This window comes from Haemaphysalis longicornis, unplaced genomic scaffold (genome assembly GCF_048455015.1).
Source record: "Haemaphysalis longicornis isolate Haplotype H1 unplaced genomic scaffold, Haemaphysalis longicornis Haplotype H1 scaffold_6, whole genome shotgun sequence".
NCBI classification, from domain to species: domain Eukaryota; kingdom Metazoa; phylum Arthropoda; class Arachnida; order Ixodida; family Ixodidae; genus Haemaphysalis; species Haemaphysalis longicornis.
Window position 1 is genome coordinate 9,272,531 of NW_027526407.1, and position 257,112 is coordinate 9,529,642.

The 257,112-nt window shown below is 45.4% G+C and overlaps 2 protein-coding genes and 1 long non-coding RNA gene across 3 annotated transcripts; all 3 read left to right on the top strand.

Annotated features, from left to right (window-relative positions):
• Window positions 1–12,017: 12,017 nt before the first annotated feature.
• On the top strand, window positions 12,018–86,514 carry LOC144142224 (myogenic-determination protein-like). The gene is made up of 5 exons (XM_077673582.1): window positions 12,018–12,160; window positions 19,897–20,205; window positions 29,264–29,392; window positions 39,684–39,762; window positions 85,793–86,514. Exons 1-5 carry the CDS (start codon window positions 12,098–12,100, stop codon window positions 85,885–85,887), a joined length of 675 nt encoding a protein of 224 aa, XP_077529708.1. The 5' UTR covers window positions 12,018–12,097; the 3' UTR covers window positions 85,888–86,514.
• Window positions 86,515–100,034: 13,520 nt separating this feature from the next.
• LOC144141792 (uncharacterized) lies at window positions 100,035–187,627 on the top strand. Its single transcript, XM_077673285.1, has 6 exons — window positions 100,035–100,081; window positions 108,362–108,440; window positions 169,018–169,157; window positions 169,230–169,294; window positions 179,262–179,342; window positions 187,404–187,627. Exons 1-6 carry the CDS (start codon window positions 100,035–100,037, stop codon window positions 187,550–187,552), a joined length of 561 nt encoding a protein of 186 aa, XP_077529411.1. The 3' UTR covers window positions 187,553–187,627.
• A 10,704-nt stretch (window positions 187,628–198,331) lies between these two features.
• On the top strand, window positions 198,332–237,880 carry LOC144141381 (uncharacterized). The gene is made up of 6 exons (XR_013316567.1): window positions 198,332–198,577; window positions 206,686–206,825; window positions 206,889–206,977; window positions 230,102–230,143; window positions 236,507–236,617; window positions 237,715–237,880. It is a non-coding gene; the product is annotated as an uncharacterized LOC144141381 (long non-coding RNA).
• Window positions 237,881–257,112: the final 19,232 nt, after the last annotated feature.

A 257,112-nucleotide genomic window follows, 5' to 3' on the forward strand; every position in this document is an offset into this window, starting at 1 on the left:
TTAACCCAACTCTCCTCCCCTCTTTTCTTAATAAACGTTTGCAACAACAACATCCGCAATGACTCAATAAAAAGCGGGGATTTAACACAACTTATCATAAAAGCCCATGCATTAGCGATCCTGAATGTAATATCATTCAAGCCACAAAATATTTGGTGCTGTTTTCCTCCATGACCGAAGCCAGCGTGGTTCCTCTATAGTCTCTCATTATTAAGGCCTTGACAAGGGCGTTTGTTTACGTGGTGAAAGCCACGCTTCGCTACACGTAAGCCTGGCTCCGTATTTATAGTTATCTCTTACTTTTGCGCCGTATATAGATCACTCTCTATTTCCAACACGGAACCATGGCCCCTACACAGCTTCATTGTTTAAGCAGCTGCTTTGTGTCTCGCTTGAGCACAACACAAACGGGGCCTTTTAAATATTACTATATTATAAAGGCATTAAATTTTGATAGAATTACCTATAAAAATCGTAGATCTAGGGTACAAATTTGCATTTTTATTTATTTTTTGTCTATCTATCTATCTATCTATCTATCTATCTATCTATCTATCTATCTATCTATCTATCTATCTATCTATCTATCTATCTATCTATCTATCTATCTATCTATCTATCTATCTATCTATCTATCTATCTATTTATTTTTTATTTATTTATTTATTTATTTATTTATTTATTTAAATGATTCTTTCAAATAAACACCAGTTCAATCAACATTGTAAAATAAGCTGAAAATATGGTGGTGTTTTGAGTCAAGCTAAAAGCCAAAAATTCTTGCCAGGTCACCCACATAAGTGGTAGAGTTGGCAACAAAACGTGCACAGCAGTGAAGGGCGTTTGTAATCAAGGGAGGATAATTCGCAGGAAAAAAACATTTTTCTTATTGTACAAGAAAGAACTGCGTGATCCTGGCCTGGGTCGTGTTTGCATCTCATCATAGGACGGGGCTTTCGAGCTGCTCAATGCATCGCCTCAATCGCAGGTCGCCACCGCTACTTTTTACCTTCTTGAGAAGCAGCTGCAGCACATGTCTCTTGATTCTGTCGTTGTAGGCGCTTGACGATGTTCCTCATTTTCTGAAGGATCAGCTGCGTCGTCCACAACTATCCCATCTATGTAGGCGCCGAACAGCATTTTAGTAACGGGGACATCGGCCTCGTAGAGCCCGTAGTCCGTGTCAATTCGCCGTGCACGACCGCCTTCGCCCGTAAAGGTAGCTAAGTTGTTAAACAGAAACCTTACGAGTTGCCTCTAGGAGTCTTTGTCTTGTGTTATATCTGTCAACATTTTTATCTATGCGTGGTTCCGGAAAAAATGTTTCTAGGTAAACGGGGATAAATGCATAGCGCAAATGGGAGGTAAATGTACGGCGAGAAAAACTTTCAACTTAACGAATATTTCGAGATATCCGAGTTTCAGTTAAGGAGAGATTATTGTATTTATTTATTTATGCACACTCTAGCCCGTAATAATGATATTGCCAGTGGTGGCCAGGGGCCAATGGAAGAAGACGCAAGCGGTGACATGTTGCGATGTAAAGTACGTGAGCGATAAACTGTACAATGAATAAAACCTAAACTCATGGTGGGCAAGGGACAGAAGACAGAAATTACGACAAAATAAAAAACGAGAAATAACTGCCAAAGCCAACATATGGCTAAGAAGGATTCAATAAAGGGCAGAGAAGGTATTTGACCCGATAAATTATTCCAACGTTAAACCATACGCGAGAAAGATGCTGAGATTTAACGTGTTGGTGCTGGCGTAGAAAGCACTGAAATGAACAGAATAGGACTGAAAGCAAAAAACGTTTTTTGGAGGCTTGATGTGTATTAGCTGCATGCTTTGCGCCCTTCTTTCAGCAACGGCGTTATAGCAACTTTTCTCTATTTTTCCGCATAACTTGTTTGCTCGGCGCAACAAATCAGCTAATAAATAATGCTGTCTATGGTGATCTAAGATGCAGTCGCATCGATTTGGCTCCGAGCTCCAAAAACAACCATATCGAAATGAACAATTTTCTACCTAGAAGAATAAACCTAGTGATTCATCAACTTCGCACGTTTTGCTAACTGAGGATAGAGAGCGTACGGTTGAATACACAAACTTTTCCACCATTCTTCAATTATGAAATAACGACACCAGCCTTTTTGAGCACACAAACTTTATAAAAAGTTTATATATCTACGAATAACGCGCGGGTATACGGGGCCTTGAAACAGCGCGCGTAAGGTAGCTCTCTACGGTACGAAAGTATCTGCAGACTACTTGTATTCATTTATTTTGAGAATACCTATCAAAGACGAAGTAACACGTCTGCTACAATCAGGCTCAGAAATTGACGAAACAATCCGCTGGACAAAATATCGAAGCAAAAAGAACACTTGGTTTGTACTTTTCGATTGAACATCCTCGCCGCAAAATTCGCTGAAATAAACTTCCGAACTCTCAAGCGTTTTTTTAGCAAAAAACCTAGACCTGTCAGTTTTCCTCCTTCATCGTAGCATCTACCTTTCTGTTGAACCCACAAACTCCAAACGCTCGACAATCGAGGACAGCAGTCAGGTCGCAACTGGTCCGTGACACTCTACGATATTATCGTTTTCCCTCATCGCTGCTGTTTTTATTCATGTATTAGTAAGAAATGAGAAGTGAGAAATGCACTGCGGAAGCCGCGTGGATATGGTGAGGCCCATTGTCATGGTAAACCTGCCGGTAAACGCAGTGCGGGCGAGGGTAGAGTACTGTGGACAGAATAGTTAATGTAGTATGGCTGCCGTAGCGAGAGCCATCACATGCTGGTGAGGGAGTGCAGCTCGCAAACCGAAGCACACAACACACAATCCGCATATGGCATGAAGCATCGGTGATGCCCACAGCGCGTAACCGAGAAGCGCAAATCAACTTCCTTGCTCTGCTAATCTACAGGTAGAACTCATAAAACGTTTCACGACCATTATTGCAATGAAGACACTGAGTGAAGCGACCTATCTAATATTTTACTCGGTATCTGTAAGCCCACTCATGTAACTAATACATGTTCTAACTTCATAGCAACTCCAAAAAACACTTTCGCGGACTCGCGGCATTTTAGAGGCTAAAAAAATATTTTCCAAGGGGAACCAATGAACTTAAATCGCGTGTATGTATTCCGGCTTCCTTTATCGAGACTATACTTCAAATGACAAGAAAACCCATACTCTCTAACGAAAACGCGTCCTGTAGAGGTGTGCGTGTCAAAAAACTCCTGCTCTCCCCAGGCTAAGATTTAGAAGGAGCGGGCCCGCACGCCGCGTTTGAGCCCCGCAGAGGCGGCCGCAACACGTAGCCCAGCCCATGGGCCGTCCGGCGACGAAAAACACGCCCACCCACTCCGGCGAAACTTTCCTTGGGACAGTCCCGCTTCGGAGTCGCACCAGATCGGGAGGGCGGCGGGTTGTGTCATCTACGCTGTGCAAGAAGCGGGGCTACTGCGCTCGCTGTAATGGTAAGCCGACTGCCATGCGTTTTCTATCCTTCTTCGTCTTCTACGGACGTAGTGACGTGAAGAAAATTTTTAATAACCATAGGAACGCAGAGGTATTGCCATCTTCAGTATACTCACATGTATTTGCCCCAGTTAACCCTCAGCGCTGTACTGATGCAAACTGCAATTGGTTTACATATAGTAGGAAAGGACAGGTTTAAACAACGGCTTTCGTGCCACCAGTGATTTCATACACAATTCACGGAAGGAGAATGCTCAGATACTTTTCTGCGGTAGATTTTTCCATCTTTTTGAATGTGTGGCAAGATGGCGTACGAAAATTTGTTAAATCTAACCATATTGATCTAGAAACACTGAGAACTAAAAATTCAAAACAAGCGATGTTTACATAGTAGTAGTTACAGTTGCTCTCGTTATAGCGTAGTATATTTTATCACAAAAAACCGGAGCAGGAATATTTAATATAATTTTGGAGTAGTATGGTACGTGAAGTAGTAAATACGAGCATCTTGTGAGAAAAGCTATACGCCTCGAGCTTCGCGATCGCTGCGCCGCCTCCCGCCGCTTCTTCACGGCGCTTACGGGATGTCCGCTGCGCAGGTAATAGCGGCTCATGCAGTGTTTCGGGTCTCTTTCGCTTCTTTTTGGCTTCAGCGCCCTCAACATTTGGTTACGGTGATGTCTGTAAGCAAATACTACGTTTAGGGCACTTCAAAAACAGCTGCGTCCTGATTAGAGAACTCGAACGCCAAAAAGAGCTAAACGGACACGCGGTACTGCGCCCTTCTGCGCCGCTCTTACGGGCGTCAGCGACGGCAGCGGCATATCCCTACTGTCACCTAAGAATACGTCAGGCGCAAGTGAATTCTATTGACGCCTCGTTTATACATAATACTGGCACAATGAGAGGTTGGTTTCGTTTTGCCGCGAGGACAACGAGTTCGGCCTTGTTATGAATGTACACGTCGGAGAAAAATATCATTCGGGGAATTGATTACCTCACACCTGACAATAACTTGTGCCTTTTATAGAAATAGAGACCACGCGAACATGTTAATTATATTCCAAGTCTGTGGGTCGGTAAATATGTGCCCACTCCCGCCTGATAGCATGGACCAAGGAGAGTAATGAAACCATGGGAAAATAAATGGTCTGCCAAGTACGGAAGCAATGTAATAGCTCGTGTGAGAATGGAAAAAAAAACCAGTGCAGTTTCGGAAATCCCAGAGACGTTCGTCTTACAGCAAGGTTGAACTCACTAGACCAAAGAGATGCGAAATGCACTGATATTTTCCAAGGCAGGGACGAGGAAGAGGAAGCCGCATAACTATCGTTGTGTACAAATGCGGAGCGAAATCAAGCAATGACTGTTTTAGTAATCACACACAGGCTGCGCGTTCACCTTTATTTTGTTTTTCGAGTTTGATAGCTGGTCCCTCGGAGGACACATTTTTTTGAAGCATACAGTAAGGAAGCATGCAGTTCACAAGCGATAAAAGCTGTCGTTGGAAGAGTGTGGTATCTGATAAGGCTGTCTGATTTCACTTTTGTGCTAAATTCTGCAGGCTCCCTGTGTCATATGATGATGTTTCGAAGAAGCGTTTAGTCACGGCCGCGGATATAAGCGGAGGATATATGCAGCCGATTACTGTTTGAGGAATCTCAAACTCACCTCGCCACAAGACTACCCAGCCGTAAATCCTTTGGGCTGACTCCCGCATATAATTTTGCATTATCCATCGTACTTATTGCGTAGAATGTCCATGAAAGTTATGCCACATTGGCTTCTTCAGGGTAGTGATCAATATCCGAGATTGGAAGCGTAACTGACGGGCTGTCAGTAATGAGTGCTCCGCTAGATTATGAAAGCACACGAAACTGATTTACATCGCAGTGTATAGCTGTAGTATGCATGAGCATCTGAACGAACGCTGCTTAGGGGGGTACCGTTAGTAAATTTCAGAGCCGAGGATTTCCAATCATCTCTATGCATATATGCCGGTTTCGTGACGCCGGCTTGTGACACACACCTGGCGCTTATGCGAACCGAATGTACCACATTAAGATCGCGTCAGAAACATTTACACTCTCGTAAATACACCACAGTTGCGAACAGAATGACTGCTCCACATAAATATGCATTTCCAACGCATACAAACGGATAATATCAGTCGCGAACGTGTCGCAAAACCAACGGCGACCGCAGTGAGCGAGCCGACGACTCCCGCGACTGCTTTCGAAACGGGCCGCTAGGGGGATTTCAGCGGCGCCCCTACAGGCCGCGCTCCAGGCGTATAAAAGCAAAGGTCGTGTACAAAGCCAAAACATCAGCACGTGTCTGGCATTTTTATTTACTTTATTTTCACGCTGTTGTAAATAAACTTAGCTTTGTTAACAGCGAGGCACGCTTTAACTCCATCCTCCTCTTTGAGTACAAGATAAACCTCCAATACCGTACAAGCGCATCGATAAGAAGACAAAAGAGAAGAGCAAAGAATATGAAACCCCTCACTTGGGACAAAAAAATTAGCTCATGCTCCTGCTTTAAAACATGCAACAAACATAAAATAACATCTCTGTTAAAAATTGTGTTCCGAAAACAAGTTGAAATCAAATGAAAGTGCATTTCATGTGTGGCTTGTTCTTAAAAGAGGGCCCAAAACTCCTGAACCCTTTTTGTGGGCCATGGGTATTTATTACTGCAAGTTATTCCTTACAGTTTATGGTGGATTGTAAATTTTATAATCGACCCCTACCAACCATATTACCTCTTATAAAATAAAAGACAGAACATCTCCCGGTTTTGCCCACACGTATGTGTTTGTTCGTATAGTAACGAAACATTGTTGTTGTTGTAATATGTATTTATTAATCCTATATACACTCCGTGCCTTGACCTTTGTCATCACCGGAGGGGGAGATGGGGGAAGGGAGTTGGAGGAAGGGGGGGGGGGGGTGAGTGTCCCGACTAAATGTGGTCCTGTACGGCGGCTTCTCGAACATATACGAGAAGAGAGTCGAGGACCATCTTCCTGTGTTCTGTAGACCCTTCGGGATCGGTCCACTCCCGCAGCGTTTGTGCCCTGACTTGAGGAGGAATGAGCGCATGTGCGCGGTTTCTTATGAGTTTGAGAAAGCACCTAATTCAGTCTTCATTGTGAACCTCCCTGTGTTTTCAAGATTATCTATTTTAGGTCACCCTAGCTCAAACTTTTCCGCGTTTGTTTCCAACTGGAAGGTCTTCTTACTAGAGGTTTCAGCATATTTCAAGAAGCTTCAAAAGAATGTGCTTGTTTATTGTCAAGACTTCGCCTATTTGCGCACCCTTATTTATCCAGTCTATTACCACTGTTCTATACTGGTGCTTCTCGTCGCTGTGAGTTCAAAATGATGCCACGTGACAACGCATAGAATGGATGTCAGGAGGTGTTTTTACACAAGAGACGCTCCAGTAAATGGTGTAACCGCAGTGTGATGGCGCGTAGCCTATCAAGCCGATGCTCCGACTTCGTTTGGTTTTATCGGTAAGCCATCAGCTTTTTTAACGGCAGCACATACCCAGTTAGGAAGAAATCGGAAGTCGCTGGATATGCGGCTATGCTTAGCGTCATAAACCTTTGTAGCAAGCTTCCCAGGGTATCTCAAATATCCCTGAGCGCAGAAGCATCGTCCCGGTTTCTGTTATAGGAGACAAGCAGCAGCAAGTGGATCCCTTGTGGGGTATGGTTTGGGGTGGCTCACGCGGACGAGCTAAGGGGTTAAGTGAATTGACTATGTTGGAGGCGCCAGAGGCACAATTTCGTAGGTTACGGGAGGGACGCAACGCACGAAGCGTTAAGGGCCAGCGAATGCGGACATGAGCTTCTCAGACATTGTAATGCGGTGAAAAGGGGTTCACATAAGAACCAAGTAGCCCGGAGCAAAGTTTGCAAGCCAGTGGGGCTCGTCGTATTGAGACTTCTGGGATCCTTGTGATGCCAAGAGCCATGCACGGGCAACCTGGAGAGCGAGGTCAGGGTGGTCGGCTCAGTCAAATCAGGCAGTGCGGTTTGAAACTCTAAGGTAGCATCACGACCAAAAATAACCAAGAATTTAGAATCTCAAGCAGTGTCGTGCGAGTATATATTGTAGGCAATAAATATGATACTGTAATGTTTCAATCCCAATGGTTTTGGAGGCGCCCCTTGCAAGCATGTCAGTGATGTTCTTTTTGAGCCGCTCAGTAAGTCCATTTGTTTGAGGAGAGTATACGGTCGTCAGTTTCTGCTTCGTTTCACCAGAGCAAAAATGTCGCCCACTACCTGTGACAAAAAGTACACGCCGCGGTGCGTGAGCAACTAGCGAGGAGCACCATGTATTAATTGATTCGCTGGGAGGTCTAATGCGTTGACGCTACACAGGCGATGAATCACGCTCAAGGGGAGGGCTCCGGAGTAATTTTGAACACCGGGTATCTTTACGATGCACCTAAACCTTAAACACACGAGCGTTTCACATTTCGTCTCCTTCAGTAAAGGGGCCTACGAGGCCGGGAATGAAACCCAACTGACTCTGTGAAGCAGTATAACATTGTAAAGAACTCGGCGACATCTGTAGCACAGTTCGTGGGGAACCCGTGTGTTGGTGGAGGTAGCCTGTGGATACCGCGATCCAACGACTTGGGGATAAGGGCGGGGGCCTTAGGATGGAGTTCGGTGAAGCATAGTTTGTGGCTATCGCAATCCAACTACTTCCGTATCAGGACAACGTAAACGGACCTGATATTCAATACAATTGGATTAAATGGTTCGTTGAGTATGTCTAAAAGATGCAGTTGGCTGACAAGAAGCAAGGGGGGCGTTTTTCAACCTTGGCAACGATAACGTGCGGCCGCGTAGAGACGAACAGTCAGGTATGTCGCTGGTCAGTAATATCGCCGCCGGATGCTGTCGTCCGTGCGCGCGGTGCCAAGATGGCGAGCTAATGTGGTGAAGCTGGAAAAGAACATGCAATCCAAGAACCTCTGCTGATAGAAGTATCTAGCAGCAGTTGATGTCCAACAAACCGGAAGTACCGTGATCGACACCCCACACCTTCATCCAAGATGGTTCGCGACAACGCTAAGATAGGATGTCAAAAGATGTATTTACAAAACAAACACAAGCGGCGCAATGGCAGGTTGATGGCGTGCAGCCTGTCAAGATGAAACTTGGAGGTCTTCTCCCTTCGCTTATCGTCCGTGCAGTGATGATTAAGTGTCGATGCTGTTAAAGGACGCTTATCAGCGTCCTTTACAGCAGCACATATTCACATAGGGAGATATTGGGTGTAGCTGGGTATGCTGCTATGCTTAGCTTCATCAACCGTTCTAGCTGTCAAAGGTCACTGACAATATTGTTCAAAGGTGAGAATGCTTCAGCGCTGAGAACACTTTTGCTTCTCACGTAGACACATTAGCGGGTTTTAGCTGGCCGTTTTTCACGGTCCGCTCCAATCAGATAACAAGCGGAAGCGACATTGCGCAATGCGTGGCGCGCATGGCCGCGAAAGGCATTGCCTCCGGTTGCGATGAGCGGGCCACCGATGCCGGACCGGACCGTCGAAAACGGTCCGCTAACACTCCCTATCCCTTTATTAAACAACGGGAACGTACACGCTGCAAATTTCGTAATTTGTTTCACCACTAAACAAAGCGATCAAATCGAGCTGATTAGGCTCCTGTAAAGAAAGTTGGTACTAGGATGTGCCGCGAGCCAAGAAGCCCAGCCTAAGAGCAGATAAGCGTCTGAGTATTGCTTCGTATCCGTCTAGTTGGTGCAACATCTCTCGAAGGGAAGTTGCGCTGGGTATTGGTCACAGATGCGGCCACAGAAAAAACCCACACCTTCACGTCAAGATGGCGCATTGATTTATTCTAAGAGGCTAAGTCACCAATAGTAGAGACAGAAAGGAATAACAAATTCATTCAGGATGGACGGGAAAGCGCAGTTACAATGGCGAATTGAGTAGGGTATGAACACCCAAGCTGGTCCACGTGCTCTAGTTGAGAGATGTTTCTAAAAACTGAATCTCATGCTGGGTTTGCGTGTAGTACGAGGTGCTTAAAAACTCTCCCTCACACCATGATTATTTTTTTTCCTGTGTCTATCTTTGCCATATACCAAGCGCAACTTCCCTTCAAAACGTTTAAACTGTCGTATTTTTTCTCAAAAAACAGATATTGGCATCTTATTGTACTCTTAAAGCTGCTTTAATCTACAAGCCTAATATTATATTGCTCTCTACACTTTAAATACAAACAAGAGAATTTTGAAGCCCATAATCAAACCTACTAAAAATACGCGCGCCCAGACTCTGCCAAAACTTGCAGCAATGATACTGTCTTGAACCGCCGAAAACTATTTTGTTCGATGCACCTCCTATGCCGTAGGGTGCATACATTCACAACCTCAAAAAACGCGGGTTGATAGACTATCCGTAGAACGAACAACCCCGTCTTTGCCGAAAACATTCCAAAGATCAGTGAGTACAAATAATTTCCCAAATGTTTGCGTAATGCCGGATAGACGATACAGAAGGAACCTTTGCAGACTACAGTAAAAGCAATGGTTATATTAATCACTGATGAATGTTCCGGTTGCTGCACGCAGTAGAAAAAGATCGGTGCACCTTGTACTAGTGGTGTAAGGCTGCATACACAACACAGCTGGGACCCGGGACCCGGTTGTTGCACCACACATTTCTTTCCTAATTTGCCGCTGAAAGTGCTCTATGCCTGGCAGGCCTGGATCCTTTCTACAACAGGCTTACACCTCTCCCCAAACTGGACTGTGTTATCACGCGCTAGAACCGGCGGCCAAGTCCAAGGCCAACGTCCGCGCTACGAACATAAAGGACATTCTCTTCGCCCGGAATACGATGATAGCCCAATCGGGTAGACGCCGGCTCCAGAACACGATGGGCCCACGTTGGATTCCCACCACGGGACACCTTTTTTTCTTTCCAGTTTTCAGCACATGTTATTATTCTCCGCCGCAGCTAACCGCGTATCCCTCGGGCCTTTGGGGTGGCCCTATGATTAGGTTGCCCGTTTTATGACGTAATGTTGGCGGGTTTGATTCCCGCGGACTCTCCAACCACATTTTTTTATTTGGCTTAGAGGTTTTTTAGGGCAACAGACGGACAAACTGCATTTTACTAGCGAAAAATAGACGCGGACGAAGAAGAAGTACACAGGACACTCGCTAGTGTCCTGTGTACTTCTTCTTCGTCCGCGTCTATTTTTCGCTAGTAAAATGCAGTCAGATAACCAACTAGCCCAACTTTATGCCTTAACTGAGACGGACAAAGATTGGCCTAAAAAGCTCTTGTTAAAAAATAATTGTTTTCAAGAAAAGTGGCGATACTCTACTAAATAACGTGTTCGAACACTTTACATGGCACAATGGTTAGTGCAATGGGCCTATAATTATGTGGGTCGCTAGTGTTTTCAGACTTGTGAAGCGGAACTACCTTCCCCAGTTTCCAGTCGATGGGTAGAACACAGGATTCTCAAGAATGGGAGAATATTCTAAACAGTAGAACGGATTTGAAAATTTCAGTGTTCTTTTAAAAGTGCTTGGAACAGCAGTGAGTTGTGCTCCCGAGTCGACCTTGAACTCGAGCGTGACGCCGTTCACTTGAATACGAACAAACTCGGCTTTCGCCTTGCGGCTGGTGTTCACGGCATCCACCTTGATAGCGTGCGACTGCCTGCTTTGTGAACGTTTTTTAGCGAAGCAAACAGCTTCAAAATGTCCTTTCGTTTGCAAAACTTGCACACGGCTTTTTTGGCAGGGCAAAATTCCCGTGGATGCGCATCTCGTCCGCAAAAATGACACGATCGGTGAGCGGCGTGGGGGGCGTTTCCCTTGATCGTTGCCCTTTATAACGTGACTGCCTTGGCGCTGGCCTGTGTTTTGCGGCATCAACAGAGATTGCTGCCGATAAATGGGTTTTGCGTTCCTGTTTTTTTTTTTTTTTTGTTCGGGATCTTCGGGCGGTCGCGCATGCAGGAGCGCTATGTCAAGCGGTAAGTCCGGAGTGTGGCATAGCTGTTCCGATAACCTGGTGTGCATCCAACAAACAAACGATAAATCGATCTCGAAAGAGCCTGTCCTCGACGGACGCTGAGACCTAGTTACAATTCTTTACCATGTTTCGCAAAGCGGAATAAAAAGCATCCGCGATTTCTTCTGCTTGCTGCGTCCGCTTGTGAAAACGATAACTTTCATGAACTTTATTGACAGGGTGCACAAAATGCGAAGTTAACTTGCTTTTCATGACGCTGTATGCCTGAACTTCTGCGGCAGATAAGTTCAAAGATGCTAGAGCGCGTCGAGCCTGAGTACCCAAGCAGTTAAAAAGACATCCCCCTCGCGAGGGGCACGATCAAATGCACAGCATTTCCGAGGGGGTGCGCCGGCAAGTCGTATCTCTCGATCGCGGGACCCGTGTCGCCATCTTTTGGCGTCATGGGTTCGAAACCGGGCGCCGGAAACTGTTATTTCTTCCTGGCTGCGGACTACGACAAGGCGCGCCTGCGGACTACGACAGGGCGCGCCTGCGGACTACGACAAGACGCGCATGCGGACTACGACAAGGCGCGCATGCGGACTACGACAAGGCACGCCAACGCCGCGTGACATTGTGAGTTACTAAAATGCTATGCATTTAAAAAGGACAGTGTGTCTAGTAGTTGGAAAAACGCTGGAGTGCGGTTTCCTTGCTGCAAGCTGCAATTACTTCCCCCCTGGATTTACCACGCCTAATTAGTGCGGAAGAAACTGATCTACAGTTAAATCTTTTGCAAACACCCCGGTTTCGACAGAAGTTTTAAAGACGAGGAGTACGCTCACTTACTCACTGGCATTAATCGAACGTGCAATGAAGCCGTCTCTTTTGAAGAGGGTCAGGTGGTTTAGAGGGAAAATCTTGTTCAGTTTCTTTTCTTGTTATTAAATTGGGAATAATAGATTGGATGCATAGTGCAGGCACAGACATTTCTTAACGAGAAGAAATGGGTACATAAAAAGGCAATATCTTCGACGAAACTCCAGTAACGCAGTAGCTGCTGGGCAATGATTCGAAACTTAAAATGTAACCTCACGCCCTTGTTCCACAATACAAGAAACCAAAAAACAAATAGCAAAATTTTGCACATCTTGTTAAATTTCACTCTTCCGTGCTTGCATAATCTGCACCGGCGTATTCCGGAACGGCATAGGCATAAAAAAATTGCAGCATCTCTACTCTGTGGATAATGGTGAGGCTACGGAGTACGGGGACTCAAAATGGTATCCAAGTTGCGCCCCGAGTGACATCCCATTTGCGCCCCAACTGTCATTCTATTTGAGTCGTGAGTTGCACCTTGATTATTCCCTAAATGAGACTGCAACTCGCGGCTCAAATGGAATTTTGCTTGATTTTCGCTTGATGGTGGTGTGCGCGTGGATGGACGTGGACGGACATTAGGAGGTCCTAAGGTGCTCCGCGCCGTTACAGGCGAGGCAGTAAGCAGTTTGACTCTTGGGCACTGACTCACTGTCGTAGCCCACACGACTGTCACTCTGTCTGGTATACCAGACACAAGCTCGAATCCTGCCGGTGCCTGTGGGATTTTTTCGATTGTAAATTCTATGCGCACGGACGCGGGCGGACGTTATGTTGTCCTAAGGTACTGTGCATCTAAAATGTTTTATCTATAGGAGCTGTGAATTAGTCCTGGAATGGGCTTCCTTTAACGCAAGGTTTTTTATTGTGACGTAAAAACCACGCAAGATGCTAATACCCCAGCAAGAATTTATTCCGTAACATTTGAATTATGCCGCATTTGCTTATCTTTTAGGCAGTTAGTTACTCGCACAGACAATTAATTACTTGATCTGTTGATTGGACGGTCACCAAGTCACTGAGTCACTCCGTTGATCGGTCGGTCACGCAGTCACTTCCTGTTATTCTTATAGCTTTCATTTTTCCGCGCGTGTTCATAAAAAAGTATACTTTTAGTACATGACCAATTCCAACTTGACTCACCCGAATAATGCTTTTGGTTTAAACTAACGCCACAGATGTTCTGTATACAAACAGAAATTATTGGCGACAAAAGTACGCCTCGTCGTTGTATTGAAACACCGTAAATTTGCCGGTAAAGTCTACCGTAAGCTTCGTTAGCCCAACAGTATACATTGTACACTGTTACATACACTGTTTTTCTTGTGTGAAGTGATCAGTGGCCATGGCGGCGCAATACAACGAGCTCCGTTTACTACTGAGGGTACCAGCTACCGTGTGCTTGGTAATTACTTGTTAATTATTCCAGTTAGACGTGTGATTGTAAAGTTGAAATTGTAGGGGATCCTCAGTCGACCCGATATCCAGCGTTAGATTTGCGGAAATGGAATTTCCCGAACTTTTATGGGCTCAGTACATGAGTCCATGCGCGCGCATCTGAAGCTCGGGGGCCGAAAAGCGCCTTGAGGCCATGACCACCGTCGTTATGTCACTGAGAGATGTACTACTCGCAACTAGAGCGGAGGCTAGAGACAAGATAATGCCGCCGCCGGGCTTTCTCGGAGCAGTGGCTTTATCTAGTCACGAAAGAAAAGTATCGCGACGTACGTGTGCCGTGTACAGCTCTTTACTACCAACAGCACCACGCAGCCTCAGCTTTTCACGGCCTGTTCTGAGCTACACAAGCGTAGTCTTGCTGCTTATTCTCATCTTCAAATCTTGACGACTATCAATGGTAAAGGCAGCAACGCCGCTTCAGAACTCTGTTTCGGAAACTCCAACAGTTTAGGACACGAACATATTGCTTCATGTAAGACTCCTCGAATAAAAATGTTCGCACGTTACTCAGAATGCCTAAATTTGCTTTCCTGGCGGCTTTGATTGGTTACTCGAGTTTGTTGGTGAGAAGTTGAAGCACCGTATTCCCCTAAAGAGTACCATTCCCGCAACGCGTCTAATAGGGTATTGGGCAACAAAGATCATACATTGTAGATTGCAAACTTTGGGAAATACACTTAGACGCTGAATAATACCCCGCAGGTGGTTAACGTGGATGTGACAAACTCGGCAAAAGTTCACAATTTTTCGTTACATACAAGTTTTGGTTAAATGCAGGCTGCGAGTTAAGGCTTGTGAGAATTAAGCAGGAACAAAGCGAAAGTGTTGGAAATAGGTGAAGGTGAGCTCAGACTTCAAGAAGTTATTTCCCTGTGAAAAACTGTGTGAATGGCACCTGCTGCTTTTGTACAAGCTTATGTATTTCCTGGCGCTGCAAAGAATCCAGGTTATTTACTCCCGCATTCAGAAAAAGGCAGCTCAAGAATTACTTTTGCCTTTTGACACTTCGCGGTGCCTTAACGCATTGAAGAACCAAATGTGTGCTCAAAGGGTGCCTTTTCGCGAACTTGATGCTTTTTTCCTTAACCAAAATTGTTGAAAGGGTGCTAGCTGGGATTCTTTAACAGATGAGAAAATTTGTGTCTCGCCAGCGGAGATACCCTTTAAAAGAGTGAGCTTGTCTTGGGAGGGCAAAACTTGCCGTTTCGTATGAGGAGAACTCATCACCGACGAACCGATAACAAAGATTGCAGTGGAGACCTGCGACAGCATGCTGACACGTCACCCTAGCACATCAAAACTTATGTCTCGAACCGAGACCGCACTCACACGTTAAACCCCATGATATTTTGCGGTGCGGGCAAACAAAAGTTCTAGGAAAGGGACCGTGGAATTGTTTATGCTGCTGTGACTCTCCTACATTTATTCCGGTGCGGAACGCAGGGCCGGAACTTAGAGAGCAGCGTAGACATTCGACCGCCCCTGGAGCGCAGCCCTGTTCGATCTGTCTACATGCTCCGTCTACATGCTCCGGCTGTCTACATGCTCCGGCATGTAGACAGCTTTGTCGTTGCGCGGAGCTCGACCACGTGCGTGGCGTTAGTGGCGCAGTGTTCGCCTAAGTATGGGCGACTAATAGCCCATTGACAGTCGTGGTGGCATGAAGGGACGCTGCTTATATTGGGTAAAGGTAGGCGAGTCACGTAGAATAGTGGTGACTGCCCTCCAATCTCGAACGAATCGTTGTCCATGGGGTCGGACGAAATGTCGCCGCCACAGAGCTTGTGACATCCACACTGTCATGGAAGCATTGGGTTGATGTGGATCGACGAGTTGGGCGCAAGGAGCAAGGCGTTTGTGCGTTGGCGTGTAGCTGCCCTGACTCGGGCCAGAACACACGGCGTCGTTTGGCGAAGGATCAGATTCAAGTGCATCAAGTGGATAAGGAGGAGCTCAGGAGTGCGAATGCCACCTTCCAGGTTCTTACTCACTGGTGCCGCCAGAGCTTCATCCGTCGCAATTTTTGAGGCGTCTTACCGTCAATCGCTCAGGGTTAGCTAGCCCACATGGTTCTTGGTTGTCGGGCAGGTCGCGCGTAGGAACGGTAACTGTGGCCACAATGTTGCGGCGGCTCAGGGGGTCGTGCCTGAAAGAGTCACAATGTTGCTGTTGCTTCACCAGAACGGGAGACGCGTCGTCATAACGGCAGATGGTGGGTGTGTTCATGTGTATTTCATTCGTGGTTAACGGCACCGGCAGTGTATTCTGGCACTGAGGGAGCAGCGTTGCGGTGGAGAGGTCATGGGCTTGTGCCACCTCGATATTGCGTAGCTCACCGCTACCTTCACGTGGAGTGACAAAAGGGAGTGAGGTGGGCGGTGTTAAATGGACGTCCACGGTGTCGTCGGCTGCCAGTCCCGTCGGTGTAGGTATCGCTCCAGCACTTGCTGTGGAGTCTACGATAGCGACACTCGTGGAAGAAAACGACTCCGATGGTGCATAAGGTTCGATGTGCGGCAGCGAAGCCTGCGCGGGCAGCGCGGGTACCTTATCTGCTACAGGCCGAAACCAGTCATTTCCGAATCCGTAGTGAGGGAGCACGGCAGTGCGAAGGTCATCGTAGGGGGTTTCGCTGGGCCGTGGGATGGCGAGGACGCAGCGGAGCTCTAGCGGGAGCGTCTCCCAGAGGATCGAGTGCTTGAGTGGCTAGATGGTGACGTAATTCCGGGAAAAGGAGGCCTCAAGCTAGAAAAACCAATCTCTGAGGTGGCGTGTGTCGAACACCGGTATCGGATGGTCCCCCCACTTCGACATGTCGGTGTGCCGCTGGCCGGGTATCAGGTGCAGAACCTCCGGGTCACTACTTGTAGGAAACGGAGCCGTGGACTCGGTTATGCGCTGTGGCTCTCCTACATTTTAGTATGCGTTAGGCCCTGCTGGAACTTGGAGAGTGGCAATGGCATACGACCGCCCATGGAGAGCAGTCATATTCGAACTCGGTGTCGCTTGGAACTGTTGACGCTTGCCAGGCACCGCTGATGATGATTCTGGTGCTCATCATGACGATGGCGATGGTGTCGCTGCAAAGTCTAGTGTAGTTACTTTGCTACCTAGTGTTGTGTCGCGCTACACAAGCAAAACCACAATGGCAGATGCATTAGCACGCGGTGGCGCCAGCCGCTCAAATTTCCTCATCATTATGACGAGTTTCGTTCTTAGACGATTCTAGATGTTTTCGTGCCTTTTAGCTCCTTACACTAGTTCTAGTGTACGCTAAATCAATAAATTGGTTTGGTCGATTTTTCAATAAAAAGGCAAAAAACAATGACTGATCAGGTTGTTGACTTGTTTATATCAGCGTTGAAACCCGAACGGCTTCGTCGCATAGAGGTAGGACACAGATTGGCTTCAATGATGGTATCATTGAAAATTTGAACAACTTTGTTAAATCCAGGAATTAATAACCTAGCGGTTTCCTGCATTCTGGTTTAATCGTAATTCTATGTAACCTGCCCAGTGAAACACCGAAAGTCAACCCTGCCTAACTACTTTTTTATTTTAATACTTAAACCAAACACAGTCGAACACGAATATATCGAACTCGAAGGGGATTGCGAATTAGTTCGATATATGAAAAATTTGATATAAAAAATAAAGGCCCTGAGACCTTACCTGTGGCAGACGATCACCTACAATCGGCGCATTCAAGAATGACAACTAATTCCGCACACACGATGCAACGGAATGTTTTATTTCCGTGAAAAAAATCGCTCATCTTGGCCTGCTTCCTCGTCTTCGAAATGAAGGTGAAGACGCTGCCCTCGATCTTATCGAGGCTGTCCAGGTGCGACAGCCCGGTTCCCTCCACGTCGCCACAACAGCGGCGACTCAAGCCGAACGCTGCCGCCAGTTCGGCGGCGGAGTACGCGAGTGTAGCCGCCGCCTCGTTCGGACGATCTTCGTCGCCACTTGGGCTATCGGCCTGGGCATCCTGGGTCCCTGCGACCGCAGCTACAATGTCCTCGTCAGCGAGGCTCGCAACAGCCTGAACATTGCAGTCCACTTCCACGAAATCGTCCGCCGACACTTCGGGTGGAACGGCAGCCGGGAAGAGTGTCGACAACTCACGAAACGCGTCGTCTATGCGCTCTTCGTCGCCGTCTTCACCGGTTTCCGCAAGTTCCGCTGTCACGAAGCCTGCCTTCCGGAAGCAGTTGGCCACTGTGTTCGTCTTCACGTCTCGCCAGGCGCCCGTCAGCATTTGAATGGCACCAAGGAGGTCAACCTTCAGCTCGGTGCCCATGCGGAGGTTGACCAGCAGCCTATCAAGGAGTCGCCTCCTGTAGCCCACCTTGAAAGACTTGATGGTGCCCTGGTTGAGCGGTTGCAGTTTCGCTGTCGTGTTGGCCGGCAGAAACTTCAGCTCGATGTTTTTGAGCTCGCAAGTGGTGTGGTGGGCCGAGCAGTTGTCCACAAGAAGGCAAGCGCGACGCCCCGACTTACCCAGCTCGACGTCACACGCTTGCAGCCATTCTGTGAACAGCTGACGCGTCATCCACGCCTTCTTGTTCGAGACGTAGCGAACGGGGAGCTGCTTACAGTTCTTGAAACAGCGCGGTGCCCTTGCTTTCCCGATCACAAAGGGCTGGAGCTTCCGAGACCCATCCATATTGGCTGCCAGCAGAACGCTCACGCGGACTTTACTCATTTTGCCGCCGTGACACGTGCTGTCCCGGACGTCGAGAGTCTTGCTCGGAATGCATTTGCCAAAATAAACTGGTCTCGACGGCGTTGAAAATTTCAGCGGGGGAAAACTTCGCCGAGATTTCCGGCCACTCCTTCGTCAACTACTGCTGGATGTCCTGGCTGCGTACGGCTTCGCTTTCGCTAGAAATGTTTTTGCCGACGATGTTGTAGCGTTGCTTAAATAGGTGAAGCCTCCCAGTGTTGTCGCCGAAATTGTCCTCACCCAGTGCAGCGGCAAACCATTTGGCCTTAGCCATCAGCATTGGGCCATCCACAGGAATGTTCTTCGCGCGCACTTCAAAAACCAGGCATAGAGTGCCTTTTCAACTTTCCCGTGGGAAGTAGCACGCACACGACAGGCTCCCGACGTTCGCTGCTCCGCCGCCTTTGCCTTGATATCCGCCTTGTTCTTCAACAAAGTGCTCAGAGTGCTGCGTGGTATCCCGATGTCGTCCGCCACCGTCGAACTTTTTTCGCCAGCCTCAACACGCTGTATGGCTTTTAACTTCGTCGCAAAGTCAAGGTTCCTCCGCTTCTTGACGCTGGCCATTGCTACACGAGAAGTCGAAAATTCAAGCAGTCCGCAGCGCCTTTGCACAGCACGCACGCAAAAAAAAGAACGCGGTGGTACGCGACAACTAAGGGAAGTGAACTCCGCCAACAAAGCGCACGCGCACAATCGCGATGGCGGTGATGGCTACCCGGGCTTCCTGCTAGGGCAGCAGCGATGAACGAAAGGCGCGAGCTCTGGTTGGCTGATCAAAACTCACAAAACATCAACAACAAAAAAGGAAGAAAAGGCGAAAGGAGGAGGCCGCCGGCGCCCAACAGCATAGTCCGAGCCCCCGAGCCCTCACGTTTTTCAAGCGTTTCGGGTGTCGGCGGAGGCGCTGTGCCGCGAAGGTGGCGAAGGTCGCGGGGCGCAGCGAGTGCCGAAGCGCACCTTCCAGCTCGCGTGGCGTTCGATATATCCGATGACGGTATAAATACCGTTCGATATAAACGTGCGAATTTCTATACTTTTACACAGGATTTTCAAAAGGATAATTTACGAGTTCGATATAGCCAAAAATTCAATATATCCGTGTTCGATATATCCGTGTTCGACTGTAACAAAAAGCTTCGAATATTTTTACAGAACGAACCATTGAAAGTTGTGGGGGTCGGCTACGAGTAAAGATACCTCGAGTGATAGTCTTCCTGTAACTCTCCCAATGGCCTTTCTTCCCAATGAGAGCCGCTATGTGTGCCGTTCACAACTCCCACTTGGCGGCTTCATTGCCTCGCAGGTGAGCGACGGCCGCAGCCCAGAGCCGAGACAACCGAGCTCCGCAGATGGCGAGGGCTCCCAGCCAGGGTCCGAGCACCATGTTTTGGCACCATGCAGTGCAGTGGGAAGCGGAGTGACGGCGGGCGGCGGCCAAGGGCCACGAAGGTGCCTGGCGTGGGCATGTCGCGCGTGCAAGCGACGGACGCAGGCCGTCGATCGGAGGCGAGCTGCCACTCTGCGCGAACGACGAAGACTGCGACGCGTGAACGAAGCTTTCGAAGCACTGAAACGACGCACTTCTTCCAACCCAAACCAGAGGTTGCCAAAGGTAAGGTAGACTCTTTAATTCGCGTGGTTTAGCTTGCGCGAAGTATTTAAAGATGTTTTTTTTTCTTGTGACAAGAAATCTGGAAGTACCAGCGCCACTGCGGCAGCAATACTGTACATTAAAAGAGACTGCGTTACTACATAGCTGACAGCAGGTACGCAGCGTTTTCTAGTTGTCGCCCCATAGCAGCTCTCCTTTTTGTAGTTGCCGCTTTATTGCAGTCCTTATTTGACTCGTACTTTTTCATACCAAGCATTCAGCTGCAAATGTAATACGTGCGTCCTGCGGGTGTTGGAACATTTTCTATACTCTTCAAGTACTTACAACTTTGGGAGAGGCCTTCGTCCTGGAGTGAACAGAACCAGCCTGATGATGATGATAGTGATTATTACTACTTTAACTGCTAATATAAAAAGGCTAATTAGGCATTCCCTGCAAACAATATGTTTATTTGAAAAGTGAGCAGCAAAAATGGTTACAAGCAAATCCATAAATAAACCAAGGTAGTTACTGAGAAATATTGATTTTTCGACTAACACGTGTCCGATTTTATTCTTTAGGACACATTGGCTCTCATAAAACAAATAAAGCAGTGTTTTAAAGGGGCAAAAAAAGTCCTGTTGTACTAGGCACTCCAGCTTTGCCGACGTTATTGAAGTGAATGAAGTTACGCTTAAGTTTCTATGTACTTGGTGCAATACATTGTTCCACAGAAGGCTACGCGCCAAATCAGAAGTAATAATCAGATTCACAGTATTGACTCCGAATGAAAGAAAAGCACACTTCTAAGTTTTCTATCCAACTGCTTTTTCAGAAAATGCGCAAAAAATTGCTGTATTTCAGTTTGCACTTATGCATCCCGTCCTCGCTGTCGAACATCCAGAAAGACCGGTAAAATGAAGACTGCCGAAGTGTTCATAAAATTTATCTTCTCTCCTCACCGTTGCCGCTTCACTCCCCGCGGTGGCTCAGTGGTTAAGGCGTTGCGCTGCTGAGCACTGGGTGACGGATTCGATTTCCGGCCGCAGCGGCCGCTTTGCTGATGAAGGCGAAAAGCAAGAACGACCATGTGCACCAGATTTCGGCGCACATTAAAGATCTCCGTGTAGTCGAAATTAATCCGGAGCCCTCCGCTATACCGCGCATCATCGCCTGCGTTGCGTCGGTGCGTTAACCCTACAATCAATCAAATCAACCATTGGGGATTTATTTAGAAATATTCGAAGATATGCAAGGGTGGGCATAATTTTTGCCGCGCAATAAAAGAAAACGCAGCATATAGTTGTTTTTTCGCAATAATACAGCACCCAAAAAAAGTGTGGCTAATGTGCGACCAGCCAACGCCGCCTGTATAAACATTGCCTAACGTGTCGCCGGCTTTTCAATGGGAGCGATAGGGAATAGCCTCCTATATAGCAGGAGGCTGTGGGTAGAGACGCTTAGTTCAGGCACTTATCCGCTATGTAGCGCGCGCCGGCGGACGTCAAGCTTTACTTCACTGCTCGTGAGTTGTGAACGCTTGCACCCACGTCTACTTCTACTGCGTGTGTCTGTCAGCTTCCCCGTAGGGTATCAAAAGCCGTTTCACATACATCTTAGCCGCCACGGGGTGCTAGTTCGGGAGCCCACTGGGGCTCTTGTTCAACGTGTCGCTCCCTTCATACTTGCTGCATTTTCCGAAAGATGACTGATGGAGGCGGAAATGAAATATTGTAAGAACATAATTATTGCCTTTCAGACAAACAGCACACAAAAAAACTAAATTTTCGCATGGTACAGGCTTCATTTTACTGATATATTTTCTCTCGGGAGGACTTCGTGAAGAAAAAATTGCGTGCACAAGTTTTGTTCTAGCGCTCACTTCTGGCATTACTTTCCAAAAAATGTCACTTGCTTGTAAATTTTTGGAGAATATAGAAAACAAAAGGATGGCCATCCAAGGTTCCAGCTACGCTGTCCTGTCCATTTTACAGTACAGTGCTCAATTCTAAAACTGCGTACCGGGGCGTAGTGCGAACACCGCGGACCAAATAAGGCCGAAATGTAGAGGGAGTACGGGGAATGCCCCACTAAGAAAATTTCGCGGCACGTGATCCAAGTAGTTAAGCGCGCAAAGTCGGCATCAGCTTGCGGCAGCACAAGTGGTTTTGCGACCGCCGTGGCAAAGGCGGTTTTATCAGCGACAGACCAAGACAGACAGTCATGTTGGAAACAAGGCGTAGGAACGCCGCCTGGAGAATGCTAGACAAACTGTCAACTATCTTGCATTGTTTCCGAGAAGCGGCGCTGTCTTGCGGACATGAAAGCGCGTAGGAAGGCTACGGAGCGGGGAAGGGTAAGAGAGAGAAGCAGGAGAGTGGCCGTTTGGCCGTTTTCGCTCACGCGTTAGGCAATGTTAATACAGGCGGAGTTGGACCTGCATACGCGCGTGAAAATTTTTATTAAACTACCTGAGCACTGTGGCAAAATGTTCATAAAATCCCACGCATGCGTAGGAGATTTCCTGCTCAATCCAGCCAGATTTGGCTAGGACGAAGACGAATTTCTCGAAATTCGAGAAACAAAATTGCTGCAGCTAGCATTACTGGTGCAAGGCTGAAGAGACACCAGAGCTGCCGACCCCTCTGTCTTCTTCGGAGACCTGGCTGCTCCAGCTGACATTTATTTTCTGACTTGCCGCTAAAACTTGTCCATGACTGGCAGCCCCGCATCAGGCTTTCCCATTTCTCCCAAAGTGTACCGTGTTCGCACGCGCTACCACCCGCGGTGAAGTCCAAAGCCAACGTCCGCGCTACGAATACAATGCCAATGCTGTACGCACAGTATGCGACGATAGGTCAATCGGATAGACGCTTCTTTCATGAGGCGAGGTTTCCAAGTTGGATTCCAACCATTTGAAGCGTTCTTTTTGCTTTCCAATCTGCGGCACGTGTTGTTCCCCGCCGTTGCCTAATTGGTACCCTCGGGCCTTTGGGTTTTCCAGTTATTAGGTTGTGGGTTTCCCAGTGTAAAGGTCCGGGGTTCGATTCTAGGGACTTTCCTAACTATCTTTTTTTCTTTGGAGTCCCCAATTAGGCGAATGTGGGGCTCCTGCCCCGCATAGGAAGGACCCGACACTATTTCGGCGGAGTCGCCATCGTTATCTTGACGAAGTTGCTTTGTTCATTCATTCTTGATGTGCGAACCCCAAACACCTTCTTGTAGGCTCCTTGCCTCCTCGACACTTTTCGTTACACGTCGGTGTTTTCTGGTGCGACGGACAGACATTGCTCGTCGTAAAGAGCTCCGCGGTTAAAAAGCTACATTTGTAGTCTAAAATGACGTCCTATGTAGCGACAGGTGAGAGGGTAGTCACCCCGTTTAACTCGCCGCAGCAGCGTAAGCAACAACCCATCAACCACTTTGATGCGCTGACTCAACGATCTCACCAAAGAGCTGGAGCGTTTGGCGGCGACCGCCAGATCTGCCGCTAGTACACGCGTTTGTGCAGCGGTATTGTTTGTCTTTCCTGGAGATCGCATAACGGTGCTGTGGCCGGGAGCACGTTGATTATTGTTTGAACCTCAAATTGTGGGTGTTTCGCCCAAAGAAAGAATCCTTGGGCTATGAGCCACGCCGCAGTGTCGGTGGCACAGATAGGTTTTGTTTGCATAACCATTATTCAATATGAAAAATATCTCGACGAGCTGGCGTTTTCGTTTTTTACGTTCTTCACCAAAACCGCTGCGTCACCTTGGACGAAAACCGCTATTTTGCTCAGTAGCAGAACGCCTCATGCCATAGGATGCAGTGGTCCGTGATTATTTTGTTGTTGATACATCTTTTTTGTCATCCTTGGTGACGTTGGGCTGAGCGGAACCGGAAAGTTCGCTGTATTTATTGGTTACTTTTTTTGTGGTCACACCTTCTTGCAGCACAATATGATTAGGCGTGTTATAAGGGCCTTAGATCTAGGTAATGTGTTCTTTGATAGTTTTCCCCAAGCAGTCAATACATATTGTAGTTGGCTGGCTACTGACAGTTCCCCGGAAAACAAGTACCGAATTCAAGTATCAGTCTGCTGTTAAGTTTTTCTTTAAAAGACTTAAAGCCGGCGTCAATATTATTCACCATCCTATGACAAAGGCCCCCGTCATTCATTTCATAAACCCACAAGTCTTTGGCTGTGTTACAGCGTTTTACTCTCAAAGCGTTATATATTTTGTCAAGATTGCTCACAATATGGGTTTCGGAAGGAATTGAATACCCGAACCGAAAAACAAAAAAATGATATTTTTGGCCGGAAGGAAACCGAAAACGTAACGTTGTTTTTTATTGCGCTTTGAAGCGAAACAGAATAAATTAGTTTCAGGTTTTGGTTTGTGTGAAAATTTTGGTATTTCAGGATTCATTTCAACTTCCTTTGCAAGGAGGTGGGATATTGCCATCGATGCGCTGTCATAAATTTATTGTCGTGTAGTCGGCGCCCTTTGTCTTTCAGCAGGCTTGTTACTTGCTTCCGTACTCTTTACTTCTGCTTTGATACGCGCAATGGTGAACTCATCGAGTGATCGCCGCTCGCAACTGAGTGCGATTCAGAAGTCAGGACCTTATTTATTTATTTATTTATTCATTTATGTAATAATTATTTAATTAATTATTAACCAATTAATTTATTAATTAATTTACACTTCTTGATTAACTGACCTATTTGTATTTATGTTTCTACATTCTGTCATTTAAATACCCATATTAGCCGTACGGAATGCTTGTAGTGAGCGTGTTATACGAGAATAAACCCGGAAATTCTGAAGCGTGGCTCAAGACTGCCGAATAAAAATGCAATGTTTGGCAATACAATCAAACCGGTGTGCCAGGTTGTGGACTGCCGGCATGTAGTTTCTGTGAAGCAGTGTGGACCCTAGAGCGTCATTCGCAACTGCGCCAATAAAAGTTGTACAACAGGGAGAGATAAAGGGCCCTCGGATATTTTGTGGGCATTCCATCTATTTAACCAACATTTTTTCAGAAAAATATATGCCTCCCTTAATCCTTCTAACATAATTTCATAATTCTGAAGCTTTGTCAACATAAGTTCACACGTTCAATTTTTCAATTTTCACATTTCACAATTTTCAATTTTAAGTTCACACGTTCAAGTTCAATTTTTCTGGCGTGCAAATACGAACCGGCTTGAACCGTTAAAAACCATTAATTTTTTCCGGAGCTGATGCGGAACAGGACTTTCATTTACGGAACGAAATATAACTCGGAACAAAATACATTTTGTTCCGACACCCGTCCCCGAGAAAATTCACTGCACGCGTCAAAAATGCCGAATTAGTAATGGCTGCTTAACGGCGCACTCAAAGCATACAATAAACTAGCCAAATACACGCACCAAATTTGCAATATAACCTTCACACGCAATCACACATGCAGCAATATACTATGTGATAGGTTTCGTCCGTGGCCTGGTTCAGTGTGTTTCCTCTCTCGGCTCCTGGCTGAAGGCCTTTTATGCGCGACTAATCACAGAGTCAGAAGTGCCGTCCGCATCGTGTCAAGTCATCCGGCTCCATAAACACAATGATTATTAACACGTGCTGTGTATTCAGGGACCACCTATCTACTTTTAGCATCTGTATCATGTATCTGTGTCACGTGTGCACCGGAGCTTATTCTTATTTTTGCGCTTGCTGTTTCTGTCAAGTGCGCGGCGCATATTCGTCGCATGTTCACAGCCCCGTTATAAAATGTATAACAGGGAATAAAGCATCCATTCGAATTGTTTATTCCGTAAGCATTGTATGGTGACATTGTACAGAATTTCCTGCTTGTTTGTCTCACTGTCCGAACGTAGCGCATCACACGACTCGCTTAATATGTAGCCAACAGGCCTTCGTGGTATATTTCAAAATCCACATCCTCCAAAACTATTTTATATTTATATTGCAAAGCGCATGCCAGGCAAGACAGAAATGGCACAGAACGTCTTGGCCCAGTGGAACCCTTATTTATTCTCTGCGCGTGCATAGCCTTTTTTTGGTATTCACAGGGTAGGTGATGATGATGGTGGCGTGCAGTGGCGATTAATATGTCCAAAACTTGCTCTCTCCGAGAGCGGAGCGCGTTCGAGCAATAAGAGAGAAAACGCAGCCGAATCATTACGTACAGGTTGCACCCCACGTGCGACGCCGGAGAGTGTCCAATACAGTCAGTAATGAGAGAACGATCTTTCGCACAGCACTCGCGAATGAACGTGCGAAGCAATAGAGCGCGCATCCGAGATTTTTGGCGCGCTTAGAGCCTCTGTTACTTGAGGAGCGTCGAGAGCCCTATTTGTCGTTTAAGCAGGCTGGAGCATCTCAAAAGCGATCGTGTCACGGTAGCCGCTGATGTGCCCGCGGTAGGCCGATGAGTGACGCTACCGTACAGGGAATGGGCCTTCGAAGCGAAGTTGGAGATGCGTGCTTACAGTGTCACTGAGAAGCGAAACGTGGCTCGCATTGGAAAAGTCCTACGTGAGGTAAACGTCACCTGAATGCGTATTGTTAGGCTGCAGCTGCCGGCTGGGCACGCGTAATGTCTACACATAATCACTTGCAGGTAATGACTGCCCTGGTATATCGAAGAAAAAACTAATGAGCCGCAGAATCAAACAGTAATCCAACTCGACAGACAAGAACAATGCCGGTTTTTAGGCCGCACAGAATAGCTACAAGAGTCACTGGAAGGCGCTGCAGCCGATTTCTGGGCGATGAAGTGCAATGGCAATCGCGCCATGCACGCGGGTCACCAGCAGTTAGACGGCACCAATTAGACGGCACCAGACATCTTTTTGCAACGGAAGCCACATTTATTTCGTCCGCGTCGCTAGGCCTCTTTCCAGGCGACGGCAGAAGGTAATAATCATGGTGGAGTACCGTGATGATGAATATGAATAATTTTGCAAATACAGGATTTCCTGCTTAGTCTGCAACCAGTCCTTAATGCAAAAATCATTTTTCTGTAGTACGCATCATTGTAGAATAGAACATAATGTTAGAAACATTTGAGAGTTTTTTTTTGACTCCGTAAAACGTAATTTCATATTCCTTCTGTACCATGCGTATGCACGAAGTATGAGGAAACATATGGAGCATGACTTCGCGTTTATTGGGTGCAGGAGAAGAGGAACAATTGTTTAATTTGAGCAAGACTAAATTTGGTGAACTGCTTCACTGGGCACAGAACATACTCGGCCCGTGCAGCCAGCTGCGCCCGTAAAAACAGCTGAAGCTGCTCCTCCAGGTGGAGGCCCGCCACGCGATCATGAAACGCGAAAACGGTGACAACCTTTGATTTTGCGAGAAATTGTTTGATTCGTTGTTTTTGCAAAAAAAGGTCTGCTTTTGTAATGCTTCGGAGTATCATACTCTGCATAAATTACGTACTTCTACAACTGAACATATACGGAACGTTTCACAAAGGGAAAACTTCACCTTTCTGTCATTTAAATACAAATGAAAGCGGGTAAGATGCTTATGAAAAGAGCAATTGAGCAAACTGATGTGCGTTTTGCCCTAGCCTCTCCAAGGCTAACACGTTAAGAGTTTCGGGTGAGGATTCAGGCTCCTGAAAAGAATGTTGATGCACACATTTTTAGTCGTTAATTTTAGCCATCTTGTCATTCACTAGCAACACGAAGGTGGGTAAATGTTAAAACTAAAGTTGGGCTTGTTAGCATAAATACGCAGTGAATGCGGCATCTCAATACAAAGTCAAAGCCGATTTACTCAAGGTCGACGGCAATTAGGAGATCGGCGAAAGATTTGTCCCCAGACGTCAACGACGAAGTGAACGGAAGAAGTGAACGAAATGAAAAAGAGATTTCATTGAAATGATGAAACAATAATTTCATCTGACTCTCCGGTCCCTAGGAGTAGCTTTGGTTATATTTTACTGCTATATTTATAGTTTTAGTACATAACTATATAGCTTCCCCTTACAAGGCCTGAAAAATCACCCCCTCCCACCCCACACACTCCACTGTGAGTACGAACCACTTTATTAAGGCGAAAAAGATACGAACAGCCTTCTTGTGAAACGCTTTAGGAGTTCATGGCAAGGCAATTAAAAGTCTGCGCACTTCGTACGTGAGTTCAGGCGTGTCCAAGAACATTATTCTAGGCAAGAATTCAAAAAGAGTATCTAATGGTGCAAAGATGACTCACCTGCCCTCCATATACAGTTCTACTGTTCTTGGAGCCATTCTGCATAAGTTTATGCCTTTTCCGCTAAAACCTTATTGCACAATCCTCGAAAGTCGACTTCAACAAAGATTTTATAGGAATTCCGCATCAACTTCAGAGTTTCAAGTCAATATGAGCAAATACAAGCTTATCACTCCAATGTTGCTCAAATTGACAGCATAAATTTTTGTTACTTATGACGATTAACGTCTCCTAGCTGACATGAAATATATCATATATCAGCTTTGACAACGTTACATTTTTGTGCTGTAACAAACTTCCGCATGTTCTTGACATAACAGTAAGGTGGACCCGCTTTATTTAGAAAAAAACGCCTTCCATGGTGGTGGTGAAGGAGCGGAGCGGGAGTGGTGTACTAGGCGCTGGTTAAGTCGTGAGTGGCGCGGCTGCAACGTTCGACAGAAAGCTCAGCACTGATAAAAAATTCATTTAGGCTTTCGCGTTCGCGTAAAACGAAGTTCTCAGCATTAGCGCTATTTTAATTTTGTTCAATAAAGAGGCTCAATAAATCTTCAAAAATCGTTCGGATAATTTTGATGTTCCGTATGAAGATATTAATATTCGCAAAATATTACGTTGTTGCAAAGAGACGGATTTTGTTTCAGCTTTGCGCATGTTCTGCTGTGCAGTGAAGCCGGTTTCCCAAAGTGTGACAACTCTTGATGACCGCCAGAAAAATCTTTCTGATATATGGAAAATTTGTATGAATAATATATATTCTATTACTGAAGTTTATTCACAGTGTAAACAAAAAAATACCTTTGAGCAAGGAAGAAATGGAGCCCTCGGTATCAATATATTTTATATTTACTCCTTTTGCGCAGGTTGAAATTCTGCGGAATGCCATCGAGTATATCGAAGGACTGGAAGACTTATTGGAAGCAGCTGATGGAGAGCGAAGCAAGAGTAGGCTTTTCGAGACATCTAAGCCTAACACCGAGATCACACCTCAGGTAACTCATTCTTCCGGTGCGCAAAGTCGTGCATTGCACGCTTCCCTTTCTTTAATTCAATCGTGTCGATATGTTCGACGCAATTTTTAACGAATATTTTAAACCCCCGGAATCACAAAAAAGGCGGTGTCGTGGGAAGCATTGACGATTTAGAAACAAATAAGCGGGAGCGAACATTGCCGTAGCAATTCCGTTCGCTGCCGAGAGAAGCACCCGGAATTGTAATTCGTTCGTTCCTCCATAAGCTCAAGCAATACTGTAATGTAGGCAACAGTGAAAAAAGCTTTTTATGGGATGCGAGGGAATCTTGACAGGCTATTGCGCTCCACCCCTGAATGTTAAAGTGAAGCGTTCTGGATTTTTTTCTAAATACCTGTAATCTCTGAAGCCCTTATTGCTTCCGGAGGGCGCTGTATCAATTTAATGTTTTTTGGTGGCCTACTCATGAAATAATCAAATTTGATGTTCACTATTCTAACGGTCTGAAAGGGATATAAACAAATTTTGTGAATGCAAATAAAAAAGTTGAACGACGTGATTGCATTACGGCTATAAAAACTGCAAAGCATCGTCAATACCTCAGAGGCAAACTTTTAGCCGTGGCCATTCACAAGAATTTTTTTTCAAATTTACTTAGAAGGGCAAATAAAGAGTAGAAAACATGTGAAACACATTGGGAGGACCAATCTTAAGCGTTCATTTGCCCAATGAACAGCGACACTAAGCCGTGCATGGTGAAGCAGTTGTAATATCGAGAGCGCGCGTTCCCAACCCTTTTGGCGTTTCAACGTGGAACTTCGTCGCCGGTTCCCGTGGCGTCACCATTAGGTTGGCGGTAAATTGTACATCAGACAACATGCACGATTTTCGATTACTGGCTTTTGCGAAGTGTGGTACCAGCCCTTTCTAAGCTTTGGAACTACTAATACCGTGAAATATTATTACGGAACATGGCCGGCAATACGCAATGGGGTCGTGGCACATAATCGACAATGACGACAGGGATGACGATGACGAAGGAGTGGCTGGCGTGGAGTCGGCGCGTGCTGTGAGATGGCCGCTGTGTACAGGTGCAATGAAGCGTAATTGAAACACGGTCTTGTAAATTTGCAAGAATTTCTTCTTTGGGAAGCTGCCTGGTTGCACTGGCGTGCGTTTAAAGGAGTATTTCCTTATAGAGAAAGCTTCCTGTAAAGTGGTAATGACCCTCATAAAGCTAGTAAGACAAATACTTGTGGATATTCACTAATTCTTGGTCCAATTACTAAGGACGCATCTGTACTTACTGTAAACGCGTCGATCGCATTACTTTGAAAATAGCCCATTTCACCATGAACCGTAGATCGCCTCATCACTTATGCCGCTACGTAACAATTTATTCTGCTGAAGTTTTGAACATTCCCAAAGCGATGTTTGTTGCTTTGTAAAAGTCAACCTCCCCTTATATTTGGTGCAAGTAATTCTGCTACTGGGACGCGCAGAAATTGCAGGGTTTTTGTCTCCGTGGGGGTCGGATTCTCTTGGCTTTCATCTCGTGGCGCGTGACACGAACGTTCACCCTTTGAAAGTATTTTGGCCAGCTGCCGTGAAATGACTACTAGCTTAGCCGTAATTGCCCTCTTTAAGCAACCTACAAATAACATCTGGCAGATGTTGTAAGAAGCGAAATAAGAGTGAGCATTTTTGCACTTACAGATAGAGCCTATTTGCTTCCACCAAATTCTTAGTCTGCTACCTACCTAATATATTTCCGGGCTGAGGTGTCGCCTTTTTCTACAAAGTAACGTGCAGTTGCCTTGTTGAACGTTTACCTATTGTCTTGTTAATAAGCTACTGGATGAACACAGATTGTACCGACTTATGCCCGAATGTGGTTGCGGATTTTGCGCTTGTTTGGGAGAGTTCAAATTTACATTTTACGGTGTTCACACCAAAGAAACCTTTAGGCTATGAGAGCTGCGGTAATAGAAGAGCGCTGAATAATTTCTACATTCCAGTTTGGTTATCAAACAATAATTTCGACACTTGCGCTCTTTTGCTGTTCGGTTCTTCCAGGATCACAAGTATAACTGCCGCTGCCAGGACTGGTTACTGCTGCCTGGTACTTACTAGCGCTACTGCATCGGTTATTGCTTGCCACCACAATACCTGAGTTAAATCTGCTTTGTTAACTAACAATAAAGAAAAAAGGCTACCTGGAATAGTAAATCTGCATTTATCTTTGCATACCGAGTCTTATATTGGAGTCATCTGCCAATTAGAATATTTATTGATCTGTAGGTGTTTCGGGAAGGAATGTTACTTGAATTATTTCCTTAGAATTGAATCCCTCTCCGAGCGGTGGGAAACAACCTACTGGTATGACCAGCTAAAACGAAGTTGCATTGTATGGTTGATTGATAATTTTTGTACCCATCACCAATATACTTGCTGCAATGCAACAGTGGACGGGATGTAAAAAAAAGGTAACTAGAAACCTGCGGCTTTAAAATATATTCCATATGATATTAGGCATACATTTTGATCCTATATATAAGGATAATAAATATACATGTACTACCTCAATGGGATGAAAAAGATTGCGGAATTGGTATTTAACGTTGCAGCTACAAAAGCTACATCTTGGACTAGTTGCAGCGGTAATGAGTGAGATTCCCTCGGAGTATCAGTGGGTAAATATCACCGGCTCTATCACATGCCTAAGTAAAGAACACTGCAATTTGCCCCAAAAATGCATTTCCAGAGTTTACAAATTATAGTTAGTGAATTTGGCATGTCGTGCAAAATTACTGGTTTTTGTGCTCTCTTTTGGAGAAAGAATTTTTCATCAGGTATATGTATTTTAATTTACGCTATTAGCTGCAATACCGTAAATTCGAGGAGCGTGTCAGATCCAAAATTGAAAGAAGGTCCTGACAAATTTTGCTTACTTAATCCTTATTCGACTGCACCTTAGTGCCACAGTGGTAAATGATAATTTTTCGCACGGCCTATAGTCACTGCTTAAACGTCACATAAATTGCCACAATTTTGAGAAGTAAAATATGCCCTAAGTACATATCTTGAGAAAAATACACACTCTACATATTTAGGGAACTGATAATTAAGAGATACATAATATCGAACGAAACAGTCACTCTTGGTCGCATCACTTGCTCCAGTATAATATCTCAGGTGGCGTGAAAATATAAATTAGTTCAAAAATATTCACATCGCAAATAGCGGGAAAATGAGAGGACCAAATCCGATAAAAATTTCAGACAAAATCCACCTCCATTCTCATCCGTAATGTCGGCCTAAACGCCAAATGCTTGTTTGTGTTATTGAGCTCAAAAGCCAGCCAGAACAGTACCCGCCATCACACCTTGTATATCACTCAAAAAATTATATGTTACACAAAAAAGACAGCCTCACCATCTGTTCTGCCTGTCTACTTTTTTAAGAATCGTAGAAATCTGTTTCACCATAAATAATGCATCCAAGCTAACCTTCTTCTAGTGATCATCATCTACATCGGGCAATGATTACAAAACTTCTTCATATGCATTCGGAAGTGCAGCTAAATATAACTGGTGATCTCGCACCGCTTAAAAAATGGTCGGTGCTTGGTGACATGTTATCGTTGTTAATGGCACTCCTGGGAGTCGTCCTGGAAGACGCTGCTTCTAGGCGTTGCTTTCTTCTCCTCGACGAGCACAGCGCCGGTGTTGTCATCACCGCCTGCGCGACCGGCTTCTAGAAATAGCAGCATCTCTGGGATGATGGAGAGTAGTTCCACTTCTCCCGAGCCTGTCTGTGGCTTCTCTTGTATTATGTTGAACAGCGGCAGTTTAGTCACAACGCCAACTCTTGTTCCCACCTCCAAGAGAACAGTCCGTACGCTCATGTAAATAACTCGGGCTGCCCTTGGATGATGACCTTTTTTCTTCCCACTTACGCCTACTACCTACTAGCTGCGGATCTTAGCCTCACAAGTTGGAGGACGTTCTTGTATCCTTAAAGGAAAACGCAACGTCTGTGGTTTCTTCCACCGGTATAGAGGAAAAGGTTTAGCTCTAATATTAGGACAATGTTTCTTTTGATAGCTGGCGTAATCAGTGGTTGATAAAGTCGGCAATATTTGCAGTGTCTTCTTGCCGCATGTGAGAGAATAGTTTTGTTGCGTTTTCGTGTGTTTATGAAGCTATGGTTAAACTGAAGCAAGGCTGAAGCAATGCGGAAGCAAGGATACCGTTCCTTGGAAGTATAGGTTCAGCATGATCGGTAACTGTCAGTTGTCCATGCTCTTTACAACAAATTGCCGTTAGAATTTTAACAAGCAGAGTTAAATGGTGTGTTTGTCTTGCATAACACTGCCTTGGCGATGCGGCTGGGGAGTAACATTTTTCTAGTGCTTCGTTTAAATTTTTTGGCGGTCACGCAGCCATGCGGAAGTATCGTGTGTTTTAGTTAGGGGTGCCCGTTTACCCCCAGTGCAGTGTACGTCGCGAAGAAATTTTCTGCATTTAGTTTCTCTAGTTACCTTGGTTTTTTTCGGTGTAAGTATTTTTTTTGTCTGATGGCAGTTCGCTTCATAACGCACTGAGCACTAATATCAAGAACAAGATATCAAAATGTCCTTCCGGTTGATGCACCGATACTGAAGTAAAAATGCTTTAGCAGATGTATTGTATCTTGTCTTCAGTGTATTGGCTTAGATCAGACCTAGGGTTCCTTCTCGAATACTTAAGTATTTCACGACTAAAACGTAACATTTACCTCTTCGCGACTAATGCACACTTTAACCTCTGAGGTACTCAGTTTCCGAATTTCGTAAAAAGCACGTAATTGAATTTTACCTTCACAGCCTGTGTTGGGTTCTTGTGCTGGTTTGGAAAACTCATCTATTCTGCTAAAACAATATTGCTACGCCAATCTATCAAAACTGTATGTCCTTACCTGTCTCAATATTTTGCTGTGGGCAACATAGGCGATGTTGACCTAATGAAATAAACTCCGCAGTGAAATTTTTGTTGCTTTTTTCTTTGTCTTACACATGCGCCCTCCAGCGTAGTTACCCCAACGGTTATAGTATTTTGGCATTCCTTGTTAGACGGAAGACATGTACGATGTATAACAGCTGCTTCCTGGTCGCTAACACACGCACAGAATTTATTCTACTCCAGAAATTAGTACTCGGTATTCTAACTAGATCTGTGTATCATGCAGTTTTTACGTTTTCCTAGTTTTGTGGTAGTGTTTCTGCGTATAGAACAATACAGCCGGTACGCTTGCCTACATTGTGATCACAGGCAATTATATACAAAACAAATAAACGAATAGAACCTGGAAACCATACAAAGTTTCTTAAACCAAAATGGCACCGAACCGAAAACAGGTAGGGAAAAGATATTTTTGCTCAAAGTGATCCCAAGCCCGTAGAGGTTTTTTTTACCAAGCTGAGCCCCAACGGGTTGTCAACGGGAAAAATAAATAATTTTTACCAGTATATGACGAAACAATTCCGCCATTTGCTGTTTCTGAAGCGGGGTGAAAGTTTTTGGCGGATTTTTTTATCGTTATGTACCGTCAGCTTCGCGACCGTCTATGGACTTTTACCCTTACATCAACCGCAACACAACCAACGTCCTGTCTATAGTGGTCGCAACTTGACGAAATAAATGCGTACGAATATTGAAATACTATGTTGCTCCTAGTCACCCGAAGATAATCGCATTCTCAGCTACGTGCAGGCGATATGAAACATAGCATTTACGCTTACATGAACAGGTCTAGCCGTTCAGCATCTACCCAAAATGAACAAGAAAATTTAAAACAATAGATTTTTGATAAATATGTTGCTTAATATTTTACTTTTAAACACACAACAAAAAACGTAAATTTTGAGGCACCATTTTTCTTATCCCTTTATACTTGGTCGATCGACTATATTGGCCCGCTTATGAATGGATGAATATTTATTCGCGTCATAAAATAAGGATGAAATAGTGCGTCACTGATTTCTGGTTGTGATGACGAAACCGCACTTGCCAAAAGCATCACGTTCGATACAACTTCTCACTGTCAAAACTTCCATCGACGGGTCGGTGCTCATGATTGCACCCTCCCCTTGCTCTATATTAGGTATTGGCAGACAGCAACAAAGAAGGTTCTCGGGCCAACGATAGAATAGTAGCCAAATAGGCTCTTTTGACTTGATATGATGAGCCTTAGGGTAGGTAACTTTCTGGATAAATCAATGGTAATCTACGGAAGGAGATCGTCTTTGTTTAAAGGGGATTGCTGAATATCGTTGAGGAATTGCTCAGGTGGTGGACATCTATGCCTCTCTACGCGGTGGTGAATACTATCTCACTTGACCTGTTTCTGCCTTTTCTTGTCGTTCTGAGCAGAAGCACCCACTGCCTCGTAGAAGAATAAGCCCGTGTAATGTAATAACGAAAATATTGAGGGAGAGGCACCCGATGACGTCACCGTGCAACAGCAACCGTCGCTCTAAAAGTACCTACTTTTGGCATTTCGTAGTTTCATCGAATACAGGGGAATATAGGCTGCTTTAACACTGCGATATTAAACCTCCGATCATGCCTGGTAAATTATAGTCCAGTAGAGTGTGTAAAACACCCCCCCCCCCCAAATTTACGGCTGTGTAGAGGTGATGCTGACTCTGAGAGGCTCGTAACATAGGAGTACTGCTGCAAGAATGTTTACCCATTGTAGCCAACTTTCCTAATTTCGTGAATGTTTTTGTATATTGTCAGTGGTACATCAATTCAGGGAGAACCCTGTTTTTCGGCCGTGAAATGCAGTTCTGTACCAAAATCGCTTAAGATCGTGGTTGGCGCTTTTCGACAAACTGTGTCTACTTACACGCTCTGTATTGGACGCTAAAGCAACCGTTAAAGCAAAATAAACCGTATTATACGAATTCTTGAAACAACAGCCTGTGGTAACTCGCTGTAAGCTATTTTGGATCCGGTAGGATGTTATTTTCACCAAAAGTCATACTACGTATTTAAAGCCCTGAAGTTTAAATCTACCCGACCTCAGTGCTGATGTAGTGTGGAGAGCAAATATCAGCTCGTTAAGTGCATGTTAAAAATCAAAACGTACGGTAAACCAAGCCTGGAGGCACCACTACATCTTACACTTAATTTCAGCGGAGATTCTCGTCTCTGGCTGCGAATTTATTAATATGTCCATGTGACGTAATAAGGGCTGGGAAAAAGCTGCCTAGTGAAAGGCAACAATTTAATTCATTTTCGAAATTATCTAGCCTAATTACTATAGATTAAGATTGACATCATGGATATTGGGACAATGCCGTCTTAGAATTAACCTAATGTGTTTCTCGGGAACGGATGAAGTAAACTGTTCTCACACTTGTGTTATAAATAATTTTTGTGGACCGATTCGCGAACCCGTGCAGGCTTGCGAACTGGTTTGCGAACCGATTCGATGTGGGATGTGATCTTAACAGTGAAAAAATTATTCCCCCCAAACCCGAACTGCAACCGAATAGATATTTTTTTGGTGTGACACAGCAATTTTTACGACTAAAATTAATTTACCTAATAATAAAAACATTGCCGTTAAACCCTTCGACCGCATGACACGCGGAATTTTAAACGGTTTTTAATGTAACTTTTAGATTCCCATGGAAACAAAAAGAGGGAAAAACAGCGAACATGATTGTTTGTAGCATCACAAATTTTTTTTACAAATTTACCTTGTACACGACTGCAACTGGGTTTTCTATAATCAACAAACCAGGTCGTAGCGACCACAATTTTCGGAACGCTGTGTTTATGACTTTACACTTTTTTCCAGCGTTTACGCCTTGCAACTTTCAGTCCTCCGGATATGAACAATACCTGTAAAGCGGAAGACGTAAAATATAACTTGCCCGTGGGTATTTTAGGTGGTAGCACTTTAGGTTCAACTGCATAGCGTGTCATTTCACTCATTTATCTTTGTTTAAAAATTGCCCCCTTTGTTTTAAGCGTACTGTTGTTAACAAAGCAGTGTACCTAAAAAAATTGTTTTTCACGTTGAACGTTATGTCTCGAGGAGGAAAGTATTGTCAGAGAAGCAGTGCCTCTTTCGTAATTCTGTTTTAAAATATTTGAACTCATTGCCTAGTCCCTTGTTCTTTGTAGTCGGTCATCTTGTTACCTATACCAGGCGAAAAGCAAAAACGCCCGTGTGTTCGACATTTCGGCGCACAATAAAGATCCCCAGGTGGTCAAAATTAATCCGGAGCCCTCCACTGCGGCGCGCCTCATCGCCTGCGTTGCGTCGGCGCGTTAAACCCCACAATCAATCAATCAATCAATCAATCAATCAATCAATCAATCAATCAATCAATCAATCAATCAATTGTTACCTATACCAGAGCACACACACACAAAACAGAGCACGCTAAATTGTTTCTCAAGCAATTGATAAAAGGTTACAAAGAACTGTTACCATAGGAAGTTTTAAGCGCAATTATGCTTCTTTTAATTACCGGTTTTTAGGGTTGCATTAAACGGGACATCATATTAACCGACACAAGAAATCTTGAACAGCCGTTCCAGCAATCACACCTGAACGTCCCTCAAGAAGATTTTGTGCCCCTTCCGTTTCCCGCCCAGAACCAGAAAACATAACCTTTGATAAAGAAACAAGCCAACAATTTATGTACCTAGAATGTGGTAAGCGTATCCTTGAAGGAGATTACGCAATATTTTCTAGTAGGCTCTCCAAGATAAAAACAAAGTTCACTTTATTTATTTTGTGACATCAAAAATTGCAAAGGGCAGTGAAGTTAGCTTAAAACTTTGTTTTATTTGCAACAGCGATCTTTTCATAATTCAATGTAACTAAGTCGCTCCATAAGGATGGTCTTTTAATTGTAAACCGTAATACTTTTCGCAAACGCAAGGTTATGCCATCCGTATCATCAGCACACGTCTTTGTTGAGGTTGCTATAAACTCAATGCAAGCATAGAAGCGATACGGCAGAACATAAATGGTTATCCAATACATCTGAAAAACAATGGTTAATGGTGGTAGCTTTTGTGGGAAGCCGCCAATCACCAATAATAGTCTTCTAATGGCATAGGGGCACCGCAGGAAAGGGCACCGTGGGTCCTCACGTTTTTCTTATATTCTTTTTTTGTTTGACCCTATTCTTAGCGTTCTAGAAGTAAAGCATCCTTTGTTCACTGAATTGACATGCGACTTCGCGGATGATTGATGCTGGCATTATTTCCTTATGTATTATTTCTTTATTCACCACTGAGAAAACTACGGCTAAGCCGTTTTTGTTGCAATGATATCAGATACCCAAATGCCTTCTGGACAGAATAAAATGGATGATTGAAGCTTGTATTTTCTCCTCATACTACTTTTAAACTATGGTATCCAATTTCTGTTTGCCCGTTTCTTAAAGAAACAATTGTAGTTGCCAAATCATTGTGACATTGTAAGTACTGCCGAAACTACTGCTTAAGTTGCAATGAAAAATCTCATCGGATGTTCTACTTGAACCTAAGTTGAATCATGCTGGATTTGACTTAATGCACCGGGCGCGTGTGGTAGATTACAAGAGCTATTTTGTGCTTGAGGAATATCTCATAAAAATTGGCAAAGACTGAACTAAATCTCGCAGGGCTTGAACCACAGCGAAGCTTAAGGACTTCTTTCTATGTAATTACTGGAGGAAACAGCAGAGCGCATTCAATAATGCGTGAAATTGCTTATTTCCATAGTCAGTCGTAGCTTTTCACTGTGGTAGTTGTAGTCGTCATAATATACATCTACATCGTCGCCGTCCTCTTGAACGACTGCCAGGCCCGGAACATTTTGTGCGCAGGCTTTCACATTTCTCCCAAAGTTAAACGCGTGAGCACGCGCTACAACCAGCGGCAACCGGCTTGGCGAAATAAGCACAAGTAGTGCGTGCGGTCTAATGCTCTCCCCTTGAGTCCGGAACGCACCTAAACTGCTTTCTTGGTATTTCTTGCGAGCACCAAGCGCAAGCCTGCACGATGCCGAGCACTCTTCGAGGCGCGTTCTCACGTGTTCAATTACCGGCGGAGTAACTATGACCCACCTTTCTTATAACGCCGCACATCGATTACATTACAACCAGCAACAAAAACGTGCTCTGCGCAAGTACCTGGCCTTTTTCGTAGAGTTTGCTTATCACCGCGTCACTCCTCACGCCTCATTATTATATCCGTCAAAAACGTTTCATAAAAGCACGCATTCCCACCTTTTAATTTTGTTTTTTTGTTCTTTACAGAGGATAGAAAATGACACAAGACGCAACTGGAGCCCCCTGTCAGACTGCATTCACCAGAACACATTCAGCGCCATTGATAGTGAGTAAAATATTTGGTATCATTGCTAATTCATGATTTCGGATAGGCGAAATCCGGCTGATGTTACATTCACCTGAAGGGTTGCATGCCTGATGAAATGAAGTCCTCTTCCTGAAACGTCACTAAACTTTTATTTCTTAATGCTTTTTCTCGAGTGCCTCTTTCTCACTTACCTTATGTGTATATATATATATATATATATATATATATATATATATATATATATATATATATATATATATATATATATATATATATATATATATATATATATATATATATATATATATATATATAGATATATATATATATATAGATATGTTTCAGTCGGTCGACAAACAAGATGGGGTAGTTACCAGTAAACGCAATGATTGCCCAGTACCCAGACTTGTATTTGTGCATTACTCAAAGGAATATTCACAGCTGAGCAAACTCTTGCGGATAGTGACGCAGTGAGGGCGTTTCTGCAGCAGTGATATGGGACACCCACAAGCTTTCTGGACACATCAAAACGTAAGCTCGCGTCTACAGTTGTTGTCCGAAAACAAAAAGTCTTGTGCTCCTTCTTGTGGACCTTTTCAGGACAAGAAAACAATTCTGGTACACACAAAACTGCGACAGAACTTACAATGAATATTGACTACAATGTGTGAAGCAGCATCTTTGAGACTCACAAACCATTTTTGTTTAGTTTAGTAAAGTTTATTCGAACTCCCTATCTTGTTTCGAGCCTTCGTGAACTTGTCAATATCACTGCTCTTTGACCTATAATGTGCTACTGCGCTTGAATTAGAGAGGAGATGCGTTCTCGTCTTCAGAATTTATTGAACCCATCTAGACATTATAAAAATATATATACACTGTAGTCATTGCAGCCATTGTGGCTGTTGCGCCGCATCAAACGTGTTCAGTGTGTACGCTCCGTAGCCTACGTGTGAATGCGAAGCAGCACAACCTGAAACTACAAGGGAGCGTGGCAGGTTTAGCTTCCTCGCCACATTTTATTGAGTGGTCTCGTTTTGTTGCGGCAAAATTCACAACATGTCACATCGCTATGAAGGTGGGTAGGAAATGCGCGGAGAAACGCGGAATTTTCTGTATGACACCTTCATCCTTCATTTACCAGTTCGCCTTTAGAGATCCTTTATTACCCGCCAACAACGTACCTCAAAAATTTCGTTAAATGGCTGCATGTCACACCGGGTGACACAGGCGATATTCTTACGTTTGAGTGGATGACAACCGACCCGTTACATTGTACTGAGTGGAGAGTGAGGTCATGTCCACATCCTAAGGAAAAGTAACATAATGAATACGCCTACTTGTTGAGGTTCAGTAATGTGTACAACAGTTTATAATCAAGGCTCAATGCGTTTAAGAAAAATGGCGTCACAATTACAAACCGTCTTGAAGATCTTGTCTGAAAAATGTACATTCGAAGTAATGTTTTATGCCAACGCAAATTTACGGCATTGTGTGCTCATTGCAGTATGTCTTCATGATGTTGAACTCAAATGTAATACATTTAAATATTCTTACATCTGAAAAAAAACAGCTTGTGTGTGCGACACCTGCTGTTCTACACGCTGGAAAATCCTTTTGGTTCCTCTATACTCGCGTATTCTGCTGATCGAAACAATTAAGGAACTTCAATTATAGAAAAACTATAATCTAACGAGATTCTACCTTTTTCATGGCACCGAGCCAGAGTAGGAGCAATTTTCAAAGGGGCAAATAACACGTTTCAGTCAGCGCGCGTTCACTAAACAAGCACTTGGCTGCTGAACCCAACCACGAGCATTGGCGATTACGATGGCATAATTGCGCCAAATTGGTTCAGTTTAAAATCCCCAATATAAACGAGCCCTGAAGGGCTTGCCCGTTTTTTAGTATCCGCGGAGGCATCTGGTGAACGACTCGAAAACTAATTTTTGAAGGCAGATGGCAGGCTTCACCCACCTGAAGAATTTATTGGGATTTATTGGTGGTCGGCCACGCAGAACTTCCGGTTCTGAAGAGTACAAATTTGGTTATATATATATATATATATATATATATATATATATATAGAAATAAGGGTTGGCAGTCGAGAAAACCTCGGAAAGCAAAGGGGAGGATGTGGTAGATCATTGAAACAGATTAAGAATTTGGAAAGAAAGAAAGAAAGTGAAGAAAAAATGCCCGCCAGGTGGGATCCGAACCCACGACCCACGATATATATCAGTGTGTCGAACCGAAAAAAATACGGGTTCGGTTACGGTTCGGGTTCAGGTAAATTTATTTTGTTCCGGTTCAGTTCCGGTTCGACTAATTCTATCCACGAACCGGTTCGCGAACCGGTTCGGAGTGTTGAACCGGTTCGTGAACCGGTTCAGAACTGAATTATTAGCAAGGCGTGAAAAATCAGTTTTGTATACTTCAAATTCATCAAAACTGAAGTACTTTTTTTCTTCACTCGAACTAGTGGTTTTTTTGAAAATGAGCTGCAATACTACTGTCAAATTTGAAAATATTGGCCAGGTGTAACAGAAAATGTACCAGCCTCTTTTTCACCACCCCTACTGTCATCCTAGAGACTACACAAAGCCGCCGCCAAGAGACATGAGTGTTATTTATTGGTGCCCCTTTCTTCGTTTTATTGTACTGCTTAGATGCTAATAATGACTTAAGACATTGCCCATTTTGCTTGAATTACTTCCTTGTTACGTAACTGCTGATGCTGGGTGGCAGAAAATTTGAAAGTTTTTTCGGTGTTTCTCACCCACTTCTTGTAAAAACAACTTCCTTAACGAGTCACCAAAGGCAGATCTTTCAAACAAGGCAAGGTAGGGCTTTGTTTTCATGGTCCATTTAGGATCCTTGGCCAAGCATGTAAGATGACGCGGCGGAAAAATATCGCCGACCAGGGGCTGCGGCCCCTTCGTTATCGGGCTTACTGCGACAATCAAGAGCGAATGCTGCCTGCAAAACAATCAACAAAGAAAACTTCCACGTAAAGCGCGCACACAACATGGCGTTTTATTCGCCTGTGAAGAGCAGCTTTACCTGTACAAGAGACTACCAAAGACGCTAGTGGAAATCAGCGAAACCAAACGTACAGTGCTCAACGCTGGGCACACCTGTCAATTCGAAAGAACACAGTCTCTAGAATTTCGAATAGACACGTATCTTCGCTTACCTCACCCGCCGCGGTGGCTCAGTGGCTAAGACGTCGTGCTGCTAAGCCTCAAAAACGCGGTTTCCATTCCCGGCCGTGGCGGCCGCTTTTCTGATGGAGGCGAAAAGCGAAAACGCCCGTGTGTTCGAGGTTTCGGCGCTCGCTAAAGATCCCCAGGTGTTCAAAATTCATCCGGAGCCTTCCACTGGGCCGCGCCTCATCACCTGTGTAGCGTCGGCGCGTTAAACCTCATAATGAATCAATGTTCTCTTTCCCCGTGCAGTACGTTTAAGAATCTTATTTCTCCGGCCCCTTCGCCCTATTTTCCCCTCTTCCTCGTTTCGTGAGGTTCGCCTCGCTTGTATAAGGCCGATGTCTCGAACCAATAACAAACATATGTGCGTCCCTTTCTTCGTGCGTCCCGTTAGTGGCGCTGTTTTAATTCTTGTGATTATGCATGTACCTAAAAGCCAAAATTTCAACACTCTTTAGCTGCTGTAAATAGGCATAGGCAAATGTAGGGCTTGAACCTTGGCTGGTACACATTGCAACAATCTCGTGGACTGATTGCACTTGCACTGTCCCAATGAGGGAGAAAGAGAGAGCGACAAACGTTTTATTGAGACTTTTAAGGCCCCTTGTGGGGGCGTGGTGACAGGCGCACCGGCGACCACGGGAAGGGTGAATTCGGTGCTTCAAACATAGTGCAGGCTGCCAAGAGTTTGACATTTCTTCTTCCCAGCCTTGCACCCTGCTTGCTCGACCATCAGCAATATACCATTGCAATTAGGAGCCTTAATTGCTATACTGGTGTGCAGTCGTTTCACAATGTTGTGGCTATGGCGTTGTGCTGCTGAGCCGAAAGACACGGGTTTGATTTCCGGCCGCGGCGGCAGCTTTTCTGATGGAGGCGAAAAGCGAAAACGCCCGTGTGTACGAGATTTCAGCGCGCATTAAAGATCCCCAGGTGGTCAAAATTAATCCTGAGCCGTCCACTGCGGTGCGCCTCATCGCCTGCCTTGCGTCGGCGCATTAACAAACCTCACAATCAATCAAGTAATCAAATTGTCACCATGTTGTGACCGTGATGAGCGTGTTCGGAGCGTTTTGATTCATTGAACGGGTAACAGTGAGCGAGAGATTGCGAAGTTGATGGCGCGTGAAAGAAAGAAGCCCCTAATGACACTTACCACCCGTTATCAATAACGGGATGGTCGAACCGTTTTGTCGAGAACCGGAAACCGTTATTTCTTTTTTCGGTTCAGTTCCGGTTCGGGTTCAGCCGGCTCAAAAAATAATGGTTCGGGTTCGGGTTCAGTTCCGGCAAAAATACCGGTTCGGTTCCGGTTCGACACCCTGATATATATATATATATATATATATATATATATATATATATATATATATATATATATATATATATATATATATATATATATATATCTATATATATATATATAGATAGATAGATAGATATAGATATATACGAATCAGAATGGGAAATGAGGGCCTCGTTGAAATAATACAGAAATAAGGATTGGCCGCCTAGAATGCCAATTAAAGCAAAGGGGACGATGCAGTAGGTCAATGAAACAGATAAAATTTTTTGGAAGAAAGAAAGAAAGTGGGAAAAAAAGGACCGCCGGGTGGGATCCGAACCCACGACCTCCAGAATACATGCATAGCATGCAGAGGCCGTCGCTACATGCATAGCGAGGGTTAATGTTCTGGCAGTCTTGGTGCCATAGGAAGCTTAAAAGAGTTTCACGCTGGTCGACCACTGTTGACATGTCGTAGACGCTCGAGTCATGGGCCGGGGATATTCATAAAGCCCCCGGCCGCGGCGGCCGCTTTTCTGATGGAGGCGAAAAGCAAAAACGCCCGTGTGTACGAGATTTCGGCGTACGATAAAGATCCCCAGGTGGTCAAAATTAATCCGGAGCCCTCCACTACGGCGCGCCTCATCGCCTGCGTTGCGTCGGCGCGTTAAACCCCACAATCAATCAATTCATAAAGCCACCGCCAAGAGATGTGATGGTGGTATGTATTTTCTGCCCTTTCCTTCTTTGTTGAAATCGCTATCATCGCTACGGAATCGCCAAGCACGCTAACTTTGAAGCCTTAAATTTAGGCCTGCGTACTGGCGCGTTCAAACACCAGCGCTTAACACCAATGGCGCACAATTTTTGTAGTTGTATCTAAACAGAAAAAATCCTACAACAGGCACATAAATACTACCAATGAATTAGAATATTTGGTAAACTTGAATAATTTTAGCTGTCACCTTATCGAATGTGTAAGCCACACTGTTGTTAGAAGTAAGCTTCAGTTAACGCTCAGTCACTGCATTATTGCTCTGAGCACTGTAATTCTTTCGGCGATAACTATACCGGATATGTGCATTACAATCAGTATCTCATCAAACCGCCTGACCCCCGGCCATCGTTCCATGTTCTACATTGCGGAATATTATTACAGATTTTGCTGTTACAAAATGAAAGGGAAATTTGACGCGCGGAGCATGAGATGCAACAATTTTGGGGTTTTACGCTCGGTTCGATATATATATATATATATATATATATATATATATATATATATATATATATATATATATATATATATATATATAAGAGAGAGAGAGATAGTGAGGGCAAGAAAGAACGCGAGCCAGATGTATAGTGGTCGTTACTTGTATATATCTGCCTAACCAGTAGATCGTGAAAGCGTACAGTCAAACCATTTTAACGCATTCCCTTTATTGGAAGTGCCACGCTATTCAGGTTTTTACTGTTACTACTCCCCTGCATGGACAAGAGAAATCATCCCCTTATTTTAAGAGTTACCACTTATAACAAAGCCAGACATTGTCATAACGAGAGAAACCGTTAGGCTGTTATTTTTCCTTTGTACTCCAGCAACTCTTCCGTCTTCACGTTCGGCAAACATTATATGTAGGAGCATCCGTCGGTTTCTGCCTGCATTTTTGTATCTCGTCTAGTAACACAATGTATTCTTGATTTCGTCACACAGCTTCTTGCCTAGGAATCCGTGGTTGGCCTCTGCAGCTCCTTTCTTTTGGCATTTGCTTGAGTAAAAGAAGACGGCCACGTGGCTTGATTCAAAGCTCCCCCTTTGTCGCGCGGCGGCTGCAGTGAAAGGTGCTATCCTGACGCTACACGCTGGCGCGTCGGCGGTGAGCAACCCCCTATGGCCGACACTCGTCTCCCAGCGCCGTGATTAGCCGTGACGGAGAGGAAGCTCCTCTCACACATCCGCCCGCGGCGGGGAGTTTGAGCGGGCCACCTCTCTCAACGATACTGTCGTAGTAGGTGCATGCTCTGTTTTCGGCACGGAGCGTGCTGCGTGCATTGGGGTCTCGGGGCTCGCGAAGCAAGGAACCGTGATTCTGTTGTCTCTGAGTCAAGGGTGCTTTTATTAGTCGCGTATATAATTACTCCAGCGAACAGGTACGGTGCTCGCGTTTTTAAAAATTTGCTGTAAATAAGGTAATCACGTTTATATTCGCGCTGCATTAAAATATGCTTTGTTCTGTGCGAAGCTTTGTGAAACAGGAGTAATGTGTGTTATTTTTATTGTTTTGCTGTGCCGCCAGACATAGTTTTGGAAAAGGCATTCCTGATAAAAAAGCTATAAATGTGGGTTCTCCAACTTTTATAGCAAAAGTTGAAATCCATTTAAAAAGTCGTCAACAACATACATTTTCCAAGAACATACATTTTCCTTTACCTATTTTCGCCTACTTTACCAATATTTCGAGAACGAAATTTTGATTTATTTAGCAAGCTTCGCTTCCCTGTATTTGAGACGCCTTTGAACATGTATTTTTGATCTTGCAACAGAAGCGACCCTTTGACACCGTTCGCCCGCACTACAACTAACCTAATATTGACAAGAACATTCAAATGTTTAACGTAGTTCACGTATCTTACATAGTAACCCCTTGAAGTGCATACCTTAAGGGCAATGCATCCTTTATTAGTGAGGTTTAGCATAGCGGCTAGCGGGCGCTAGCGCTACAGCGGCGGGTGCCGGGACCCCACTGGGCCGGCGCGCATTCGTTCTACGGGGACAGTCGCCCATGCCTCGCGAAGCCGGCGTATTTGTTACTCGGAGGGCTGACCTCCTCGCACTCCCTGCGCACGCATGCGCTCTCGAGTCCCGGTAATCCGCCGCCGTACCGTTAGTGTACGCTAGCCGCTATGCTAAACCTCTCTGTTTCCCCAAAGATGTTTCTATGTACATCACTTAAGGTGCATCCATTTCAACACATGGGAACAATGGTACCGGCACGTACGTCTGCAGGTGGCGGCTATAGTTTTTGCGTAGACGTTTTTATTCTTTTTGCAAATATTATCCAGGTAACCCATTTTATTCTTTCGTTGTCATACCAGACAATAGGAGAAAGCAGCTCAGCGAAAAGAAAATTTACACCATCTTCCCACGAGGGGAACCATTGGGTAGATGCGACGCATCGTGGGTTGCCATTGCGTTTCCGTTATGTTAGCGATGTCAGCGTGTGGATTGCTGTTGTTGTGTATCCTATTTACGCCGCATGTTCACCCCCGAAGCGTCGCATCTACTCCATGGTTCCCCTCGCGGGAAGGTGGTGTAAATGTTTAACCGAGCGCAAGCTGCGCGCGAACGCACAGCTGGCACGGCGACGGGAGCAAGCGCAGCGGAGCGCAAGCTGCGCGCTGACCGCGCTGACGCACAGATGGCGCTGCGGTGAGAGCGGCGGAGCGCACAGCTGCCGCGGCGAGGAGAATGGCGGAGGGATGCGGACTATGCAGCGACAACGATGGGGGACAAGGCGAGTTAAAGAGATGCATTGCATCTACAAAAAATGACGCAAATTTCACTAGTGGTGAAAGGCTGGAGAAACCGTAGAGCTGGTGGGCCGTTTATTTTCGTCGGAGACTCGGCTGTTACACCGCACATTTATTTCCGAACTTGCCGCTGAAAGTTCTCAACTGACTGGCAGGCCCGGACCGTTAAGTACACACGCTTTCCCATTTCACTTAAAGGTAACCGCCTTATAACAAGCTTGAACCAACCAGCCAAATCCAAAGACAACACCCGCGCTACGAAGCCACAGGTACTGCTGTGCGCCCGGAATCCGATGACACTGCAGTCGGATAAATGCCGGTTTTAAAACCCACTCCGGATTTGATTTCCCGGACCTCCCTAACGACATTTTTTAAAGCAAAGCTTTCTACCTCTACGAGCCAACGATTCTTTCGCGGCGTGCGGGACAAGAAACTCCGAACGCGGATGGGGAGTAGGAGAGCGGTTTTCACTCCTGGAGCACAGTGTAGATGGCGTGGTGATAGGGCGCTGTTACCCAACGTTCCCCGCGCGCAGCTGCCTGCTCGCACCACCGGGCGCGTTGGAGGGACGGCTTTCTCATTTGCTTTAGCGACGGTTGTTTTTGGCTTGTTCTGGTGTGCTTCGCGTCTATTCCTCACTCCCTTCGCATGCCTTGATTAACTTGCTGGACAGCACCTCCTAGGTAGCCCGGACCTGACGTAATTCAGAGGTCGTACGGCACAGATGCGTTAAGCATTGGTTTGCAGGGAGGGAAGACAAAATGTAGATACCACATACAGACATCTGCCGCTAGAGAAATGCTACCTTTTGCGGACTGGTGGCAACGAATGCGACTCCGTTTTCTAGATTGGTGAATACCAATTCGGTTCTATTTTAAGAATTACTGCAAAAGGGGGAAAAAGCAACTGGTTCTGTAACATAGCGAATATAATAGTTCCCTCAGCTGTTTCACAATTCCAAACTTACTGAACCGACTAGTTTAAATACGCATAATTCGGAATCATTAACCTTAAATGCCGAGTTGTTTCGGTAACTGCGATTGTGTGGCGTAGTGGTGTAGCTATGAGCTTGCACATCAGGATGGCTAGGTTCCGCTGCCTCATCCTTGGAAAGGCGCTCTTTCTGTTTTCTTTCTACCGACGCACGGCCGGGCTACGGCCACCGCTCTAGTCCGGCCGTGGCCGACGCAGCTGCGTTCGGGACGCCGTCCACGCGAATTCCAAGTAACGGCTGGCAGAATCTCTGATTTCACTCTTTCTATAGACACGTGTGAGAATTCAAGTGACCTCGCGTGGGCCATTGTTGTGGGTGTCGTTTAAAGCTTTGCTTTCCAACCACCTTCACATCGTGGATTGGAGCCACTTTTTTCTTCAGTTTTTCAAGTTTTTTGGTGCGAAAGGCACATAAGGCTAGGTGCAAACAGCTCTGCTGTTAAAAAAACTGCTTTAGGTGAAATTTAAGCTTTTAAGTAGCCTCAAGGAAGGTGCTGAACTTCGCCATTGAAACCAAATGAAGAACAGCGTTGGCTCCTTCTCTTTCAAAAAACAGTGTTAGAAACTTGCTTGTAGTCTTGTTTTTGACGAGATCCCATACGGTCAGGTAAAAGCATGCTTGCACCAATAAAACACCGGTCATTGATGAAGTCAAAAAAGCATTTTGACGTTTTGGTACCCCCCCCCCCCTCCGGGTACTTTGTTCTCAATGATCATGTTCCGATCGCTGCTCGCTTTCCTCACTATTCACTCAACGCTCGACATTAACAGCAGAACGGACGGCAATCTGCACCATATCTATGGGAACTCATTGCGCCGCGTAATTTCCGATTAAAAGCATTGTTTTCCACGGCACATGATCATTATGAACAAGGTTGCCGACAGGTACCGAAGTGTCAAACTGTTTTTCACTCGCCCAGTGACCTGTGTTTTTGGTGCAAAACAAAGCTAGTCTGTATTTTCCCTTCAGCTCTTCATTCTAGTTTTGTTTATTTTATTAGGCTCACCTATTTATCTAGCTACGAAGACTCATAACACTTCTGAAGTAAACCGTAGGCGACCGCATTCATCCGACGACGTAGCGTAATTGAATCGTTTGTGGCAACAATGCTTTGTAACTCTCTGGATGCACGAACAAACTTAGCTCGCCGAATCACAGCTTCTCTGCGGGTATTTCCATTGTTTAAAAAGAATTGCAAGGTTCATTTTAAGTTCCTATGAAAGACTTAACGTTCTGGCAGCCGATTGAAATCAATGGGCCAATAATTTCTACAGCTCATGAAGTTCAGTGTCTAATATTTTGAACATCATGTGCATATAGGCGTCCGCAATATTGAGCAATTGCTAATATTTGTGGCTACCAGAAACACAGTTTAGAAATCGGCAAACCAACGCAAATGTGTTACAATATTTCTATTTACCTTAACCTCGGGCTCACTGCGAGTGTGGAATCGCCCTTGTATGAAACGGCTGTAGACTGCGACTTGCGCCACGCTAATTGGCGTGCGTTTATGTTTGTGTTGATGTTTATGCATTAAAGGAAATAGTTAACCTATTTAATCGTGGGCGAGACATACCGTAGCACCGGTGCTGCTGCTGCTACATCCGTCATCCTTTGGCAGCATGGGGTTCACACTCGCCTCTTTTTTGACGTATTTCGTAATTTAGAGAGGAAGGCTTTAAAAAGCGGTAACATTACTTTTTACTCCTTTTACTCCTTTTCAGGTCTTGCCGGCAACTACGGAAAACAGAATTAGCGGTACTCTTTCTATGAGGCTTTCAACTTAGCAAAATAATCAGACCCCTTCACAACCTTATGCCGGTTTTTATAGCCGGAACCATGCTAAAAGAGTGCTTGCAATTATATAGCTTTACTACTATCTCTAATGAATTTATGGTCTACTACTATATTTTATAAATTGAAAAAGGTACGGTATCTAAACTACGCCTCTCAAGAATAATCAAGATGACTCCGGCGCTGGCTGACGCCATGCATCAAAGTTATGTCAGTCGGTTAGTGGGAACAGCTTGTCTGTTTTTATGCGGCGTTATTCAGATGGATTATTCGGACAACTGCTTCCACTATGACGTAATATTTTTCTCGTGATGCTTCGTCTGTTTATTCCGGAATTAGCTCATTGGCGTTGGTGGCAGATGGAGAGTCAATTTTGTCCTGTTTTTTTTTTTGTGATAGAACTCCCAGGGCTCCCTATAAATGTGGGTTTCTTGTAATCAGGAGATAGTTTTGGAACTACATTTACAATTAGAGGCAACACGTGGCCTCAGGAATGGGTTTAAGGTGACCAATTCACAACCAATCTAGAATAACTGTGTGAGTAGTGTAGTGGTGCTAGCGTTGGGCAAACAAATATCTAACGCTGACTGCGCAAATGAATTCAATGTTTTGATCAAGCCATCTATACCCTGAATAAATCATCATCCGTACCCAGCGGTTTAAACGGTTGGGTTTGTCACCTTTACTTTGCACGCATGGCACCAGCAATGAGCGTAGGAGAATTTATTTTATTATCATCTGGCAGTTTAAGCGTGTAAACAATTCCCAAAAATAAGGGCGTGTGTTCGAGGTAAAATACTTCGGTTTATCAAAATTACCGTCATTATAAAAATTATCAAAACGATTACCAACCTTTTTTTAGTAAAATTTCTACTGTCTTTTAAAGCACAGCGGAAAACTATTTCAGACATATATCTGAACGTCGGGGCTGATTGGGGAACTATTTGTGAAATACTTACATGCTCTTTCTGACTTCCTCGTGAGTGGTGAATATTTATTATGGATTGATGCGAGAAGGGGTGGTTTATAAACATGGCCACCCAAAAGATTCCATAGATGATCCTGTTTGCCATGCTATACCCAATTATATTATCCCTTGAGTTGCCAGTTGTGGTGTGACTTTCAATTAGAGTCTAGTCGATCTCTAATGTGCATGTAAGTTTCACCGCATTCAAGGATAACGCAGAAATTTCAGGTTTACAAAAATAAAATACTAGCAATTTGTTCACCTGATAATCCTACTCCTTTCTCAGCTAAATACGTTGTAAAAGGGCAAGTGTAGTAAAGACACTTTTTATACTGAGTTATTATCGGCAATGTCTTGATTACTGCGAAAGCCTGAAGTTGTGCAACTTCAGGCTTCGTGAAACTTCTTGAAACTTTCACGTGCGCAACGTCTCACTCTACGCAAATCCCCCCGTGGCCTCACATGACATGACCGGGAACGTTGCAGCGCCGTGAAGAAGCCAATTTTCTTTTTCTTTTTTTTTTCTGTCTCGCCTCAAAGACGCCTTCCTCGGGGCTTTTAACAACGCCGCCGGGGCCCCTTTCTTCGCAGTCGGGCACGTGTGTGGTATCTCCCTCAGGTTTCCACGGGCGTTACGCCGGCTACCGGATGACGCTTTCACCGCTCCCCCACGCCGCGGTGGAGAGAATAACGAGAGCGGCGTCATGCCACTCGTCAGAGCTGTCAGACGACGGCTCTTTGGCGGATCCGGACGGTATCTCAAACTGTATTTTGCTTTATTTGGTACTCCTACGTAGGTTTTTCCTTCCGAAGTTTTAAATACCTAATGCGCCCCTTTTGGGCCTTCCGGCATGTGTTATCGTCCTTGTAAAGCGCGGATGTTGAAGCGACACTAACTCAAAGAACAAGCGTCATTATTCATGTCCGTAGCCCTATAGCGAAACCCTTATTTAGAAACCAGACCAAGAGAAACTCATTCTTGTGGAGCTTAGTGTGGAAGTAGTTAGTTTTATACATACGAATGCTTCTCCCTTGACTTGCTTGTCAGATTCACAGTGCCTTCCTGCAGGTGTAAGCTCGACAAAAAAATTCTTATAGCAATTTTTTTCTGCTCATGAATTCACAGGGAGACTTTTTAAGGTAAGCGTTCTGTGCGCGTATTTCACGTCAACAGTGCTCTATAAAGACGCCTTGTGGCAAAACCAACTTTATCGCGAATTCTCTCGAGAAAACGGCCGTAACTTGCGCTTTGTCAAACTTTCATAAAAACAGCTATATAACAATTGACCGCTATCAAGTCTCCACCGTTGATTTCCTTGTTCTTTAATAGTAATTATTTCACAGTGCAGCTGAAAACGTTTCTGAATTCCCGTCTGCTGTCAATGCACGTGCATCAACGCATCGATCATGGCAACAAAAGACTGCTCCAACTCCAGTTTGATGAAATTTTCTTGTCTGGGAATAATACTAGACACCTGGCTTCTAGAACGACCGTACAATTACGCCGTTTTATGTACGTTCCACACGAAAACGTTAAAGAAAAACCATCTGCTGACAGAGGCTGCTATGAGGAGCTTCTAGGAAAAGGAAACGGTCACGCCGTCTTTGTCTGCAAGGCTAAGATGCTTGAAGTAATCACAAAGCAGTCGTCAGCTTGAGTGCCAAATGATGACAAAAAATAAATAGCTGCATGATCTTCTACCACGTGTGTATTATGTAGTTAATGCAGCTGATCTGTTGATCCGCCTACACACGATGAAATGTCTCCGAATGTTTCTTCGTGGTGTTAGGCACATTTGTAGCCGTCAATGCAAACAACCCACGGAATTTGAATAAAATGCTACCTCAATCCGGAATCAACCAAGGCTAATCCTGCGTCACGACGGTGGGAGGCTGTTAGAAAGCACCCCGTAGGTATCACTAAAGGCCGGCATTGCGCTGCAGTCTTTTAACCGTGAAATCGAGTACAATGCTTGATGCTGCGATGGTAGCCTCTCGGCTTGTCGCCCGCCAGTTATAGTTTCTAACAGTAAAGTCGACGGCATGCGCGTCTCATCAAAGTATCCCCGTGATGACGACTCCAAGAGGATGCCGAAAGCTTGGGTGAACACAATTAAGGTGTTCGCACTAGAACTCAACCAAAATAGGTGTTCTAAAAATGGGTCGAGGGATTCTCCCGCTTGTGTAGTGCTGTGCGCCTCCCGATTGTCGAGGGTAAAAACGCCCCTCATTCATTGCGCAAGTCATATTTTTTTTTGTTTCTGTACTTCAGGCATGACCGCAGAACATGAACGCTTTGTACCTTGCACGTCTGAGCGCCACTTTGTCTCAGTTCTCTGGAGCGGTGGAGCGGGGCACAAAGGGAAGGCTGCGATAAGCTGCAGATTTTTTACACTGACAATGAATACAAGGAGGGTAGATTGTGCGTAATATTTGAGCAGCGATTTCTTGATTATGAAAAGCGTTCTTGTTGCCGCGCTTTCGTTTTTGGAGTTTGGTGCCCAACGTTCATTGACTCGGAGCAGTTTGTTTTTTGCGTAACACGGCTCCAGTGAAGGCTGCAGGGGTGTCCTAAGGGCGTATTTTGGAATCAGCCGAGCTTGTGAAAGCCGTGAGGTAAGACTGAAAAAAGGACTTGTTTTTTTTGCAGAAAAAGCTGCCTGGAGAATGAAATGATACCAAGTAACCTTAAACAGCATGAAAAAGTGGAATCTGTACTTCAAAAAGTAGAAACAAAACATCACTGGGAAGTGCGTAAAGAAACCTGGGCTCATGCATTGTGGTGATTGCATTTTTAAACAAAGTAAGTGAACCATAGCGGCTCGTCTGCGAAGGATTAACAATTTTGAAGCTCCATGAAGCGAACTGTAACTTCAGTGACGGTATGAGTATGTACCGGCGTCCCTGTTATTTGTACCCGTTTTTGTGATATTGTGCATTTTAGATCAGTATTTAATTCTTTTTACGCATTACAGCGTTTTTCAAATCAAGCGTTTTCTTAACCTAATGAGGCATGTGGGCCTGCTCTCTACGGCATGACATGGAACTAGGCACACTGCGGTTGCGTGAAAGAACTCTTTACTTACACCCTCGTCCGGGCATACACACGCACACACCACCAAAACTCTCGGCGTCCCGAGTCCCAGTCCCCGCGCGCGGTTCTGTTTCACCACCGCCCCCTCCTTCACCCCGCTAGCGCCATCCCTCGGGCGTCGGCGTCTCCAAGTCTTGCGGCCCGGTAGCCGCACGGCAGGCGAGAAGGGCAAGGGAAGGGAGCTCGCGGCGAGGGGCTCCGGGCCAAGGAGGTGTCGTGCGAAGGCACTCCCCACAGACATTGCAAACATAAAACAGATAATTTGACTTAAATTTTGTATTCTCGCTTACCTCTCGCCAAAATTTATGGCTTCAGCGTTGGACCTACCATAAGAAAGGCGGTTTTTTTTTAGAAATTCTCTGTATTATTTTTATTGTAAAACTCACCATCAGAACTACAAAAAATGAAGAATATTTCTTGTCGGTCATTGCTTGCGGACCATCCGGGAGACTATTTCGTAATCACGCCTTGTTGATCTGGCAAGTTGGATGTCTTGTGCCCTATAAATTTCTTAATACTAGTGAGTGAAAACGACTGCTTCCAATAATTTCTGCTGCCATTGCTGCCATTAAAAGTAGGTATGTAAACCTTCTTTATGGAGACATAATATATCCTCTGTAATCTAGCGATATTGTCTTTCAATCGACCTTGAACACCGAGGAGAATAAAACAGGCAATTTTCCCGAACTGATATTGGTGTAAATGGATCAATATATGTATATTTTATGGCTAGCTTCAGTAAAACGTAAATGACGATGCCCCATAACAGTACAAAATGTCTAACAAACCAGTGGAGTCGGCAACTTTCAAAGTCAATACCCTATATCAAGATAACACTTTAGAGCGCGAAATACTAGGCAGGTGACATACAGAAGTGAGCCCATGTCTCTTTCCTTTCCTTCCTCTTTCTGCATATTTGGCGTGTTTAATTGTTATGAATTACCGACTACGTAGAACAAACACTTTGTTATCCTACATCACTTTCAACTCATGTTAAATTCCTTTCTCCGCTGCCCCTCCTAATCGGAGACTGGCTTACTCCGCGAGAGAAGCTGACCGGGAGGCCTATCGAGCTTTGGTGGCTTACATTCTTCAGTCCCTCTTATGGGGATATACAAATTCTCTGTCTTGTTTTCCTCCCAGAACACCGGGCTGCGGAATTTTTATTGGTAAAGTTTATCGGCAACAACATAACTATTTAAACAGGCAAGCAGAGATTTTGAAATAACGCGGAATTAGAAAGGACGCCAAGAAGCCGCGTGTGGGCACCGAACGCACGGCGTCTGTCGTGGCTTTCATGTAAGTGTTGTACGTATGTGGGTATGTAAGTATTGTAAGTATTGTAAATATTTAGGTATGTATGCAAGTATTAAGAAAGCCGTATAGCTTTCCTATGTAGCTGTACGTCGGCATTCAGGTGGATGTCCAACATTACTTCGCGTAAGTATTGTAAATTGATTGCTCCAATTTATAGCATTGTTCACCTCCTGTTTGCCTTGCCACCACATGACAATTCTGTGTAGAAACGGAATGCTCAACAACCTTATAGTGCAACTAAGGTTATACAAACAAAACTGAGATAACGCATAACTTGTATGCAGTTGTTACAAAAGGCACCAAAGGCACAAAACACCTGCACAAAATGGAGGAGCATTTTTGCTGCGTTGTGTTCAGGGCAAAAGAGCTTGAAGCACCTGTTTTCCAAGTGGCCGGTCACGGCGGACTTCTAGGTGGTGAACTTGAGCTTTTCGGCAAAAAGCAAGTGTCGATTCTAATCAAATCCAGATTGTTGACTAAATGAAGCACTTGCGCATCCATTTAAACTCGCTCTTCGGTGAACTTCCTCAAGGAAACACGTTAAAATTAAAGTCATGGATAAGCACATATAAATATGCGTATATGAGGCTGAAAATTGGGCTTCCATGCCCTGCAACAAAGAAGGTTGACACCAAAGCCATCTCTATCAAAACATGCAAAGAAAAACTTATTCTGTTGCCTGTGCAACTACTGCGCACGCATACAATCTGTATGAGTTTGTTCAGTGCCTTCCGTAATGTTGGTAACACGACATCAATTATAATACCGAAGAAGTCACAATCAGTGAACAATGTCGCCATTACTCGCGAGTATATTGAAACAGAATAATTTTCGTCCTAAACTTACAGGGCTGGCTTCATGAATCTGAGTGCGTAGAGGTCCACGCCAAAGTAAACGGAGCACGGGAGCGGGGACCAAATTGCATCGCGGCGCCGTTTGGAAACGCCGACCGGAAGCTACGAGCGAGGTTCTGATGAAGCGGGCTCATTCATTTCCGCCGCCATATCTGACTTATTTAATCGGATCTCTGCTGTCGTGTCTGACTATAGGACTGACATATTTAGAAAGGCAACGCTTAGCTGAACGATGGCGCTGTTTACATGAAACCTTACAAAAAAGCGCGAAAAACGTGGACAGAGAGAGGGCAGACACGAGCGCTATTTTTACGAGTAACTGGAGCAATTTTATTTGAGTTGGCAATAAATAGAAGAGGAAAACAACGTAATCTTAAGCCAGTGCAAGAAAGAAAAGCGAGATGAACAAAGCCTAAAAAGCGGCATTGGGTATAAAGGGCGGCAAAAAACACAAACATTATTTTCATCCGGCCAGATACGCAATCTCCCACTCAAAGAGTGCAACGGAAAGCTAACTCACGCATCCCTCCTCCCTTAAAGCTTATAACTGAAGCCTCAAAAATTTTGAGGGATCGGGCATTACGGTACCGTTTTAAGACGCGGGTTTCGTTGAGCTAGGGGTTGCAATCTTCGCAATTCTTGCAGTGTAATGCAAGATTGCTCCTTGTTCTTCTGCGCATAATATACGCGTGCTCACGAAGACGGTCGTTAAGGCACCTGTCACTCAGGCCAACATAGCCCCGCCCAAACGAAAGTGGGATCTTGTAAAGTATACAGTCCATGCATTTAACATACTTTTTTTCATGCTTCTTCGCACACTTAGCCCTGGGGTCCTTTCCACCATTGACCATGGCGCACAAGGTGGCTAGTTTTTTGGGCGCTGTTTGCCCTATCTCTGTCCATGTTTTTCGCGCGGTTTCCCAAGGTGTCACGTGTGCCCAACTAGCCCAAAGTCAAGCTTTAGCTGTTTACATATCCGCTCGCCGGTGTCCCCATCGACAGTGTCTGCCGGGTACTTTAGAGCGAAAGCTTCCTTAGTGCTACCGATGGCATCCTGTAAAAACTTTTTGTATTGCTCTATAGATGTGTTGGTCGGCCAAATATGTCTCTTAAGGTCTCTGGACATACAACGCGTCCAAGAAACGGGGCTTGCACTGTGTCAAACTGTTTCTTGAAAGTTGCCAAAAAGAAATGGTTTTGGGATAAGACAATACAGGCATGGATCATAAAGAATGGTTAAAATGGTGTATCCTTATTTCGTAAACCACGTAGCGGTATACACAAAGATCGTTCGTAGATACATTTACTTGGTGCGCAAGAATTCGTCTTATGTATTCCTTCTTCGTTTGCGAGTTGGGTATTTGAAGGTTTGAGGATTGGTCGGACGATTTTTGGCGAATGGTTTGACGGACGTTTGACGTAGTTTTGGTGTCAAAAAGCAATCGGGCTTCTCAATTTTTTGAGGAAGATTTGAATAAATTTTTCTTACTTCGAGTAAGTTGCATGCTTGAAAATGTCCCATGTTGCGCCCTCTAAATACAACTACCGATGTCCGTGCTCGCCGGCCGCCTAGTAATCTCAGCCTGAAATGCAAAAATTTGCCGGGCAGGCGCATTCGACACCGAACCTTTCTCTGCCTCCCTGATGTCTGCATTTGTCGCGCAAACGCCCTCCATGAAAGCGAGCATTTCACAAAGGGTTTCGCAAAATGACGACGATTATCATCGCGATAGGTTTCCACTTGGAAAAAGAAATCGCCTCAAATAAAAGAAATGCTTCCCGGCGTCGGAATCGGATCTGTGACCCTCGTGTTATGAAGCCGACGCCTATCCGATGGCGCCATTTTGACACAATCGAAGCAGTTTCGAATATGGACTTTGACTTTGGCTCAGGTCGCAATGAAGGAACGTTCGCGTGCTAATGAGCTTTGTCTTAAGGAAAGAAATTTATTTTATTTTCTAGCTTTTGTAGGAACACCGCTGTGCTAGTTGGTTACAACCATTAGTTAAGCACAGGCACAGCAACCCTAAACAAAAGAGCAATGTCGGAACTTGTGTTTTTGTTTGAAGTGATAAACTTTCTACATATACTGTTAGGTACAGTCAGCATATAATGTGTTAGGTACAGTCAGAAGCAACATTTTGTTGTCGCTTTATTTGTATGATATCACAGCGGCATGCACCGGGAAACCTAGTAGGCCGGCAGTATTATGCCGTCCGCGAGCAGCATATTGATTTATGCACTAAAGTGCTTGCAACAAAGCTGATTGCCTGGTGCACAGCTTTATGAAACTCCAAAGCGGCGGATATACGGTCGTACCAGACGGCTGCGAGTGGCAGTGTACCCAAGGCCATTGTGCAGGCAAGCGGTGCCTTTGAAATGTGTCACGCCCGCAGTCGGGTATACATGAAGAGCGGCTATTAGGATATTAAATAATGTGGTGGGTTCAGTGCTCACGCATCCCGGGAACGCCACTGTTGCATCCCCTGAACACCGACGTTGCTTATCGTCAGCGTTCGTCGGCGACGCCCCGATGCAATCGAACACCGTTCCTAGGCTCCGTTTACGCACGAGCGGTCCTGTACCTAAAAGAGCCATTACTACCCGGACGCGAAAGGCCGCACACTTATACCCTGTTTTTTTTCTATCTTTGGGAGCATAGAATAAGCAGGAAGTGAGTCACAAGAAAGGATTGAGATGGCGTAATGTGCAAGGCAAGAATACCAGCAAAAAAATTGCACGGAGCAAAATCAGCACTCCCCGCCCCCACCCAAATATCGTCCAGATGGTGGAGTTTGTTGTTTATTTTCTTGGGACAACGAAGATTTATCGTGAAGTTGCACCGATCAGAAAACAGTTTTCTTCGTGTGTATCGCTTGCAAGGAAAAGTTTAAATAGGGCGTTAAACATATGTTTACGCCATCTCAGCACCAAAATTAAGTGCTGTAATTTTGTTTTTCCTGCGCAGCCTAACAACAAACCAGGGAAAACGTTTCCCCGCATTTATATACGCCTCATACAAGCGAAAAGCCGAGAACACCCATGCTTTCGTTGTAAGATGTGAATGCGGGAAAAGTAGGGCCTATTTTATTCTACTGAGTGCTGCTTTGTGTTTTGCGTTTGGTGACGTCCTTGCGTGGGGGAATGCGGCATAGCGTTTACTGTTGGAATATACAATTGTGCAGGTACGTGCTTCGCTGAGTCAGCACTAGAATGTTTCGGGGTCGTTTCAGTGCTACATAAAATATATACACCCTCCCTCTTCCTATCAGTCGCTGCTCTGTGCGCATGGCGCCTCCGCTGCGAAATTCCCTTTGCAGACAGGTGCAAATAGGGCACTTCTACTGTGGTACAGTAGGGTGATTAAAGGGATTCGCATAACGCGCAAAAGCCAAAACCCCGAACGGAAGCAGAATATACTAAATTATCTATATCTACTAAGGAGTACGTGAATTGACCTATAGTTTGCTAGAAAGCTCCGAGACTTAAAAACAACTAGCAATGTCGGTACCTCGAACCTAGGCCGTTCGCACTAAAACGTGAAATTCCTCGCCACAGCTACTGACGCCGAACAACGACGTTCTTTTAGTAGTTGCTGTAAACAACAAAAATAGTTTAAAGTTAACTAGTAGGTGGCTCTATACGTGCGTAAATGACGTGCCGGGTGTTGTTGCTGGTCTGAGAACAGAATTTTGCGTCACAGGTCCTGCCACTGTTTGAACATGCAAACTTTTTTCCTCGCCTCTTGCTACAAACAACATCGACCCTTTCTATCTAGAGTAACAATGTCACATACTTTTCCCAAATGTAAAAAGCAGTCACTCAGATGCCAGACGGCTGCTTGTTTGAGCAATTGGACATGCATTGCTTTGGTCATTTTTCTCCACTTCTCATTCCTTTCCCCATCGTGACCAGTGGTCATCCTTTTCTATTAAAGGTTGTCTCTCTCTCTCTCTCTCTCTCTCTACTGGAAGCCAGAGCACAAGCAGAGAAATATGTTTGCGAGGGCGTGGCGGAAACGTCCGCTGTACTCTCTGGAGGCACCGCCGCTGCTGTCGAGACCAATGTGGCATGCATGCGCATCCTTGTTTACTCGAATGAACGCAAGTTTTCTCGCTATCCGCAGCCGCGCTCTGATTGTCAATACGGCGCCGCCGGGGGACGTCTGTGTGCCATAATTTTAAGTACAAATGCATTACTGCGGCATCGCTTAGGTGCGGATTGCGCCCACTTTTGGGCATTTGTTCTCCGCGTGTTGATATACCGTTACCCGGAATGCCCTTTTTGATGTTTGCGGTTTTACTGCAAAGCTGTATACCTCTACCTCCAACGGTTTTATCGCAAAGCCAAAAATCATCTCCGTGGGCAAAAACGCCAAGGTGCAGCCCAAAGACGCCGAGCGCATGCGTCAGTCTAGTCAGGCATACAGCACAGACCACAAAATTAGTTTAAATAAACCACGACAGAAGCATCAAAACCGTATTATGCATAATAATTAAGGTGTCTGTGAAAAATGGGAACCTGTCTCTCCCCCCCCTCCTGTGTTCGTGTTAAACGGTATATTTGCAAAACATTTTAAAAAAACTAGGCAGGACTGGTGTCTCCAAATAGAGAAGTTCTTGCCGAAGACGCCGAGCGCATGGGTCTGGCAAAGAAGGACCCAACAGTTTGTGCGTCTGTGGACACATTTCAGCTGTTGAAATGCGGTCACACGCGTTATCTTTGATTCGCATTCAGAACGATGTCAGTCGCACGATATAGCAGAGCAGGTAGAACAAGCCAAACATACCATAGTTAACCGACTAAAAGGCATAAACAACGAAATGGCGTGGCTCATGAACACTCGCAGTGTTAACCGATGTCACGTTCTGCCAACCGACCAAAGATCATGGCCGCGGCACGGAGCAACAGGAGAAAACAGTGCCGATACTCTGTACCCTCATCTAGTGAAACTAGCTGAGAGCAAGCGACAAACACGCCGAGACGACGGGAGCCATTTCACACCCTCCACCTTCGCCACTTGTAGTGATTTACAATAGCCTTCCTGGACATCCAGTTTTGCAGTGCGGTATGGCGACAGATGTTTTTTTTTTCCTAACTCTATAAAAACAAAAAAGAACGTTTTTCAGGGACAATTAGTTCGGAAATGAAGAAAACATGCACGAAAGACGGTGAATAGACATGTCTTGCTGTAGACTGGGCGTAGCTGCGAAAGGAATGTGACAAAGGCATCACACCGTGGCGCGTTACTGACGACCGTAGCGCGGCTACCCGACTGATAGAACTTGCGTTCATGGGGGTATACAAGTACGCTTATGCACGCCGCAATGGTCTAGACAGGCGCCAAGCCTCTAGAGATTCCAACAGTAGTTTTCTCCGCGGCCTCAGTTGGAGCAGAGAATTGTGTCCCTGACAGCACACAGTTCGCGAGAAAATGTTACACAGAATACAATAGTTTGATTCCCTGTGACATCCCTCCCTCATACTGTTGTACGGCGAATACGAGATGTTCTTTTAATAAATTTACAGTACTTGCGCTGACGAGGCCAAATGCCAGCGCACAGAAACATCTGAACGCTAACAAGATACCTCTTCTACGGGAGACTTCATCTTCGTCGTAACGCCTCCGTGACAATACTCAAATAGGAAAATAAAGGCTTTCCATAACGTTCACCAACTGAAAACAAAAAACACTACTGAGTAAAAATGTAAAATCTACAACTGTCTGGACAGAGCCCATAAAAACTCTTGCACTCAAAATTAGTTACCCATTTTGCCTAATCGTTGTTGACCTTTTGATGTCCACCATAAGTAGCGTCGCTAAGCACGCGATAAACCGGCAAGATATTTCCTGCGGCCCAACTGAATGGGAAAATAAATACAGCGGGTGCGACCGCCTACAACACATGTTCCCGCTCCGTGCTATGCCAGGTCTGTTCTTACCGCAAAAACTTCGCGGGAAAACCATAGTAGGAAAGACCAAGCCAAGCTTCCTCTTTTCAATATGCGAGCCGACTTGTGATATCCGCTTACAGCCCAACTGCACCTGAAATACTAGAAATCAAATCGTATCTTTCGCAGGCCAATTTGAAATGAGTAGCTGTTAGAACGTACGACACCTGAAGCATGCGGGAGTGCTGTTGAAGCAACCAGCGTCAACTGCCGAGTGGTCATGAAACATTAAGAACAAAACTGGCTGTATAATCAGGCGGAAGTTACGTCAAGGCTGGCTGAGCGGGCGTCAAAAGCGAGACGTCCGGTGTGGCTATTCGGCGTGGAAGGGGGGGGGGGGGATGGGGGCAACTGGTTAATCCTAAAGCACGCGCCGCAAGAGGACCAATCCGGTTCACTTATCACGTCATATTCCTTACTGGAGGTGTTTTGGCCGCCTAGTTGGGCCTCGTCTGGCAGGAGACTTCTTTAAAGGCGTAATTCTAATATACTCCCCAGTTCATAGTAGTACTTGTAGTTCCACGGGTCCAAATGGTAACTAACGCGTTCAGAATACATGTGTACTAGAATACACGATCACTGCACTTGGCGTTTGTACCAGGCTCTATAAAACTGGTGTCCGCCGCACTGTGGCCTGAGCTAATTGCTGCTGGAGTTATGGGGCTCTATCTGGCAGAATACGGAATGTTTTTGCGGCGGATGTGGTATGTTAAAAAAGTGAGTAATGCATCTATAACTTGATATACAACTGCCTATTGGCCACATAGAGGACTTCTAGTTTTTCATGCTTGATAAGGTAACGCGGAAAGACACGCGCAAGCGCGCACAGGCATGTGCGTGCGTGTGTGTTATCCTGTGGGCGTGCGCGCACGCATGCAGAAGCATATCTATTGCGGGCCTAATGTATTGACCAAAGGCAGATCTCGCCGTCATAAAATTAGTGTGCCGGGATACCTTTCCCCGCAGTTTTTTTTTTCACAACGGCATACATAAGCTCGCAGAAAAAAAAAATCGAATAATCAAGTCAAAAATAACGGATATTAGCGAGATTATGGAAGATTTGGTACGCTGATGGTCAGAAAATGAAAAAGTCATGCAAGATAAATGCAGAGGGACTGAAAACAAGGTGTACTTTGCACCAAAATCATACAGCACCCGTAAAAGAAGACTGTGGCAAACGCAGTGCTTTTTTTATGACCAGAAACCTTCTACCTAAAATTTATTCCCCCTAAAACGTAAGAAGACTCTAGTAAACGAAAGCGTATTCTACGACGAGAACGCCTCGCGCAGTGAACAACGAACATGAAAACAACAATCCTTCAATTGAAAAGAAGTGTGCAACTTTTGGAAGCTAGCCTCCACTCTTCATGAATTGGGCCAGAGGAGGAGACTCTATTCTGGGCCGTTCGTGGGGTCCCGATGAGACTCGGCTTGCTCCGACATCGGAAACACGGAGGCGATGATACGACGCCGCAGATGGATGGGCACGTGTGGTGTCCTGCGAGGAAGGTCTTGCACGCAGGGTGTTCTACTCAGAGCGGAGGCATAGATGGAAGGGCCCCCTTAGCGACCTGGGCTAGCTCCGGTTGACTGTGACGAAGCGATCGCGAACGCCGGGAAGATGGTGGAACTCGCGCTATGCGTCGTGGAGGTGTGACCGAGGCGTTTCGCTGGCTCCGCTTTGCCCGATCAAACTCTGGGAACTCAAGGTCTTTATGTGTACATTTTTCGACTTCTCACAACACCGAAGTAGTTCTATATTTGGCGAGAATGTGACAGGCGGACATTCAAAACTCTGCACCTGCCGGAACAACCGGGTCATTGTAAGCGCATGCTGGAATATCCTGATAATGATGGTGCTGTTATGTGATACAGGTGGGGATAATCTGCGAAAAGAAAATCTAATCCATTGCATGAAAGATATCAACTGGTGAAAAAATAAATTTTGTGTCATATTGTTGCAGATTTGAATAAACGTTTTTGAGCCATCAGACACGTATTCTGTATAATTTTTGCTATACATTATTCGCAACTTCAGTAGCCCATTCATATGAAAGCACAACAGTGCGTTCTGGGCGCACCTATAAATAAAACGGTCAAGCTGCAGTCAAATGGTCAAACTACAATCTGCAGCTTGCAGCTTGGAGGGTAAAATCAGAAATCCGCCACCAACCTTAAATAGGGACTGCAGTGTGCGATTTCCTAAAGGGTAACGCGGACGTTCCCTGTAGACTGCGCATCTTGGACAAATAAATTTGAAACCCGAGTTTGAAAATTTTATTATACCAGCAATCACACCTACAAGAATGTGGCATTTACAATTCACGTAGCTTCTCGAATGTGCGCTTGTACGCATGTTTAAAAAAAAACACAGGACAAAGCTATTTAATAACACTCTTCTAATCTACTATATTTAAACATGCTATAAATTCTGAGACGGTAGGCGTAAGAGAAATGATTCACCCTATATATATATATATATATATATATATATATATATATATATATATATATATATATATATATATATATATATATATATATATATATATATATATATATATCGAACTCACGACTTCGCCCAGAATGGAGCAATGGGTTTTCTAAACCTGACCATTCTCACCAGCCTATCTGTCCGGCAGTCGATTCAAGCGTTCTTTGAAAAAAAATGGCGGCGGGGGGGGGGGGGGGACAAATATCTCCTCAGTTCGGTGTAAATGTCTGGCAGACGATAGTGGTCTGCCCCCTCTGCCACAAAAGTGTCTCTCTTCTCTTTCCAACCACTTATCGTGCAGTTTCCATCCCTCCTCGCTCCTGTCCCGATAAACACAGCGAAGGTTTGCTCAAATGAATTCAGTTTTGCCGCGTTCCACTGGTCGCTGGCCATCAACTGGGACCTTTTGCTGCTGCTAGACTTCTTCGACTTCCGCCCCAAAGAGGCGCCGTGCAATTTAGGGTTGAAACGTTTTTTCAAGGGGTAATTTTTATTGCTATCACAAAAAGTAGGCAGCCATTTTTAACAAAAAAAACCCGCAAATACGATTTTGGTTGTGGTACTTTGCATGAAATGTTCAAAAAGATTTCTTTTCGCGCAGCAATGTTGAAAAGTATTAACACTGCAACCACATTAAGTAGTTTGGTAATGTTTTGCCTATATCAACGTCTCGTTCAAGAAATGTTCACCTTTTGGCCGGGTGTCTGAATGGAGGAACAGATATACAGGAAGCCAGACAGACACACATACAGACCAAATTTTTCTCGTTCAGGTATCCCAAGAAACAGTCGTGTTTAAATATATACCAAACAATGCGTAAACACAACGTATATGATTTATAGGCAACATTTTTTTTTTCAAACTATACTGGCTGCCATATCTGGTACGTGTCAGCATTAGTCGATGGGAAGAACACCTCGTGAATATTGAAAGTAAAACTTAAGTATATAACATAAGAGTAGAAGCATTCTGTAAAATAAGAATGCACTTTGGAAGGGTTTTAATGGTATATTATTTACAACGAATCAACACTTTTAATTGTGTGTAGAAGATTAGAGTAAAGAGAGAAGTGTAAAGCCATATACATATCGACAAGCGCACAGCAGGAACAAAGCGTTCCAACACATAGCGCGAGCGCAGTGGGGATGCAGGGAAATTGAATGATACAACCCTTCAATTCCCTCCTGTCGGGAGAAGCGAAAGTAGAGGCGTAGAATGGGATATGTACGACGCAAAAGGGCAAAAGGGTTTAATGTCGTGGACTTGCATTTTACGGCGTGCCAAGGAAATGATGCTCCCTGCAGTTTGTAACTAACTACTTTACTTCCATTTTACCAGTCATCACGCAAGAACGCCGACTGGCTCCATCGTAGGCCGTTTGGTTGCGCACCAAAACCTAACTGCCCATCAACTAACCTCGCTAATCATCCTGTCCAAGCGCGAGGAAACTCGCATAGCCGCCTATATAACGCCTTTGTGCCCGCGCAGTGCCAGAAATTCTCCTGTGTTGGCGAGGGCACGGTTAAAATTTGTCTTCACACCTGGAAACAATCGGTGGTTTTAAAAACCTTGTCCAGGACCTTTGCTAACAAGAAATACTTGTTGTATAAAGAATACTCTGGCTGTAGCACTGACGGGCAGCTCCTGTTGAAACAAATGGCATAGAAATGGACGAGGCCACAAAATAAAACTTTCTAGTAAGTGGCTGGGGTGACGCTAGAACTTGACAGTGCTAATTACACAAGACATGGTCGTTCTCGGGCTACCTTTTTTGTTCGTAAATAATTTTACCCAAAAGTTTTTTTTTTCTTTGTTTCACTCGATTCAGCCAGAAATGTTACGGGTGAGGCCACTAGTGGGTTTGTCAGCCACTGAAAATTGATCGGTTATTCCGTATGTGATAAAGGAGCCAAGAAGGAGCATAGCGGGGAGAAGTAGAGCGAGAAACGAGCTAAGTGCAGGCTGAATATTCTTCCTAAGCTTATAGAGGGGCCCACAAATACTGAATATCGCATTTAGCTAAAGCTTGAAGTCGTCATTCTTTGCACAGCATGCCGGCATTGCCGAAAACAACGTCGACATATCTACTACATGCGCGATGGCACCATTTCGTGGAGCAGCGGCGACGGAGAAATGGATGGTGAGGGGGGGGGGAAGGGGGTTAGTGGGGGCGTACTCTTTCGGGGACCGTAAAAAATATTAGCGGCAGAACGCGACTGGATGGACTCGCAAGTAAAAAGGGGGAGTTCAACTGTTTGGACTTCTTTCCACAAAATGTATATATATGACTCAATTTTCACTAAACACCGAAGTCAGCATCATTATGGTTCAGTTATCAACTCCTATAGAGAGGAAAAATTAACTGGCTCTTATCGCAGTGACAACCGTGAGGACATGTATACATTTTGTTGTGAAACTACCGTAGTGAACCCAAAATGGCCAGCGTGCAGGCGGCAACAGTGCCTTGAACGCCGTTTAGTAGTTCTGCGACGCCACGCATAAAGCTTCGGTCTTAAAAACTGGCTCATCAAGTCCAAACTCGTCGTTTTGCGGACTTTTGTACCTGGAAGACGCCTTCGCGTAGCAGACGACGCCGAGGGGCATTTCAGTTCCCCTCCGCTTCAAACAGCAATTTGCATCGGCAAGGCGATCAAAAAAACCCGGGAACTTGGCGCCCCCACTGTGAACGGGCTGCTCCGATTGCTATCTGGGTGATAGAGCTGGAACAGTCTGTTATACAGGAGGCTATGGTACAGCCACGCAAGTTGCAACAAATACCTTCCGTCTGTCTTCACGCAGACCCCACACTCCCACACGCGAACGCCCCGTCAGACATCTTCCGGGGAACACCGTAAATTGCCTCAGTGGCTTCGGCATAGCCGCAGCTGGGCGACCGGCCGGGCAGCTGTTGCAGAATGCTTGAGGGAAACGAAGCGGCGAGCCAACAATGTGTGGGATCACTACGGAGCGATCGTTTCTCCACGACATTTGCAGCAAATAAAGCAAATACGTGGCAAATCCTTTTCTGATGCTCAGAAAACAACTAGCCGCTTTCAGAACTAGCAGCTTTCAGAAATAAATAAGTTGAAGTGTACGTGAGGTATTGCATTGAATATGATGAAGTTGTTTGTTCCAATACAATTAAAACACATCCCCAGAATGAAACAGTCCCACAAAAGCAATAATATTGATTTTGTCGTCCTTAAAAACCAAATGCACCGTTCAACGGAAATTCCCGATAATAGCAGTATAAATAAATGCCGCCAACTTCAAACCAAACTTACACATGTTGGACACATTATAAGTTCTGGGGCGAGAAAAACACATTCCTCTTTCCTTGCACCTCTCGAACAAATAAGAAAGACCACTTAAAAAAAGCGTGCACTTACTTTGAAATATTACTCAATTGGAACCCGCAATATTGTTTATTCATTTTTCCCCCAAAATGAGGAACTGAAAAAACCTGGCAAGCTTTACTGCTGACAGAGACACTTAATTCATAATTCTAGTCAAGCCAGCCCTAAATGCTGAATCCTGATATGTCGCAGCATGGTCATTCCCAAATAATAAATTATATTCTTTGTTGCCATTTCTAGAAAACTTGTGTTAGGGTTAATTTTCTTGTAATATTTATGTTTTTGTATTTGGCTGTTCAAAAACCGAACATTCCATTCCAAAATGTTGTATTTTATTCTTAACGCTTATTGGATTTCCGGTGGAAAGCGAAGAGGTCTCGGCGTGTTTTCGGTTGCGTACTGTTTTGAGCAGTTAAGCTCTGTCATCATCAACGACAATTTATCCCCGCACACGTCTTGATCTCAACTGCCCATCTAACGTTCTGCCGCCCCCTGCCACGCTTGCCTTCTCTAGGGATCCACTCTGTTACCCTTAAAGACAACGGTTATCTTGCCTTCGCATTACATACCCTGCCGACGTCCATTTCTTCTTGTTAATTTCTACTAAGATGTCCTTAACCCGAGATGTCCTTAACCCACTCCGCTCTATTCTGGTCCCTTAATGTTACACCTATCATCTTCCGCTCCGTTGCCCTCTAGTGATGGCAACTAAATTTTTGGATGGAGACTACAAATAGCCTTTAAGGCATTTCTGGGTCTCTTCACTCCACAGTAAGCGGCGCCAGCATCACGTTTTCACAATGATCACAGCGCCAGCGAGATAATAGAAGCCGGCTGCGTCCGGGAATGTCACCCACGCCAGTGCCGTCGCGGGGTCCTACTTGTGCAGTGAACCGCTACGGCCGGCGCCGTAACGCCGTACCAGCTTCACGCCGCTGCTCACTCGGTTGCGGACGTCACGCCGGCTTTGACGCCCCAAAGCGCGGGTGCCCTTCTGCCAATTAGGCCTAATGAGCACCGCCATATGGCATGGGAGGGCACCCACAAAGATGAAGGAAGGGGCTGAATAGAGCTAGTATTTCTCGTACGCAGAAACAGCGCACCCGCCTTTGAACGCCCTCAGATTTCGCGATAAATGCTCGGCCGTCTCATTTAAAATTTTGGTGTATGGCAAAAAAATGGTTTATCAGAGCAAGTTACCAATGCACTATAGGGGAATTGCTGACCTCTTTCGACTTAAAATTCATGTTAAAGCACTTCAAAAGCACTTAAAGCATTTCAAAGCCGGAACATCTTTTTTTTTTAATGTAATTTTTTGCAGACAGCAGTAAATTTGTACGTACTTAGTTCCGGTCACTATCCAAAGTATGTCCGGTAGAAACTCCCCAAAATCGTAAAAGCTGTCTCACATACATAACATGAACTACTATGAACCTGCACTTATAGTGTTCATACAGCCATCATACTTGGAAATATGTAAAAATTTTATTTTTATTAACCAAACCTCGCGAGTCTTCTCCTCGAGTTCATTTCGAGGTCGACAAGCTAAGCGAACGCAGATTTGCGCGTATAACTACTACAGAATCAGCATGAGGGCAACGGAAAAAACAAACGTGTGGATTGTAAGGTAGAATGTCAGCGAAAAGACAGGTTACATTTGCTTCTCGCTACTCTCAATTGAACGGTCCGCCATTTATTCCAGTTATATCTTAAAGCTAACCAAGACAGTTTTTGGGAGTGACTAAAAAAAAAAAAACTACGTGTGAGCCTTCAAACGGTTGATGGTAAACTAGTCGAATGTGTTGAGAATGCTTGCGGAAATATTTTCGGGGCATATGTGTCAAATTCAGACACAGAAAACTGAACCGGGTTATATTCTTAGAAGTTCACAAAAAAACTTCTATTTCTCTACCGTTGAATAAAGCCCACTACCGCTGAATAAAGGCGTCCCTGAAACTGCGAGTTTCAGGGACGCCTTGGAAAACTCTTCTTTAGCGGCAGAAAAAGTTGAACTGTAAGCAGGCGAGAACAACCACTCAAAAATTTAAAAATATTACTTTTGTTTTATCAGTGTGGATTTTTTTTCGAATAACTGGGGACTTTGATCCGAAAAACTAGACATTGTACATAAAAAATATTATTTTTGGTTAGCCTGGCACATTTTTCATCTTTTACAATGTTTTGGGAAAAAACTTGATGCTAGTATTATATTTTTTTATTATCATTTTAAGGTGATTATTTTCTTTTGTTCTGAAGTTCACGACAGTAATTTTGCCTTCAAAAAGAACGCGTCTTCTCCTCTCGTAGCATGTACTTTTCCTGCCATTGTGAATCTGAAACAAAAACACTGTATACAAAATTTCAAATGAAAAATTCCTGAGGTGTTTTATACAACCATACGCATGTCATTTACCAGTTAAATATTTTCAACACAAAAAGGCAGTTGTTTTAACTCCACAATATACCGCTGACTATGCCAACATTAACGAACACCACTACAGTTAGATTTCGCCTCTCCATCTTCTTGGGCTAACTGATGGAGACGAAATAGTGATGTTCTTTTGATGCGCGAGCCGAGAGGACAATCTCGACTCGCACCGATGACCGACGACCGATGCTGGGAGCGGTTGAGGGATGAGGACTGCCTTCCTTGCTGGATATTAGGTTTATTTACATTATTTACATGACTCCACGTTTACATCACGTCAGAGTGACTGCTACATTGTCACTCTGACAGCAGCAGCCTGTTCGGCCGAGATCTATCCTGAACTAGATCCCCTCTCGACCGACCCTCGACAAAACCCAACACTCCGGTTTTGATACGAAAAACCCCGCCTCCAAGAAGGGGGCGTACAAGAAAGGGAGAAAAAACCTTTCAAACAATTAATAGAAACCATTGATTGGCCACAGGAACCAGCCAATCACACACATGTCCCCACCTGCGGTCACGTGACCTAACACTCTCTCTTACACACTCATAGTGCGTTTCCTACGCACGCTGTTGCACCCGGCCAGAAAATACAGGCCATCTGCGGCCTAAAGTGAACCATCCATTACGTTCAGCGGGCGGCATCTGCACAAACAACAGCCAAGCCGAGGGGCCCGGAGCGGTCCTCGCGCGGCTGACCTCCCTCCGCGCGGCGCCTCCCGCGACGCCCGCGTCGCGGGACAAAGAGGGTTGCTAATTCCTTCCCAGACTAAAGGGGCGCCGCCGGCCACCTGAACAGACCACGGGGAGAGACGCTGCCCGCCGAGGCGACCATCGTCGAGGCGAACGACCCGTCGACGAAGAGCGCCCGCCGCCGGAGTCGAAGATTTTTCAAACTTACACCGCGCGCGCTTTCAACACTAAGAGATACGATCATCTGGCCGCCCGTCAGCCTGTTATGCCGAATGACCCTGCCACCCTCGACGCGACAGAGGCACTCAGGCTAATCGCCCCATCCTTTGACACACAAAAGGACGGGCACAACAGCTCTCCGCGGCTCCGAACTTGGCGTCCATGCGGCTACATGAAAGAGACACGGGAAAGTAGCCACCAGCGGAGGCGACGCCAATACATGGGCCACCGGCGGCCTTCATTAATTACATGCGGAGCCCGAACTTAACACCTCCGCACTAAGAATGTTGTCCGTACACTAGCTGTACGTACAACATCAACTCTCCTGCAGATTATGTCTTACGGCAGAGTCAGAACTAAAAAAAAAACACACTCAAGCCGTTACGCAAGTACAATACAACGCGGGTACAATACAGTACAACAAAAAAAATTAACCCGCTACACACCTACCCAAACAGCACAACGCGCCGGCCAACTGCACCAAAAACGGATACAACACGGCATACTCAGTGCCTTTGCCTAGCCATGGCTTGCGCAACATCAAACAATAAACGAAGACGCTCAACTACAGGGCCCGTGGCCCGTGAGAACAAACTCGTGGCACCCTCTACCATTAAAGGCAACCAACCCCACGAAGGGTATAAATGTTACAACTTGACAACTGGATGAATGACACCATCCATCCTTAACCGTTCAGCGCATGTAGGAACATTCTTTCACTCTAATGAAAGAAAAAAAACAACACCCGAACAAAACCCAAACGCTCAAAATGAGGCTACTCCTGTACCAATAACAAAACGTTTAAAGAAAGTTCAGCGTTTCTTCACGCACTCGCGGACGCCGGTTCTTTCGGAATGCGACACAGATTGTTCGTCCCGGTTGCGGTTCACTCGCTGTCCACATGCGATGTACTGAAAGTTCACTTTTCAGTACTTCAGACACTAGTTCGCACACAAGCGCCACAAGTGGGCCCTACCTGCACATTCCATGGCCCACCATGACCACATGCCAACGAGCGCAAATAAAGAAAGGCACTCGCCATTGTACCCAGAGGTAAACTCCCTACCGTGCTGTAACAGCGGCTCTAGTCCTCAAGAAGACAGTTAAACCCGCCAAGCTGCGCTACTCGTAAATCACACGCCTTACGACAGCTGAACACAACCAACAAAAAAAAACTAGCAACAAGGGGGAGAACTACAGTACAGGGACAACTAAGAATAACGCTCGTCGGAGCGAACCCTACACATAAAAAAAACAGCAGAAAAAAAAACGCAAAACGCTAACCACTAAGTGTGCGGCAAACAACACTGAACCGTCCCTGTCTCGCACTGCACACTATACAGCGCTAACGCCCCTTTACGCGGCGGCACACACCGACCGTCGCACGGAAGCTGATTCCGTGTTGTGCGCCACCAGCTGATCCTACACGAACCCTGGTTCGGCTCGCGGTGTCCTGTGCTCCCGGGAGAGAAGGAACACCCTACTCGGCGGTAGCGCGTACGACGATGTCGCACCTGCGCTGCCACACCTGCCCCCGCGTTCCGCGTTCTTGGGCCCGTCTGAATCGTCCTACGCGCAAGACGCCGCGGGCCGCCTGCACTTTCATGCTTTGCGCACGGAAGCTCAACATTTAGGCGCGCCGTTCCGCTGTCCTTGCCTGCCCCTTGTGCTGCCTCGGCGACAGACGGCTGTTCATTGTCCGCCTCCACAGAAAGAAGTTCGGCAGCTAAGACATCTGCCTCGCGAGATTCCACGATCTCATCGGTAGCAGTGGAAATGCAAAGGGGTTGCTGAACAACTGGAATGGCTTCAGCCCCCTCAACTGCAATCCCACTCTCCTTCTCCCGTGGCGCTCGAAGCGCCCACGAGGGAACGAACACTGTGAAGACATTGGTGTCCTCTTCGAGTTCACCAATCCTGCGGAGCTTGGCTTTTTCGTAAGCGATCTCCGCTCTCCCTTGGGCTAATTGAGCGCTAAGCTCCTCAGCCGTCCACACGGACGGGCTACCCGCGCCCCGGCTACCCGCTAGCCTTGCTTTTTCTAAAGCGTGCTGGGCATTTTTGAGAGCTATCTCCGCTCTCAACTCCTCAATCTCGAGCACAATGGCACTAACCTTTCGGTCGGTGCCGCGACATCCCGTTTGCATAGTGGCCATGGTAAACCCGGAGAAAGTAAGTCAGGGCCCACCTGTGCCCGCTCCGGGTTCGGCCGGGTCGCAGTGTCGCTGATGCAGCAGCTCGTCGACCCGATGCGCCGCTCTCGCCACTGGGATGGGGCCGTGCTCCCTGGGCCGGAGCCCGCGAGGCCTCCCGCTGAGGTGTCGCCCCGTTGAACCACGGCTTCCGCCGCCCTGGGCCGAAGCCCACGAGGCCTCCCGCTGAGGTGTCGCCCCGTTGAACCGCGGCTTACGCCGCCCTGGGCCGAAGCCCACGAGGCCTCCCGCTGAGGTGTCGCCCCGTCGAACCGCGGCTTACGCCGCCCTGGGCCAGAGCCCACGAGGCCTCCCGCTGAGGTGTCGCCCCGTTGAACCGCGGCTTACGCCGCCATGGGCCGAAGCCCACGAGGCCTCCCGCTGAGGTGGCGCCCCGTTGAACCGCGGCTTACGCCGCCCTGGGCCGAAGCCACCGAGGCCTCCCGCTGAGGTGTCGCCCCGTTGAACCGCGGCTTACGCCGCCCTGGGCCAGAGCCCACGAGGCCTCCCACTGAGGTGTCGCCCCGTTGCCGTTGAATCGCGGCTGCTGCCGCACTGAGCCGGAACTCACGAGGCCTCCCGCTGAGGTGTCGCCCCGTCGATGCTTGGAGTCTGGCTCGTCGTTAGTCGGAGCCGAACCTTGCGTTGAAGGAGTCTCTCCGCAACGCCCCACCAGCTCCAGCCGATGGTCGTGGTCATCCTGTCGACTGCGCCAGTTAGATTTCGCCTCTCCATCTTCTTGGGCTAACTGATGGAGACGAAATAGTGATGTTCTTTTGATGCGCGAGCCGAGAGGACAATCTCGACTCGCACCGATGACCGACGACCGATGCTGGGAGCGGTTGAGGGATGAGGACTGCCTTCCTTGCTGGATATTAGGTTTATTTACATTATTTACATGACTCCACGTTTACATCACGTCAGAGTGACTGCTACATTGTCACTCTGACAGCAGCAGCCTGTTCGGCCGAGATCTATCCTGAACTAGATCCCCTCTCGACCGACCCTCGACAAAACCCAACACTCCGGTTTTGATACGAAAAACCCCGCCTCCAAGAAGGGGGCGTACAAGAAAGGGAGAAAAAACCTTTCAAACAATTAATAGAAACCATTGATTGGCCACAGGAACCAGCCAATCACACACATGTCCCCACCTGCGGTCACGTGACCTAACACTCTCTCTTACACACTCATAGTGCGTTTCCTACGCACGCTGTTGCACCCGGCCAGAAAATACAGGCCATCTGCGGCCTAAAGTGAACCATCCATTACGTTCAGCGGGCGGCATCTGCACAAACAACAGCCAAGCCGAGGGGCCCGGAGCGGTCCTCGCGCGGCTGACCTCCCTCCGCGCGGCGCCTCCCGCGACGCCCGCGTCGCGGGACAAAGAGGGTTGCTAATTCCTTCCCAGACTAAAGGGGCGCCGCCGGCCACCTGAACAGACCACGGGGAGAGACGCTGCCCGCCGAGGCGACCATCGTCGAGGCGAACGACCCGTCGACGAAGAGCGCCCGCCGCCGGAGTCGAAGATTTTTCAAACTTACACCGCGCGCGCTTTCAACACTAAGAGATACGATCATCTGGCCGCCCGTCAGCCTGTTATGCCGAATGACCCTGCCACCCTCGACGCGACAGAGGCACTCAGGCTAATCGCCCCATCCTTTGACACACAAAAGGACGGGCACAACAGCTCTCCGCGGCTCCGAACTTGGCGTCCATGCGGCTACATGAAAGAGACACGGGAAAGTAGCCACCAGCGGAGGCGACGCCAATACATGGGCCACCGGCGGCCTTCATTAATTACATGCGGAGCCCGAACTTAACAACTACATTTACTGGTCAACCATTTCGAGTATTCCTGTGATTGCTAGACCACGGCCGCTCGATGGAAACTAGTTTCCATCGAGCGGCCGTGGCTAGACGAACGGATCAGCGCGTGCGTTTCATTTATACCAATTTGACTCCACCAGCGCGGTTGAGAATGCTTCAATGCGTGGGAAGTTCTCAAGTAGACAACAAACAGGGTCCTGTTCATGACTACAAGCTGTGGTTAACGCCATGCAGCTTTTTTTTTTTCCTTTCGTCTGAGTTCAGCGGGACGGTAGAGCGGTTATAAGCAAGAGAAAGGCGACAAGCACGGCTTTTGGCGTTGTTTACGGCCGCAGAATACGGCAGCCATTCTATTCCAAACTGCTTCATCATTCAGTGAAGGCACTGGACGCGAAGTGGAAGCTCTGGCAATAAAGCGACGGGGCGTCGGGGCTTCCTGCCCGACCGGGGAGGGGGAAACCTAATACGCGGAGCACTCCCCGTGTCGTACGGCGCAGCGTGGTGGGGAGGTCGTGCGCCCGCCTGGCGAGGGGAGGGCGAAGGGGCGCTTGAACCGAGCAGTTACGATGGCGGTAGCCCTCTCCCTCCGCTCCCGCCCCAACAGATCGTTTTCTGAAAGGAAAGACACGAAACGCAAAGGCCGCCTGAAGTATGTGGCTGCAGTCTTTGGGTAGGAGCGGCGAGGCCATCCGTAGGGCAGCGGATTGCCTGTCTCTCGAAAGCGGTCGGCCGTTTAAGCGTTTGGAGGCTACAATTAAGAGGTTGCACCCGTTAGGCATTATTCCACGTCGCTGTCGCAGGATTATACACAAAATTCCAAGAATGGATATATTGAATTTTGTAATCCAGATCGGTCATTTGAAGTTTGTGAGGAAAATGAAAACAAATAAGTGACTGTGCCCTCGCGGTTAAAAAACCCTTATACCAAAAGTAATCAAAAAATCAACCAAATATATAATGGCATGTTTTTGTTGCAGAAGGTAAACCTGAGAACAGAACTCGCTCTTTCTATCCTTCTTAAATTATACACGATTGACGCCCTCATATACCAGCGGTAAACAATAGCATCTGGTTTTCATTTTTCAGGTTAGTACTTTTGTTTGTGCATGTTTTCTTCGTTCATGCCGGAAACGTTGCTCCCCATCAAACATAATTAAGCGGTGTTCAAGTATCAAAACAAAAACGGAAATAAAAGTGTACTGAAATGTAAATGATAATCATGTTTGAAAACTCGTGCACCTGGAACGTTCACACGGACCTAATTAGAAAAATAAAGACAAACCTTACAGAAAAGCTCAGAATTTTTTCGATATATTGAAACACGGACATGGGACACACAACTTCAGCGCATCTGGTACCGTCATCTCCAAAAAATTCTTGAATTTCATTCCGCTTAGTCAAAAAAATCCGCAAAATCCTTGACAAGAGGGTACCTAAATTCAATTTCTTGAATTAACATTTAGTTCTCCGGGTGGTGCTGAAGGAACAGGTAGAATCAATCCAATCTACGTCTTTTTTTTGTCTTTCAAATTTCAGTCCAAATCAAGTCGACCACCTATAACAGATTAAGTTAAAATTTCCGGAATTTGTTCGTTTTATTTTTATGTCGTTTCCGCGGGATGGCGCACAATAATAAAATACGGTAAATTCCGATTTGATTTTTATATTATTTTAAGCAATTTGGTGAGTAAAAGCGCGGGCACCCTGCATTAGTAGGCATGTGTGATTGTGCAAAGTCATGCGCAACTCTGTCTATTTCTTCACTTTCTTCTTTAGTTTTCCTCAGGCACGGTAGTTTCTGGGTTTTTTTTATCGACAGGCAAGTAGCAGCCCTTTCTGCCGTATGGGTACCTCTAATGTTTTTAATACAGTTGGACTCATTCAGCTAATGTTGCGAATAAATATGTTAACTTCGATAATCTGCGGCGTCCATGGTAGAGAAAATATACAAGGTTTTGCTATTATAAAAAGTCGCCCTTTTGTTATTTAGGTTTTTATTTTTAATAATAACATCCTGAAATCGAAAAGAGCCTTTGCGCAGAACGTAGTTCTTCAGTATTTATAATGACTTGCGCGCCTAAATATTCCGCCACAGAAAAACAAAACGATGCGGTCAGTGCGAGTGAGGTGATTGATCGATTGCCCTGCTAAATAATAAATGAGAGCGATTTGTACAATTAAGTATTTTTAACCAGGAAATCTGTTCTACTCTCACCCGACCAGTGAACCAAAACAAGTCACGTAAAGCTCTATATGAGCTTATCCGACGGTGTTCAGGCATTCCGCTGTACATCGCCGCAACCTGTGCATGTTTTGGTTAAAATGGTAAGCTTACAGTGACGACAAGAAAGGCGTCGGGCAGGCTCCCTTGAAACATTGTGCTGAGGAAAAGATGATATGCATTCGCTTCACACCTATGTCATGCGAGGGAGTGTTTGACCCAGCTAGAAAAACTGAACGAGGGCATCCCGCAAATTCTGTATTAAATTGTGGGAAACTTCCGCATCTCAGAATTCAAGCTAATTTTTTTATAAATATTACGACTGTGTCAACTTTATTGTGTTGATGACAAGTTGGCAAAAAAGGGGGAAGAGAAACACGAAAGTTTAATTTTTCCCGTTATTTTAAACCACACTCCCATCATCTACTGGTGTATTGTTTCTTCATCACCTCCGATTTATCGGGTTAAAATTTTCATCGACACCCAGCCCTACTTCCCAGTTTGACTTAATGAAAAAAGGTTGCCAACTGCAACGTACCAGGGCGACGTGAATCTGTACTCCCTTTCTATTTCCCTAACCTTCCTTTGGCCCCCCTATCAAAAAGGTGTTAGTTCAAATTGTAACATTTGGCCATGGAATAAAAATTTCTTCGCGGAAATAAATCCAACAATACTTCGTGCAGCGTATAAAAGAGTTCCCAAATTTTATACATTTAGTGAGGTTATCCTAAATTTCCATATTTTCTTTACGTTAATAGAGTAAACGCACGTTACAGCTTTGGTTTCGATTAAAATTCGTATTCACAACGCCAAAACGCCAGTACTATCAAAATACCAAACTTCTAGGGTGGAAAATAAACTCCCTGAAGTTGAATGCAGCCCAAGCAGACGTTTTTCGCAATAAGATGAGATTGGTCGCGATACATGATAACAATGGCCCAGCCAGACTCCTTTGTCCAAAGTTTCTTCAAAACGTGCACTGCGGAGGTTCTGTTAGGTCTGTTATACGCATCGTTTCACATTTACCGTTTTATTGCCGACCGAAGAGTCCTTAAGGTTTGTTTTGAAAAAAAGGCAGAGTTTTTTTTTCTAATAGGAGACAAAATATTTATTATATCATTCTGATACAATGCCGACTCGTACCAGTTTTCATATGTATAGATGGAGGTATGAGGAAACAGAGCCTAAGCGGCCGGCACGCTGCCACAGAAACGAAATGCAGGAAAAAGCGACAAAGCATCTGGAAGGGAGCCATGGAACTGTCGTTACAGCCGACCGTACATCAACCACAGAGGCAGCATGAGCCTCCAAACGCCGTCTGGTTGCACTGGAGCACCCTGCATAGTCTAGCGACAAATTGGAAAGCACACTAGAAGCGTCTGTTGCTTGGTGACGCGTCCTTTGCGAGCAACAAGCAAAGAAACACACGCGCACACGGGGGAGCACTCGGAGACCAGACACAGGAGCTATGTTCCCTGGCGTTTTTTATGGGAGCCATCCAGATTCAGCGACGCTCACAGCTTCGGTCTGCAGGCAGCTGTCAGCAGACAGCTTTAGCTCGTATAACTTTGCGCGCTTCTAGCTGTTTCTTTCCTTTTTTCCGCGCCATCTGCAAAAGAAAAGCCGTCATTCGGTCTCTTTGTCTCCTGTGAAATAATTATTTCTAAACCCCCCAAAAAAGTTGAAAAATGTATTCCTTTCCGTAGCTTTTAAGACTAAGCTGACAAACTGCAGTTACTTATTAGCGGAGTTCAGGGTGCCACCTACTGTTTATCTGTGTCATATATTTGTTTTATTACACAAAGAATTGTGGCATTAGCGATGAAGTGCTTGTAAAAGATTTTTTTGCCAGTACTTTTTCTCTGAATATGATTCGTATTAGCGTGACATTGGACGTTTTGTTTGCCTTTTCTATTCATGAGGCATGGTTTCCGATCGTTGAGAGTATTCGCCATCCAAACAATTGTACCGACTATGCAGAAATAAGAAAATAAATAATATCTCGTGCTAAACAATGAAACCATCACAAATATCATACTTGTTATCTTGCACGGCACCAGTAATTTGGACGCACCACAGAATCTCACTGGAATATTTTGTACCCAGGATGAATATATTAAAAATTTCAACCTATAAGCCAAGAAAGGTACATTCCAATTTTGCTTCATAATGGGAAAGGATATTGAAAGCGGTGTAGCTTGACGTACAAGAAAAAAATACTTCAAGTGGAACTTCATTGCGGGACAGAATTTTTTTTTTCATAATCCGCTGTTGGCCTAATAACAAAGTTTGTGATATAAAGTTACTTGGTATTGTAAATGTACTCACCGTGGGCGGTTCCTTGTTGCTTTGATAAAGAGAATCTTGGTTATACGACCAGTAGAGGTATATTTTCTCATGTCTCAAGTTTTGTCGCGGATTCCTGTGACCAAAAAAAATTCTGCACCCACCAAGTAACGGAACGGGCACTTTCAAAATTGGTTGGAAATTCAACCAAGCGATCAGGAGTTTATGACGCCAGAACAGCGCCTTCTGGAACCGGCGCGTGTTTGCCACATTTCTTTCCACCGCGTTGCGTTGTTTCACTCGGGGTCTGTATCGTAACACGGCGGCTGTACTAGCGGGGTTGGAATAATGAGAACGCTTGGAACGGAGGCGTTGCGCATATATACGGATTCGTTTCACGCTTTTTAAGTACATGCAAAGAAAATAGCAGGCATAATATCAAGCAAACACTACTTACCTGTGATATGTACCAGTGTTTGCTTTAAATGAGCCCAAGGTTGTCTTGTTCAAAACTTGTTGGCATGCAATAATTGTTCCACTAAAGGACTAGTTGAATGTGTGTGCGTTCTCTTCCTTCCTTCTGGTGGGCAGAAGTGTTTGTACAGCGATTTCTTATTTGTCAGTTAGAGCTGGCTGAGAAAGCCGGTGGTTGTAAGTAAAAGTTCAAAGCCTGAAATAATTGCCGTAACAAAAATACTGCCGAGCTTTCAAAGCAAGTTCGTCGCCAATAATAACCGATGAGCAAAATCAACAAGTTTAGGATAAATTGCAGGGCATACGTATCCAACGGTTGGCTGACCTGAGACTGAACAATCCTGATTGATGAACCAAACAATAAATTCGACCTAAAATGGCAGTAAAAAGACACACACACACTTTTTCTGAGTATTTTCTTAGTTTAAACAAAACAGCGACTTCGTTTTTTGCACTACCTCCTTTGGCAATACACGAAGAGATTTAATGTGGACGTCGGGGGTGGCGGGGAGGGCAGTAGGTGGAATCCCATACAGCTTAGAACACAGAGCTCCTGAAATATACACAGGACAAACACATAAAAGTTGACGTACCGAAAGCTTTTGTAGTCCCGGCTTTTTGTGTTGCAGTGGTTGCGCATGGTAGGTGGGCCAAAGAGCGATGTGTTACTCCTATATTAGAAGGCACCCACTAAATCTATACAGTAGCAAACCGTTCCAAACGAATACCCCTGGTTGCACTGTTTGTACAAGTTGCCATTATTTAGCGGAAAGATGGCTTTCGCGACATTTATTTTTACATCCGTCACCGAAATCATTCTATCATTATCTGCTTAGACGGACTCACTGGCGATATCATATCATAACCCGGCTGTCCTTTACGTTGGCTTTACGTTTTACTAGAATCTCGATCAAACAGATTCTTGGAACAACAAAACTATTTCGACTTCTGCAGTGCAAATCTGCAGATAATATTTTATCCTTTATACCTTCCATTTTTAAAAGTGTCTGTACACCAGTGCAACTGGGTCATCTTAAAAAGTAAAAAAAGAAACAGGTTTATCTAGTGAACTCACCCTATAATTAGGAATAAATGCTAAATTAAACCATTGGTTCGAAAGTTCTTAAAACAGCCGCGATTACAAAAAGAAAAAGAAATGTGGGTCAAAGCGGATAAGCGCTTTGGCTAAGGCCAGATATTCAAGGAATGCAAACTTTTAATAGGGCCACACTGAGCAGCAATAGCCGCTACAAAAATGAACACCATTTGCATACCCTCCCTTCTTGTTAGAGTATAAGGCATGAGTTTTCTCGTAATGATTATTCACCTCGTGCGAGAAGAGTTAGATCTCGCTCAAAAATAACGACTTTCGTTAGCTTACTACTCCAGGGAACCCTACTGTATTTAGGATGTTTTTAACTTCATTATTCACCCTTGATTGGCATTGTAACGTCCATGATGCTTGTGTACACATGCTATCGCCGGCGTACATAGTGCCGAGGCGACAGTTCCCCTCCGAATAATTGTCTACGCAATAGTTGGGGTAGGGGCACACTTTTTGCCCCTTTTTTTCAGGTAATGGCGCAAGCTGCCCCAAAAGCCTATAGCTCAATTGTCAAACCTGCGGAAACCTCCCTGCAATGAGAAAACCGCTTTGAAAGAGTGTGATAATAATGATATTAAAGACGCTTTCGCACCTGAATGTGCCATGTTTTAGCAGTTCACGAAGACAACCTCTTTGTAATGCGCATTGGGATGTAATGGCCAGTACAAAGCCATAGTCATCCCTTGTGCACATTTTTTTTACATCGTGGTACTTTTTTTCACTTGGTTGCCACTATTTTCAAAGAGCAAACAAATATAAAACGGGAGGGCGAAATAAGTTAAAACCTGCAACCGGAAAGTATAAAAGCGCGTAGACAAATAGACTGCGGCAAAATAAATGAACTTATGGAGATAAGCATATATAGGTGAGCGCAATTACGGCGCCTTCAACCAGCGATTGATTGCAGAACCGCTATTACCATAAAGTTGTACGTGGCCTCAAACTTTCCCGGCTTATCCGATTTTTAAGGTACACCCGAGGTGGCTGGTTCAATACCCGACCATGGCGGGCGCTTTTCTGATGGAGGCAAGAAGCGAAAACGCCCATGTGTTCGAAATTTTGGCGCACGGTAAAGATCCCCTGGTGGTCAAAAGTAATCCGGAGCAGTCTACTGTGGCGCGCCTAATCGCCTGTGTAGCGTCGGTGCGTTAACCCAAGCATAAATCAATAAAGCTACATCCCCGAACATTACATTTTCATTTTTCCAAACGTGGTAACACGTTTCACAGCGAGGCTGTCTATGGCAAGAATCTAGCAGATCACCTCCAGCAACAGAGCGATTTAAACAAGAAAAGCAGGCGAGCGGAGCGAAGCATTCCGGTGCCCGCACAAGTACCCGGGGTCGTAAGGCTGGTTGCCACACCTTAAGCGTGTAGAAAATCATTTATAAAAAAATAAAAAAAGGTCTAGTTTCGATATCGCTGGATACAAGACGGCCTACGTTGTTGCCCCCAAGAAATGTATTCCCAGCAATACATTTTTTGCTTAGAGGTGAAATCAACTTTACGGGATCAGTGAAAGCTTCAACATCCCTCACCTTTCGAGAGAAGCTGCAAACGTAATCTTTACCACAACAGAGGGCGAGGTCACATTGTTCACCGGCGCCTTATCATCCATTACGCAGTTTCGGTGCTGGTTTTGTGGCTTTTTCTATGCAGGAATATTGGGCTATGTGCTGCGTTCCTGATTAGGCATGCGCTCGGCGTCTTGGGCGACAGCTACTGGGTCTTGCCTGGGCTTTTTGTTTACGACACGAAATTTTCCCACCATCCATAGGCTAACAGCTTCGCTCGTAACAGTACTCATACTCTACGCGAATGCTGAAAGCATGTGAGGGGAAAATGGGTTGGCCCAAATCCACTCCTTTGAGTTGGAGATTACATGCTTCAGGTGCTGCTGCTGCTGCTTCTGCTGCTACGGCCCAGCGACGAGAAAAAGGCAGTAACAGATATGCGCACTAGGTGACACTAATATTATTCTTAAAGGTACCAGTGTTTGACGCGACTGTTTGTGGGGGGTAATTCGCCTGGCTATATGGTGGCGTCAGTACGAAAGCACGCAATTATTGCATCGATCGGGCTGTAAGATTAAAAAAAAATCTAAAAATTCTATTCTCATGTCTCATTGTTGTCTCTCTCACGTAGCAGCAACGCAAAATTTATGTTACTTGTGAAGCATTCTAATATCAGACATCGCTTGCCTTAAGTAAACGATTGATTATGACTCTGCAAAAATTTACCCCCAGGCCAACTTACACCTAAAATTTTTGCTTGAGCCGACTGGACTAACAGAAAGAATAGCTTTTTTTAAAGTGGTGGCCAATGCAACGGAGTTCCTATTGCACAAAAACGCGGTAGGATATTGTGAGTTCATAAGCTGAAATTACATGTGTAAGCAACCTCTGAGAGAATTAAAGGAATTTAACAAAAGTTAAAGACAAACGTAAGAAGTAACAAAATCTCAAACGAGCAGAGCAATTATAAGACCGAATAACGCCTAGATCTAACATCGCCTTTTGTGCCATTCCGAAACGCGACGCAGCGTCACGGGACAGAGTAAAAAAAAATGTTTGAACAGCCCGATTTTTACATTGTTCTTGCACCGGGCGACGACGGAGGTTGAAGCTGTTGTCGCGGCGAGATGGACGGAGATGCTTTAGGTCATGTATGCATTACAGGATTTTTGCCATACTCCGCGCACCTTGGTGCTTTAACGCCACCTTGATTTTAGGATACTTTTTTTCAAGCATGACTGTTGACTTTGTCCTTAATCACCGCGTGTCAGGCATGGTTACGGGATTGGCTCCCTTCAGTAAGCATGAGGTATGCACTTGTAAATTTGAGATGTAGAGAAGTAGCTCCAGAACTGAATCCCCATTTTTAAAAAAACGTTTTACAGCTAGCACGATCTGTCACTGCATAGGTAGCACAGCGTGATACATGCGTTTCTATGAAATGTCCGGTTGTTTAAGCGTTATCGGGTCTTAATTGCAGTTTGGTGTGTAATAGATTGTATTTCGCTAGGCAGTGATTTCAGCCATGCTTAAGCGTGAAATGGTGGGTACGTGTTTTTTTTTATTTGTACAATGAAATAAATGTTGTGTGTCGATACCAAAGGGCCTCGAACCTTCCGGCGCAACGCGGTACCGACGTCCAGTAACCGTATCCGAGATGTTCAACCAACTTCGCTAAGGGAATGGTCATTGGCGTGCCGTGGTAATAAAAGAAACCACGTTCCTAGTCATTTCCTTTCACTGTGATTGAACTAGTGCATGTTCGGAAGGAAAAAAAACCATGCCCTACCAGTTATACCATAGCACGGTAGCACAGTTTAATGGATATTTACAGCATCGAAAATACCGGTGGCTGTACGAATAGTTCTCACGGCTTCATGATTTTTGTCGAATTCCAGAACGCCTATGGTAAATAAGGCATCCTATTTCTTTTAAACACCTATGCCATTGCATCGCGGCATGCGTAACCCACGCGACAGCGCCAAGTAACGTGAAGGACTACAGCGTACTTGGAATATCCCATGGGTCATCACACCAAGTCGATGATGGTATATGTGCATGTAACAAAATTGAACGATCGAGATCTTCACTTAGCTGATATATGCAATATTTTTACCTTAATCCATATTTTCGGAAACAATCTTTATATTCACATAGACAGTAACTACTTCCGCTTAGCTGTGTTATATCTAGTTATTTAGAATGTTTAATGATAAATTTGGTCTTCTTTTCGTACGCAGGTCCTGCACCGTGTGACCTACCCGGCGCTGTGTCAAGCCTGGACAGGCTGTCGCTCATTGTACAAAGCTTGAACGGCACACGGAACCGGCCTTGACTTTCCGTGCATGGCCGCACGGACAAATAAACACGCGGAAGTTAACATGTCCTATAGAAGCCCAGCAATCTAGAGAACAATGATGCACAAAAGCTTGACACAAGGTTACAGCAGGCGATCTAGTTTGCGGGAAAAAATACTCTAATAAAAAGCATAATGCAGGCCTGGCATCGTCGCCAAGGGTACTTCACCTAAGTAAGAATCTGTATAACCGCATACCTCAAGTGACCTTACGTACGAGAGAAAGAGGGGAAAGGGAAGATAATAAAGGGCCAACCTTTCCCAGTAATGTATCATTGAAAATGCACTTTTTGGATGACTTTATTTCCACATGGAGAACACAGACCCCGTTTAAATTTTGGCGGCTTGAGGCTTGGGGTTCGGAACCATGATTATTGCATTTTCTGGCTTTATCTTGGAAATAATATCGCAACGAAAGACGCAAAAGAGTATTGCTTCGTCATACCGGAACTCAATATACCGATCAGATAATTTTTCACGAACAATACGTGCATCAGCGAACCAATGTCGGGGGAAATTTATGAATTACATTCGAAGGCATATTACAACAACCAATCGTGAATTTTTCCGGTACTTAAAGAGCATTTTCTCTTGGATTCTAGTTTGATGCAATAAAAATAAAATGAAATGTGTTTCCGGAAAATACTCGTGCCTTTATTTTAGGTACATTCGTATGTAGGGCACACGTGTCACACCCAGCTCTGCTTAGACTGATGTGAGTGACTCACGCAAGTTGCTTTGTACCGTTTAAAGCGTTGGCCTAAGCATTGCAAAATTCATCACACGCTTTGCACCCCTAGAGGAACTATTGCGGATATTGCCTAATTTTAAGTCCCAATGAAGCCACACTACAAAAAATTATGATCCACTTTGTCGTAGTGAAATTGAAGGCGAGAGAAGCTGTTGGGTGTACGAAACCAAACACAAAACAAAATTATCATACAAAGTATTGTAGCTAGATAAATTTTGGGCAGACTAGCTATTGTGTGTATCAAACAAAACATCAGATAAAACTAACGGACAAAGTAATGCGGCTGACCCGCCGCGGTGGCTCAGTGGCTAAGGCGTCGCGCTGCTGAGCACGAGGTCGCGGGTTCGATTCCCGATCGCGGCGGTCGCTTTTCTGATGGAGGCGAAAAGCAAAAACGCCGGTGTGTACGAGATTTCGGCGCACGATAAAGATCCCCAGGTGGTCAAATTTAGTCCGGAGCCCTCCACTACGGCGCGCCTCATCGCCTGCGTTGCGTCGGCGCGTTAAACCCTACAATCAATCAAAGTAATGCGGCTAAAAGAATTTCTTTCATCGTAGCCATAATGCGAATGGCCACGTGTTCACCCCACCCTATTCAGCCCCAGCCCGGGACGCATTGTTAGTTTATAAGGATACTTTCGTGTAAATATAATCCTCGAACCTGAAGCGACCCGCAAAACGAGTCAGCAACTAATCTATAAATTGTTTATACGCACAAGCAGAAAAGCTACCAACACCTGTTGCGCAGGTTAGAAATTCTTGCCTAATAGAGTCAACTTACGACGTTTAAATTTTCGGCGGTTACTTTCTGAGGGGGTATGAACCCTGTAAATATCAATCAAAACTGGTGGGCTCTTGTGTACAGCGCACACGTGAGTGTGTTTAATGTCTGCACTAGGTGCTTGCCAAAGGTGGAAATAAAATTCGAAGGGCTCAATGGCAGGTTCGTAGTTGGCAAACACGGCCCCATCAGCCCCTTTTTATTCCGGGTGTTTTGGACAAACAAGGTCTCCGGAGCCCACAGTTTGAACCAGTTAATTTGTAAACGATTTGACACGTACACTAGAACAACGCCCTTTATGTTAAAAGCTTTGGTGAGGAACACACGGTACCCAACACCGCCGAACTTTCCGTTCAGCTCACGCCCAACGGTTTATAGTGAAACTGTTACCGTCTCGTCTGTCGAAACGTTTTGTGGGTCTGCTTGTGCAGCCATGAAAAAAAAAATTGTAAAGAGCAAACCAAAAAATTAAACGGGACGCAGCCACTCACATGAGACTGGCTTTGTCGGCCGGGAGAAGGCCGTTTAAAGATTTGGAAAACAGAAAAAAATGATTGGTGATTACGATACTCCTTAATGAGATATTTGGGCGCAGCACCAGTACGCTGAAGCAGCACTCACTCGTGGGTTCTCTCAACGGCAGCGATAATGAGCGTCCGCTACGTCGCAAGAAGTGCGTCTCAGGAAGGGACCGCGAACTGCGCGTTAAGGAAACGCACATCATAGTCACGTGCATACCCCCCCCCCCCCCCCAAGTTTTCGCCAAGCGTCGCGCCGTCGAGCGCCTTCTACGGGCTCAGCATACTGCCCCCCTTCGCCTTTCCCCACCACTCATTTTCGGAGAGCGCTGGCTCGCGCCGCCACGGCAAACCACCCTCCCCTCCCAGTTTCGCGACACTATTCTACATTGCTTTTTTATCGTTCGCTTTTTGTGTAACTGGTCGGCCTACTATCGTTCACTCGGTTACGCCGACAACGCATCTCAGCCCAGAGACGGCCGCCAAAGGACTGCCCCTAAAATTGCAAGGCCAATGTCACAAACACGTACTCAACCAGCCGGTAATCATTTATGCACCCGTCTCCTGACAGCAGCCACGAATAAGCACCCTATTTTTAGGACTTTCCAATATCAACGTGCTCACTAGGAACGCATCCAAGATTTGGGCAGGCGGTGTAATCGGTGGTGCTAGCGGGAAAAGCGACGAAGATTGTACGCTATAAGCTAATTGTAAATGTCACGGTCGGGCCGCAAACGGGTCCACTGACATCATAGGGGCCACGCACAAGGATGGAAAGCCACAGAGGCAAGAGAACCATTCATACCGCGCATAAAGCGACGGGTGAAAGACCTAGACATAAGCGTCGAAGATTCAAAATAATGGCGGTGCCAGCGCAATTTCTGTGTATACGTTACTCTTCGGACAACAAATTAGAATGCGCGTGCCGCCTAAATAATTCTTAGTTGTACGCGAGTGGTATTTCTAAGATCACAAGCGTAAAGGACACGCAAAATAACCCAACATTGGGGTTATTTCAGAAGGCGTTTCCACACGATGATGTTCCGAATTGTTCCAGAGCAGACTGCGTACATACACCTTTAAAGCGAAGATTCTTGTGCCTCACTGATGGCGAACGTCCCGTCAACAAAACGAACTGCAGAAAACCAACCTCACACAAAGTGTTTCACAAAACAATGATGATTGTAAGCGAAGGCACATCAATCGTCTTAAGAAAGTACGCTTCACTTGTCTGAATCAAACGTGGAATCCGACGTCTGACTTCCCGATTAAGGCACGGTTGAAGCAATTTCTGTTTAAACGAAGCTTTTTTCGTCTCACTGATGGCCACCGTCCCGTCATCAAAACTTTGTGAGCCCCAACAATCGAAACAGCAGCGAAAAATTCTACACAAGACAGTGTAGTAGGGATTGGCCTAAAAGGCCAATCCCTACTTCTTTTTAAGGCGTTTGGTTATGTCCCATGGGAGGTGTGCATGATATCGACAGGCTGTGATTCGGGTCCAAGACGCGACTGGGTGAATTTGTAATAAAGAGAGATGATATTTGCTTGTTCCTGGCGAGTAGGTTAAAACAGCTGTGTATTCCTGGCCGCACGGCCACCCCCTCTATATATAGAACAAAACAAATGTATTCTTTTGCACATCTCGGGTGCCGCCGGAATTATTCGCTCATTTTTGTTTCTTGCAGAAAACTTTGCTTGCGATACACTTTTATATGGCAGGATAGCTTCTCATTTTGTTAATTTCCCAGGGCAGTACTGGTTATTGTTATTTTTACTCTGTAAATGGCGCATTTCGGCACCAATATCTTGATGTGTGGAAGGAATTGGCGGTGAGCGCGTACACAGGGAGGGGGGGGGGGCGGCGGCGAGGGCGCGGATTGAAACACGTCTGCGTGATGGCGGCTTACGGATACTGTAATTGTCCTTAGTGTCACTGGCGCTCGCTGACGCTGCTGTTACACTCGGTCGACGTTTGATGGTCGCCCGTATAAGAGTTCGCGTGCGCTTAAAGTTTTATCAGAAAATAAGTGCAACGCTTAAAACATGATTTAAGGTAGAGTTGTTACTTTGTTATTACTCGGGATGAAACATTGTCGACTCTACACTAAGTCGATCCTGTGCGAAGCTCACTAAGTTCGAGCTTGTTATTGTTGCGAGTATTGAGAGGGTTGACGTTTCTACCAGAAATCTCTAAAACAAGAACAAGCCACCTGCTAATAACTGACTACAAGGAAAGTGCAACACCAATAGTAATTCCTCGTGCTTGGTTTGCTAGAAAGTATTACCGTTATCAGTAACCGTTCGCAAAAGACCGTAAAATCCTTTTTTTTCTAACTCTGAGAGCTGCTCGAAAGTATTGAATCTCCACTTCACTTCATGTTGTCTTGGCGTGCGAGTACGCCTGCTTGCCCCAGGCAATGTCGCAGAAAATGGTAGACTGTGTTCAGTATAGCCTCCTGTTTGTTCACAAAACAATCTTGCTTTTAACCTAGTCCGAAATTTGTTCACTCGCCACATTTGGCGAGATTGAGCTCCGAAACTGCGGACAGTGCAAGCGGAGTGTAGGGGACGACAGCGGCGCGAGTCCGTAAGCTGACGTCAGGATCCAGGGGGCACCCCTCAGATAGCACACCGCCAATGTAGGAACGGTTTATTAGGATGGCGTTTTCGTTCGCCTGTACTGGTACGTCGAATCGCGTTTCGCGTACACCCAAAAGAGTGTCATAAGCTCAGGGCAACGTATGCGCCCCCTTTGAATAAGGAACTGACCGCATTTTGACACGCCCACACGCAGGTGTGCGAGCTTGGTATAATACGTCTTATGCAAACGTGCTGCCCTCTGTTGGAGCCGCCATCCTCTCGACGGCATTTTCAAGGTTAGCACCGGTCGCTGATACGCCTGGTATACGTGCGTTTTTCGATGTCTGTCTGACTCGCTCATGTTGACTAGTGAATTGTGTGTGGATTTCTCTTGATTGTGCTGGTTCCATTAGGACTTTGCGGACACATGTTATCCGTACAAAACGGAATCGCAGCGGAGCCTGGAGCGTAGTTTCAAGTTTGCCACCGAATTAATGGAATGATCTTCGGTGAAGTGCTGTGGACGAACTCGGGCTGTGCTGATATTAAATGAAAAGTTCCTTTTTGTGGCAATCAGCCATGCGTTACATGCGTTTTCCCCATCAGGATTGCAGTGCAATGACACATGGAAAAATGAGGTGAAGTGATGATTGCAATGAAGGGGCGAAAAAGAGTCGTCGCTTTAACCTGATTGCTCACTGAAAATCTGTGCTAGCTTGTATTGCAAACACGATATGATAAGTGCCTTCATGGATGATTATGAAGAGAAATATTAAAAAAAAATAAAACCGAAGAATGGTAGTGGCAACAAAGAACCACTTATTCAATAAAACAGTCTCTTGCTTCTCTCCCTCCTGCTTTTCGTGCGACCTCTTCAACCCAGCCCTAAAAAACGTTGTTCAGAAAATATTTATTCCGGTAAGCACTGAAATAAAGCATCTAAGCGTACCAGTATATAAATATACCTAAACTGAGTCTTGTTTCATCTGCTCATTTTAGCTGTACAGCATATTTGCACAGCGACGTTTTTTTTTTTGCGGCGGGTGTGTTCTGCGCTCTTGTTGTTTTATTGGGCCACACAATTTTCATTCGTGGCAAGCACAATCGCGTGATGCAGCAGAGGTTGAAATTGGGCGTAATGTTCATTTTACATGACTGCTTGAATTTATTGCGCATCTATTTGCTGCGATTAGAAAGCGCTTATGTCGAACAAAATACCTACGGCGAAAGATTTTTTTCGACGTGGGCATGTAAAAACTCATTCTAGCAAGCAGCGCATAGATCACATCAGGCCACACATTGTAGCAGCTATTTGCGTGGAGCTCACAAAGCGTGTATGCGAACACAGCGTTTGGACCAGGTTCCGTCGACACCACTTGATATTGTTCCCTTTCGAAGGATGAAATATTTTCAAACACCCAACGAGCAAAAACGAACTCGTACCAATCACCATTAGACACACGTACGTAGCCATTTAATTTAGTATTTGCTTTAAAAAGTTTCAGAGCCTACTTCTCGTTGGCACCGGTTACTACTGTAGTAGCCTGCAATCGCCACTCAGTTAGTCGGAAGTAGCCGGCAGATCTAAGACAAGAATGAGGTTTTTTTTTTTGGTAAAACCTCTCGTATCGCTAGGATACAATTTCTTCTTGTCCTTATTACATGAACGAAGGTAAACCAGATACGTTTCCCAGTGCACGCGACACGCATGCAAGAGAAAGCAGCAACCAGCCTTCAGGGTCGTGGCGGAACCTGCGATATCACAAACACTGGTACTTTGACTTCTACAGTTCTTTCCTTTCTCGCTTGAGCATCGTTGTTCGAGCTTTGTGCAGCATGGCATCGAACAGTATACGGGTAACCTGGACGACAGCAGACGCCAGGTCACACAACACTGGTTGCAGTTTTATGCTCCGCTTTCCAGTTACAGCCCTCCAAATGGCAGCCGCGCTCTCATGGCCGCAAGAGGGCAGCAGATTTAGCATAAGGGATATAGGTTACGGCCATAGCGAACCCATGTAGCCTAGTGGGGAAGGAAACGAGGATGTCAAGTGGAGCAAAAAGAAGTTTTTCCAAAAGAAAACCTCGGATGTCAAACCGAGTATCCTACTAGGATTTGAGTGCAGGCGGGGTATAGTGCGCCTCAGTAAAGTAATCCGCGGAAAGGGCGTTTCAAATATGCCTGACATTAGGAGAGTGGTGTACAACAGTCTCGTATACTTTTGAGTCCAGCTGTACGCTTCCCCGTGTATCGCAGAACTGGGGCCTCAGGGTGGTCTCTATCCTAAAGGAGGTTACCTTTGGTACCCAGTGGATCTCATAAAAGAGGTATGCAAGGATAATCAAAGTCATGCATGTCTGCGTGTTTTTGAATTACAGCCGAAGGGGTAAACAAGAGGACAGCTCACGCCGTAGGATTTATTTTTTTAGTTTTTTTACTCTCACCATCAAGTTATCTGCAGCACACATAATACATAACACAAACTGTTGGGTCAATACCCGACTCTAGTTTAGGCGAATTGCATAAATAATACCGCAGCAAATGTTATACAGGTGAGTCGACAGATATTGATTACATACAGTAAACCAAAATCAAAGGATGACATAAAAGTTAACAGAACAAAAAAACGGGAGTTAATGCGATGTTTGGTAGATAGTACCTTTTTATTGTAAATACAAAGGTGTTAGCTCTTTTTAATTCCATGGTTAAAGTGTTCCATACTATTGTTCCGTAATATTGCAGTAGCCGTTGACCATACGCATTTCGTGTAGCACACAAGTTAAAATTCATGCTACCAGGAGTACTAGTGGCCCTTGTTGGTAACACAAACAAATCTATCAAAAAAGGATGTCAATTATGAATAATTTGCTAGATAACTAGGCAGACCTTCATTTCACGAACAAGCAAAAATGGAGTGTTTGAAGCGCAGAAAATAACCGACGGCTAAGAACATAAGATTTAGAAATGTCCTTAATGCTCGTAGATGTCCGTAATGCCAGTGTTTCAAGGAAAGTGATAAAATCTAGGTACAATATTCACAACAATACATCAAGTTACCATGAAAGAGTGAGTAGTAAATAACCTTCAGGACTGAGATATTCAAGTAGGTTCTACTTCTTAAAAGGGGGAGACAGGACGATGCAAGGTTAGAGGATATTGTTGCTATATTCTCTTTGCAGTTCATATGGCAGTAAAGAGTACCCCTACATTTTTCATGGAGTAAACTTGTTGAAGCAGACAGTTACGAAAATCGTGTTTTCATAAGGTCTGCATCAAACATTTCATGTCGGGAATAAAAATGAGTGTACTTTATTCAGTTGCAAGTTCGTTTATGCCTGTTAAGCTAATTGGTTAAGAGCAACAAGTCATAATTTATCGCACTTACTACATGTTGAGCTGCCTTTCCACTGCCAATGATTGTGTTATCGTCTCTATAAAAATTAATGACCTTGGATGATGTTACATACGTAGAATAATCATTAACGTACAGAGAAAGTAGCATCGGACCAAGGACCGAGCCCTGGGGAATACCTGTCGGAATTTCCAATAGATGGCTGGATATCCCGGCCCTCTACCCCATTCCGCTGGTAGATGGGAACAAATGTTGGTCTTTTGGTTCACTGCAGAAGACCGAAGATTACTGAGTGAACGTCAGTGGGTTTGAGGGAACCACACTGTGTAAAGTCACCCAGGACAAGTCCGCCGTTCCGCGCTCCACGGGGGCTTCATGTGGTCGCAAAGTACTGGTGTCAAAGGGTCCTATGTTGCCTCTCTCCAATTGAGTAGTGTTTATCCGCCAGGTTAGGGGCTTATAACTTCTCGGCCACATCTCCATGACTCATATGTGAATGTACCTATGTTACACGTCGGACATTTGGATGCAGCCGGAGCTATACACCCCTAAACACCCTTTTGTTCAACCACACCTCCAGGGTGGAAGGTGTGGCTTCTGAGATATCGGAGGTTGACTTTTATCTGCGCAATTATTAGTGATATATAGTGGCCCGGTCCATGACGTGGAAAAAACATTTACACCGTGAAAGCTTCTAATTTTCAACCGCCAGGGGACGCCATTTTCTTTCGAATTAACGAAAGTTCAAACTGATGAAAGTGAGGAATGACAACACAACACTGCGACGGGGAAACAGTTGGGTATGCCAAGTCAGTTGTCTGATACTACTGACAAACCCGACTATAACGAACCCGGATAGAGCGAAATATGATATATATCGAAAAAAAGCAAATTAAAGTCAAACCCGTTTATAGCGAACTGCAATATGCACCGCGATTAGTTCGATATATCCAAGAGTTCGATATAGCCAAACCCGCCTATAACAAGCTTGTTGTTACGATTTCGCAATCCGCGGGAGCAGCCTTCCCCTACTCAACAACTCCGCCATCCGCGTATGCAGAAACGAACACAGTAAAGTAGCCATTACCATACCACAATAATCCATTTATTGCAAGTAATAAAGCCACTTTCCGCCTTAACTGCACACGTTGCAAAAAAAAAAAACTGGTGATTTATGTTTTCACTTTTGTTTTGGCGGCTTCAACTAGCATAGCATTCTCTACACGAAACATTGTTTGGACCAGTCGGAGCCCGCGTCCTCAAAAATCTAACATGCATTGGGGGAGCACATCGACTGCCGAAAGCGCTTCATTATAAGCGTTGGACGGATTTCCCTCGCGACATCATCGGGAACGCTGGCGAGCTCTTCCCACAGTTCACCGATGCTGCTGTCTTGGTCCGGACTCGCTGACTGGGCGGGTTTCGTCACGAACCCCGCGCGTCTGAAACAGTTACGGAAAGCATTGGGCGTCACGTCGCTCTGTGCGAGGCGCAATGTCTCAGTCGGGGCTCTTGCTCCGTGGTCGCGGACAATCCACATCTCAATTGCCGCTCCGAGATCACGCATTTCGGAGGCCATTCTAAGCACGCAGAGTTCGATATACCGGATGTGAACTTCGTTATAAGAAATATGTTTCTGGTGTATTTCCGTAACTGAAATATTTTTGTTCGATATATAGCATAATTCGCTCAATCCGGGTTCGTTATAGCCGGGTTTGACTGTAGGTATGCAAATACACGCGAAACATATTCCTTATAACGAAGTTCCATTTGATATATCGAACTCGGCGTGCACAGAAAGGCCGCCGAAATGCATGATCTCGGAGCGGCAATTGATATGTGGATTGGCCGCGACCACTGAGCAAAGGCCACGACTGAGACATTGCGCCTCGTATGTAGCGACATGACGCCCGACACCTTCCGTAACTGTTTCCGACGCGCGGGACTCACGACGAAACCAGCCCAGTCAGTGAGTCCGGAAAGCAGACGGTAGCATCGGTGAACTGTGGGAAGAGCTCGGCAACGTTCCCGATGTTGTGCCGAAAGGAGTATCCTTCGAAACTTTCCTTAGTGTCGACGACGACGTTGCCGTCACTGTGAAAACCTCACACGCGGACACATTCAGCAGCACCGTAGTAATGCTGCTGAAAAGTAACGAGGAGGCAGAGGATCTCGCGAGTGAAAGCCGATCGGCGCTTCATAAAGTGCTTCCGGCAGTCGATGTCCTCCGCCAATATTTCTTCCATGTTGCAGGACACGGACTGGAACTGGTGCAAACAATGTTACGTAAGGAATGCTGTACTAGTTGATGCTGCCAAAACGAAAGGGAAAACAAAAATCACCGCGTTTCTTGGAAGTAGGCAGTTAAGGCGGAAAGTTGCTTTATTATTTGCAATAAATAGATTGTTTTATCTATGGTAATGCCATACTTAATTTTCTTTGTTTCTGAATGCGGGGATGGCCGGGAGGGGGGGGGGTTCCGCTTATTGCGAACTCGTAACCATAAACTCGTTATTGGCGGGTTCTGCTGCACGAACTTTTGGGTATATCGAACTAATCGTGGCGCCTATTGCAGTTCGCTATAACCGGGTTTGACTCTATAAAAGATTGTTACCTGCCTTTCATTCTTGAAGACGGCAGTCAGCCCTTCTTGATAAGAAATATTGTATAGAAAGCCTACTCTTCACGTACTTAAAAATTGTTCGACGGCCAACATTCCATATGGCCGTCACTTCCCAGAGGACGGCCGCAATGGTGCTTCGTACTCTTCGGCCCTCTTGTGACTGGCAGTGACAGATTCGGCGCTTCTCCTAGGTGAGCGCACTACAAACACGCCAGTCGCGTACTAAACGATTTATTACCCACCCCCCCACCTCCACAAAAAGGTTCCCAAAACTTCCGCTATTGAGCGGTCATTTTCGTTTAGTTGTACCCAATATTAACTTTTCCCACGGTTTTTCTCTCATTTCAAGAGGCGAAGCAGTCAGTCGCTTGCGTGTGCAGCGGGTGCGTTTTTCTGCATGAGTACTAGGCACAAGCTGGTGTGGTGGCGCGTATTCCTATTCGAATTAACGGACTCTTTTATACGCTGACTTTCAGTGAGCTTGGCCGCACCAAATAGTACAGTTTCAATTATTCATAAATTAGAATAATTGAAGTTTGAATTACCGAGTTTGTACTGTATTGAAAGCGTTGTTGGGCAAGCTCTAGCATCTCAGGCACACGAATAAAGCATCTGTGTCTGTTTTCTTTACACGCGAACCCGGGTCAAAGTCTCTCCAAACAGCAGAAACCAGTTCATCTTAGAGTTACAAGTCCCTCCGATAGCACAATGAGGTAATGTGAATAATGGATGAGAGCATATAGAGTAAAGAATAGTGGCATTCAGTTTGTGTGGGTAATATTAAAGGTTCTGTAGGGTGTTTTCGCCGCGCGTGTAACCAATCTGTTTCAATGGAGTGCAGGCTCGCATGGGAAACCAGATGTCCCCAAGGTTATCTTGCAACGGGCCGCGGGCTTGTACCGCTGCTCCATTCCACCAACTGGCCTGTGTTGTGAAGGTTCTACTAGGTTTTAAATGGCCAGGCGGCAATCACCGCCTTACGTGCTCTCAGTCTAATGGTACGACAAGTTCGTAACAATGCATTTTCCGGGTAAGGAGGGCACTTTTCAATTAGGTTTGTTTAGTTTACGTTGATACGTAATGCCGTTAAAATAATTTTGGTCAACGCTGTGGAACCCCACACTCTCACTATAGGGACATCAAACCGCCATAAAAATGGGAAGGGGTTACCCCCCCTAATACAAGGAATTATTCCAATAGTTATACGGTCGCCACAATTTTAACCTTTAGCTGTATCAAAGCACTTTCGTTTAAATGTATGATTCATTGACATTATTTTTAGCCACTGTGTTTTTGACCTTGGCTAAGGCCTTTGTAACAAAACACTCTACGCACTATCGAAACAGTTAAATCATACAATCTTTGTTCTTGGTTTTATAAGAAGAAATCTAGTAGACGTATACAAGTAAGAAAATGGGCAAGAACCTCTTTTGGTAGGTATTGTTTGATTGTTCAAGACACACAGGTGCAATATTTCAACGTAAAAGTTCACGGCCAACAAGGGCATTATCCTATGAATCATTCCTGCTCAGTTAAGGTTCAAAAGTGTTACCTCATTTATCTAAACATACACAGAGGGCAATAAAAAGCACAATTAATAGTAAAAAACGGGAAACGCTTTTTCTCTGGTTTTCCTACTTCAGTTGATAAGAAAATTTCTTGAGGCACAATACAATCTCTGAGATAAATTATTTTGCGTAAAGTACTTTCTTTTATGGCGGTTTACTCTATGTTTATAAAGAATTGGCCGTTCTTTGACATGCCTTTTTTATGCACCCTCGACTTTGCCATCTCTTTTGCAGTGTTCCCATTTATATCAATCAAAACGTCATAAACGCTCCCTTTGTGGTAACAAATGTGAATTGATGGCGCTCCCATATTGCGATGGTATGTTCCTGCAGTGTGCGCGTGAGTATGTCAGAAGGATTGCCAAAGTTAGAGCCGGCTTTGCCCTGCCTCTGCTGGGACTGTGCAGGGGCAGGCACGCCGTATGGTTGCTGCATGCACTGCGTACCAACAAGGACTCCAACCCTAAATGTTTACTTGTAGCTGCTCAGAAGTACGAAATATTGGTTGGGGACATGATTGTGATAACGGGAAACAATGTGCCGGACTTAACGCAAACTTGCGCTGATTAGTAAGCATTTGACCTCATTCGTTCGGGCATTGGCTTTATACAAGGGAGGCAAACCCTACGCAACCAGAAATTGAGAAATAATGGCGTAGTAGGGCGGTAGGAATAAAGTTGAAAGACACGCAAGAGGGGGATAACAAAAGACACGTCTAAATGGTAAATTTCCAGCGGTGAGCCAAAACTCGAGTGATTGTAGGACATCGCATTTAAAAGTGTGCCAACGTTGCTCAATCGATGTTCGAGCTCACCGATTGTAAATACAGTCTAGAAGAATCGCTCTCCCCAGGTGGCATGATTGCCCTGTTGTGTTTTCTGTGCTAAAGTTTAACCCAAAATCGTTCGCGTCCTGGCGGCTAATATTTATCAGCCGTAGCATATCGGTCTGGTTATCAGCTAAAAGAACAATGTCGACTGCGTATAACATTCACGGAAAAAGCTGCAGTACCACTTCGCCTTGCCACATATGCGTTAAGTTGAACCCTTTTAATTACTTTCTTCTAGTTTTTTTGTTACCCTGCCATGCAAAGCATATACACTATTGGGCTCAAAGGACATCCTTCTTTCACTCCCTGGTGGGTGTTGACCTGCTCTCCGCATCTCTGCCCATCCTATGTCAGCCGCACTCTATCACCTTTATCGGTCGCTATAAAAAATGTATTACCTCGACGTCTAATTGCTGGCGTTTCAGCATTTTCTACTGCAGTTTTCTGTTTTAGTTGTCTACTGCTCCCTTTAAATGTCTAAGAACGCAATCTACAATGGTCCATTTTGCGCTTTCGAAGCTGGTACGGCGTAAACGTGAGCTCTTTTCGCCCAAAAGCTAGCTATTGTATTCAGCTTTCAGGAGACAGACAACGTTCATTCCACACTGTACTTTTTAAATACCGAAAGGCAACGACAGTTCTGCTCACGACACATCCAAATTCTTGTGAAAACGCAGCGTCTGCGCAGTTTAACGTGAAACTTGCTCATGATCCGGAAGGAGGACAGACGTTGAGGAATTCCCGAACAAACTGACAAATAACGGATCTGTCATGGCTTTTCTAAATCCAATAATGGCCTTAGACAAGGTGAAAGGGTAATTTCTTCTACACACTGGTGATCGCGTTTTAAACATTTTAATCTTAGGATATGATATTACCGTCTGCTTTTCAATCCGCTTGATCGAACGCAAATGTGTCGGCTCTTTTTTCTTTTCCTGAATGTATTCGTGTAGAACAGGATAGCAGAATGACACGGAAGGTAACGCTATTGTTGTCGGCAGCTTTTGAATAACCGTGGAGTTTGAATAACCATGCGTGACAACGGTGCAGTTTCAAACATGGCATGCGTCTACAACCGTGACCCGCTCATTTCATGCATATTAGGTGTTCATTTTACAGCATGCAGCTGGGCCTAGCAGCGGCAGCGTCCATAGAAACGACGCTGCGGTGAGCAGTGACGAGTGTCTGCGGCGTTGTCAAAGCCAACCCTTAACAATAGAAAGGTAATCTTGCAGCGCTGACTAGAAACAACGAGGGCCGCGGCAAGGTTGCACCGTAAAGACCCCTTCCAGCGCTTTGATATATATAACACCTGTTTTGTGTTTGGCCCAAGCGGATAGACAAAATACATTTATCATAATAGAGCCTGCTTCGATCCCGCCGCGGGAAGCCGTTTTCTTTTTAGAGCCTGTGCTTGTACATGAGCTGAGCAGTCCGCCGATGTTACTTGCAATAACGCCCACTGGTAAGCCAGCTTAGTCATGTTCTGATAACACCACTTGATAATTACTTTGCAGCGACATACACTGGCGTGAGCAATCACATGAAATACGCAAAAAGAGCTAAAATGGAGAAGAGCCAACCTGAGCATGTTTGCAACTGAGACTTTTCTTTTATCGCGTTAGAACGGTGGTTTGGGCTAGTTGGTGCATACTGAAATTCGAAACAGACTCCCGCTGCGGTGGCTCAGTGGCTAAGGCGTTGCGCGGCTGGGCACGAGGCCGCGGGTTTGATTTCCGGCCGCGGTGGCCACTTTTCTCAGCGCCTTGTGTCGTGGTTTCCTTGTCCCGTCTTTTCGCGCTGTTTCGAATTTCATTCTTTTATCAATGCTATAGTTTGTAATGCGACTTATATCCTGCTCACGCAGGAACAATGGCTACGCCGAGCATTCGCAGTGTTAAATTGATCGTCAACGTGTGCAAGGTGCAGAAGAGGCAACCTTTTCAGAGGAGTACGCGACACTGTGCTGGGTTTAACGCATTTCTTCGTCCGCCGATTGGAGAATAAGTTTTTTGTTTTAGGAGTGCAGTTAGTCCTTTTTTTAAACAGTGTGTTAGGTGTGCGTAAGTGTAGCGCTCCCGTTGTTCTCGATGTCATAACTCTTGCAGGGACGAATTGTTAATTATTTTACAGAAATAGCGTTATTAGTCAGATCCTTATCTCACATGGAGCATTGTATAAGGATGGATGCGATAGCCTCTTCTCTGCACCGCATTACCAAGTCTTGTACTGTGAAGGTTGAGAGAAAGACACACCAAAGAGAGTCAAAAGGGTGCCAGTTCCAGTGAAGCAAAGTTATTCCTTTTAATCCACATACGGGGACCCTTACTGCTAACGCCTAGCTACAAGGTAAGTGGTTCAGAGTTCTGTGGGGCCCCAACTTCAATATTTGTAAGCAACAAGAATGTATGCATTATGTTTAATACACTGGTGGGTGGCCGTGCACTTCTCTGACTTCTTAGAGTGAACCATTCCTAAACATTTTAATTGGACCATCATGGTGTTCCTTACCTCCCGACGAAAAATAAATAAAATGTACCGTAGGATATACTGATGGTTCTGGGCCTCCGTATCATACAGAGGGAACGCGTGGCCGGCCTTTATGGCTTTGTGAATACTAGGCCGGTGGGACAGATGTTTGGGAGCGTCGCGCTGTTTTTCGAAGAGATAAAAATTCAAGATTAATTGGGTGGCACATGCTGAACCATTGACCATGTTAAAAAAATTAACATAACAAAAGAGCTTACCCGTATGGTGGTAGAGTATGTATTTCACGTTTTCCTGCATTGTTATGTTTCTTCTGTAGGTACGTGGAACTCCAGCAATAAATATAAAAAAACTCTTCGCTTGAAGGGCGACCAATTAGTTGAGATGTCGTTAACAGAAAACTACCTCGCAAACACTATGAGAGATGGCGTCACGCGGAACCAAGACGTTCCACGCTTAAGTGAACCGCTCCCCCTCGTTCATAGATCACACCAGCCGGTATTGATGATGATGACTGGCAGTAGGGCGTCGCCCACCTCTGAGTGTCTTCATATTTTTTGTGCACATGCCGGAGCGCACCGCGGGAAGTTAATATTGTTCACTGCTGTGCAGTTGCGCAAGCTACGTCATGGCGTCACGCGGTGAACACGAACTAGAATGCTCAAACTGGTATCACTATCGACTACTTACTTGTACCTTAAAACATCTATTTCGCTTGTTATGCATGTTTGTCTGCGAAGCCTCTTTTCAGCAAGAAACATGTGCTGCCCACTGCAGCATGTAACGACGGTATTTCTCCAGCGTCGTTCAGTGTAGTCGCCTTTGTATTATTATGATTTATGTGACAGGTTTGATTGCAGGTGTTCCCACATATTGTGGCACCTGTGCGTTCTTTATGCGAACATATTTGATATATGAAGTGATTTTTTCTTGGAACGAAGTATGACTTGTTCAAAATGACGAGGACTACGGAATGAGCAGCTTTAATTGACTCTCTTTCAGCTTCTTGAGTAGCGGATGTTGCAGATTTTTCGAGTCGAACGCGCCGCTGGGCGCTTTCGACTCGAACGCAATTATCCTTGCTCTCGAGTTGCGAGACGGAGTCTGCTCAATATTTTATTGAACCACCTTGCGGGTTTAGACTTCGGCAATCCCTGGAGTGCCTCGATGCACGCGGTTTTTCTCCTATACGGCGGCGTAGGCATCGAGGCACCCCGCCACTACCAGCAGCTTCCGCTACAGCGAACGTTAGCTGTGGCCACGGAGCAGCAGTGTCGTTGCAACTTTCTCGGTTGCCGGGTGTTCGGACGTATATTCCGACGAAAGTTCTGACAAAATAAGCAGAAGAATGCTTTCACAAACGCCAGCAAAACTGGTATCCTAGTGCCCCTAGCATTTCTAAAAACTACGACCGGCCGTGTGCAACGCAAAATACCAACGACTTTGCTAATGGTTGGAACTGGCGTTGTTCTCGGAACTGTTCGAACCGCATTGTAGGGCGTTGGTGTGGTAAAATGAAAACGCCCACATCGGAAATATTCTGTTAGTAAGTGCCATCAATGACCATCCCTCACGGTTTTACAACTAACAATAGCACCGGTAGATGCATCGGTTGGCCTATTTTCTAATCGAACTAAAGGGTACGGCACATATATATGCTGTCAATATATAGGCTCCAACAAAAAAAGGATGAAAATGGTAAGCAGCTGAAACTTAGGTATTCTTTTTATATCCCTAATATATGTACAAGGTTCGTGTGCTCTAACAGCATGATTTCGTAATTGATTGATTGTTGCGTTTAACGCGCCGACGCAACGCAGGCGATGAGGTGCGCCGTAGTTGAGGGCTCCGGATTAATTTTGACCACCCGAGAATCTTTAACGTGCGCCAAAATCTCGTACGCACGGGCGTTTTTGCTTTTCGCTCCATCAGAAAAGTGGCCGCCGCGGCAGGGAATCGAACCCCCTAACTGCAATATACAAATCGCCAACGTTATTTCAGCACGTAGTATAAAATATATGTTACATGATTTTAAAAAGCTATCAGTAGTACACCGAGAAGCCCGGTAGGACCACGCACTCTTCACGCCAAAGGATATGACACAAATTTAGTCCAACTGGACTTGCCATAACTACATGGTTCACTGTGTAATTGTAGGATATTGAGAATTCCAACCATGTCCTAATAAATGGCTTCGTACGGAATGCTTGTCTATAGAAATGTTTGGAACTCGTGTTTTGGAAATATCACATGGCAAATTGTACGATTTGGTCTGCCGAATCGACAAGACGTGTCAAATGAGTGCTGTAATAGATAAGTATTGGCCTTGTTGTTATAACAACTAAAAAGGGCCAAAAAGGCGCCGCTCTGTGCCAACAAGTAGGACCGAGTAATGCAAACAAATAATTGAATTCAACGGTCATTTTAACTGCGAAGCAGTTTAAGTCAATCCCATCAGTTTTTATTCCGTTGAAGCAGATTTACTCAGTGCCTATCCCTTGCTCCTTGCCACCACCGACCCCTATTTCACAACTGTTATTCCCTACTCCACCACCTATGCGTCATCCACAAGTTTCCCAATCGAGGGATTATTGCGATAGCACTGTAATCAGCAACTGAACTTTTAGCTTTCATTGGGACAGATGCGTATGGTTCGCTGCAAGGCGTTATAGTGTTGATTCAAGGAGCATCAGCAGGCACAGTAGCACGAATGGATGCAAAAAACAACACAAAGCCGCTAAAATAGCCGCTAAATTTCCAACGCGATTTTATTGATTGCCATTTCAGCGACAGTTTCGAAGTGTGCGATACACTCTGGTTCAATAACATGGCTATCAAAATCGAAACCACCAAAGATCCTGGCGGAAAGGAGGCAGCGCTTCGGGTTCATGTAAAAAAATGACCGGGTATCAGCTCCTTTTGTTCAAATGTCGCCGGAAGACGAGAACTGACTGGCGCTCCTGCCATATAATGGCCTCCCTTCTCTTTCCCGCTCACCACTCATGCTGTTCCTTATCGCCTCACTCCTCCCGAGGTAACACGCTCTATGTTTGCTCAAAGCAATTTTAATTTACCGCGTTCTACGGCTCCAAGTCGGGTGTCTCGATGCCAGCCCTGAAGTACGGCGGAGACGCGCCTGAATTGAGTCATCCTACTGCATTTATAGCACCCCGACGCCCTACTGCACGAGCGATACAAACGCAACGTGGACCCTACGTAGTGGAACCTTTCGTTGCTATTGCCGTTAAATTTCTTAATGCCGCCAGGAGGTAGCGCTGGCAACACCAGACAACATTTTTCTGCTTTTGACGAAGTCTTTTATTTGCTATCGCGAAAGCAAGCATCTATGCAGGTTTTAATAAAAAACACTGCAAATATCACTTACGCATTGATTTTCCCTCTTATAATTGTGTAATATCTTGTTCCTGTTCAACAATTTTGACAACTATGAACACCAACACCGGACTTAAACGTTTAGATTTGGCTGTGAGTATATAAAACTATTGCGCCGACTTTGCTTAACTCTGGCCGGGTGGCTGAATCGAGTCACAGAGACAGTCAGACAAACAGAGAGACACCCAAACCAAAATTTCTGTATTTTAACAGCCCAAGAAAGACTATCGTATTTAATTGTTTTCGCAAAGGACTCCCACCGTTGAATAGTTCATGGTTTGCGAAACCTGCAAGATTTTAAAGGCCACAAGACGTTCGCTCCCTGGAGGAAAAGAGATCCTTAGATGTACAAGTCCGCGAACGCCAAACGGAGAATCAACTGCGCCGCAGAGAATCACGGACTCACCAGGAACGGGAAGGTGAGGCAAAGCGCTCACCGTTGAACCGTCAAGGCGACGCACAATAACGCAACAGACGACGCCACGAGCATGCGCCGTTAAGATGCTGCCAGGAATGACAACGCATTCAAAGGTGCCTCTTCAAAATTCTAACGCAGTTTCCACGGTCGCTATTTCGGCAGTAGTTGCGAAGTGTGCGATAGACTCTTGTTCGACAACGACGTTTGCAAATGCCTAAATGGTAAAGATTAGGACGCAAAGGAGGTCGAGCATCGGGTAGCGGTTGCAAACAACCCCAAAGGGCTTCCAATCATAAGGATTTCATGGTGTGGGGAACGTGCAAGGAGTCCTAACTAAAGAGTGTAAAGCCCATGTACGCCACCACGTTCGGCTACGTATGCCTGCTGCTCCCGTCTCACCTTACTCGCGTGAACGTAGTCCAAAAGCGCCTGATCACAGCCTGTTGGCCGTTCATGTACATAAGGGGTTTCTCTCACTGCCACGGTCACTACAGCATCTCAGACAAATAGTGAACGTTCCCATCGATGTGCAAAGACCCCTGCCAACCCACACTCGCCACATGTCGGATGACAGCGCGGTGGAGGTTCAAATCAAGCGCCGAATCACATACAAGCCGATTTGCAAGTACGGAGTGGTTAACTCCGTTGTGTCGGGGTTGGGACTGGTAAGAGGAGGGGGGTTGTGCGCACACACAGCTATAGGTTTCATTATCTTACTGGTGACATGCCCGTAGTGCTGGTTGGATATTCAAACGAGGATGCCAAATGGCCAAATGCGTCCTGTACGGTGTCATCAGCGGTAGAGCGGATTTGGTTGGTGTGTTACACAAAGGTAAGATGCGTAAGACGCGGAGGGAAGTAGGCAGCTTCATGTTTGTGCGCTAGAATGAAGCTGGATTTTTCACGTTGCATTCAGATTACTTGCTTGAAAGTATGTTCTGAAGCAAATTTCAAACAAATGTGTTTTGTTTCATGCACTTCGTGGACTGCACCCAGCTTCGCAAGTTATCCTTCTTCAAGGAGATTAAACGCGCTAATTTTTTTTTATTTCAGCTGCACCCAGGTAAGTAATGTTCTGTATATTGTAATCATCCGCGTCTCTGTCCAAACATGTTCACACAGTGGCTTCAATGTAGTTTTTAAAGACCCTATTATGTGTTAGGCTACATAAACACACTGCGCATGGAAATTGTTTTAAGAAAAGTACACTTGGGATTGGCTTTATTGGAAATAAAAAAGACAAAGCATAAATACCGCTTCAGAACTACCGTGTTCAAACAGAAGACCCGCAAGTAGTGTGAGAGCGGATAAATGAATTGGTAGAAACTCTATTGCAATCATCGTGTAGTTGCGAGTCTACAGGAGAAACATGAGTGGGACAAGCGACTAGAGGTAGAGTCCTGTGGTAGGTACCATACTTTTAGCGAAAGGAGCAGATACTGGGCAAACTGTTTTTTCTCACTTATCCCGGAGATTAATAAATGCAGCCTAATTCAGATCCTTCGCCATAATAGGAAAGTACTCCCGAAATCTCGTGTATGCACATCAAGCATTTTGAAGGGGTCAGAAAAGTCACACGTTAGCTACTTTCACTTTGTTTGCGGAAAATTTTCATATATCGTTGTAACCCATTTGTATATTGTTGCTTCAAGCGGATGAAATATGTTTTTAGTAATTGTGTGAGTAACACTAGGTAAATGTAGCGAAGCTTCAATATGGTAGCGAAGCTTCCATAAAAGCCTATACGTGCAGAAAATGGCGGCTCTTAAGCTGGTAATGGGGCTTAAAGCGAGCTGTGTGAGTAGGTAACACCTTGGGCTGAACAAAAAATAAGCCGGATGTGGCGCAACATCCGGTCAAAAAGATACGTCATCTTGGTTGCACTTGCGCGAAAATGTGACTTCAAAATAGCTTCAACAAGCTTATGATCGCTGAGTGCTCATGTCATTGCCACCCGAAGCAAGTTGGCGAGACCTTGGAAAGTGTGCTTCAAGTCCACGTTAGCTTAACTAGTACATAATAATGAGTAGAGAACAGAACTTAGGTATACTGTACTACGATTCGACATGGTGTTGCTAAAAAATTACTAGTGGCTTAGCTCGGCTATGCCAGGATACAAGTAGCATGAGCTAAGGTTCAGCTGGTCATTCTTAGCTTTCCTGGTTGTCAAGGATTAGCTTGATTATAATGCTTACTGCTGCTTCAATGACACACGCATGGTATACGCATTATGTGACAAATGTATATTTATCAAGCGGCTCCGGCACAGCGTCACCGATCACCCCAGAGCTAAGCTGCTTAAACAGATGCACGCCGGTGTTGCTGCAATGCACGAGCCATCGATTTCACACTCGGCCACCCCTCGCATGATCATCAAGTGGACCGGGCCGCCACGTTTCGAACGGAGGTCGGCGAAGACGCTGGGCGCGTGGGGTGTGTGACAGACGCCGGGCAGAGGGCAACGTTCTGTGCGCCGTGTGACGTTACGGGTCCTCGCGCATGCGCAGCATGGCTCTCCAGAAGCCACGAGAAACTGCTCAACCTCGGCCAGTGTAGCTCACGCTACAAAACATCTTGCATTTTCTCAGAAATTTTTTTCTGCATTGATGTGTGCCACTTCTGTATAAAAGAAAGGAGTTGTTTACCTTGAAAACAGTGCGTGGCAATCCGGGAACCAGGCACGCACCCTCCCCAATGCGCCCCCCCCCCCCGCCACCAAATTGTTTTGTGCCGTGGGATACAGAGCACACAATGACAATCGATCCCACTTGTCTGCTGTCCGCACCCTAATTCATATAAAAAACGTGCTACCCCCACATAAATTTCTGGCTACACCACTGCTTGGTTGTTTATTCGCGGGGCACATACGCAGGTTGCGTGCGTGACTTAAGTATAGATCAAGGTTATGTAATGCTTGCGCGGTTTGTGTGCATCACTTTTAAGAGAAGAAATAACGCATAACCATTTATTAATCATGACTTTTTAATTTTATTCCCGGATAAACATAAAACAACTTTATTACACTCTACAAAATAAGCACGTATAGAAATAAGTAGTAATGTTCATGGGCACTACATGCATTATGATTTTTTTACGCGCCGGAAAAGAACCGATAACAGGAAATACAGTAGTCATTGTATCTTTAGCAGAAAACAAGGCCACAGGAATGCCGATTCACGAAAGTGCAGCGAGCACACCACTCTAAACTGCAGCTCTCCTGGCGTCTTGGTAAGTAGACATGAGTTTTTCTACGGAACTTCTCCCAGCATTCACGCCTGCAATTTCATAGTTGCATTGTTTAGGCGAGTGTCCCAACAGATAATTAAAAAGAGAAGAAAACGGATCAATGAAAAAGAAAGCGACGGCAGTAAGTAAAACCCATAACAGGAAAGATGTGGCAGTAGCGCAGCACATAGCAGCACAACACAGTACTGCGATGAAAAGATTACTTGCGCATGCAAGCGCGGGAAGCAACGATCCCCACAAGTGCTGTGATGCAATAGAGAAATCAGTGATATAGAAAATTATATAGTAGCGCACAATGGGTATAGTTGCGCACAATACTTGCGCTATTGTAATACGCTGAGAAGTCTTAGAGCATTCCACACTACCTGCTGAGAGCCAAGCCTGAGGGGAAATCAAGCGATAACTGTGATATAACAAACATTTAGACATTTTTATTCAAGCCGCCACGACATCCTCTTACACAACCCCACGTGCACGTATTAACAGCGCTATAGTTTTGCATTGTCTTATAGAAATGAGAGGAGAACGGCGCAGTGAAATGCCAGGAGTTCGGGAATTGCCGTTGCAACTTTGTACAGCACATCGTTTCCATTGGTACCGAGGAAAGCTGTCCGCGCCAACCGTTGGCAGCATTGCCCCGCAAGATACCGTGCACGACGGGCACGGTATTATACGTCGTAACCCGCAATAAAACGCACCACGTAACTCTTCGCACAGCAAAAATTAAGTTCACACCAAACTAATAAGGGAGAATGAATGCGCAACACCAAAACACGTGAGGGGCGTTTCGTAGCAGACGAACCTTGCGCACGCCTTTCCGAACACTACAAGGACTGCATCACAGAGCAATGGCCTGTGCCATGCTTCAGAGGGCGCTACAAAAAAGGTTTTCGAGAATGAATAATCATTTTTAAAATCTTTGCACACACTGCTCCTATATAAATGTGGTTCAGAAATCAATCTCATGCGTAAAATATAAATATTATTTTATTGTTGAATAAACTTGTTTTCTTGCTTTTAGTGTTTGCTCTCTCCCTGCCTAGTCGCGCTACAATCGCCACTACCATAACTCTCCATGTTTATGTCGCTAACAATAGGTTCTGAACGGCTTCTCGCTCAAAGCTTCGCTACCTATTTGAATAGAGCTTAGGTAAAATTTGTTAGGAAAAACCCAGTGGGTATATAAAAAATTCAATGCTCATTGAATAAACTGCAAAATCACAAAATTTACCCCGAATCTTGTTTCTCATAGAGGTTTCTTGAGGAAATCACGTAATCTCGTAAACAGTTTTCAATATCGTAATTTTTACAGAACAACAGTTGGATATTATAAGGAGCTGGCGACATACAGAGGAATTTGATTTATTTACGAGAAAAATATTTTATCACTTTTATTCTTGGCAACACGGCAACTTACAAAAGATCGCGCGTATAGAGTATACGCCGCATGACGAAAATGTACTCCGAAAATTTTGAACGACTTCAACGAACGGTCTTTCTGAGCACTCAGTTCACTTGTAAGGCATGTTCAGTTCGTTCGGTATGCAATATCAGCAATTGTTTCACCCGTTAGGCGTGGTCGAACTGTGAAGTCCCTGAAGTTGTTTTTTATATTTCTATTAATAATACTTATTACAATATCAATTTAGTCACTCTATCGATGGGGTACCATCGATGAGAGTGTAATATTATTGGGGTGTCTGTAAAAACACCGTTTACTCCAAAATGCAGATTCACACCAAAAGGGTTAGTTAGAGTGAAATCCTAAAATATTTTAGAGATTTGTGCCGGTTACCTATATCATAAAAGGCCACTTATAGAAACAGTGGAGCAAAATAATTTTAACTTTCACTCAAAAACTTTGAAGCACAATTTCATGCTGGGCGTCCAATATGGGTGTACTTTTCCTAAACCCAGCATTAGTAACAACCCGCGCCAATATAAAAAGATCCCAGAAAAGGAAGCTGTTCGGTCGAGCATCGTCGGCTGCGTGTTGACGAGCCCGTAACACAGACATCCCTGTTCCGTGCTCCTATTATATACATTGATAATCAAGCGGATCCTTTATTGTGCGGCTCCCTCGAAAACTAAGCATGCGTTGTAGGCCTAAAGTAATCAGAAAATGTAAGGGTGATCAGCAACACCCCATTCAGAACTTATTATTTTTGAAACCAATTGTTCTCCAGCAATAAAATTGACAAATGTATGGCCAGAATCGTAGCAAACAGTAAAGTAATAGTTTCTGTACTACACCTAGTTTTATTGTAGCGTCGGGAAGTGGAAACGCTATTCCAAATTGATAAACTCATCCTAAAAATAGAAATCTTTCGTTCCAACAAAAAAACATTATATCACGGAAGTCCTCTCTGTATCATCTCCTTCCAGCTCTTACCGCCTGGATGATGTCATCTGGGAGTTTATAGTCAGATCGATCGTTTTGGAATAACAAGTGCAGTTTACTTCAATTTTTGTTTCTATTATCGTAGTCGGGATAACACTTAGGCAGTGGCGTTTGCAGTCCTGGTTAAGGGCAATAAAAAAGATCCCTCTAATTGGAGTGCCTACATTTGGGAGCGCATTATACGCGGTATTGTCTTGTATAGAAAGAGTCGGAACGTTGCTAGCGGTCACCTTGTGGGAAAATCGTACTCTACCGTGGTCAGTCTTGTTTGTACAATAACTTCGTATTCGGCTTTTCTTGTATTTTTTGTATGCGAATATCTATACTTTTAAAGAGTAGCAGCGAGCGATTGACCGTCCGACCGACCGACGGACTTACCGACCGAGTGATTCGTCAACGCCGAGCCAAAAACTGCGATACCTGGAGAGACTTGAAATTCCGGGAGTAGATTTCGGTCATACAGTAGGGGCTGACTAATGCGGGATTTCGCGAAATTTCACTTTCTAGCAAGGAATAAGATGAAGTTTTGTTTTCGTACATTAGTCATTATCTCACTCACCCATTCCTATATCCAAGTGCTCTGTGCTCATTTGTTAACCCTTGCCAATATCGAAAAGTAATTTTACGGTTTTTGCCTCACCGGTACTGTCGCCCGATTCTGCATTTCGGTACAAAGTGAGTGTTCTGAACGATTCTCCAAAAAATTGTTCACCTATTTTTTATCGAATTGGTTTTTGGTAGTGAATACTAGTAATACAAATACACGAAACTAATTTTAGTATTTCGCCCTGCGACGCCGGCAAAAGGGTGAAAATGTTTTGCTATTTGGCACGCCTGATGAGCCGAAGAGGCCTAAAAGAGGATAACATCTAATGAAACTGCTAATTCAAAGGGCTTGAAATTTTAAGAGCATGCTGATTATAGTGTAGGAGCTAAATATTGAAGAAATTTTAAGAACTACGCCCGGGAGAGTGTGAAGAGCTCTGAAATAGTGCCGCATATATTTTTTATAGCAGCCTAGTTCGGATTTTTATGTGGTGTTTGTTGATATTGCTACCGGATACTTGTAACTAAATATTGTGTTAAAATATTTTTCTATAACGCCCACCTACAGGGAAAATCAGGATTTTGGGCCAATGACGTGGTTTAACATATTTCCCAATAACTAAACAGCCCGTAGATTTATCCAATTAGTTTTTGCTTGCGAATGCTGTACTTACAGTTGTCCAAAAATCAATATCAGGATTTTGTCCTAACACATGTATAAAGACACGACCGGGATTTTCTATTTTCACACTTCTGGACATGAAATTCAGTTCAATTTTCCGGCGTTCGCATTTCCTTCGCTCCCTGTAGGGAGTTCCTGCAACGACGCACCTCCGCGTAGCAGCCCATGTTCCTTAACGTAAAAATGTGCCTAAAAAGTACCCTTCACACCTAGTGAGATAACACTTCCCATGGGTGAGCAGTGGTCGGAGCGCACCAGCTTGGTGCCATTGCCTCACAAGACTTCCAATACCACACATCATCAAGCCTTTTACTATAGGAGCCCACGTATTGACGGTACGTGGGAATTTTATAACGGTGTGCCACTTCAAGGTGAACTACCCATTCAGTCCTAATAACTCAACTGGTTTTAGTCCATTAGTGTCATTAGTATAGTGTTCCTTCCGTGCATCGCCGGGTACCACCGGTATACATACATATATATACTAGGGGTAGTACCCGGCTATGCCCGGGTGGGCCGCTGCACATCACTCATGAGTGTCGTTCATACCTACTGAGATTACACTTCAAAGAGTAAGTAGTCTTTTGAGCATACCGTGTTAGAACAATTCCTAGCGGGAGAGTTTAATTACCACACGAGTTCAAGGCGTTTCCCGTGTCCACACGCGTCCCGTAGAAGCCCATATATTGACAGCAGGCCGGTCTTCCTCACTGCGTGCACTTTCATGGTGAAGTACCTACTTATGACACGTACGCAATAACTGAACAACTCTTATACCAATTAGTCTGAATAGTAAGCGGCCCACTCGGGATTCACCGGGTCATGCTCCTAGCTTGTATATAATTGTCCTGTTCGGAGGAATTTTTTCGATGTAAAAGGCAGCGTTTGCATCGACTTTACCACACAGACAATGTTTGTGCGGAAAACGAAAAGGCTAATTGTTACGAATACAAGTGGCTACGGACAATAGATACAAACACAAAACGTAAGTTACAGCAGGAATATTTAGAGCTATGCTCTAAATACTGTCCGACTGTTAGGAAAGAAAAAAAAATTAATTGGTGCCATTTTAGATTACACGCCTTCAATACCACCGAAACTTCAAAATATACCAAGCTCTAGGGGGAAATGTAAGAGTGCTAGTTTTCGCCAATGAGCTAGATTAGAAGTGTTACTAAAAACATTCGAAGTACTGATCGGTTTTCCTTGAAAAAGAAAATACATTGTGGTCCTTAACTCCGAAGGTATTCAGTAAAATATATGTGCTTTATTTATATTTATTTAAACAAGCGGAATAATATTGTAACCTACCCTTTGTTAACAGCAGGCGCTGGCGAATTCAATATTTACCAAGATACGACCACTCACTTTATGGCAAGTCATGATGTTCACCTAGGTGTTTGTCAACAACTTTGCAGAACGTTTTATTCCGGAGGGTTTTTTGGAGCCATCGCTTGACTGTGGACAAGCTTCAGAGGATAAAATTATCATTTATGATAACCGTGTGGAAGAACTTACCCTCAAAACTTTTCACAATTAGATAAATAAAAACTAAAACACTAAAGAAATCAAGTACATTGTAGCATATTTAATAATATGGTTACGGAAGGCTTTTATCAAAACGTTACCGTGCTTATAAGGCATTTGAAAACGCCCACACATGTTTCAAAATAAGCAGACTATGTCAATCTTGGGATTATTTCCAAAGTATGCCTGCACGGCACATAGGTTACCTTTTTATTGCTGTTTCGGGCAGAAAAAGTGACTCGTGATCCTCCACAAGTCAGTGCGGTTGCTTCTTGACTTTAACTATAAAAAGTAGTTCCCTTCCAATCCGTGTAGAAGAATTGCTTCACAAAAGATGAAGAAGGAAGCTGGAAGCAGTCCACGGCGTGAAACAAAACACGTTTGTTTGAAATTTGCTACTGAGCGTACTTCCAAGCCAGTTAGCTGAGTGCAACTTGAAACAACGAGCTTTATTGGAGCGAAAAAACATGAAGCAGTCTGCTTCAATCCAGGTCTTAGGCATTTTACGTTTGTGTAACACACCAACCAAACTCCCTCAACCACTGAGGACACCGCACAGGACGCATTGGCCCAGTTGTTGTCCTTGTTTGAACCTCCTGCCAGCACAACGGACATGTCATCAGTAAGGGAATGAAACCTATAGCTGTGTGTGCGCACAACCCTCCCTCGTCTTGGCACTCCCAACCCATGCACTCCGTACTTGCAAGTCGGCTTGTGTATGAGTCAGGGCTTGATTTGAACTTTCACCCGGAAAATCCGCACAGCCAACCCTTCAGCAGAAATCTCGGGGACGACACGCGGTGCCGATGCCGGACCCGGCTCTTACTATACAGACTCTCCCCGTTCTTGTAGTAACCCATCTAAGGGTACTTGGTCTCTCAATCCCACGAGACGGCTCAGGCTCGCACACAATCCTGGCACTTCAACGTAAAGTTACTCAATTGGCACAACTAGTTAAAAGCATCACCCACTAACGTAGTGGTCTCAAAGAAGCTGAACTGCCCGTCGGGTTCAAGCTTCCCTCATCAGTCGCCTCACATAGGGAGCTCCTTACCTGTCCCTCAGACAAGCAGAGGACAAGAAACCGGTCATTTTATTTAGGCAAGCGTACAAAACGGCACTTGGCCTCCCCACTCACACCACTACTGACTTGTTGTACGCATGGGGATTCATAATACTTGGACACAGCCGTGCGAAGCTCAACGACCGTCTCAATTACAACGCCTTAAGCTTACGCCTATTGCCTGTAGTAGCTTAGCTAGCCTGGGCTATCCGACCCGTACTCAACACCGAGTGGCCCGCCTTCCCCAGTACGGCGCGCTCGCATTAAAGTCGCCCCTTTACCCCGGAACACGCACCCAGGCACGAACGACGGTCGTCGCAACTCCCGCACCAACGTCCACGCATCCCCATGTCCCAAGCGATAAACTTATGACGTCGCCACTTTCTACCACCAAAAACGAATTATCGCCACTGCCTCCACGCTGGCCTAAACACAAACTGAAGCTAAAGAGAGAGCCATTGAGCTCTCCTTACCTCCACTCGTCGCGATTACGTGCCAACAATCACGGTCTCGGAGGAAGCCTGCCGACATCTTGAAAAACGTCTACTTCATGGCACTGCCCTACACGTCATCGAACACTCCACTTACCTCCGTGAGGAGTGCCACATTCTGTGGACTCCTGACCATTGCGGATTGGCCGGCAATGAAGCGGCGCACGACGCGGCCCGAGAAGTGATACACCGGCACATTGCCGCCGACCGTCCTCCTCCTACCCTGGATTCCCACCCCCTACTAACGTACAACGACATTCTCACACATTATAAGCTGCTTCGTCCCACCTTCCCGTGACCTAACCCCTCTCCAACAAAGGCTGACGATCTCACTCTCCGCCAACTTCAAACCTGGACCTTCCCCCACAATACACTATGGCATTTGGTCTTAGGCACTACTCACTCACCACAGTGCAAGTTTTGCCCCGAAAGGGGTACACTTTACCACATCGTATGGGAATGCTGACCTACACCTGACCTACTTTGCAATCCCCACACTTCCCCTTCACAGTGTGTGGCGCAGCTATCCAGCCCTGAACCCGGCTTCCAGCTAACCTGGTGAAACGGGTCCGGATTGCCAGCCAGAGCCAGGGACTCATGTGCTAATGAGTGCCCACACTCCACACACGGAGTAAGAATGGGATTCAATAAAATTTTTCCCTCGTCCGCCTAACCATTCCTCCGTAGCTGATATTGCTCGCGCTTAGCACCAAGCCCCCAACATATATGCCAAGTGGCCGGTTTAAATAAAGCATTTTGTCGAATTTTGCCGCGCCGAGAACAGAGGAAAAAAAATTCACAGCATATCCACGGGGTGAATGATGATGAGTGGGCGAAGCTCCTGAGGGGAAATCATCGGTAAAACCGTGACTCTTCAGTGAAAGTTCGCCCACTACATCTGTGTCCGAACGTAACGTCTAGAAAGTCTCGCTTAAACCGCGCGTCGGCACCTTGTGGCTGAGCTCGCCTGATGCGTTTTGCAGACGCCTCACGAGCTCTCACTGCATCGGGGTCTGCCTGCCGATACGCACGCTTTCTCGCCGCTTCCCGTTCTCTGACGTTTTGGAGATCCTCTTCGCGCCGCAGCCGTGCCGCTTCGCGTACGGCAGGGTCCTCGCGCCGTTGCCGTGACGCTTGGGCCTCTCGTTCTCGAACGGTGGGATCTTGGCGGCGTCGTCGCGCAGCCAGATGACACGCTTCGGCCTCCCGCTCTCGTACGGCAGGATCTTGGCGGCGGCGTCACGCAGCTTCACGGAGCGCTTCTGCCTCGCGGGCTCGCACATCTGCAGCCTTATCCATCGGGCGACTCCGAGCGCGCGCCAACAGCGAACGGATTTTTTTACAACGCTCCCCGCCATCTAGTAAACAATCCAAGAACTAAACTAGAGGTAGCCACGCCATCTAGTAAACAATCCAAGCGCATCTTTTCATCATATACAAGTACCGCCATCTAGTAAACAATCCAACAACTAAACTAGAGGTAGCCACGCCATCTAGTAAACAATCCAAGAACTAAACTAGAGGTGGCTACATACATACGTCGAGGATGGACAGACCCACACCCTAAGGAGCTTCGCCCCTAAAAAAGCAGCCCCACTAACCCGTCGTTCCGCCGCTGCAACTTCGGTAATTCCATTCTTTGTGTCATGTCCCGGTCCGACGTAGGTGCTCAGCACTCCGCGGCTGCCCGTTGCACTTCACTTTAGGAGGAACTTTAAGATGCTTGATTCACGCTGCATGGCCAATACCAGCTAGTCACTTTTAGTGTCCTGTGGCTTATTAGGCCACTCACGTTGAAGTTTGGCTTTGGTTTCTCCGCAACCCGTCGAGTGTGCGTGGGAGTCTTTGCCGGTTGTTCGTCTCCCCTCGGCTCGGCGTTATTTTCTTCTGTGCGGTCGGCGGTTCCGGTGCTCGTTTTACTGGTCCTTTTAGGGATCCGGGAAACGCTCTTGCCATCTCGACATCGACTGTTTTGCCCTCGCAGCCGTCATTCAGAGGAAGTGGTCCGATGCCCTCGCTCACACTGGACAGCATGGGAAGACAGACCTGGCTTTCCGCAGTCTCGGTGCGCGTTTCCGCTGTGGCTGCCCGAGTCCTGATTGGTTCCAGGGTGGCTGCAGGTTAGGAGGGCGTTACCTCTTTCGCCGCGTCCTCATCCTTGCCGTTCGAGGCGTCCTCCGCGTCTCCGGCGTCCATTACATACTCTGCCTTATGGTAATAGTCCCATTGTCCAGCCACAATGGCGTAAGGGTGGTCGCACGCACTCTCGCTGTTGCCGAAGCGTCGACAACACCCGTAGGTTGGGACGTGGCACTCCCGCCGAATGTGGCCACTCCGGTGGCAGCGCAAACAGAGCGGTACACGTCCGGGCACCACAACAAGGGCCTGCTTGCCGGCGACGTGGACCTGGTGCGGGATATCGTCAACGGTACCTCCGGACTTCAGTCGTAGGTTGACCAAACCTGTCCTCGAGAGCTGCGATGTGCTGCCCGGCACACGCCAGTGGTCAGGGACCACTTCAGTGACCTTCCCATAAAGCGCCAGGGCACCTCGCACTTCGTCTTTGGGGACGTTGTCGAGCACTCAGTGCGGCTTTAGGCGTACGTCCTGGCTCCGCGGGTTGATAATAAGGCACCAGCACCCCTTTACATCACATGAATTTCAGAGGCGGCAACCCACAAGAAGTGACGGCCCACAGGTGGTTCATCTGATATGCACCCAAGGCAACAATCTCGGGCCGCAAATTCATTCACCAACGGGTCGCGGAAATCTTCTACCTTGTATGACCTGGCTTTTACGTCAGCATGCAGAAAAAATGGTGTTGATGGTCGGGTTTGCAAACAGGGATGTAGCGCCACCATCATCATCTTATTCAGGGCCCCCATCATCATCAGCAGATTGGCACGGAAGACCCTCAGCACCCGGAACCCGGTCTGGAGCGGCACCCCGGTTCTACTCGCCTCGTCTTGACCTTGGCACGGCAAGCGCAGCCTCAATAAACGTGGCCCCGGCCACACCGCCTCATCGGACGCCTACAATTTGGTGACACGAACAAGCGGCTTCGCCATGGCTTCGCAACGCTGCTTCCCCCGGCCACAACCCGGACGACGGCACGCGAAGAACTTCCTTCCCCGCCCTCCCAGACCTTCCCTTGCTGATTCCGTTTGACTCCATCTCAAACCAAGCTGCATGGTTCGTTATCCTGGAGAGCCATTTTTATGTAAATGACATCTGGTCCCCGGAAATTAGGTACCTCGTTATAATACAGAAGCTACCTGCTGCCCTCATTGTGCAGATCCAGCTGCCGACCCCAGGCCCCAGTGCGTATGACGACTTAAAAGACACTTTTCTCAACCACTACGGCATGAAACCCCGGCAGACGACAATCCCAACAGAACCTGCAGCCGTTACCCCCACCAGTCATCCTCCGACACTGCCCTCGGCCCATGTACCCCAACCCTCATTAGGTGACGGGTCTGCGATCATGGGCGCGTATCTAGAGCTCCCGGACCTCTGCGGTCTTCCAAACTTCTTCACACATCACTGCGACATATGGTTTGTTCTGCTCGAAAGTCAATTTTTCGTCAACAACGTAAGGAGGCAACTGCTGCTCTACCACCTCGCAGCGCCACGGCTACCTGACGGGCTCCTCGCGCATCTCCGGCTACCACCACCGGGCCCAGAGACCTACGACGACTTGAAGAAGGCTTTTCTTAAGCAGTGTGGCGTCTCAGACCGCATATTTCAATATTACAGCGCAGTTCTGATGACACGCCCACCTTCATCCCGCCCATGCCGACGCCATCCTGTGCAATAACACACCTTCCAACGCCAGCTGTGCATACAACTTCGCCGCAGTGTTCAGACTCGCCTTGCCAGGAAACTTCAGTGCCGGCTAAGGCTTGCAGCACTACACAGTCGGCCTTTCGCATAGTGGAATCTGCGTAACACCATGCCGCAGCGCCACAGGTTGTTGCGTTTGTTCCACCCACCCCAGCAAGTGTTAAATGCAGAGCATTTCGGTAACTCACGATGTCACCCGCGTTGACGTCCGTAGTCCGCGCCGTACCCCTCCGTACTATATAAAACAAATACAATCCGGCGCCCGGTTTCGACCCCTCGACCCTGCGGGCAGAACGCAATGTACATGGTGCTCTACCCACTGCGCAACAAAGCCAACACAGAATGGGACATTACGAACGCGCCTTATATCGTTGACTCATTCAAATTACTGCTGACGAGCGCTCTCTCGTCAGCAGTTGCCACAAGTGCAACAACAGTAACGTAACGCAAACTACTTAACGTCGTGCGCCCCCGGAAATGCTCTTCATTTTATCGTGCCCCTCGCGAGGGGGATGTTTCACTGCGTCTTCTCTCGGTCGCGGGACCCATGGCGCCATCTGGCGTAGGCGCGGCACAACTCGTAGCACTTTCTTTGAAAAAGCGCCTCGAAAGCGCGGCAAATATGAAATAGGGATGACGCGCTTTCGAGGCAATCCGCCGACGCGGTTGCTTTGTGTACAGTCTCGGCGGCGAGCGTCCCGGGCTTCTGGTGCCGACCGAACCCCATTTCTTTTGCTGCTTTACCGCTCGTGGCTGCGAAATTTCTCTGCACGGCACGAGTGAGAGCGATCTTCAGGAGCACTGTACTTCCGGTGTACGACAGCCGTCTTCCTCGCCTTAGGTGGAGCAGCCTCCAGCAGCCAACGACAGATCGAGGACCCCGACAGTCGAAGCTACCTTTGAAACACATCAGCTTGCTATTGACAATCTTCACAACCTGGCTACGATGGTGATACCGGAGCGAAGATTGCGGGGCGCCCCTCTCAACAACCGTCACCGAAAGAAGTATCCCACGACCCCATGCAATCAAGAGACGCGTCAAAAGCTGGTCCCCAGACGACAACCGATTCCCTGCTCCAGGACAGTGTTAGGTAGACGCAGTGACCGGAGCTCAGCCGTCTGTCTGTAAATCAAACAGGCGAAACCAGCTTGCAGGAAGGGGATCTGACGTCATTGGAGTTCAAGCACAGCTCATCATTGCAAGCCTCCGCTGTGCCACCTCCCACCGCGGTTGCGAGAACAGCCCAGACAGCGACGCAGCCACAGGGCCCACACAGGGGCACAGTCAACCCGCCCTCCGGTCGTCATTCTGTTGCACCACGCTTCACCTTGTCACTGTCCTTCGAGTTACGCCTGCCGTTCGCTCAATCATCAACTGCAGCAGCCGCTTCGCACACCGCAATGCGTCCGCGGCCGCATTCCCAGCTTCGACCACCAGAGGTTGCCCCTTACCCGGAATCTACCTCGCTGACGACCAGGACCGTGCCTTTTACGCAACCCCTTCCACTAGGCCCCTGACTGCCCACGGACTCTCTTTGGCTACGGACAAACATTACATGTGCCTGTGAACTTTTATAATTGCTTTTCCCAACGCCCCCACCCCCCCTGCTCCTCCCCGCTTTAACGTACAGTACTGCACAAAACAACACCCAGCTCAGTTTTTCTATCACGCTCCGCGCAAGGCGGGGAGCCCTGTAGCGCCACCCTCATCGTCCTCTTTAGCGCCACCACCATCATCAGCAATTCGCCAGCTGGCACGGAAGACACTCAGCCCCCGACACTCGGTCTGGAGCGGCACCCCGGTTCCACTAGCCTTGTGTTGACCACGGCACGGCAAGCGCAACCTCAATAAACGTGGGCTCGGCCACACCGCCTCATCGGCCGCCTACAGGGCAGAATAAACTGATAGTCCTGTTTTGCAGCATTTTTCAAAAGAGACAACATCGTACAGCAGGGACTAAAAGAAATGCGAACCACGGAGCACACCGCCTCTGATGCATCCCGCAACGTCTGGCTGCACAGTCAGCAAACTGCGTGCGTGCATAGTTCATTCTGAGCATTTGAGAGTGTCGCCTACTTTTAAGGGGCAATGCGTGATAAAATAGCAACGCCGATCTCTTTTTTAAGGCGTCTTTTTAAGGTCTGTCGCCACTAAGCATTCATGCGCGCAGCTGGCTCAATGCAGCCACCATGATGCCCTATCCTTCTCCGTGGCGACGCAGGGTGAAAAGTGGCCGGAAAATAAACGACCGGCATCGCTTCTTGATCAAGCATTTCCAATAATTGTAGGCCACACTCTCAAACGCTTTCGATGATGCGCGCATTCACATAGTTTACTGACTGCAGCCAGATGGTGCAGCAAGCGGGAGGCTGTGCGCTCTGTTTTTGCATTTCTTTTAATCCCCCCTATACCGGAGTTCGACAGGCCCGCCAAAGCCGCCCCTTGAACGGAGGTCGCAATCCTGCGTTCGCGCGGAAGTGCAGCCTAAAGCAGAATCCCTCCAGTGCCTCGCCTGTCAGTTGCGCTCGGCTACTGTCACTACATAGGGATACAGAGTATCGGCAATCTTTTCTGCTATTGTTCCGCGCCGTCCCCATGGTTATTGGTCAGCTCGCTAATGGGAGCTCACCAATTGACATTTCGTTTACACTGCGAGGGTTCATAAGCGCCGCCATTTTGCTGTTGATGCGTTTTATTCGGTACAGTCCGGTAGGTATAGCTTGTCCGCCGTGCTCTGCGGCTGCAGGCTACTGAAGTCGTTTCAAACTGTAATAAAAGATAACGAGTTATCGAAATTTCAGCAGCGCAAGTGTGACAAAAATGTCCTTTTGCTTCATCTCGGTAGCAGTGGTAACAAAATCCCCGATCGGAAGTTAATGGCGAGGCCGTAGATGCTGCAATCTTGCAGCAGTTATAAACAAGCGAATGGCCGACGTTGCTGACTTACCTGCGTCAGTGGCGGTACTCTGATAACTTATCTACTGGCACTACGCTCGGCTTCTCTGGCGGCAAATGCCGGGTTCCTTCCTAGCCGCACGTATGCACTCAGTGTCTTGGGCCTCGAAATTCTCTATTTGGCGACACCAGTACAGCCTAGTTTTCAAAGGTAATCTGCAAGCATAATCTTTACCAGGAACACAAGGTGGCGTGTCCTATTGTTCATAGGCGCCTTACATTCGTAATCTGGATTCGATGGTTGTTTTGAGATTTTTGTAACTGAATTGTTAGCCCTGTGCTCAAGCCCGATTCGCATGGCAATTGCGCTTGGCTTCTTAGGCGTTGGCTTTTTCACCCACGTAGACCGTTTTTTTCAAACGGTGATGAAACTTTTCTGTAATGAAGGTATAAACTTTGTTGATAAAGGCGGCCGCCCCATGCACCAGTAAAGAAAAACCGGGAAAAAAAACCACGAAATGAAACCTTGGTTCCTCGCCGCTTGAAACCAGCATCCATTTGATTGCGTTATGATAGCTTTGTATGCTTTACTGCTATATACTTTGACACGAAACAAGCACACAAGGAATGAAAAGCCTACAAAGCAGATGTAGCACCGACAAAACTCCCAAGAGGATTTGGTAGCAGAAAACGGCTAAAACGGTTTATGGTTTGCTAGTTATTGAATTACCGATAACCATTCCCGGGGTACAGGCTGAGCCTTACAGACGCCCACAATTACGCGAATATAATCAAGAACGTACTCCTTGATGCGCTTCGCTTCAACATCACATTGGCGTATTGCCATGCGGAATTTCCATGCCGAATTTCCATGCGCGATTTCCAAGGCCAAATGATAAACACATCGTACGGCACCCCGCCGTCGTTCTCTATGATTACGAACTTGATACCGTGGACGTCTAAAGAGAATTTTTTCTTAAAGTTCGCTGAAGCACATACTCAAAAAAGACCCATCACAACACTTGAAAATTGTATTTTCGACGGTCTCATGCTTATTTGCAGGCATAACACTCAATTCCCAATTGGACCGCGCTATCATCGCATTCAGGGCGCACATTATTTCCTTTGCATTTGTTGCGGGGTGGTCGGCTTTGGAATTGGACTGATTTGGAGTGGACTTTGCCTTCAGACTTTGACAGCTTGGATTTTGGGCTGTGAGAAGGTAGATTAGGGACTTTGATTTAACAAAGTTTGCAGAGAAAAAGCTTCCCCTTTGAACAATCTTGCTACGAAAAAGAGCTGGCCTAAAAAAAGCTAATTCCAAGGTAGTGAAGACCAGCTGCTCTACTGTTTCTTTTCTTCAGTCTTCAGAACTAAATTGCTGAATTGGACGAATTTTTTAAACGCTTTCTGGTCAATCATATTCTGATTTGCAAATGTGATGAACCCAAATCTCATAAACAGCTGGGCTGGGGGCTCCTTGATCATACGAACGATTTCACCACCCAAATGTTTGTGCATTTATTCCACCATGTTGCCCCTTTTGATCACTCCTGTTTTTTGAACAGCTAGGATGTTTAAGCTTGAACGTCGTCCAGTGGGGTTTCAAACAAATATACCAAAAACAAAAACTCGTTAAATGCCATCCTCCCGGCGCGAAAGCCGCACTGGAAGTCGCATAACTTCGCGCAAATGTGTAACCGGACCACAGCCTCGCATAGCTATAACGACCCTGCTCGGTAGTGGCCGATTAGTTTCCCCGCGTCACCGGAAGCCGCGCCTAGTGAACATCGTCTTGACTGCCGCAAAACATGGGTTGTCAGAAGTATATAACTCCGACGGAAAACACTGCAAACACTGTTATGGTGTTTACAATAGAGTGCCATTCAAAACGGCTGTGCGCTGCTGGTTTCGGCAGGGGACATTTTTCGTAATATATATATATATATATATATATATATATATATATACAAGAAAAGAAAACTTTCAACAAGGTAAAAGCACGATTGTTGCCAACGTTCCAGCAAAAAGACTTGCGACGAAAGCAAGTCTCTTTGCTGAAACGTTGGCAACAATCCTGCTTTTACCTTGTTCACAGTTTTCTTTTCTTGTGTTCTCTACCATCTTCAAAAGTTCAACTGCTCCCTATATATATATATATATATATATATATACAGTTCTCCCTACTAGCATCGATGACTAGACTTCCGCTCCGCATCCCTCTGACCGGCCCAGCCAAATTTTCAACGGGATCCCTGCGACCATCGCTCCGGTGAAATCATGCGCCGCTACGGAAGTCTGAAAATTGGTCGTAGTGGGGCGCGGACTTGTCCACTGCCGGTGTCGCCGCAAGCTAGCTCCTAACCAACTTGGCGGCGGCGGGAGTGTGTTGTGAAATAAAGAAGCGCAGGCAGGGGTGAGAGTAGGAGGAGAGAAGGAGGAGGATCGTGGGGGCGCTCACTGCCTCGCTAATTGACTCGATCACCACATTGCAGGCAGACGGTGGTCATCTTTTCTGCAGTATCCGCTGTGAGTATGCGAACCGATCGGAACGACCGGGGGAAAAATTGCTTGACTGGTCCTTGCTACGCTAAAACTTTGCCTACCTTAGTTGTGCCTCTCGGGAAAATTGGCGCAGCTTGCACTCTTTGTGCAAGGAAAAAGAAACAGCGAGCTAAGGGTTGATGCAACTTCTCCCCCCACACCTCCTGGATCCCTTGTCAGTGTGAGGGACCAACCGGAACCGCTTCTAAACTTCGGGTAATCTGAGCCTAACCAAATGAGGATACATCTTATTGTTTTTGCTAAAGAAAATACACGGTTTCCTCTTTCAATCAGGGTAACAGTCCTACCGTCTACTCTTCTCGCAGGTGGCGAGAAAGTTCGGAATAAGTTTGAAACCATTGTGACCAACGGCCGGTACCTATTCTTTCAGTATTTGTTGTCGGTTTTTTGTGTAACAGAAAGTCAAACCAAAAGCAAAAAATAAAAAATAAAAAAGAAACCCTTTGCTCAGTCTTTACGGTCGACTGAAGCTTGGGTTTAGTTCTTAATGTCGCATGACCTGACAATCACACCTCAATGCACTGTCTTCGTGCTTCCTCCTAACTTCTCCCCGACACAAATTTATAATTGCGAAGTAAAAACTCACCCTTTAAAAAGAGATTAAAGACGTTGGCAGCAGGTTAATTAATGTGGCCAATAGTGCTGCTCAAAAAATAAATCTATGCCAACCTAAACGTATCCTCCCAGTTTTAATTATAGGTCCAGTTGTTCTGACGGATTACTGTATATTTCTTTTCACAAATATCATCACTAGTTATGCTTGAAATTTTTTAGGCAAAAACTTACGAATAAAAAAAGAAAAAAAAAACATACCTGGCCATTCTTTTGTCAAAATCTACTATTTAATAATGCATTGATTGATTGATTGACATATTCATTGATTGATTTATTGCAGGGTTTAACACGCCGACGAAATGAAGGCGATGAGGGCTCCGGAATAATTTTGACCACCTGGGTATCTTCAACGTGCGCCAAAGTCTTGAAAACACGGGCGTTCTTGCTTTTCGCCTCCATCAGTTTCTTAAGGCATGCGGCAGCTGTGTGTGTAAAGGGCAAAGTAAGGATAGTAACATTTCCTTGTGAATGCTTGAAGGCATTCTTTTGGTATGGTGAGATAGCTTAAGCCCTTTACACGAAGTTCGCAAAGCGTTTGCTGTCCACCTGCAAGAGAAATTAGTTGCAACTACAAAGGGAGGACATGGAGATAAAAAACCAACATTTGTTTTATCTTCAAATTCTAGTACTCACTGTCATTGCTTAAAAGAGAAATTACTACGTGACGTGGGTGCTAGCAAACTTTTTTATACCTGCTGTGCGTGTGACACAACTTCTAAATGCATTTCGGTGTAGTAATATTTACGTACACGCCTATATTTATTCACACTTCTAACGCACATCTCCTGAAATAAACGAAAAAAAGATCAGTGCAGCCACTGAAATTTATCCTATTTTAAATCCAGGAAGGCTGTATTTTCACCATTAAAACTGACCAAACTAATAATTACGTACGGCTGAACATACTTTAGATGAGAGGTTTAAATATTTGTTTTTTATGAAACTTAGGCTCTGGGATGAAGAATCTGTGTATTTCTCAAGTAAAAAAGTATCACGCAAACAAAAAAAGTATTCTGGGGTAAATACTGGATTACGTTTTTATTGCAGATGCGGCTCTTGTTTTCGCGCCTCTCGGTATGTTGCGATTTGTAGACACGTGAACTTGTTTTAGTTATGTGGGGGACTCTGGGGGGGGGATGTGGGCATGTGAGCGCGTCTGCGTTTCTTTCCAACAAAGGAAAAAAAAACTGCCCACTTATAACCCCTTATGCATGCATACTTTATGCTGCGAATGGGAGACTAACTTCAGGATTTTTAAGAAATAATAACGTAGTGACCTAGCATTGGAACGAAATCGTCCTTTGTTTAGGAGAGTTAAAATTTTTTGGAGCATATAGCGTTGCTAATAAAGTCTGGACGTCCATAAACCAAAAACATTTACCGTCCAATACCAACGTTTTTCCGTGATTTAAAAAATACATCACTCATTTTAACATTTCTTTAAGGGAGCACTGACACAAAAATTCTGCATCTTGTTTTTTTTTTGCTGCGGTGAGCAGTTAGTGACCTACTCATCACCTGTAGAAACGTCAATTGCTTTAGCGTGCGACGGTTGCGTAGTTAGAGGCATTTTCAATGCGGCTGGTCGCAGTTTCGGTTTCAGCGGGTGCCGCGAAACGATAGATTTTTTGTGAACAAAGCTGACCACGTGACCGTCGGGGGGATATCACAGAGCAGAGTTGCCGTAGCACTGTCGAATGCGCGTCACCGGCAGTTTCTGCGAATGCCCCCACGTACTTATCTCCTGACCTGCTTAATTAAAAAGTGACCTTGGACGTGACCAAGGCGCTGCGAGTGCAAATGCTGCAGCGGCTAGAGAACGACGCGCGACGCTCGAGACAGTGGGAGGCAGGACGCTCACTGGGAGCAACCGGCCGGTCTGCCTACAGGTCCGCCTACAGATGTGTTCGGCTTAGCACTGCGGTGGATATTCGAGTGCCGCTCTCGTAAGCGGTGCAGATGACAATTTGTAATGCAACCCGCCATCGCATCATTAACTCCTTTTTCATATAAGCTGCCGTGATTGGGACCTGAAGCTAATTTCGTAAAGCGGTAACCAGCTATCACTCGAGCTACCTGCGCCAGCCTGCGCCACATCGCGGCCCTGGCCGCCGTCTGCACAGCGACCGTGCGGCTCGCTCAGTGGGGTTTGCGTGTCTCCGGCGCGTTTTCCCATCCCATGTAAATAAAAAGTAATAAAAATGGAGTGCCTGGAATCGGTGTGCAAGTTTGGTCACGGCCAGCTGCCCGATGAGCTGACAAAATCACGGCGCCTACGCCACCAACGATCGTTCCGTTCGTTCTCCAGAGCAAAAGCTCCGCCCTCCCAGCCATAGGATTGGAGCGGCGAGCCGGCGGTAAACGCAGGCAGTGCGGAAGCTACAAACAGAAACTCGTGACGTGTTTGGATGTTGTTTGTTTACAAAATATCCACGGGATGTCGATTGCGGGAGGTCCTCTGCTGGTTGCTCGGTTGTGTTTCAGACACTCTACATTGATTTTGAATATGTTCTACGTTGTATTGGCCGCTGTTATTTCGGAGACGATGTATGTGTGTTCAGACTAATCTATCCCAGAAGTTATCTCGCCTTCAAAAGTTTGTGTCGGTACCCCTTTAGGTACCGAAAATAAGTGATTGATCCCTCGCTTCCGGCAATTCATAAAATTTCATAATACGATTTAACCCACTTTAACGTGCAGAAGAAGTTGCCGACAACAATACAAAAAGCACTCTTTAGCTCCTAGTCACCCGGAACAGCATCAGCGCATCTTCGCCAAGACGAATAGTGCGGCACATTTTATTTAATTCAGTATAAAATCTCTTCCAATTTATTGCTAGAATAAAATGGCCTTTGACGACTGAGCTCAATAATTTACAAAAATTGTGCCCTTTCACTGTGTGAAGAAGGATGACTTGTAAAGCTGGACGTAGTCCACTCAGTGCATGGAGGAAGACAGGTTTGTTTGAAATTTGCTACAGAGCATAATTCTAAGCCAGGTGGCTGAATGCAGCGTGAAAGGACCCGGTTTTTGTAGAGGACTTCCATGAAGCTGTCTGCTTTCCTACCGTGTCTTAGGCATCTTACGATTGTGTAAAACACCAACCCAATGCCCTCTACCCCTGAGGACACCGTACAGGACGGGTTGGGCCATTTGACGTCCCCGTTTGAGCGTCAAACCAGCACTACGGGCACATCGTCAGTAAGGAAATGAATCCTATATCTGTGTGTGCGCACAACGCCCTCCTCTTTCCAGTCGCAACCCCCACACTCCTGACTTAACCACTCCGTACTTGCAAATCGGCTTGTTTGTGATTCGGTGCTTCATTTGAACCACGCTGTCATCCGAGATGTGGGGAGTGAGGTTTGGCAGGGTTCTTTGCACGTCGATGGGAATGTTCACTATCTTGTCTGAGATGCTGTACTGACCGTGCCAGGGAGAGGCGCTTTTCGACTACGTTCACGCGAGTGAGTCGAGACGGGCGCCGCGGGCGTACGTAGCGGAAAGTGGTGGCATACGTGGGGATTACATTCTTTAGTAGGGACTCCTTGCACGTTGCCCACACCATAAAATCCTCATCATTGGAAGCCGTTTGCGGGTTGTTTGCAACTAGCACCCGAAGCGCGGCCTCCCTTGCGTCCTAATCTTTACCATATCCGATTTTCAAACGTCGTTGTTGAACCAGAGTCTATCGCGCACTTCGCAACTGTTGCCGATATCACGATCGATAAAATTGCGTTATAATTTTGAAGGGGCACCTTTGAATACGTTGTCATTCCTGGAGGCGTCTTAACGGCGAATCCTCGTGCCGTCGTCGGCGTTGCGTCGTTGTGCGTCACCTTGACGGTTTAACCTTCGCCACTTTGCCTCAGCTTCCAGTTCTTAGTCAGTTCGGGACTCCCTTCGGTGACCTTGATTCTCCTTTCGACGTTCGCGGCCTTGTACATTTAATGATCTCTGTTCCTCCAGAGAGTGAAGCACTCATGGCCTCTCCATGGCTCACATGTTTTGCACACCATGAACTAATGAATGATGGAAATCCTTTGCGGGAACTATGGGACAAGAACACCAAGCGCTGCCAACTTTCTGTTATAATCTTTAGCGTTTTCGATTTTCATGATATCGTTATTGAACCAGAGTGTATCAAACACTTTAAACTGGCGCCGCCAAGTCAATCTACACAACCTATAAAATCACGTTTGAAATGAAAGAAATCGCGCTGCATTTTGTGGGGTAGAGGCTTTGTGTTGTTTTCGGATCTATTCGCACTACTGGGCATACCGACGCTCCTTGGATCACCACTCTAACTCCTCCCAGCCAACGACACGTATCCGTCAGTCTGCACGCTAAAAGTACAGTTGCTGATAACGGTGCTAGGACAATTATCAGAAGTCTCGGAAAATTGTGAATGACGCAACGGTGATGGAATGGGGAATAGGAGTTCTGAACTAGGGGTCGGCGGTGCGATGAGGCGTACTGGAGAGGCGCTGTGTAAATCCGCTTCACCCGAAGGAGAACTTGGGGGATACACATATACTGTATCGCAGTAAAGAGGATGCAGATCTAGGCTGTTTGCTCTAATTGTATGGGAATTATAAAAAAAACGGTGCTTAACTCACGATGCAAATATGCGGTATGTATAACGGCGCAGGATCCTGCGGGATTCATGTACACCATTTGTTCATAATCTATTGGTCCCCCACCTGTAAGAGAACAAAGTTTCGCAGTTACAACGTTCAACAATGCAGTGATTCACATAGCATGTGAGTGAAAAAGCGGGCGGGGGTTTGGAAACCACAGCAGCCATTTCTGCGACTCAGTCTGGTGTTTCACACCTTGTATCTCGAGAGGACGACTTGTAAGCGTTACATATGGAGGTACATATCGACTGAAAGGAAGCATGAAACGAGTTATATTTTAATTAAAACAAGAGGAACATCGCAATCTATTGATACCACTGGACAACAATATGGCTGGCATCAGCATTACCGCCAGAGATTGTGGTCTCTTGGCAGATCCCCTAATCACGCTCCAGTATTACAGCTGCATGAATTTGACTGCAATTCGTGTGCAGCAAGGGCCACTTATAACTTTTGTTTTGCTTACTCAAACAAAAAAAGTGTATGAAAACATTCTGGCCCCGAAATGAGTTACCCGTGTGTAAACAAGCACATTTTTTTTCTAATGAACAAATAAAAAGTTTTTTAAATAAGGTCGTCTTCACTTTGCCTTATAGGCGTGCTAGTGGGGAAGGATAAGCAAAAATCTTCAGGAAGTTTTTTTTATCCCGGCTTGTGAGCACACAGGTTCGTCTGCCCCGAGCATGACCCGGAAGAACGTGCGAGACCATTGCGATATCTAGTAGGACATTATGTGAACCCGTTTCTTCGGCGCAGCCGCCGGCTTTGGGAAGCTGCGCACGGAGTGAAACAAGAAAAGTTGCCAAGTGCGCGCAGTTAACAAGCGCTTGGGCTAGGTTAAGGAAAAGGCATTTGTCGCAGAAGAAACTTCGCGGCAGCGGCGCGGCGCGGCATTTAAATGCGCAGCTTCGGAAGGAATTGTGACCATTATCACTTTGGTTTTACGAACGCTATGCCTTTGCCTTCGATGCCGCAGCTACAAGACTTTATACCCTCGTTTTTTAAAGCAAAGCTTTTTACCTCTACGCCCCAAGATTTCTTTCGCGACCGTTGGTGTCATCACAAAACCCTGCGAAAAAAATAAAAGAATTTACTTCTCCGCCTGGAATCAAACCTGGCATTAACAGAGTAGCAAAGCAAGAGCCCGTAGTCTTACCGATTTAGCTACGAGTCCACTCGGAGGCGGGGAAGACAAGTGGTGCACTGACCAAGCACATCTCCTGGTTTAACCCCTGAATTCTTGCTAAATGCAACGCGATAGCGAATAGAGGCTCACACCAACCCATGGCACCTCACTTCTAGTAAGCCAATGGGAATGTCGCTTCCAGTGTTCCCTTAAAAAATATCAGCTCCTTATCGTCCGCCCTCACGCCAGACGATGCCTCAAGGAACACATTCAAATACTCCTCGATGGCCAGGCCATCACTCCAAGCCCTAGAATCAAAATACTGGACCTTGATCTTCGGGCCAATACCAAGAGGGACCTATTGTGACCGGGCGTCAAACACAGCATCAATAAATCATACACATGATCAGGCGTGGTGCCACCAAGAAGCGAGGCCCGAAAGAATCCGATACCTTTCGATTTGTTCAAGCTTTCGCCCTCGCGAGGATCACTTACTTGAACCCCCTGTATTCTTCTCGGAACGAAGGGCATAAAAAGCTTTATAAAATGATTAGAAAGGCGGTTGAGCCAGCCATTGGTCTTCCCATGAGGGTGTCCACAGAGGCTCCTTAGCACCGGGCTCTACAACACGGTGGAAGAGCTGATAGAGGGTCATCTTTCCATCCAGAAGCTCCCAATTAGCAGAACTGCGGCGGGTCGCCGCATCTTTCACCAGATTGGCTGGGCAGCACAGAAAGTCACTCCGCTTGATGTAATCCAGGGCTTTTTGCGGTAAGAAATAAATATGCTCCCTTTGCTTATATATATGAACCCCTCAGACGACGAGGATCGCCAACCACGGGCTCAAGCGCTCAACACCACACTCGATGGGGATCATGCAGTTATCTACACAGACGCCTCCCAACATGGAAGGCACCTGTACGCCATATTCGTGGCTACCTCCAAAACCAACCTGCTTGCTTGTGCCTCACTCGAGACCGAAGCCATGCTGGCAGCAAAAGAGGCAGCCATTGCCTTGGATATACACCAGGGGCTCCTAAGGTAGTCCCCAGTGCCCAACAAGCCTACCGGAATTGCCTGTCGGGTTTGGTGTCCCGACCTTCACTGCGTATGCTAAAAACCACTCACCAAATGGTTCCGTTCAGCTCATCTGGACACCCTCTCACGCTTCCATGAAAGGCAACGAATACGCCCACCAAGCCTGCACTTTCACCCCCAGTACTATGGAGCTGCACGAGGACAGTCACCCGCTTGTCTCGTGCAGAGACACTACCCAGCATTATCGCCTTCTGAGGCAGACCCTACCTTCGCCTTACCGTGATCTCTCCATAGAACAAAAAACTACCCTACGGCTCATACAATCCGGCTTCTTCCCACACCGGAAGCCGGATTGTATGAGCCGTAGGGTAGTTTGTTGTTTTATATAGAGATCAGGGTGAGGCGAAGGTAGAACCTGCCTGAGAAGGCGATAATGCTGGGTTGTGTCTCTGAACGACACTCACAGGCGGGTGACTGTCCTCGTGCAGCTCCATAGTACGAGGGGTGAAAGTTCAGGCTTGGTGGGCGTATTCGTTGCCCTGCATGGAAGCGTGAGCGGGTGTCCAGATGAGCTGAATGGAAACATTTGGGGAGTGGTTTTTAGCACACGCAGTGAAAGTCGGGACACCAAACCCGACAGGTAATTCCGGTAGGCTTGTTGGGCATTGGTGACTACCTTACGAAGCCCTGGTTGATAGCCAAGTCGATGGCTGCCTCTTTTGCTGCCGGCATCGCTTCAGCCTCGAGTGAGGCACAAGCAAGGAGGTTGGTTTTGGAGGTACCAACGATGATGGCGTACTGCTGCCCTCGATGTTAGGAGGCGTCTGTGTAGATAACTGCATGATCCCCACCGAGTGTGGTGTTGAGCGCTTGAGCCCATGCTTGGCGGCGACCTTCGTCGTCTGAGGGGTTCACATTTGTAAGCCAAGGGAGCATATTTATTTAATCCCACAAAAACTCCAGGAGTACATCAAGCGGAGTGACTTTCTGTGCTGCCCAGCCAAACTGGTGAAAGATGTGGCGAACCGCCGCAGTTCTGCTCATTCGGAGCTTCTTGATGAAAAGATGACCCAATATCAGCTCTTCCACCGTGTTGTAGAGCCCCGTGCTAAGAAGCCTCTGTGGACGCCCTCTTGGGAATACGAATTCCTTGCTCAAGCGCCTTTCTATTCATTATATATCAAACATTTTATGTCCTTCTTGCCGAGAAGTAGACAGGGGGTTCATGTAAGGGATCCTCGAGAGGACGAAAGCTTGAACGAATCGAAAGGTATCGGATTCCTTCAGGCCTCGCTTCTTGGTGGCACCGCGCCTGATCATGTGTATGATTTATTGATGCTGTGTTTGAGGCACGTTGGTAATACGTCACTCTTGGTGTTGGCCTGAAGATCTAGGCCCAGGATTTTGATGCTAGGGCTTGGAGTGGTGTCCTGGCCATGAAGGAGTATTTGAATGTGTTCCTTGAGGTATCGTCTGGTGTGAGAGCAGATGACAAGGAGCTGATATTTTTTACGGGAACACTGGAAGCTACATGCTCATTGGCGTACTAGAAGCTAGATGCCTTGGGTTGGTGTGAGCCTCCTTTAATCGCTATCGCGTGGCATTTAGCAATAATGCAGGGGTTAAACCCGTAGATGTGCTTGGTCAGTGCACCACTTGTCTTCCCCGTCTCCTAGTTGACGCTGACGATGTTTCATACCCATGGTGGGTGGATGCCTCGGTACTGCCTGAGCACGTTTCGGGTGCGAGCAGTGGACCGACGAAGAGACCAGCTCCAGCTGACAGCGAAAACAAACCATCCAGTGCCGGCAAAAAGCAGGCGTCCACCGTTATGGAACATGCTGACACGGCCCCGGGGTTAGTGGAGGCATGCCGCTGGCCGGCTCCAAGAAGCAAGTTAAGCCTCAATCGTCCAAGGCTTGCCGCAAGGGTGGTTCAGATGGTGGAGGAATTACGTAGGCTGCTCCAACGGGATGGCAAGTGTCACGGCATTGCACGCTGCCACACTTAATATGAGAGTTCTGAGGAACAGGAGAAGACAGTGTCAGCTCTTACGTCTCCTTAAACGGATGGACGTAAGCATCGCCGCTATTCAGGAGACAAAGCTTTGCGGTGATGAGGACACAGCGGCCACATTAGAGCCCTTTTAAAACATTATAGTGTATGGGTCACGCATTCCGCAGACTTGTCTGCCGGATGTTTCCTGTTCATCAGCAAGCAAATAGGGTTTTCTTGTCTCTCCTGCACTGTAGATACTTAAGGGCGTTTATGGGCTGCGACCTTGTCCTTCGGGGTGTTGAATGGCGTATTGTTTGCCTGTATGCACCAGTTAATTGTCGATAACGTAATACCTTTTTTTTGTCGCTGGGGTAGTTCCTTCGAACACAACGAAAGCTTCTCTGTATGGGCGATTTCAACTGTGTCTGCAGTGAGCATGATCGTTCTAGGCCAGCTGCGCGCTATGACCGCAGTGCAGCCACACTGGCCGATTTAGTGCATGAGCATGGTCTTGTTGATGTCGGTCAGATGAAAGGAAGTGCAGTGCACTTTGCTCATTTCCAGTGCAGTTCAAATGCCCGCCTTGACAGGATAGATACATCAGCAGAGGAAGTTTCTGGCGTTTCGGACTATAATGTACGTCCAATATTTGCTACTGCCCACTGTATGGTCTCAATCTACTTTGGTATGTCAAGACCACGTAACAAGCCGACTCAATGGGATCTGTGGAAACTTAATACCTCTCTACTGGCTGAAGAAATTTTTTGCAAAAGGGTATCTGAGTGCTTACACCATATTCTAAGAACTCCCGAAATATCCCTTTATCAGAAATGGGATCCAATTAAACAGGGAAATTAGGCATGACGCAATAGAGGAGTCAGCTCGGCTTTCGTTTTAAAAACGCTTTCATGTACGTGAACTTCCCGTACATTGGGTGTGCTTTACGAACTGGAAGCAGTCAATGCGGGATCAACTTTGGAAGAAATTGGGATTGTTAATGAACAATTGCAAAAAAATGTAACTCAAAAGTATCATTGTGCCTTAATTTGGTCCAGAACTGAAAGGTTCTTTGATAACCTTCCTTCTCGCCGGTGTCTTAGTGATGAGCGCCAAACCGCACTTGCAGAGGAGATAATTAAAATTTATTATAACGGTGTTAGGTATACTGAAGCTAACGAAATAGTCAGTGCTTTCCACACTCATTACAGCACGTTATTTGGGGGGTGCAGTATTATTGCTCGGCAATTACAGTTCCATTCTCTCATTGACGTACTTACCAGGCTTACAGAGAACGAGTGCATAATGGTGTGAGGGCCTATTACACTGGAGGAAGTTAAGGATGCCATCTCCGCGCTTAAGACTAACAAAACCCCAGGGCCAGATGACCTTAGTGGGGAGTTCTATCAGAAGTTTTCTGGTATCCTTGCTCCAGTTCTCCTGGAGGTATTTACTGCTGCCTATGATCATAATATCTTGCGCCAACCTTTTATTCAGGACAGACGGTGCTAATCCCCAAGACTGCGGATGCAGAAAAACTAAGGTGTGTAGAGGGTTACCGACCAACCTCACTATGCAACGTTGACTACAAAATTTTTGCAAACATATTATGTAGGCGCCTTCAATTTGTCATCACTAGTTTAGTGGGGTCCCACCAAACTTGCGGTATTCGGGGCAGGAGTATTCACACAAATATTCATATCTCTCGTTCTGTCTTGGAGTGCGTGTCGGATTCGGTATATCAGGTGGCCCTAATACAAATTGCCCTTGCAAAAGCGTTTGATCGGGTTTCTCATGATTTCTTATTCGCACTTCCGGCAGCAGTCAACTTAGGTGATGTGTTATATAAGGGCATCAACATGTGCTATGATCGGTGCAGTACACAGCTTATCGCCAATCGTATTTTGTCTGAGCCGATTGCGATCAAGTCGACTGTCAGACAAGGCTCCCCTGTCACCGTTGCTGTTTGAATTGTACCTCGAGCCTCTTTGTCTCAGCATTCAGTAGAGTCAAAGAGTGAAAGGTTTTTGCTTACAATCGTGCGAAGTTAAGCTGCTTGCTTATGCAGATGATGTAGCGTATTTTTGCGCTGACAAAAAGTGTTCAGGAAGCCCTTACAGTGACTGAGCAGTTCTGCGATGTGTCTGCAGCGAATGGTAATACGAAAAAAACTTAGGAATTTTGAATAGGACAATAGGGAACAAAACTGTCCATATTCCCTGGTGTTATTTGGGATAGCACCCCACTTCAGTACTTTGGCGTGCCGTTACATCAAATACGGAACACAGGGCCTCATTGGTCATCAGCGCTTACGCAAGTTAAGCGCGCATCGCAGGCATGAAATGGGCTAGACCTCTCTGTGTTTGCACGTGCAAGAGTATGTAACGTCTTCGTTGACAGAAAGCTCCTTTATGGGCTTCAAGTGCTTCACATCGCGCGAGCAAAAGTTCAGGCCCTACATAGAGCACTCGGCAAGCACTCTCAAATAATGAAAAGTAAGTTACCTCTTTCACTCAATAGAAAATAGACCTGCTGCAAGACGCCTTCATAAACAACGAGATAGCAAGCTTGGGTAGGCTCAACGGGCCACAAAACAAATAATGTTAGGGGTAACACTCAAGGACAGGAAATGGGCTACCTAGATTAGGGAACAAATTAGACTAGAACATATGATAGTTGAGGTAATGAAAAAGAAATGCTCTTGAACTAGCTATGTAGTGAGGCGAACCGACAACCGGTGGACAATTAGGGTAAAAGAGCGGATACCAGGAGATGCGTCTAGAAGACGAAGAATTCCAGTGTACCTTGAAGAAATAAATAGGGTGGTAAACTGTGGACCCCAGCAGCGCATGACTGAAGCAGTTCAAGGTCAATGGGAGAGGTCTTCATCCTGCAGTGGCCCTGAGTAGATCGATGATGATTGTGATGATGGCATCTTCAACACGTTATAGGATCTTCAGGTTGAATTTTAAAAGGAAAGTGTTTCATTCCGGCATTCACCAACTATTCACTTACGTCATATCCGACATGAAGTGACGCCAATACAACGCCTGTAACGGGTGCACCATTGCACACAGGGTCTTCTTGCGGGGAAGCAACCTTTTCAGTAAAGAGTCTGTTATACTTAGAGTTGTTCGTTGTCGGGTTTTATAATTTAACACGAAAGTGTTCTACGCCCGGATACACCAAGATATCAGTGACGTGATATCCGTCACGCAAATAACCCCAATACAGATTGGACGAAGCGACACGTTAGCAAGGCGTCGCTCGCCAAGCACGCCCACAAGGGAGCCGCCCCGCAAATCATGCTCAGCTGCAGATTTCGCTGCACATTTCACTTTCGTGTTTTACCAATTCCAATTACAGAGGAATCAACCATAGTTTTTTCGAAGCTTTAGTTATCTTCATCATGTTATAGGTTCTTACACCTCCGCATAGGGCACAATAAAACTGCGTTTTTTTTTCATATTGTTCCACGATACAGCTCGGCCTTACATACAGGCTGCTTGCAAAATAGCCGAAGAACAATGAACCTTATTTACCCATACAATAGGAGGATAAAAGATGCGCTTGCCATGAGTCGCTAGAAATGACTGCACGTTTCAGACGGAGTAGGTTTTCAACGTTAAAACAACAACAAACAAACGCATCACTTAAATTCAAAGTTAAAATATAGCTGCAAAAAAGATCCCTTCCAACTGCTGTACTGTGCAATAGCCTGTGCTTATGTACAATACTCTTTCCTCCACCCAGCCTACCGTGCTTCTTGGCTAGTGCAACCCACGCTAAGGCCCTTGAAAAAGTGATCGTTCTTTGTTTTTCTGCTTCATGCACTTTAGGCGGCTGAAGCTAGGTGACGTTAGGTAATGTCAAATAGGAATGCGTAATGAGCTTCTGGTGACCAGAAGACAAAGGTAATTTATTAAAACACCGATTTTCACATGTAACCGACAAAAGAAAACAGCGCAGCAGCTGACGTCAAACTGTGAACTCTCCGGACGTGGTACCCTATCGAATTACAGCGCGGTTATGTAGCATTTGTTTTAAAAACGCTATTCAATTTTTGTTACTAATCAGTCGGTGTTTATTTTGGTCAATTTAAAATTGTGTAAGACTTGTTTCGGAACCAGGCCAAAAGAATAAACCGCCCAGTAAAATGTTTCTACAAATATATTGTCTTCAAAACGTGAGTTAGTTTTGGGGCGAAACACGCAACAAAACTGACTTCTTGCGGCCACTGATTTATAGAGACGAGTACAAAAACGAACTGTTGCGTTACAGATATTAAGTGTTCAACAGAAGCATGTATACTGCTTAAAACTGTCATTTGCATTGGAAAAAGAGCAATACGTGCTCAGCAGAGTGCAGAAACTCTTTAAAGACTTATGTCGCTGTAATATTTGTATCCTTTCAACTGCACCTGTACAATTGTTCAGTGTATTCAACAGCCCATTTCGCACTCCGGCGTCTGCAGTAAAATGTAGATACAAAATAAGGCATTTCACGTAAAAAAACTTCGTGTGGTGAACAAATATGGCCAAAATAAAATTTATATTTTAGAAATACCGTTTACTACCAACCTGATAGCTCTATTTGAAACTGTAAACGTTCAAAGCTACAGAAATGTTTCAGCGCCAATAGATAAGCTGAATCATTCCCTCCAAGATACTCCAAACATTACTTCTTTTTTATTGTTTATTCGGGGCAAAATTATTACGTTGACATAATTCGTTGGGAACCTATATGTTCGGAAGGTTGAAGAGGGCAAGTATTTGCTGCACATGATTGTCGGGAAGACGTGAAAACAAATCTCCGGGCTAATGGTGAGAACATCTGATGACCGGTGAAAATTGACGTTACGGCCACAGAGCAATGCGTAAATATAGCTAATATTTACACAGCATGTTTACAAGAGGTATGTAAAACATTAGATGGGGGACTGTGGGGTGTAAGAAATACTGGTGAATACCTCTGTAACCTTGAATTTGCTGATTAGGTTGCCTTACAAAGAACCTTGGGGGACATATTCCAAAGCATGACAACCGCACTCTACAAGCAGGTTAGAATCGTGGGCCTGAGAATTAAAATGCACAAATGTCGCCTCTCGAGAGCAGAGCGGTTAGAAGTAGGTGGCGAGGCATTGAAAGTGGTAAGTACTTAGTTAAAGTAGGGACCTCAAATCGCACCCATTTGGAAGAAATAATTAGAAGGGTAAGAATGGGGCGGAGTGCACTCCGCAGGCAATCCCAGATAAAAAATGGCAGGCTACCATTGCTCTAAAGAGGAAGGTGTATTCCAGCGCCATCTTACCGGTACTCACATACGTCGCGAAAAATTCGAGGCGCAGTAAAAAGGTTAAAACCTAAATTGTTGACAACGCGCGAGCAATGGAAGGTAAGATGATAGGTGTAACGTTAACGGAGAAGAAGAGAGCGGAGGGGGTCAGGGAACAAACGCGTGTTAAGGACAGATTAGTAGATATAAAGACGACGAAATCCGCGTCCGCAGTGCATGTATAGAGCAGAGAATATAACTGTTGGTTATTAAGAGTAACAGAGGCGATTCCTAGATAAAGCAAGTTTGGCAGGAGGTGGCAGAAAGTTAGTTAGGCATCTGAGATGAATACTTTGTCAGGGATACCTTGTTCGCTGTGAGCACAGGACTTGGATAATTGGAGATATAGGAGACGCTTCGACCCTGCAGTGGTCGTAGACAGGTATATTGTGGCGGTGATGATAGCTAATAGAGGTCTTTAGTTTGTTCAAGTCGCTAAGGCGACGGTTTGGAATGAAACGTTAACAAAGAGGGACGCTAAAAACAAAAGTTTATAAACCAATAGATAAATCCTTAAAATTTTAGGCTATGGCCGACCAAAAATATTTACATAAAAAAGAGTTTTCAGAAATTATCCCACTCCAGTTTTTTTCTTGCTAACAGGGATAAAGCGGTGTGCGACACCAACTGCTAGGAGACAAAACCATTATCCACAGCAAATATCTAACTACGATGAACGTGAATAAAAAAACAACAACAGGTACTTATTCATGTTTATTTAAAAAACGAATAACATGTACGTATTGGAAAAAAGATCACTAGAGCGATTAATATTGCGTTATTCTAAAACTCTGTGTTTTGATATGCAGTTCTATATAAAAGATTGCAAAGTCACGGCCCCTTTTTAGGAAATTGTTCATTGTTTAATAGTTACGTGAGACCGAGCACCAAAGAAAAATCAAAGTGCGGTCGATGGTGCTTTAACCAGTGTTTCCTGTTACGTCCAAATTAACTCGAAGTGAAAAATTAGAATTAGTTAAGACGTAAATTCAACAAAATATTTAGATTTAGGTACGGATATAACCTACCAATCTGGTAGGCGAATGAGAACATTATGCGGAAGGCCTGCTTAACGTCTGACGTATGTCACAGTAAAATATCTGCGTCCCACGGACTTCCAAATTACCGTCAACTAGTTTACTCTATCAAAATGAAAAGAACAAATGCTTTCAGTTAAAGGTCATTAAAAAAAATTTAAGCCGTTCCACTCAACGTCAACGCTACCGGAAATGCAGATCAGTAATTAGACATAATGGGCTGTAGTGCCGTTGTCCACTCTCAACTATCATCCAATGCAATTAATATTTCCCGCCCCCGCAATGCTCACGCCCCCCTACCTGAAACAGCGCCAGCGAAAGTTCTGTAATTTTGTGCTTGCTTTTCCTTCCGCACGTGCCGGCGTCGCACAGTACTTTTTTCGCTTACTATCGTAAAAACCAACCTAATGAGCGTTCCTAATAGGTGAACGTGGGTGCTGCCCAATAATTACGCATATTTTGCCTCAAACTTATCTAAACAACGAGGAGTTCTATGACAAGCGCCAGCCGCTCATGAGTTCATACGCTTATGAGTAAACAAACCGCTTGGCTTTCGAAGGTTCTGCGTTGCACCACTACGACGGAACGCGGTGTTACTATTTTTGGGTTCAGCTAACGTGCTAGGAAGAGAAGACGAGCCCCTGAAGTGCTCTGCACGTAAAAAAACTTTTCGTGCGGAATAACTAAGGTAGGGTAACACCCCTTGGAAACAACGCAACGTTAACGGACTCTGTTACAATCCGTCCCTTTAAAAAAACAAAAAAGTTATGTTGCCGCACGACATCCCATCAAAGCAAGCAGTTGTGTAATATACTAGAAATTGCAGCATTTTGCCTGAAGTAAATAAATGCTGTGTATAAAAAGGCGATATACGGGCTGGATATTGCCTTAGAAGTGAAGTTGAAAACTCCCTAACCGCAAGAAGTAAAACAGGGCGACACCATTTGGCCGAAACTGTTCACAGAATGCCTGCAGAGGGTATTCAGAAATCTTGACTGAAAAAAATCTAATAGTAGAAATAGGCAAAGAATACTTGACCCATGTTATGTTTCCAGCAGACATAGTCTTGTTAAGTCAGATGGCAGAACACCTGCAAAAATGCTTGAGGAACTACGAATGGAAGCACGGCCGTGGGTTTGAAAATTAATAACAACACACACACCATATTAAAGAAATAAAATTGCCGAAAGCGCACTCTCCATCCTAGGAAACGAAACGCTAGAAGTTCAGGAATTTATCTACCTCCGTTAGAGGGTTAGGGCTGCCCTGTGGAGCGGGAGAGATATTTGGCGAAAAATAGGTTTGTGCTGAAGTGCAGTCGGGAAGCTCTCATAAATAACGAAAAGTAAGCCAGATCTATCACACAGAAGTAAAATGTACAATCAATGCATCCTGCGGTAATGACATACGCAGCTGAAGCTTTGCGCCTTACTAAACCCCTGGACAGAAAGCTTAGAGCGTCTCAACGGGCCATGAAACAAATTATAATATTAGTAACACTTAGGGAGCGGAAACGAGCTTCCGTGTGCAGAGATCAAACAAGACTTGATGATATCTTAGTTACAAAATGATATGGTCTTCGGCTGGCGTTTTAATGAGGAGAACTGAGAACTGGTGCCCCCCAGGGCAATAGGGTGGATAGCAATTGACGGGTCTAGAAAAAGGGGAAGATCCGTAACACGATTGAGGGATAGGTTGGAAAAACAAGGACCCAAGAATGGAAATTAACAGCGCAGAATTGAAGCGGTTACAAATTAACGAGAGAGGCCGTCTTTCGGCAGTGAACATCAGTGAGTTGTTTGATTGGATGATGATTACTCAACGAAAATGATGGCGATGATTCCGAAAGCCGAAAATGGCGTTGGTTGTTTGCTCCAGTAGGTATTCACAAACCCCACCAGGTAGTTGTTCCTGAAATAAAACTTTTGAATGTTTTGGCACGAATCCGCTTGCATTTTTCAGCTTCTACAGCACACAAAACAAAAAGAAGCGAAGGGATTTTACAAAATACCACTTCTTGTTGGGGTGCAATGCCAGCCTGCCGAGGGCGCAGCTCGTATCGCGAAAGAAGTTGGCTTAGCTGCATGCCGAGACTTTTAACAAGAACAAATAAAATTTATATACAATGAACATTTGTTTGATTTGACGTAATAACCTAATCTATGGCGGTTATACTTGGTACCGTATCTGTTTGGCATTTAAAGGACACCCTTCTGTTGTGATACATCTCCAAAGTTTGATCATTACACGTTCACGACGTCTTGATCAGTCAATATGCGCTATCAAAAAGAAAAAACAGAAGAATCAATCGGCGACGCAGACACTTTATGTTTCAGAAAAATGCTACAAAAGAAACAAAGTCCGGATTCGGGTAACTGACGCGACTATTAGCAACGAAATGTTAACATACGGATAAAAATGCGCGTTGTGTCTTAAAAATACCTTTTTAATACCTTGATGGTACTTGTGATGTGAGGGCGTTCGATACACTTGCTCAACAGCATCGCATAAAAGAATAGCCCAACTGGGTTTTTAAAAATTGCAAGGTAAGCCACAAACAACCTACTGTGGCCACACACTTCTGCAAAGGGTAAATTAGCGTAGAAAGAAATTGCCTAGCGGTGACTATAAGCCGATAAGAAAACGGGACAGCTCAGACAGCATCGACGCAATCTACAAGTTTGGAGGCCGGTTGTCTCACTTAGCGTGCAGTCCGCTAGTCGACAAGTAGTTCATTCCTCGCCGCGTCATCCTATGCTTGGTCTGGCTTTGTCTTGGATGCCGCTCCTCAGGCTTGCCAAAGCTAGGCTGATGCGTCATCAGCAGTGGTCCTCTCACAAATGCTAAGACCTCCTCCATGACGCCGGCAGCACAATCACAGGAATCACAAGCCCCCCGGCAGCACATCGACATGTCCGTTGACGTATGGCTTCGAAATCACTCGCGGACCGCGACCGCAGGCATCAGTGTCAAACCATGCCTTTTTCTCCGCCTTGGCTGAGCCTTGTACCGCCCAGCAGCTTGCTGTAGGTACCGCTTGGCTTCTCTTTCTATTCGTCCGTTTCGCGGAGGCCAACATACCATGTTTGTAAATAGGCCACCGCCAATCTTCACCGCCGGAAATAGCGAGGAGGTATGCGTTTAGAATTTGTTGTTCTTATTTGCCCTTGCCGTAGATTTAATTCATCTCGTGGAATTCAACATTTTGGTCTGTCTGTCTCTATTTGTGTGTCCCTGTTTTGGAAAAAGTCTGATAAAACACAGAAAACCTACATTACAAAAACAGGGCACAACGTTCATGCAGATGGCCTACAGGTATATGCAGACACTGGCAATAATCAGCGCAATCACGCTAATATGTGCATTATGGGAAATGTATTCTATAATAACACAAAAGCATATACAGCTTATCAAAAAATGTGTGCAATATAAGTGACAAATCAGAATCAGGTATGCCCCACTGGTTGTTAAGTCAGGGCTACTCGCCATACCTGCACAGGAAGAAATCCACATGAATACTGTCAGAGGAGCTCTTCTTTTCCACGAGGAAAAGGTTCTCCAAGAAGCAAGACAGCACTCACGGTCGCGTGAGCTATAGAATAAGCCACTCAGCCTTGGCGGTGGGTGGCAGCGGTCTCGCCGTAACGCAAAAAATCCCGCCAATTTGAGCAGGCACGCAAAGGGGCTTCAGTTAAATTTCGCCTCTGCATCTTCTTGGTGACCGATGCAGACGAAATAGTGATGTTCTTCTGATGCGCGAGCCGAGAGGACGATCTCGACTCGCTCCGATGACCGACGACCAATGCTTGAAGCGGGTGAGGGATGAGGACTGCCTTCCTTGCTGGATATTAGGTTTGTTTATTTACACTAATTACATTACTCCAAGTATCTACATCAGGAAAGAGTGACGGTTACATTGTCACTCTGCCCGCAGCAGCCTGTTCGGCCGAGATCTATACTGAACTAGATCCCCTCTCGACCGACCCTGGACCAAACCCGACACTCCGGTTTTGATACCAAAAACCCTGCCTCCACAAAGGGGCGTTCAAGAAAGAGAGAAAAACCTTTCAAACAATTAATAGAAACCATTGATTGGCCACAGGAACCAGCCATTCACACATGTGTCCCCACCTGCGGTCACGTGACCCAAAACTCTCTCTTACACACTCATAGCGCGTTTCCCACGCACGTTAGAGCTCCCGACAAGCAAATACAAGACGTCTGCGGCCTAACGTGGACACACCATTACGTTTAGCGGGCGGCATCTGCTCAAAAGCCAAGCCGACGGCTTGGAGCGGTCTTCTCGCGGCTAACCTCTTCCCGCGTCCTCTCCTTGGCGCCTTGTCTGCGCGCGCGCCGGGACAAAGAGGGAGTCGTTGCTAATCCCCTCCCAGACTAAACAGGCGCCGCCGCCCACCTTAACAGCCCACGGGAAGAGACGCTGCCAGCCCAGGCGACCGTCGCCGAGGCGAACGAACCGTCAACGAAGAGCGCCCGGCGCTGGCTTCGCAAATTCTCAAAAACTTACACCACACCGCGCGCCTTTTCGACACTAAGAGACACACCACCATTCAGCTTCCCTTCAGCCTGTCATGCGGAATGACCCAGCCACCTCCGACGGGACAGGGGTACTCAGGCTAAGCACCCCAGTCTTTTGACACACAAAAGGACGGGCACAAAACACGCTCTCCGCGGCTCCGAACTTGGCGTCCGTGCGGTTAAATGAAAGGGACACGGGACAGCCGCTATCAGCGGACGCGTCGCCGAACATAAGCCACCGGCGGCTTTCATTAATTAAATGCGGAGCCCAACCTAACAGCTTCTAGGCGAACACTTTCGGTTGATATATTGGCAAAGTTCCTGGCCTGTATATCTGAAGTGACCAACTCGTCACAGTGAGCGTGCCGCCACCTATTTCCGGATAATTATTTCCCATTTTTAGGGAAACGGTAGTTACGGCCCACTGAGCTGCGCGTTACACCCTAGTTGTGAAGTTTATTTGGGGTTGCTTGAACACTTTTTTTTCTGCCCTAAGTGAAACTCGCAAGTAACCAACTAAGAAGGACGAGTTGAGTGCGCTCCATCTTGCCTTAGTCATTCCGCTGTTACAAGATGCGGGCACTAGTGATGCAAAAGAAGTGCTTTGATGCCCACCACGCGGCCTATTCTGCGTGCCTGTTCCTGGATTCAATCGCCTGCGAAAAGTGAAAGTGATCGGTACTTTGAGGCTTTACAGGCCAAGCATTGTATCTTTAAAATATAGAAATGTGTGTATTATATCACCGTTATTAGGAAAAAAGATAATATGACGCTCACGTCCAGAAGAACGTTAATATGTAACTCCGGTTTGCAGTGTTCTTGTCTTGAAACTGTTCTTGAGATTGCCGGATACGCGGCGGAGAAGAAACATTGTATAACATCAGGTTTGAGCTTCTTTTGTTTTATAAACAAGAGTTTACACCCATGTGCTTCATAAATACAACTCAACCAACCACCATTCGCGGATCATACACTGATTTCCCCTTGGCAAAAATATCTCTTTGAAGAATTGAAGGGTGCGGTTAGGTTCACTCCACTTCTCAGTTGTTTCACTGTTTGTAGATCCACGTGCGTGAATTGAAGTCATCTCCTGTGGAGAGTCGTTGTGGGTGTCGTTTACAGCTGTGATTTCGAACCACTTTCGCAGGGTGGATTGGCGCGCAATTTTGTTTGTTTGTACCTTCTCGTATGCTCAACACCTCTATAGGGCAACGAACATTGCGTTATTATTTAGAAAATATAGGGCTCGTTTTAAATGAAGATTTTGTAAACGCCAGAACAACATAGCATATTTATGTGCACGTAGGGAAATGTAGTTGTATGGTTCTGACACCGTTGCTTTCTCGTGTTTTTTGTTTGTAATGCAGGGTAAAGGAAGAAAATATTCCCATCGATTCTGGGTCTTATTCTTTGATTTTTACCAGCCGCTATATTACTGTAAGTTGATTACTGCCTTGAATAGTCCCGATTTGTGTCTGTGTTTTATAATATGGCCTAAACATTGTTATACGCTTGGTTTGATAAAAGCGCTGTTGACTTCAACTGCAGATAAGCCAAGTGCACTAAAACATGGCAGTTGGGTTTCCTTAAAACAATAGATTTCTCTGTTTCGTCTTGCTTATATTGCGGTTCTTCAAAATAAGAACGCATCTGAACAAGGAAAGATTGCCATAAAAAAACTCAATCCCGAACACAACCTGTTCGTCTTCTATTGTGAAAAGACGCCCCTTTGTCCGAGCCTTAAAGTACAAAATAAAATACACTGTACGGCCCAGAAACGTTCACCACCACGGGGAAATATTCTCCGGCCTGAGGCACATGTTGAAAAAGTAATGGTGGATAAGTTTTTTGTCAGCTTTGTAGGAACCCTCACAATTGGTGTTTTGTTATTGCTATCTGCGGAATGTGGTACCAGACGCAACTTTAAAAGAGTAAGTTGAAGATGTTTCTCCAATATTACTTCAAAATGTAAGGAGTTATGAACTTCTAGGTGATAGGCATTGAAATTTTGCAAGTTTTAGGACATTTTAGCTGCAATAACTAAAATAAAAAGTTTGAAACCTCTTTTTGCTTGCAAGTCACGTTTTTGTGTCCTCGACATGTTTATTTTATGTTTAGTATGATTTCTAACGTACTCAATGTTCAATAAGAACAGGTTTGAGAGCATATACAGTCAGTGTTCTTCGCAGCGATAACAACAAGTTAGAGGTACGTGCTTGTTCGTAGCATAGTGGAAGCTTTCATTTGAAAGAGTGGCGTTGGTAGTAAACAGGTGGTTCGTATAGTTAAGGTTCACTACAGAGTAATGGGCCACTTAAGTCCTAATCTTTACATATTCTTTTTATTCCTTCGCGTACCGGACGTCTCTATGAATCCATGAGGCGTACGTTAGGTTTCTGATATGAAGTTCGTTTTAAGTTGTAAAAACCATCTCGTTCTTAACAGCGAGAAAAATGTGCGGTAAAGTTGGTGAGGTCTATTGCGGTTCAAACGGTTATATCTTAATTCAGGGTAATTAAATGAAATGTTGTTTTTTCATTTTCGACCATTTTTGCGGCTATGTGAACAAAGATAACTCAAGAGCCAATCCACCTGGCTTTTTCCTACTTCTCTAGCTCTGTGTACAATGCACGTACAAAATTGTAGTTACCTACATATTGTGGAATAGGTTTGTCCTCGCGAACACGGCATTTGTTGTAAGAAATGCATCCATAGCGCCGTAATATATTCCATCTGTAATGTTTGTGCCAGGAATCCGGGGGGAAGTCGGTTATATATACTGGTCGTTCAAACGTTGGAGGAGTATTCTTAAACGCGGGGTACATAAAACACGTAGGAGGGGAGTTGTTAGGCGAGTTGAGGCATAGAACTTATACAACGTAGTTAATAGCGGGTAGAAAAATGCAATTTTTTGTTTGCAGGTGGTCTGTTAAAATATCCTAATATAGGAGGTATTTGAGCGTTCGCAAAAACTACCGGAAGGAGTAACAGGCTTACGTTGTTTCATGATGATTGACGCAGCCTGCTAGCTCAAAATCGACAGGTAGATGCGGCCATCGATGCGTTGCACACAAAGAGGGGGTGACCACAGGAGTTCAATTGCGTATTTTCGCTCTGCAAATTTAGGAATACCAATATTCAGACATATTGGATAAGTGTGGAAGGTTGTACTTTAACAACTCACTCTAATAATTATGAGCTTGATGAATGAACCATTTTTATAGACATGAATATTTTTTGAAGTTGAATGAAGCTACGATTTACTTTCTTAGATTAAGGACAATTTTTTTCCACTCATTAAATACTGTAACGCCTCATATACTTGGACATGTGCATAACGGATGGGCAATCCCTGGGCTAGAAGAGAAAGAGGAACGATCCTCAGGCGTGTGCGTTTGGAGCCGTTCGTTCCTGTGAAGCTTCTCCGTCCTGTCCGGGAAATAAACCTCCCTTTTACCGTAACAGACTTGGTGGAAGGTGTGGGGTAAACCCAGCGGACAACGGCGTCACTGGATCTTCGCCGACGCCGTTGACTAGCTGGCCTCTCGCCCGTCGGAGAAGCCATGGCGCCCCCGGCTCAAGGCAACTCTTCGGCGACACCGCCCGGCGGCTGGCAGCTGCAACAAGAACCACGGAAGTTTGAAGGCAAAGCGGAAGAAGACGTCGATGACTGGCTTACCCATTACGAACGAGTGAGCAAGTACAACCGTTGGAATGTGGCAGACAAGCTTGCGAACGTCGTATTTTCCTTGGAGAAGACCGCCCTGGTGTGGTTTTACAACAATGAAGCGAAATTTACGACGTGGGATCGGCTAGTAGAGTTAACGAAGGAAAGGTTCGGTGACGCTGAAGCCAAGAAGAAGCGAGCGGAGCAGACTCTTCTGCAGCGAGCTCAAGTCCCAGGGGAAAGCTGCACCACCTACATTGAAGAAATTCTGCAGCTGTGTAGAGTAGTGAATGCCGAAATGCCTGAGGACGACAAGGTGGGCCATCTACTGAAGGGAATTGCTGAGGACGTCTACACATTCCTCATTAGCAAGGAGCATTTGGACACCATGTCGGATGTAATTCGGCATTGCCGCAAGTTCGAAGCGCTTAAAAAACGCCGTATAACTCCAAAGTTTGGCCGCTTATCCAACGTGACTACTGTAGCAAGCGTTGACAGCACGTCTCCCGCTGATCTCGCGGCTACCATACGGCAAATAGTCCGTGAAGAGTTGCGGCTACATGAAGACGTCCCAAGCAAGGCAGCAAGCTTCTCTGAACGCTATCTGACGAAAGAGGCTGCGTGCCGGTGCCGTTGTGTCCACAGTGAATGCATGAATCCGTCCATCAACGCTGCAAGCATTGAGCCCCACCGAGCCGCGGGAAATCCTAATGGTCCCTATCACAGGGACGCAGATTTTTGGCGGCCAGTTCGCTTTCCTCGTAATCTATATGCCGACTATAACGAACCGAATCTACAACTGGATCACTCGAACACAGGAAACTACGAGGTTGGCCAGCGTGCCTACCAGCCAGATATGCGATATGCGTCTTTTGAACGGTCAGATACGGGGCGTCGGCCGCCTGTTTGCTATCGCTGTGGCATGACGGGGCACATCGAGCGATTCTGCCGTCGTCGACGCCAGCTGCCAACATACAGGGCCCCAGACGCATACCCTCAACGTTCTTCCTACAGGCTTGACTCATCGTGGCATCCGGGAGTACTTCCGACCCCCTCCGGACCAAATGCGCAGCGAAGTGGTTCTCCTTCATCGGATCGCAGCCTGACACCACCCACAATGCGCCCGAGGAGGTCGCCATCGCCTTGCCGCCGCCCGATGTCACCACCCCCGGGAAACTAACCAGTGCGGCCGATGGGGGTGAGGTCGCTGGACCGTCTGTAATCGATAAACCTCTGCCTGTTTCTATGGACAAAAACAAAGTTCAAGTTTCGGTCGATGGAGTTTCAACAATGGCTTTAGTGGGCACTGGAGCCACCGTTTCAGTAATGAGGTATGCGTTCAAGGAAAGACTTGGCCGCAAAGTAATGTTCAGCTGGGATCAGCCTCTTTCGTTCCGGGGAGTTGGTGGCGAATGGCTCCGACCTATGGGTGTTTGTAGTGTGAACGTCTCGGTGGCCGGGAAAACGTTTACAGTGGAGTTCGCGGTGCTTCCCAGTTCCACACACGACGTCATTCTCGGGATGGACTTTTTACGGGACTGTGGGGCAACCGTTGACTGTGGCGCCGGTGAACTTTCAGTGAGCAGTCTTCTCTTTCCCTTGTCTGGCGACGATTCTCCAGCTGAAGAAATTCTGATTGTTTGTGACAACGTGGTTCTGCCAGCACACACAGCATCGCCCATCACCGTGACCACTTCTGACATCCCTGTCAGCTCCCTGGACGCCTTTGTGGAGCCACTGGCCGGGAACTGTGCGAAGAAAGACGTTTTGTTGCCGCGGTGCCTTATTCGCATCAACAATGGTCACACTTTATTGTGGGCGTTGAACTGCTCCGCTCATAACGTAGTTCCACCTAGAGGCATGAAACTTGCCCGGATTGAGGCTCACGAGAGCGCGTCTGTTGCTGTGGTGTGTGAAAGTGAGCCTCAGGTTGCCACTAGCGGCGTGCCTGATTCTAAATTTCTGGGCATGATTGACAAATCACTCTCCTCAACTGAGCGTGCTACGCTGGTGACCGTTCTATCCCGACATGCTTCTTTGTTTGACTTCGCCCAAGACGACACCAATATCCGGATCCCGTCTTCACGTGCACGTCACACAATTGAAACTGGCTCGGCACGTCCAATTCGACAAATACCCTACCGAGTCGCCCCATATGAACGCAAGGTTATAGCGGATCAGGTCAAAGAAATGCTGCAAAAGGGTGTTGTACAAGAGTCATCTAGTCCATGGGCTGCACCTGTCATCCTTGTCAAGAAGAAAGATGGGTCATGGCGATTTTGCGTGGACTATCGGCGCCTCAATTCCATTACGAAGAAAGACGTATACCCGCTTCCTCGAATAGACGACGTAATTGACTGTCTGCACTCAGCGTCCTTCTTCTCGTCCGTGGACCTACGAACCGGATATTGGCAAATCCCGATGGAACCTGCACACAAGGAAAAAACGGCCTTCGTCCCTCCTGACGGTCTTTTTGAATTCAACGTGATGCCGTTCGGATTATGCAACGCTCCGGCAACATTCGAAAGGTTCATGGACACGATTCTCCGTGGATTGAAGTGGGAAATTTGTTTGTGCTACCTTGATGATGTAGTAATTTTCGGGCGAACGTTCGATGAGCACAACTGCCGCGTGGATACCATCCTGAACTGCCTGCAGAGGGCCGGCCTCGTGCTGAATTCGAAGAAGTGCCGTTTTGGCGAGCGTCAAGCGCTGGTTCTTGGCTACATGGTTGACAAGGATGGCGTCCGGCCTGATCCTCGGAAGATTGAAGCTGTCGGCAACTTCAAGCAACCACGCTCTGTGCGCGAGCTCCGCAGCTTCCTGGGGTTGTGCTCATACTTTCGTCGCTTCGTTCCTCGGTTCGCGGACTTGGCATCGCCACTTACGCACCTTTTACATGACAACGTCCCATTTCATTGGACACCGGAATGTGAGGCTTTGTTTTCTCAGCTCAAATTTCTTCTGACATCAGGCCCTATTCTGCGTCACTTCGACCCTTCCGCGCCCTCTGAGATACACGCTGACGCGAGTGGAATCGGTGTTGGCGCAGTGCTCGTTCAAAAACATAATCATGTTTTGCATGTTGTCGCCTATGCTAGCCGATGCCTGAGCAAAGCCGAGCGAAATTATACGGTAACAGAGCAAGAGTGTTTGGCAGTTATTTTTGCTGTCAAGAAGTTTCGCTCATACATATACGGACGCCCATTTACTGTGGTCACTGACCACCACGCTTTGTGTTGGCTCACTGGACTTCGCGATCCAGTTGGTCGTCTAGCCCGATGGGCCTTGCGTCTACAGGAATATGACTTTGTTGTGCGCTACAAGAGCGGCCGCCAACACGCGGACGCCGACTGCTTATCTCGGCTTCCGGCCTCTGAACCCGAAGCAGACGCTGACAACTTTGACGATTATCTGGCAGTGGTTAGCTCCAACTAATCCTGATGCTGAAACTTTCATCGTGGAGCAGCAAAATGACTCCAGCCTACAACCGCTGTTTGAAGTTGCTCATGGTTCCAATTCGTCTCGCCGCTTCGTTATGCGGGACCGGCTGCTTTGGAAGACGAACTACCTCCAGTGGGGTGCCCGTTTTCTTCTTGTTGTGCCAACACGCCTGCGTTCGCAAGTTCTGCGCACAATGCACGACGACGCTACTTGCGGTCATTTGGGAACGGCCCGAACCTTGCATCGCACAAAAGAACGCTTCTTCTGGCCGAATATGCATCGCACTGTAGCGCAGGACGTAGCCAGTTGTCAAGAGTGCCAGAAATATAAGCGCCCTACCCATGTTCAATCGGCACTTCTTCATCCAGTTGCACCTCCAAAGTTCTCCGTTCGAACAAGTTGGCATCGACCTGCTAGGTCCGTTTCCGCGCTCTTCCACTGGTAATCGACGGGTCATCGTTTGCGTCGACCATCTTTCGCGATACGCGGAAACCGCGGCTGTTCCGACCGCCACCGCTGCTCAAGTGGCACTATTCATGCTGCACTTTCTCATTCTTCGGCACGGTGCTCCTCGGGTGATAATCAGTGACCGCGGTCGCCAATTCGTTGCAGACGTCATTGAAGAGCTTCTACGTCTTTGTACTTCTCGTTTCCGCCACTCCACACCATACCACCCTCAGACGAACGGCATGACCGAACGCACAAACAGAACTGTTACTAACATGCTCGCCATGTACGTCGACTCGGACCAAAAGAATTGGGACGAGCTGTTGCCTTTTGTCACATATGCATACAACACTGCGACGCATGAAACCACAGGTTATAGTCCGTTCTTCTTGCTGTACGCTCGTGTTCCTCGTAATACTCTGGACTCTATCTTGCCGTTTTCGCTGCATTGTGAGCCCTCGGTTGCGAAGACGCTGTGCCTTGCCGAAGAGGCTCGCCGCCTTGCAAGACTCCGAACTGTGGCGTCGCAGACGCGTTCTAAGAAGCGCTACGACAGTCGGCACCAATTCGTCTCTTATGCAAAAGGTGACTTGGTCTTGCTATGGACCCCAATACGAAAGCGCGGCCTGTGCACTAAGTTTCTGTCACGCTACACAGGCCCATTCGTTATTGTTGATCGCTTGAGCGACGTCACGTACGTTCTGTCACGGCTCACTACGACTGGACGCCGGAGCAACAAGACGCAACTGGCTCACATCGCCCGCTTGAAGCCATTCTTTCCACGCTGTGAACAGTGACTCACCCTTCGGGTTTCGTCTGTGAAGGGGGGAATTGTAACGCCTCATATACTTGGACATGTGCATGACGGATGGGCAATTCCTGGGCTAGAAGAGGAAGAGGAACGATCCTCAGGCGTGTGCGTTTGGAGCCGTTCGTTCCTGTGAAGCTTCTCCGTCCTGTCCAGGAAATAAACCCCCCTTTTACCGTAACAATACATTCAATTCTTTATTTTGTCTCTCCGGAACCTCTCACATAAAATGTAATGGTGTAGTATACACATAACAAAACATTAGCGATTTACACGTACATTACCAGCTGGTAAAGAGTAAACGGTCAACACCTTTTATGATTCTGTGAGGTAGTAACCAATGGTGACTTCTTTTAAGCGAAAATTTATATACTTTACGCGGTAGAGAAAGACCCTCTCAATCCCTAATGCTGCACTAGACTAATTACTATAAATGTCTGATCTTTGTAATGGAGCCCCTACTAGAGCCCCTAATGGAGCTCCTATTCGCAGGGTACCTGTTAAAACAGGTACGCTGACGTACACAAAAATGCCTACAAACCACGACTTCTAGAAATAAAAAAAAAGCAGTAACCTTAAAATAGTTGATATGCAAGGCCTGCCTACAAAATATTTCATTAGGGCTGTAATCCAGGGCACGAGAAAGGTTCTTGGCTGTTTCGTTATCCGTGGGCCATATTTATCGAAAGGTTCTGAAAGATGTGCTAGCTGTTTTCTTTAAAAACACGCTTTAACCGGGTAAAAGGTATTCACCTATGTGAACCAAGATAACTCAAGAGCCAATCCACCCGGCTTTCTTCCTACTTCTCTAGCTTGGTGTACAATGCACGTACAAAATTGTAGTTCCCTACATATTGTGGAATAGTTTTGTCCTCGCGAAAACGGCATTTGTTGTAAGAAATGCATCCATAGCGCCGGAATATATTCCATCTGCATTGTTTGTGCCAGGGATCCGGGGGGAAGTTGGATATATACTGGTCGTTCAAACGTGGGAGGAGTATTCTTAAACGCGGGGTACATAAGAGACGTAGGATGGGAGTTGTTAGGCGAGTTGAGGCATAGAACTCATACAACGTAGTTAATAGCGGGTGGAAAAAATGCAATTTTTCGTTTGCAGGCGGTCTGTAAAATATCCTAATATAGGAGGTATTTGAGGGTTCGCAAAAACTGCCGGAAGGAGTAACAGGCTTACCTTGTTTCATGGTGATTGACGCAGCCGGCTAGCTCAAAATCTACAGGTAGATGCTGCCACCGATGCGTTGCCTACAAGGAGGGGGTCACCACAGGAGTGCACAAGGACATGCGGTTCAAGCATCGCCTGGAGGCCACTCATTCGACACCAGGGACGTCGTCATTAAATCCTCTGGTAGCAAAATGTATAAAAACAGTGAATGAAAAGAATGCTTGACCAAGTTAGTGTCAACCGGGAACTTCTACTTAAAATAAACAAATATATAAATAGGGAAAACTTCATTAAAACAGAATTACCTGAAATCTTTTGACTGTAGCTCTACATCGCATGCTTAACGCGATTCGAGGGGTTACATTTCAATTATTACTGAACAAATCTGATGCAAAAAGGCCCACGAATGCTTTCATACAATTTCAATAAAAAAAGGAAAAAACGCAATTCTTACAGAAGAAATTACTGTAATATTTTGCGATTTGAAGCTGCCGGAGGCACAGAGAGTTGCTTCTATTAGGCCACAGCAGCGAGCTTCAATTATAAATTCTAGTGTGTTTGAAACGCCGTGGATAGAGCCGCAGCAGTCCAGGTCGCCATGACGAAATCACATGAACCAAACACGGTGACAATCATCACCGGGCTAAAAGCTAATACTGCAACTTGGACCCTAATAAAGTGTTTAAGTTGCAGGGGTGCACACACTGGATATTCTGAGTAAAACTTCGAGTGTCTGGTAGCGCGGAAAATAAAACGGGCAAGTATTGGCTTACTAAGGCTTGAACCAAGCCTATCCAGAACGCTGGGAAATCGCAAAAGTAAGAAGCCCACGAGTATGCAGGGAAGACAGCTGGTGCAGCCATCGAGCACATCGGCGCGTTTACCCTTTGCGTTCTCAATTTATGCCACATTATCGCACCTCGCGACCTCTCACGCCGCTGTGTGTTCCGCCCGCGGCACGTGTAGCGGCCGTGTGTGGGCCTTGAACATGCGCTAGGGGTTATAAAAATAGAGGAAGCTCGTACGGACGCGTAGCATTTCCATTACTCGTCTGTACTGCCGATGTCGTCGCCTCCGTCGGTGGCAGAGAGACCAAGGAGAAGTGAGGTCGTCTTACACAGTGTTTGAGCTTCATTTATTTTATAAAAAAAGTTTCCACTGATGTGCCTCACCATTACGACTTAAACAACCAGCGTTCATGAATCATGCATTGATTTAATCTTTGCTACGAATAGCTCTTTGAAGTGATAGAGAGTGTTGTTAAGTGCATTTCGTTTGTCACTGGTTTAACTCTTTGTATAGTCATGTGTGTGAATTAAGGTGACGTCACATGGGTGATTGTTGTGGGTGTCGTGTACAGCTTAGCCTTCCAACCACCTTCACAGGGGGATTTTTGCGCATTGTTTTCACGTATACGGAGTGTTTGAAGCCCAAAGCGAGCCCGTTTTGCCTGAAATACCTCGGCGTATTGTGGGTCTTTGGAGTGTTGTTTGTTTAAAAATAACCACTTTGTGGGCATATATAGCTCTTGCTGTTTTTGGAGAAAAGATACTGTTAGCGGGTGATGTAGAAGAAAACCCAGGACCTCTGTCCAGGGAAGAGGAACAGGAACTAATGAACACAATCCGCTGCTTACCTGAAATACTGGAGGGACAACGAAAAATTTTAGCCGAAATCGAGGCGTTAAAAACAGGACAGGATAAGATAAACCAAAAAATTAGTAGCATCAAGACAAAACTTGAGGAACTGAAGGAAGGACCAGTAGCAATCAATGATGTAACCTCGGAGCTTCGTGCCCAAAACAACCAATTTGTAGACGCCGTGCGAAATGTTCTGGAAAAACAGGATGACATAGAAAATCGCTCATGTAGAAATAACCTCTTGTTCTTTGCGATACGTGATAGCGGAAAAGAAACTTGGGATGAATCCGAAGCAAAGGTTATTCAGTTATGCGCTGAAAAAGTCAACGTCACTGTAAATCCTTTATCAATAGAAAGAGCACATGGAATAGGTAAACACATGGCCGAGAAACCACGCCCAATAATAGTCAAATTCGGCCTTTTTAAAGACAAACAAAGGGCCTTTTCTGCTGCGCTGAAACTTAAGGGCACAAAAATCTCAATCAGTGAAGACTACTCGAAGAATGTTCGCCAAGAAAGAGCAAAACGTTTAGCATATGCGAAAGAAACCAACAGAAAATACACTCTTAGACAACAAGTTGACTATTGACGAAAAAACCTATGCATATGAGCTACCACTGAGGTCGTTAGTGAAGTCACCCGATAGCAGTTAACCAGTAGCGAAACAAAATCCAGTAACCGCTCTCTTCATCAATTGACCGTTATAAATGTAAACTGCAGAAGCCTAAAAAACAAAATCGTCGAGTTTGATACTTTGGTCAGCATTGTTCAACCAGACATAATACTTGGACCAGAGTCTTGGTTGGATGTCGAGGTTTCAGACACTGAAGTTTTTCCAAGTCGTTATGTTTCTTATCGGAAAGACCGCAACACGCGTGGTGGCGGCATATTTATTTCAGTTCGTGATACCCTCCAGTGCGTGCCCTTTCATTGTGCTGACAAAGCATCGGAATCTATTTGGTGCAGAATATTATTTTCCAATGGCAACAGCCTGGTTGTGGGTGCTTTTTATCGACCGCCAGGATCAAATAGTATTGAGACCTTGCTGGGGTTGTCACGATCACTGACTGCTGTATCAGCAGAGACGATTCTGCTGGGCGGTGGTTTTAACCTACCCGAAATCACATGGTGAGACCACCGACCGGTTGAAAATTACCGTTTATGGATTAATGGTGTTCTTTGTGAAATAGTTAGAACATTCTACCTTTTTCAATTTGTAGATTTTCCTACGCGGTCTAGCCGCTCAGGCGGTAGTATACTAAATTTATTATTCAGCAACCACAAGGACTTACTGACGTCGGTTATAGCAACACCAGGGATTAGCGACCACGATGTGGTGGTAGGTGCGGTAGTATGTCAGAGCATAGTATTAAGCAAAGCACGACAAAGAAAGGTATTCTCGTACGATAAAGGTAACCATGACTCCATTAACAACGAGTTAGGCTCGTTTTTGCCATATTTCATAGACCGCAGCAACGATTTAAACATAGAACAGTTATGGACCTTGTTCAAAGAGAAAGTTTTAACGTTAGTAAACCGATTTATTCCCTCAAAAATGATTACATCAAAGGAACAGAGTGGAAAACCATGGGTTACACGCGAACTACGTATATCGATAAAAAGAAAGCTCGGTTGCACAAAAATTTCCGCTGAACAAACCATCCATCGTTGCTGGCAAAAGTAAAGGTTTCAGGAGCCCAACTTGAGCAAGAAATGAAACAGGCAAAACACAAGTACTTAACGTCTCTGGCTGATAGAATCAAAACAATCCCAAAAGAATTATGGCACTACATAAAAAGCAATAAAAAAGACTCTGTTAGCATTCCACCTCTTTCCCACAGCGGTGTAATAATAAAAGACGATAAAGGTAGAGCTGAATGCTTTAATTCATACTTTCATTCGGTCTTTTCGGAAGAAAACCCACTCACGATTTCCACTCCCTTTCCGCAACTTACAAATATGAATGATATTCAGATAACTCAGGCAGGGGTAAAATCATTGCTCGCTAATCTGAATGGACACTCTGCGCAAGGCCCTGACGGCATATCAAATCAAGTTCTTAAACGCTGTGCAGCCCATATTGCTCCTTTTCTGGTCGTACTTCTCACACTATCTTTAAACTGCGCGACGTTGGCCAGAGACTGGAAAATAGCGAATGTCACACCCCTACATAAAACCCGTGACAAAGATAAACCTTGCAACTACAGACCAGTTTCACTAACCTGCGTTTGCTGTAAAACATTATAACATATTATATAATCATGTCTAATCAAGCACCTTCAAGATAATAAATTTTTCACGCCGTGGAAACATGAATTTTGGTCAGGTTTATCTTGTGTAACGCAACTTACCCAGCTTATTCACGATATCGCTCTAGGTTTCGACAAAGGTGTGCAGGTAGATGCTATTTTCTTAGATTTACAAAAAGCTTTCGATGTTATTCCGCACAATCTTCTGCTTCACAAGATGTCGTTTTTAGGCCTTCCCAAATATCTGCTAAGCTGGGTGAAAGACTACTTGAGTGATCGCCAGCAGCAGGTCCTTGTTAATGGTGTTTCATAATCTCCTGTTAGTGTTTTAGCTGGAGTCCCACAGGGCTCTGTCCTTGCACCACTACCTTTTCTTATTTTCATCACTGATCTTCCCATCGGACTTAAATGCACTGTACGATTATATGTGGACGATTGTATCATATATCATCCTGTGAAATGTGCCGAAGACGTAAATGTGATGCAAACGGACCTTGACAGAATTGTCACTTGGTGTACAGAATGGCAGATGAAGTTAAACATGTCCAAATGCTATCACGTTCAATTTACGAACAAGAAAAACAAAGTCCAAATGCTATCACGTCCAATTTACGAACAAGAAAAACAAAGTTCAATCTTCATGATCGTTGCAGAATAGCAAAATACAGTCTGTAGACACGGCAAAATATCTTGGTGTGACCCTCACAGAAAGATTATACTGGACCACCCACATCGACACAATAATCAGCAAGGCATATCGTCTTCTTTATTTCTTCCAGAGGAATTTTAAGGATGCCCCCCAAGCACTAAAAGAAACTCTTTATTTCACAAATATAAGACCAGTACTTGAATATGCATATACAACATGAGACACCTCTACTGCAATATTACAAGAAAAACTAGAGAGAGTTCAAAAACGAGCTTCTCGGTTTGTAACCAGTAAATATAATTTTAACGTCACGAGCTCAGAAATTATAAACAGTCTTGGATAGAAATCGTTGAATCAGAGAAGAAAACTGCTAAGGTTGAAATTTCTCCACAGCATTTACAATAAGCAAACCGGAATAGATAAAGATTTATATTTAAAACAGCCACACCACGTATTCGCACGCAGAGATAATGCACGAAAGATTAGAGAATTCCAATGCCGCATTAATGTATTCAAACTTTCATTTTGTCGTAACACTATTATTGACTGGAATAATCTCCCGAACGAAGTGTTTCTTGCAGCGAATTTTTCTGAGGCTATAGAGCATGCTGTATAATTTTATTTACAGAATGGTTTTTTCCTCATCTATTGTTGTTCAAATAAGTGTTTCATTGTTATTTGTCTCAAACAAGCAAATTTATGTGCTGTATACTGTTCAAAATAACCCCCCTACAATATTGCCCTACGGGCGCTGTAGGAACGTGTAATAAATAAATAAATAAAATAAATAAAGAATGCCCCCTTAAAAACAGTTGATATTGGCGCGCACTCAAACGTAGCGAGCAACGAGCGGCTAGTTTGCTGTTCGCCAGGTTTTCCACAAAAAAAAAATCGCTTTCATCAAACCCCGGTGGCGTTGGGTATAGATGTGCGTGCAAGATGCGTGTGGTCTCCGAATCGTTTTTGCTGGGTTTGTAAACGACGGTTACGTGTAATTCTTGGATGCGCAGAATTTATAACCCAAGGAAGTCGGAGGGTTCTTTTCTTTGGCAAGCGACTACAGCGCACGCTTGTCTGTCGCTGCCTTGAATGCTCTGCCACACACCTTTGCGGGTTGCCTAAAAAACCGATACAATAGCAAAGACTCTACTACAACCTTAGAAGTCTTCACTTCATTTCGCGGATTGCGGTTGGCATAGGCGAATAAGTGTCTCAGGGGGTTAGTTTTTGGACGACGATAACAGAAATGCCTATAGCACTGCCTTCACTGTGTGTTGCGGTTTTGGCGTTTTCGTGAAAATTAGCTGGCACAGCAAGGTTTGGGATGAGTTGTTGATGCTCATGGAATGCTTCCTGATGGGCTTCTTTCGAGAAGAAAGTGCTGCTATACTTTGTAAAATCGGTAGTGGCTCCGCTTTTCGGGCAAAAAACAGGAAGTACGCCCATAGCATGAAAAATCCGCCCAGGAGTTTCACCTTGTTTCGTATTCTAAATTTCGCTACTGCAGAAATGTTTGGCATACCTGTCCAGACTGCACTTCTTGCCGACATGTTCAAAAGCATGGATTCCTCGTCGTTTAAGCGAAAGGTTTGGGCCTTCAGTGTCAGCCCTGACGTAAGGGTGGCCTTGAAGTGAGACTCTGACCTTGCAAGATGTCCGAAATTTTACGTGAACACTATAACGTCGTCGACGTAGACCAAGCAGGTGTGTCAGTTTAAACGGGCAAAAACAGCTTAGGAACAGCCTTCTCTCGGTGTCTCTCGTTCACTTCGGTTTGCAAGTGGGAGGTATTGATTACAGGCGGCGGCCCCAACTACCATGCAGCAATATTTTTATGAAATCGAGGGTTGGGCGGAAACCCGTCTAACCCGGAAAACACATGACAATAAGAACTGGAACTGACCAAGAATGTTTAAAATACAAAAAAGATGTTTCGGCTCCAGTACGGGTGCCTTGTTCACAATGAAAAGTGTGGGCGAAAGTGATCCATTAAACATTCTTCGTCAGTGTAAGTTTTTATTGTCAAGCAATATTTTTAAAAAGAGCAATGGCGTTACTTGAACAAAACCTAGCAAGTAATGTTTGTGGTGCAGTGGAGTAGCGGCCAGTAATTTTTTTTTAGTGAGCTTGAATTATTTATTTCGAATCATCTAAATCAAGAAGTGCTGTCCTAGTCTCATTAAAGTGTCAAGGAGACACTTATCGGTTCCCCAGGGTGAAATCTTACTACGGTATTTTCTTCAGCGAAAACATTTCGTACTCATTTATTCTGACTGTTAAAAGAGCCCACGAAATATGAAAAATACCACGTGAGGGTGCTGCGGCCCGCATCATAAACCAGCGTCCTCATGAAAGCTGATTGAAAGCACCTGCTTTGCCTGTCAGACGTTTAAAAAGACCACACATCACCTGGAAAAGGGCTTGCATGAAAAAAGCATGAACAGCAAGTTGTCCGGCACACATGGGACAAATGAGGCAAAAACTCGATCGCGATGTCATCTTAATTTTTTTCTTTATTTCATTCTAGCTAACTCAGACACAGGTTGTTCAAGGGCACTGCTTTATTATCCGGAACACATCACCGTAACGCGTTATTTTGCATATACCGCGGAGTTTACTGATAAGTGAGAATTATTGAGCACGCAGTTATTTTGTCGAAGAATATAACGCACTTAGTTTCCCTACTTGTGTACCTCAAGTGCCTCAATAACACTTCAGTAATTATGAGACTACTTAACGAGTTCGATAATTATTTATGATTGTGTCTCTTTAACCAATCAATTTCTGGCTGCCACTCAAACTGCCCTAAAAACGTTATACGCGGGGTTTTGTTTGAGTAACGCCCTTGCTCTTTTTAAAAACACTTCATCCAGCCAAGCTGCGACACCCTGTATATTGAAGAGCAATACATCCCGTGGCAGAGGTGGTAGATGGCATGGGCAATGGTTCGTAGGTGGTGCCCGTCATTTGTTTTGTGATTTTGTTGAGTCGTCCGAATTCAACGCAAAACCTCCGTGTGCTGTTTTGTTTCTTAACAATCACAACTGGGAGAGAACAGAAGATTTTGCAGGGTGGTATGATGTAGTACCCGTTCATATTTTTAACTGCCAGGAAGCCTTCAGAGCCCGTGTGAATACCCCCGGGTAGGTAAGTTCAGGCCACATCAGGCCACACGCCGCTTGCCGATAACGACTGAGAGCCTCCGGCTTTCGCCCCATGCTCAGAGCAGACAGCTTGGCGTCGCTTTTCTCCATCGCTACAAGCTCGCATGGAGTAGGCACCGCTATAGTAAGCCACGGCCACGGCGAGTGACGTTGTAAGGTGGCGATCCAGCTGCATCGGCAGAATGGGACAAGCTGCCGCTGGCAGTGGAGAGGTGGCGTTGTGAATCCCAATATGTATTGCCGATACATTCGCGGAGCTGCGGTCAAATTGAAGGTGATGGGCGTCTCGATTAAGTTAGTAAAGCTTTCCTTCAAAATATTCAAGTTTCACTGCTTCAAACGTGCAATGCCTCTTGCGACGGAGCCAACGCGGTTGCAAAGCAAGCTGCATTGACTCCTTAGGGAATTAAGGAAAGAAGCAATTTTTAATATAAAAGGATGTCCCGAAGCTGCAGGAGAAACGGAAGTGAGGTAACGGCGGTACTAGCAACGCTACCTTTACGGTTTACGGCTTTCATTCGCTTGGCACAGGAAGGCCCTACAACGGTGTTCTAGGCAATCTTTTGGTTTCCACGTTGTTTGGGAAACTGTTTCGGCATCATGACGTGGTTTCCGGAGGAACTATTAGTCTTCTCCTGAAATCAATTATAGCATCATCTTTGGGGAAAATTGTACTATAAAAATTACGTCGCAGAACCAGTCGGAAATATTACAAATGCAGCAGAGAAAGTGGTGCCGTTTTTTTTAGGCCCAATTTACTCGTTATATTATGGGCTGACGACATGGCTTTATGGTATGGGTATGTTGGAACCATCGCGAGGTTTTGTTCCAGTTCCCATTTTTCTTTCTTTCAGAGGTACGACGTAAAACCCGTGGATGGAAAACAGTAGATTGAACGTAGCCGTTTTCGAATTGCGTATGTGTGTAGGCATCGTATTTTGTCTGCGGCCTCCTCAGAGTTGATTGAGGGCATAATCCTCGTGGTACAGCTGAGTTCGTGGGTCATGTCACGTAGATGACGTGGCGTGTATTTATAGCCGTGATTGGGCCTGACAGCCGCTCCAGGGCTGGGCTTCTGGGGGCTGCAAGCGGTGGTGCGAGTCATTGCGCCGCTACCCTGTGCATGTGCGCGTGCAGTTTGTTGCAGTGCGGGGAAGCTTTTTTGCTTTGCGCGAAAGCTACGGTCCTTTCATTTGGTTGTTGGGTTTAACGCGCCGACACAACGCAGGCAGGGAGGCGCGCCGTACTGGAGGGCTCCGGATTAATTTTGACTACCTGTTTATCTTTAACGTGCGCCAAAATCTCGTACACATGGGCGTTTTTGCTTTTCGCATCCATCCGTAAAGCGGCCTCCGCGGCCGGGAATCGAACCCGCGACATCGTGCTCAGAAAGCCACGCTCCTGAAACAAGCTACGTTACGCGGAAGCATGTCCGTCGCGACGACGTTTGGAGGGGACTATTTATGCTTGCGGCATTTGAAAAATGGGGAACAACCAGGCATTATTAAGGACGTGTTAAAGCGTGACTGTGCATAGATACGGCACCTCAGACGCAACGTGCGCTGCATATCACGGGACCGGGAAAGTTTGTTTGGGCTTCTGTAAGTTGTTCGGGCCCTGTGCAAAACCCTGAAAGCAACAACACAATGGCCGTTTGGGAGCAAAACTTCCACCCTCTTGGTGTTTTTGTCAGTCGACAACGGGGACTGAACTAAGCGCGGTTCTCTTTCCGTGAACTCCATCCGGTATTTGTGCTCTATATCGTTCGCCATGCAGGAAAACTAGTTAGCTCTTTCTCTTGGCGCTCTCTTTTCAAGAACAAACCAGCTCATCTGCTTGCCGGTTGCCCACCACGCTCCCACTGCATGGCGGAGACGACAGAGATTTGAATGGCACGCCTTCACAAATGTAGCACGGGCCATGAATCCTGTATAGGTAAGGTAGCGCTGATCTGTTCAAGAGCTCTGCACCTTGGTTGTTTAGAGGAAGGTATTACTCAATATGAGACGCGCGGTTAAGACAAGCGGGGTGGTTCATCAATGGAGGAACCTCAAATGTGCAAGTGTTTGGAAGGGCAGCCGCGGTAGATGTGACCTCCTCCTCTGGCGTTGCAGCACAGCGGACGACAATCAGGCCTTGGCCATATGTGTGCCTTCTCTAGTGTTACGTTTCGCGCGGCATTTCGTAGTGTGGTCGGAAGGGGGTGGCGGTAGTGTGCTGATTCCTGCCTACGAAATGCAGCAGGGTCCTAACGGGGACAACCAGGCGTGTGAGCCAGCGCCTCACACTGCCTTGGTGTTTTCAGTAGGGTAGATATCATTTGAGCTTGTTGAACGTCTTCTGGAATAACCTCTGTGAATAAAGCGACTTAGGCTAGCGGCGTTGTCCAGAACAGTTTCCGCAGTTCTTTACGCACATCGTCGCCGATCATTCCACGCAATGTATCCGTTGCACCAACAACTTCGTCACAAGATTCGCAGTAAAGAGCAATTTTGCCGGTCGTACGGTTTTCAGTAGGTACCCGGGGTCTTTTCGATTGCGGCGGTACCTAAGAGGAATTATTGAACGCTTTTTTCTGGGCATCAAAAACCCCAGCTTCTTCATTTCCCTGTAGTCGGCAGCACGGCAACAATTTTTTTACTTAAAACCTTTTTGTAGTAGTATTTAGTGCGCATTTGGGGCAACAGTTCTGGTTGTTCATTTTTCCCGCCGGTAATAAAAGTTTTGAGAATTCATATTTAGGTTGCTTACAGGTTATCAGTCAGATCTCGTAGTCCTTGAGCTAGTGCCGGCCACATAAAAACACAGGCCGAAGAGTTTTCTCATCGTCCCACCTTTTGAAAACTTTTATGGGCTCCAGTGTCTCAAAGACGTGTTCAGGGTCCTCGCCAGGTTATCGCCTTAACGCTTGTGCTTCATGGAGGTAATGAAGCAGGGTGGAAGTGGATTTTTGCCCAATGGTGTTTATTGGCGGTATTTGTTTTTGCACGAGACAACCCAACGAATCGCTTCGGCAGTTGGTAGCCTGATTAGGCATGCTCACTGCTTCCAGAGTGCCTTGAAAGCATCAAGCACGACGTATGCCTAAAGAGAATATAAATATTGTCTTAAATTGCACCTCAACCAGTTTTCACGTAGGCAAAGACAACAGAGTCTTCTTCAGGGAGTAAAGTTTAGAAGAACTGCGAGTTGGACTTGTTGGTACAGGTTCATAATGGGAAACAGCGCAAAAAGAAAACTTGGACAAGAAAGACGACGGGACGAAGCGCTTCGTCCCGTTGTCTTTCTTGTCCGAGTTTTGTTTTTGCGCTGTTTACTATTATAAATAAAGTTTATTGCGGAGAACCTGTACCAAGAACCTGCACAAAGAAACCATGCACAAGCATTTTAAGCAGTCACCGAAGTGACTTGGAGTGACGAACATCGTCGAAATAAATGCCGGAAAGCTTTTTTATTCTAGGAATTATCGCCAATGCTCTTTAAGGAACACATATATTTGTATCTACAAAATACATGAATAAACAAGAAAGGCCTGGCAAAGTGACCGAACGGAAGCACCCTTAACCTATCAAAACAAGGTTTACTGTACACCGAATAAAGAATGACTAAAACGTGATTTGCTCAGAACACAAGATTAGAATGCCAGTCACCGAACGGTTGAGGTCCCAATGCATGTAAAACTCAAGAGTCATGGTTGGGGAACAAAGGAACAGCAATAAATTGCAGCAATAAATATACTCGTCTGTAGCATTGGATGCGTACCTTACAAGCCAGCTACAAGCACAAGATAGTTGACAGCGGATTTTTTGGGCGCATACAGTTTTCGGACATGCTCGAGTATTGTGGGTCTACAGAGCACCAGGAAACACCTCATACATTCAATGTATTACGAAGCTCAAAAGTTCCGGCATGCTAGGACGGCCTGTCTGATTTTGCGGACTATACGAGCGTCAGCCGGACCGGCTCACAAGCATACTGAGGTGTTGTGGCGCCGTCTTGCTTGTTTTTTTCCTCCTATAGCGTTTATACGGTGCCGGCCTTGCAAGATTCTTGTTGAATGGTGACTCGGTCAACGTTCACGGGGTAGAGTAGTGTAGCATGTGTCTGGCACTGACCAGCTCATCAACAACCTTCGCACTGCAGGCGCTGAAATTTCCTCCACGGTCAGGCTCTCAGAGTTCCCGGACGTGGCCTAAGATTGAAACTGTGCGCTCGGCTTACGAATGAAGAACTCATTGGAAAAGTGTTTGCGGAGTTCAAGATTGACGGTGACGACAAGTCATGTGCAGCAGCACGACCGTGGCAAGCTGAGCTAATGCAAGTGGTCGCAACTCTTTCGTCGGCTTTCGGCGGCACAACTCTCGCTTAAATTCAGGTGGACCTGCTCGCACGGAAGCGAAGCATGGTTCCGGAGCGCATTCCTTACTTTTTCCTCCTACACACGCAATGGGTAGTAAAAAATTGAGCTTTTGGGGGTCCATTTGCTTTTCCGGACAGCCTGGTTTTCGGGACATTTTCACGTTCCCGCAATGTTTCGAAGAATTGACCGTCGACTGTTTGTAACTCTGTTTTTTTTTTTCAAAAGACTCAATAGGCTCAAGATTTCTGCAAAAAAAACACAGTAATATCAAAGACAAATGGCCAAGATGTGTATGCATCAAAGCTAGCAATATGGATGTTAAGCATCTCGAAAGCTCAATAAACAGGAAACAAGATGTTAAACAAAAAGGTTAACTAGCCCATCCTCCCGCCGCAGAAAAGGAGAAAAAGCTTTTACGACGCTTTTGCTGACTACCCGAAAACTAAATGAACATTTCAAACATACCGTGAAAGGCTTGTATCCAGAGGCGATAGCAATGTAATACCTGAAAACACGAGGAAGCCTTATAACAAACCGGTACTACGTCCTACAACAAAAATGGCCGCGTATGCGCTCCTTCAGTTGCAAATGTCTACAAAAATCTACTGTCTTTGTCGACATTTACAAAGTAAATGCCTGCCTTTGCTTTCGCGCTCACCTCGCATGCTTTTCATACCACTGCGTTCTTACCAAGGTAAACCCACTAATGTTTTGCTCAAGTAAATTTAAATTTACCGCGTTCCACTACTACGGGCCAGGGTTCTCGATGCCAGCGCTGCAGTACGGCGGAGACGAACGTCGAACGAGGCGCCCTACTTCAACGTTTATAGAACCACGTTGCGCTACTCTACGTGCGCTCAAAGCACAACTTGAAACCTATACTGGAACCCTTCGTTGCTGCTGCCGTGCGATTTCTCAAAAGCCACCAGGAACGCAGGCAGCAGTGGGCGAGGGTTTACTACAGTAGGTGTAGTATATCATTTGCTATCGCTAAAACCAAGGCTCCATGAGGTGTTTCATAGACACCGCGAATATCACTTATGTATTGATGTTCTCCCATACCTTCACGTAATGTCTTTTTCTTGTTCAACAATGTTTACAAATATGAGCATTGACACCAGACATTGACGTTCCTATTAGTCTATGAGTATATAAGACAATTGCGCAGAGTTTGTTCGACTTTGGCAGAGTGGCTGAATCGAGTCACAGACAGACAGACAGACAACCAGACAGACAGACAGACAGACTGACTGACAGACAGACAGACAGACAGACAGACAGACAGACAGACCAAAATTTCTGGTTTGAAGTATCGCAAGAAAGACTATGGTTTTTTAAATAAGGGCAGCTGCCATTAAGGCCAAATTATTGGTTTAGCTCTGCCCCTCCCCGCCGCCACATAGGTTCTCAAGAAGCGGCACTGCGGCTTTGATACCGCGCTTCTTCCTGAGGGACGCTCATCTGTCTCCCCATCTCCCTTTTTTTAGAAGACGCGGCTGTTGCAGCCCACATGGCCGGCCGAACTTGCTCTGAGAGTTCTGTATGACAGGCAGGCACAGATCTTTTTGTGCGCCGGCTTTCACCACTCTCCCAAAGTGAACCAAGCTAGAACGCCATAGAACCTAGTACAACCGTCTTCGCGAACACGGCGTATGTAGCTGAGCTTTTCTTCGCTTGGCACTTGAAAATCACCCGCACGTGAACAGTCGAGGAGAAGAGTACGAGATAGATCATGCCACAAGCAATGGAAAAAGTGTTCTCGGCGGTCCAGCAGTGCTGGCGTGCGTGATGATGTCATTATTCCGCCAGACCTTCCGGCGAACGCTGGCAGGCCCGTCATCAAATTAAATACCATCGCATTTATTTCCAAGTACGGGTTACAGAGACCTTAAGCCTAGTAGCTAACCTTAGCTAAACAAACGATATTTGTAAGAGTTTATACAATGATTTCGAATATCTAATAGATAGGGTGAACGCTCCATCCAGTGTTTCGATTAAAGCTTTGACGCCAACATATAGTAGAATGACGTAGCTAAAGACGGTGGAAAAATTCTAATTTAAAAGACCTGGTGGGAGCGGAAGAAATCCTCTACTAAGTGCAAGCCAAACTAAAACTCTCGAAAGTAAAGCTGCCCGCAAGAACTTTGGTTAATACTCCTGGGTGTCGTGGTTGGCAACGCAAACTGACCACTAATGCCGGGCATGTTTTTTGTATAAAGGAAAATATTCGAAGGCTCTAATGACAGCTTTACAGAGTACACGACGCATCTCCTTTGTTTTACAGCTACCAACTGCCGGCCAGAATTCCACACTTCACAATTAAGCAGTATATTCTGCTAACTAGGGTAAAAACGTATTTCTACAAAATGCATCTCTCATAAACATTCGGGCTCTTTGGGGTTAATGATCACGTAGCTTTGTGTATACTATTTTTGGATGGCTAATGCTTTACATTAAATAACGTTTCGCTTTAAAACATGGTTGTAACTTCGCAGCGCCAACGACACGATTTACGAAATGTGCAGGCTAGCATTTATAATATTTCAAACGTGTATACCGGCTCAATTGTAATTGTCCTTTAAATAATCTCCTTAATGCACTTTTTTTCAGTTTTATTCAAGAGCACCGTACGTGTGGACGTATCTAGGGGGTCCTGGAGACGAAGGAATTCGCTGCAAAGCAGATAGACTGACAGTAGCTTACAAAAATAAATTTGAATTTAGGAGAAGAGAAACAAAGGGTGCATGGAGGTAAGCATTGGTTTTTAAACAGGCTTTTAAAGCCCTAGATTACGGTTTTTTACAGGTGCGCTATCGTTTCAGTTGCACACAGCAGTTCACCGCAAAACTACGTAGACGCCGATCGCAGATGTTGATTTATATACGAGGTAAGAATAATTTTTTGCTTTCACGTATTTGTGTCTCATTCGAAATCTTTAGTGTAGGCCTTTATAATTCCGGTTTATTCAAGTTCCAACAAATATCTGTTCGTTCATACATCACAATTCAATCATCACAATTTTCAAAAAAGGTCGAATATAAACACACGCATCTCCGAAGGCGATGGAAAACGCCGAACATAAACAAAGGTTTTATAATAACGAGAAGCATTTTATGCAAGCTAGCAAAGAATGTGCTATCCAGAACCGTTTGCTCGGGTTCTCGGGCGATTATAGGGTTATATATGCAAGCGTGTAAACCATTAAAATAGTGGATGGCCAAAAAACTAATTTGAGCAGTTACTGTGGACAAAACTGCGAACTATTACGTCAGCAATAAATCGGCTAACCGATTTATTACTGGAACTCTACTGCAACTACTGAAACTCTACTACTGCAACTCTACTGGGGTCGCACGGAAAAAGTTAGCGGAATATGCCGAAACCTTACCTGACTCACCTATATTTCGCCTTTGCCACGAAAATATTCGGTCAACAGAAAGTGATATGTGTATGATTGCCGTGTTCATTAGGTTCGCTAAAGTGTATGTCAATACAACTCACTATCTACTAACAGCAAAACAGCGCTAGTGGTTGAGGCTACATTTGCCGGCGCACACCTCACGACACATACACAAAAGAATTTCTTTGATTCTGCCATTCATCCCTCTAAAGCAAGCATTTTGCCTCATTCAGGTGCGTCGCGGAGTGCACTTGAATCATCGTAACAGTTAACTGAGGGAAGCGGTGTGCGTTGTCCGTCACGCTCATTGTCGTATATTTTGGCTAATTTCCGAAGCAAAAATAATAGAAACAACATCTTGAGCAGCGTGTGTGAAGCGTGTGTGTGAAGCGGATATTTTCGCATTAAGAGAAACACGGCTAAACGCGCGGATATGTGATTCTGAGGGGTTTTCTACTTAGACATATTTCAATGGGTATAGTTGCGATCGCGACGAAATGCAAGGTGGTGGCACTTTGCAGGCAGTTTCAGAACGTTTACAGTAGTTGTGCATGAATATTCCCACCAGACGTGGTTCGGTTTGGTGTTATATTTCGAAAAATAATAGGAAACATATCTTTCGCGTTTCTTATTGTCCTGCGAATGCTGATGCATCATTTCGTGACGACTTGCATGACAATTAACGATAATAAAACACGATACTCGACTTCCGCTATAACATTGTTAGGCAACTTTAACTACCTGTCTATCGACCGGCTGAACCACATATGCATTCCGGCTGTACCACATATTCCTCCCCATTTCAGGCATTTTTGAAGTCTCGTAATGTTAAGGTTGACGGAAACCATAGCTAATCCTACAAGAGTACAAACACTTCTGCCAACGTTCTTGACCTAGTTTTAACGACCAATCCTGAACGTTTCAACGGCCTATCAGCTTTTCCATGTCATTCTCTATTGGATTTCTACTTGGACGCTAGTACTGTCAAGGCCCTCGCCAAATGTAAAATAATTTGATAACTTCAACCCTGAACTTTTCGCTTTTTTTAGATGAGAATTTGCCTTACTTTGAGACACATTCTGTCCAAGATAAATGGAAAGCGTTTTCTAATAAAACGACGGAACTCAGGCGCATGTGCATTCCGCCCAAGGCAATATCAGAAAACCCGAAATCACCAAGGTACAACGACTTCCTAAAGGAGCTTTCCCCCAAAACAAAAGATTGTTTCGTGCAGCCAAACAACATTCGTCTGAGTACCAATGGAATGCTTTCCAAAGGGATGCTTATGCGTACATTCAGGCAATCCGCAATGCATACACAATTTTTTATGAACATGTTTCCGTCAATGCCCGCACTAAACCCTAAGCAGTTTTGGATAATTGTTAATAATAGACACAAACGAAGTTTCCTGGACTGATGCTGAAGCGACGGCTGTTTCGCGCAACGATTGTGCCACTTTACTTATTAACGTATTTGTAAACATCTCTTCTGTGGCTCATTGTAGGTTCCGAGCTGTTTTATGAACTGGCTTCCCTGTTATATCACCCATTACAATTATCCTGCCGGCATAGTTAAACAGTTAGATTCCTTGAAGGTGTCCTCTTCATGCGGTATTGACAGCATTAGTGTAAGATTTTTCAATGAAACAAAATGGCTTCATGAAGTTTCAAATAAAAATTATTTCATCAATTCCTAAATCCAGGTGGAAATCCAGGTGACAGGCAAACGGCGAAGGTGGTCCCTATTCAAGAATATGGAGCGAAGCATTCGCCTTTTAATAACCGGCCAATTTTTCTTACAAGGGTCCCGTGTACAATATTTTCAGATATAAGACTCCAATAACTTTTTTACACCGTGCCAACATAAACTCAGTCAAGAATTATTTTTACGTAATCCAACTGATATATTTAGTACATTCTTTAGTATATTCCTTGCACATGTTGACCGACCGTCGATCTCAAGCCGACTGCATGTTTTTACACTTCACCAAAGCTTTTGATAAAATAGTTGTTCACCTTTAGATAATAAAACTTTCAAGTATAAACATTGATTTGCCTTTGTAAACGTGGGTTGAACAACTCCTAAACCATCGATCTCAATGTCTATCGTTAAATGGTGTCGTTGTCCCTTGCCCCACTAACGTCAGGTGTGCCACAAGGCTCGGTCCTAAGACCTATACTCTTTTAACATAGAACAGTAATAACTCCCCATGAAGTGCATCCTCTTTCGTGCATATATTCGCAGACGATTGCGTTGTCTACCGTAAAATGTTTGATAGTGCTAGCATCTCCCAGTTACCGGCTGATCTTAACAATATCGCTGAATGGTGTGCCACGTGGAAGATGAACCTTAGCGTAAATATATGTAACGTAATACGCTGGTCGCGTACCAATTCTACCCCAGCTGATTACCTTCTTAACAATATCAGTGTGAAGTCAGTAGCCAGCGATAAATTCATCGGTGTATATATCGCTTCCGATCTCAATTAGCAATGACACATTAAATACATAATAACAACGCCAATCGCTCACTCGGCTACTTAGGATTGAACGTTCCTAAAAGCCCTCTTGCTACCAAATTAATTCTGTACAAGTCCTTGGTTTACTCAAAACTCGAACATGCATAATGTCTGGAACCACATATTTGGAAAGTGACAAATTCTCTTCACTTAGTATAAAAATTATTCTGCACGGTTCATTTTGTCGAACTATCATCCCACTAGTACCATAACGTAAATACAAACGTTGCCTTTCCCTCCCTTGGTTATGCGCAGCGAAATTTCTCTGCTATGCCTATTTCGTAAAATTTACCATCCCCAAATATTCCGCCATCAGTTTGTCTGTCGCGACTTCTACATTTTGTTCCGCCGAGTACAATGCTAGTAAGTCTCTCTTACCACGTGTTATCACGATTCATTTTTTCATTCAATCATACCACACACGGCTGATGAGTGGAATTGCCTCCCCGCAGATTTGGTGTCAATTGTTGGTATCGAATTCTTTCATGCAAAAATCAGCGATTTTATTCTTCAGCAAGATCTGTCCTTTGTACTTATGACGCTTGTGCGCTGTATTATTTGCTATTCACTAGTACTTGTAATTGAACTTTTGGCACCTTTGCCGTCTCTTTTCTGTATTTATTTATTCACTGCAATTCCTACAGTGCCTACGTTTTTTTGGCGCTAAGATGCAACCGCAGTGTCAACATAGTTTTTTATTTCGAATGCACTAGGCCTTCTACTCATATCTTTTTTTTCCACACCCCTCTGCAATGTTACTGCGATTGAGGGCGAAATAGATGAAATGAAAAAAAAATCAAATACCAGTTATGCTGCGCCAACGTTTACTTCTACGCAATATTTTTCTCAATAGGTTTGCCCGAAGCAGGGTTAGGCACGTTTGTAGAAAGAAACAGGACCGGAACCTTGGTAGAGACAAGCAGGTTTCCCGGGGACTTTGTAAATTTAAACATCTGCAACGCCGGAGTATACGAACATCCGACGGCATTTCCATTGCACGAGGCCAGGGAGTGATATCTCATATTTAGAACTGCGACATGCTGGATGTAGAGGTGGTTGTGTTGAATTTTTTCGCCCCCCCCCCCAGGTGCCATTTTCTGTAGAAGCGGCCAATAAAAAGCAATCGCCGACACACGCGAACACGCGTACGCTCAATCTCCCGCACGGCCGCCAACCACCCCAAACAGACACACACGCACATTCACACGCAGATGTAAACACACACATACACATACACACACACACACACACGCACATGGCAAAACGCGTATACACACACAGCCACACACACACGCACACGGCCACAGGGTGCACACGCACAGACAAACGCATGCACGTACACGCACTCAAACACGCCCATGCACGCACGCACGCGCGCTTACACGCGCACGCACACGCGCGCACGTGCACACACACACACACACGCATGCATGCATGCATACACGCACACGCGTGCACGCGCACGCGCACGCGCCAGCACACACGCACGCGTACGCGCCAGCACACACACACACACACACACACACTCACAAACACACACACACACACACACACGCATTTACTCACTCACAAAAACGCAGACGCACGCAAGCAAGCAAGCACGCACGCACGAAAACAGAAGATGTAACTTTTGGGAACACCTGAGGGTGCATTGAAAGGTAATGAAACGCATACGCGTCAACGCCTCGCTTTATAAACGTCGTACCCTTCAATGAAGCATTGCGCAAAGTTTCTCATGGGAGTACGCAGGATAATGGTGCACGACACACTTTATGTAAGCAGCTCAAAGCCAAATTGAAGGAAACATAATACGGGGTTTTGCGTCGAGATTCAAACCCGATAGCTGGAAAGCGGGAGTCCGGTGGGCACCTTTCGCTCAAAGACGATATTAGGCTTTATTTACGTAAACGTGGACATACGCCTAGTGGCTCTTACATAGAAACGTATGTTGGAGAAAGTCTTGCGGCCTACAGCAGTTTCTACAGCACTGTAATTTGATAAGCAGGAGCGCATGTGCAGTGTAGTAGGATACTTGAAGGGTTTACCTGGGTGAAAAAATTTGGAAGAGGGCCGAAATAAACTCGGAAACACAAAGTCATATACCGGAGATAGCAATGAGGGAACTCACTCGACCCGTGGGAGGGTACCAGGAGTAAGATGGACATAGCAGTCACTAAAACATCAAATAAAGTTGAGGCCTACATTGAATACGGAGGCCTGACAATAACAAGTGGTGAAGCCTCTCATACATAATCACAGCAAGAGGACAAACCAGTGCAATTATAAATATCCAACCAGTGAACACAGCAAACGAAAACACAGTCTGGCTTGTCACCGCTGCGATGGAATCTGCAGCGTTTACCTAAACGATCAATAAATGTAAAGCCTGCCATAGAACGGCGCTTCAGACAAAAATGCAAGAAAACCAAAAAACCCGATTTTACAAATTGGTAAAATTCCCCCGGCATGTCAGGCAGCGGGCTGCCGCATCCCAAAATTAGTTATTCACGTAAGACATGGCAACTTCAGTGAGGGAAGGTCCACGAACCGCGCATGCGTAAATGTTTAACGCGTGTCGCGTCCAGAAGTAAAGCCTATATGCGCCCTGCCAGTTGTAAAGAAACAACTGCAGTGAACGTGAAACAAAGAGCAGCGTAATTTTACACTTGAGTCGGATGCTCAAAGACAGTCATTTGCTCCAATGGACGTATTTTTTTAGCTCTGGTCTCCCAAAGGCAAGCAAACTAGCAAGCAATCAAGCAAGCAAGCAAGAAAACAAAGAACAAATACAGCAAATTCGGCATTACACAAACAAACGCCGACTCACAAATGCCTTGCGCTATGCAGCGCCTTGTGTGGCAGCTTCAGATAACAAAATAAAAGCACACAAACGAACATATGGCTCAAGAAGACAACTTTAGTTCATTTTCGAAACTGTGTGTATCAGAGTGGATGCTTCACTGCTCCTAATATTACGCCCACTGGAGCGGCGTTTTCACAATGAAATTCTACGGGCGAATAACAGCGACGATATGTGCTTGAGGCCTTGCAAGGATATTTTCGTTCCTAAGGTAGGCACGTACAACCATAATACCCCAAATATTTTTGTGACTTTTTTGCTAGCAGCTGGAGTAGGGGCCAAGGTACTTGCACCCAAAGTGCGAGTTTTCAAAAAGACATAGCATACATTCAGCTGCATGTAGATTGTGAAATAAACTATAGGAAAGTGTATTTTGTCGATTCACTTTGTTTGCATGGAAGAAAAAATGGTGAAGCCTAGACATATTTATATCACCTAGGAATATATTTTTATCGCCGAATATGCACATAAGAAATTCTAAAGCTTACTACAGTTCCAGAGTACTGATCATGTACTGGGAATGTTGCTCCATATGCAATATCATAAATCCGCCGAATTTTGCTCTTTAGTGTTGAAAACTGATATTTCACTGGGTGGAGGTTGTTCTGGAAAGACCAGTGGTAAGAGCAATTGCAGTCCCGATAGAAAAATTTATTTAATGCGACGCTGTTAGGCCAAGCCTATGCATTTCAGCGTGAACTAAAACACGCTGTGGTGTAGAAGCAAGATTACCGGAATGTAGTAAGCAGGAGCCGTTTTACGGGAGGCGTTTGTGTGCTTGTAGGTTTGTTTGGATTGAAGCGACAAGCGTTTCATAAAGCAACGCGTCAGTGGTGAATATTTTTTTTTGATGAACTAGCGTATTTAAGGGCATCTAATGCCAAAAGAAAGATCCAGCGGAGGGAGTTTCTAACGCTTTCGGTCGAGTTTACGCCAGGAATCAAGATAAAACTCGTTGCGCATAAACTCACTGACTTTTTTTTCGTTTGGATTGTCTGTTGTCTAAGGCGGATAGTAGCAGCAGAAACACACGAGCTAGTTCTACAGGTCTACGACTATAAATATAGAGGGACAAAAATGGCCACCATTTAAGACATGCTTACTGACTGCCAAACACTTGTTGCAAGGTATGCCTGTTCTTTGTGTCCATCATCTTAAACGGGTAGCAAATATTGTTTGCAGCACAGTATGTACACCTATGTGATATTCTTTTTAGAAATCCTGTCGGTTTATCGAACGTTTCACCATGGTGGTATGTATTGTAGTTTTTTGTCACACGACCAAAGCTCCCAAGCATGTTCTTCAGAATGACTTGTCTCAAGGAATTTTTCTGTTCTCCTGCACTTAAAACAATATGTCAAAATTTGTTTTACCTATCGCTTATAAAAAACGACCAACAGTAAGCGTAGCACCCAGGAAACATACAGTAGAAAAGGAGTAAGCAGTAAGCCGCTAACTCTATACACATTTTATAACAATCCACCGATGTACACAAGAATATTAACCCACACTTAAGCTCCAATCAAAGTTTCGCGTGTTTCTTCAGGTAGCAAAAAGTTCCCCGGAGTGCTCTGCCATTTAAAACACTCGTCTAAGACCAAATACACAAAATAACATTGGTACAAAGAGCGCAATAGTTACACCTGCGGGAAGATATCCTAGTTCTGCACGCTGATGGCAAGCAACGCTTTTTAAGTGCGAATGCACTTCTTAAGCGACCCTGAATCACGCGTCCACCGCCGTCCGTCCGTCCGAACCACATACCCACTTAGGGCGATTGGCCAAGAAGAGTTTTAAGTGTGAAAGCGACCCCACCACATACCCACTTAGGGCGATTGGCCAAGAAGAGTTCCTTCGCATCACCCGTGCATTCGCACTTCCCCATGCTCCCCTTCGGGGAAATGCGGGTGAATTTTTTTAGATGCAAAGCATCTCTTAGTATACCCTCCATAGTTCGGCGTCCGCACCTCTCCTCCTCTCCACAAACGCTGGGATAACGCGCTCCCTCTCCCCTCTTTCTCTACACACCACCTGTGAGCTAGCGCGCGCTGCTCCTCCTCTTACCTCTGCACACCAGCTGTACAATCACGCGCATGCGCACTGCTCCTCCTCTACACTCCCTCTTCTCTGCAAATAAACGACTCCCGCTCCGCTCAGTTGCTTCTTCGGTACTGCGCCGTCTGATGACTGTAAATGGACGCCAACGATTCCGTCAGCGAACTGGCTGGCACGCCTTCAACTAGCGCCAGCCAGAACACTGTCAGAACCACGAGCATCTCCGAAGACAAGGCTGCACGGAGGAGAGCTCGTGACGCCGAACGTAAACGGCAGCGTTCAGCCGCGCATTCCTCGCTTAGAGAACGAGAAGCCGCTTTGAAACGCCAGCGGCGAGTACCTGATACAGATGGCGTTCGGCAACGTGTCAACGCTTCAAAACGCCAGCGTCGAACAGCGGATTCCTCTTTTGGAGAACGAGAGCCCGCAAAACATTCCCCACTTCCCGATAAATAAAGAAGACATTTATTACGCTACTACACGTGTCTTTACTCTAACAACCAATTAACACGCTACTACTCCACGGCTTTGCATCCCCTCAGGTTTCCCACGTGGGAAGATGGTGTAATTTGTTTTTTCAATATACAGAACCAGCTATTTATTTTGGTTTTGCCCCAAAAAAGCCCGTTATTACTGTGAAGATTTTATGATACGATTGACTACAGCGAGACGTTACTTTACCCTACCGCCTATGCGCAGTAATATGGCAATTACTCAAAGAGGCGGAATCGCAAATGCCGCTTGTGGCAGCTGCATCTTAACTATAATAGCGAAGTATTTCTTTCTTTGAAACAGAGCATGAAATGGATTTAGGAACAAAAATTATGGTAACTACGTGTGCTGTCACTTTATTTAGCTGTTGGATTTCTCGGGAGAACTGGAGGTACACTGTAGACTGAACATTCCTTGCTTTCAGTGTAGATGCGTTTAAGCAATTGTTTCTCATAGCTAAATAATAACAGACAGAAATACGTTGATCGTTCTACAAACAAAAGAGTCTAACCCAGATACATGCCAAGATAATATAAGTGTCTGCAAGCCTACATGACAAAGGTATATGTTTGAAGCGAAAAGTACCTCTGTGTTTCTGTTTTAAATTGCATAGTCGAAGGACTTACGATGATGACATGCTTCTCTTTCTTCATGTGAACATCCAGTTTTATTGGCTATGGTATTTCAGGCTCTCGGTAATGCAATCACAAATCTAGCCGCTGTTCGTCATAAGAAGCAGGTTCACTCATAAGGTGTTGCATTTTGCTTTGTTTTGTGCACGGAAAAGTGAATGCTCTTCTCAGTGAGTTAGATAAAACACAAACATACTTAAAACATACAAGTGAGAAATCCCTAAGATGGCCATCTGCAGCGATCGACATGTACCTAAGGAGTATAACAAACCTGAATTACGGGTTATTTCAATCAAAAGGCAAAATGTCATATTTTAGCTTGCACAATCCGTCCTAACGGCCTTGCAAGAATCTCGATGCTTCAGAGTTTACTCAACAACTATCCAGACTCCTTTGAAAAAATCTGTTTCTCTTCTCGTTTATAACAAATATGAACGAAGAATATCGAGTAATATCAGCAATATAAACTGCTTTCTTGCAGAAGTGCGGAACATTGAATTTTATTTTCGTAGTAAGACAGTGGCCTTTTCTCAATATAAAATGCGGGAGTTGCATTTTATTGAATGCTGCTAAATGGCTGACCAGCACAAACTGACAGCGTTCTTTTCTGCGGCGTATACGTGGTAGAGTTTAAAAAAAAAGCATGACATTGTTATGGGAAAGTTGTACTTCGAGAAGTTCCGCGTGGACGGCTATCTGTGAGTGGTTCGTCCATAAATGTCGCCCTAAATAATCCTGTGTGTGTTGTTTTATGTATTATGCCACGATTGCTTGTTGTCGGCCAACGTTGTACAGCCAGTCGTTGCACCCTTTAGTGTAGATAAAAAAACTTAATTTTGTATTAGCCATAGTACTTTTCTTCATTTACTACCCAACTTTTTCTTATTTGTACCCCAGATATGCTCTACGCCGAAGAGGAGATGGTATATATAAACGAGGACCGAGACTGTGGAGTATTTTTTACCGATTATTTTAATGGTAAGCGGTTCCGATTGAACCGAAAGTTGTGTTTTCTGGATATCGCCTTTTTTGTGTAGACGTTAAACATGGGGCCAAATGCAATCCTGTGAGTTTCCGCACGAGTATTGCGTAAAAATGTTGATTTAGGAGCACGTACATAGTAAAATAAAGCTGAAATTTCTGCAATGACCCAACATGAGCCATTGCGTGCCGCTACTGTACCAAGGCTACATTTGTAGAAATTCTGTTTTTCCTCCAAAGACACAGGCTGCCGCTAAAAAAAAACTGCGTACCGAAGACAAGAAGTTTAAGACATATGCCTGTTGAAGTTGTCTGCGATCAAAACTAGACTGCCTTTTGTTTGATGGTATCTACGTTCCCATTAAGCATTCCATTTGCGAGCCGGATGACGATAATACGCAAGCACAAGTAGTCATTCTTGAATAAAACGTTTATGTTTCTCATCTTTTCAGTTTACGCAAAGGTGTATGTTATCGGGCTTTATTTTTACAAGACTAACATGCCGACCTTTCATAAAATTCGTAATATTTAAATTGTCCTAAATAGTTGCGACATAATTCATAAGCTTGCACGGGATAAAACATTTGGGGCAATCAAAGCGTTTATGTAGTTTAGCATGAAGCCGAAATTTTTAAAGAAGTAAACAGTTCTCGCCACCGCGAAAACCACCTGTCATTTTTTTCTCGCATGTCTGATTTCTGCGTAGAGAAAATTATCAGACACGAGCAGGCGTTTTTGACGCAGTGTTAGATGGCTGGAGTAATTTTCTTCCGTAAATGTTTGCATTAAAAATATATGGAATCATAACTATGCCGAATGTATAAAAACCAATGTTGCGGTCCTCTTCTCTGTAACGTGTCTTGTTGCCGAATTGGTTAAATCACTCGATTGTTTTGATGCAGAACGGTTCATTGTATATGAAGCGCGGTAATGAGAATAAGTGACACTTCGAATGTATTCTGCTAATTACGCATTGCATATTTATTTTGTTATTTGTTTGTGTACATGTAGTCTTTTTTCAGTCGGTTCAACTTTGCACTTTAACGCATTGGAGATCACGGAAATGGCCGCAATGCATATGAAAAAATAACCCTTACCTGACCCACACAACCGACGAATGCCTCGGCCTCAGTTTTCTCAGGGTGCTCATGCTAGCCTTACCTATTCTCTTTATTATTCGGTGTAGCCTCTCCCCTGCCCCGCAGATCGACGTTTTCGCCTTACAATTGTTCTTGTTTCGAATGTTCACACCTCTATTCCCGCCAGATTAGGGGCAGAAATGGTTTGTTCCGGTTACCTCTATTACTGTCAATATAAGAAAAATGATGATGTCAAAGCTTTTAAATTTACAGCTGTACAGTAGCATTATTTAGAAAAAACCCGGAGAAGCCCTGAAACATCAATGTCCTGCAAGGAGCCTCGGGTTTCACCAATTAGAACAACACAGAGAATCCAACACAACTCTTCCAAGCCTATACCTAAAAAGTATCAACCCTGCTTGAAGAAGAACCCGGAATATAATTGTAAAATAATGCGAACACTTCCACGCGTTTAGAAATTTTAAAAAGTTGCGAGTATATAAAAACAAAGCGCTAAGGGTTCTAACCAACTCCAAGAAGAGCGCACAATTTTTATTATTGATATCAGGCAGAAAAGGATAGTAGCCGATTGATTAAAACTATGGCAGTTCTATTGTAAAACGCAAAGTGACTAGTTCATTCTCCAAGACCGGAAGTACTGTAGTCTTTCTAGGTTCTCGATCAACATCATTCGCAACATCGAGTAAATGGAGCTTTCAATAGCTCCCCGGCACCACCTTAGTATAACCGGTATTACCCAATTGCAACAGTACAAAAAAAGGGCCAACCGGCAAAGAGAATTTTGTCCACCCGAAGGTGGAGAGAAATTAACGAGAAAAGCTGTCTTGCGACCCACCGCCAGGGGGACGAGCCCGGGAGGACCTTCCTTGTCCCCCCTAGGAAAAAGCCGGTTAGGGTGGGTTGCTGGGAACGGGAACTTGGACATCGGGATGGGTTATGGGAAGAAGGGTGGGACTGGGGGGAGCAATTTTGCTCCAATCCTTTTGTCTGACTCTCTTCTAAGACTGATTGCTCAGCGAGGGCATCAGACAGTGCCAATTGCCAAATATGCGGTGCCTGCCACGCGTTACCGCTCACCCATATGGTCCGATTACTGGACCCCAACCGTCGGAGACAGGAAGTACCCTATTTGGTGGCGACGGACGGGCCCCCTCCCGACCCCCAGCTGAGCGGCCGATGCATTCTAACGTCCTTGACTGACGGCCCCGCACCAGGTACTCACGGATCACCAGTGAAGCTTTCCACTATACACGGGTACTTGCAACACCTGCTTTTCACGGTCTCCGGACACCGGAAGTTTGTATGCGAACGTTAACTGAAATCCACGTTCGCCAGGCTCCCACGGGAGCGGTTATGAAAGCCATGTACTTATGTCCTCCTCTGTGCCTACTCTTTCGCTCAATGGAACAAGAGTCTTTTGGCATTGCCGCGGGGTCAGCGGCTCGGCAGAGGAGATCGGTCCGGGCCTACTAGCCGTTACTAAGCCAGAAGAGTTTCCCCGGTCGGTGTACTAACATCACCTTTCCCCGTTTTCCCCGTGCGGGACACCAAGTAGCTCATGAAAGTACGTCCCAGTGGCATTTGGGTGACGAGGTTCGCAAGCGCCTCAGCTAGAGAAGATCAGTCTATAGGCCCCTCGTAGCAAGGTTACATGGGGGCGCGACCCGCCCTTGGCCCCATACGGACTGTACAACATCTAGCCCCATTGACGTTCGGTTACAGGGGTCTGTCACTCCCCCCGACATATTGCGATCAGGTCGCTGGCCCCGCCAAAGCTTGCGGTTACAAGGGTCGCCAGTCTCCCGGCCCGTAATGGTTTCCCGAATTTAATCGGTATTCCCAATACAAACGACTGTACGATGACCAGCACTTGCTACTTTTGCAACTTGACTTGCCGGCCTCCTCTCACGCTGGATTACAGGGGTGCGTTACTTCCCCCGGCCAAAGAAAGTCATAGTTAATCGATCTCGACACGTCTTCCTGCTTCAACCGCATTGCCAAGTGCCGGGCTGACACCCGACCGCCCGACCTCCGCGTAGGACCTGATTCCAGTTGACCAAGAACCTCCGCTGTGGCGGCCGTTTTGCACGCTCCCTGGGCAGGGATTGTGAGGCCTCCCCGATTCCTCGAGGAGGCCCCGTGGAATTATCTTACTTCCTCGCCCTGGCCCCTATGACATTAGGTTACAAGGGTTTGTCACAACCCCCGGCCTGCAGACCAGTTCGCAAGTTCAACAGAACGAGCCCCAAGTTATGGTTACAGGGGTGTGCACGCCCCCGGCTTGGTAGTGGTCTACCCATTGCTTCAGCAATGGTACACCAACACTACGTGCGAACTGTACCGCTTGAGCACAGTGCTTACGTCACAACATTGACCCGCTGGCTTCCTCTCACGCTGGATTACAGGTGCGTTACCACCCCCAGCCTTTGGCCTTCTCCCACACTGGATTACAGGGGCTCGCTACTTCCCCTAGCCAAGAGAGTCATAGTTGCTCCACAAATACCATCATTCGGGATACAAGGGATCCTCTGAAGAACTCCCAGTGGCTCTGCACTCTCGCCCCCAAGACTAAAGGTTACAAGGGCTCATCAAGTTCCCTCGGTCAGCAGACCAGTTTGCATTAAAGGCCCCTTCCATGCTCCGGTTACAGAGGCTCGCTACACCCCCGGCCTCATTGTGTGTACCCATACTTCAGCATGGCACGATAAAACGAACTGTACCGCATGTACCCCTATGACTTGGGTTACAAGGGCTTGTCACCTCCCTCGGCGAGCAGATCGGTTCATGTTTACAGGCCCCTTCCTAACTGCGGTTACAGGGGCTCGCCACTCCCCCGGCCTTATAGTAGCGCTCACATTGCCTTAGCAACCGTGCGCCACTATAACACAAACTGTACCGCTTGGTGCAGTTGCACTTCGCAACATTGACCCCCCGGCTTCCACCACACTGGATTACAGGAGCGCGTTACCGCCCCCGGCCAAAGAGAGTCATAGTTAATCCACAGAAATTTGCGACCGCAAATTTTGATCGAATTACCATTCCAAGCGCCAACCTCGGTAGCCACCCAGGCTGTCCGGGCCTGCGTCCGCATCACGCATCGGTGCTCTTGGAAGGCACTTGCCCTCAGAGTGCCTTGGAGTTGCTCAAGCTCCCATGGGCGTCGAATACCCAATACAGTGGGCCTGGCACACCACTGACTCCTGCCATTGCGACGGACCAAAGCAGGACAGCCGAAACCGACCGACACAACCCAGTCCGCCGGCAGGGGGGGCTACGTGCAGGCCGGCAGTAAGATTTCACAGCGGGAAGGGTTTTGATATATTTCAGCATGGCCGCAGTTTGTTTACCATATTGTTGTAAGAAAGTACGGAGCTTATTTATGTTAGCCATCCGAGCGCGCCGGTCTGGCTGCATGTCAGCACGTACCTCTTTTAGAATCTCCGTGATATCGTTCGTATTAGTCGGTTAGTGCAATGTGGGGTACGCTTCACGCTACGGATGCGGCTTTTCCTTTGTTTGGGCATCGAGGGAAGTGAATTACTCATGCCCAACATTTCTGGTGAAATCTTGGACGTAGAGGCGGCTGATAAGAATCTTCTGATATTCGGATGTGGCTGAAATATAGCAGGCTGCTTAGAAGGGCACGGTGTGAGACTCCAGGTTGGAGGCCTCCAGTTAACCCTTGAGCTGCGCGTTCCCCTCGCGGAGCTGGTAGAGTCCAGTGCGGCGGAAGGAAGTTAGGACGTTACACTCTGTAAAATGAGGTCGCTTGTTTGGAAACGTGAAGTGAATGCTCGACTGTAACGGCATCAGGTGAGGACACGGCGTGTACGGCGTTGGCACTCGGGGTGCCCTTTCAGCGCTCACGATGATGCCAGAACACGCCATCTTGCACTTTCGAATTGGTGCGAAGGAAGGAGGCAGTGCGGGCCAGACACGCGGATTCCACTGCTAGATGACCACCGTGCTTAATAGCCACGCAGTAAAGTGTTAGCTAGCAGGGTTGAGCTTTGGTATGTTCGCGCCCATATTTGCGATACACAAGGTAATGCGGCCAGTACTTCGCCATGGGTATGATGTCGGGGCACGCGGAGCAAACAATTTGCTTGGGCTAAGGCCACACCTGAACTTTAGCCTTGTATTGTTGACAACGTGTGGGGTCGTAGGAGAGGCGAAGGTTAGAACAGCTAGATTGGTTTTGCCTATTCGTTGTGCCGCCAGCACTTCGACTTGCTCGCAGCGAATTGTAAATGTCAGAAAGGCGTAATGCGGATTTATCGCCAATACCAAAACCTCCGGGAATTCCAACGATCAATTTCCATTGATGATTTTTGTAATCTATGGGAAAAGCTTTGTAAATAACAAGGCATTTCAAAACTATGTAGCACAATCTGGAGCCTGTCCAGCAAGAGCCCGCGAAAACCATCGTTGGTCATTTCCCTCTCTCGGACACATGCAAGAGGACGTTGAACATCGCCTTTTTACGACGTTTTTCCCTCACGCCTCTATTTTACACCACACTCCGCAGCCGACCATCATGGTTCCGGACATGGATACCAATCTCGACGCCCAATTTACTATGCGGAATTTCAGGCAGCTCTTTAACATCGCCACCGTGATTCTGCCCCTGTCCTTGTTGTAACATGACAGCACCCGCGCAAGTTTCATGAGTCCACTTTACTAAGTCTATGATGAACTTTAATGAGTCTAAGAAAAATACTCACTGCGCCTCGGGTGACGTTCCCGATGACCTCAATAATAACATAGTTCTCCCAATGACCAAGCCAATGACCTTTGTGCTTAGTAACCTTAGGACAAGTTCACTTACCCCGACCATCTGGGAACCTATAATTGCAGAATCAACAAACGCGTTCAGTATTACTTGAAATACGCGCGTCCGTCGTGCCACTCATCACACACCGCATTCCCTTCTCACTGAAGCAAACATGACAGCCTTTGGCTGCTCCGACGAGTTCTCGATAGCACATCATGGGCTAGCAGTTCGGATTACGTCCTCACTACTAACGTGCGAAGATATATGACAATGTTAGACAAACGGCGATACTCGAAGAGCTCGCTGTGGCCTTCCGAAGGCGATGGCCAAAATTATGTCCGCAATGTCGATAAAAATGAAGCAATTTTTTTCACAGCACGAATTCAGGTTGGAGCACAAGAACCCTTTGTCTGGATAGCGGTGTTCCGTAGTTTTTTTTTGTCTTTGAACCCTGTTCTCCTCACGTTGGCCAAGGCACATGTCACCCGCAACCTCAAAAAGGACACTTCGGCGCGTTTGTCTATCTACACTGAATACCTCATAGTGGATTAAAGCCTGTGTATGAATCCAGTGATGACATGGTTATCGAATTGCCGACGGCAGCAAAAAGCCTCTCAACCACACTGCCAACTCTCGGCCTTGATCTGACACCCGAAAAGACCGAATTTCGGGTGCCAGATCCGAATTTCGAGTGCCAGATTTGGATGCCAGATTTTGGGTGCCAGAATCATACTACCTACACCAGTGAAACACAGGCGACACGCCAGCCTCAAAATGCGGCCATATTCGTCTGCTAGGTGTTCCCCTTGCTAGCCACAACAGGGCTCGGCAATGAGTAACGCAGCTTCGCAAAAACCAGAAAACAAAGTTGCGTCTAATCTCTGGCATTTCTAACATTTTTGGCGGCGCTAACAAATCGGCGTGTCTCACACTCTCAAGGCAGTATTGGTCGGCCGTACTACGAATGGCTCCCCGCTTAACACCTCTCTCCGAAACACAAAAAGCCCTTAGCTGTTTTTTAGCGGACCACGCTTCGTACGATCACTGCTTTTCAAAGGCATGTTTTTCTTGACACTCTTAAGCGGGCTGTTTCTGTCTCTTAATAGGAAAGCTACTCGCTGAAGCCGTACAAAAACACGTTTCGGCGGTCCCCAACAATGCAAGAGACTGCGCTTTGTTTCTGGGATGCACGCACACTTCCTGTACGTCCGTCCGCTCCACCTCCCCCATACCCGTTGGGCACGCCCGCCAGTTTGTTTCTTCAAAACAACCCTGAATATCCCGTTCGCGTCCTACGCCTCGTGAAAAGGCACTTCAAGGCCTCCTCTAAGCGAGGTTTTCGGGTGACGTGAATATAGTTAAAGATACCAACCTCTCCCCTTGCCGCCACCAGTAGCCGCCACCAGTTGCTGCGAAATACCCTGGCATGGGTTCCTGAGTTCGACCGGACCTGCACTGCTCCTTCGCACATCAATCTTCAAACTCGTCCCCCCTCGATAGATTACAGACAAGCACCCTTAGTGGGATAGATGTTTTTTTTTTCGTTAGCCTATCTACTCCCACTGCAGCAGAGAGGCCGCTCCCTTAGAACTCCAATTACCCCGGTCCTGGGCCAACGTCCACCAATTTACCCTCGCATACCACTTGAACTCATCTGCCCATCTAACTTTCAGCCACCCTCTTCCTTGCTTGCCTTTTCTAGGGAACCACTGCCTTAACATGAATGACCAACAGTCATGTTGCTTTCGGATTACACCCACTGCCCACGCATTTCTTCTTCCTAATTTCAACTAATGAGTTTTTACCACGCGTTTGTTCTCTTTCCACTCCGGGTAAGAGAATGGTAAAAGTAACATAAAGACAAATGGTAACTTTAAGAGACTTGAAGAGAGCGGAGTGGTTCAGGGATGGATAAATATGCGTTCAGTATTACAAGGCTGCGCCCACCATCGATTCGCATTCTCACAAACTATTACCAGGCCCTTGAAGAGCTGCATAACCACTTCACTGATCACCAAACTGTGCTCGGATTCTGACATATGACCACCATTCTGGCACGTCATGAAACCATTATCTGTTTTGTATAAGTGCCGCGTCACACAGACCCGTATGGCAGCAACTAGGCTGCACATGATGTAGCACGGCTTTGTATTTTTGGCGCTGATTATGGCGCTTTATTCGCAGACACGCAAGAAGGTCTCTGCGAGATTCGAGTCCTGGGGGATCTGCGAGCTCTTGACCCAACCGAGGATTGCTATGAAGCTTTTATACGCAAGTGCCCAGAGAAGCCTTACGTAAAAGTTTACAACAAGTCCTGTACAATTTTCCAATAACAAATGGTCTCGTTGTCTCTTTACGAGACTATACAGTTGAAATTTTATTCGTATAAAAACTTTGCAAACTCTCGATTGCGTCTCACTTGATCCCACCATTTTTGCAGCTCATAAATGTATTGTGAGAAAGTAAAAGAAAACTGAAAATGCTGTGTACATCAGTATAGGAAGTGTTGCATTTCTGAGAGAGTATTATAAGTGTTACATTGGTAGGTTGCAAAAAATTTTACACTTATCATAATGTCATACGCACGAATGACATTTACTTTGAATGTCGCAGAACATCTAAAAACAGAGCAGTTTACATTAAAACGTGTTTTTCCTGGCCCCGAGTCTTGAGAAATCTGTATTTATGCAAATACTCGGCACAGGAAATGTTTAAAAAGATATTAATGTGTCTGTTACGCACTGAAAATATTAAAGACACTGTGATTTTATTAATATAGTGGTCCGTAATTTATCCAAACCATAGGGGAGGAGTTTAAGATACAAAGTATGTAATTATTTTACCGCCGGATGTGACATTACAAACTAACAAGCGCGAAAAAAAGTAAATGAGCTAGGCTGTGCGTAGAGAGAAGAATTTCAGTTACAGTTTCTACAATGACCCATTTGTCAGCCATGGGAGGTAAACCAGAACGTTCAACTATGAAGTTTGTGACATCGGTTTATTGTTTCTCAATTACTTTCATCAATAAAAATAACCGCTGGATATATTTTTAATACTGCTTGCTTAAGAATACCAATATGTGGAGTTGTTTTTAAATAAATACCGCTGCATTTCTTGGAATTTTTTTATTCTGCAGGCTCTATGAGTGATTCGGCTAGAACCTCCAAAATATACTGTAAAGTGGCTATAGATAGAATGCGACTAGCTGGGCTCCACGCGCGCGCAGAAAGTCGAAGCTGGACACGGAATAACCGAACTTCTTGCGGGAAACTTGCCTACACACGGGAGATAAATATCAGCGGTGGTGCTCGGTTTTGCTCGTGCCAATCATGCCCTCGCGCACGCGGGGCTCAAGAGTGTGCCGAGAAGATCTATCCGGGTTTTGCGTGTTTTACAAGGCGCTCGAGTGCAGAAGCTCTCGACAGACTGTCCTTGTTTATACGCAGATTGAAGGCACTCAAACTGCCGCCGATCGCAGCCGGTGGACTCGGGCGGTTCTAACACGTGCGCTCTCACGCAGACGATTCTGCCAGTTTTCTCCCGATTGTGAGTGAGTGAAGGCACGCTTCGGCTCATCCCGACAGAACAATTCATGGGAGGAGTTCGTGTTCCCACTGAGAGTTCGCAAGGTCAAGCGATAGTTCGCAGCACCGCGCTATGCTGGATTTTTGGTTCTATACTAGAAGTCAGTTGAATGTTCTTCGGAAAGGGCACCACAGGGGCACCCTTGGAGGCGCTTAGCACCGGGTAAAACGAGATCCTGAAAAAAGAACAAGGAGTACAGAAAGCGGTTCTTGAATACGCCGTGGTACTGATGCTTTGAAGGGCCTCTTTCGGGCACTGCAGCTGAGCGCACAGCGTCTGACGATGTTCCTGCTAATGAGACGTCATACGTGGTGTGTAGAGGTTATGAATGGCAGGGCTTTCAGGATTGCGATTACAGGCGTGCTGAAAGCCAGGATTCTGGATGGCAAGAAAGCAAGCCCCCACTAGTGCTAGAAACAACAATAAAGTGTGGCCCGGGCAAAACATGTGCGCAGTGTCTCAGTACCTTTCTAAGGAAAACTGAACTGGCCACCAATAAGAACATGTCACACGCAATAGGAAGAGCACCGCATTCAGAAACATGATACCGCGGCATTATTGCGACCTTACGGCGATGAAGACAAAGCACTGCTGAAACCATCAGAATTCACGTGTACGAATGTGCTTCTTTGTTTTACCGTAACCAGATGGGATTACAAGCTCAAGGTCCAACGGACCCATCTCCTGTTATTATTTTAGATCTGCTTGAACGAGTTGATCGGTGGATAATTGGTAATAGAAACTCATCCGGAACTCGTAAAATAATAGAAATCTTTCACCTCAAGGAATACTGGGCATATGCACTCTTTTTCGGTAGAACTCTAGTCCTGTTTTCTATCAGATAACGTTTAGCTTACGTAGCGTTTTGAGTGTTCATACCCATGTACATCTTCCTGGCCTAAAGCTATACCAGACGTTTTAGCTTGTGTCCCAGTGCAGTAAAAATGCTTCGAGTAGTATGTGCTTTGCTCGGCGACGCTTGCGCATTTTAGTTTAGAAAGCGGCGCACCAAGCTTCGTAAATGTGTGGCGGGCCGCCCATTTCACTTTCCCCCAAGGTTTCTCTGCACCTATCGAGGGCGGCGGCACAGCTCGCCATTGTCTGACTGCCAGCAAAATTACGCATCCGAAACGCTGCGTCACGAGTGTTTTTGCTGTCCTCTGTGCTGTACAATTACTTGATGTCCCGGCACATGCTGTCCATCCTCATCTTGTTGGCTTTGTTGAAGCATACACTTCGGTGTTCGGCGCCACCGAAGTTTATTGAAGCAAGGACATGGGTTCGAAAATTCTGCTTTTTGTCATATTTAACTCTAAACGGCAGCTACTTGCAAGATGCAGAAACAAAAATACGTTGAAAATTTCCATTGAGAAGCTGAGTGGAGGCCGACGGGAAACAGGAACACTTGGAAGTTGTTTTGCTTCCCGAGGCTGACAGGTAAGCACCGGTTTTTGAAGATTGTATCCATCTTACCGTCGAATGTGGCTCAGTGTGCTGGATATAATTAATTATTAGATGCGAAGAGGCGAACTGTTGACGAAGCCGTCATGTAAATGGGAGCTAAAGTTTCCATCCGTTGATCTACAAATAATCTATCACTGCAAGAGGTGGGCAAAAAGAGCAACTACCTTCCTCCTAATAAGTACAAGAAGGTTATCGTGTTTGTCTTATTCCCTGCCCCATCCTTAGCAGTCGGACAGAAAGTGCCTGGGCGCCAAGTCATGAACGAGGAGCACCTAAGTGGAACTGGAACTTGAAGCAAACTATCATTGGTGACAGCCTCCTCACAAATAATTGTTAAAACAAAATCTTAGTGAGACCGGTAAAGCATGAAAAGACTAATGCACTTGACCGTTTACTGGGTGGTCAATGGAATTGCTCCGGTTAGAACGCTGGACACCCAGGCGTACGAGAAACAGGCCTTACATTGTGTCAATAGCGAAAATTTAACGATTCTAGATAAGACAATACACGCATCGATTATGAAGAAAGAATGGAGTAGTATGCTTTTACCTCACAGATCCCCTAACGGTGTGCAGTTAGGTCGTCAGTAAATGCGTTTACTTTGTTCGCGAAAAATTGTCGGATGGTTTTGTGCTTCTTTTACAATTTCGGCCCCTAAACATTTGACGATCGATTTCACGCATTTTCAGCGAAGGCCGAACGACAATTGGGTTTTGCGCTTGTCTACCTCCCTGTAGGAAGGGGTGTGATAAATGATCTGTTCGATGGCAGCGTTTTACGCCTGTTTGGCGAACATCGTAAGCGAATCTTTTTAACGTATATACCTTCCAACCGATGTAGAAATGAAGCCTAAATAAACTTTGACGCAGCTGGCACTAGTGATGCAAGGCTGGAGAAATAGCAGATATTGCGAGCCCACCTTCAATTGATGGTTTTGCGGCTGTTGTTCCTAATACGGATTTGCGAAGCTGTCGGTTAAAGTTCTGAATGACTGCGAGGCATGCACTTTTTTTTCAGGAGGCTTCCACATTTCTCCCAACGTGGACCGCATTTGCATGCTCTACATCCGGCGGCAGCCGGCTTCGCGAAATCGGCATCTATGCCGCAAGTTGTTGACTTCTCCCAAATTCAGTGGCGAAGGTACGTGAACAGGCGAAAGGCGTGCACGGGAGAGATCACGCCACGTAGGCTGGGCAGAGTGTACTTCAAAATTGAGCAGTGCCTCCATGTGCGATTACTCATGGCTAGGCAAGCGAGGCTAGGCTCTTCTTCCGTGCGCTGGTGAAGGTCGTACAGGGCGGTGCGTGTCGACAAAGTGTTTTTTATCGGTGGTGGGGCGCGCTTTATCAGCGTAGCAACGCGAGGGAGGCTTGACACAGTTTACGCAGCTGCCTAATGTGGTGCGATTTCGCGCGCCGGAGGATTTTTCAAAGATGGTAGTCTTTCTTGGGGTGCTTCAATGATGAAAATTTAGGTCTGTCCGTATCTCTTTGTCTGTCCCTCAATTAAGCCACAAGGTCAAAGTAAGGTGGTTGTGGAAGCATACGTTTGCATAAGCAAAGACATCCTAAACATCTAAATCTGCTGGCAATGTCGACACTGTGAAACGAGAACCAAAATATTATGCACGTCTAAAGCAGAAGAATACTACATTAGTAATATTTGTAGTGTTCTATAATAGAAAAATAGTTGGTTGCTTAAATTGTGCACGACCATATAAAGTACAAAAAAACTACACAAAAGCGAATTCAAGGGCGCACCGCCAGTGGCGCCACCTTGCAGTTTACCTGCGCTCGCGAGTCCGTGAGTTTCCCGATGCGACTGCCAGATGTTGCTATCAGGGTCGCCTGCCGTATCGTCGATGGCACACTGGTAAAGAAAACGCAAGGTTGGGCGGTTTTTGTCTTTTGAGCGACCACTGAAGGGGTCATAAAATGTCAAGTTCAGGCGCAAAGGTTTGCCCAGAACAAGGAAGAAAATTACTGGAAGGACATTTTATTGAAGAAACACGCGTGCCGATGGCCTTAATCTCAAGTGTGCCCAAAAAAAGTTCGAACCACGTCCCGGGCGGCCTGTGAAATACCACGAGGCAGGCGTACCCGTAGGAAAAGAACCAATCCCAGAGGCGTGACGTGCGAATAATCTGCGAAAAAGTGTCTAAGCGAGCCTACATGCCCATACGAAACTTTTAGCGCAAGAGCCTCTCGGCTGAACGGGGGAGAGAGGAATAAATGATGCTGTAGTGGCGGAGAAAGCTATCGTCTTGCGAGGATATTTGCAGCGAAACAAGCAGTTAGCGGCTATTTTTTGGTATTTGTTTTGTGAACGTCCATGAACCGAGTTCAAGCGCCCACAGCTGTGTTGTCAAAAAAGCAACCGAAATACTGTTCTTGCTTTGCTCTGAATAGTAATGATATTTACAATACACAAACACATAGACAGAGCTATAGATTTCTTACCCTGAATGCATTACCCGCCGCGGTGGCTCAGTGGCTAAGGCGTTACGCTGCTGAGCACGAGGTCGCGGGTTCGATTCCCGGCCGCGGCGGCCGCTTTTCTGATGGAGGCGAAAAGCAAAAACGTCCGTGTGTACGAGATTTCGGCGCACGATAAAGATCCCCAGGTGGTCAAAATTAATCCGGAGCCCTCCACTACGGCGCGCCTCATCGCCTGTGTTGCGTCGGCGCGTTAAACCCCAGAATCCATCCATCCATCCACCCTGAATGCATTATTGTTTCACTACTTGAAAACGTTAAATGGCTGAGCAAGAGGCAATTTCTGTGTCCCAGCCGCCCCTGCCGCCACAGTTCTCTCGTGTTTGTGGCCGCTCGCAAAGAAAAACTTGCGGGATTAACAACTGCCAGCACGGCGTTGGTAAGCGGTGCCAACCAGAAAAAAAAAATAAAATACCCTAACAAGAAATGGAACGTCAGGTAACCCTGTACTTGCCTTTCCAATTATTACATGACCATTCATGCGACATTTCCTCGAGCGTCTCGCACAACTGGGAGATGGTTTCCGCTAATTTCTGAATAACATGAGGCCATGGTAAATGCGAAAGATACACCGAGTGTTCCAGGCTGGCTAGCGTCGTGCCGGTGGCGCCTTCAAGAAGAAAACAAATGGCAGCATCCCCACTCCGTGGATGATGGTGAGGGTGAAGTGTACGGGGACCCGAAATAACATTCATGTTGTGCCCCGAGTGATATCCGATTTGCGCCCCAACCGTCATTTGATTTCAGCCGTGAGTTTCACCTTGATTATTCCCCACATAAAACTGTAAGTCACGGCTCAAATCAAATTTTGCTGGATTTTCGCTTGACGGTGATTTGCACATGGTGATTTGTCCTAAGGTACACCGCGCCGTTACAGGCGAGGGTGTATGCTATTTGATGCACGGGTACTAACTCAGGTTTGTAGTCCAATAGGTAAGACGACTGACAGTACCTCTGTATAGTCTACCAGACACACTCTGAAATCCTGCCGGTGCCTGTGTGATTTTTTGCCATTGTAAATGCTATGCGCACGGACGTGGGCGAACACTTTGTGGTTCTAAGGTACTCCACACCTAAAATCAGTTTGTTTGGCTGTGTCCCTTTTACCCGATAATGTGCGTCATTCTTTAGGCCGTGTTTACGCAAAATACATGACTTAGTAGACCGTACCCCCATTCCCAAGAACGAGCGAATTTTTTGGAGGTTTCACAGCACTTCCTATGATTGCTTTCATGCTAGGCGCCCGGTACGCCGCATTCACTCGCATACGGTGTCGTTCGGTTACAATAATACATGTGCGCTTTCACACTACAACTACGCATTTGACTACGTCTCAGTAGCTAATGTGGTTGCGTTGATGGGCCTTTATTGCACTTCTGACTTGTTCGCTGTCGAAGTGCGTAACAGAAGCATCTTTCCCCACAAGGAACTGCCGCAGTCAGGTGTTCTTATTGTAGCGCTTTTTAGTGCAAAACAGTACATCTCTATCTGCCCCACCCCTCAGCATTTGTTCAGGTGTCATCGATTTACTCGGCGCCACTCCAGGGCTCCTCCTCACCACCGCTGGCGCCTCATTTACAACTACTTTTCCCTTCGCCTCCACCGATGCCACTTTGGCAAGTTGCGCAGTCGGCACCTAACGGCGGTATTGCGATTATAAGATGATTACGAAAAACAAACAGAAACACGGAAGGGCGTAAAAAATGCACTGAGGGATGCTATGCTCCCTAATAGGAAATTTTTGCGCAGCGCAAGCTGCAGTCTTATCGCTCACGGTGCATTTCTGCTTCGTCTCAGGAAGAGTTCGCGTGATCAGCAAACGTACGGCGGCGTGCGCTACTCTGCTGCTACTTCGCAATGCGGCGCTTCTCTCAGCCAGCATTTTGCAAGTCACGTTTAAACCTCCCGTGCAAATGTCGCGTGGTTCGGATTAGCCCCGCACATGGGAGCTGCGAGCATGTTGTTGCATATCGTGTTTGAAACTCCCGCACAAACCTTGCGTGGTTGGGATTAGCGGAGAATGGAAGAGCTTCTGGGGAAAGTGTCAGGAGAAGGGCACACCTTGGTGCTGACACAAGAAACTTGTTTGAGGAAAGGTAGTGAGAGCGATGACACCGTAGCCGCAGGTGTCGTATTTCACTTCAGATTTCGCTAGACGTTCCTCTCCGTTTTCTTTCTTTTGTCACTGCCGCATTCGCTCACTCGGATACTCGGATATATACGGACGCCGCTCCCGCAATGCGCAGGTAACCGCTGCCAAAGGGCTGCGCCCTAAAACGACGGTATCAAGAAACGCATTTATGCTCTTATTGCGTCCTAGTCATGTGTGGTTGTTGGTTCACGTTCTCAGTAAGCTGAATCATGAACTCACTAACACTGCTTTTTATAATAGGAGCAAGAGCAGAATTCCGGACTATATATTGCCACTTAAGCCAGTCTCGTGCCTACTAATCGAAACGATGCCTAAGTTGACACAGGATATAGCCGGCTGGTTTGAGAGACACTCATGGGACATAAACTAGAAGAAGTTCCAACAACACCTTATGTGCCCTGTGACCAAAAGGACTCCCTAGCGGACGTGCTGACGTGGAGCCAAACCTCGTTATCGCGCCGGTCACGCCTGTCCTCGCCGCAGTGAACCCTAAGGATGTCCTTGAAGAACCGGGCCGTTCCACATCTATTCACGCGTGAGTCGGCACAGTCTTCTCGAGTGGGAAGCCGAGGGTAGCATCCATCCACAGATGAGCAGTACTTCATCAGGGCAAGTGTCATGACGCAAATGCCACGAAGCCACTCGCGCACGACATTCACAAAAGGCAATCCTTTCCGCCAAAATGGCTGGGGCTTGAAGATTAAGGTTAAAACGAGGAAAAGAAGCCCGTGTGCTAGAAATGAACTGAAGCAATACCGCAATATCTCAGTTGGTACATAAGTCTGAAAGACTAAGCTTAGACGTGTTCTTCACAATAAAAACGCACAAGCCTGACCAACCTCTGCGCGCCATTGTGTCGGAAAGGGGAACATGGGAGGTTGTGGTCTCGGCCTTTATAAAGAGGGAGCTGCTCGAGCTGCATGTCATGATCCTTTTGAGCTGCGAAATTCTGATGCTATTGTTGATGACGTGCAGAGTGGCGTGTTAGATGGTTGCAAGGCATTTAGTGTTGATGTTGAAGACCTAAATTATTCGCTCCCGCAGCAAGATCTACTGATCGGTGTCAAGGCTTGTATTGTTAAAGACAATGAGGGGCATAAATTTCAGTCTGAGAGGGGTGTAACTGTTGGTGGCTTCATGGAGTGACTTACCATGTATTTGCGGCCGACGATCATAGTGTTCAAAGGGCAAGTCATGCTCCAAAGGGCAGGCGTATGCATCGGTTCGTGCGTAGCCCCTGTACTTAGCCGTATTTTCCTTGGGAGAGAGGATGTTATCATAAACGAATGCCTTCAGGATGATGGATGCCGTATCTACAGATATGTGGATGATTACTTGGTTTTTGTGCGCTGTGAAGAACCTAAGTTTGAATTACACGCTATCTTGAATGGGTTCGACAAGTGTGGGATGGGCCTAACCTTCACTTTTGAGCAACCTGTTGAAGGCTGCATACATTTTTTGGGTTTAAAACTTGACGTCTCAAATCGGCACCTGTGTTGGCGTTACCACCGGCGTTCGGAGAAGCCGTTGCTGAACTACTCATCTGGCCATTCAAATATAGTGAAAAAAGGAATAGCCATGTCATGTCTTGGGTCGGCTGTTAAGTAGTCGTGTGAGCATTTGGTGGGAGGGAGTTTTTCGGAGCAGATCACTCGCCTTAAGGCGGCGGGTTTCCCTCCGTCTGTACTGTCGGCAGTGTGTGGTGGCCTTCTGCTCCAGATAAAGTGCAAATCTTGAGAGGAGGAGGAGGACCGGCGTGAAAGAATGAAAGAAAATGTGCTGTAGTCCCGTACGTCCATAAAATGGCGCACGGTTTGAAGAAGGTATAGACCGGATACGACCTAAGGGTGTTGTTTACGGCAAAAAAAAAGTGGGCAGTCTCTACCGCATTGTTAACAACAAGGACCTGCCTAGGAAAAAGAGGAACGACTGTGGCGTCACCCATACGCAGCCTTTTGTTCGTTGTGCGATTGGCGTCGTTTACAGAATCCCTTTGCCACGCAATTCTGTGTATGTGGGCCAAACTGGTCGCTGTCTAAACATTCGTTTGAATGAGCATGCGTCAACTGTAAAAAATTCAACAGGCGCCAATTTGCCTGCTCATTGCAAAAAATGTAAGTGTCCCCGGTTGGTTGGTGGCATAGAGGTGCTCTACAGGCATAATGATCAAGCTGTCAGGGAATCGGTATAGGCATACTTTATCAAGGAACATAATGACAAGTGTATAAGCAAATCATCCATTTCTCTTCACGGGAAGGAACACGCTCTAATCCGCGGAATGTTTGTTTAATCCGTTTTGTGTTCATGTATAAATTTGTGCTTTTTTAAAAAAACCGGTATTTGCGAGTAAGCGCGTGTGTGTGTCCCTCATCTTTGGCCCCGTTTTTTGTGGGCTTTGAAGTTTTTCGATTTTATACAGGTGCCAGAGGGCAGACAAAAAGCCTGCGATGCGGGGCTTGACGAAGGTCTGCGCCCCCTTAATGCTAACACATTGCTGCATCATGTAGGAAGATAGAAAGAGAGATAAAAAAAGAGTAATAGAAAGGAGAGAGAAAAAAAATAAAACAGAACATAAATGAAAATGGGCACATAAAGTCGAATGTTGTTTTTCTTACAAAATTATCCAGAGAGGAGATTAGAGTTCGAGTTCGACCGAGTTCGACCTACCCGGAAAGAGCACATTATTCGTTATCAGCTCCAAAATTTTTGCATCACGAAAGAAATCTAGCGCTGTGTAAACTAAATCGTTTCAATTTCTGACCAAAAATAAAAGCGACGTTCACCTTGTCAAACGTCCGCAATTTACCTACATAACCAATTCATTGGAAATCATATGTGGAGAACTGCACTATGTAAACGTAGGGTATGCAACAGCTTCTTTATTTCTGGTTGGTGTTTTATACTTGTAGCAGCTCCAGCGGCAATCCTTCATCGAGTGCCTGCCCTCATTCGGGCGCCCGAGTCAGATGTTTAGGCAGGGTGTGCGGCCGAACGAGTTCCGACAAAATTCCGACAAAATGGAGTCTGTTTTGCCTTGCCGATGAATGGTCGTCCTGTCAAAGGCTCCGTTCTTTCACCCAAACATTGCGTCCTTCACAATCACACACGAGTGACCGATTAATGCAAATGCTTGTGTGGTTGTGCGGCAGGGGCTAAGTTTATTTACGGATGAGATTCGGAGACAGCAGCCTTCTGCGCTACCTGCCCGCTACTTAAGGGCTATCCTTCGTTCTCCGGACTCCTGATGTCACCGAATCTCCCCCGTAAATAAATGAAGACCGCGCTACACGACAACATCGGCGCCTACAAGATAAATGTCACTTGATACGTAGCGCAAAAAGCCGAGCCTATTAAAACCTAAAATAGCGTTCGCCAGAACAGCTATTTCTGAATCTTTGTGTCTCAAGAGGCTGCTGGAGATGATTCATTTTATGACTCGGCACTAGGGGCGGCGACTTTTTGCGGAAATGTTTCCATGTCGTTTCCAATCTTTATTTTAGCAATGGTGTGTGGTTGGAACTTTAGATTACTTTTTGGGCAGTGACATGCTTCTTCGTATAGTTATAGGAAGGATTGTTTTGCTATGGTTATTTTTTGCCAACTCTTTACATTGCCAGAACTGGCATCTTTTTAACGGTATTCCCGTGGATATACGATCGGTAAGTAGCATTTTATTTCCTACAAGCACTGTTAACAAGCCAAGAATTTCTCTCTTTGCAACCATTACACGAAACAGCTTTTCGCACATGTTTTAATATTTTTTCTTCCCAGAGAATTTTGAATTTACTCCCTAATGAGCACGTATCAAGGGGGAAATATCGGCCGCTTAATGAAATGGCTTGGAGCCACGTCGGCAACCTGAACAACAACATACTTGTTGCTGCGAACCAAGTTCACGAAGCAATGTTTCAATGCGAAGATATACATTTAAATAACGTCTTTCAAATCAGCACTCAGCAAAGCTAAGTAAGAGGCACATAGCTTAGTATCACAATAATATAGCATGACCCCGTAAAGCCCGAGAGTTCCATTTGAGGCAGCAGTAGACAGTCTATTGAAGAGAATAAAAAAAATCGGAAAATTGTAAACCGTTAACAAGCTTTTGCACCCAGGATGAAGGTGAAAACCTTGATGTGTCATGACCTATAAACAGCGATACCCACTGATGCATCTGAGAAAACCTGATGTCTCTCGGAGGGGTGCTGCTGTATTATGATGAAGAAGCCACGTCGTCGTGTGTTCAAATCATAGCGGACATTTCTTAGCTGGTTGAAGGGAGGCCCACGCTGCGAAAAGACGGCTGTGTGCATGAGCAGGTCTTAAGAGCGAAGTACAGAAGCGTGACTGCTTCATCCAAGCACGCTCACGAACACTTTCGAGAAAAATGAAACGGAGTAGAATTGGGGACAAGCACCACTGAAGTTAACGTGCGGCAGGAGGAAGGTTGGAAACAGGGGTTGAAAGCAAAGCGGCATAGATTTATGATTTCGGCTATCACAGAACCGCGAAAAAGCAAGCACCACGCACCCTGACTGGTCGTATTTCTGTTACTTTATGAACTGCTTTTCCTGGTACTTAAACAACAAAAAGTTCAAATGACGTAGGATGCACAAAGAACTCCTTTTGGCAAGCTGGTTTTCTAAGGTATATCTACTAACGAACGCGTGTCGATAGCAATACAGCCTGAACACTTTTATTTGAGTATGGCGACGTGGTAAACAAATGTTTTATGAATACACGTCAGTATGAGCGTAACATTTTATTTCATCAATTTCAAATGTTTATCTGCCATGAAACCTTCTGAATCCTAAGAAAACAAAACACGCATTTCTTACTAAAACAAAGCTATGCAGGTAAAAATTGCCGAAGTACACAAGCATAACAGCACCCCTAATTTACTGTACAATATAAATTGCGTACTTCAAAAATGAACCTCAATGCCGCCATTTTAGAAGATATTTCATGTACGTGATTATAGTATATATTATTCCTAAGAAGGCATACCCATTTCATGTGTTATGCCTTTCTTTCTTGATGAAAATATAATGATGCTTGTAAAGCACTCCGATGTTCTTACCAGGACACTCATTATTTTCATATTTTAAAGGCACCTATATTATACACAATGATCTTCAAGACGGGTAAAATTGGCTGGAGCCTCGCGCGCCCCTCTGAAAGTTTCTGCTTTAAATACGTCTTAACGTCGAAATTGTAGATATTCGAAACATTTACTTTATTTCCCTAAAAATTAGGTTAGTTTATTTCATTTCATCTAACCTCTCCCTGTTCACCATAATACGTCATATTAACTATTTTCTCACGGTTCTCCCGCCTAATCCTACCTTAATCTGCACCATCCGGTTTTATATACCGTATAATACCCAAATGTTTCCGCTCCCTTTTAGTCTTTCATGTTCCCCAAAATACGTTGCTTACTCTATTTTAATTCGCCGTTATACATTTAACTACACATAATTTTGTATTCCATCATAATATTACTTTATTATTTCTTACTGTAAACACAAATTTAATTATTACACTATCCTTAAGTTGCCTCACTTCACCATTATCTGTGTCAATTGATCAGTGACCGCGCAAGTGTGTCATTATCTATCTAAGCACAAGCACACGCCTAATTGCAAATATTTATTATAATTATCTGTTAATTAAAAATCATCTGTAAGAAATCGCTTTCACGTCTTGGCTCGCTTTTTTTCCTTCTTCGTTCTATTAAGCTATTCACTCATTCGCGTCGATGACTGAGTAATTTGACGAGCACCCTCAGTTCAGACATATCCCAATCGCCCCATAATAGATACGCCAATACAGCACCATTAAAATTAAACAGTACAGGCATGTAGCCACTCGCTCCATTCAAAGTACAAAAACCAATCTTGAGGGGTAGTTGGAAACAATTATTGAAAGGAACTGGGCAAAGATCCAAGGTTGTTTTGAAAATGCCGAGCGGTAATATTGGTCGTTTTTTTTATTGTGGATGCGAAGAATTCTTTAGAGCTGATAAATACCCAATTGCTTTTATTAGTATGTTTTCAACTCTACTTCTTAGAGGTGTGAAAAAAACAGAAAATCATTCCCGCAAGTAAACTAAAACTTTGATATTTAGAAGCACGCGAATCTTTTACGGCATTATATCGCTTCCAAATACCTCTGCAGGGCAATGTGAGCACAAGAAGCTTTATGAAGCCACTAGTACGTTGATTATCTGGAAAATAATAACTGTAAATGCCTATCGAAGATGGCCACAGGTCGAAAGCCGTCTCTCCAAACTGAAATAGTTAGTCGTCGCTCTTATGCGAGAGCCATGCGACATTCACCCTGTCGGTAAAGATTAAAAAAAAACGGTCTATGTCTTAAACATAAACACAACGTTGCTTCACCATATCTAACAATGTCAGTAAATGTACATGTCTTAGAAATACGTTTCGTGAAGCGTTGTTGAAAGCAACGTTGTTTGAAAACAAGTTTTAAGTAGTGCAATATGAAATGTATATTATAAATCAAAGCTCTTTGTGGGGGCGAAAGTGGTCCTGTGTACGCAGGTAACTCTACCTTCACAACACGATAAGAATATGTAAAAAACAACCTTGTAGTTGAGATTTAATCTTTCGCTCGTGAACAGCGGCGGGTGGCGGGTTAGCACATAGCAGGAGCGGTGTTATGTGCTTAGTACATGAGAAGCTTAACAAAAACCTCGGCATAGCCATTTATTCTGCCTACACTCGAAGTTGGCTTTTTAGAAGCAATCAAAATTTTAAGTAAACCAAAGAAATGCCAGAGGCCTGCACGCACTTGTTTGAGGCCGGGCACTGACGAGGGTGGGAAAATTTTTATATGAGAACTCCAAGTATATCGACCTGCCTAGATATTTACACCTGCCTTATTGGCTATGGATTTAAAATTGTCCTTTGGGCGGACGATTCGAAGAAACCACCTACTGGGAAACATTTACGTAACCCCGAAGGTATTACCAAGCTCTTTGTACAAACTTTGGGATACGAGCAGGTTGTGGTATGCGTCGAGAGGACCACTATGATCAAAGACAACTATTTCCCAGCTGGTAGGAAATTATAGCAGCGCATAGAAAGTCAGAGGTTGTTAAACATCCCTATATCCAAGTAGGACGACCGGAAGAACTAGACCTCACAAAACAAGTGAGTCCTACGCTGGATCTCTGAAGTCTCTGCCGGGGACGGGACGCAGTATAGTCACCGGGAAACAAGTATATCAATTCATGTAGGTGTCTAACAAAAAAAAAATTAGCTCGGTTTCTTCGCCAACACCAAAAAAAAAAAAACAGTAACCAGAGTTATTTAGCGTCCACACGCTGTATTTCACCCGACAAATTCTGGCCCGAGGCACGGCTGATCCCCTGTATGGTCTCATGATGGGAAACTTACCACGCGTTACATTGTTATAAATCCTTGCCTGATGCGGTGGGTGGACGCCCTTCTTCAATGTAGGAGCTATCTTCCTTGGACGGTAAAATCCCGATGACGTCAAGCATGAAGCATCTTGTTTGCGAAAAAGCCAAGCGATTCCAACCACGCTTACCGGCGTTACGATAAAAAAAATTCACCGTAACTGCATCCAGCAACAACTACGTATTGAAGAATTGGTGTTGTGTAACGTTTGTTGTAGAGATATTGCGTTTGTAGTGTCGGTAGTGGTTTCGCCAGGGAACCCGATTAATCCAATTACAATTTTGAACAGTTTCGTCGAAAGACGAAACAATAAAAAAGGACCATGAATAATAGAGTGACGATCACCACGTGAGAAATCATCATTAAATTCAGTAAAGTATTTTTTTCTCAGCATAAATACGAACATCAAATTTTTTGTACGACATGTCAAGACAACAAATGGCTAAACCAGAGAGATAATTGTGCGCTAGAACCTCCAAAACCATGCTTTCAATTGTTACCTATGCGTTACTTTTCGAGAGGTCGAACCCAGTACAGAACCAATGTTGTTTTCCCAGCAAAGAACAGACTCAGCGGAATGTGTCCAGCTGTTCGAAGTCGGTTGCAAGCAGGAAACAATAACCTTCGGTCAGATTGCACGGGGAAACACGTTAAGATGTTCGTCAATTGCGTATGCGGTGTCGTGCACATGATTCCTCTCGCATGCGGATAATGTATATCCGACAGACCGGGAGGTGTTTGAACACAAGGCTGGAGCGATCACAAGTACAATGTGAAAGGAGTAGTCATAAACTCGCACTGAGCCGCACACTGCAAGGATTGCCGGTACTGCGCATGTAACCCTGTAGTCTACTAAACAACCGTGCTGTTTACAAACAAATACCCGTTGTCAAGAGAAATCGTGGAGGCATGTTAAATTCGCAAAAACCACAAGTGTGTAAGCCATCCGTCCATGCCCTTCACGAGAACGAGATCTCACTTCTTAATTTTCGTTGAACCGGTGGCTAGGTGGATTGAGATTAAAGAAGGGGTTGCTCACGTGTCGAGCACGGCCGCTGTGCTAAGCACGACGTTTTGAACTTTATTTGTGATTTGAGTGTTCGACGTGGTAGTCTACGCAGGCGCGAAGCTTTGGCTGTTCCTATAAATTGCACGTTTCCTGAATAAAAATCTGTTTTTAATCTGCCCCGCTTTCTGTAGTATATGTGCCTCCTTCTGTGTCCTCGTGTTGCCGCGCAGTTTTATTAGGGATTATACAATAATAAGTTCATACACCAGCCCCTCGTTGTGTCATGATTCACGTACTTCCCCTGAACGCACTAAGCAATTTACTGCGTATTCGCCCATCTTTTGACCGTACCTAACCAAGGCGCGCACAATACGCCTACTTACGCCTCGCCTCCACCGGCGCGCCTTTCCACACAAAATATGGTTCCCACTTGCGTTCATAAGAAGAACGGCTCCGATCACCACGTCCCTCGAAACTCTGCGATCTTTTCCGTTCAGCTTCAAAGCCACTCTTGCCCTAAGTAAGGCCGACTACCTTATGCTCTCCAAGTACGACCCTTGCATGATCCCGCTGAACTGTCAAATGCCTTATTCGTAATGACAATGTCGAAAACTCTGCATTGCTCCCGCGCATACAGTATACCATCACCACACAACTCCAAACAACATCCGCCAGTGAGTTTGAAGATCGCAGGCGTAAATGTCAGTATCTGATCTCAACTCAATGAAACACCTCTGAAGGCGTTGCACAACAACCTTTCAGCTGGTGCGAGCTCCAAAAGCTCATGCGCCAAATGTGGACGTGTGCTCAAGTAGCCAAGATCACAGCTGTGCTCATGATGGGGGGCCTCGCCACAGCCATCACCCCGTTCAAAATTACACACACTCACCGTGAAGTGTGTTATACAGGTGGCATCTTTCGCGCTCGGCCTCATCGTCCAAACGCTCAGTGGTACCATCTTGGCGAGCACATATGCCGTCGTGCTCATATGTGCACCTACAAACACCGCTCTTTATGCTGTGGTGAGATACTGGCGGATGAATAAATCACCTGCTGAGAGGATTTAATCTGCATCTGCTGGGGTAGTTCCCGTTGCGCCGATGACACCACACGTTGTTAAAAAGAAATCGCCCAAGCAGCCATTCCAGAGTCATCGTACAACAAGCACAGTGCTCAACGCCCACTTTATATGACAGCTGATACAGCAGCCACTACGCTTACGAAACCGCGCAAGTCGCACAGCCACAGTTGCAACCAGTTCACCATTTTCTCTAGCCTTTGCGCTAGGTCGTCTCCACGTCTTTCCGTAAACCTTCATTCGAATGCCCCTGGGGCCCCATACCCGTATTGAAACTGCTCAGGAAAGCAAGCCAGACAAGTCCGGTGCATTGGAGACCAGGTAACTAAACACGCTGAAGTGTCAACTACGCTGATCTGCTGATTTATTTTTCACAAAAAACATCCTGCTCAACAAGTAACCGAACCTCATACCCCTCCTCTACGCAAGGTTGATGCCCAATAGGATCCACTCTCAAAACAGCCTCCTCCTGCTTCGCTCAATGAACACATAAATAGTGGTTCCTTCGACAGGCTTCGACTCCTTCAAGCAAACGTAACCGCAGTATCGTACTGCTCCCATTTTTCGTGAGTTTAAAACCACCCTTGAAATGATGTGCCTTCTCCCTTCGGCACTGCAGAGTTCTAAAAAACGGCAGCTTTTTCACTGCGTGATACCTTTATTTTCTCCCAAATTTTGTATCATGCACCACAGATTGTCTTCAGGCGCACCATGAAAAAAAAATTAAGGCGCTTATCCACGAGGCAACAACTATATCTTTGGGTCTTCCCATGGTTTTCGTTATCATTCACATCCATCGAAGCCACCAATGTCAATGCTGCTCGGTAACTCCTACAGGTCGTCGTACATCGCAGACATTATATAACCGCACCGTACCCCCTAACTTATACGAAACGTTAGACAGCTACATACCCCACGACCTTACTGTAGCCACCGTTGCTGACACATAGACAAAAAGCCTTATACCACTCACCGTAATACAGTAGCCGAGCTTTCGGCTACTTAAAAGTCGGACTTCCAGGATATTTCCGACTTTCCTGAGGAACGGTCACTGGTTCCACAGAAGTAATGAGTCACGAGTTTTTCGGACTGCCCTTCGTTAGGAATACTTTTCGTACCCCTCCAGGCGGGAAAAATCGGTCGGCTACAGTCGTTCTGTGGTATATTACAAAAAAAATCAAGCGCAATATCTACAGCCGCTTGTATTCACACATGTTTCATTTCCAGATAAACTCGGTGCACTTCAGCACTTCAGGAAATACTCACTACTTCATCCGAAGACGTTAACCTCCTAGAAGAAGCCAAACTACTCGCTTCTGCTGTTACATCTGCTGACTACCAGTCTATTGTCTACACGATCTATATTTAAACGGAATCCAATTCTCAAGCTGACGCCTCGCTCATTCTTTAACTCTCCTGTCCACAATCTTTCTTTTTACCAACATGAAAATAAGTTTTCAGGAGCACTGTCACGGAGGCGTTGATGGAAAAAGCTTCCTTATTAGCCCAAGGCGAAGTTGTCCGGGGAACGAATGTCGACGCCCTCGAGAGAAATCCTTGTCGTCCCCATGCCCCTCCTCACATTCGCAACATTCCAAGCATCTTTTTAAGTTCCCTCCTCGGCACGACGACCTTTCCGGTCGAGATTAAGTAATCACGACAGCCATCTGTACTGTCTCTATCTATACTATAGCTTTCCTGTCAATTTTCACTTAAGTTGTCTAATTTTTTTGTTTATTTTGTTTTGTTTAACCAGGCGTTCTCTAGGAATTATATCTAAACCTTTCAAAGAAACGTACCGAAACAAACCCTAATATTGTATATAAACTAGTGTAAAATAGGCTTTCAAATGTTTTTTTCTAGCTATAACATTGTGTACGGGAAAGTATATTGATTTAGCATTTCAGGTAAGACCTCCACTTACAGCAAAAATATTGTCTGCAATATTGTATTCATCATACGTTTCAGGTGTCTTGACAATGACCCAGTGGTGATCGTCGCAAGTATGCGTCAAGATGAGAACTCTTTAACACAGATACTGAAAGCACACAAAACGCAACACATGGTGTCCTTTGTGGTATTTTTAAGCGATTAAAGCCATCTCGCAGGTTCTCTGTTTTGCAGAATAAGCGGTTATCTATTTGTCGTTAACTATCGCCTTTGAAGCTATTAGGTTTTTATATGCCTATTTACAACACTAGTACCAAAAAAACGAAGCTGAAGACACTATTTTTTCAGTTTATGCATACGCTCAACTACATTTGGACCGTAAATGCGACGCTTGCAGATGAATGCGTTTATTGCAAGCGAGATAAAGTGATCAACATATCCTTGAAAGACGTTTACTTCACCAGGAACTACAACAGAGATGAAATCAAGTAAGCTATATGTTTTTCGTTGGTTATTTTAAAAGCCTCAATCATTTCGTATTTGTTTTTCAGTATCTCCAAATTGCTTCATGGAAAATTTATATCAAAGAAAGGTAATAAAACCAATCCTCCATTTCAAATTGTGGTAACTACATTACGAGGTATGTTTTCAAAATATTTCCGGCCATTAAAAGGTGCAATATCTATTGCCAGTTGTGCGTTTCTACTTTAACGGGATAGTAGCGGGAAGTAACAAAATATTGGTCTTAAGACCTGGTTTTAGGACGACTGAAAATTTTCCAATTCATTTGGAACCTGCACTAGTTTCAAAAGTCATCAATTCCAAGTGCGGTATTTTGATTTTGATATAAACAACCCGCATTTTCATCTTTCCTACTGCAAACCTTTCTCTTTCAGTAATTTCACTTTCTTAGTAATTTCACAGTAATTTCAGTAAAATCACTTTTACGTTATTCCGCCGAAATGTTTTAACCTAAAAACTCAGTGAGGCAGCAAGTGAAATACCCGATCTTGTAATACAATTGGTAATCTAACGACACAATATTCCCTGAAATTTTTAGTTTCTCTTTGTGAGGTAACTTTTCGTTGCCTCAGAAAACTAAGCACCATACTACAAGGTATGAACGCGGATCTTAGTATTTCTTGTCACCTCAGCAGTGAGAACACGCAAGGGGCCAGGTCGTATGTAGTTAGATCTTCTGTACCTTTCGCCACTGAACAAAACTTGAAGCAAAAACAAATGAGAAATTATTGTATGCCGTAGGTATAGAAGCTACGAAATACGAGCTGGCGTTTCATCCTCTAATCTACAACAATTTACAGCAATCTCATGCTCAATAGGCCCTACAAAAACACAACACTACGCTGATCTCAAAGTTCTGTAACAGAACTTGTCCGTGCTTTAATATATATGACATTATGTGTGTAAAGACAATTCGTTTTATAAAATATTTGTGTTTAATTTTGAAACATTTACGCATAATTTTTTTTATAAAGTAGTGCTATTCACTTTTCATTAGGTTAGAAATACTGCAAATTTGGCGACGTTTTGAGGTAATAGTGATGCGGGAGCATCCAAAAATTAATTTGTAATGATAAAAAAAATGTGGTACTTGAGGGTGACAACTTAAAGTAATAAATTCGTGTAATCGGTTTTTTCATACTGTAGGAAAAAGGTGCACTCTCGAAATAACGACCGCGCACGGGGCACCTTGAGTAGTATTGGTGACGGTATTGGCGACACTACGTACCCCGAGCCCCCAAACAATCTCTGGTCAACCGTGGCGATGTGTTTTCAGGTGAAGGGTAGAAGCTTCAAACGGTGGCTGTCGGAGCCTAGGTCAAGCTCCGGCAGATGGGCTGCCTGTCTGTTTACCAGGCAGGGCGCTCCGGGACCTCTGGAGCTATCAGGGTAAAGCTGACGAAGAAAATACACTGGTCTCCCTGCATTTTTACCATGTAATATGGTATTGTTTAAACCCTCCCTACCCAAAACGTGATCGGTCCCTGAAAAGGGGCCGCACTAAAATATCTTTTCCCCTGTTCCCGTCGATAACCTTTCCTGATCTGGATCATTACTCTAAATTTCTTGGGATGGAATTTCTCAATTCAACCCACCCTCTTGCATCGCAGTCAATCGTGATCGCAAAATATCTTGAAGCCATAATAGGAAAATCGTTTAAGGCCAAAAAACAAACGACTGGTGAACTCCTCATCGAGGTAAATGACAAGCAGCAGTCGACAATGCTTCTAGGTCAGACTACACTTTCTGATCTAGTCATCAGGGTCTCACCCCATCGGAGCGTCAACAGCTTGCACGGTGTGATATCCGAGACAGATCTTCTGAACGAAACTGATGCGAATCTCGTTGTGGGCTTGAAGGATCAGGGCGTCACTACTGTGAGACGTCCCTACATCCCGAACCCACGGCACTGTTTTTTAGTACCAATGGTTCGGCCACGGTACAAACTCTTGCCGTGGCTGAACGATCTGTGCAAAAGGCTCGGCACACGATCATCCGAAGGACAAATGCCCATCCGACACCTTTAATTGTGTGAACTGCAGGGGGCCGCAAGCGGCGTACTCCTGCAAATGTGAACAATTTCAAATCGAGAAAAATAAAATTAACTTCGAGGTAACTGTGAACATCTCCTTCCCAGAGGCGTAAAACCGGTTCGGAACTTTCCCTGTGGTGAAGTACACCGACGCAACTCGCCGGGAAGCGGAGCGGCGTCTGGTTTGCACAGGGACCCAGTTAAGCGAGTCTGACATGGTCCTTTACCCACCCCCGGCTGGGTTGCCGCAGGCAGCCCAACCCGTCACTGCACCGCTTGCTGAGGTAGCAGCGGTTGTAGTGCCAGCCGTCTCTGCTGGGACTGATGCCGCTCCTGCGCATGGCTTCCCCGTGCTCCAGTGCGTTGGAGGGTGCCGAGAAGATGGAAATAAGCGTCCCCGCATCGGTTCCCTCCACCACCGTACCACCCGTGCCACCTCTGGCGCCCTCAATGCTGTCGGCGGTGGTGCGTCAAACGAATGGCCCCAGAAGGGGGGCCAGGCCTGGGGGGCCAGGCCCGTCTGACATCTGACGAGTAGATAGACGTAGGGCCGTTCTTCCCTGCAACGCAGCGCAACGAGCGGCCTCCGACTTCCAATCCTACAGAAAGGCTCAAAAAGCCCAATCCCTGAGCAACAGCCCCGCAAGACAGAACATGAACACACACGCACACAACACACACACTCCAGTCATCCCTAAATGTAAATAATCGGAACAGGAAATATCATTCAATAGAACTGCAGAGGCCTGCTTAAAAATCTTGACGATATGTATAAGATGCTGCATGGCAATCAGTCAAGTATCATATGTGTCCAAGAAAATAACTTCAATTCCAAAAAAATGAATTTTTAAATAGGTGCATGGTATTCAGCAAAGGCAGGGTTGGCTGAACACACTCTTTGGGCGGTGTGGCCATTGTTGCGCGGAAATTGTTAGCATGCCACCCACTCTCTTTAAGCACTGTTCTTGAAGCTGTAGCAATTGGAACGATAATATTTAGTAAGTTGATAATGGTATGCTTCTTTACATCCCTTCTGATTTTGCAATTCTGAGCTCTGATTTGCAGGCACAGGTTGACCAGCTACCCGAATCATACATCCTCACAGGCGACGTAAATGCGGACGACTCTCTTTGAGGCCCCTCCCGAACAGATGCCCGAGGTCGCCCGATAGAGAAGTTTCTTGCATACTCTGGAGCATGCCTTTCCTACACAAAACAGCCTCCATACCATACCTTAGGACACAATACATACTAACATCTTGACTTAGCTATTGGTTCCGCAGTTATCTTTCCTTGTGCTGGGTGGGGCGTGGGCACTGACCCGTATGGTAGTGACCACTTCCCCACTTCACTAACATATATACGTAAAGGCCCAAGCAGTCCATCTTCCCAAAACAGGTTTAATGAATCAAAAGCAAACTGTAGTACATACACAGAATCATCTCAACTACACCACACATCCATAAAACTACTGCACATGGAGGAAGCAGCCCAAATCATCACGGCGCACATCCTCCGTGCCACCGAAAGGTCCATTCACGACGCCTCCAGTGCCCCGCGCAACCAGAGGCGGCGTGGTGGAATGAGGACTGTAGGTGAGCGCGGGAGTGCCAGAATAAGGCGTGGGGTAACCTCCGTCAGTGCCCCACATGTAATAACCTTGTATTATTAAAAAGGGCAATGGCATCTGGTAAGCGCGTGCGCCGTGAGGCAAAATAAGAGTTGGCGCACCGTCCTTGCATCCATTAGTTCATACACAGGCACACACAAGGTATGGACAATATACGCAAAATCAAAGGACAACATACATACAGCCTGCCCCTGGTCAGCAAAACAGGGAACCTGCTCGCATATCAGGCTAGCACACTTGGACAACACTTCCAAGACGTTATCAGTTCAGCACACTACACAAACACTTCCTGAAACACTAAACCGCTTGTTAAAAAGAGTCCCTTCGTGACAATTACAAGTCAAAATCGGTTACAATTCTGAATTTACACAGCACGAGTTGAAGGCTGCCCTGAGCACATGTAAACCCACAGCTCCTGTGCAGATACGATTACATACACCATGATACAACAGCTACGCCCAGACACACTTGAAACACTCCTACACCTATACAACAAAATATGACTTTCGGGACCCATTCCACGCTCTTGAGGGAGGCCATAGTAGTGGCGTTCCTGAAGGAATGGAAGGACCCTTCCTCTCCTGCAAATTATCGTCCCGTTTCCCTGACAATCTGCCTCTGTAAGCTCTTCGAGAAGGTGATAAACAGGAGACTCGTGTACTTTTTTTATTACAATGGTGTTCCCTAAGGCTGCCAGGCAGGCTTCAGGGAGGGGCGATCTACGAACGGTCAACTCTTTGCTTTATAGGCATATATAAATGATGGCTTCCTCCACAAGCAGTACTGTGTAACAGTATTCTTTGACCTTGAAAAGGCATATAATACTGCTTGGCAGTATGGTATCCTTAGCCATTTGTCGTCGTTTGGAATGTCGGCTAACATGATGAACCCTCTTGCTAGTTATTTGGCCGAAAGAACATTTCGTGTGAGAGTTGGCAGCGCACTCTCAAGGGTTCATGTGCAAGAAAACGGCGTTTCATAAGGCGGAGTTTTGAGTTGCACTCCCTTTATTGTAAAAATGAATTCACTCAGGAAGGCATTGCCACAATCAATTTCATGCTAAATCTATGTAGACGACATACAATTTTCCTTTAGGTCTTGTAACCTGTCTATCTGCGAGCGTCAAGTCCAGATTGGTGTTAATAAGCTAGCTGTTTAGCCAGATAGCAACGGTTTTGTATTTATTTAGGTAAATTGTACTTGTGTTTTGTTTTTAAAAGGCGTGGCATTTGGGCGGATCCAGACATCAAACTCAATGGTGTCTCAATTCCAGTAAGAAATGAAAACAAGTGTTTAAGTGAGTCCTTGAATAAAAGTTCAGATTCATTTTATATATAAAACGTCTTAGACATAAATGCTTTCGGGCTATGACTATACTCAAAGTTCTGTCCTACACTTCATATGCTTCTCACAAACTTCTTTTACGTGTTTTTACTAGCCTGATAGGTTCACAATTGGACAATGAAAGTGTTGCTTATGTGTCAGCAAGTAAAACGTCCCTCGAAATTCCGGATCCGGTGCTTCGTCGAGGGATTCGCCTAGCATGTGATGCCTTCCGCACTAGCCCGATCGAAAGCCTCTATGTGGAGTTTTATAAATGGAACCCACAATGTCAGCGACCATACACCGACCTCCTTTAAGCTTTTAAAATTTTATCTATGCCTCACCATCCCTTTAAATCAGTTTTTCATGAAACTTTCATTACTGAACTCCTGCTAAATCGACCATCGTTCTCTGCACCCTTCTCCCGCAAAGTTATGGAGGAAGCGTCAGAGCTTGCTGTATCCTTTTTAGATTCCATCCAAACTTCTGTAACAGATGTTTAGCACCATCGCACATGCGCCCTATATCATGCGATACATCTTTCACACATATAGATAAAAACCTAGCTACCAGATAGGCAATTCTGCAGCACTTCTTGTATTTGCAGCAGAAGTATCACATTCTGAATTTGATACGGACGCATCTAAAACTGCCAACTCTGTGTCCTGCGCTGCGCCTAGACCTGGCCTTAATGTCACTAAAACTCTGAATTATTATTCTACTATCTTTATGGCAGAGGTTTATGGTGTACTTGTTGTTAATCATACACTTGAAAGCGACATCTCATTACGCGCCATGTATATTGACACCCGGGCCCTTTATACCAATCATCTACATTGTCTTTTCTGTCATTTGGTGTATAATTTTATTTGAACGTTTTACACTAGCCATCTCCTCGTCAGCAACAACTTTTTCTTGGCGCTCTTTCCCCGTAGTCGCCCTTGCGTCAAAAAACAAACCATCGTCATCATCATCATCGAAGAAGGGCAAGACATGATCATCGCGAACCATGCGTTTTGTTTTGTTTCCACACATGAAGAAATTCGCAAACTTGTTGTCCGTGCCCCGAAGAGGAGCCTTGGTCACGCAAGAGTGAGCCAAGTAACCTGGAGCAGCAACAATACACCTCTCGTTATAGGACCGAGGAAAAAACATAAAATTTGCGTGCCCACTTCTTGAACAGAATATTTCCGAAAATTGTTTGGCTAGAGATTTCCAACTCAATTTGCAGATAGCGTCTTGCTTTCAGGAATGTCCCGGCAGGTCGTGGCAATTTACTTAAAATTTCACACAGCTGTGGCCAGTAACACTTGCGACACATTTGCCCCAGCTGCTTGCGTCTCTGTGCAAGTACGCGTCATCGTCCTCATCAAAATGTTGAAGAACACGGTGTCATGTAGCAAATTTTAGGCGCGTCCAACTCTGCGTGCTCTTTCCTTCTGGAATAAACTTGCACGCCATTTCTCCTCAACCTTATTAAGGGCTCCGCTATTGTTAAATATTTAAATGAAAAAAAAAAACTGTAAAAGCAGCTACGGTGTAAGCCTAATCGGAATTGAGGCACCCGGCTTCGGCACTGACATTGTGGCCTAAGAACTTCAGTTCTTCGGAACCAAACTGACTTTACCTCGGTTTTTTGGAGTGTCGGGCCAATCAGTTAGCATCTAGATTTGCGGGGAGGCACCCGAAGTGGCCTTGAAATATCTCAAAAAGTTCAACGACATGTAAAAAATTCTGCTATCACTCACATATTGTTGCAAGCAAAATATTTTGCGTCAATCTCTGGAAGGTGGCAGTGAGCGGAGATATTAGAAATGGGTGGCATTTCTGTTTATGAAGTACATCGGGCTCTGTTTTTTTCCGACGCCGCTCATTAAAGTCAATTTTGCAGTGTGCGCAGCCGAAGGTTTTCGAGCGGACGCGTGCAACATCTACAGCCGACCTAAGAGTCATGATACGTGGCACAGAACCCATGTCTGTTTTGCAACTGTGTTGAGGTTCCTGTGATAATCGCAGAAACAAAAACTACCTCCTTTCGTCTTCAGCAGGACCGCATGTGATGCTCAGGGTTTTTTTTTTTGTTTGCGTAATTTAGTCTGAAAACGTTTGTTTTACTTAGCTACAAATAGCATCCCAGTCCTTTGGTGCCAACACTTCCTAAGAGCGCAGGTGATCGAGTAGGTTCTTTCGTGCCTTATGATGCGATGTTTGGTGGCGTGTTCTGCCACAGTTTGAAGACTTAGTGAAAGGGTCCCCGAAAAAAACCTACTATGTTAAGAAGGTTGCACTCTTTACGGTTGTGGCGTTGTCACGTTAAGGTTAACGTCTGTTTCGTATTTGGTAAGATTTTTTAAAATTGTGAAAACTTCGCTCAACTTTGGTGCTTGGCATTTTGGCCAGCTTCAAGTAGGAAACTGTGTTATTGCACAATAGACGCTTGATCTCTGAGCAAAAAAAAAATGTTCAGAGTATTTCGGTCTGCCATTTACTCAGCTCAGCCAGTCCCCGGGTCACACAGACTAGCCGACTCAGTCGGAGTTAAATGTCGGGCTTGTCCATACCTCAAGAAAATCAGGGTTTCTACTCATTTTTTTTCAAAAACGTGAGTATAAATATGCAAGCATGTACTTAGTGGATGGTGAAACAGGCCGGATTTGGGCAGCAGCAAATATTTTTTTGCACATGTGTAGTTCTTGTGGGTGTTGGTTGCTCTTCGCGCCGCGAGGGAGCCATTGACACCGGAGTAATCCGCGCGAGTGTAGACAAGAGTGTTTCGTGGACGAGTGCCGACGTACGCAGGAAAGGCGGAGGTAATGATTCCTTCTTCGCAATACGTCATTTAGGTCAATTGCAGCAATGTTCGTCGTGGAATGGAAAATCCGTTTGGTGCCGATACCAAGTGGGCTCACCCACGGCGCTTACTGAATTCGGTTTCCTGAGGATGATTACTATTGGTTTCCCTTTTCTAGCGGGGCGATGACATGTTATCGTTCCAAAAAGGACTAATATGCGTATGTTTTATATTCCTGGTTTAATACTGGTGCTGCTTAGGGTAGGTACAAAAAGCTTATAAGGCACAGAGTACTTTTTTCTGTTACAAGTGGTAACTGTCCTAGGCAATATTCCCCTCTCTGCTTTTCGTCCACCAGTATTCTAATCTTCTTTTCGACCCCTCGACAGCCTTGAAGCTAACTTCCTCGGTGCTACCCTTAAATCCTAGGGCTTATGAAAGCAAAATATTTCTCTCATGAACATTTGGATAGCTACCCTCGCATTCTAACACTATGTGCCGCATAGTTTCTGTTCCTTTTAGGCATACCACATATACACCATCACTTAGTGAATACTTCCTCACACAGCTCTTAGTTCGCAAGTAACCTGCTCTAGCCTCAAAAAGAAAAGCACTGCCCTGGAATTTATCGTAGTAGTTTTTGTTTCTGATGCTCAATTTCTCAGCCCTTTACACCTCTAACTACGTTTTAGCTTTGATTTATTCTCTCCATTTATTCTTTTGAAGCTGCCTTGCCTTTTTTTGGCTACCTTGGTGTTTTGGATTCTCCACTGTTTTGTCCGTACTTAATCGTTAGCCTTCTAGTCTCCCTTAGCCACTGCGCGTCCACGCTTTACAAGTATAGGTACCTACAAACCTTACCTGCCCACCTTCGCTGATCCATCGCTCTCAGCCTCATCTAAAAACATATTTTACTCTGTGGTTGTGGAACTTCAAACAACGCGCATACCATATCTCCCTGTACTGCTTCGTTCGTTATTCTTCCATGCGCGCCGAAGACGAAACGTCCTATCGTTCTTTGGTTCAATTCAAGGCCTGATTTAAGGCAGAGTACAGCATTCGCAAACGTGATACCCGGAACCATTACTATTTTCCATATTCCTCTGACTACTTTATATTTGTTATACCCCCCAGAGCTGTATGCTTTATTATAGCTGCGTTTCGCTTTCCCTTACCCTTAAGTTGCTCCTCGTGAGTTCTTTAGTAGTTACCACCTTCGTTTATCCACACTCCCAAATATTTATATTCCTTCAGTCTGGGTAATTCGTCTTGCTGGATAGACACTGTTTAGCGGTAGCGTCATTGGTATCCTCAGGCTGGCTTGTGGTCTCCTTTCTCGTCTGTCCCGAAGTAAGAGAACGACCGTTGCAGAATTTAATCGGTATATTCGAGATGTAGACTGATGCGTCATCTGGTGAGTAAATGTATTTATGAATGAACAGATACTTCAGAGTTTCTTGTGGCCACTCGGTAGAGACCGCTCGCGGCTGATTCCGCGCAAATCAATAGGGTCCTATTTCGCAAAAGGGGCAGCAGCGAAATACAAGACGGGTTTTTCCGCAGTTATAGCTGATTGGCCTTTTGCCAGACGTGCCCCAATCATACATTTTTTTGTGTCACCTTGCTTCATAATGAGTCGCATTCCAGAACTCACGGAACGGCCGGTGGGGCGGCAGGCAGTAACATAGGCGCCACCAAGGCAGGAGGAGGCAGGAATCTGGCGTCTCATGTAACTGAATGTTGCATACCAGATGTCGTTTGTAGTATGTCGGAATAGGTTTGTACAACACCCTCTCATCAAGGTATTTTCACGGGCTCCACTTGTCGCCGAGGTTTATCACAGAGGACGATTAGATGGTGCCGTGTGTTGGCCCCGGTCACCACCGAATAGGAGCTGGAGTTCTTTGCATGCTAGGCACAAGTTGGTGTGCTGTGGGCAAGTAGCAGGGTATTGTACAAGTAACACATTCATCTGGCCGCAGAACTGCGTTTCACGTTGCTGCCGTGAGCGCATCATTGTTCCCACCGCTCGCATAAATTTGGGTGCGGTGGTCGGTTTGCTCCTGACAAGCCATTTTTAATGCTTCCAATTAACGCCCCGCTTGTGCTGGTGCACTTTTGTTCCTTTGCTCACGGTGGGTTGCCCACACTTAAAGGGACGGAACAGGTGTTCAGCAAATATAGGAACACTATCAAGTGACTGTATAGCCTCAACCTGGAGGGCACGTTTCGCCATTCCTTCTGGTTGTGGCTGTACGTTTCGCAACTGACGCCGAAACGACTCCAAGCTTGTGAGCGAGTGCTTGTGCGTCTTGGACGACGCCCGGGCTCACCGTTTCGGCGAGAGGAAAGCATTTATGACCTTGCGCTCATCAACCAATCCATCAAATGTGTCGACACGATTTAAACAGTCGAGCCAATGTTAGCCGTCTTCTCAGGTAGCGCCATGAAATTGCTGCTGCATGCGCGGTGCATGGAGAAACAGCGTTAAGAATGGGGCGCCGCAGTGATCAGTTAGGCTTGCCGAACGGGTAATTCCGACGCTTGTTGGTGTAGCAAGAAAGCCGAATTCAGCTTCTAGCCCCCGCGTGCACCGGGTTCTGTTGTAGACGCGTGTAGAGACCAGACAGTCAGAAGCAATCGGGAGAAATGTTTTTCTAATTGACTGAACGATTCTGCCGCCCACGTACAAAAATGTACGAGTAAATGGCAGTAAATGAACTTAGTGAGAAAAGGCATGCCAACAAAACACACAGCAAGGCACAGAATACAGCTGCTAAAAAAACTTGGCGAAGCTTGCACTAAGTTGCGCAAATCTTGAAGCTGTGGAAACCGTGGAGAACCCCCATTCCGACCCGGTGCGCGCTTTGGGGAGAGACTCGATGTCTTAAACCGGTTTGGCGAGCTGCTAGTTCAGTAGCGCGCTATATATGGAATTCCGCTCCGTTCGCTGTGTGCGCAAAAGTGGCGCGGAAGAGTCAGATCGAACCGCCGGTCTGGGTGACATTAACGGAACACGAGGGCCACGTCGGACTACTCATAAAGGTGGGAACTGTTGTCGCGCACCGTCAGTGCTTGCCTCCCATTAACGATGACCACCGGATGGCGTGATTCCTGAGCGCCATTCAGCTTTGTGTAAGCATGATTCTGTTATCGGTGACCCTGGCGTGGCTGCCGTGGATGCGGGGGCACAAAAGGTCGATATGCCGGGAGATAGTGTGGCGGCCAACGCAAAAGTACTGCCCAGGTCGCCCCCAAGACGCCCAGTATTACACAAGATGCCGAACGTACAGATCGTCTTTAGGTGAATTCAAGGTCGCTAGAGCGCCGAGAACAACGCCGAGCCTGCGGCGGCTATGGTGTGTGTGGACATGTCCGGAGAGGAGGTGGTTGGCCATCTTTACTGCGTCTGCTACATTGTCCGCAGGCGTGGTTCAGGCTACCTCTCTGGACGGTGTTTGCGGCACTGCAGACGCACCCTGCTACGCTTGTTCCAGAATATTTTCCGGACAAAATGCGTCAAGCATGTTGGTTGCACGCAGACGTTTTTCGTGCCCGAGAGGGCTGTGACGGCAAGTGTGTAAAACTTGTACGTGTACCATATGGTACGTCTGAGAGATGCACGCTCTATGTTGTGCAAGCCGCAGCGATCGTGTCTCGCTGACAAGACAGGAGTTAGATACGAGTTCGAGGAGGAGTTGGTGCTGATCCGACGCAGGACAAAGAGCGAGAAGTTATGTATTCTTTGGTGCGGCAGAGAGCGGGAGCAATGGCATCGCCGTCTCCATTCTTCCGGAGTGCTTACGTCTCCATGCCATACAGACTCCGCTCAAAATTGCTTTGAAACAGTAAATCCTTTGCTCGGCTCTGAAGGGGGCTCGTTGATCGCAAGAAAGCGCCAGTTTTTCAAAGAGGAGAATTCTCAGGCGATTTCACAGGTGACGTTAGTTCATAAGCCAGTTATATTGTGGTTGGCTTTGGTTCTGCGGCAGCTTTTACTGCTGCGAGCGAGTTCCAGGAGCAGCCAACTTTTTTGCTGAGACGGTTTTGCTAACAAATAGAGCAGGAAAATATAACTCGGGTGGGTATTTTCAAGACGACATCCCAGAACAGTCAGGTGAGCTACCTTAAGGCGGGGGTGGCTGCTGGAGCACAGTTGTCGCGCTCTTGATTTTGCGATGCAGAAGTGGCGTAGAGGTAGAGCAGCGATGGCTTAGAGGTAGAACACCCATCTCGCGTGCAGAAGGACCATGGCTCGAATCCCGGTGCCGGACAATTCCCACCGGATTGAAAAAAAAAATCCGCGTATTGATGGAATTGCGCAAAGGGGCTTGGGGTGCGGCCTGACCCCGGCGACCATTGCCGGTAATGCACTCCCTCAGCAGAGCAGGATTGGCCACCCTGGTGCAGTAACGGCCGCAACCTCCCATGAATACGCCAATTAGCCCTCGGCCCTCAGTCCCCAGCGGCTGCGAAGCAACTGAACACGGCGGTGGTCAGACCTGTGACGCAGCAGAGGGTGCTAAGAATCCCTGGATCCGGACAGGCCGCCAATGGAATCTGAACCTGGCAACGTTTAACGCGCGAACCTTTTCTAGCGAAGCAAGTCTCGAGGTGTTGTTCGAGGAATTAGAGGGCAATAAAGGGGATGTAATAGGGCTTAGCCAGGTTAGGAGGGCAGGCGAAGCCTTTACGGTGCTGAGAAATGGACACGTCCTATATCACCGGGGTCTAGAGGGCAGAAGAGAGCTGGGAGTGGGATTTCTAGTCAATAAAAGCATAGCTGGCAACATAGAAGAATACTATAGCATTAACGAAAGGGCAGCAGGTCTTGTAATTAGGCTCAATAAGAGGACAAGCTCATGGTGGTGCCGGGCTACGCGCCCGCATCCAGCCACGACGACCAAATAGTGGAACGCTTCTATGAAGATGTGGAATCGGCAATGACTAAAGTAAAAACACAGTATAGCGTAGTTATGGGGGACTTCAATGCTAAAGTAGGCAAGAATCAGGCTGGAGACAAGGCAGTTGGGAACTATGGTCTGGGCTGTAAAAATAGCAGGGGGGACCTACTAGTTGCATCTGCAGAATGGAATAACCTACGCATAATGAATACCTTCTTCTGTAAACGGGAGAGTCGGAAGTGGACCTGGAGAAGCCCGAATGGGGAGCACAAAAATGAAATAGACTTCATATTATGCGATAACCCCGGCGTCGTGCAGGATGTGGAAGTGCTCGGAAGGGTAAGGTGTAGTGACCACCGCATGGTAAGATTTCGAATTAGGTTAGATTTGAGGAGGAACCGCAACAAGTTAGTACGAAAGAAGCCGATAAATAAGCTAACAGTAAGACGTAAAGTAGAAGAAATCAGGATCGTGATGCAGAACCGATATTCCTCCCTTAATGAGGAAGCCGAGCTTACGACACCGGAAGCCAGCGACCACCTTACAGACATTATCACGCACTGTGCAGTAGAAGTAGGGGGCACTATGGCTAGACAGGATACTGGTAAACTTTCACAGGAGACGAAAGATCTAATCAGGAAACGGCGAACCATGAGAATCTCTACCGCAGCTGACAGAATAGAACTAGCCTAGCTCTCGAAGTTAATCAATAAGCGTAAGACAGCTGACATACGGAAGTATAATATGGAGAGGATCGAATACGCTGTAAAAAACGGAGGTAGCCTGAAAGCAGTGAAGAGACGTCTTGGCGTGGCGAAAAATCAGATGTATGCACTCAAGGATAAGCAAGGCAATGTCATCACAAATAGGGGTAAAATAGTCACAGTGGCCGAGGAGTTTTATAGGGACCTGTACAGTAGCCGGGACATACAGGATAATGCCGAACGAGACAGTAGTTCAGAGGAGATAGACAGACAGACAGACAAATGTTTTTATTTGGATGGCTCGAGGCCGCAGGCTTAAGGGAGGGGGTTAATAATGTCCGGCCATGGCTGCCTCGCAAACGAAGTGCCACAACGCAGCCAACGGAGCTTGGTGTCGATCACGTGGCCTGATCCAGTCCTCATAGGAGAGGAACCAGGCGGGACGATATTTGGCGCGAAGCCGATAGACATCCCATCGAAGACATCCCATCGAAGACATCCCATCGATAGACACCGAAGGAGATAGACATCCCACCAGTAACGACAGAAGAAGTAAGGAAGGCTTTGAAAGAAATGAAAGGGGGCAAAGCACCTGGTGAGGATAAGATAACAGCAGACCTCTTGAAGGATGGCGGAGAAATTGTACTTGAAAAACTGGCCAACCTGTATACGCAAATACGCAATGCCGAATGACCGCAATGGTACCGGAATCTTGGAAGAACGCGAACATCATCCTAATCCATAAGAAAGGCGACATGAAGGACTTGAAAAATTATAGGCCGATCAGCTTACTGTCAGTCTACAAGGTATTTACCAAGGTAATCGCTAATCGAATCTCTGCAACCTTAGATTTCAGTCAACCTAAAGAACAAGCAGGGTTCCGTAAAGGTTATTCAACAATGGACCATATTCACATGATCAATCAGGTGATAGAAAAGTGCGCTGAGTATACTGAACCCCTATATATAGCCTTCATAGATTATGAAAAAGCATTTGACTCGGTCGAAACCCTAGCAGTCATTCAGGCATTATTGAACCAGGGGGTAGATGAGCATTATGTAAGAATACTAGACGACATCTACAATGGGTCTACAGCTACCATCATCCTCCTTAGGGAGAGCAGTAAAATACCTATAAGGAAGGGTGTCAGACAAGGAGACACAATCTCTCCAATGTTATTCACAGCATGCTTACAAGAAGTATTCAGAACGTTGGATTGGGAACAGGTGGGAGTAAGGGTTAATGGTGAATACCTCAGTAACCTCATATTTGCCGATGACGTTGCCTTGCTAAGTAACTCGGGGGACGTATTGCAAAGCATGCTTTCCGCACTGGGCGAAAAGAGTAGAACCGTGGGCCTGAAAATTAATATGCAGAAAACTAAAGTAATGATGAATAACCTCGGGACAGCACAGCAGTTTGAGATAGGTGGTGAGGCAGTGGAAGTGGTAAGCGAATATATCTACTTAGGCCAAGTTGTGACCCCAGATCCAAACAATGATGCAGAGATAATTAGAAGGATCAGAATGGGGTGGGGTGCATATGGCAGACATTCTCAGATAATGAATAGCAGCCTACCATTGTCGCTGAAGAAGAAAGTGTATGAAATCTGCATCTTACCGGTACTCACCTACGGGGCAGAAACTTAGAGGCCCACTAAGAGGGTTCAACTTAAACTGCGAACGACTCAGTGGGCAATGGAGCGGAAAATGATAGGTGTAACATTAAGGGACAAGAAGAGAGCGGAGTGGGTCATGGAGCCAACTGGTGTTAAAGACATATTAGTAGAAATTAAGAAGAAGAAATGGACGTGGGCAGGGCATGTAATGCGAAGGCAAGATAACCACTGGTCATTAAGGGCAACCGAGTGGATCCCTAGAGAAGGCAAGCGTTGCAGGGGGCGGCAGAAAGTTAGATGGGCAGATGAGATCAAGAAGTTTGCGGGGATAAATTGGTCACAGGTGGCACAGGACCCAGATAATTGGAGAATCATAGGAGAGGCCTTTGCCCCGCAGTGGGCATAGATAGGGTAGTGATGATGATGATGATGATGATGATGATGATGATTTTGCGAGCAAGTGAACGTTCAAGGGGGAGAACCTTAGGGCATGAAGCTTTGTTAGGCGATTTGCCGATACTATCGAAAAGGTTCCCTGCCAGTTACAGGAGATTGTGGACAGCAGCTCCTGCCCAAATCAAGCATTGGGGTAGTTCACATCAGATGGTAAAAGCAATCGAAACGCCCTTCAAAAGAATAGCAGCGGGAACCATGATAGTCACCACCGCAAAGGACAGTGAGGATGGCCTGCTGAACTACCGGCTGTTCCGCCCGGGGCCCGTGGAGCTACCGCCAGGTGCCTCGCAGCTTCAACTCCATTATTTTCGTGTGGCTCCGTATGCCGAAGTCATGCAGTCATGGAGTGCTGCCTTCTAAGGAAGTAACCATCATCCCGGATACCTAGGGGGGTACTGTAGAAAGGTTCAACCATGCTTGGAAGCCTCTTGTGGATATAAGCAGCCCTCCATCACCACATACCGAACTGGTCTCCCTGCTCCAGCATTTGACTGCCACCCCCCATGACTAACCAACTAAACTCACGGCCCTCTGTACCCAGCAGCTGTAGAGCACCTGTAAACGGAGGTGGTCATAACAGCGATACAGCAGAGGATGCTAAGAATCCCTGGGTGCGGACCAGCCGCCATTGCAACTTGACCGTGGTAACGTTTAACGCACGCACTCTGTCTAGCGAGGGAAGCTTAGCTGTACTACTAGAGGAGTTCTAGGACATTAGGTGGGATATCCTAGGGTTAAGCGAAGTTAGAAGGACTGGACAAGGCCTAATAGAGCTCACTGGCGGGCACATTTTGTGCTACAGAGGACCCCAAGAGGAGAAAGAACAAGGGGTGGGTTTTTTAATGCAGAGAGAAATAGCAGGAAACCTGGAAGAAATTTTCAGCATTAGCGAGACGGTCTCGGTTATCGTGATCAATCTAAGCAACTGATACAGGCTAAGGGTAGTGCAGGCGTACACGAAAAGCACGAGCTATGATGATGAAGCCGTAGATAGCTTCTACGAGGATGCCGAATCAGCAGTGAACAAGGCAACAACGCAGTTCACGATCGTGGTAGAAGACCTTAACGGGAAGGTGGGGAGGAAGCAAACGGCAGAAAGGTCAGTGGGAATACTCGGCATGTATAATTGCAACAGCCGAGGAGATACACTAATAGGATCTGCAGAGAGGAATAAACTCAGGGTAATGAACCCATTCTTCTACAAACCAGGAAATAGGAAATTGACTAGAAAAAGTCCCCATAGTACAATAAAAAACTAACTAAAAAACGAAGGAAATAATTGCCAAACGTAAGAAAATGAAAATGTCAAGTAGGGCCAATGAAATTGAACTAGCCGAGCTGTGGTAACTGAATAAAAGATGAAAAACACTTGACATTCGTAAGTAAAATATGGCAGTCATCGAGGATACGCGGCAAATTGTGGGGAGAGAAAATAAAGCGAAGACAAATCTAGCAGTTAGCAGAAGACAAATCTAGCAGAAAATAAAGCGAAGACAAATCTAGAAGACAAATCTAGCAAAGACAGAATGTGCGCAATTAGTGATTGCGCAATGAGAAAAGGGCGCAATTAGAGAGAACGGGGCACATTACGCACAACTTTTACGAGATAATAAAAGTAACAGTACTATTCCAACCATACTCTATAACAGCGACTGCTCAACATGGTAAAATAGTCAGTGTAGAAGCTCAATTGGCGAGGTACCACAATAACAAAAGCGGAATTTAAAAGAATTTGAAAGCTATGATTTCACAAACTGTGGAAGGTTAAAACGGGATAAGCGTGTATCTTTTGAAGCAGGGAACATATATTGTACACCAAAAGCTCGCTGCACTATTTGTGGAATACTTGAAGGCTAAAAAAGTGCCCTAGGCTGGAAAAACACAAGCAATATTCGGAGTCATAACAATGGAGACCCCGAGGACCTCAAGAATTACTGACCCACCAGCCTACTCTGAGTTCTCAGTTTTTTGCAAGTTTTTTACCAAAGTAATATTTATCCACTTACGAGACAGCCTAGATTCCTAAACCTAGATAGCAGGCGGAGTCTAGGTAACGGTAGTCAACCATTGATCACATTCATGCTGTCAACCAAGGGATAAAAAATCCTCCCAGTACAATGAACACAATTACTTGGCATTGGTAGGGTAGGAGAACGCGTTTGTTTCTGTACTCACCGCAGCCGTTTTAGACGCAATAAAAACAGAAAATAGATTAAACTGACATATACTTCATGAAAGCCTATAAGGAATGCACCGGCAGGATAACGCTCCACAACTAAGGGAATAGATTTCGAAACAGAAAAGGCGTAAGACAGGGAGATATCATCTTTTCAATACTATTTACAGTGTGTCTGGAGGGGGTATTTACAAATCTTGAATGGCAAAAGATGAGATAAGGATGAACAGAGAATACTGGAGCCATTTGTGGTTTGCCAACAAAAAGTATTACCGAGTAAACTGCAGAAGACCTGCAAACAATGCTTGAAGATTCACAATAAGAAAGCAGGGCCATGTAGCTAAAAATAAATGTAATAATTCTAAAATATGAGGAATAAGCAAACCAAGAACGTCCTCTTTACTTTAAGAACGAAACTGTAGATGTAAAAGTACAACTATCTCGGATAGATGGTTAGGCCTGACCCCAACCAGGAGAGAATAACTCAGCGCAGAATCGGTATACGTTGAGATGCACTCATCACGCTCTGCCAAATAAGAAAAAGTTAGCTACCTCCTTCAATAGAAAAACGTCTACTACCAGTGATTACTGGCGGTAATGACGTGCGGAGCTGAAACTTGGTACCTTACTAAACAATTAGAAATTAAGACTAGGTTGGCTGAGTTGAACATGGAACGAATCATAATAGGTTTAACACTCAGGAAAAGAAACATACTATCGGGATCAGAGAATAAACTATAGTTAACAATATCCTAGTTCAAAAAACTAAAACAAAATAGACTTGGGCTGGCCATGTAGTGAGACGAACCTCATCCGGTGGACAATTACGGTAACAGAATGAAAACCAAGAGATCGGTATAGTAGAAGTTTAGGGCCAATGATTCAAGGAAAGGATGAAATACGGTTTTTCGGGGGTTAACTGTGGACTCTAGCAGCGCAGAGCAGAAGTGGTTGGGTGTCAATGGGAGAGGTTTTCTTCCTGCAGTGTGACCAGAGTCGGCTGATGATGATGATGGCGTGAAAACAAAGGAAGCCAACAGAGGCATACGCTACCCGAGAACTGAATAATCATCGGAAATTGCGACCACAACTTTGTGTGCAATTTCTAGGAAGGTTATCTCAAATTTCAACAGATGCATTCAGGTACCTAACACCCAAGGATGTCAGGGTCGTACATTATTGTCCTATAAATATTTCACACAGCAAACATTGTCAAAAACTGAATACTTTTCATTGATAAACAAGATGATTGTGAAAATACTCCTTCGTTTTCTTACAAGTGTCACCGGAATACGCTGACAGCGCACCAGAAAACCATCCGAGAGACAGAAACCCTTCAAAAGCATAAAACAGCATTACTAATTAAATTTTATTGATATATTCAGGATACTGCTCAGTCATTTCACGTGGGAATAAACGCCTAATATAGTGCTCGATTGCCGGTGGTCGATTGTAGTGGTTTACGTAAATTGTTTCAGCAAGTCTTGTTGACATATCGTGCATAATGTTTTAATACGAATTTGTGTGAGGACGTTCGTTTAAGGTTGAAATAAACAGCACGCATCCTGCAATAGGCACACAGAAATTCGTAAATTGTACAAAGGTGGAATATTGTGCCACGAGCCATTGTAGGCAAAGGAAAAAAAAGTTCACTTGTGAAGTTTCCCTTACAAATGTAAAAACTAAGCTAACCAGTAAATGTTTGGACGTATTTGAAATATTATTCTTTTCAACAGGGAAGTTGCCAGTGGTTGTGTTTCCTTGCCAGAAGAACGTCCGAAATTTCAAGAATGGTGCATTTGCTCTCTGTCTCTTTTTATGGCGACTTTTCAAACTCACGCTCTTCATACTCCGTATGCGTATATTTATGTAAAATTATTAAAATTGTGTAGGGAGAAGCAAACGAAATGATGTTTTTGCACAGGCTACCATTTTATGTTTTTTTGCTGGCAGCCTACAACAATCCCGAAAACTATTTCAGACACAGCCACGGCCAACAAGTTTCCATATCGCTAAAAGTAGACATAGTTTGATGTAATTATGACTAAGCACATTGAGAAAACAATAGCGCCTCCAGATATAAGCTCGTCCTACCCTTCTTTGGAAGAAGAACAACGCGAGTACAATAAAAATTACGAAGCTTTTTAATGTTCATTGCAACATTTCATTATTGTGCTGGTAATTTATCCTCTAAAAAGTAAAAAAACAATATAGGGGATATTTTACTACAGTTAAAAAAAATTTCGTGGCAATTTAAAAATATAGAGCAAAGCTAGTGTACAATATGCTGTTCTCGTCAGAGACAGACAATACCGAATGCAAGCGAATATATGCTGCATTTTTTTCTAATAATGTACTCACGCGAACTCTGCTATTGTTCTAAGTACATTCGCAACATTAGCTTGTTCCGAATGCAGCAAATTAGCTAAAAAATGATGCTTTGGCAACAATGACACAAGCAAAACTTCACATTAAAATCACAACATATTTCATACTTCGTGTTCGTGTACCTTTTTTTGGTACTTGGTGAACATTTTCTCGCTTGAGAAAACGCACTTTCATCAAGGTTTCGTACATCATGGTACCCACATACGCTAAAGAATTATACAAATAGGTGTTCCTAATTGCTAAAATGATGAAAAAAGCAATCAATGTCGTTTGTGCGAATGAGATTTTAAGAAATGACATTAGGTCACAAGCATTCGGTATTCGAGGCTTTTATAAACGGTGTGACACACAGGTTTCAGTAAGAGAACAACACGAGTGAACGATCACAATTCAGCAGGCGTGTTATTAAAAAGCAAGGTGTTGGCGATGCGTCGTGTCCTGCAATATTGGTTTTAATAGCACGTCTGCTGAATAGTGATCGTTCACTCATGTTGTTCGCCTTTTACGGAAACCTGTTTGTCATACCGTTTATAAAAGCCGTGCATACCGAGTGCTTGTGACATGATGTCATGGTTAGATCCTTATAATGTATATCCTCTGTGGTGGGAGGCCGAACGCGTATTTTGCAAAAGTTTTAAAAAGGTTTCGCGCGGTGAATTTAAGAAAAGCTCGACGTATAATAATTAAAAGCGAGTGTTATCAGATACAACAATCATTCGGTACAGATGACGCAACGTAGTTTTTGGAATAATTTTATCCAACGATTTCAATAAACATCACTGAACAATGATAATCCGGCCCGCACCTTACCACATGTGAGGCACAGGGGTCTTCGGGTACCGGTTTATCACACGGCATTTGCAAAAAAAATTGCTTTTGACAAACAAAAAGTTTAGGTAGACGGAACACGAATATGCAACTGTTAAAGCACTACAAAAAACTGTCTGTGTTTTGCAAATACCTCGGTCCGTATTCAGAAAAAGGCACTACTAAGAATCGAAAAAGGAACATTCGTTTCCGCAATAATGCAAACTAGGAAATTAGAAATTTTTAAGTTGTGTGTTTTTTCTTCGAGAAAGCGCCAACAATTTTACTCCTCTACTTGCGTTTACACTTATAATAAAAGGGTTTAAAATATTCGCTATTAGATGTGAAGCATCTCTTGCTCGGGGGGATGTCCCGCGTCCGTGCCCTGTCCGCAGTGCCTCTGATGATGATTGTGGCAGGATGCCCCTAGGTATTGGCCAACCGACACTATCCGACACGAGATCCGACTATCCGACACGAGAGAGTTTCGCGTTCAACTACCATCGTCGTCTTCCCGTAAGAGAACCGCGGAAGAAGAAGAATACAAAGCTGCGAAGAGGAGGGCGTGTACATTGCTCTCAGCCGGTGCACCAACGTCAACAACCTTTACGTCACCAACGCTGACGGAGACCACCGATTCTACCACAAAGACAACATCGACAAGAACATGATGGACGAGTTTGGGCGCTTTGAGAACCACCACCTACTCATCGTATTACAACAGTACTTGCCTGCCTGTGCCACCGGTGTGGACCCGGACGCGGAATTCCCTCTGGCGCTACTAAACCCCAGATCACTCAACATAAAGGCAAAACAATGGAACCACGCGAAACCCCAATGATGCTTCGCATCCTTATCGGGGTTTTCACCGGAAGATGGTTTAATTTTCGTTTTCTTTTTTCTGATCATTCGTCCAGAGCGTATTTGTTTCTCCCCATTCTGTCTTATGTCTAGTGTTCTTATAAAACAGGGTCGATTTCAAATTTGATTCGTTAAATTTCAATCTTGACCATGTTTTTGCATTGCTCTACATCAGGTAGAGTCTAACTGGTTTGATATGTGATCAGTTTTTAGTTGCTTTCAATCCGCTTTCGAGGTGATCCGCGTTTATGTAAATACTGCACAAACTGCTTGTTTCCGAGGTAACCTCTTTCACCTTTTCTTATTCATTCAAGAAATACCAGCAAGGTAATGCAGAACTGAATATATCAAAGAATTGCAGCAAATGTTTTTATAAGTTTAGATACAACACCCGGTATAAATTAGCTTTTTGAGAGTCTCTCTTGATCTGCGGTGTTGATTTTACAGTTACCTTCAATCACCCCCAAAAACTATTCACCCCCATATTCTGTGAAACCTTCAAAACAATCAAAACTGCTTCACCAGAATAAACTGAGAACTGTTCAATCAAAAACCAGGTGTACAGTCCGTGTCGAAAGCACCAGCAATTTCGCTGATTCAGCCTGATTATTTTGTAAATTGTTTGTAACATATGCATTTAAATTATGCAGATTTCTTAGATAATGCTTGTGCCATGGATGAAACCAACCCACCGGTTTGTGCTAAGAAAAAGAGGCTGTTTATCTCAAGTGCTCTCGTGATTGGAAGCGCCGAATCAAATCGTTTATTTTCGCGCAAACAAGAACAATATAGCAAAATGACCACAGAGCGACGCTTTTCTTCTGTAATAGAAGTCTGGCATTACCACAGAAATTCCCAGTAGGATTCCTGCGACATGCTAAATACGCACAAAAAGGAGATCTGGAGCCGCCTGAGCGCCGTAATCCAATCTGAACAATAATTACAGAAGCACGATTTGCGCATCAGAAGGGAAAAGGTTTGGGCGTGTTGGTCCATAGCCGCACAGAAAACGAGCCCACAAAATAGCGCTTGTCCTATCCGCGCCTCGTCCTTGGTTTTTAATGCTCTCGTATTCTGTTTCGCGGTTTGCGGTAATATACTAATGACAATTTTAGTCGACTTCTGGATAGATGAACTCATTGCAGCTGAAAAGGTCTTGCAAATATACCGCGCAGTTGAGAGCCCTTGGTAGACTAAGAAAAATAAGCGGAGATTTTACTCACAGACCTTGTTCTAGTATCTGTTCGCGAAGTGCCCCAATTACAAAAATTGAAGTTTTAAAATATAAATTCGATCAACCAATAAGGATGTTGTTCATCCTGAGATGCACATTTCTTGGAAAACTGCACTTGAAATCCCCCAAGGCAAACAAATGTCACACATTAGCTACAAAACAAAGGCAAATCTTCGACAAAAAAGTCGAAATTTTTTTGTTGCAATATGCTGTATTTTGACGTACAATAGCATAGCCCCAAAGGCAGCGAAGTGCTTGACCAGCATGATGTTTTGCTTCTCTTAAAGGTTCAAACGAATTCTCAATTTTTTTTCTTCAGAGACTATTACGGTTGAAGAACACAATTGGACAATAGCCAAAAGTAAGTATTGCTGTTCAAGACAGTTTCTTCCGAATTTTTGTTCAGCTGGTTTTGAGACGCACGCCGCCCATTTTCTTCAATCTATGTATCAAGACTTTTTTCAGACAAAAGTTAATATAAACCTTACGGGTGATCGGGGGATTGATTTCTTAACCTTGAAAATAAATAAGTTACGAAGAAAAGGCAATCTTCTCACAATATCCAGGATCCACACTACTTTGTGTATTCACGCAACTAATGGGCGATGATATTAGTGATTTCGCATAATGCAGTTACCCTGTTTTAAATTTGAAATCATTATGCCTGAAACAATGCTAAATACTGTACAATTCAATTTTTTATCAAAGTGTAACTTTTATAGGTGCCGAAAACATATTTTTGAAGTTGTTGTTGCAATGTTGTTGCAATGACGTACGAGATACTTTCCCGCTCAAACCTCATGTGTCGTAAAAACAAGAGAAAGCCACCACCAAAAGGAATGGTGGCGGGATATATTACCTACTGGTCCCTATTTTGTTTAAATAAAAATCCCCGCTAAGCAGTCGCACCTCATGCTAACCAACAATCACTAGAGGTAGGCCCCGTACTGGCACGTTCAAATGCCGGCGTTTAATACCACATATGTAGAATTCTTACAGCAGCCTCGTTTCGCTGGACCTGCGCAGAACCTTAACTTCTTTTAACAGTGGTTCACACTCATCTCTCTTGAAGGCCAGACAGTGATTGGGCAAGTGGGCATTAGTTTGTTCTTGATAGAGAGGTCATGGTCACGCATACGGTCATTGATACAGCGTCCGGTCTGCCCGGACTGGACTACGAGAGGTTAAGTTTCTTGACATGTGTCTGTGGTATTTTGATAGAGCTGCCTGTAAAGATCGTAGTGATTGAAGGAATAGGCATGTGTGACCATATAGTAGTGTACTTATATGTGTGTGATCAGTTGAATACTATTTAGTTGAGAGTTTGCGCTCGACCCGTCCATCTTGTGTGTGGTGTCTTTTTCACGGAAGGCCCTTGTTCATTGACCAAGGTGCACCAACTCACCCAACAACAAGTTCTTCTACACTCAGTAAAGGACCAGTTCAAATTTCTAGACATACGCAGACATAATACCCTTGATGATCACATTGACAACATGGTTTTTCGAAGACTTTGTTGTCGACAATGCCTGCACAGCACTGAGGGAATCTGTATAGATAATGTATTGTGGGATGTGGCTTTGAAGCATATAAATAACAACAAGAAGTACATCATTAGCCTCTCGTAACGATACTAGTATTGCTATCCACAGTTTTAGTGACATTAAGGCCGGGTTCATGCGCTGCGCAGGACACCGAGGTGGCAGTTTTAGAGGCATCCGTATAAAATTCAGAACACTGATTCTTCTGCTGCAAATACAAGAAGTGCTGCAGAATTGCACATCCGGGAGGTCGGTTTTTATCTCTATGTGAGAAATTTGTGTCCCATGATACAGGGCGAAGATGCCATGGTACTATAAAATCTGTTAGAGAAGTTTGGATGATATCTAAAAAGGAGTCAGCAAGCTCTGACGCTTCCTCTCTGTGTAAAGGGAAGGCGCCGAGAACGATTGTCGATTTACAGGAGTTCAGTCATGGAGGTATCATAAAAACCTGATTCAAAGGAATAGTGAGGTATAGATAAAATTTTAAACGCATAAAGGAGACCTGTGTATGCTTGCTGACGTTGTAGGTTACATTTACTACACTCCACATAGAGGCTTTTGACTGGGCTAGTGCGGAAGGTACCACGTGCCAGGCGAAGCCCCAGATGAAGCACTGGGTCCAAAATTTTGAGGGATGTTTTACTTGCTGACATAGAAACAACACTTCCATAGAGCAATTGTAAATTTATCAGGCTAGTATAAACAAGTAAAAGACGTTGTTTGTCAGCACCTAATTAGGTGTGGGGCAGAACCTTAGTATAGTCATACCCTTTGCGCATTTATGTTTAAGTTGTTTTATATATGAAATGAACGTATGCTTTTCTTCAAGGACTACCCCAAAAAACTTTTGTTCATTTCTGACAGGAATTAAGACACTATTGAGTTTCATGTCTGGACCCGGCCGAATGCCACGTTAAACAGCGGTACTTAAAACAGCGCCGCCGGTTCGGGATGTAGGGACAGATGGAGCACCGGATAAAGCCTGCATTTATGTGTTGTGGAAGAACTGCGTGGTCAAAAGTCAAGATGATGTGCTTGGTGGGAATCTCTTTGTCGTCTCTGGGGATGGTATTGCGTCTCACGGCAGTGACGCCCTGATCCTTCAAGCCCGCAAAGAGATACGCATCCGTTTCGTTCAGAAAATGTGGCTCAGATATCAAACCCTGCGAGCTGTTGAGGCTCGATGGGGTGTGACCCTGACGTCTAGATCAGCCAGTTTTTTCTTAGCTGGAAGCTTTGTGGACTGCTGCTTGTGAGTTGCCTTAATGAAGAGTTCACCAGACTTTTGTTCTTCGGCAGTATACATTTTTCTCATTACGGCTTCAAGATAGTTTGCGATCAAGAAGACCGGCTGCGATGGAAGAGCGTGGGCTGGACTGGGGGATTACAAGACAAAAAATCAAAGGAAATGATCGGGATCAGGAAAGGTTACCGATGGCAATGGGGCAAAAGGTACTTCTGTGCGGCCACTTTTCAGGGACCGATCAGGCTTTTATTTGGGGGGGGGGGGGGTGAGAATACCATATAGCTTAGTATAAAAGCAGAGGACGGGGGTACTTTCTTCTCCAATCTTACCCTGACATTTTTAGAGGTCGCGGAGCTCCCGGCCTGGGAAGCATACCGGGAACCCATCCGCCGGAGCTTGACCTGGGCTCCGACGGCCACCGTTTGAGGTTTCTACCCTTCACCTTAAAAACACATCACCACAGTAGGTTGCAGCTTATGTTGGCGGCTCGGGGTCCGCGGTGTCGGCAATTCCGTCACCAAGATTACTCAAGGTGCCCCGTGCGGGGGATATTGAGTCAATCTTTTTGGGACGATAACACCAAAGTGTTCAGTTATAAATATCTTGGACCTTCTATTTGACTACGCTATTATGAGAGACCCCAACTGAACCGAACTAAACCCTTTCAGCATACAGCACCAAACTCTAATCTGCAAAATACAATCATTCTAATTCACTCGGCATTTACTCCAAGAGTGTCAGCCGTACTACAAACAAAATTCGTACTAAAAGAAACGCCTAAAAATTGTTGTTCCCGAACTCCAACGTTGCCTAGAGACGCAATAGAAATTCGGGCAACTTTCTTACTAACTCACGCTTCGACCGACCAGAAGCCAGTGGCGGCCTGCCCCTAGTAACAAACGTTGACGTTAAGTATGCATGAAAATGACCACTACAAAACGAGCTGCCAGCACGATTTGGGAATACAACGCAAATATAAATGGGAAATTTACGGCGGCTTTGACGATGGTGTGCACCTACTCGGGTGCTCATTCGTAGGCCACATCACATCAGGCGACGTTTATGCACCATTTCGTAACCAGTTCACTATTATGCGCAGATATCCTACACATTTTTTTTACTTGCATTTGTCAAGACTTGTGGCCGCTCCCGGTGCTGCATTTAAACGCCTTACCACCGCCATTTTGGTATTCCTTTTTAAACCCACCGCAAAAGCGAGGTTGGAAGATCTCATCGCATTTATTAGTTTAAATAAGCTTCAATTGTTTGAATAAGGGATACAAAAATCTAACCTGCTTCTTACTCTTATAAAATGGGGGACCCTAATGTTACAACAACATTTATTTTTTGCCGCGGTATTTAGTCACGCTACATCGTATTTACTTATGAGGATTCTACAAAAATTCCACTGAAACGAAAACAATCTTTAACAAATCTCTCTATTTCCAGTGCGACGTTCTGGTGCTTTCAGCAGGCCTAATCCAGCTAGACAATACCATTTCTCTGTTGGGCTGAACGCGACGTTCCACCGTACGTTTACACATTTTATAATTTATGCCCAATAGTGTTGAGCGGCTGTTGTTATTTGGGCGCTTCCTTGTTTATAATGTTCCGTTTCTACTGGATATAGAAATTTTTGTGCAGACAAGTGTTATCGCTGTTACTTGACCCCTGCATCTTGGCCCCCGCATTGCAGCACCTCAGCAACAGCAAAATCACCGAGGGTACATTGGCCGTATAGGGCATTCCCAGCCCCGCCACGAACACCGCTCGAAGAAGCCCCCCCCCCCCCTTCCCCCCGTTTCTACAGTTGGTAACCAGCCGACAAAAAACAATCGATACCTGATAAGGTATGACCAGTCAAACCTTCGGACAATGCCTAACCTCCCTTCCTTTCCTCCGGCGCGGTTTCTAGAACTCTCACTGGTTGGTCGTTGCCTTTCGACCGTCGATTTTGAGGGACCAGTCGTCACCAAGCCCATCATCATTATACATGGCGGCATTAACTTAGCTTTTAATACTCAGCACACCACACAACTTCATCCCACTCGTAACTTTGTCGCTGCCTCTGCCGAAATGATTGCTTTCAAAGAGTGCGAAATGTCACACGAAGATGACCAAGAGGAAAGTGCAGCCTAGAGGTATGAACCTATTCTCCGAGAACGAAGTCGTGTTGGGCACGGCCCGCGCGGGATCTGTCATGGACATCATGTAAATAATGTAAACAGACCGTTCACATCTCTCACGGGTAATGTCTTGTCTCCCGCCACCCCGTACCAATACGCGAAGTTCAAGCTGTGGGAAACGCGCTCACACATGCTCTTGTGTGTAAGCATGCGGAAACATGCCCAAAAACGCTGTTTAGCAGTTGCTGAACAGCAACATGTTACGTGACGGCAGGACGCAGGAAATGAACCATGGAAGAGGCGAGTGATGTATTTGCACTATATACACGATGTCGGCCATGAGGGAGCCCGCAAAGCTGCGTCTTCGTCTTCTTCTCTGGAGATTGGACCGATAGCTCTCTTCTTCTTTCCGTGACATATCCAAAGCACCCGCCTGTATTATTTTCGACAAACATGGTTCGTGCAATAGACCCCCGCGATATAGCGGAATGCAAGTAAAGGAAAATGATCTGAGCTTGATTTGCATTCGGAAAGGTATTTACAGCACTCACCTTTCGTTCCTTTCTGCGATAACTACGAATGGGCACTGCTCCCACAAGGGGGCTCTTTTAGTGCAATGCACTTCTTAAGCGACCCTGAACCTGCGTCCACCGGCGCCGGCGATGTCCGCGCACGTGGAGATGGGCGCGCACAGCCTGGCCGCTGACATGGCACATACCCACGTGGGGGATTGGCCAGGAATCTCCTCGTCTTCCTTGGCAACGGGGGGAGACGGGCGCGCGCTGCCTGGCCGCTGACATGGCACATACCCACGTGGGGGATTGGCCAAGAATCGGGCGTAAGAAGGGCTAATGCACCTGCTTAAAGGAGTAATGACACGAAATTTCAAAGCTGAGATCCGCTCTAGCAATCAAGTACAACGACAACACAAATAGGTGTCTGTCAATAAATGCATCTTTCTTTCTTTGTAGTCATGTGTGTGTGTGTGTGTGTGATCTCTCTTTCGCGAACATTACCGAACCGCGCAAAGTCAACTCGTGCATTCGCACTTTCACATTCTTCCCCTCGGGGAAATGCGGGGAATTTTTGTCTTCTTTCAAGGCAAGTACACTTATATAAAGGAGGGTTATCTACCCTTGTATAAGCTTGCTTAATAAAGGTTTTGCATACTTCAATAACTATTAAACAAGTAACATTGTGGGACGCCTCTCGTTTCAGAGAGCTCATACCAAACAGTGGCGACTACTTTGTCGCAGAGCGCTCAGCCTTCTCACTCTACCGATATCGAAACGTTGAAATGGCATTGTCTATGCTGAGAAATATAGTTCATATGCACTGCCCTTCAATAAGTACGTAAATCTAATAAAGTATGGTAGCCTATAATACAAAAGGCGTTAAGGTTGTTATAAAAAATCCTTTATTTTTTTGCTAACTATTCGTGTGTGTGTAAATATTTTTTGGTCTGCTATCCAGGCATTGGTAACGAACATGTGTTCCTGGGCAATCTGAAGGGCTCGTTTTCAGGTATCATTCATCTACACTTTCTAGTATTTGCAATGAAATGGAACAACATCTGTATTTAGGCAAATTGAATATTTACAAAATTTAAATTCTGAGAAACGTAAAACTTCTGTAAAAATAAACCGGAAAGACCATGTTCGTAATTATACCAGAAACATACTCCGAAAACCCGGAGCCCTATTTATGCCATGGATGCTCCATGAGCGAACAGTGTTGGTCAGCTATCTGAACTCATTTCTCTGCAAGCAGGGTTCCAAATACAAATAAACCAATGTATTGTCTTCCAGATTACAATCTTCATACCGAGGTGTTGCTCTACATGGATCGCGATTTAAAATGCGGTGTTTTTCTTCAAGAGGCAAGCATTGCCCATATTGATACACACGATAATTCATATTGTAAGTAAATATTGTGACGAAGTTATAAGAACTTCACAATGAAGATGAACACTGCTCATGCAAGCAATATTTTTGCTCTCCTGATTTGAGCATAGGAAATATTCTAAAGCCAGTCTTACTCTCGCGGTATATTGGGTGGACCTGCTCTCGCCCATTCAATATAATTTTTCAAGTTCTAAGGGAACTTTTTTTCCCGTAATAAAAAGCGTACAGTCAACTATCCATATTTCCGCACTAGAGTACAATCACAAAAAAAGTAAATACGGCCATGGTGTTTTTTATATTATATCGAAAATATCAGGGTAACAGAACCACACCTCAACCGAGCGCCGCAATCTAAACAGTTTCGAAGAAGCGTAACGTGAAAAGACAGCACTCGCACTTTGGTGTGATAATTCTTAGCTCTCAGCTTTCCCCGTTTCTCGTTCCAAACATTTTTCTGCCTTTCTCATTGCATCGAATGCACAAATTTAGGGCATGAAGTCTAATTGGTCGCTGAAGTGAAGACGTGTGCGGACAAACTATACAAATGCGTTTTTGAGCAAAGCTGTAAATGGGCCTAGTACCTCACAGTATGCTTACGAATGCAAAAACGGCTTCTCGCAGTACTAAATATGCTGCGAATGGTCGTATGACCCTTGTTTTATCAAGCACCGTCCCCTGGAACAACACAATTACGCAATTTGTCAATACAATCATTGCCCCAAATACTATTTATTTTGCCTGAGTAGGTAGTTCATCTTCAAAGTTCGAATATTAGACTGTTACCTTCCCCTGGGACTAGTTCTTCACAAAAAATTGCGGTGACTTTATTTATCGAAAAGTTTTACGTCCTTGTGTGAAGACATATCATTCCGTTAAAACCGCCGTTGTCCTCTATGGCTTTTATTTCTAACATATTATAGCATTTTTCATGCCTTTTTGTTTTGATGATGCCTCCTATATTTATTATCTTTTGGGACTTAACATCCTTGTGAAGCCCAGATTCATCAAGAAGTATTGAGAACGTTCCGCCACTTTTGATTAAGCATTATATATTGTAAAACCGTGTAGGAATTTTTTGAGAGTTTTGCCAGTGCTTGCTTTTACCATTGCAGACTATGTCCACGCCAAAGATCCCGCATGTGAAATGCGAGTAGTCGCTCATCGGAAGCCCCAGGAACCAAGTATGCGATGCAAGCAAGAGTACAAAAAATATTGTACTTCCCGACGTTATTTTCCTGTGTACACAAGTTCCTGTCCTGTACCATAAAACGTAATAAAAGCTGCGGCTTTTTTGTCGAAATATGAGCAAAGCAGATGCATATTTTGAAATTCAGGAGGTGTCTTGACACTGTCGGGAAAGCCAATCTAGAGCGTAAGGCAGCTTTCTCTACCAATATTGAGGACGCTGTCAAGGAAACCTATAATACTGTGAATGTGTATTTTTGCAGGTCCTTAGAAGCATCGACACTCATTTCAATACAGCAAGGGCGGCGTAAGACGTGCGTTGTAAGTTCGCGAATAAGTTGAATATAATGCCAGTCGAAACAAAAAATAAATAGCTGGCTTCCTGACAAGCACAGCTCGAAGTCAGGAACATGCCTTTTTGTAACCTTCATGATTACGGTCAATATATGTCGACGCGAAAAGCGACAGGTATTGAACAGTGATGGACTTTTTCGACTGATCTGTGCGTAGCTCTGAATTCCGCGCTTGAAAGGACAATCGCGCCGTTTTTCTTTTCACAACCAAATGGTACCTGCTACAGCCGATTCCGAATTTCTTTTGTGAACATTGTTTTTTCGGCGCACCTAACGAGGACACAGATAAGACGTACCCGAGGTTCAGTGTTGAGATAAGCCGATTTTTTCTATTGTGAAGACGGCCACTTCGCTGAATAAATTAACTGCAAAAAATAGAATTCATGAGTTCTGTTTGGCCACCCCCCCTCCCCCTTGAGGAACATATTCATCCGATGCGTGTGCTCTAATTATTCAAGATTGATTGCTAAGAGAATTTGGTGAGGTAATTTGGAAAAGTGTTTTTAATAAGACTATGTTAAGGATTCTTTTTAGTTCAGCCCAGTATTTCGCGATTTTAGAAAGTAAAATAGAGTTTTCTGAAGCGGGATTTTACTCTCTTCGCGCATGGTGTTCTTTTGGCGAATCTTTATTCTCATGTCGCATCTAAGAACATGCTGATTACTTAACAACAATAGTTATTAGTTGAGACAGCGATAACCGTCTGTTCAGAACCAATGCGGGTAGCTACCTGCAAGTATGTACACAGTATTCCACCGTTTCTTTGATTACCTCAATGTAAAGAGCACCTTATGTGCAAACACGTCACCACAAGTAGTGATAAGGGTCAAGTGGTTGGAGGCAAAGTGTAAATTATTCATAAATTCAAACAATACGATTCACACCCATTATACTAAATAATGAACTCAAGAGGCTGCTTTTCTATACAAGCCAAAATTTGGAAATAAGACACGCCAGTTCCTTGTGTTGGTTTTAGAATAATTTTATTCGGAAGTTTAATTCTTCACTTGTAACACTCTCATCCGTTTGCGAAGCAATATACGGTGGTGTCTGCGCGTCCTGCGTAGGTTTTTCTGTTGTCTTCGTGCCTATTCATGCCTTTATGCTCGTCAACGCTTGCCGAATTGCAGCTCTTCTTTCTTCCAGTGAACGATACGCGTCCATCCCAAAGCGAGGTAAATATGCGGCTACGGAAAAGGGTGCCAGATCATCACAAGGACGGCCAATTGCGCACTTTTTGATAAAAGACATCGGTAGTGGCGAGGCGTGAGACGCTTGCCAAAAAGCGGCGGCTCTGGCTATTAGGAAGTAAACAGCGACGCCGAGCAAAGCACCTTCACCAAAAAAAAAAAAAACTGGGGAAGCCGACATACACATATTCGCTGTTAAAAAGCACAATGCAATGTAGTGGTTGCGTATAATAAGGGGCACAAGAACAAACAGCGTTCGATAAGCATGCAGCGCTGCCTCTGCGGACGTAGAACCATTTACCATTCGTTCATAAAAAGTTGAAAAAGCTCGAAAGGTTTCTTACCCCACTTTTTTGTGTAAAGTACTTTAAACCGTTTGCTGAATGTTCACCCAACCTTCGGTAAAAGGGCGTGATTTAAAGACCAATGCTTTAAAGACCTAAATCGCAAACGTGGAATGAACCCTTCCGAAGAAGTGTCACGCACTAAGCGAAACGCCTCTACAAACAGTCTGAATATATATCAAAAGGTGGTTCAGATTCAGATTTATATAACGGGAAGTGCTTCAGATTAGACGTTCAGAGTCCCCGTTACCGTTTACACAAGTTTCCTGTACTTGCTGGTCAGCCGTTGTATTTTCCAGAACATTTAACTTTGCTACGTTGTTTATCTATTTTGAGTATTCAGCACCGTGCTGTGAAATGCCTCAGGGTTACTCTGCATTCAGGTAGCAATACTAATGAAAAAACATGTAATAGTACCTGCCACCTAAACGGCCATTATGCAAAAAAGAATAAGTAATCAAATTCCTAAACGTATACTCGTGCTGGTAGCCAAGTATCTGCCGTGAAAAATCTCAGCCCTCCACATGTGGCATGACGGAAGTCCTGTGAAATTCGCCGAGTGGTTTAAGTTCATGAATTGGGCGCCTACACTTGACTGTATGAGCTCAAAAACAGAATACAAGGAGACAAAGTAAAGAAAATGCGGAACACATTAAGAATACTGTCTTCAGAACGGGATAATAAAGATACAAACGGAAGCTACCTTATACTCGTGACATATTTCATTCCCGGCTGTGGATAAATAGGCTGATAGCATTTTATTGCAATTTGAAAAGCGAAGTAGCGAGACCTAATGGCGACCCTCAAAAGGTAGAAAAAGCTACTCAAAAGCATGACTGCTGTAAAGTGACATAATGATGGCTTCAGCTTCAAACACGCAATAAATGTACGATAGATTTTTGCGGGCAAACGAAAGACGCCCTCAATAAACTATCGAAGCTTCAACAGTTTTTAATATTTTTCCCGCAATACGCCGTACAGTAAACTGAGCCTCTCACGAGTCCGATTCGCCAACTACCGAACAGAGGCGTATATCCGAATGCGGACCTTAAGGCCAACCAACCCGCCGAGTTTTCCCTCCACACGAGCGCAGAAACTTGGAATTACGGATATACTGCTTCGATAAAAAATTGGGGTGGTACAAATGCACAATTGTTCGGGGTGGTAACTGACGTGGCTTTACATATCCATGCCCGCAAATGCGTGAACAAAACATTAAAATCTAACGCTTCGTTGAGGACCGAGCTCTCGCAGTGCCGGAGCCCAAAGTTATAATTTCCGCAGACAAGCCGGCGTTCTCAGTAGTGCAGACTCTTTGTAACAAATCCAGTAGGGCCACTTGCGACGTGCAATGAAACCTCCAAAGTGTGTGGCTCTGCCACTACAGATGAGGCACTAGCAGGCGGGGAGTTACTGGGGCAACAGGCGCGAGGTGTGGTGTTCTTCACTGCACAGGTAACGCCAGCCTTGCACAAGGAATGCACTGTGTACGAGTTACAGCGCATCGGCTGCTGCTGGCTGAGGTTGGTTGTGGTTATCTCAATCTAGACTCAGGCCGTTTTAGTATGCGGTTTGTGACATTTGCATATGCTAAACGTTAAATATTTGCGGGCAGGCTACGTCGGCACCGTGAGGACAGTTTTAATACAGTTACATCAGTTTGGCGCTGCGACGTGCTCGGTCTTACTGCACCATTTGTTGAACCAAATGCGAAGAGAGGCTGTAGTTTGGCGGAACGGGCGCCTGCAAATTTCTACGACGGTCAAACAACCGGAACCAAAGGCGATCCCGTTTGCAGTGAATACAAACCTTTATATTCATATTCGTATCAAACTACGGACATTTACTTATACCAGTACACCATATAGTGGAAGCCTGGAACCACTGAGGTTACTTGTTTGGGCGGTCGCACCAGGAACGCATAGCAAAATAAAAACTGGGTTGGAAGTACACGTATGATTGGGCTCAAAAACAACCCACCGACTCGTTGTGAACCAGGGCGACGTAACGAAGGAACTGCTTGCAAGCGCAGGGATCATATGCGATCTTTTGACTCATTCCCGTGGAAGAAACGGCCCTCACGTTACGCGATTTGCGTGTCCAACAGAGAGTCCACTTCAAATTGGCGCAAAGCAGATGGGTTTGGCCAGACACACTTTTTTTAGTCATCGCTGATGATAACTGTGGTCATAACAATAAACGTCCACCGGCGGTAGCACAGCGCCGCATTCCACCGCGTCCTGAACTCATCACCAGACGACATTCACAGTTTTCTAGGCCTGCATGCAGGAGCTTCGTTCAGGCAACCAAAGACATTATCTTGATAAAACGCCGCGAGAACAATTGCACACCACGGAACAAGTTTAAGAATAAAGGAGGGAGAAAACGTTCCTTTCAAGTGCAACTTACGGCGCGCGAAACAGCGCATGCGTTGAGGTGCTCCGCTCTACTGGCCGCCATATTGAACACACACGGATACACGAGTGCCGGAACGGCTATAGCATACGCAGGCTTCTTTGATACAGTAGTGTGCGTTCGTCTAGGTCCTCTGAACGCAAATACAACTTTGGGCACGGCGCATTGCGCATTTCGAACGCCACAAAGTAACAGCGTACGCTAACACTTTGTGTAGTGTTGGAACCACTGTAAAACTGTCTACTAACTTCGTATATTTTGCGCATGCTGCACAGCAGTGCTGTGCAGAGGAATACATTGACTGTAGTAGAACCGACAATTGGATAGTTGGTAGCTGTTCATCTGGAAGGTGGAAGCGCTCGCACAACAGGGACAAAATGTAGAAAAGGTAGCGACGTGTCGTCCGTGTTTTGTACCTTTGTCCCTGTTGTGCGAGCCCTTCCACCTTAGAGATGAACTACAATGGCCGTACTGAAGTATAAAGAAGATCGGTTTGCTCAATTGTGAAGTGACTATCTCGCATTACCGAAGTCGACCTGCGCATCCCGGTGTGCAGCCTAGGACGGCATAACTCTTGGTACGATTATGGCGGAATGCTCGTTCTCTCCTCATTCGTGTGTTGTACATGCGTTGTGTTAAATTGGTCCAGTTCCAATACAGTGCCTTTCATACGCCTCATAGAATACCGCTATGGCATTGCGGGTTTAGAGGTGAAATGTTATCGAGTACCAGTTTGTTTTTTCAGCGGTTGCTTCGCTTGTCCCAATCAAAGATAGCCCCATGCGGATGTCTGCCGGGACGTTTAGCCCCAAGCAACGCAAGTGCCGCGACTGTAGGGGGACCCAAACGCAGGACTACATAAATGCAATAAACGAAGGACACCAATGTGAAAGGAACATCTACTTTTTTAGCCAAGATGACATGGGTAACGAACGGACATTTTTGTTCCCTACAAAAAGAGCAAAAATCGCAAAGAACACCACTACCGACTTTTCTTCTGTTTCATATCATGCAGAACAGTCAACGTGGTTTAAATTGCTACCGTAACCCCATCTCCCCTGCCCATCCCCCCACCCCATACTCACACTCTAAAAAAAACCGTTTGGCACCGAAGTATGTTTGCTTATTTTCAATTTGACAGCTATTGAATATTGGGCTACTTTGGCACGGCGTTTACACCTCCTCGCTTTCGTTTCCTCCTTTATTCATGCGAATTGCCGCTACTGACAGGGTATCGACATTGCACGCGGATACTTAATTACACGAACAACACTTTTTTTCTGTTCACCTTTTCTACGCACATGTAGTTTCGTTATCCTTTCACGGTACAATCGCCAGGCTAATTTTAGTTTCATCGAGGCGTGGTTAGCGTTGGGGCAGGTTATTAGCGCACGTAGCTCCTGCACCGGCGACAAGGGTAAAAATCAAGTACCAACCCAATATTTTCTGTAGTTTTTGTCTTTTTGCAACGGGGGCTGTTTTGTCGCCCTTCGTTCTTACGACTGCAATATTTACAGTCACTTTTCGCTCCGATGAGAGACCTATCAAAGCCTTTCGCCATACATTACATCGTTCAACGTCTTGTTCTAGTGTACTAATGGCTACCCAAACTATGAAACTGTATGCATGTCCCGTGGAGGTGATGGTTTTTGTTAAATATGAAGATGACTGTACAAATTTTATAAATGAGGATTTTTTCTTCAGCGTTTAGATGGTAATGGAAGAGGCCTCCGTCCTGCAGTGGACCTGAGTAGGCTGATGAAGATGATGAGCCTTTTCCGAGGCTCATGATAAAGTGGCGCCTTGTTGCTAGATGCAAAGGCAGTCTCAGTGGCCAATATTTTAAATAGAAGGCAACCTTCACTCTCAACAAAATTGACTCATCAGTAGGAAAATTTTAAGGAATGTCAATAAAAAAACTTCGAAAAAAGAGCACGTTTACTAATATTTCCTCTGAAATGGGCTTTTGCGTAATTTCCTGTTTTTTATGACGGGTTTATACAGAAAGTACAAGGAAATATAAAGTGAACTGAATGAGTGGATGATCCCTTACTCTGCATAAATAAGATGTAGTAGTAACATTTTCTTGCAAGGTAGTTATTACAATTTCTTGTGTACTTGACGGCACTTGTTTAATTAGGGTTTGTTTAGTTACAGTGTATCAGACATTCAAGTCTGCAAAGAAACCAGTCAGGCTCAAGCACTCACTAGAAAAAAGAAGGAAGATCACAAAAACACTGAGGACTTCAATGTTGTAAGGCTTTACGCAAACTTGCCGACAATCACGAATTTTATGTACAATATTGCAGCCGATTTGCTTCTTTACAGCCACAACGACCTTTGCTGTATAATAGCGGCTGTAAGTGTGAGGCTCTTCTATTTTTTGAGGAAACGTTATTCATTGGACATCAATTTAGAAGGGTGTACGTTTACACGTGTCTTTCTAGTTCTGTGTATGTGTTACCACAATTATGGCGAACGCCAACATTTTTTGGTCAATCTTCGCCAACCACTCTGAGTGGGTATGCTTGGCTTAACAAACATGTGCAGGCGACGTTGGCCGGTTGTCGCGAGGCACGTACAAACCAGCACTAGGGATTTTCTTCGTTTTTTAAACTGCCCGGCGGTCGCCGTAAGGTCCGTGAACACGATCGCGCGCTGCGAATTTATTGGTATTTTTACCGGCGGACACTAAAAATTACGATTCTTTAAACACTTTCGCTGTTACAAAGCTCTGTTTGAAGGTACGTCAGACCAAACAATATGGCAGATAGTTGAAGTCTCCAACTAAAATGACAGAAACTAAGTAGAGCGTACATCACGGTTATGAAAGCGTAATGTCATCATTTTTTAAATGTGAGGCGGAATGACTATGAAAGATAATAAAGTGCCTAAATGAGTCTTCAGTATGATCACCATCACCATCATCAACAACCTATTTCGGTCCATTGCCGGACGAAGGATTCTACCATCGATCTATCCCGCTTCTGCTCGTCCCTGCCCGAATTCATTCTGCGCTTGCGAACATTTCGATTTCGTCTCTCTATCGAGTAATGGTCTCCCCTTCTTCTTGTCTCGTCTCTAGGTGTCCACTGTGGACCACATAGTCCACCTCTAGTCAATTCGGGCTACTACATGGCCAGACCAAGTCGAATTTTTTAAAAGCAAACTTTATTGTTCTCACTGATGCCATCACCATCCCGACTGCGCCTGGGAGGAAAGCAAACATTCTGTGACGCTGATGATGATGGCGGTTGAAGTGAAGAAAAATAAAAGGCTCCCCTGAGAATATTGGCGACAGTTACGCCCGCTCCCCAATGGGTTGCAGTACAGCAGAGAGCACGTGACGCAGGTGTGCGACAACGCGACGTAAATACGCGTAACGTTATTTTAGGTGAACGCGACAGCCGCAATCCAGAGGCCAACGCTTGATGAATATGGAGTTGTTCTGCCTACCGTAAGGTTGTTAGCCGTACGATGATAGACCTAACTTCCCATTTTGAGGTCTAGGACGTTGGGCCTTACTTCACATCTTGGGGTGTGACACCTCAAACCAGCACCCACCCAAAAACTGCTCATTGAACGCCAAGCAGCAGGTACAGATTCGCGAAGTGGATCACCAACGAAACGTGTTCCCAACGGAGGGTACACTCGAGAGTTGCTGTGGGTATTCTAGAAAAGGGGAGCCTACATTCAGAATAGCACGTCGTTCGCCTTCCACCGTTGTATTTTCAGATGGAGGAGTGAATGATTTTTTAAAGTTGAACTATACAATATATAACTGGAGCTTCCCCGTAATCGAGCTTGCTTGGTTCATATCCCTAAGCATTACTCCTATCATTATTCGCTCGATGGCACCTGGGGCGGATCCAAGTTTTCTTTCTGGTTGTTTAGTTAAGGCGCCAACTTAACGATTCGTATGTCATAACGGGCATTAAACATTGATGGAAAAGCTTCCTAAGGGATAGAGGTGGATAACTGATCATAATATTCGAGTGCTCGCCGGCTGCAACCCAACCAATCCTAATCAGCGCCGCATTGTTTTCTCTTGGTTCGAGTCAGCACTGGCCATACGGCTAAAGTAGCTATATTCTTCAACTTGTTGCAGTTTTTTGTTATCTCTAGTGCAAAGGAAGCATTCAGCATGCTTATTTAGAAAAATTTGATTTATTCATATTTGTCCTAACCCTGACGGCGGAACTCTGAAATGTAGTTTCACAATCATTTTGGGAGATGGGTACCTGATTCATGGAGCGAGAATATTTTTGCAGCAAATCTCAAATTGCTCAAGTAATTTCTATTTATCCGTTAACCTCCGTTTTTTCACTCAAGCGTCCGGAACACACTCCAAACACACACTGTGAACACTTTTTGCGACTAGGTGTCTTCTCGTACCCCTTTCAGATTGGAAACTTTTCGCATTGCTTGTGAAGGAATATTCGCAACCTGAATTTCTAGTCTACGTCTTGCAGGAGTCGTAGATACGTCTCCTCTATTGCTCCGTCTTTTAACGTAGTCGTGACTGCAGTCGCGTTTGCTGAATACAGAGTTGCTTTGCTAGTCTATATACCTCATGTGAAGCGGCATATTATGGAGAGAGAGAGATGAATTTTATTGAAATAAAAAACTCAGAAAGGTCGGCCTGATTGTAGTAAATCTGGCCAGCAATTCTGTGTGTGGGAAGGGAAAGGGGAGGAAAAAGCATGCAGAGAGTACAAGAGAGATAAAGATGACGGAGAAATTAATAAATGGCTGTGTACAGAAGATGCCTATACTTATATTGTGCATGTGCTAAAGTTCTGCCGGACGGGCCTCATATACAATATCGCTGAGAGGCCTCTGCTGCACAGAAATGTCAGCACAGCTTTAAAAGCCTTGTGAGAACGAAGACATAAATGTGATCCATTGTAGAGTATTTTTTCTGTAATCCCAGCAAGTTCCTTGGGTTTTTTGAAGTGTAGGTTGTCGTTTAAGTGGTTAGCTATTGGTGACCAGCTTGTCTATAACCAACAGAAGGCTAATCGTTCTGCAGTTCATGAAATCTCTGTTATCTTCAATCTTCGGAATAAAACTATGTTGCCGTTTGTCCAGGATTGCGTACTTTTAATGTGATTAAGTATTGTGACGATAGTTTAGCCATACTTTCTTTTGTTAGATGTCTACCTTCCTTGAGGACGTGTACGGCTATGCCGTCGTCGCATGAAGAATTTTATCTTTACATGCCCTTAACCACCTTTGTACTTCCTGTAGAGATACTTGCGGGATTTTGCACGCTAAGGTTGTGAGCTAAGTGGTTTCAGCTTGTAGTCATCTCAAGTGAATATCTATTACACCCAACCAATTTCAAAATGACCAGCTATATGGACAGCAAAAGAACAGAACTTATTCACGACTGCGATCAAAACGCCTCCGCCGCACCTCTCTCGTCAGTCATAACGACTAACGACAAAACGTTTGCTGCAGTTTCAGCTTTTTCTGCAACTTACTTTCAGCGAAAAAACATATCTATAATATTTGCAATATTGGCATCAGATGATTCGATGACGGAGATGACAAAATGGCCATTCCGCAGACGGCTTTCTGTATTAACAAATAAAAGAGAGAACGGTTTACTGTGCCAATGCTCCTGGCTACTACCCGTCACTGATATTTCTTGTTCCTGTGACCAGATGAACCTGTTATATTACATCATTAAAATATTGATGTAGATTTTATGGGGGTGCCAGTATGGTCATGTCACGCTATTACCGGTATCGCTTTGTGCACGGCAATTGTAGCTCCTACAGGTGTTTTATACCACACCTTGAATGCGAACTTTCGCATCCTAACGATCTTAACAAGTGTTTCTTTGTTTGACGCTATCCAAAGAAATATTCTTCGCTAACGCTTCTACTTTCTTGCTTATACTTTGCTTAAAGAGCAGTTTGATGGGCATAATTTTGAAGGAGAAACATTTTGCGTCATTGGCCTTTTAGGTTCCCACATAAACACGCCAATTCAATTGATCCGTTGTATAACATCGTTAAAAACCAGCAGCTGCATTTTTTTCAGATATAACATTCAGCACTTTTTGTGGTGCATCCTCCCATTTTTCTAATTTTTAAACCAAAAAATTTTTCGTCGCATTCAGTGTCCGAGTTCTGATTGCTTGTCTATTATTCTGACACATACTTGACTGAGCGTACCTGTTAGCTATCGTATATGCGGCAGTTCCTGCTGCAAAGCGTAAAAGGTAGAAATTTTTCCTTGAAAACTTGCGCTTCAAAAGTGTTTTATATTCATCTTTGAGGTTGTGCAACATTGATTCCTGCTTTTATGACTAGTGTACGCTTGCTATTTTGTTAGCTTCCTTTATTTTTTTTGTATGCTTATCATTGTGACACAACATGACTATATTGTCACGAAGCCAAAGGTGACACACTTTGCTTTACAAAAAACAAGTTTTAAGTTCGATTGCGTGGCCCCCTAGCCACTCAAAAAATACACATGACGCCCAGCAGCAGTCAACAAAGTCGCGTACGCAGGCGAGTGCCGGCGAATCTAATGCCGCGGCTTCTGCTCTGCGGGAATATATTTTTGGAGCGGTGGTTTATCGAACAACAGAATTACATCTAAAATACTGTAGGTTAAAGGGGCGTATTGAAGGTTAGTGACGTTGAGGCGAAACATTTCTCTATCAAATAAGATAAACCGTGCGGCATAAAAAAGATGGTATGGAACACGCGCTACGCAGTGTAAAACAATAACAAAGCTCAGGCACAGCCGGTCTTTGCAAACAAAAAAATAAAGAAACAAATCCAATACTTCGCGGCATTACCCCCCACTAAGAGTGCATCAACCCGATGCTATAATAAAAAAGTTCAAAAAGAAACAAAAAACTGTCACCTTGTGTAGTAAGGTTTTAGGCAAAACACGTGGACGCCCTCGGGCCGCGTGTGTCGTCGTGATGTTCCCGAATCACCATCGAGGATCACAACGTAGGTAAGTGCGCCAACACGGTGTAGAATCCGATAGGGTCTGAAATTCCATAGCAGAATCTTCTCAGTTAGTCCGTGTCGGCAGATGGGAGCGGAGTCCAAACGCACACACGATCTACTGGGTGGTACTCGGCGTCCCGGCATTGGAGGTTGCAGCGTCCTGCATTCAGCACCTACTGGTGTATTGTGCAGACTCGGGCAACCTGGCGGGCCTCCTCCCCACTATGAAAGTAACCGTGGACGTCGGAGTTCAAGTCGTCGTGTTCAACGTGCTTTCGCATGGCGTCCAGGAATGTAGTTTTCTGTCTTCCATAGACAAAATCGAATGGTGTCATCTGCCTAGTTTCTTGGATAGCCGTGTTGTACGCAAACGTGACATACGGGAGGACTTCATCCGAAGACTTATGTTCAACGTTGACCGACCTAGACAGCATATGCTCGTTCGTCTTGATCCCACGATCCATTAGTAGATTCGTTTGGAGGGTGTGCGCCGTCGGTCTTCAGTAATCCGTGTTGCTGTCGCAGAAGAGTTTTTACATATAGTCGGCAGTAAAGGAAATTCCCCGGTCCATGATTATGACTTAAGGGTCTCCATGTCGCAGCAGAACTTCGTTTATGAAGAAATTTGTTATATCGCGTGCAGTCCCCCTGGGAAGAGCGACGGTCTCTGCGTAGCACGACATGTAGTTTGTCGCTACGACAATCCAGTTGTTATAGGACCGTGACGTAGTGAACGGGTCCAGAAGCTATATTCAATTCTGTTGAAGTGTTTTGGTGGGATGGAAATCGGCTGCAGAAGTCTGGCGGGTCTCGTCGGCAGCGTTTGTGTCGCTGGCAGTCACGGCTGCACCGGTCGCAGTGGGAGACATTGGTTGTAATTTGCGCACAGTAGTACTTCGCCTTGAATTTTCCAGTAGTGGAAAAGTCCGTAAGACGGGTTGTCGTGGAACATATCGAAATTTCCTCACAAAGCACTGCGGCGACGAAAAGAAGACAATTATCCGTGATTGAAAATTTTCTTCACGAAGACCGCATTTTTGAGGCTGAATTCATGTAGGATGCGTTTGAAGGCCCTGTGCACGGCGATGTGGCATCCCTCGAGGTATTCGATCATGAAGCGTAACTTAATGTCGGAATGCTGCTTTGGGGCTATGTCGCTAGCCGTCACTATTCCGAAGGACCCGCTGTCTTTATCTGAGTCTTGTCGTCGTGGGTCGGTGCGGGCGCGAGAGAGGTTGTCAGCGTCGCAGGGTTTTCTGCCGGATATACAGGCGATTGTAACACCGAATTCTTGAAGACGTAAGCTCCACCACCCAAGACGGCCAGAAGGTGTCCTTCACATTGGCGACGAAGACAGGACATGAATTTGTGTTACAACTTTGAATATTCTAGTATACAGGTATGGGCGAATTTGTATATTTATTTTATTTTATATTTGAAAGATTTCAAGAAATGAAGTACATTAACACATAAGGTGGAGGGAAAAAGACTACAGCCTGACGAGGCCCTTCCTCCCAAAGTACAATGCACCGAAGTCGGAAGCAGCACACATCAGAAAATCAAATCAACAGAAAAAAAATAGATACAATATTTTCCTATATTATGCAGAAAAAGAACAACATAGCTAGTACATTTCTTGAAGCCCCAAAACAACAAAAATGCAATCGTAAGAGAAATAAAAATATACACTCACCACACCAGCCACTAACAATTTAGCCGCATTCATTTACAAATCAGCAGAAAACATTAAATAAGCGTAACATGCACACGTTTAATAGAGCCTAACAGCTCAAATAAAAGTGAAAACACTACAAGAAAGTCAAGTTTAACACATAAAGTTACTCAACCTAAACATAAAAATTAAGCATATTAAAGTAAGAAACGCAAACGTAACACTCTTTCCGCGAAACCTATAGTCTCCTAACGCATCGAAAACTCGGCGTATCATTGTTGCAGGACGGCTCCGAAACCTACATCACTGGCGCCCGTGTGTATTTCACTTTCGGCGTTTTCGTCGAAATGAGCGAGCACTGGCGGGTTTTGCTATCGTTGTTGCAGCTCGCAGAATGCTCCCTCCTGGTCGTTTTTCCAGCTGAAAGGGGTGCTATTTTTCGTCAAGTGTGTGAGTGGCTCGGCGATGCTTGCCAAGTTTTCGACGAAGCGCGGGTAGTGCGCACATACAGACAACTTCACGCACCTTCCTTGTCTTTCGGTCTCGGGAAGTTTGCGATGGCTGAACCTTTCACAGGGTCAGGCAGGACTCTCGAGACATTGACGATGTGTCCACGATTTTTTGAAATGTTGCTGTTGCCGTGCACAGCCCCAGCTGCGTCAACTTGAACTAGTATTGGCCGTCCGGGTGTTTTATATGCCTGTCTTCTGTCAGTCTCCCTTGCCCACATCTATTTGCCCGTAGCCTGTCTTTTAGATCTATTGATGAGAGGTACTATGCATGGCAGGGGTGGTCGAGGGCAGCGTCCGTTCTTCGCAAGAGAGACACGTCCTTTTTGGTGATTTTGTTTCGTGGCCGGTAGTAAACACAAAACCCTAATTTGCCGCCTTTTTTTTCACAAGTGCGACGACGCTGCCCAGAAGCTTTCTTTGGCTGTATAATGTCATCACTGAGCATGTTTTCGACTTGCGTCCGTATGGCTTCCTCTTCATGTGAAGACCTGTTAGGTAGGTCGGGCTCCATCTTAGGTTATTATGGGGTTCTTCGCTAGGGGTGTCTGACATCATTTTGAGTTTGACAAAATACATAGCGACGCAGCGAAGCCCATAGTTTGTTCTGGTTCTGTTGCGAGGGAGCCGGGTTCAGGTCGAAGGGATGCGGAAGCCTGAAAGCATCTTCGGGCGGACGTTCAAAGTCGCGACGGCTGTCACATCAGTTCCTCCTTGAGTTTCTTCGAAAAAAGCAATTGAACCACCCTTATTTAAATGCTGGTACCCCTAAGTGATTATATTGTCTATAACGTAGGATTGACGTCGCCTAAAGCGCGCAATGTCTCTTGAGACGGAGGCACGGGAATCAAACTTTGGTCACTCTCTACAAAGTTTCGATGACCGGAACAGCATCTGCATAGTAGGCGGTGACCATCAAGCTTGCGCGGTGTTGCAGGCTGTCGTGATCATCAGCGATTCTTATAGCAACAATCTGTTTTTGTTCTGGCGTCATGGGAGTGATCAGAGAAAATAGTTATCGACTTCATCTCAACATCATGTATTGCCCATTGTCGGTCACGAGGTTCATCCGAGAATTACTTCGTGGGTGCCCTTGGGCAAAATGACGAACATAGCGCGATACGTGGTACCCTCTAATGCTGATGTGCAATGCGCACGTTCCATTTGGCGTTAGCAGATGGCCTCCTGCTGTGCGTATGTGTGAATCCTCCCAGCTGGTCCAACGTTCTGGCAAAATGACGAACGTAGCGCCATGCGTGCTAGCCTCTAATGGTGATGTGCGATGTTCACGTTCCATTTGGCGTTAGTAGAGGCCTCCTGCTGTGCGTATGTGTGGATTGTCCCATCTGGTCGTACATTTCTTCATCTTAGACTCAAATGATCCGCTCATTACTGAGTAGTCGGCTCCCGTGTCTCTGAAGGCTAGTACATCGAAGCCGTCGATGGACAACTGGAGGTCGGACGCCGCCTTCCTGGAGTTCCGTGTGCATCGGGACCTCGTATTTCGGCTTGTACGTGTTGACTGTCGGGCACGATACGTCTTCGTGGTCTTCGTCGTCTCAGCGGCAGGCTCTCTCATGTCAGGTACGCGTCGCGTCGTGTTTCTGTCTTCGTGTTTTGGAGTGAGGTCAGGGTGAGATCGGGTGTTCGTGATGAAGGAGTGTCGTGAATCCCAGTCGTTGTAATCCCGCCGCCTGAAACGTCAATATCAGAAGTTGCTGCTTTTATTTCTCCTGCGTGGGGTAAGGGATCCCGCATGCGTGAAGTCTGCGCTGCTTCGACGGCTTGGTGATCGGTATGGGTAGGGCGACGGTGAACTGTTGAAGCGCGCTGGACCTGGTTGGATTTGGGCAGGCATTCGTCAATCTCATTAGCATGCTGGCCACGTAAGGGGCATAGTGCGTCGATGGAGAACCCTCACAAAGTGAGGTTTCTGTAGGGGCAGCGATATTAGATTGCTCTACCAACACGCCCAAGCTAATACCTTAGTGAACTATATCGCTAGGGAAACAAGTATCCAGGGCCGCCCCGGATTCCGAGCAAGAACGGTCCATTTAGGAAAGTACAGACGTCCTGGCTCGACGGAAATTGGTTCCAGCAATTTTCTTCTGCAACAAACCTTGTCTTACCTGAAAGAAAACTCGTTGTTCCTACTGGCAGCTGTTAAGGAAGGTGGCTTTGCTGTATTACAGAAAAATATTTTGCTGGCGAATGCTCATGATAACATTGATTCTTCGTTCTGTTGTAAGGTTGGCACGCGGCTATCCGATATCAAACCAAAAGCACGAATTTGTGCAATGATTTGAAACTGCGTAGCCTCGTAAAGAGCATAAAAACGTAAAGAGCATACGTGACAGACTCCGTATGTTTTTCACTGTTGAAACGCACAAACTATACAACCCCCTGCGCGTCATCGTCTGAAAAATGCTTCTTTCAAAAGTCCTTGGCCCTATACCTCAAACTTACTCTTGACATTCTTCCGGGAGACGATCCTTTTCTGATGAAGAGTTCCTCCGAAGTTATTGCGCATCTTCAAGACAAGAGCAACAGCTGCCTTCGGCCTGTTCGGTGCACATAAAAGACCTGTATTACTCTATTCCTCACCAAGAGCTGCTCTTTTGCGTGGACGCATGTAATTTACGGGGCCACTTTGTTTCAGAATACTTCAGGCATTCCAATTGAAACGTTTTTAGAGCTGCTTGCCCGTACCTCCGCTCTACCTTCTCTACTTGGGAGAGCAACGTATACCTTTAGAACAAAGGCATCTGTACGGGCTCTTGCCTCGCTCTTGTACTCAATTACCTGTATTTTAGCCTCCGTTGACAGGGTTGTGGCCACTCGCCTGCTCCAATGTAAAGTAGTTAAGACGTTCAGGTATCTGCTGTTCATTGATACCACAAAAGAACGTCTAGAAAGTGCCCTTTCAGACATTTTGACAGTATTTCAGAGTTTTTTTCAACCGCTTCGAGAAACGATTAAAACTCTGACTGATGACAGCAATAAAGTTCGGGATCTTCGAATGCATTTTTACGATGACCACATCTGTTGGGCTTATGATCCTCGTTGTTTGAAGTCCATACTCGTTTATCATTTCTGCCCATTATAAATTGGTAGAGCGTGGGATTGTGAAGATGTCTGTCTCGAATGCACTTAAGAAATCTTGTATTCAGATGATGGAAGCCAGCATTTATGAACAGGTGGCTCGGCTGATTTACTCCGGCTACCCGCTGCAATTACAGACTTCAGTAGCTGATACTGTTCTGAAACAGGTCAAGGATGAACGAAACAAGCAAAATGGTCCAAAAAAGATAGGTAGTAGAAAAATTACTACTATCCTATACGTTACATGCTTTCGCATATTCTGAAGAAGGTTGGAAAACGCGCTAATGTCAACGTCTTATTCTCCGCTGCTAAGAAGGTATCCAAGCTTTGCAAGACAGTAATGGGAGCCACGTCAAGCCCAATACGGGTAGCACCAAACATCATACGCCGTTCATGGCCATGTCGGATAGGGTGGTTTATTCAATACCGCTAAGCAACTGCGAAAAAAGTATATCGAACAGACAGGATTGTGTGTCAATGACAGATTGCGCAAGCATCGTAACAAAATGGAAAAGGAATATAACGGACATATATGCGGACATCGTAAAGATTGTGGTTGTTATCCTGACCTCATAAAATGCTCTATATTCTATAAAGGTAAAAATAAAATGAAGCGTAACAATAAAATGAAGATGAAGCGTATGAGGTATATTCTAACAAAGACAGGTGGGTGAGCTACACATTGGTGTTTTTAAACGAAAAAGAATTTTTTTATCTGGTGACAGCACGTGATCTGCAGTGGCGGCTTGAACTGTGCTTGTGTTTCTTTCTTCTTCCCTCTTTCGCCCATTTGTTGCAACATATTTCTGTATTTAGGTATTGTGGGGAATAAACATCTGTTATTCCGCGCTATGGCCCGCCTATGCCTCGTCCTTGTCTCTTTGCGATGTTCCAAGAACGGTAGGTTACGTTGTAATTCTCGAAAAGAATTATATCAAAAAGAGAACTTTCATTAGCTAGAAAAAAATGCGAAAGGAGCTACATTGTCTAACACGTTCCTGTACGCTTAAGCCAGCAGTGTAAATTATTCCCACACCACTGTAAAACTTCGCATTTCTGTAAAAATATTTGCTTTTTAGGCGAAATATACTGTCTGTTTTATTTTTTTACAGCAGAAGGATAAGTCTGCCAGAATATTCAGTGAAGTTTGAAGTCACGCGCAAAATTAAATGGCGAAGAAGTTGTAAGTGAGCATTGCGGACACATAAATAGGTTTCCGTTTTATCGTTTATTTGCCGAGTTTTGGTGCTAGTAATCGTAAACATATGAATGGAGGAAGTCGGTGTCTTCTTCGCGGCACGTGGTGAATGTAAAGTCATCGTCTGCATTGTAGACTTGCACCAGCTGTTCGCCATCGAATCGAAGTCGCAATGGCGGTGTCTACAAGTCGTCTCGGCGACGATTGGAGCACCCGTAGGACGTCTCCAATTATCTATATGGTGTTCTAGAGAATGCGACGAAAGCGGTGCCCTTACACAAGCAGGGTGTCTTTTCATGTGTAGAATTAGCGGTGGGGATTTTCTTGCATGAGCGTTAGCGCTTGACGAGAGCACTTGAGTTTTTTTTTTGCTGTAACCACTGCATGAGCAGGCAACTCGGCGGTAGCTACTAGGAACGCTCACCACAAGAGCGCTACCCATTTTATCGCTCTGCAAAATGTTTTGCCATTTCCAATGTTTGTGCTATTGCGAATGCCACTGCGCGTGCAGGGGAGGCTCCACGGTCTTTATTATCGTTGCTGTTGTTCCTGGTGACTTGGGTCATACCCACGTGGGGGATTGGCCAGGAATCGGGCGTGAGAAGGGCTAATGCACCCGCCTAAAACACCGGAAACCTATACACCTCGCCATTTATACGCAAAAAGAAAGAAAAAGGAATTGGGCTCGCCTTGCATGCGCTTTCGAGCGCTCGGCCCTTTCTTTGAATTCTTTTGTGAGACGGCGAACTTACGGCTTGTAAAACCGCTCCGTGGTTAAAATATGTGTCCTCGCGCCAGTCCAGTTGAGTAACTATGTCAAGTTAGGTAGGTGTACAAATATTGCGAAGTCGTGTTATGTTTTCGACATTTCCGAATGTCGCAAAAAACAAATTTATTATGTATAGTATTCGGAATTTCAGAGTATATATAACTATTAAAACACTAGCAAACGTAATTTTTTACCAATTTTTTTCAAGATTGACCTTCTTGTCTGCAATAGCAGAACACGCCAGGTTGCGATCTTGCAATGTTAGGGTTTGCTGGGTGGTGTGACGGGGAAACAACGTGACCACTGCCTGTTCCTTCTGGCTGCAGTGAACGCTGTGCGCGGAACAGCAATGGTCATCCCAAATTATAAAACGTTGGCGGAGCACACGAAATAAGTAGCCACCGCAGGCGATTTCTCCTGATTACTACAGCAAAGGGTCCCACTTGGGTATGCTCTCTGATATGCTTTGCATGCTTTATTCTTTACTTTCACGTAAAAATAAAATTTTGGAAGCGTACATTGCAGCTGAAATTCACCCGGGCGCTCGAGGATAGGCGAGAAATATGAGAGACAGCGCCTTCGCACCCACAGATTTGAGGTTCACGTCAACGTAGGTTGAGCCATTGGCCGCCAGGGTCACCAACGTAAGTCCAATTGCGGGAAGCTCTCGTTACAGAATGATTTAAAGAAAACTTCCGAATTGTTCGCTGTTGCAGCCTGACAATGCAACTGTTATTTTGCAATGGCGATCATGACCGATGTGCATTCATAACGTAAGGCATTCATGAGCATGCCT

Excerpts from the sequence above, each read along its gene's own strand:
- LOC144141792 (XM_077673285.1), top strand. The coding sequence starts at position 100,035 with ATGCAGCTGGGCCTAGCAGCGGCAGCGTCCATAGAAACGACGCTGCG. Across the intron at positions 100,082-108,361 it reads TCCATAGAAACGACGCTGCG|AAAACAAGGCCACAGGAATG; the intron begins GTGAGCAGTGAC and ends TATCTTTAGCAG. Across the intron at positions 179,343-187,403 it reads TTTTACCGATTATTTTAATG|ACACGCAAGAAGGTCTCTGC; the intron begins GTAAGCGGTTCC and ends CTTTATTCGCAG.
- LOC144142224 (XM_077673582.1), top strand. The coding sequence starts at position 12,098 with ATGCGGACTACGACAAGGCGCGCATGCGGACTACGACAAGGCACGCCA. Across the intron at positions 12,161-19,896 it reads CGCCAACGCCGCGTGACATT|GTGAGCGACGGCCGCAGCCC; the intron begins GTGAGTTACTAA and ends ATTGCCTCGCAG. Across the intron at positions 29,393-39,683 it reads ACACCGAGATCACACCTCAG|AGGATAGAAAATGACACAAG; the intron begins GTAACTCATTCT and ends TGTTCTTTACAG.